Below are 243,694 nucleotides of genomic sequence, written 5' to 3'. Positions count from 1 at the left end.
AACTATCCTGAAAATGAGTCAATCTGGGAATATTATAACATAATCAGACCTTTACAAATCCTGACAAAGCTAAGCAAGGGCAGACTGTTAGTATTTGGATAGGAGGCCAAGAAGATATTCCAAAACTGGACTATACGCTAGACTGAAAAATAAAAGCAAAATCTTTGATGGGCAGGAATGGCCATCCATTTCCATGGTCCCAGAAAAAAAGAACAGTGTCCCCAGGAGTTAAATTCAATGTTTAGAATGCATTGTCTGCATACTGATATTAAAGAAGTTTATGCTTTACTGAAAAGTTCATGCACATCAGCAAGCTGTCAATTTTATCTAATTTCATAGAGATTAGCAATAGCACTTAGACTTATATATTACTCCATAGTGCTTTACAGCACTCTTTGAGAGGTTTACAATGTCAGCATATTGCCCCCGACAATCTGGGTCCTTATTTTACCAGCTTCAGAAGGCTGGACGGTTGAGTCAACCTTAAGCCAATCAAGATCAAATTCCTGGCAGTGGGCAGAAATAGCTTGCAATACTACATTCTAATCACTGGGTCACCACACTACATTCTCATATATTGTACCTACAAATGAAATGAAACTGAAGCAAAATGGTCTGGCATGCAACATACTATCAACTCTTGAGCAGACTCAATTAAAATAAATACACTTATTTTTTAAAGAAAAATCATCGTCCATATGCCTAGAAGAGATGTCGTATCATTAAGAATATTATCATAATAGCAGAATGCGGCCGCACGAGTTGTGGTGGGGGTTTCCCGATACTCCCATGTAACACCGCTACTCCGTAAGCTGCATTGGCTTCCGGTTGCCCTCCAGGTGAGATTCAAAGTGCTGGTGATGACCTATAAAGCCCTAAATGGCTTGGGTCCGGGATATTTGAGGGAACACCTGCTGCCAGCATCAAGTTCCCTTCGTCCAGTGTGCTCGCAGAGGGAGGGTCTTCTCAGGGTGCCGCCGGGTAAAAGATTGCCAGTGGATAACACCCAGGGAGAGGGCCTTTTCTGTGGGTGCACCTACCATCTGGAACCAGCTGCCCGTGGAGCTCAGGACTGCCCCTGACCTACGCTCATTCCGCCGGGACCTGAAGACTTGGCTCTTTGAGCTCTCTGACCCAGGCTGAGAATTTTAACTGGGGTTTTATTTTCAGGGATAATTTAATCTTTTAATTCTCTTTTAACTTTGCATTTTATATTGATATGATTTTAAAATGCCCTGTAAACCGCCCTGAGTCCTTCAGGAAAGGGCGGTATATAAATCTAATAAAATCTAAAAATCTAAAATCTAACTACATGTTACATTATGGAAAAGGCATAATCTCTATAAAATCTCTATAAAAATTTTTGCGGGACTAGCGATCAGGAGAGTGATGGAGAAGTGGAGAGTAGAAGTCAGAGGGAGGAGAGGAATTTGGGTGGAGCGGAGGGGGGAGGGGAGGAGGGGGGCAGAGAGGGAAAGGGAGAAGAATACAAGAGGGTAACTAGACAGACTACCAAATCTAAGGCCCCACGTAAGTAAGGATGTGTCAAGGGGTGAATTTTCTGATGCTCAATGCTAATGGTCTTAATGCTCCTGTTAAGAGAAAAAATATCTTAACTATCTGCTGAGGAGAAAAAGAAGGGTGTAGCAATATATGTTAAGAAGTACTTGTGTCCTAAAGAGTTATGGGCAGACCGGGAGGGGAGAAGCCTGATGTTGGAGATAGAAATGGTGGGAAGCAAAGTGTTACTGGTAGGCATATATGCACCCAATAATAATCAGGGAGACTTTTTCCAGAAAATATATCAAAAAATATTAGAACTGGAGTATGAGCAGATGTGTCTCTTGGGGGACTTTAATGCGGTGGTAGATAGGGCTAAGGATTACAAAACAGGGAGGGTTGATTTGAAGAAGAAAAAAAGAAAAGATACGAGGGTCTTGCCCAAAGTATTTAGGGATATGTGCGAAGAATTTGGCCTTAGGGATATATGGCGTGAGATTAACCCGGCCTCTCAATGTTATACCTACTATTCCCCCAGGCATAACTCGTGGTCTAGGTTGGATATGGTATGGTTGTCGGATGGGCTGATATCTTATGCAAAAGATGCCATGATTTTGACGAACAAATGGGAGGATCACAACCCGGTGGCTATTACGTTGATAAGGGGGAGTAGAGTGAGGAGTAGATGGATGATGAACCTGGAGGCTCTAAAGGATACGGGTTTTGTACAAAAAATTAAACAAGAGATGAGCCTGGGTTTTTTTTAGAAAATAGGACAGAAGGGATGCCCCTACGAATAGTTTGGGACACGGCTAAAGCTTATCTGAGAGGCTTGATAATAAAACAGATGGCAGTTAAACATAGGAAGGATTAGAAAAGTAGGAGGGAAATTGCTGAGCAACTTACTAAGGCAGAGAAGGCTCTTCAGGTAAACCCACATAAAGTGTATGGGAAGGAGCAGGTGGATTTTTGGAGGCATAAACCCAACCTTGTGGATCAAGAGAAAATAGCACATCAAATTAGGGTGGCGAGGCAGAACTATTTTGAACATGCCAATAAGCCAGGGAGATGGCTTAGCTATAGAATAAGGAAAGAGAAGGAAAGTAGAAGAATTGATCAGTTAGAGGATAAGAGGGGGACACTGATAGGGGATAAAGAAGGGAAAGAAAAGATAGCAACTGAGTTTTTTACAGAATTATATCAGAAAGAAAAGGTTCCTGAGGAGAGGATTAAACAATACCTGACAGAGTCAGACCTTCCTAAGTTACTTTCTAATGAGAAAGAGGCCTTAGATCAGGAGGTAAGAATAGCAGAAATTGAAAAAGCGGTAAGACAACAGAAATGTCAAAAAAACCCAGGCACTGACGGAATTCCTGCAGAATTGTATGAGTTATTAGTGGAAGCACTTGGAAAACATATGAAAGATCTATTTAATGAAATTTTGGATAAGGCTATAGTCCTGCAAACCTGGTTGGAGGCAAATATTAGTTTGATCCCTAAGGATGATTCCCCTTCGAAGCATATTAAAAAATATAGGCCAATATCCCTTCTTAATTCAGATTATAAAATATTTGCAACAATAATTGATGATAGATTAAAAATTTACAGAAGCAAGACAAGAAGATAAACAATTGAGTGAAGGGGCAATGTCATTGCCTCTTGAGGAGATACGGCAGGCAGAGGTTATGGAGCAGAGTTTGGCATTAAAGGAAGACCCAAAAGAACAGATGATGACAAGGGCTGCATATAAGCATATGGAAAAAGAGCAAAAACAGAAGCCTGTATCTGGTCAAACTACGCAAGACACGGCTGTCTCAGAGCCTGTGGGAGGAGCACGTCCGAAGAGAGCAACAGCTGATCTTCAGGCTATGTTCCAAAGGCTCATGGTCACCAGAGATGGTGAAGTTCCTGACATGGAATGTTAATGGCTTAAATTCACCACAGAAAAGAAAGAAAGTATTTTTTTATCTGAAACAACATAAAAATGACATTGTTTGCTTACAAGAGACACATATTGCATTAAAAGACCAAAAGTATTTGATTAATTCCCGATTGGGAACACATTTTGTATCTTGTGCTCCGGACAAGAAGGCTGGAGTGGTCATTTATTTAAGAAAAGATTTTTCGGCGAGATTGATTGAATCGGATAAACAAGGGAGATATGTTAGTATTGAATTAATATTACAAGGAAAGAAAGTTCTTATTGGATTATATGCTCCAAATCAACAATAGCAAAAATTCTTCAAATTTTTACATCAGAGACTAATTGAATTGGATTATAAATCTGTTATCATGATGGGGGACTGGAATGGAGTTTTGGTCCCATCTGAAGACAAGAAGGGATCCTCCAAAAACTGTTTTAATTTGAAATTGCCTAAAGCTTTTTTTGATTTGAAGGAGGATCTGGAATTAAGAGATGTATGGCGGGAAAGGAATATGAGAGACAGAGATTTTACCTTTTTTCGGATAGACATAAATATTTCTCTAGGATTGACTTTATTTTGATTACTACACCTCCACCCACAGAACACACCCCCTCTGGCAGTTTAAAAAAGAGGAACAAACAGCCACTACCACATGCTTCTCCCAGAAGAAGGAAGCTGAAGCCACCAGCCTGAGGATGACGGATGGGATTCCGTCAAAACATTGCTCCTACACCTTCAACTCTACGCGGGGAAAAACCCGAATGACCAAAGATCCACATACAAACACCTGCGAAAACCTCAGAAAACATATATATATATATATGGAAGGGTTGGAAGGGACCTTGGAGGTCATCTAGTCCAACCCCCTGCTCAGGCAGGAAACCCTATACCATTTCAGGTAAATGGCTGTCCAGTCTCTTCTTAAAAACCTCCAGTGTTGGAGCATTCACCACCTCTGGAGGCAGGTTGTTCCACTGGTTAATTGTTCTAACTGTCAGGAAGTTTCTCCTTAGTTCTAGGTTGCTTCTCTCCTTGACTAGTTTCCATCCGTTGCTTCTTGTCCTGCTTTCAGGTGCTTTGGAGAATAGCTTGACTCCCTCTTCTTTGTGGTAGCCCCTGAGATATTGGAACACTGCTATCATGTCACCCCTCACCCTTCTCTTCATTAAACTATACATACCCAATTCCAGCAACCATTCCCTATATGTTTTAGCCTCCAGCCCCCTAATCATCTTGGTTGCTCTTCTCTGTACCCTTTCTAGATTCTCAACATCTTTTTTACATCGTGGTGACCAAAACTGGATGCAGTATTCCAGGTGTGGCCTTACCAAAGCATTGTAAAGTGGTATTAGTACTTTACTTGTTAAATTTACTCAGGCTCAAAACTTAAGAGAAAATTTTTATAAAATGTTTTATAGATGGCACCTGGATCCCAAGAAGTTGTCTAACATGTATCCTAACTTACAGTCTAAATGTTGGAGATGTGGTAGTTTAGAAGCCACCTATTTTCATATGTGGTGGACTTGTAGAAATATAAAAGCTTTTTGGATTAAAATTTGGTGGAACATTCAAAAGATTTTTAAGAGAAAGATAAAGTTTTCTCCGCAATTGTTTTTATTGGGTATTGTTGTAGACTGTGATGTTAAAGAAACCAATTTGATGTTGAATATGATAACAGCAGCACGGTTACTGGTGGGACAATATTGGAAGAAGGATAGTTTGCCTACTATAGAAGAATGGGTGTTTAAAGTTTCGAATCTTGCAGAAATGTCTAAGATTTCTGCTTACTTGAAAGATCATTCACAGGAAAGATATATTTCAGTTTGGAGGAGATGGATAGATTATATTCAGAATAAATATGGGACTAAAAAGTTCCATTTAGCTTATGAGTAGATTTTAGAGGGATATTGTTATTAATCTTAGTGTTGGTACTTTGTATGTATCTATGTTAAAGGGGAGTTAAAGCACATTATGAATTTGGTTAATTGTATATTATGCATAATTTTTATTTAGAATATGATTATTATAACTATAATCCTGTATTTAGCTCTGGGAAGTGGGGGGGGAAGTGGGCAGGCTTGGGGTGGGGGGGATTTGGGGATATATTGTAAAATCCTGTTTTTGTAAAACTATTTAATAAAAAAAAATTACTTAAACCAATTCATACATACAGACCAGAATGGGTTCCCACCAGACAAATAAAGGATAATCTCAGAATTATATTAAATGTTCTGGAGTATTATGAAAGCCAACCAGATAAACAATTAGCTTTAATATTTATCAATGCTCAAAAAGCATTCGATAGGGTAAATTGGGACTTCCTAATGTATCAGTTGGAACATATGGAGTTTGGGGCTAAATTCCGTAATATGATTAAAGCAATTTATACTAAGCAGGAAGTGAGATTGTTGATAAATGGGAATTTAACTGACAAATTTGATATCTGTAAGGGCACTAGGCAGGGTTGTCCACTCTCCCCACTTTTATTTATTTTAACCTTAGAACCCCTATTGAGAATAATAAGGAAAGATGAGGAGATTACCGGGCTTCAGATAAGAGACCAAATTTACAAACTGCAGGCATTTGCAGATGATATGGTTTTTGTTTTGGAAAACCCTCTGGAATCCAGCACAGAATTACTAAAAAGGATTGAGGAATTTGGAAATGTGGCTGGTCTACAAGTAAATAAAGATAAGACGAATATATTAACGAAAAATCTTTCAAATAGAAGTAAACAGATGTTAGAGGACATTACAGGTTTAAAATTGTGAAGAAGGTGAAATATTTAGGAATTTGGTTGACGGGAAGATGTTCAAGTATTAGGGAGGATAATTATTCTAAATTACTGATACAAACAAAAATGGACTTGGGAAAATGGGGTAGGATACAGCTGTCATTATTAGGAAGGGTAGCCACGGTGAAATCTTATATTTTGCCAAAATGGATTTTTCTTTTCCAGACAGCACCGGTTAAACTTTCGATGAAATTTTTAAAAGAGTTAGAGGGGGTAGTTTCTAGATTCATATGGCAGTGGAAACAGCCCAGGATTGGGGGAAAAATGATGCAAGAAATCAAGGAAAGAGGGGGCCTTGGCCTGCCGAATTGGGAAAAATCATCTTGAAGTAGTCCATATGCCTAGAAGGGATGTTGTATCATTAAGAATATTATCATAATGGCTTAACTACATTTTACATTATGGAAAAGGCATAATCTCTATGGAAAGCACAAAATGCAATCAATCGATAGAGAACAAATCTATCTTGAACCATTGCCTTCTGCTTGGAAAGATGTCAGAGAAATAATACATTTAGGAAAAAATAAAGAGCAGTTTATTTTTTCATCAAGACGTCAAGTCCTTTAACTATTATACCTATCATACAATGTTAAAGATACTGACATCTGAAAAAAAAACCTGAATTTTGATAATTAGATGCTGTCTTTAACTAAGATACTTCTGAACAGATAGGATATGTATCTATCTCCATTTTCAGTTTTCAGACCAAAACTTTTTTTAGCCAATAGTCCATAAACAAAGGGAGAATGAAACAGCATTACCCTATAAACATCAGGTTAAGATGATTCCCAAACTGCAGATATACAAAAAGAGAGAAAGAAAAAAGAAATGGAATCTCTAAAAGACAATCCCAAAAGCTTCCAAGGAAGGTACTGAGGATAATATTGACTGGCGGGATGGGGGGATGGGGGAGGAATGGATTTGCTTGGACTTCTAGCAAGAATACTCTGTGCAAGAATATTCTGCGCTGTATTATTTTGTTCTAGAAATATTCTCCACAAAAATGAACTCTTAAAATCTATTCTCGATCCTCAATAGTGCAGTTTTGGAAATCATTGAAGGCCTGGCCACAACACACAAGCTGCATGGAATTGCAATCTCCTTCCTGCAATCTCACAGAGTTCTTCCTAAAGTCTTGCCATGGAACAACAACATATTTTTTACCTTAAAAGCAATAAAAAATATCTATTTTTAGCTACCGTATATACTTGAGCATAAGCCGAATTTTTCAGCCCACTTTTTGGGCTGAAAAATCCACTTCGGCTTATACTCCAGTGAACAAAAAAAAAAGATTGAATGAAGATGTGGAATTCTCCGCCCCTCCCTGCGCGCGCCCATTTTCTTTCTTTTACTTCACCGCTAAAGAAAGTTTTTGCTAAACTAAACCTCATAGGCCAAATCCCAATAATTCTCCGGTTTCGTATTGCTGGCGACTTGCCCCAGCAAAGCTGTGAGGAGTTGTCCCTGCAGGTTTCTCGGCGAAGTTTATCGGAAGTGATTTCCCATTTGCAAGAGTAATAATTGTTTGAAATTGTTTCGGCATCTTAGAAAACCTATTCAGGGAAAAGAAACTATCGGTACCTTAAATTTTGGCCGGCAGCTGAAGTGTGTTCAAAACCCCTGCAAGAAAGCAGCTTCTCATCCTGGCTGGGTGGAGGAAGGGCGGCAAATACTTTTCTAATGCATCTTTTCTTCCTTTCCCCCCCCGAGCACTTTGTCCCCCTCCCCACACATTCCTTGCCTCTCCTCCTTCCTCGGCTCTCAACGCAGCCCTGCTGTGTATACACGTGCACAGAGACACACAACCTAACTGGGTGGAGGGTGAGGGTGGGGAAGCCGGCATGCTGAGCTGCTGATCAGCCAATAGAAATGCAGGTTCCCGACGCGGCGAGGGCGGGGTGCGTAGAGAAAGAATTGTGAAGGTTGTTCTTGTGTGGCGGGAGAAGTGGGCATTCGAGGAGAGCTGCTGGTAATTCACGTTTGCAGGCTCCCAGTGGAAAAGAGCAGGAGGGGCGGTGGACGGATCGCGTCTGCTGCTATCTTTCCAGCTGCACCTTGTGGAGACCTGGCTTTTTTTTCCTATCCCCATGTATTAAGGGGTGTCCTCCATCTTGACTTTATTTTACCTCAGCTGCAGAGCCCATTGTTATACGCAAAACACAGACTACCGGTAAATTTGCTGCTACACTGGCCACCAGTCCTGTGATCTTCTCTATGAGTGCAAGTGTCTTTCTTTCTTTCTTTCTTTCTTTCTTTCTTTCTTTCTTTCTTTCTTTCTTTCTTTCTTTCTTTCTTTTTCTTCCTTTCACTCGCTCTCTTCCTTCCTTCCTTCCTTTCTCTCTTTTTTCTTCTATCCTTCCTTCCTTCTTTCCTTCCTTCCTTCCTTCCTTTCACTCTCTCTCCCTTCCTTCCTTCCCATCTCTCTTCCTTCCTTCCTTCCTTCCTTCCTTCCTTCCTTCCTTCCTTCCTTCCTTCCAGTCTCCCTTCCTTCCTTCCTTCCTTTCTTCCTTTCTCTCTCTCCCTTCCTTCCTTTCTCTCACTCTTTTTTCCTCCCTTCCTTCCTTCCTTCCTTCCTTCCAGTCTCTCCCTTCCTTCCTTCCAGTCTCTCTTCCTTCCTTCCTTCCTTTCTTCCTTCTCTCTCTCTCCCTTCCTTCCTTTCTCTCTCACTCTCTTTTTCCTTCCTTCCTTCCTTCCTTTCACTCTCTCTTCCTTCCTTCCTTTCTTCCTTTCTCTTTTTTTCTTCCTTCCTTCCTTCCTTTTCCTTCCTTCCTTCCTTTCACTCTCTCTCCCTTCCTTCCTTCCTTCCCGTCTCTCTTCCTTCCTTCCTTCCTTTCACTCTCTCTTCCTTCCTTCCTTCCTTTCTTTTTTTCTTCCTTCCTTCCTTCCTTTTCCTTCCTTCCTTCCTTCCTTCCTTTCACTCTCTCTCCCTTCCTTCCTTCCTTCCCGTCTCTCTCTTCCTTCCTTCCTTCCTTCCAGTCTCTCTTCCTTCCTTCCTTCCTTTCTTCCTTTCTCTCTCTCTCCCTTCCTTCCTTTCTTTCTCTCACTGTTTCTTCCTCCCTTCCTTCCTTCCTTCCTTTCTTCCTTTCTCTCTCTCTCCCTTCCTTCCTTTCTTTCTCTCACTCTTTTTTCCTCCCTCCCTCCCTCCCTTCCTTCCTTCCTTCCTTCCTTCCTTCCTTCCTTCCAGTCTCTCCCTTCCTTCCAGTCTCTCTTCCTTCCTTCCTTCCTTTCTTCCTTCTCTCTCTCTCCCTTCCTTCCTTTCTTTCTCTCACTCTCTCTTTTTTTCTTCCTTCCTTCCTTTTCCTTCCTTCCTTCCTTTCACTCTCTCTCCCTTCCTTCCTTCCAGGCTCTCCCTTCCTTCCTTCCTTCCTTCCTTCCTTCCTTCCTTCCTTCCTTCCTTCCTTCCACTCTCTCTCTTCCTTCCTTCCTTCCTTCCTTTCACTCTCTCTCTTCCTTCCTTCCTTCCTTCCTTTCACTCTCTCTCTCCCTTCCTTCCTTCCTTCCTTCCTTCCTTCCTTCCTTCCTTCCTTCCTTCCTTCCTTCCTTGCAAAGCATTGCTTGAAGACACCGCAGTTCTTTTCTTCAGACATAAAAGTTCTTTGCAAATATGACATAATATACACATACATATTGTCAAATTATATTTTTTTGGGGGGGGGAGCAGATAGAGCTTTATTTTGATTGTACTCTAGTTACAGTATTTTTAGAGTTGGGTTTACGGTATATTTTTATTTTATGGTATGGCATTTTTTTAAAGTTTTTTTTTCCTGTTAGAAATGGATCCCAATACTTCTAATCCTGCACCAAAACAAAAACGCAGGTCATACGAAGCTGCTTTCAAACTAAAGGTTGTGTCAAGAGCAGAAAAAAGCAATAACAGTATTGCAAGTAGGGAATTTGGTGTTGATGAAAAACAAGTGAGGGAGTGGCGGAAAATGAAAGCTGACTTGGAAAAGATTCCAAAGGCAAAAAAAGCTCGACGTGGTTTAACAACTCCATATGGGGCTCTAGAGACTGAATTGCATAAATGGGTTATGGAGTGTCGTCAAAATGGTTACTGCGTAACACGCATGGGAATTCGCTTACGTGCCCTTCAAATGGCTAAAGATGACAAATTAAAAGCACCAGGCATTGAAAATTTTGTTGCGTCAGCAGGATGGTGTACTGGCTTCATGAATAGGTATGGCCTATGTTTGCGGCAAAGAACAAAGATTTCACAGAAGTTGCCAAAAGACCTTGATGAAAAAGTGATGTCATTCCATTCATTCATCATAAAACAAAGAAAGATCCATAACTATGACCTGGGAGATATTGGGAATATGGATGAAACACCTATGACCTTTGATCTTCCAAGCAACAGAACCGTGGCAAGTTTGGGAGACAAAACTGTTTTACTCAGAACCACAGGTAATGAGAAAAACCATTTTACAGTCGTTCTGTCATGTTTGGCTAATGGAACTAAGCTGCGGCCTGTCATTATTTTTAAAAGAAAGACCTTGCCTAAAAAGGTCAATTTCCCACCACGAATTACAGTGCGCGCACATGTTAAAGGCTGGATGGATGAAGATGGAACAAAAAAGTGGCTGGAAGAAGTTTGGAACGGACGACCAGGAGCAGCCTTAAAGAAAAAACCATCATTGCTAGTTTGGGATATTTTCAGAGCCCACACATCTGATGACATAAAAATATTGGCAAAGTCTTCTCAAATTACTTTAGCCGTTATTCCAGGTGGGCTTACATCTGTATTACAGCCCTTAGATGTGTGTTTAAATAAACCTTTCAAAGACCGTGTGCGAAAGATGTGGTGCGAATGGATGTCATCTGGTCAAGCCCGACTAACAAAAGGTGGAAATATGATGAAGCCTGACATAGAACTGATAGCAAAGTGGGTTCGTGATGCATGGGAAGAGATTCCAGAGGACATGGTGAAGCACGCCTTCAAGAAATGTGGCATAAGTAATGCTATGGATGGCAGTGAAGACAGTGCTTTGTATGAGGACGACAGCTGTGATAGTGATGACTGCGAACTCTGTGACAATGTATATGATAATAACCTCACACCAGCTACAGCTGAAGCTCTGTTTGGAGATACAGATGAGGAGGAGGAATCCAGTTTTGAAGGATTTTGATGCTTGTGTTTTAGCTTGGTTGCTTATTGAGTTAAGGTTTTTGTACATTTAAAGTTATTGTTAATACTTTAATGTTATATATTGTTTTGTTGAATATACTGATAATATATTGTTTTTGTTGACCCTCTTTTCCACATGCCTCAATTAAAGCAATTTTATTATCTACCTGTATTTTTATTTTTGAAATTTACCGTGAGCTGCTGCATTTCCCAGCCTCGGCTTATACTCGAGTCAATAACTTTTTTCAGGTTTTTTGGGTAAAATTAGGGGTCTCGGCTTATACTCGAGTCGGCCTATACTCAAGTATATACGGTAAGTGCTTCTAAGTGCTTATACTTCAAAAATATTTTTAGAAGTTGCAAAAAAGGAGAGGAAGAAAAATTATAAAGCCACTTCCCTCCAGGGACATTACCCCATCAATACTATGATTCAAATATTTTTTTTAAATATTGGGAAATTGGTAACTGGATAGACAATACAGGTAGTCCTCGAGTTACGAGTGTAATTGAGCCTGTCCATTCCACTCGTAACTCAAAAACTCGTAGAGTGAATCTCATACTTTGAATGAGATCCCTAAAGTGGTGGGATTCAAATAGCCAGGGCTTTTTTCTCATAGAACGCTCAGAACGGTGTTCCAGCACCGTTTTTTGCAAAAAACAACAACTAAACAGCTCCCTTATTGGCTTTCCTAAGCCTATTGCAGGGCTAGGCAATCTTGGCTCTTTTTTATGACTCATGGACTTCAACTCCCAGAAATCCTGAGCCAGCCATGCTAAGGGGAAAGGGAGAGGTTTCCAAGCTGAGCCATGCTGGCTCAGGAATTCTGGGAGTTGAAGTCCTTGAGTCATAAAAGAGCCTGCACTAGAGGAGGACATTAAAATTATTTACAGGATTACTTCTTTAGGAACTAAACTTTTAGAATCTAAAACAGCTAATTCAAAAAAGCCAACAGGAAAGAACCTCACATTTTTCATCTGCTTCTGTCTTTTGGAAGGTAAAATTAGATAACAAAATAATCTATTTCTTATGTTAACATCTCTGCAATGAAATCAAAGGTAACAGGAAAGAAATGAGAAACATTTTTCTCAATGTAATATGTCTAATTTAGCTGATTCTAGAAAAAATAGTATTTTTTGTACACTCTTGAAAACTATTTTAAATCTAAACAATTCTTAAGAATGAAATATTCTTAATTTGGACTTTACTTTTAATGTTTGGACTGTTGTGTGTTTTGAAAAATAGATTATTTAGAATCTAGTTATGTTGCACTTCAATCTTTAAATAATTAACCTAGAATATACATAACAATATATGATGTTTTCCCTGGTGAGCTTAACATCAATAACAACATTTATTAAAAAGGCTAAAATAATTTCTGGGGGTATTATCTGTATATTAAAATTTTGGACAAACAGTGATCATGTTACATATGTGCATAAGCGTAGTCAGTAGCATATGACTTTTTAAAAATATCAAACATGCAAAGAAACAAAAATAAGTCCAAAATATCTGTATTACATCCAGAAATGCCAACTTTGCATCCAATATTTCTCATCCATAACTATGGCACCGTAAGGATACCTGAATACATGCAAATGTTTCTCTGGGATCAGTAACACAGCAGGGATTACTTTTTCCTTCCAGTAACATATACCTAAAACCAGTTTATTGCATTTGGCAATTGTACTAAAAAAATAACTCGTTGTCCACCAATATAATTCATTTAATTTGAAATCAAGTGAAAAATTAATTTAAATTATTTTATTAAAACAAATTAATGGCAATTCTTTTATAAGAAGTTGCCTCAAACAAAATGAGTTTGACATGCCTGCTCTAGATAGTTGAATGCTCCAAAATAAATTCTAGACCAGGCCTGTACATGCAGCCTACCAAGCAACCTTGGACAGAGCACAGACTTTAAAAAAAAGTAATAAAATCACCACCACTGCCCTGAAAGTCATGTTGCCTAGTGCCTCCATGGCTTACCATGATCACAAGCTCCAACACTGTAGATGCTCCTCTAGTCACCAAATCATTGATTAGCCCACCAGCATTCCTTTGCGGACCACAAAGATTTTTAATTTATCAGTGTGGGCCTTTCTACAAGTTGCATATATCTCTTCTAGATTTTCTTCTTGTCTTTCTGAGTTAACTCCTTGGTCTGTCATTGAGCAAGAATTGACTTTGTAGGGAAGCATATTATCATTTGATGTATATTTAACATCTGTTCTACCTTTATTTACCAATTATATAATATTTGTATGCAATCCACATGGCAAGGTTTGGGGGAACTTACAATAGAAAAAAATATATTTTTAAAATCATAAGATTAAAACATAAAAGCAGGGCTTTTTTCTCATAGAACGCTCAGAATAGCGTTCTGGCACCTTTTTTTGCACACACACAAAAAAGCTTTTGCACAAGCTATGCTACTCCCTCTATTGGCTTTTGAAAGCCAATATGAATTGCTGCTGAGCACGCCAAAAGACAAGGCTGGCAAATGTTGCGCCGGCTAGTTGTCTGCAGCGAAAGTGAGTAGGCAGGAACTTTGCATCCCTCCCTGCTGCCCAAGTACACCATCTCAACTAGGTAAGTAAGAGAGGACAAGGAGAGAGAGGTGGGGTCTGCGGAGTCCATGTGCACTCCTTCCTTTTGCTCACCCGTGTCAGCCAGGCTGGTGGCCTACCTGGTGCTGGACTTGCACCACCTACCTGGTGCTGGACCTGCGCCTCACCCTGCACGCCTAAGTGGACACCCTGCATCACCTGGCCCGCACCGCCTCCACTGCCCACCCCGTGGAGCCCCGCCATATAGAGCAGGCTCTGCTGCTCCCATAGCACCAGCCAAGCCGGCTCCGGCCCTAGGGGGGGAACCCGCCACCAACACTCCTTGCACCTGTGACTGCAGCAGCGCCACCCCCCGCCTACTGCGCCCACCAAGGTGAGAGTTCTGGCACCTTTTTTTTTAGAAAAAAAGCACTGCAAATACCTGAACAACCGGTTCTATTATATGATGCAGGCCTAGGCCTCCGATGCCTAGAACGGACTTCCGGAAGTGGCACCAACGCACTTCCGGTGGGCTGTTCTAGGCCTGGGAGGTCTCCTCCAGGCCTCTGATGCCTAGAATGGTCTTCCAGAAATGGTATTCATGCACTTCCAGTGGGCCGTTCTACGCCTTGGAGGCCTCTGAGGCCTGGACTGGACTTCCAGAAACCAGCCGGTTCTCTGAATTCAGGTAAATTTAGCTACTGGTTCTCCTGAACCAGTGCAAACTAGCTGAATCCCACCACTGGATCACTCCTTTGCTCATTAAGACACGCGCAGCTCATTAAGTGCATATGAGGTATCTCAGTGTGAGGAAGGCCATGGGGAGGGCCTAGTGATGGAACAGGCCCTGAAGGCTTCCCTGACCCACTAAAATACCTAATGCTTCTCCTTCCCTTCCTGCTGCGCCGGACTCACTTACCTTGAAAAGATCTGTCTCTTCTCTGCCACGGTTTCTGCCTTTGAGGGAGAGGAAAGTCAATGGATGCTCTTGGTGTCCATAATATCGCACGAGTTCAGGCACCTCTCCTCTTGCAGAGGATGGAAACCTGAACTCTCACGGTGTTTGCTCCTGTCCCCTACTCCTTTCTGCTACTGATGGAACAATTTTCACCAGAACGGAGACCTTGGGGAAACTGGAAGCTCTGTCGGCATGCAAATGCACACTTAGAAATGGAGTGCCTCATTTTGTGACTCCATTTTTCCCAGAAAAAGCCATTTCTCAAGCCCCTTCCTAGTGAAAACAAGTCTCCAGAGTGAGCCGCCTTGCTCTTTAGCTACGTTTTTCAGGAAAAAGCCATTTTTCAAGTCCCATCGTAGTGAAAACAAGCCTCTGAAGGGAGCACACTTACTCCAGAAGCTTGTTTTTGCAGGAATGCTCTTAAGAAGAGCAAGGTGCTCTTTCTTCAGCAGCTTGTTTTCTCTAGGAAGGGGCTTGAGAAATGGCTTTTTCCTGTGAAAACTTAGCCAAAGATCAAGGTGCATTCCCTCTGGAGGCTTGTTTTCATCAGGAAGGGGCTTGAGAAATGGCTTTCTCCTGCAAAAACTTAGCCAAAGAGTTAGGCACATTCCTTTCCAGCTCTGTTCTCCATGTGCAGGGAAACGAAAGAAGTTTGTGGGACTAAAAAAAGAAATCGATCCGACCTTCCAACTTCTCACGAAAAAAAATGATCTCGCAAAGTTGGAAGGTCTGATTAAACTTTTTTTTAAACCAGTAGTCTGCTCTGGCCACTGCTGCCTCACTCTGCCAGTATCAGGGCTCTTTGGCTCCATTTTTGTCTGAAAGGGGCTTGAGAAATGACTTTTTCTGGCAAAAACAGAGCCAAAAATGAGGCATGATTACTCCAGAAGCTTGTTTTCACCAGGAAAAAGCCATTTCTCAAGCCCCTTCTTAGCGAAAACGGAGCCAAAGCATGCCTCGCTCTTATTGAGAGCTAGGAAGGGGAATCATGGCTGCTCAGATGTTTGCCGCTGCTGCCAGCTTGGATACAGGTGCAAGGGACTTGGCCCCACAATGCCCCCCCACTCAGTTGAAGGCTTTGTTCCTGCCCTCAAACGAAGGCTGGTGCACGTGAGCAAGCTGGGCATTCGGGTCATGGACGGCATTGGTTTCTGCACCTGGCCGACTTAGATTCCACGTTTTGCCACATAGGCATGTAAATGAAGTAAATACTTCCCCCCCCCCCGAGAATGGAAGCTTCCAGGGGCCATGATCTCTTTTGCAGAGAATTTGTGTTTGAACTCGCACAATATTACGGCATCCAGGAGCTTCCATTGTCAGCGCGAAAAGCATTTCCAAGCTGACTCTCCTCTTCCTCAAAGAGAAAGAAACTGTGGCAGAGAGGAGACAGATTTTGCAAGGTAATTGAGTCCAGTGTGGCAGGGAGTGGGAAGCAGTTGTGGGGAATGGAGAGAGGAATAGGGTGAATATTGCAGAGCCTCTGTGGTCGGTGGCTCGAAAGGGTGAACGACTGCTATGGTGCTGAAATAGTTGTAATTTTGGGATTTGCTCGTAAACACTAGGGGGTGCTGATCACATAACTTTGAACGAGCGTTAAGTGAATGCTCATATCTCGGAAATTACCTCTACATATATTGTCTTAGCCCTTGGCAGCATCTGGCTGATTTTACTAGTCTCAAAACCTAAGCAAAATCATACCATTAGTAATTGGATAGTAGAGATCATCAGAAAATTCCAGGGCTATAGACTAAACTGGGGGGGGGGGAGAGAGAAGAGAGAGAATATAAAAAAAGAAACGGAAATCCACTTCCATCTTATACAGTACTTAGGACAAGAGGTTTGCTCAGCCTGAAGCAAACTTATCTTTTTATCTTGCAAGTGTGTTTATAGATATTCCCTTGCAGTTCAACTGAATTAAGTAAATGACTATACCATGATATGTGCATTCCTCTGCATAGTTCCAAGATACGTGGTGAACTTCTTTGTTAGGGATGTGGCATGTATCAAGCAAACTTATCAAAGAAGGGGAAAAAAGAATCTAAGCTTCCTTAGATCTATTGCATGGATCCAGAGTGCCACCTATTGTCTCAGAACAAATTTGCAGAACTATAGAAATTCCAGGATCAGACTTTTATATATTGTACATGCAACTCTACATGACTGTGTATAATACATAGATATTAAAGAGCCTGGAGACAGATTTTGGACTTAAAAATATTCTAAAGAATTATCTAGGTATCAAGTCAATAACTTTTCCTGTTCAGTAATTCATGCATAATGTTCTCTCATGTATAATTCAGAATTCCAAGGGAATGATAAATAGGAGGAAAAGGTTCTGTATACAAAGCGGTTCTTACATAAACAAGGCCCTAAGCCAAGGATCACCACTTCTACAGGTAACTGATGTATTACAAATAGCTAGCAGGCTGCACTGTCCAATTAATGTGATGACATTAATGGAAGAGGCAGTATTGATTTGTTTGCCCTCTTACTTTTAATTGTTTGAGGGAGGTTGGAGGTTTTAGGTTAGGATGATAAGGGGGAAGGAAGGGTTTTTTACTATTCTTAAAATTCTCCTGCCTTTGGAACAAAATTATATTATTGAAATTCCACCATTTTATCATGGTGTATCAACTGATTTTAAATCATTCAGTGGATCAGAGATGGGAATGGGAGTAGTTTGGGTCCTAATGCTCGCAATCTAAAAGAGAGAAGGAGGCAGAGACAGAAAAATTGCATGTTACGGCTAAACAGCTGCTAGGTGCTTTACCTCATAGAGATGCTGCACTAAACTATTAATTGTGGCTTACAAATCATGCTGGCTGCACTCATTTGACTAAAGTTTGTGAGTGCTAATTGTCTTATATCTATATCACTTTTGGAGTTCAGCACTTAGATCCCAGTATTTCATTCTATCTGACATTGTTCTGCAAAGCTTCTAGGAAGTGTAATATATCAGATAAACTAAATAAGAATGTTTAAAATACATTTTAAAACCAATTTTTGTTTGGTGCTAAAAAGGCTTGTCAGGCAGGGTGCTCCCAAGGAGAAAACACAACAGATAAAATTGTGGGTGGGGGCACAGAGCCCAAAGGAGCTTTCACATTACAACCTGATGGATGGATTGCTTATGTAATCAGAAAGAATAAATACAAGGATTTCTTGTCATTCGGGGCTTCTCTCATTTAGACAAGCCTATCTTTGTCCAGCTGAATAAAAATGTAAAAGCTTAAAGGCAACTTCTGGTTTCCTGTATTTTTTATCAAGCAAAACCTCAGAACCTGCATATCACTTTGGCAAACCAGGCTTCCAGGAGAGGTGCTTGGTTAGTCCTAGGGAGGCTCAGGAAAGGGGAAGGTACCAAGCACACTCTGGGATTTCCTGGAGGTGCCCCCCCCCTTGACTCTTCACTGTGCTTTTTAACAGGAACCAGGTTTTTTTTCTTCTTTTTGCTTGCCTTTTACTTGGTTTCTGCATACTCAGGAGGGCTGAAGATAAGGTAAGATACAAAGATACACATTGCTTTGTTGCACCGGCTTGCCTGGGGGAGTGTGTGTATGTGTGTAAAAGTGTGTCTGTTTCCTTGAATCATTTCCCACCATTGACCAGAGCTGGGTGGAAGGGTTTGCCTCAGCCGCCCCTAGACCCCCCTCATATCTCAGGGGGTGGTGGTTAAATAGCAAGGGGTGCTAACCTTGTACTCTTGTGCTCCATCGGGTTGTGAGTGTTGAACCTGTGGCTGCTCTGAGGTTTGTGGTTGCTCCTTATATATATTTCCCATTGTTGACCAGGCCTAGGTGTGATACTGATCTTAGCTGAAGGTCAATGGATCTCTTGTGGCCCAACAGGCTGTGCAAGTGGTGTGAGTGACTTGAACACATAGGCTCAGCCCCAGGAAGACCAGTTAGAATGAATAAAAAGAAGGAATATGCCCTCAGCTCCTTTGAGTGTGTCATAAGGAACTTTGGTAAGTTTAAAACCCGTTGGTATGTGAAATTGAAACTCTAATTAAGTACAGTGCCCTCTGTCACCAGGACATACCCACTGTTTGGCCAACAGGGGGATCCATAAATTTGGGAGTTTTTGAAACCATGGGAGACTACGCTTAAAGAGACATGGATCATGATCAACTTAATGTGCACATTTTTGGACCTTACACAAGAATAAGCAGGTACTTAAAGACTGGGTTGTGGTGACCTTCCGCAGCACCATCTTTTCCTGCTTTAGCTTCTGCTCCACCACCCTAAAAGGGGATCTACTCCCTCACAGGGCAGGTAGCCATTGGAAGGGGACACTAATAAGGTTCTGGTTAGATGTCTTTCTCCACATCTAGCCTTTATGAATGGGAGGACTGATTGGGTTGTTACACTGAAACCCCTCACAAATATTCTGAATTGGTTCTGTCCATTATTTGAACTTATACCACTAACTGGGCAGACCTCCAAGCCATCCTGGATGTCTTTTTAACAACAAAGGAAGGGCATATAGTAGGAAATGCTGCTAAAAAGGAAGGAAGGTCCTTTATTTGCAACTTAAAAGGTTTCCAAGACATTATTGTCACTGCATTGGAGATTGCCCTCCATAAACAGAAAATTTGTTCTATGTTCTAAATTCTGTAGCATTATATTGATTTACACATTGTATCAGCCATGTTAGTTAGTTCATATAAACAAGTGGTCTGAAGTCAGGTAGCAACTAAATTGAATTAACTTAATAAATATTTCAAAAGAAGGGATTAGAAGTTCAATATTATGATTATGATATTTAGGTAGGGGACCAAATTGGATCCTATGAATTAAAATAGATGCTATACTTTATCCTCATACATTGGAGGTCTGAGCAGTTGGAAAGAGTACACTAACTGTTCTATAGGATAGGAAGAAGCTTCAGCAACAATTAATTGTTTTACTTTACATAACTTGATAACTAATGGACCATGGAGGGGAAACAGCTTTTTGCTGCATTTATTAATTTGGGATGCTGGCAGACTAAATTAGTAAGACTAAGAAAAACCAGAAACATCCTATTTTTTGTTACTGACCTATTTACAAAAACAGAAACATATTTACCTGAGGTCTTATCACAAAAGATAAGAAATTAATCACAGATATATCTTGGTTTCCATATTATTTAATTGTTAACCTAAGGTTTAATTCTGACTATGTATGTTCACAAGAGTTAGTGGTCAATGTGCTGGTCTAAGGCCTGGAGGAATTCAGATTCCACCCTCAGTCATGAAAGTGGAAGTGAATTTAAGCCAATCAATCTCTCAAGCTAACACATCTGGTGTGCAGAGAAAATGAAGAGAGATCCTTTGTTTGTTTGTTTTTTTGCCAATCTATCAAGCAACTCTGGCCAGCTTACATTATAAAAGAACAATACACAACTATGAAAATCATTCAGGAATAAAAATTAAAACATTAACATTGTTTTGGATCCATATAACATGCCCACCAAAACCCACATTTACAATGAAAATAGCTATTGCCCAGTTTCAGCTTGAAGAATTGTAGATGGAAATGCCATTCAAAATAGTCATTAAATAATACTGGTAATCCACATCTACTTATAAACACAATTGGGATCAGAATGTCTGTTACAAGGCAGTTGTTAGGTGAGTCACACCCAATTGTACAATCTTTTTTTCCAAAAGTTGATAAGTGAATCACTGCAATTGTTTAGTGCAGAGATCCCCAACCTTTCCAGCTTGACAGCCCGGAAGAGAGGAGCAGGGAAATGTGTATGCACGCGGCCTGCACCTGTGCAAACAGGCGTGCAAACAGCAGCACTAGGGCACATGCATGCTCAAGTGGACCGCACGCACCCACAGTGGGGCACCAGTGCCCGTGCAGATGCACAAATGGGCCACTGGCACCCATGCAAATGGGCCATTGGTGCCCGTGTGCATGAGCAAACAGGCTGCTAGCCCCCGTCTTATGCTGGTGGCAGTGCTAGTGTACCCGCACATGCACAAATGAGCTGCTAGTGGTGCTATGAGTGGGGGAGGCTTGCCAGCTATTCCTGTGGCCTGGTGGCCAAGGCCAGTACTGGGCCACAGACCACAGGTTGGGGACCCTTGGTTTAGTGAATCACACTGCCATTAACCAAATTCAACTTTCCCATTGACTTTGCTTGTTACAAACCAGCTGGGAAGATCAGAAATAGTTATCCCAGGACTTTGCAATCATCAAAAATACATGCTGATTTCCAAGCATCTGAACATTGATTACATGACCATTGGGATGCCACACTGGTTGTAAGTCACTTTTTTCAATGCCGTTCTAGCTTCAAACAGTCATTAAATGACTATAAGTCAAGACCATCTATAATGAAGAAAGAAGAAATAATCTTGTTATTTCCTAAGTACCCAGATTGCTTGGCCAGGTTGATACAGAGAGAGTGCCATATGTATATCCAGTATGAGATACAGTTTAGAACTAATGGAGGAGAATATTTGTAGCTCAGGGTTCAAATGAGGGGTCCTTGGGGTTCTCTGAGCTTGCTTGTTTTCTTGCAGACGTTTCATTACCCTAACTAGGCAACATCATCAGTGCTAATTGATAGCACCACCTCGAGTTAGTTTTTCAAAACATTTATTTTTAAATAATATTTTATTAATTTTACAATTCATAGGTGCTTGATAAACAATATGTTGTCTGGGTCCATTTGTTTTACTTGATAATACATATTAAATTCCTAATCTCTACCCTGTTTTTCCAGTCATAGATAAAACACATCCCATATTTGAAAATATTCTGTATCTTCTTTTCTTTAATCTTCAGCATAAGTCTATCCATTTCTGCACAGTCCAGTATTTTCTTGATTATCTCTTCTTCATATGGCGTTTCTTCATTTTTCCCGTGCTGAGCAAATACAATTCTTGCTGCTGTTAATACATGCAACATTAAATACACATTTTCTTTATCATATTTTTCTGATATTATACCTAAAAATAGTTCTGGTTCAAAATCTACATGTTTTCTTAACATATTTTCTAACCAAATATATATATTTGTCCATTTTTTTTGCTTTAGGGCACATCCACCAAAGATGATAGTATGTGCCTGGTTTTTGCTTACACTTACACTTACTAGACATGTTTTTTAACATTTTTGCTAATCTCACAGGTGGTAAATGCCATCTATAAAACATTTTATATACATTTTCTTTATAGGTAGTTGCCATTGTCAATTTTGAGTTTCTTTCCCAAAGATTTTGCCATTTTTCTAATTTATATTGTGCCCAATTTTTTCCCCATGTTATCATTGTTTCTTTCACTTGTTCATCTTCCATTTTTAAATTTAATAGAAAATTATACAGTTTCTTGATCAACTTTTTGTCTGATGTCAACAATACTTGATCAAACGTTATCTGGTCTTTATAAAAGCCATATATTTTAGCATTTTTCTCATGCCTCATTTGTATTTGTAACTGAGGCCACAGTGATAAATCAATACCCTGATCTTCCAAATCTTATTTAGATTTTAATTTCCCTTCAGTATTCAAATCTTTCAAAACATTTTCCTCTTTCTCCTTCTCCATGATCTTTCTCTCATTGAATCAGTACTGTTCTCTTTCCTTTCTTGTTTTCCAGGAAGCCCTTAGGCACCCATATGTGGCTCATTCTAAGATAAAGTTCAAGGAGAATTAGCTTGTTCTGCAATGCTCAACACTTTTTTCCTGGTGTCAGTTGCAATTTCTCAAATCTTCTGCATCAACACAACTTCGTGGCTTCACTAGATATTGCTTCTTGAGTGGAACAGATTTTAGTAACTAAATAGAATGGAAGTAGTATACTTCCTTCTTTGCATAAGTTACAGTATTATTCTGTTATTTCCAAAGGAAATAGCTGGTGCAAAGTAAACTGGACAGTGAACCTTTGCAAAAAAAAATTTGACTTTGAGCAAGAAGGACAAAAACAGAGGTAATAAAATTTTAAAATGGCATTTGGCATTCAAGAAATTAAGATTTTTTTAAAAAAAAACTTGTTAAAAATAGTAGCAAGCTCTCTATCTCTATTTGTTCTGTCTTAACTTACAGCTCTTTTATGCAAATGTGCCTTCAGAAATAAATGTGCTGAGTAGGTCACTTTCCTTTTGGTGATTTTAATCAAATTCTGATGTCAGAAGATTTTTAAGTTTTACATTAGGCTGATCTCTGACGAATTTTCATTTGCTTTTTGTCACATAACTCATCATTCATTGTTTCTTTGCAAGTAGTACTTCCATAAATTTGTCCATATTTCATAATGATCATAGCCTGATCAAGTCAGATTATTTATAGAGATTTTCTTTGCATTTTTTATTTCTCCTGTCTAAAGTTTCTCAGTGACAGGAAGATGATAGTAAGCCACACTCTTTGGCTAAAGGAGCACATAGAGTCAGAGGAATCTGATATCAAGTATCAAATGTAGGTACACACAAGATTAAAATAGGTACCTGCAGAAAATATGCACACTTATGTTACTTCTAACAGGTATTGCATAGTGTCATAATATGACTCGATATATAGTTTTACAAAGCAGGTGTAAGGTAGTGAAATAAAGTTTAAAAAGTTAAAAATAAAGTTGAAAAAAGGTATACATATTGAAATAGTGAATGCCTATATACCCCTAATATTTCCTACAATAGAAGTTTGAAGTCCCGGACTTCTGGTTTGCTGCACGGCCGCTATGGACGCCTAGAAGACGAGCTCCATCTTCCCAGTCCAGTTTCAGATTGCTGGGGGACTCTGAAAAGGCTTGATAGTCAGCAAGGAGGAGCCCTCACTGGAGCGCAGGAATGCAGTAGCTCTCCCACTAGAGCCAGCGAATCCCTCCAAACCAGCAGACGAAAGACCGGCCATAGAGATATGGCCCGTCACTAGGCTGCAGACAGCTGAAGTCACACTCACCATCTGACAACGTCAAAGCAGCATGAAAGAGACTGGGTGGGATCTACCTCTCCTAAAGCCTAATTACTTTCTGTAAATGCATAAGCTGCTAAGTATTTTTCCCCCTATGGAGAGGGAAGGGAGATTTTAGCCCTCCCTCCAGAAAAAGCGGCAACCGACTACCCAGGGGAGTTTAAAACATTGAAAAAATAATGGGATCCTAATTGGAACTCTATCTCCTAAAATTGGTGGATTAAAAGATTTTTTATTTTCTATTCTCTATTTTTCTCTAATTTTTACTCTTTATTTTTACTGAAGATCTGGGTTTTTTCTTTTAAAATAGAAGAAAAAACTGAAAAGATTAAAATAACTCTGGGGCGACATCTTGTGGCTAAACGTGAGATTGTAAGCTGTTATTGTTTTAAAAAGACTTGGTTGACAGCCTAGAAAATAGATAAAATACATGCAACCTTGAAACATCAGCTGTGCTCCTTACTTAGTGGACTTCCTGATTGTAAAGCTTTTAGTTTAATATACTACTATGGAAGAAGATTAGAAATGGATTTTCCCTATGGAAGAAGAGCAGGAACAAACCCTCCTTATAGCTGGTGATGAAATAAGAAGCTAAATAAAAAACAAGAAGGTAGCCCGGATATGCAAACTCAAATTATGACTACAACTACAGAATCATCTATACAGAATACTAAAGAAAAAGTGGAACAATCAAATACTATGAAAGAAATACAAATAATGTAAAATACAGAAAAGAAACTGATAATAGAGGAAAAAGGTGTTTAAGATATATATAAGCTAAAACGTATTGATGAATGTAATAAATAGGTCTTTATGTAGTGGAAGAAAAAAAATTATTAGTTTAAATATGAGATAGTAGATATAAAGAGGAAGAGAGAGGAAGTACTAAAAGTTGAAGTAAAAGAAATTTTGGTTATTAAGTTTAAGATATTTGAAAAATATTATAAAATAAGAATATTATATTGTATTATTAATCTCTTGATGCTTTTATTTTCATTCAAGGCATGCAGACTCTCATGACTTCAACTCAGCACTTGCAAAGTCATTCAGGATTCTGTTTGACTACTACTTGCCACTGGTCAATATATTGGTATTGATCTGGGTGACCACAATCTGGGTCAGTAACAATTTGGTGCACCTTTGAGATGATGTCTGGATTAAAACTACCTTCAGGCTTCCATCCTACATTAAAGGTCAGCCATTCATTCTCACAGAATTTTTTTAAGTCATCTGGATTAGCCCTAGGGTCACCATAATCTCCACTAAAACCTTTCATAAAAATCTTCAACATACAGTGAAGAGGTGTCCGAGGGATACTTCCTCCACCACCCATTTCCTAAAACATTGCCACTGACCTGCAGTGCCGGACATTCCAACTGTCACCAACAGGAACTGCAATGGCTTAACCACCCACACAACTCTTGGGCCTCATTTGGACTCACTGATCCCAGACCCAGGGGGGTGATCAGGCCCCCTCTTCCACTCTCAAAACGAGTGGGCTACCATTTCTCAATACTTGCCTGCAGGTGTCTTCTCTTCAGTCTCTGTTCGTGGGTGACTTATTTTGATTCAGTCCAGGTTCTTGGATCGGTCGGGTGTTCACCTGCAGTGCCCTCCGCCTCCTTTTGGAAAAATCATCCATGACGGCTAAAGGATAGCGTGACAGCCCCGGCTGGGCACTGGCTGGTCCGCGCTGTCCTCAGCGAAATATCACTCCAAGTCCCATCAATGGGGTGTCATAAATGTTGCAGAATCAAGAGACTTAGACCCCGGAATCAAAAGAAGTTTGTTTTATTTTGCACAAAAGGTTCAGAACAAAAAGCAATATCAATGTCTGAACATATTTTCATGGAAAAGCAAGTACATATATAGCCTTCAAAAGTAGCAAAACACGGAAATGTAACTTATGAGCTCTGATTGGTTACATGAGTTCTAGGCCCCTTCTAGCTCATTCCTAGCCCCCCTTAGCGATGCTAAATTATAGCTAAATGTCTTGCAACCTGTTCTCTGGCAAAGGTCACAGGTGTCTTGCTAAGTGTCTAAGTTTCTGGCACCATGTTTGTGGTTAGCTACGAACAAGACATATGTGGTTAGCTGTAACTGAACTCTGTGCTGGCCTACGAGGTGTGACCGACAGTTGAACTTGTGGTTTGGCATTCTCCATTTCCTTGTTCTTTTCTAACTAATACATGCATTTTCTTTATGCCTCACTTTTATGTCCTACCTCACTTTTATGTCCTGTCTCACTTTATGTCCTGCCTCACATCCAGATGCTGAGAAAACTCTTTGCCACACATTGGTTGCCAGATGTCTTAGTTTCAGACAATGGGGTCCAATTCACTGCTGCTGAATTTCAGGCTTTCCTTACAGTATAGCTAATCTCATCAGACATGCAACGTCTGCGCCTTTTCATCCATCTTTTAATGGTCAAGCTGAACGCATGGTGAGGACAATGAAAGAGGCACTCAAGCGCATTGTCACAGGTGATTGGCATCACAGATTGGCAGATTTTTTACTCTGCCAGCATTCTACGCCCTGCACTGCCACAGGCAAAAGTCCTGCAGAACTACGTTGGTGGAGGTGTTTGATCACTAAACTGGACAGGTTGCATCCAGATAGAGTGGCAGCAGAAGCCTCTATACCTAAACCCCCGAGAGGGCTGCACATGGGCGATTGGGTTTGGGCCAGGAACTATGGTTATGGGAATCTGTGGGTTCCTGGTCAAAGCACCAAGGCATCTGGACCCCTATCTTATGAAGTGGGGTTGGAGGGAGGGTGAGTTGTCAGAAGACACATTGATCAGCTCAGGAAACGGTTTCCAGAATGGCCACTAAATGAGGACTGCATCATAAGTCCCTCCCAAGGTCCTCAAACTTGTGGTGTGCTGCCACCACATGGCCGTTTTGGGGAAATTACAATGTGGGCAGCCAGAACCCCTCCTACCCTATGATGTATTTACTCTCCCCTCCCTTTTTCTGGGATGGACTTCCTCCTTCTTCATCCCTGGATATTTTCATTCTCCATTACCGGCAGACATGTGATAACCAGCAGACATGTGCTGCAGATCCACGTGTGGACGCTGTGAGTTAATACCATCTTCTGACCTTGGAAATACTGTTCAAACATCATCCACGAGTTCAGCTATCTGGAGAGAGAGCTGTTAATGGTAATGGCATCTGCTTATAGAGACCATAGAAGTCTTAACAAGGGATTAATTACAGTGCAACGGCTTTGATCCAGAATAGTCAGAAGATGTAATTTGAATTCCTTCTGTCTGCAATTCGTATATCTGCATGTTATCAGCAAGCAAGCAGTCAAAGGCGTTTCGAAATAGTGCATGCCTGCAATAAATAGGAGATGATTAATTCGCCATTCTCCGGCTGATTCTGCAAGAGGCAGAGCTGTGCCTTTGGGATTGTGTCTCTGTGTCTTCCTGAGGAGAACAGCCAAAAAGGCTTGTTAAAATCTTACTGTCTCCTTGCCAGTGAATCACTAGCCAGCGTCTTAAGTAATTGGAGAGGCCTTGAAATGCAAATGAACTCTGCTAAGATGTACTTTGAATGTTTACAATGTAGAGACTGTCTGTTCGTAATCTCCTGGTCATCCAAATTTCATTGGGAAGAACAGAGATCTTGTGCTGCAAATCCTATTTGTGTTCAGAGCTGAATTTCTGCTCGAATGGAAAAATTTGCCAGTTTGCTGGGCTCCCTTTGTTCAGCAGGCTGCTGAGAAGCAGCCATAAAAGAGCCATAAAACAATTAACTGCCTTGGCAACCAAGCCCCCACCCTTGCAATGCAAGGCTAATACAGCAGCTTGCCAGTTTGGATTTCTGTTAAAGCAGGCAGCATGTGAAGACATTGATTCACACTTATGGCAAGCCAGGAAAGCATCTTTATATAAAAAAACAAGTGATTTAGCTAACAATCCTAAAATATATGTTTTGAATCTCCAGAAAAGAGATTATTCAGCAAGTGTACAGTTAAGTTACCAAGCAACTGAAGGCTAAAGCAAGGCAATCTTGCCCAGTCTTGCTAGCCCAAGGACCAAATTAAGCTTCGTTAACGGCACAGTTTACAGCCTACGGTTGACACTCTTAATACGGACAAGCAGTTCCTTAAGAGTTCCAGACCGGCTTACAAACTTGTGGTCCTAAGAAGAAACAATTTGGCTGACCTTGTGTCCAAGTGGAGGCTAGGGACAATTATTGTATTTGCTCATGCAGAACAGCACATTCTCCAGTGGCTGATTGGCAAATAACAGGCTTGCTTCCAAACAGCAACCCCTAGTGGTCAAGGGGTGAACTTTGTTGAAATACCCACTTACGCAAGCAGCACCCCAGTGGCTGCTTAGCAAATAAAAGGCTTGTCCCCAGGCACATGTAGAGTGCCCCTAGTGGTCAAAGAGTGAACTTCCCTCAAGTCTCTAACCACGCATAAGGTGCCCCCTAGTGGTCAAAGGGTGAACTTCCCTGAAGTCTCTAACCACGCAAAAGACGTCCCCTGGTGGTCAAAGAGCGAAGTTCACCGAATTAGTTAAAAATACCTAGGAAGTTTTCTGTACCTATCCTAACCATGGTGGAGTGTCCCACTGATTCAGAAGAGCTGGTTCGACCAGACAATCCTGATTTGTACAAAGATCCTGCTGTAAAACCTAAGCGTACAACAAAACCAACCCAGAAACTCAGAGAAAATTATGAGGCAACTAGAGATGAATTTTCCAGTAATCTGTCAGAACTGTGGAATAGAACTGAATACTGCATGTCAGTCTTGCTGAGCCTTAAGGATAATCCTGTTGAATTAAGAGGCTCTATAGGTCGTCTATCTGCAGCATATGAGAGTTACCAGCGGCTGTCTGCAAAATACACAGGTTTTTTGAATGACTCTAATGTAGATGATTCCTCAGCAGAACTAACCAAGAATGAGGAACTGAAGCAGCAAAGAGATCTAGTGCAAGATGCAAAGAATAAGGCAAAAATTCGTATTGCTGAACTGCAGGAGACCAGATCTCATAGGTCCACATCAAGTAGACACACAGTATGCTCTGCTAGATCCTCTCGCTCCAGGGCTTCATCCATACATGACAAGCTAGTAGAGGCTCGTGCGCTTGCAGAAGAAAAGGACATGCTTGTTTCATTTGCCAGAAGGGAAGCTGAAATAGAAGCCCAGAGAAAAGCCCATCAAGCAGAGGAAGGAGGTCCAAATGAAAATTCTGCAAATAGAAAAGCAACAAGCAGCTGCGCGAGCAAAGCTGAAGGTCTATGAACAGGCGATGCGAGAGGGCACCAATCCAGATTGTTCCATCCCAATAGAAGTGGAAGATCCGATGGAACGCACCAGTCAATATGTGTTAAGTCATAATGTTTGCAATGATGCAGAGCCATTTTCTGCACCTCCTACGAACAACGCTGTCCTGACTGACCACTCGGAGACCACAGAACTGCAAGAACCTACACATCTTCAACAACACAACGCAGGTGCGTCAACTGTGCTTCCTATGAATAACACATAGAACCCAAGCCTACAAAGGCCTGCACCTCCTCAAACCCACATCACAGGCGCACCAACACTTCAAACTGCATCACATCTTGCCAATGACAACGTAACTTCCAGCAATGAACAATGATTGAATCGACAGCCAGCACAAGCCTTAGGAGCTACACCACATCTGAACACTCGTGCAACATCATTTTATCCTGGTATGCCTCACCCTTATTCACCAGAGAACTTTCACACCCAAGGGACCCCACAAGTTTCTCTGGCATCAAGGAGTGAAAGACCAGACCATTCTGACTACTCCAGACACACGACTCGTTGAGAGCTCATCGCCAACAGCCTCTCAAGGTTTGATGACTGTCCAGAAAACTACAGATCCTGGAAAGCAACCTTTAAAGCTGTTGTTGTTGATCTCAACCTTACCGCCAGAGAGGAACTCGATCTACTCATAAAGTGGCTGGGGCCAGGATCTACAGATCGTGTTAAAAGACTGAGATCAGTGCATGTTGACTCTCCAGATGCAGGTCTCACTGCTGCGTGGGCAAGACTTGAACAAGCCTTCGGAAGCCCAGAAGCATTAGAGAAGGCTCTATTCAAAAAACTACAAAACTTTCCGAAATAAGCAACAAAGACAATCTCAAGCTCCAGGAACTAAATGATCTCCTCATGGAGATAGAATTGGCAAAAACAGACCCATGTCTACGTGGTCTAAGCTACTTGGATACCTCCCATGGTGTCAATCCAGTGGTGTCAAAACTGCCATACGGCCTGCAGGTGGACTGGAAATGGCACGGCTCAGATTACAAACTACGCAATAATGTTTCCTTTCCCCCATTCTCATATTTTTGCAGGTTCATAAGCCACCACGCCTGGACGAACAACGATCCCAACTTCGACTTTGATGAACCCAGTGTGCCTGCTCCATCATCATCATCACGGTATGTTAACACAGCAGCTCAACACAGAGACTCACGTGAAGTTGCGTCTACAAGATGGACATTTCACCTCCAATACCATCTCCTCCTCTATAGAGTGATTCAGGTGGTGGCATCTCACATCCTGTACCATCTCCTCCTCAATGGAGTGATTCAGGTGGTGGGGATGAAGATCCTAATCGTCAGTGTCCTATTCACAAAAACCCTCACCCTCTTAGAAAATGTCGTGAGCTTAGAGATAAGACTATACAAGAGCAGAAAGAGGTTCTCCAAAAACTTGGAATATGCTACAGGTCCTGTGCATCATATGACCATTTTGCTAAAAATTGTAAAGCCTTTGTCAAGTGCACAGAATGCGATAGCGACAAGCACGATACAGCTATGCATCCTGCTCCACTTCTAGGCAATCCACAGCAATCACCTGTATCCAACCCTGCTTCAAATTATGGCAGGGAGCAACATGGCGGGGAGCAACAAGCTCACGCTCCAGTCACAAAGGTCTTATCTTCACCCCAATCTTCAAGTCAGAGACCATGTTCTATTTAAGGACCATCAAGCTCAAGAATTGAAAGGCACCAAAAACTTTCATCAGACTATTGCAGAACTTGTCTTGCTTTTGCCTCTTGAAGACTGAATTCGTTGCCTTTCCTGGTTGGATCCTGACTCCGAGAAGAAAAGTTATTTGAACTTTAATCTAGACTATTTGCAGCCTGTAATGGCAGTTTCTATTATTGCAATATGTATGCATGTTTATTTCTTACATCTCTCAGGTTTTTATGTTTTATATATCTCAGGTTATCGCTTAGATCCCTCAGGTTTTATGTCGTATATATCTCATGTTTATTTCTTATATCTCTCAGGTGTTTATGACAACAAGCAAACCACAAACGTCTATTTGCATTTGAATAACTACCATTATATGATTTTATATGGTGGTATTATGAAATACCAGATGGGGAGTGTGCTGCCACCACGTGGCCATTTTGGGGAAATTACAGTGTGGGCAGCCAGAACCCCTCCTACCCTATGATATATTTCCTCTCCCCTCCCTTTTTCTGGGATGGACTTCTTCTTTCTTTCTTTTTTATTGAAGAGTTTTACAGTACATTTTATTTATAAAAAAACAAAACAAAACCCCTCCCAACCCCCTCCCCTCTTCCCAACCCTCCCCAACACCTCCCTCCCTCCCCCTCCCCCCTCCCCGACTTCCCAGAGCTAAATACAAGGTATAAAAGTAGAAACAATCATAATCTACCATATGCAAACAATAGACTATTAAATCTATCGCACTTTAACTCTTATAAAATGACTACAAGCAGTATAAATATCACATCAGCACTTATTCAAATACTAAATGAAACTTTTTAATCCCATATTTATTCTGGATATAGTCAATCCATTTTTTCCACTCCACAATATATCTCTGTTGCGAATGGTCTTTCAAATACGCTGAGATCTTTGCCATTTCCGCCAGGTTGGAAACTTTTAAAGTCCATTGCACTATAGTCGGCAGTTCTTCCTTCTTCCAATATTGCCCTACTAAAAGTCTTGCTGCCGTGATTAAATTCAACATCAACTTAGTGTCCACAACAGTAGTGTCAGTAGTAATGCCCAGTAAAAACAATTGCGGACAAAACTTTATCCTTTTCTTAAATATCTTCTGCATATTCCACCAAATTTTAATCCAAAATGCTTTAACCTTTTTACAGGTCCACCATATATGAAAATACGTTGCATCTTCACCACCACACCTCCAACATTTAGGCTAGCAGTTCGGATACATACTTGCTAGTTTTTTAGGATCTAAATGCCACCTATAAAACATTTTATAAAAGTTCTCTCTTAAATTTTGAGCTTGCGTAAATTTTACATTTCTCACCCAAATCTTTTCCCAAGTATCCATTGTAATGACTTCTTGAAAATTCTGAGCCCACTTTATCATACAGTCTTTAACAAGTTCTGTCTCTGAATCAATTGCTATCAATGCAAGATATATCCGTTTGATATGTGCTTGACCTTGATTACTAATTTGCTTCACCAAATTTTCATCAGTCATTGAAAAACCAATTTTCTGATCTTCTTTCCACCTGGCCTGTAATTGCCCATACTGAAACCAAGTTTGAACAATCTTTCCTTCTCGTAAGATATTATACGGCTTCAAATGCCATACATTCCTTTCCAAACTTAAAATTTCCTTATATGTAGTCACATCATGTTTAAACCCAACACTTATATTTTCTATTGTGTGTTTCGGTATTGCCCATAAATGTATCTTATAATTTAGCTTATGTCTATACTTTTTCCAAACTCGAAACAGAGCATGTCTTAAAATATGCACCTTGAACACATTATCCACCTTCTTATCATACAATAGATATGCATGCCAACCGAATAGCAAATCATGACCTTCAAGATTTAATAATCTCACTTGTGTTAGATTAATCCAATCACTTATCGCTGACAAAGCAGCAGCTTCATAGTATAGTTTAAAATTAGGCATTTTGAGACCACCTCTCTCACGCGTATCCTGCATAATCTTAAATTTAACTCGTGGCCTTTTCCCTGCCCAGACAAATTTATTAATACCCTTTTGCCATTCCTCCAAGTTTGAATCCTTTTTAAGAATAGGTATCATTTGAAATAAAAATAGAAATTTCGGCAAAACATTCATTTTCACTGCTGCAATTCTTCCCAATAAAGACAATTGTAGTTTTTTCCAACTATCCAATTCTTTTTGAACTTTTCCCCATAGCTTTTCATAATTATTTTTATATAGCTTTGCATTTGAGGGTGACAAATATACCCCCAAATATTTAACCCTTTTGACAATTTCAAATCCCGTTAACGCTTCTAAAGCAGCCTTTTGTGATACTGTCATATTCTTAGACAACATTTTAGTTTTTTGTATGTTAACCTTGAATCCAGAAACTTTCCCATATTGCATTATTATCTCCATCAATTCTACAACAGAATTTTCTGGCTGGGTCACCGTAACAACCAGATCGTCTGCAAACACCCTCAGTCTATAATCCTAATCTCTTATTTGAATTCCCTTAATTTTTCCTGAATCCCGTATTTTAATCAGTAATATCTCCAATGTTAAAACAAATAGTAAAGGTGACAACGGGCACCCCTGCCTTGTGCCCTTTTCAATGTTACATACTTCAGTCAAACTATTATTTACTATTATACGGGCTGTTTGCTTTTGATATAGTGCCCTAATTGGTTGTAAGAATTTATCCCCAAAATTCATTTTATCTAATACTTTCAACAAGAATTGCCAATCCAATTGATCAAAAGCTTTTTCAGCATCCAAAAAGATCAACGCTGCAGGGATCTGGTTGTTTCTTTCCAGAAATTCTAACAAATCAACTATATGCCTCACGTTACTTCTTCATCTGTCTACCACTTATAAACCCAGTTTGATCACCATGAATTACTTGTTGCAGTACCCTCATTAATCTGTTAGCTAAAACCTTAGCAAATATCTTGTAGTCCGTGTTCAAAAGTGATATTGGTCTATAATTTTTTGCTTGAGTGACATCCTGATCTTCCTTCGGTATCAAAGAGATAAAAGCAGTTTTCCAAGACGGAGGCACCCCTCCTCCCATTTGGATTGTCTGAAACAATTCCCTTAATGGCTTTACCATCTCTAACTGTAAATTTTTATAATACACAGCAGTCAACCCATCCATCCCTGGCGCCTTGCCCACTTTCAATTGTTTAATTGCTGAAAAAATTTCTTCCTCAGTTATCAATTGATTCATCTCTTCCTTTTGTTCTTGTGTAAGAACAGGAATATTAGCATTCATCAAATATACATCAATATCTACCTCGCTAATCTTATCCCTAGCATATAACTTAGAGTAAAAATCAACAAGTTTTCTTAATAAGACTCTGCTGATACACTACCTTACCCTTATGTTCTATTCTATCTATATTAGAAGCCCTTTGCTTCTTCCTTAACAAATAAGCTAACCATCTACCTGGTTTATTGGCATTGCAAAAAGTATTATGTCTAACATACCGTAGATTAGTTGCCACTTGATCAGCCATCAACTTGTCAAACTGTCCCCTTAATAAATTAATTGCCTCTTTAATCTTCACGTCCGATGGATTCAAAATTAAAGCCTTTTCTTTTTCCCTAATTTCATTCTCTAATTCCTTCCTCCTAAATTCCAGACTACGTCTATATTTGTTATTCAAATATATTAACACACCTCTCATATAAGCTTTACTAGCATCCCAGACCATTTCAATAGAAGTACCCTTATGCATATTAATTTCAAAAAAATCCTTCATCTGTTTTTTACATTCATCCACATTTTCCTGATTTCTAAACAAATTCTCATTTAGACGCCAGGAGCGCATATCTCTATTGGACTTCTTCTTTCTTCATCCCTGGATATTTTCATTCTCCATTACCGGCAGACATGTGATAACCAGCAGACATGTGCTCCAGATCCACGTGCAGATGCTGTGAGTTATTACCGTCTTCTGACCTTGGAAATACTGTTCAAACATCATCTTAACGCACCCCACCTGTTGTATTCTACTCTACATGCAATAAAGGTATTTTTTAGATGATAAAGGGTGTTTCCACGAGTTCAGCTATCTGGAGAGAGAGCTGTTAATGGTAATGGCATCTGCTTATAGAGACCATAGAAGTCTTAACAAGGGATTAATTACAGTGCAACGGCTTTGATCCAGAATATGTGGCCAAGCCAGCCCTCACATGGACTACCAGGATTTTTCCTTCCTAACTGAGATGGAACCAGAGGGAGAACTGGGGAGCTCTGGAGTGCAACATGGACCCCCTGAAGGAGCAAGCCAGCCAAACCTCAGCAACCGCTGTGCCTACTCTGCCAATCAGTCTGACTCTGGGGTGGGCCAACCTGGAGAGGCTAGCCAGAGTGCATCGAATCCCCTTGACTCAGGAGCACAAACGGACACAAGTCTACCCAGCCCACTGGGTAAGCTGGTAGACCACAAAGTGATGGGAACTACGAGACGTTCCTCTAGGGCTCACAAGCCTCTTTCATATCTTGCAGATTACGTTGTAAAATAAAGAGCTATAAGTTGTGTAAATCCTGTTGCCACTAGACTACAGAACTAGTGTTATGATCTAAATGTCTAAAAGTGCCATTTTGGTAGCCTATTCATTCAGACATTGTTTAATAACATTGTAGTCCACCTTGTTTTTTATCACTTTTAGCATGTTTAGATATTAAGTTTTGACAATTGTTGAGACTAATTGATTTTATTATGGTCTGAGCTAAGGGGGGGGTGTTATGTACTGGGCTTTTTGAGGAAATACCACGTGGGTTGCTGGAGCAGCTAAGGGCTCTCCAGCAACCCAGACTACAAGTCTCCTGTGCTGCAATTGGCTATCTCCAGGCAGCAATGGTTGATTTAAACCTATTGGCTCCCACCTAGGGGCTAGATCAGGGGTAGCAACCTTGGCTCCTTTATGACTCATGGACTTCAACAACCAGAATTCCTGAGCCAGCCATGCTGAGGGGAAAGGGAGAGGTTTCCAAGCTGAGCCATGTTGGCTCAGGAATTCTGGGAGTTGAAGTCCAGGAGTCATAAAAGAGCTAAGGTTGCCTACCCCTGGGCTAGACTATATATTGGTTGCAGCCATTTCTCTCAGTACAGTCACAGCACGAAATAAACTATGAGTTACCTGTACTCTGTTCGCATCTTCATTCCTGCATCAAAGAACCCGCTATTTAACAGGAATAATTTTAGGAGACAAGAAAAGTCACAACCTAGACGAAGGTCTGAAAAACGAAATTTGAATCCGAGGGAGGACAAGAACGGACCCTTCCTAGTTTTCGGGAGAATAAAAGATGGGCTATTTTCACATTTGCAAGATACTGTTAAACTAACCTTACATAAAGATAGGACGAGTACGCGGTCAGAGATGTGCTCTCTGCCTGGATACCTCGTAGGTAGGGAAGTAGCTGCTCCCTGACCGCCTCCTTCTGCGTCAGGCTAGCGCCAGCCTGTGTTTCCCTCGCGAAGCGCTACCCTTGCAGTTTAAGCAGGTGACACAAAAAAAGTCGCTACTACATCCTCATTCACCATGAACCTGAATGCCATGAGAGGAATGAAAAGACGACTAAAGGGGGTGGGAAGGTTTATTCCTCGAAGTATCCCTATCCTCGCAGCTCTCCCACGGAGCCCCGCGTTGGCTCTCACGGGAACGGTAGCACAGAAGCCAGCGTTTCTCAGCCTTGACAACTTGACAATGTATAGACTTCAAATCCCAAGTTTCCCCACCCAGCCTCCCATGGATGGCTTGGGAATTCTGGGATTTGAAGTCCGCCTATTTTCCAATTGTTAAGTTTTGAGGAACGCTGCCCGAGGCCGTCGCCCCAAGAGACCGCAGATCCGGTGCACGTGTTCCTGGCTGCCGAGTTGAAAAGGCGACGAAGAGGAGGAGGAGCAAGCAACGGAGGGTTTGCGCCGCTGAGATAGGCGGCGGGACGCTGAGCAGGAGTAACTCAAACAGGCGGTAGTGACGCCCTGTCAGCTGCGGCTGGGCCGTTCATCTACTTGCCTTTCCGCCGCCTCCGGTGGCGGCGTCGGCGGCGGCAGCAGCTGCTTTCGCCTTCCCTCCTGGGAGCCCAGCGCTGCCCGTGTGCGCCCTCCCGTCCGCTTCTTCGCGCACTGTTGTCATGGAGGAGCCAAGATGGCGGCCCTGGCCTACAGCTTGGGCAAGCGGGAGATCAACCACTACTTCAGCGTGAGGAGCGCCAAAGCGCTGGCGCTGGGCGCTGTTCTCCTTCTGACTGCCTGCTACGCCGTCTCCCGTCGGTATCAAGGTGAGTAAAGAGCAGGGAGGCTGGAACGACTATGACCGCAGACGGGGACTGGCTAAGGAGAGAAAACCAATTCAGGGACATGGTCGCGAAAGGTAGGCGCGCAGTCCGTGGACTGCCGCTTCGTCTCCTTCTGGAGGAGTGTGTCACAGGCTTCTTAGAATCCGAAGGGATGGTCAGTTGGGAGCGGGGCCTTTGAGCTGAGCCGGCTCGTCGTGTATATTTTTTTTTCCTCACGGAACATAGAAGACCAGGTAACGAGGAGGCGGCTAGCATCTGCCCCGGCGAACATCCCTGCTCTAGCCTCTTTTCCATAAGTTGGGACGTAGAAGCGATAATATCTCTATGCTTTGTTCCTTTCGCTTACAGACAAGTGCCTTTTCACCTGTTCAGATAAAGCAGCCCCCAGTTAAACCAAGTATTTCCTCATTTATTACCCACACAAGAGGTGTAACAGATTCAAAGTTGTAATCTAAAGAAATTCCCTGCCCTGAGGTGTAGGTCTAATTAGCGCTGCTCATTATAAACAATAATAGTAGGAAATAGGAGTGATTGATGCATTTTGACAGTCCTTGAAGGAAGTGGCTTGATAAGCAAAGTAAATCCTGGAAGATAGGCATGCAATGATATATTTGAACATGAGTTTGAATCCCCTTCATCATAAAGCTTTGTTTTACAGCTCCAGTGCAATTGATTTAGTAAATATTTAGGCTTGCAACTGGCAACTATGAGGACAAAATAAGGACCAGGAAAATAGCAGAACCAGTGTAATGATCAGGGAGGCAGTATCTAGTTCAGCAATCATTGATTTGCTACATTGGTATCCTGTATTCCTTTTCTATGGAGATAGATAGCAAAATGTGTAACATTTGTGTGTGGAATTTAAGTTATTCACATTTAAAATCAATACTCCATTACATCATTCTTTGGTTAATATATAAAAGAACCATATAACCAAAGGCTATTTGACAAATAGTCTTTAAATAACAAGAGTAGGAATGTAAAGGAGCAACAGTGTCTTTGCTTCTCTGTGCATTCTGAATTCATTATAATAGGAATTACTTCATATTGTGCATCATATCAAATGGCTGCAGGGTTTGGTACATTGTGAAGCAAATATTCAAGTAAAGCTCTGTGTACTTATGTGAGTTTAAAAATTTCAGAAAATAATGTGATTTCCTGTTCAGCATCAAATGACTGGACCAACAGGTAATCCTTGCTTAATAACCATTTGTTTAACAACCATTCAAAATTATGATGTTGCTGAATAAAATGGATTATAACCAGTCCCCCTGTTTACAATAATCACAGCATCATTGATACAGGATTGTGATTCAGGCACTGGCAACCTTTGTGTATTTAGTACAATTGCAGTGTTATGTGGCCATCTGATAACTATTTGCAACCTTCCCAGCCAGCTTCTGTCAAACAGAGTAAATGGGAAAGGCAACAGGAGATTGCAAGCTGAGGTTATTTGATATCTCAGTCATAACTGCTACTGCCATCATTAAGTGGAATGGTTACAGGATATATTTTGCTTAGCAATTGCTTTGCTTATTGATGGAGTTGCCAGTCCCAAGCAAAGTTGGTAAGTGAAGACTACTTTTACATTCCCTAAGAGGCACTTTGATTAAATTTCACTGGAGTTGCCACAGAATCCTTAGTATGCTGTTAGTTTTAATATGTTTTTAGCAGATTTCCATGACTAAAGTTCTAGAATTGGATAATGTTTTTAATTCAATCAACTTTTTTCAAAAAAATCAGGGAGCAAAAGACAGCTGTTGAGTGCTTTTTAAATGCCTATGCTGACACATTGTATTTGACAGTCTTAATGCTTAAATGGATGCACAATAAACTAAATGTTGTTATAGCAGTAATTGATTACAACACATCATGGATATTGTGTAATTAACCTTTAGAGTGGCATAGATGCCTTATATCTTAATACAATCCAAAATATTTTCAACATAAATTATAATTCCACTTTCTCATTTCACATTCTATATTTGATAATAGCTATATTGACATAGTAAACTTCCTCCTATTCATTTCTGAATAATAGCATTCTGAATGTGACCATACACCTTTTTTAATGTAAAAATCCATTGCTAGCAAAAGAGTAGGAGAATCAACTTTGATACTTTCTGAATACATAATGAAGCAGAACCAGCATCTGAATTTGATTCCTGCGTATGGTATCTGCTATTAACATTGTCTCATCCAAGTCTTGTGGAAGTAAAGAATAATTGTTCAGGATTGCTGATATCTGAAATAAGCAATTCATAGATTGTAGGAGACTCCTGAACCCGTTTGACTACCCAAACCTCATCTAACTTAATCAAGAAATATTGGTTAGTAAAATTGCAAAAAAATGCAGTTTTGAATAATTTTCAGATTGACACATGTGAAAACTGTAGTTTAAAGCCTAATGTATGTAGCATTCTTTAAAAACAGAATAAGGGATTACATGATACCAAACCATTTACATGCCACAATACAATTCATTCTGCCTCAGTGATCTACCCATTATGACTTTGATTGCTCGCAGAATCATTAAGTGCATTTCTATTTGCCGAAAGCTTCCTTACTCTTCTATAATAAATACTTTAGAATGATTTTTGCTCTGTTTCCCTATGGGTCTCTGCTTTAAAATATTATATCTGGATAATCTAACTTGGTTATCCACTTTTTGTGTAGATAGGAAATGTCTGGTGTAACTCCTAACCTTCTATGTTAAAACACATTAAGTAACACATTAACCCTAGATGCTAAATAACATTAAAATTGCCAACTATTATCTCAGGATTTTAATTCAGTTAGAAGGAACTAAATTGCTATACAATGGACCTTTATTATGTCCCACTATCATCTAATTAAAAATACTAGGATTGGTTGAACATGTATTAATAAAGCTCAGAAGACAAAGAGAGAGAAATAAGCTCGCTCTCTCCTTCCCTACTCTGTTCCTGTTTCTTTTTCTTTTGTTTTTTATTCGTAGTTATATGGTTACATACTGATACAGTATTTCCAATTGTAAACCAGTATCTGTTTTTAGGATTTGGTTTTAATTGTTAACAATAATTAATTGTAAAGGATTAAAGTAAGAACAAGAATTAAAACAGGAATTAAATTACTGAACAATGAAATTCAATGATTCATAGTGTTCTGGAAAAGCTGTGAACATGCATGTTTTCCTAGTAATTACCACCACATTCAGTGAGATTTGCTGTGCTGGACTATAGAATTCTGTGTCAAATAGTAAAATTTCCATTTGAGAAACTTTAAATTTGCATACTGAAAAACTAACACTTGGTACTTCATGGTACTCTGGATATATTTTAGTGTCTCGAAATAAATGGTTTGTTTCTAGATTAGAGTCCCTGGTTTGTGCAAAATAGTATAAGCACACTTATGTAAAATTGGGCTTTGGTTGTTGTGCTTATAGTATGGCATCTATCAGGTGGCTTTGCCACAATACAGAGTAGTAACTTATTATTTCTCTGTGTTATTGTAAAGAAAGGTGCTGAGTTTCTTATCTGAAGCTAAAACGAAGACATGACATGTGAATCAGGCATGGTCATGCCTGATCTGAAGCAACTTTTTGGCTTTAGATCCATACATCCATACTAAAAATATGTGAAAGCAAAAAGCATTATTATGACAAAATTCCTTATCTGTAAATCCACCTATTTGACAACTATGGTATTTGGAAGACTGAATTGAAATATGAGAGGAACAAATATTGAGAAAGAGGAAGGAAAATAGTTATGTTGTATGTTTGAAATTAAAGACTAGAAATGAGGGAATGTTGGAATAACTGTTTCTAAGATGTGAATGGTAAAGGATAGTGATGTTAAAAAGAGAATTCAAATAATATCAGTTTTAGCATCCAAAAAAAAGAAATCATAAATTGTGTATGTTGGCAATCAGACTGCATATATTAATGATATAACTGGAAAAGGTTTGTCCTTCTGCCTGTCATTTGTAAGAATGCCATTTTTTATACAGAGAAAAGCTAATAGTGAATCAAAAATTAAAGGGCATTAGTACTGTATGCTTAGAAAGGTGCTTCGCAGAAGTTGATTGAATGGAGATAAATATAAAATTTGAAAAGTGCAAGGAGGCAGGAATGAAGATCATATTTCATTCTTCAGCAGCTGAAAGCAGTTACATTCTGTTGCCATCATGTTAATGCATCCCTAACCCAAACACATATATATTCCTGAGCCCATCTGGCAAGCGTTATTTCATCAAGTTTCACAATAGTATTGTTAATGAATGGATAATGAGTTTGAAAACTTGCAACTGCTGCTACAGATCCATACTATTGACTGGTACTTTATTTCTGGATGTGGAGACTTAGTCACAGATTTATTTCTTCTGATGAACTAATCTGATATCAAATTTCCACATCTGATTTCTTATTTTAGTTTGTAATTTTAAAATACTTTCTAAATATTTTAGACTACACTATAGTATATTTATTGGTGCATTTTAACCCATTGTTTTAAGTAAAAAAATCTTCCAAGGTGACTTATAAAACACATAAAGACAACTTATTTTGACCCCAGTCTGAAAAACTGTGAGGAGGTTTGAGGAGAAAGGAAGAAAGAAAATCAAACCAGACATTTTGAAAAAAGCCATTTAGAGATATGTTGGATCCTCAATTTATGTAAATCATTTCAGTAAATCTAGTTAGAGAAGCCTGTGTGAGGAACCTTGGAGAGAAGTTCTCAGCTATTAAGAATTAGAAGATTTTCAGTAAAATAATCTCTACAAGATAAACAGGATAACTCTGATGCAGGTTGCCCTTCTTCCCCTCAGCAGCTTCCAGTGTGATTCATCAATCTACCTGTTTCCCAATTTCCCAGCATCCTCTCTTAGCACATCAAAGTGCCAAGCTTTTGTCTGGAACAAAACAGCCCCGTATTGTTCTATGGATAAAATAGCCATGTTTTGTTCTGTATATGGAATACATGGAATTGACCAAAACTCCCCAAACATGCATTTTCAGTTTGGGCACAGACTATTTGAAACCAGCTGTTTTGCGCATAGAACAATTAATGAACAGAAAACTTTGCATATGCCTAGGGGAGTAATTACAAGCAAGATAATTCAGTTAAAGATATTTTTATACTACATCTAATTGCTTTTCTTCCTGTATTGGCAATGTACCAAACTCAAGAACAAAACAAACCTCTGGAGTTGTAGTATTAAATTCCATTTTTATCAAGGGAATATTCCATAACAATTTATTCTTAAAGTGACAGCAATATTAATAATAGTCAACTGGTTACATACACTTATTTAAAACATGTGTATGGCCACCCATCTTAAAATGCAACTCTAATGGATACAGCTAAGAATCCAAAAGGATTTAGGTAGCTCTATTTGTAATTTCTTCATGACACTGGTATTTTTATGCATTATCAAAGTAAAAAATGCATTTGTATTTCTAAATGCAAAATAAATAGAAAAACTGCATCAGACTAGTTGGGAGAGAGAAAAGAGTGCAGATAGTTCTCAAGCTACCACTTTTGGGGCTGAAATTTCTGTCAAGTCATTGCAGTTATAAATTGAGTGGGGCCCAATTTTATGACAGTTTGCGTGGCAATTAAGTGAATTCCCATGGTCACTAAGCGAATCACATGGGCATTATTTTCTGGAAAACAACAAAAGTTATAAATTCCGATAATGTGCCTGCAGGATGCTGTAATTGGTCATAAAAGCAAGTTTTTTTGTCAAATGCCCAAATTGTGGTCCCATGAACTGAGGGTTTGTGTGACATAAATGTAAGTACAGGTTGTATGTCACTTTTTCAAAGACCTTCATAATTTTGCATGGTTGTTAAAAGAACGGTCATAATTTGAGAATTACCTGTAAGCTCTACATATATCTGTGTTGTGTATGAATATTATGTTGCCAGTGGGTGATTTTAGAGCCTTCCTTGACATGTCTAATACTTTATCTCTAAATCATTTTTTGACTGATAAGCAATTTACATAGAGTACTGCATTTTGTAAAATAAGCATAGACAAATTTCATATCTTTTTCCCCCTGATATTTAGGATAGTTTGTGATAGTTGAAGAAATAAATCTGAACATGTAGATTGAAATTCAGTCTAGTTAGGAAGAAATAGGCCATACATATTTTAAAATTTATAATAACTTCGTTTGTGAATCTTTCTCAATACTTACAATGAGGTAATGTACTTTCCACCATCCAACAGAAATAATTTATGTTCTTTCTTTTACTATTTATCCAAGTGAGGGAATACGGAAGCAAATCATAGAACAATTAACATTTTTCAATAAAATATGAAACTAACATTTGATTGTAAGGCACCGCTTGAACATATTTTCCTCAATTGCATCTTTTTCTGGTTATTTATGTACATGCATGTTAAAATAATTTTTATTTTCAGTCTTACAATAAAAATTTCAGGGGTGGTTTGGAGACTAAATTGTTTATATTTTAGCAATAGTCATTTTTTTCCAGAAATTTCAGTAGGTCTAAAATGAGTGGGGAACCTGTTGCTCTCCAAAAGAGATCATCTCCGATACCAGGAATAATTGAAGTCTGAACAATAATCGAATTATTAATTTGTATTTTTATTTGGGCTGTAGTTTTAATAATATGTGATATTTTAGATTCAGCAGACAGTAGATGATAATAAAACCCACATATAAATGTATTCCAGTATTTTATTTTCCTTAGTTATTTTATCTTATGCTATTTGGGGATTTTGTATTGCTCTTTTATTTTTAATTTATTTTAACAACAAATTAACGAATTAAACAATTGATTGAGAGCTTGATAGCATGTAAATTTAATAAATTTTAATGGTTGGTTCCCCTTCATGGATTACTGCCTTGTCGTGGCAAAGGGCCTTGCGTAATTCAATGAAGCTATGAGCTATGCCATGCAGGGCCACCCAAGACGACCAGGTCATAGCAGAGAGTTCGGACAAAGCGTGATCCATTGGAGAAGGAAATGGCAACCCACTCCAGTATCTTTGCCATGAAAACCCTATGGACATTACCAAAAGGCAAAACGATATGATGCTGGAAGATGAGCCCCTCAGGTCGGAAGGTGTCCAATATGCTACTGGGGAAGAGCAGAGGGCTAGTACTAGTAGTGCCAGAAAGAATGAAGCGACTGGGCCAAAGCCGAAAGGACGCTCAGCTGTGGATGTATCTGGTGGTGAAAGGAAAGTCCAATGCTATAAAGATTTTTTCTCCATAGGAACCTGGAATGTAAGATCCATGAATCAAGGAAAGCTGGATGTGGTCAAACAAGAGATGACAAGACTGAACATCGACATCTTAGGTATCAGCGAACTAAAATGGACAGGAATGGGTGAATTTAATTCAGATGACCATCAGGTATAGTACTGCGGGCAAGAATCCCTCAGAAGAAATGGAGTAGCCTTCATAGTCAATAAAAGAATAGGAAAAGCAATACTGGGATACAATCCCCAAAATGACAGAATGATCTCAGTTCGAATCCAAGGCAAACCATTCGATATCACAGTAATCCAAGTCTATGCCCCAACCCCTGCTGCTGAAGAGGATGAAATTGACCAGTTCTATGAAGCCCTACAGCACCTTATAGAACTATCACCAAAAAACGATGTCCTTATCATCATGGGGGATTGGAATGCTAAAGTAGGAAGCCAAAAGATAACCGGAATAACAGGCAAGTTTGGCCTTGGAATACAAAATGAAGCAAGGCACAGGCTGACAGAATTTTGTCAAGAGAATATGATGGTCATCGCAAACACTCTTTTTCAACAACCCAAGAGACAGCTCTACACATGGACATCACCAGACAGTCAACACAGAAATCAGATTGACTATGTGCTCTGCAGCCAAAGATGGAGAAGCTCTATACAGTCAGTAAAAACAAGACCAGGAGCTGACTGTGGCTTAGCTTCTCATTGAAAAATTTAGGCTTAGACTGAAGAAAGTAGGGAAAAGCACTAGGCCACTCAGATATGAAATAAATCATATCCCTGATGAATACACAGTAGAGGTGACAAATAGATTTAAGGAATTAAATCTGATAGACAGAGTGCCTGAAGAGGACAGAGGTTCGCAACATTGTACAAGAGGTAGTAACCAAAATCATCCCAAAGAAAAATAAATGCAAGAAAGCAAAATGGCTGTCTGAGGAAGCTTTGCAAATAGCTGAGAAAAGAAGGGAAGTGAAAGGCAAGGGGAAAAGGGAAAGATACTTCCAATTGAATGCAGAATTCCAGAGAATAGCTAGAAGAGATAAGAATGCGTTCTTAAATGAACAGTGCAAAGAAATAGAAGAAAACAATAGAATAGGGAGGACCAGAGATCTCTTCAAGAAAATTGGAGAGATGAAGGGAACATTTCATACAAAAATGGGCATGATAAAGGACCAAAATGGCAGGGACCTAACAGAGGCAGAAGAGATTAAGAAGAGGTGGCAAAATTACACAGAAGAACTATACAAGAATGAGCTTAACGTCCCTGATAATCACAATGAAGTGGTCACTGACCTCGAGCCAGACATCCTAGAATGTGAAGTGAAGTGGGCCTTAGAAAAGCTGAGCAACAACAAAACTAGTGGAGGTGACAGTATTCCAGCTGAGCTATTCAAAATCTTAAAAGACGATGCAGTAAAAGTGCTACACTCAATTTGCCAGCAAATTTGGAAAACTGAACAGTGGCCACAGGATTGGAAAAGATCAGTTTACATTCCAATTCCAAAGAAGGGCAGTGCCAAAGAATGTTCAAACTATCGCACCATTGCACTCATTTCTCGTGCTAGTAAAGTTATGCTTAAAATCCTACAAGCTAGACTCCAGCAGTATGTGGATCGAGAACTACCAGAAGTACAGGCAGGATTTCGAAGAGGCAGAGGAACTAGAGATCAAATTGCTAACATACGCTGGATCATGGAGAAAGCTAGAGAGTTCCAGAAAAACATCTACTTCTGCTTCATTGACTATGCTAAAGCCTTTGATTGTGTGGATCATAACAAACTGTGGCAAGTTCTTAAAGAGATGGGCGTACCAGACCATCTTATTTGTCTCTTGAGAAACCTATATGTGGGCCAAGAAGCAACAGTGAGAACTGGACACGGAAGCACTGATTGGTTCAAAATTGGGAAAGGAGTCCGGCAAGGCTGTATACTGTCGCCCTGCCTATTTAACATATGCAGAGCACATCATGAGAAAGGCAGGGCTTGATGAATCAAAAGTTGGAATTAAGATTGCCGGAAGAAATATCAACAATCTAAGATATGCAGATGATACCACTCTAATGGCAGAAGGTGAAGAGGAACTAAAGAGCCTCTTGTTGCGGGTGAAGAAGGAGAGTGCAAAACGTGGGTTGAAACTTAACATTAAGAAAACCAAGATCATGGCATCCGACCCTCTCAATTCCTGGCAAATGGGGAAGAAATGGAGGTAGTGACAGATTTTATTTTCCTGGGCTCCAAGATCACCGCAGATGGGGACTGCAGCCAAGAAATTAAAAGACGCTTGCTCCTTGGGAGGAAAGCCATGGCAAATCTAGACAGCACACTAAAAAGCAGAGACATCACCCTGCCAACAAAAGTGCATATAGTCAAGGCCATGGTTTTCCCAGTTGCAATGTATGGCTGTGAAAGTTGGGCCATAAGAAAGGCTGAATGCCAAAGAATTGAGGCCTTTGAACTATGGTGCTGGAGAAGACTCCTGGGAGTCCCTTGGACTGCAAGGTGATCAAACCAGTCAGTCCTAAAGATCAATACTGACTGCTCTTTAGAAGGCCAGATCCTGAAGTTGAAACTCAAATACTGTGGCGACCTAACGAGAAGGAAGGACTCACTGGAGAAGAGCATAATGCTGGGAAAGATTGAGGGCAAGAGAAGAAGGGGACGACAGAGAATGAGGTGGCTGGATGGAGTCCCTGAAGCAGTAGGCATGAGCTTAAATGGACTCCAGAAGATGGTAAAAGACAGGAAGGCCTGGAGGAACGTTGTCCATAGGGTCGCGATGGGTCGGACACAACTTCGCAACTAATAACAACAAATGGTTGGTTATACAATCAGCCAGATATTTAAACTGGATTTGGCATTTTTATATACATATTGAGTCCGTTTCAAGGACTGGAATAGGCACATACAGGTAGTCCTTGACTTATGGTCACAAGCTTGTAAGCCGCCCTGAGTCTTCGGAGAAGGGCGGGATATAAATGGAATTAAAATTAAAAAAATAAAAATAAAATTGAGCCCAAAATTTCTGTTTCTAAATGACAAAGTTGTTAAGTGAGTTTTGTTCCATTTTAGGACCTTGCCACAGTTGTTAAGTGAATCTAGCTCCCCCATTGACTTTGCTTGTCAAAAGATCACAAAACGTGATCAAATGACCCTGGAACAATGCAACCGTCATAAATATAATTCAGTTGCCAAGGATCTGAGTTTTGATTACATGACCATGGGGATTCTGCAACAGTTGTAACTGTGAAAAATGGTCGAGTCACTTTTTCAGTGCCATTGTAGCTTCATACAGTCACTAAAGAAACTGTTGTATGTCAACGACTACCTTTATTTGATAGTGTTAAAAGTATTGTTACAGGATGTAAACTGTTCCTAACAAAGCTGCCTTTTGCCATTGAATGATGGCGACTTTGTCAATGATGATTTTGTTCAAGTAGTGCTCAAGATATTTTGGTATTTTACTCAACGTGCCTATTACTATAGACACTATACTTTCCTTTGGCTTGGTTGTCCTACTTCTGTTTGCATTATTATCAGCCAGATGTTCAAATTGGATTTGGCATTTTTGTCTACTTATGAAGTCAGGACCTGGGATAGGCAGATGTAGATATTTAATGGTATTAAATGTATTCTTGCAGGATATCAACTGTTCAGAATAAAGCTGCTTTTTGCAGTTGGCTGACAGTGATTTTTTTCCAATGCTGATGGTGCCAAATGGCACTCCAGTTGTTTTGGGACTACATCCAAGGCGCCTATTAATATTGGTATTACCTTTGCTTTCTTTTGCCACAGTCATTTTATTTCTGTTTACAGTCTTTGTATTTTATTATCTTCTCCAGTTCTTTTTCTTCTCTTCTGCTGTCTCTAGCTACTGCCATGTCCACTATACAGACTTTTTTTGTCTTTCTTATTGACAGTTGTTAAGCCAGGGGTGTTAAGTGAGAGATGCCTATCTCTTTGAACTCTAAAGACCAGAGCACTTTAGCTTCTTCATTTTCTATTACTTTTTTATTTTATGGTCCCATCAGTTTTTGCTTGCAAGAAAATGATATTTCTTGCAGATCTTCCAATGCATCATTCTTGTCACTTTATCATGCCATTGTTTGTAGTCAGTCTGTACAATTATCTACCAGCAGCCAATCAGGTAATACACTGTTTCTTCAGCTTCTTTACAGAGTTTACTATTATTATTGGCTCGTCAAACAATCAATTAAATATTTAGACTGAATTTTGTATTTTTATCTGTCTATTAATTTATTATTATTATTATTATTATTATTATTATTAACAACAACAACAACAACAACAATATTAATAATAATAATAATAATAATAATAATAATAATAATAATAATAATAATAATAATAATAATAAAAATTTATATGCCGCTCTTCTCCCTAAGGACTCAGGGCAGCTCACAACAATAAAAAATTAAAAAACATAGAATACAAAGATTAAAAAAGAATTAAACAATAAATAAAAAAATAAAGGACAATTTAAGCCAATAAAAACCAAATTTAAAAAACCATGATCAGTCCACGCCCGCTTGTTTGGAACAACCATGTCTTCAGGTTACGGCGGAAGGATCGAAGGTCAGGGGCCGTCCGCAGCTCCGGAGGCAGTTCATTCCAGAGGGACGGCGTGCCCACAGAGAAGGCTCTACCCCTGGGGGTCGCCAGCTGGCATTGCCTGGCCGACGGCACCCTGAGGAGGCCGACTCTGTGGGAGCGAACCGGGCGATAGGAGGTTGACATTGGCAGCAGGTGGTCTCGCAAGTACCCCGGGCCTAAGCCATGTAGGGCTTTAAAGGTAATTATACCTCTATTTCTTTTTTTCTCTTTAGGTAATGATACTTGTGAATATCTTCTCTCTACTGGAAGATTCCTTGGGGACAAAACATGGCAACCTTATAGCTGTATGATGCATAGATACAAACAGAGGTAAAATATTGTTGTAAATGTATTTAAAGCATGATACAAACTAAATTTAATTTATGTTTAATTAAAACCAAATATATTTACTTAGAATATTTGCTATGATTACTCTGCCAGTCATGAATTTAATATTTTACATCTTCTGTTAAATTAAAAATTATCTATTTGATAACAACATTTTGATGTTAGATGTTACTGTTAGTTTTTTAGAGGCTGTGTGAGACTGTTGTCTGCTCATGTTTTTTATCTTTGTATACTTATTGTTGCTACTATTGTTGTTATTACTGTTAACAAGGCTTCTTGGACACTGGGTTGGCAATTGTGAACATAACTGTTTGAATTTTTCCAAATATTTTGGGTGTATTTCATTTTATTAGCCTCTCTGAAATAAATAGGATTTACCCACCAGCATATTTTTCTGTTTAAATGTTTGCAAACTTTATTTTTGTTCTCATACTTGAAACCAATTAATATTTATTTTTGTTTTTACAGTGAAGCAAAAGCATGCCTCAAAAACAAGTATATTGCATTTATAGGTGATTCTAGGATTCGTCAACTATTCTACTCATTTATAAAACTAATAAACCCTCAAATTAAGGAGGAAGGAAACAAGGTATAACTTTCAATATTTTTGTCCTCACTGTTTTTATAACTATGGAACCATAAATATCTACAGAAACATTATCACTGTTCTTTACATTTACTTCTATGTAAGATATCCCTAATTCAGTAGCATATGTTCATGTCACAAGAACCTTAATAAAAACTTCAATTTTTTAAATAAAAATTAATAAAATTTGCAAGTATTTTAAAAATCAGAAAAAAGTCAGGGGACGCTATAGAAACAAGATAATTCTAATTCTTGTCCATCTTCTGTCACATATTTTATAATAAGCATTATATTTAGAAGTAGAAATTTATGGTCTGCAATCCTTGAATATATTTTTTTCTGTGACTTGCAGCCACGTATGTATTATGCTCCTCCCTAGTTCATTGACATAAACTGGGAGGAAAAAATTCTGAATATAATTCCTGCTTTGCTCCAAGATCAGATGGGCAATTAAAAGTATAGTTGTGTTGGGTAGTATAGTTCTGTGCAGTCTTTGACACAGTAATCCTCAACTTGATATTGTTCCCCTGTTGTTAATAGCAATGGGGAAATAGTGGTCAAGACATTATTGAGATTTCTGGAGAAAAAGACTTTATCAGTCCTTCCAATTAGATAAATATTTCTGGCAATGGCATATTATGTATGCCCAATAATTCGTGTTATGTACCAATTATTGCGGTTAGAACATTCCTAGGTGACAAGAAAATTGTACAGAAAGCTATACATTCTAAGAGTTTAAATGTTGTAACATTTCTTTGGAAAAGTTATTTCCTTGTCTTAAGTATAAAAATTTGTTAAAGTGCATAGATACCTCATGCCCACTTGTTTCATCTCTCCTTCCCTCATAGTTCCTAGCTTTAATAGGGTTCCTGCATTATTTAATTAATACATTGTAACCTGGAAAATCCTGAAAGCTAGGTGTTCTTTGTTGGACTACACATGTGATTTTTTTAAAATCTGGAATTGATAACTATGGTAACATTAGAAAAAGAAGTAGTTGCTAGCTTTGTAGATTAAAAATAGATGACTGATAGAAAAGAATATCATACTCCATCCTCCTTTGCCTTCAGTATGGTCCACTTAGAAGGAAGAAAATGGATAAACCCAGGAGTTCAAAATGGCCTGATTAAGATTTAACTCCAGCACTACTCCAACTTCTTAGTCTCCATGGAACAAATTGCCCATGAATATGTTATTGAAAATTATATTAGAGCTTTCATGTACTTTCTTTATATATTTGTAATGCACCTTCAGTAGTTGGACACTTGTAAAGCAAGGACCAGATTACACATTTGATCTTTACTTTAAAAAAAAGCTGTAGGAACAGCTTTTGAAACTACAGAGAGGGAAGAATATTTTTAAGAAATCCTCCAAATGCTATTTGTATTGGCTTAGAAACCCATTGATAGAAAACTTCCTTTGTGATACAAGTAGCGGATTCAGAGAGGAATGGTTTTAATTAAGATTGTGAAGTGAGAAAAAAGGGTTTAAAAAACCTTTCTTGCCCCATAGTTTTATCCCGTATATATTTATATATAATATATTTATATATTCCTCTTACCATCGTCTGGTTAAAGATTAAAACATGATAATACACATAAAACACTAAATTAATGTTGGAAGTAAAGCCTATAAACCTTCAGATGTTGCTGAGTAACAGTCCCCAGCGTACTTCAGCATTGATAAGCTGACTGGGCTGCTACAGTACCATTAGGAGGGCAACAGGATTCCCCACTGCTAACTTACGTGGTGTTTGTTGTAAACAGCATATAAATGTAAATCCAAAAGTTTATGGAAAATGTTACAATGTGCATGTTTTATTTTGACAGCATGAAAACATTCCTTTTGAAGACAAATCATCTTCACTTAAAGTGGTAAGTATTGCTGATTTTCTAACTAAGAGAAAGAGTTGGTATAATTGCTGGAAGTAGTACTTGAAAATTATATATACATATCCAGCAAAGGAAGAAGTATTCAGCTAACTTTTCAACAAGCAACTGTTGCCTTCCATTCTCTACCCTGGTAGCAGGGCAGTTGTGGAAAGGAATGCTTTGAAAATTTGAGGCAACTTGAGTGCCACAGAAAAATAGGCAATAACCATTAGAATAAAAATGATCATAGTTTCTATAGTTTAAACCATTTATAGGTGTTGTAAGCATGGTAACTGGTAGGAATTTTTCCAATGTTTAGTTAGGTGCCTTCTTTAAACAGTTCATCAGTTTTATTCTTGCAGTATCAAGTGAAACAATATTTTCTTTAAGAAAGACACAGTGTGGAAGAATGAAATTAATGAACTTGTATGGGAGCACATTTGACAATATTTCTCAAATGGTAACATTTTATGACAAGATAATATCCTAGCCCAGTTGATGGCGAACCTTTTAGAGATCGAGTGCCCGAGCTGCAATCCCAAACCCACTTATGTATCGTCGGGTGCCAGGTAGGCGTGGCCCATTGGGTGGGCATGGCTGTGGTGGTAACAGCAGACTGAATGGGACTAAAAAGTTCAATCAATTCCAACTTTGCGAGAACATTTTTTTCCCCCGCGAGAAGTTGAAATTGATTGATTGATTGAACCTTTTTTTTTGCACACGGCAGCAGAGGCCTAAAATGAAAAGGTTTTATAAAACCCAGCTGAAGACCTAGGACTGGGGCAATGGTGCGCATGCCCACAGAGAGGGCTCTGCATGCCAGCTGTGGCACGCGCGCCATAGGTTCGCCACCACAGTCCTAGCCAAAGAACAAGTAGGATTTAAGTCAGGAAGATCCATTATACAGATAATGCTTGATTTATGACCATTAGTTCAGCGACCATTTGAAGTTATACAATTACATATTACCTTAACAAAAGTCATCCCATCCACTTTTAAACTGGCTTGCCGACATATTCCAATATGCCTGTGTGCTGATAACATGGGTTATTATTTTACTGTTGGTTATAGTGGTGAGAAGAGCCCTAAAATATTTCACCCAATATAAGTAGTTCTTGACTTACAACGATTTGTTTAGTGACCATTTGAAGTTACAGTGGCATTGAAAAAAGTTGCTTATATCCATTTTTCACATCATTATTTAAGCGTCCCCATGGTCATGTCTTCCAAATTTGGATGGTAGGCAACTGGGCGGTATTTTTGATGATTGCAGTTTCCTGTGGTCAGCCTTTGCAACCATCTGACAAGCGAAGTTAATGAGGAAGCCAGATTCACTTAACAACTGCAGTAAAGCACTTAACAGCTGTGGTAAGAAAGGTCATAAAATAAGGCAAAAGTCACTTGACTGTTTTGCTAAAGGTAAAGGTTCCCCCGCACATGCGTGCTAGTCGTTTCCAACTCTAGGGGCCGGTGCTCATCTCCATTTCAAAGCCGAAGAGCCAGCGCTTGTCCGAGAACGTCTCCGTGGTCATGTGGCCGGCATGACTAGACACCAAAGGCGCACGGAACGCTGTTACCTTCCCACCGTAGTGGTCCCTACTTTTGTACTTGCATTTTTACGTGCTTTGGAACTGCTAGGTTGGCAGAAGCTGAGACGAGTAACAGGCGCTCACTCTGTTACATGGCACTCGGGATTCGACCCGCCAAACTGCCGACCTTCTGATCGACAAGCTCAGCGTCCTAACCCTTTGAGCCACCACGTCCCTTCTGTTTTGCTTAGCAACGGAAATTTTGAGCTCAGTTGTGGTCATAAGTCAAGGACTTACTGTAAAATTAAACACTGCTGTTTAATTTTTTAGAACAAATTATAATGACTTTTCATAAGAGTTATAAAGTTAACAATTGATTTATTAATGACAGCAAATAAAGCAAGTTAAATGTTTTAATTACTTGGGAATTTCTTTTCATTCATCTGATTGCAGAGATCCATATCTGGTTCCTGTATTCAAAGTTTGCCAATTGTGCATTATTTTTCTTTTTTTCCTATAAGAAAATTGGATTGGTTACAATATAGTTCAGGCATGTATATTTGAAAGGAAATATTTCTGTTTTAAACCATTGATTGGTCTTTCCTCAAGTTCATGGCAAAATGCAACACATAAGAGGTTTCCAGATTTTTACACTCATGAAAGTATGTCCTTTTCTCTTCAGGATTTCCTGTGGTATCCAGAAGTCAATGGTTCTATGAAGCAGTGTATCAAGTCTTGGACTGAAGTGAGTTGTATAGGTTATGTTTTATTATAATAATTATTATAATTCCAACAAATGAATGGTTTTCTAGTTTTGAAAGTAATTTTAGTAAATATGATTGTGATCATAAGCGTGTTTTACAAATGCTTTTTCTAATTAAGAAATCAGTCAATGATTATGATTTGTATTGGGATTAACTTGTCTTTTATTATGTCATAGGGTTCTTTATCCAAACCTCATATACTTGTAGTAGGAGCAGCTACGGTAAGCTACTTGTATACTAATCATTGCAGTAACCAAATAAAAGTATGACAGTCTCTGATTTCACCTGTATTAGGTTCCATATGAAACCCTGATATTGCCTTTTCTCTTTTATTTCCACTCCATTATTTTAAGTTAGAGCAGGGGTCCCCAACCCCCAGTCCATGGACCACTACCAGGCCATGCCATGCCGGCAACTTGTCCACACAAACAAGCAAAGCCCCATTGGTGGGATGTAGGAAGCACACAAAACCACGCACCCTCCGGTCCGCGGAAAAACCTCTCTCCATGGAACCAGTCCCTGGTGCCCAAAAGGTTGGGGACCTCTGACCTAGCGAATTAGTTTATCGTCTGACCTATCATTATCAATATAGTATACTACTCCTTTCTTACATTACATAAGTTGCCAACCTGACCTTCCATATTTTTTTTTCTCATTGCTACTATTCCTGGACCTAATAGAGTGTAGTTAAATCTTGATAGACAACTGGCATCAGAATATTTTTTACTAATGATATGCCCTTCTGGAATGCTAATATATGTGTGCAAACTCATTTCAGGTAGTTCTCAGTTGATGATTATACAGATGGTTTTGGTTTTATGTCCACAGTTGGGACCAGAAATATGGTCATAAGTCATTGTCCTCATAAGTCAAGAGACCCACACTACCAGTCCCATTTTTTCAACATTTTTTCCAGCGGTTAATAATAATAAAGTTGGAAGGGGGCTTCCGGTTCCTGTTTTCCAGCGGAGCAGTTGGAAGATTCGGAATGCTGAACCCTTCGGCTGAAATTTCTTTTTGTTGGGGACCCTAAGGGGCCAGAACCCACCCTGAAGGGGTGGAATGAAGGAAGGAAATCCCAGGGACTTAGGAGAGATGGCGGTCTCCCCGAATGGTCCAGGAGAAGCCTCCCAGAAACCAACAGAAGAAAGGCTGGCTAACTCCATGTCCAGTCACAGCTGAAAACAACGGAAGTCATAAGCTTTTAAACTAAGTGGATTTTAAACAGCATGCTTGAATCTGGGTAAGAATATTGATTTTCTCTATCCTACCTATTTTCCCGAAGAAGAAAGTCCCAAAAATAAGAGATCTCCGGGGGAAAAAAGGGGGATTCTACTCCCTCCTTTTGGTTACCGGAAGTGGCGAAACTTACCCTTTACAGAGAGAGAAAAAAGACTAGGAAGACCTGAAAAATGAGCAAACGCTGACACCTACTGGTGGGTGAGGATTTTTTTTCTCTGACCCTCAAAGTTCTTAAAAAATGCAACTGTATAAACAAAGTGAGAGTAACAAATCTGAAGCAATGAATACTTTACAAAAGGAAACATATGATAAGCAGCAACAATTTCAAAGGACAATGATTTTAAACCACAAAGAAATATAGAACAACCTTGAGAGTATGAATCAACTTATCTCCAACTTAATTTCACTCCAAGAAATTTCCCAGGAAAAATACAGTAGAGATGACTGAACATAATTCTGAGGATAGAGACTTAAAGATGGAACCGTATAAAATAAAAAATCATGATTTAATTCAAATGGAAAATATTTCAATATGTCCAAGCAACTTTGAAGATAAGGAAAAGATGAGAAAAATACTTTACAGGGAAACGAATGATGCAGCAAAACATACTGATTAAGAAAGACAATGGCCAGAGAAAAAAAGATTAAAATGGAAATCAAGAAAATAGATAATGGGACTTATCAGAGAGAATACTTAAAAAAGAAACATTTGTTTGAATATGGCTAAAAATGGAAAAACTTTGGAACATATTACTCTTAGAGAAATGATTTTTTAAATATAATTAATACAATATGTTTTTTTTCTTTTTCCTTTCTGTAAAAAAAAGTTGAAATGATTTAAACAAAGCAAACGTTTTAGTTATTTAAATGTGACGATAAAAGCATAAAAATGTGTTTTGAATGAGAGTTAAAGGATTAGATGATTAGATCTACTGAATGGAATGCTTAAAGTTTAAATAGTTTAAATACATTCTCAGCTATGATCAAAAAGAATAAAAAATTGAGGGAATAAATATATATTAAATTAGGAGGGATACATATCTTCAGTCATATTTTATTTTTTGTATCAGTGCTTTTTCTTTTTTCTTTTTTTCCTCTTTTTTGTCTCTCTCCTCTTTTCTCTTCTCTTTCTACTTTTTACTTGTTGATTAAGTATGATAAAAGTATGAGAGGGCTTATATGGAAAAAATAGAATTAAATCCACCAATGTAAATGTAGTTAATTGTTGAGAAAATTGTCACTAGTAAGAATATTTAGAATTTTGGGGGGAGAAATAAGCTGAAATAAGCACGGTAACAGGATTTACGATAAGGCAACTAAAATGACAAATAGGATTATTGGAAAAACTATATACTTAATTGTTGTTTATCAAAATAATGAGAATTGTTTTAATCTAATATAAAGAAAGATACTTTAGAGAAAGGGGAAATCATAGCAAGCTTGTTGCCAAGCATCCAGAATATAGTCAGATAACCATGGGGGAATGTGGCATGCAGTACGACATTTTATATGGGTAAAAGTGCCTTACAGGCTGTCATAATTTTGAAAGGTCATAAAATGATCAATTATAAGTCAAGCATTGCTTGGAACTGGCAACTCCATTGTTAAGTAATACAATCATAAAGTGAAAAATCATGTGACTGCACTGCACAGTTCTGGTTGCAGTCATAAAGCAAATCACACAGTTATTAAATGCAATGTCATATGACCACAATTTACAACTTCCTGCTATCTTTCCTATTTGCTAGCCAAAAGCCAGCAGTGAAGATCTCAAATGTTGTTCATATTACCATAGGACACTGCAGTGACTACAAGAACCAATCATAAATCTCCTTGTTCAATGCTATGAGAACCTTGAACAGTTGCTAAATGAGTGGTCCTTAAATGAAGATTACCTGCATACAAAAATAAAACTTATAATAAGGATGCCTTTATATATTTACACACACACACACACACACACACACACACACGTCTTATTTTTAGAAATGTCTCAAAGCTGTTATAAAATATATCAATTTGTTGCTTATAAAATTTCTGAAATAGCAACAGTTTTAATTCATTGTCTTTTAATATCCTTTTAATATTTTAGTGGTCTATAAAAATTCATAATGGCAGCAATGAAGCACTCACACAGTACAGAATCAACATCACTTCAATTGCACCTCTTCTGGAAAAACTGGCAAAGAGTAGTGATGTCTATTGGATCTTACAAGGTAAAATTTATGTTGTATTGCACATTGGTGTATTGTTGTGACTTGGGACAAGCTAAAATAATTACTTGAAGGTGAAGTTATGTGAAATGCTTGTAATTTTTGTTTAGCATTGGAATGCCAGATTTTTTCTAAGATCAGCTGCTGAAGTTTGCCCTGTATTGTGGATCATTACTGCTCCATTATTAAATTTCTGTGAAATCACATTTTGTACTGGAAGTAGCTGTTAACACAATATCTGAGCAAATATTGAAAAATATTATTAACTTCTTTTGGAACAGATGATTTGCTCTAATTTGCATTAGAGATTACAAAATTACACAAAATGCGTATTTAAATAATAGCCTAGAATTTTCCTGATCACCTAAAACAGACATGTCAAACACAAGGCCCAGGGGCCAGATCCGGCCCACGAAGTGGTTTCATGTGGCCCATGAAGCCATCCTGGAAACTGAGGGAATGGCCCCCGCTGCCTTGGCTCCGGCCCAGGCTGTCAGGAGCCAATGTACAGTTTTGTGGTGGTCATCTATGCTGAAATACATTCAGTCTTAGCTCCACAAGGCCATCTGGAAACAGTGAGGGACCAGCCCCTGCCGCATCGGCCCCGCCCCCTGGGTGCACGCTAGGGAGATATCACCCTTTGTGAGGAATGAAGAAATGCACCATCGCCTGGAAGTGGCCAGCACATGGCCCTGCCTACTTCGGGCAGGCTAGGGCCTGGGCAGCGTTGTGCTTCTCTTCAGATTTGTGTCACCCGGCTCAGCCTCTCGGCGCTGTGAGGAGAGGGCCATGTGCTGGCCACTTCCAGGTGATGGTGCATTTCTTCATTCCTCATGAAGGATAACACTTCCCCAGCTGCGTTTCTTGCCTGTTTTTCTCCCTCATCTCAAATATTTTCCCATCACTCTGTTCTTAGAAAGGAAGGAGAGGGAGGGTCTGAGGGAAGTCTTGCCTTAGTCCTTCCCTGCTGCCCTTTCACCATCCCCTTGCCCCCTCCTCCTGGCCTAACCTGGGTTGTCTCCCATCCTATTGCTAAGGAAGCTTTGGATACAAAGCCAGGTCTCCTTACATGGAGAGGAAGTGGGCCTCCCTCTTGACATTGCCCTCATACCCATCATGAGCAACCTGGCTAAGGAGAGCAAGCACAGCAGCTGGGCACCCCCTTGGGTAAGTGGGGGTGGGCTTAGTGCTGCAGGTGCTTGAGGGCTCGGCTGGGCATTTGACCTTCGCACCACCGTCCAGCCTCCCGCCTCACATGGCCTGAGAGGAACAGTGAGGCTCCTCCAGTGGACCATACCTTGGCACTTGCCCCAGTCCCATCTCCTTCTGCCAGAGACCCTCAGATTTGTCCCACTCCTGCCCAGGCCCCCATAGGCACCATTGACGCGAACAATGTAGAGCTGGCCATGCCCACCCAGTAGGTCACACACACTCCAGCCCCGCCCACCCAGTAGGCCACACCCACCCTGGCCCCACCCACCTGGCCCCTCAAGGGTAACTGCAATGCTGATGTGGCCCTCAATGAAATTGAGTTTGACAGCCCTGACCTAAAAGGAAAAAAAAGTCAGCTTAAAAAATAGGGGTTACTGTTAGACCTCTTCGCTATGTAGAATTCCAGAATAACTATCAGAGTAATGGTCTTCAGTTAAAATTAAGAAAGTATTCCCAAATATGGACAGTTCAATGGCAGAAATTAATTGTATATAGAAGTGGGACTCCATTTAATTGAAAAAAAATTCAGGCAGACGATATACAGCCACCTCTCAAGTATGCTTTGGGTAGCTGGATTAAACAGCTAGCTTTATGTATTACTTAACTCCTTTGTGGAATTATAGTACCCTAATTGGGGAAGGCATTCTCAAATTTATTCCCATATACTGGGAACAAAGATAATTTGAAACTTGGATAATAAGTCTTTTTTCAGCAACTTTTCTAATTAAAATTATAAGGATGGAATTCAGTAAGAACTCAGTCCATTTTTTACTTATTTGTGTGAAGAAATATTTACCGTATTTTCCGGCGTATAAGACAACCCCCTACTTTTCGTGTTAAATTATAGGGTTTGGGCTAATAACTCAATATTTCACTTCCTGGCACACAATCTGCATATTAACAACTCGTTTAGCGTTAGTACCCTTTATTTATAAGTGCCACGATGTTGCTAAAATAAAAGAGGTAAACTTCGTGACCCTCCCAGCCCGTGCATAAAACAGAAATGAAAAGGCTTAAGCCTTTCTGTTCCCAAATACCAAGGTTTCCCCCGAGTTTTGCGCAGTTAAACAAACGGCATTTGCGTATTAATGTTTCTCCACGGAGCACAAAATTCGCCCGAATTAAGGAAAGTGGGGAGCTAAAGAATCTGGGACTACAGGGAATACCTCTGGCACGACAGGCAACCCTGGGAAACACGAGGACTGTAGCGGCACGCTCAGTTTGCACAATCCGATCCAGAAAGCGCCCGGAGGCTCCTTCGTTACTTCTAACTGCAGAACGTCTCCACGTCCCGCCTGCCTTGCCTTTTAAACCCCGCCCCCTTTTCCCCTGTAACGTTTCTCTGCTCCGCCTGCTCTGTGATTTGCCCAGCTTTGCTCCTTCCCCGCCAAATGGGTGCCTCGCCTTCTTTTCTCTGAGCTCTCTTGCCTGGTGCGCTGCTGCTCTCAGTTCCACACTCCGTGACCAGGCAAGCAATTCTTCTGGTCGGCGCGAGTCAGGCGGTGCCTCGGCGTGAGCAAAGGTGCTCCCTTCCTACGGTCGAGCGGGGCGCCTCTGGGGACTGCCTGCCCCTCCTCTCATTGGGGACCTGACAGCCAGCATTGGAGGCGCTAGCATGGCCAGTCCTAGAGAGAGCAACGGCGGCAGCTGCAGTAGCCGCCCCAGAAGCTGACAAGAGTTTGCCCTCCATCACCCGGTCGCCGTCAGCCGCTTTACCACGGGTCGCCATGCCTACCTCCATTCACCCAGCGATCCCGCCACCCAGCAGAAAAGAGAAAAGATCCGAGAGGTATTTTTCCGGCGTATAAGACGACTCGGCATATAAGACGACCCCCCAACTTTTGAGGTGATTTTCATGGGTTAAAAAGTCATCTTATACGCCAGAAAATACGGTAACATTAATTTATCACAGCTATTTCATTTGGCACCAGCCACACTAGTTTTTCGAACTGTTATTAAATGGCAGTTTGTTTCACTGAAATTTAGTGACAATCAAATATGCCATTGTTGCTAAAAGGGTGTAGACAAGTGATTTTCTACTGCCTTGGAATTGAATATTTACTTATTTGTTGCTTTGGTGTATAAAGTAGTAACTCAGGTATTCTTATCAATTCAGATCCAGTTTATGAGGATATGTTGACTGAAAGCAGGAAAATGATCACTAATGAGAAAATAGATGCTTACAATGACGCAGCGGTCAGTATTCTGAACAGCAGCTCAAAAAATTCAAAAGCTAAAGTAAAAGTTTTTAGTGCATCTAGATTAATAGCAGAAGAAACTATTATTCAATCATCAGACGGCTTACATCTTCCTGAATCAAGCAGAGAAACAGTGAGTAATCTCTGAAACTATTAGCTATTAGAAATGATAATGATAATGAGAAAAAATAGCTCTAGATCTTAAAATAATATGACTAATTGAATGAACTTTATTACTGTTTTAATAAGTATTGAAAAACTATCAAAACCACTTTCAATTATATACAGTGGAAATGTTTTGTAAAGGCAACATTTAATACCCTATAAATTTCATAAGATATAATATTATAGAAATTTGAATTAAATTGCTTAATATACTTAATTTAATTATTTTTCTTTCCCTGCATAAATCATTCCCAGTTAATTCAGATCATTTGATTGAATGCTTATATTCTCTCAAGTATGCAACAATTAAACTGACCTGAAAAAACTAATTCAAATTCAGTTTTGCCATTGAATTAATTTAATGAACATTATAAAAGTTGTAGGGTGTCAGTTTTAACATAATGTAACAAAAAATTACTCTGTATTTTATGGTTATTCTGTGGATTGTTAAAATCCAGAAAATTCCTATATTGTCTTGGAATTTTCAGCCTTTTATTTTGGTTAGCCCTATACTTCAGTTTTAAAAATCATTGAGATATGCCAACTGTTCCATGATGTAATGTAATGAAAGAGATTTTATCATGGATTTCCAATATCCAATCAGATGATAAGATGAAGAGTTAAGTATTTTCTTACACCATATTGTATTATTATTTTCACTGCTAAAATTAACTTTTTCAAAATTAATTTTATGCAAATAAAGATATTGTATTTGGTTTATAAAATGCACTTTAAAATTTAACAAAATGAACAAAATTCCACCGACAAAATTATGTTTTCAATTTTTGTTTTTCAATAGAGTGCAATGATTCTAATGAACAATCACTGCAACAAGATTGTGAAACCTATTGATGGCTCATGCTGCCAACCTCAGCCTCCTGTGACTTTGATACAAAAGCTAGCTTTTTGCTTTTTGGCTTCATCTGTAATTGGATATTTGATTCTTGTTCTCATTCGTCGTAACAATAACCAGAAGAACAAACTGTGCACTGATATGGAGAGTGGAGAAGAGAAAAAACCTGCCACTAATTCTTCAACAGTTTCTACTCTAGAGACACTTTTCCAGTCTTTATGTAAACTTGGCTTAATTATGGGCTATTTCTACTTGTGTGATAGAGCAAACCTATTTATGAAAGAGAACAAGTTTTATACTCATTCATCATTTTTTATACCAATCATTTATATCTTGGTGTTAGGAGTATTTTACACAGAGACTACTAAAGAGGTATCTTTTTTGTGCTTAAATTAAGAACTTAGATTAAATAAAACAAACAGTAATTGCAAAGAGTAGTGGCCTTTATTGTTTCATTATCACTGCTTTTAGATATTAAAATCTTCAATAAAATGGGAAATAAGAGTTTATTTGGGAAATAAATTGAGAGTTTAGTCCCATGCATTTTCTTGGAAGCCAGTCTCATTGGATGCAGGGACTTGAATCAGCGTAATAAACTAAAGAGATTATGTTGTAAAATCACTAAAAAGAAAATTGTACTTTATGAGCAATTGTATAAATATAGTTTATTATTTAATCCTATTTTTATTCTTTCTACCCAAAATTATTGACAATGTTATTTCAGTGGACAACATTTAGTCAGCCAGTGACCTTAAGCAAAGAGGTACCTAAAATGCCTGTGGCCATTCTTCCCCTAAAAGTTCTTCATAGAATATTGCATCAGAAATCACTTTCTGCTGTGTTTAGAAAGCTAACTGGCAAGAAGTATATTAAGTTTGTTAGCTGAAATCAAAAAGGTTTGATGGTCTTGCCGCTTATTCATAGCGTTCTGTGCAGTCCTTTGTCTTGCAGTCCCTGTCAAATATTTCAGCATGCATACTTATGGTTAATTGCTGTTGTAATTAAAGCATGCTAATTTCAGATGTATTTACTGTATAGTAGTATTGTGGTTTACATAATTGTTCTTTAAACTAACTACTTTTTCCTTTATTTTGCACAGACTAAGGTGTTAAATAGGGAGCAGACTGATGAATGGAAAGGATGGATGCAGCTTGTCATTTTGATCTATCATATCTCTGGAGCAAGCACAGTAAGTAGTTTTTTAAAATATAATTATTTTTCAGGAAAATAGACCTTTAGACTACAACATTAAATTTAAAATAACCTTTTAAAACATTTGTTTCATGGGGATGGTTACAAATTGTTTTGAAACATGTACCTTTGTCCAAGTTTTCTTATTTTCTTGTATGAATAAAATATGTGAATAAAATATCAATTATTATCAATTATTGAAAATGACTGTATATTTTAAAAGTAACATTAAATATATTTTGTGTATTTAATACTACATTTATTATGCTTTCTTTGTCTTATCTTTATGGTTCTCAAATTAGAATACATCCACTTGTGGAAGAGGGCTTTAATTTTTTATTGGGGAGATTTGAAAAAAGTCCTGAAATAGGTGATAAGTTTATCTCTCCGTAAGATAATATTAAACAATACTAATTGATGCAAATGAAATATAATACCATTTATCCCCTCACTGGTGTGACTGCTCTTTAAAAGACCTGTTTTAATTATGGGGTTTTGTGCATAGTTTTAAGAAGAGTCATTATTTTGTTCTTATAATGCAGTAGTTGGAGTAATGCCCAGTCTACATATCTATAACATTTTGTTTGTTTATTACAAATGCTTTCATGTTGCTTAAGTTATCTGACTCTTAAGTCCTACATGCATACATATAAAAAGATCTGTCTTTCATCATGAAACCAATGAATGGTTAGTTGTGGATGTATTGAAAAGACCTATGAGACAAAATGTTGGAAATGAAGCTTTAACATCTAGTAATACAGAAATTTACTGAGCCAAACTTAAAATCAAATGGAAAGATAATCACATTACATATATCATTATTTTTAAATTGGAATTTAATCAGTGAGAATTATTTGGTATTTTTTAATGCTCCTATGTTTTTGTTATAGTTCTTGCCAGTATACATGCACATCCGTGTTTTGGTTGCTGCATATCTATTCCAAACAGGCTATGGACATTTTTCATACTTTTGGATTAAAGGAGATTTTGGGATTTATAGAGTGTGTCAGGTAAGCAATTTATATATGATGATCAAGATTGACTATAGTTAAAGGTAAAGGTTCCCCCGCACATGCGTGCTAGTCATTTCCGACTCTAGGGGGCGGTGCTCATCTCCGTTTCAAAGCCGAAGAGCCAGTGCTTGTCCGAGGATGTCTCTGTGGTCATGTGGCCGGCATGACTAGACGCCAAAGGCTCACGGAACGCTGTTACCTTCCCACCGTAGTGGTCCCTATTTTTCTACTTGCATTTTTACGTGCTTTCGAACTGCTAGGCTGGCAGAAGCTGGGACAATAACAGGCGCTCACTCTGTTACGCAGCACACGGGATTCGACCGACCAAACTGCCGACCTTCTGATCGACAAGCTCAGCGTCCCAACCTACTGAGCCACCGCGTCCCTCTGACTATAGTTACAAAATTCAATTAGTTCCTATTGCTGTTAGGTAATGTTTGGTGCTTTCTTGTAACATCCATTGAAGCTGTGCAAAGAATCATGTTTTCCTCTGAACCTGGCATCCTCTTTATACAAAACTTTCAGGTGTAGATTCAAATTCATCATTAGTGCTAATGGTGAATGGTAGATCTATTTTATCAAAGTTAAAACTTACAGGAAAGGGTTTACCAATGCCTGGACTTTTGTACCCATTGGAGAGAACTGATACACAGCTGTGCCTTTTAGGAAAAAAACTTTCCTTCATTTTCATATTGCGATGAGAAATTATAATAATGGAAACTTTGTTCTCAGCCTAATAAAATTAAAATTATAAGCAACTATTTTATAAAGCTGGTAACTGCAGACTGTCTAAGAGATCTAGATCTCACGCACTATAAAGAAAAAAAGAGTCTAGTTCCTAATCTAAAGTTCAAATAAACATTGGTTCCAAGTTTTAAATTGCCTGCTAGAATTCTTGAATCACTATTATTTTCAACCAAATTAAAATTTTTATAAGCTATCTGGCAGTAAATAATAAAAACAATAACAAAAGCAACACTTCATATGTATCTGGACTAAAAAAAGATGGGGGGAAAAAATCAAAGATATATTATTGTGGATCTTTTGACTTACCAAGATGCTACTGGAAACAGAAAGATGGCAAAATTGGCAGAACCACACAGTGATATCAAAGGGGTCCTTGAGCTATTTATTATTTGGGAACTACTGGGGACCATGAACCACGTTTAAGATTAATACTTGTGCCAGAAGTGGGGTTTTCAATTGTGATATGTGGATTGTATCAAGCTGCTTTTTTCAGCCTTAAGTGAGAGATAGTGATAGACAGGATAAAGATTGAGAACCAAGCAGACCAATGATAGTGATTGCCTCTCCCTCCCAACAAGGAGAGTCATGGAGAAGCTCCTTCCACATCCATGGCCACAGGAAAAAGACATTGGACCAAAAGTGTTAACTCATCTTGTAATGGCTTGTCCAATATATCCCATCATACTTTCAGTCCCTTGAGAGCTGTTTACAATCAAAATTTAGGCCTTAACTACTTTTCTTTGAAAGCAAACCATAATAGGTTATAGAAAATTTCACAGTAAGATCTTGATTTTATCATCCAGTTTATCTCTAAATTTATTGGGTGGAGATTTTTTTTATCTTGCTAATTCCTTGTATATGTATGTACTTGACTGCAAAATGATTAAGTTGGAGAACTTGGAAATTGCTCTGTGGGAGTAAGAGTATTAAAAGTTTCAGATGATACACCTTTAATAGCAAGATCTTGTTTCTGTTTTTTTTAACCATCTACAATGTATCAGGTGCTGTAATTGTAGAGAAGAAAACTGATATGATCAATATGTTTCTAAATATCTAATCATTAGCTGACTCAGTGTAATGTAATGTGTTTTCCCCTCTCAAGGTAGAATATACTGTTTTTGTGAGTGATTTTCAGTAACAGTGAACAGAGAGCTTGTTATCTTATTTTGCTTTCCTCCCCCAAATTAAGTGAGCTGGTATATTAATACTCATTCCATTAATTTTATTGTTCAAGTTTTATCAATTAGTTAATAAGTTTTAACATTAAGGTCCCTGCATGCAATAGGAATTGTGGGGAATACTTTCAGCACTGGCAGTATAAATAATCTTAACTTACTGTGTTGAACTGGAGTTCTGCAAATCTGCTTTAAACCATCTGACTGGCTGTATCATAGTAAAAGGGAGATATTTTGCCAAGATCTGAAAATCTATATTTTGAATATGTATTCCAAAATGAATACAGACTCCTGTTGGCTAAACAAGAAAATATTCTTTAATGGAGTTTTATGATTTTTTAAAACTCAGGTTTAACTCAACTTTTTTAGAGCCTGGACTACAAAATTATTTCCCCTCTAAATTGTAATAGAAGTAATCTAAACTGCAAGTGTACTTAAAGTAGTCTGACACTTCTGATGAAATTAAAGACAGTTTAAAATTCTATTAAAATGTACAAATAAAATTATTTAATATTTCATTGCCATATACTTAAGTATTTTTCTCAATATTAACAGGTTTTGTTTCGACTGAACTTCCTGGTTGTGGTGCTGTGTATTGTAATGGATCGGTCTTATCAGTTCTATTACTTCGTTCCTCTAGTCACTTTCTGGTTTTTAATTATATATATTACATTAGCTCTGTGGCCTCAAATTATCCTGAAGAAAGCCAATGGTAAATATTTCATTTTTACACCAAAAGAACTGTTAACATACCTAACAATCACCACCTAATACTCATTATTTTTCTACCAGCATTTGAATATCTTAAAAATTCTCTATTCATTTCCCCATCTTTGCTAAATAGGAATTTATTACAAGTTATATATGTGACTCTTTTTGTGTACAAAACAATGGTTTTCAGGTGGTCTTGGCCCAAACTGAACTATGAGGGTAATTTGGAAATAAACCTCCATTTGGTTATCAATGACAGATACTCACAGATACAGAACTTTTATTACCGTGGTTTCCGGTGTATAAGACTACTTTTTAACCCATGAAAATCTTCTCAAAAGTCAGGGGTCGTCTTATACGCCGGGTGCTGAAAATTTAGGGACAAGGCTGGCTGGAAAACCTGGAGCGGATCTCCCATTTAGTCTGCGCAGGGAAAGCAGGACCAATTGGAGAAGAAGCTGCAGTCTGTGATTTTTTACAGGCTGGGGTCTGGGCGTCTTTTTTTCTAAAGTTGAAGACCAGCTGTAGTATATCCCAACTTGAAAGGCAGGTGGGGAAGCCAGCAGCCAGAGCAGCGGCTTAGCTCTAAGAACACATTTGACTCAGAAACTGGGCAGGCTGGTTGGAAAACCTGGAGCGGATCTCCCATTTGGACTTTTTTTTTAAAATCCCATTTATATCCTGCCCTTCTCCGAAGACTCAGGGTGGCTTACAATTTAAAGCACAAATCAATGTGCTTAGCAATAGCCTTCATTCTGTGTATATGCCTGTTTATTAGGGCTTTCACCACCACCCCCAAGCAGCATTATTACAAAGTCAGCTTATTGTCCCCAACAATCTGGGTCCTCATTTTACCTACCTTGGAAGGATGGAAAGCTGAGTCAACCTTGAGCCTGGTGGAATGCGAACCTGCACTAATTGCAGGCAGCTTGTGTTACTTAAGGCTCTGCACAGGGAAAGCTTTAGAGTGAATTAGGAAAAGTGAAAAAGTGAATTAGGAAAATAGGGAATGGTTGCTGGAATCAGGGGCTGCCACAAAGAAGAGGGAGTCAAGCTATTCTCCAAAGCACCTGAAAGCAGGACAAGAAGTAATGGATGGAAACTAATCAAGGAGAGAAGCAACCTAGAACTAAGGAGAAACTTCCTGACAGTTAGAACAATTGACCAGTGGAACAACCTGCCTCCAGAAGTGGTGAATGCTCCAACACTGGAAGTTTTTAAGAAGAGACTGGACAGCCATTTGTCTGAAATGGTATAGGAAGGTTTCCTGCCTTAGCAGGGGGTTGGACTAAATGACCTCCAAGGTCCCTTCCAACTACTACTACTACTACTACTACTACTACTTCTTCTTCTTCTTATTATTATTATTATTATTATTATTATTATTATTATTATTATTATTATTATTATTATTATTATTATTATTATAGTTTAATCCACTTGCACTGTTTTATGTTTACATGTTTGATGACAAACAGCCTTATGTTTATAAGTGACAGTTTTCCTACTAAGCACCTGCATGTCATAAGCATTTGAATTAAAATTACCATATTAAAATCAAATCTGATGTTTTTTAATTTTTATTTGGTGTGCGTTGGAAGAGGGGTAGTCTTTTTTTTTTATTTAAAAAGTTTTACAGTACATTTTAACTTTAATCCCCCCCTCCCCCACCCCTATCTAACCCTCCCTATCCCTCTCCCCCATTCCCTCCTCCCCCCCCCCGACTTCCCAGAGCTAAATACAGGGTATAAAAAAGAAAAACAAACATTAAGCATCCATATGCTATGACAATAAACTATTAATTCTATCACCCTCTAGCTCATGTAAAATGATTACAAACAATATTACTATTACAGATAAGGAAAAAAAAGAAAGAAAACAGAAAAGAAACTTTACTCAAATACTAAATAAAATTTCTTAATCCCAATCCTTATTCATATTAATTTCAAAAAAGAAAAAAAAAATTAATCTACGATTTACATTCTCCCACATTTCTCTAAATTCTAAACAAATTCTCAATTACGTGCCAAAAGCGCCTATCTCTATTAACCTTGTTAATCTCCAACCAAACTGAACTATGATCAAAAATAGTTCTTGCATATATCACACCAAATGTCTCACAGTTCCAGATCATCCATCTATACGTCTAGGACACCATTCCAATCTCCAATGAAAATAAAATAAAAAATTTAAAAAATTTATAATCCAATTAAGTAACCTTTATATGTAGTAAGTTAAAAAAAATCAACTTGTTATTGATTAGGAGCTTGCGTACCCAATCTTAAATTCAATAAATACTTTTAGTCCATAACCCTAATATACGTTTCTTGCAAACAAATAGCATCAGTCTTAAATTATTTTAAATATTGAAAAACTTTCTCCTCTATGATGAATTTAATCCATTGACATTCTAAATTAGAGATTTAGTCACCAATCTTGACGCTCCAAAGCTTTTGGAGCACGTCTGAAATGACCCCTGTATCTTCTTTGGACCGCGCCCTTCCCACAGCTTCACTATAAGTACCCTTTGGAGGTTCCATGACTTTCTGCTTGTCTTGCTCTTGCTCCCGTCTCGCTCGTCTTAGGGCGGCACGCGTCATCCTCTGCTCTCCAGCATGAGAGGCTGTAACTTGATCCCCTCCAGCACCGTTCTCCTCTGTCTGTCTATCTGCAACATCTTGAGGCTTTTCCTCGCCATGTCCCTTTGCAGCTTCCAGAAGTAATAGGGGGGTTGCTTTTAACACATTGCTATAAAAATCACGTGCCTGGGCCACAGTAATCAAACGATGTCTTTTACCTTCGTGCATCACCACCAGACCAACTGGAATCTCCCATCTAAACTTGACATCACATTTCTTAAGTTCCTGTACAAGAAATGCAAAATCTTTCCTTCTCCTTAAAATCTTTGGAGGAATCTCTTTTAAAACCAAAACTTCTTGCTCAGCAACTACCAATTTAGTATCATAAGCAGCTTGAATGACTTCATCTCTAATTACTCTCTTTGTAAAATAGACCACCACATCTCTGGGTAACTTCCTCTGTCTTGCAATCCATGAATTTACACAAAAAAATTTATCCATACTTCCCTCAATTTCAGATGCTGGCTGGCCCAATACCGGTTCCAAAGCCTCAGAGATCAGCTGCTTTAAATCTTCTTTAGAATTCTCCTTTAAACCCCTAATTCTAATAGCATACTGCATCTGTTGGTACTGAACAAGGCTCAATTCTCCGTCCATTTTGTCCCTTATATTTTCATTCTCTAATACCTTTGCTTCTAATATAGAGTTCTTTTGACTGAGATCCTCCACTTTTACACCCAGCTGTTGCACACATTCAGCTACACTTTCAATCATAGACAACATGTCTACCCTCATTGCTCTAAACCTCTCTTCCATCTTCTTTTCCAATTTCTCCTCCAGCTTTTTCAACTTTTCATCCATCATATCAGACATTAACCGTGAATGCTTTTCAAGGGCATCTTGTAAATCCTTAAGCGTCAGTGCCGGAGGAAATGCAGGAGGAAGCAGAGCTTGCAACGAGGTCTGTTGCACCGGGGAAGACCCCGCACTCCGAAGAGCTTTAGAAGTCTTGGCCGCCATCTTTCCCCACTTTCACTTATTGCGCACTTTCACTTTAAAGCTATAAAATCCATTGAGTTAGAGAGTAAAGCTAAAAGTCCACATCACCTTGACCTCCTGTACCGCTCTGCCTGCATCTTGATACTCAAAAGTATTTCCTTTTGGCAGGGGTGGTTGCTAACGCCTGGCTCTGCTCCAAAAATCACGGAGCAGAGACGCTGCGCAGCTCGGAGCAACCCAGGCTTCGGGGGGGCTCAATCCTTCAGCCGCCCAAACTCTCAGCTCAGGCGGCCACGGAGAGCTCAACCCCTACCTGGGGCCTCACCCCCTCCTCTTCTCCCGAGGAGGGGGCTTCAAATCCATCTAAACAGCTGATCGGTGCTGTTTACGATGGAAAAAACACAGCTGCGGAGCGGGCAGCCCGGAGACGGCTGTCTTCGGCGTCGCGTCGCCACCGGAAGTCGGAAGAGGGGTAGTCTTATACGGTGAGTATAGCCCAAACCCTATAATTTAACAGGAAATGTAGGGGGTCGTCTTATACGCCCAGTCGTCTTATATGCCGGAAAATACGGTATATCCATTAAAAAACTACAGCATTCCATTACTTTTTGACATAATCGCCATTCAAATTGAGGCACTTGTCACTGTTTTACAAGGTTTGAAATTCCTTAGTAATAGTCGCTCGGTGCCAAATCTGGGCTATAGGGAAGTGATCAAAAACATACCAACAGAAATGCTTCAGAAGTTATTGGGTACATCTAGCGGTGCGGGTGAGCATTATTGTGAACCAACACCACACCGGAAGTAGTGCCATAGAAAATGTGAAGATGCTAAAGGAGTACTTTCAGTGAAGTTCATGGAGCATAGTTTGACCATCAATTCAGAAGTCTACTGTGAAATGTTATGAAAACTCAGATGAGCCATCTGTAACAAGCATCGGGGCATGCTAACTTCCGATAATGTTCGGCTGCACACCACTAGATGCACCCAAGAACTTTTGAAGCAGTTCTGTTGGGATGTTTTTGATCACCCCCCTATAGCCCTGATTTGGCACCGAGCAATTACTACTAAAGTATTTCAAACCTTGTAAGACATTATGACAAGTGCTTCAATTTGAATGGCGATTATGTCAAAAAGTAATGGAATATTGTAGTTTTTTAATGTGTATAATAAAGGTTCTGTATCTGCGAGTGTCTGTCATTGATAACCAAATGGAGGTTTGTTTCCAAATTGCCCTCGTATGTATATGGAGTAAAATGAGTTTCTTTCTTTGGATATGATTACTATGGAAAGAAGTAGTTCAATGCAGTAGAAAGGTTTCCTTGGAGATAATGTGATCAGGTGTTGTTGATGGTTGTGATGATTTCTGAATGGAGTGTCTGGAGGAAAAGTGCTGGGAAGATTGGAGATGGGGAGGGGGGAGGGCTAACATACAGATGATGCATTACAGCATGAACACAGTACTCTTGCAGCTCAATATATGATCGTCCAAATCCCACTAAGAAGGTGTTATTCAATCTACAGACCTATTCATGGGATTTACGGGATTGTTGCATATAACATAAGGTGTTTACTGTATTAAAAATAATATGAAATATTTCTCTAAAAATGAATAATTATTTCTCTTCGTTCTTGCTTTTCCACAGGTAGTTTCTTCTGGCATTCTGGCTTGCTGTTAAAATTAGGATTCCTGTTTGTCTGCATTTATTTTTTAGCGTACTCCGAGGTTTGTACTGTACTTTAGTGTGGTAGAATGCAAATTCAACTTAAAATTAACACTGTAGGGAATGCATTCACAATGTTGAAACAGCAAAGTAACAATTTAGTGTGTCTGAAAAGAACAGGGAGTTTTGTCAAGCTCTGTGGTAATGGATTAACCATTTTCTGACAAATTGGGTGTTGAAATCCCTGACAGTCCAAAGAATGGTGCATCTGTTTTCATAATGAACATTAACCTATGCTCTTTTATTATGGAGAGAGAGTGTTAGATATTTAGTTTTAAAAGCTTTTATGTTTTTTATTTTTCTGCATTTACTATAACTAAACATGGTAGTAGAATATTAGAACAAAAATGTTCCAAAAAGAAGTCAAGGAAAAGAATATTTGAATGTTTTATTAAGGATATGTGTGTGTGCACACCCATACAAAGAAACAAACAAAACAAAGCATATTCTGAAACAATTACAAGAATTGCCAAACCACCGCAGACAAAAGGATATTGTGGAGCTTAAAGGCTTGTGAACCATACTGAATTTTTCAGTATTTCTGGATAAATATGACCTAAAATGATCTATTCTTTATATGTCCTAACTAAACAAATATAATTTTGACTCATTTGTTTAATTGGGTTCTCTTTATCTAGTTTTAGGATTTGTCTGGAAATCATATTTATGCAAAAATATTTTTAGAAAGGTTCACAAGTGTAAGTATACAATTGTATAGATAATATAACTTAATTCCAAAATAATCAGAAAGTTTTTGTTTTTGTAATAAAAGTGTACAGTTATAGAAACACAGCTGAAGCATGAGTTTTATATATTTTTCATGTTTGAGACATATGGTTATATGCTTGTGTTGTTACATAATGCAATAATTTACTTAGGCGTGCAGATATTGCTATTTACCATATGCTACACTATTTACAGATACATATATGGATTTCCATGGAGACATGGATCATATTACAATTAGTTCTCTTAACAACAGTTTGTTTAGTGACCGTTTGAAATTATAACAGCACCGAAAAAATTACTTATTACCTTTTTCACTTGACTGTTATAACATCCCTATGGTCACATGCTCACAATTCAAATACTTGGAAACTGACTTGTATTTATGATCATTGCAGTGTTCCAAGGTCATGTGATCACCTTTACCTACCTTCTGACAAGAAAAGTCAATGGGCTAGCCAAATTCACTCAACAACCATGTTACTAACTTAACAACTGTAGTAATTCACTTAACAACTGCAGCAAGAAAGATCATAAAATGGGAAAAAAATACATACCGTATTTTCCGGCGTATAAGACGACTTTTTAACCCATGAAAATCATCTCAAAATCATCTTATACACCCAGTCGTCTTATACACTGGAAAATAGTACATAAATCAATCGAGCGGCCCCATTCTTGCAAAGGAACTTCAAGCCTCCTTAGTCCAGTCCCCCCTCCAACGTGACTCTCCCTTCCCACCCCCAAGAGCTTCTCAGCCCCTTCCCCTCCCCCTTGCAAACGCCAGACCCTGGGAGCTCTTGCGTTTATTCCAAAGGGTGGGTGGAAGGAAAAGCCCCTTTCGGCTCCAGCTTGGCTGCAAGTCAGCGAGCCCGGGAAGGCACGCCCTCCCCTCTCACTGTGGAGGAAGCAAGGCAGGCTGGCGTCTGGCGGGAGCCGGCAGGGCAGTCCTGCGCACGCACGCGCTCCCCGACTCCTAAGGAGTCCTCGGGGAGCCATGGCAGGCGCCTCACGCTCTTCCCTCTTGAAGCAGCATCAGAGCCGTCCGGCGTCGGGCGGGAGCCAGCAGGGCAGTCCTGCGCACGCGCACACTCCCCGGCTGCTAAGGAGTGCTCCTTAACAGCCGGGGAGCGCGTGTGCGCAGGACTGCCCTGCCGGCTCCCGGACGGCTCCGCCGATGCTGCTTCAAGAGGGAAGAGCGTGAGGCGCCTGCCATGGCTCCCCGAGGACTCCTTAGGAGTCGGGGAGCGCGCGTGTGCGCAGGACTGCCCTGCCGGCTCCCGCCAGACGCCAGCCTGCCCTGCTTCCTCCACAGTGAGAGGGGAGGGCGTGCCTTCCCGGGCTCGCTGATTTTCCGGCGTATAAGATGAAAAATCTTGAAAATCATCTCAAAAGTTGGGGGGTCGTCTTATACGCCCAGTCGTCTTATATGCCGGAAAATATGGTAACAAATATCTCACATAGTAACAGAAATTTTGGACTCAATTGATGTCATTAGTTGAGAACTACCTGTACATATGTATCCATACATGGATGTCCACAAAGAGCAGAGGATACAAATGATGAAACTTGTGTGATGACATCACTTCAAGTGTATCCCTTTGATAACATGGTTTGCAGATATTGCTGACTATATACTATGTTTCCATATTTTTAATCATTCCATTTTATAATTAGCCTTTTAATCATGAAGAATTTTAGTACAGTAAATGTGCTCTTGAGAAGGCAAAGGTCTAGAGCAGGGCTTTTCAACCTTTTCACCCATTGTACCACTTTTAGAATATGGCAGTGTCCGAGTACCACCAGTCGCCCAGCAAGGTGTCAAAAACTTGACCCCCAAAAAAGAGGGGAAAAATGATAAAGTACTGGTACTTCGACTTACAGCAATTCGCTTAGTGACTGTTCGAAGTTACCATGGCACTGAAAAAATGACATGACCATTTTTCACACTTATGACTGTTGCAGCATCCCCAGGATCATGTGATTTACATTCAGATTCATGTGATTCCTAGTTATGATGATCACAGTGTCCCAGGGTCATGTGATCACCTTTTGCAACTTTTTGACAAGTGAAATCAATGGCCTGTGGGGGGGGAACAGCTCATCACTCAGGTTGCAGGGTGCCTGTGTGGGGGGAATCCATGGGTCTCTGGTGAAGGGGGTGGGACTAGGGTGCATGCCCTCCTTCCTCGCTCTTTCCCATTGTCCCTTCCTTCCTTTCCTCCTTTATCCCTTCCTACTTCCTCCCTTCCATTGTCCCTCCCTCCCTCAGGTTGCAGGGTGCCTGTGTGTGGGGGGGGATCCATGGGTTACTATAGTGAATGGGCAGGAGAGAAACCAAACTTTTCAATAGGCATGTTATTGTTTATACTCTGAAGAGCAAATATTCCTACCTTTCTTCTTTCCTTTCTTTCTTCCTTCCCTCCCTTTGTCCCTTCCTTTCCTCCCACTGTCCCTACCTTTCTTCTTTTCTTCCTTCCTTGTTTTTCTTTTAACTTGATCATATTTGAAGAAGTTCTTTTTATTCTTCCACCAACCTTGGTTCATTCTCAGCAGTTCACAATTCTGGGCTTCTTCTTTTGTTACCTTTTTGTTTTTCCAGTTCTTCCCTAAGATTTTTGGGTCGCTTCTTCTCTTCTTTTCTCCTCCATTCTCCGAGCAATTGTGCTTTCAACAACTCCAACTACCCCACCCCATCCCACCTCGTCTCCTTTCCCCATTATTTCCTCTTGCTACCAGGCACTCTCAGTTTAGGAAAACCGCTTTCTGAAGTCCAAGATAGGGAGGTATCAGACACAGTCACACTTCCATTGCAGTTGTCCTTGAAAGTCCCGAAATTGGGCTTATTTTGCTTCCATAAAGATCGTTCTTTCCCACGCGGTCTTTGGCTGCCTCAGAAGATGCGATGGGCCTTGCTCCTTATTGGAGACACGCAGAGGGAAGCCAGAAATCCACCCTCAGATGGGGGCGTCAGGTGGGGGCAGAGCCTGGAGGGAACTCTTCAGAGGGAACTCGCTACCCGCCCGACCACCTCCACGGCTCCTTCCCTTTGTGCTTCATATCTAGCTCTACGGCAGGCCTGCAAAGGGCGATGGGAGAGGAGCGGGCGCAGGGCCAATCAGGAGCCCTGCTAGGGGGCAATGCCGCATGAAGAGAGAGAGAGAGAAGGGAAGTGCACGTGCCTCTCTGTCTCTCTCTCTGCAAATGGTGGAGGACTGGGAGCCATAGTTGAAGGCTGAAACGCCTTCAGCTGTAACTGCTTGCACGTGTTTGTATGTGTGTGAGAGCAGGGATCAATGCTGTTTTCCAGGTGATAAGTGCTTCTTCGGGGCTCAGCAGACATGCCGGGATCAGTGCTGCTTTCCAGGTGCTTATTTGGGGCTCAGCAGCTCCAGCTGGAGCCTGGCGCTGATCCTGGTGCTTCTGCTGAGCCCTGACTGCCCTGAAAAAGCGCCGAACAGCTGGAAAGCGGCACTGATCCTTGCACTTGAGCCCTGACAGCCCCAAAGAAGCGCGATCAGCTGCAAAATGGCGCTGATCCTTCCTGAGCCCTGGCAGCCCCGAAAAAGTGCCAATCAGCTACAAAGCGGCGCTGATCCTGGCGCTTGAGCCGTGGCAGCCCTGAAAAAGAGACAATCAGCTGCAAAGCGGCGCTGATCCTTGCTGAGCCCTGGCAGCCCCGAAAAAGGGCCAGTCAGGTGGAAAGTGGTGCTGATCCTGGTGCTTGAGCCCTGGCAGCCCCCAAAAAGCGCCAATCAGTTGAAAAGCGGCGTTGATCCTGGTGCTTGAGCCCTGGCAACCCCCCAAAAGTGCAGATCAACTGGAAAGCGGCGCTGATCCTGGCGCTTGAGCCCTGACAGCACCGAAGAAGCACCGATCAGTTGCAAAGTGGCACTTATCTTTGCGCTTGAGTCCTGGCAGCCCTGAAAAAGTGCCGATCAGTTGCAAAGCAGTGCTGATCCTTGCTGAGCCCTGGCAGCCCCGAAAAAGCGCTGATCAGCTGCAAAGTGGCGCTGATCCTGGCGCTTGAGCCCTGGCAGCCCCAGCGCCGGGCCACCACCTCCCTCCCAGCCTTCTCACTGGCCGGGCTGCTGCTGGGAAGCCATCGACCCGCCGGAAGCTCTCTGTGGACTGGAGCCCATCAGTGGAGGTCAGGGCCAGCCGTATGGAGTTGCCACCTGATTGGTGCATATGGCCAGCCCTGACCTCCGCCGACAGGCTCCAGTCCACAGAGAGGTCCCGGCGGGTTGATGCAGCAAGGCTGGTGCATGGGTGCAACGTGGGGGGGGGGGAAGGTGATGCTGTGTACCACCAGCCCAGTGCTCACGTACCACCAGTGGTACGCGTACCACCAGTTGAAAAGCCCTGGTCTAGAACCTATAAAGACTTGGAGAAATTCAGCCTTATATATATGCATACTGTATGATTAATCTTAAAGTACTATTTCCTTTTCAGAGAGCCAATTATTGTAATAATAGTTTTGGTTATCTAATTATATTAAGACTTGAGAATTGAATGGGTTATTATATTTGGCCATTATATTGAAATATGAAATTATTTCATTTTGCAAAGATGCCTGAACCCAAATCCAATTGAAAATATGTGGGGTGGCCTGAAAAGTGCTGTGCCTAAGAGATACCCTCTCAGTCTGACAGATTTGGATTACTTTCACAAGGAAGTGAAGGCAAAAATTACCAAGGCAAGATGTGCCATAGTGATAGGTTCCTAATTCAAAAGACTGAATGTTGTCATAAAATCAAAAGGTGTTTAAAGTATTAGGGTAAGAGTGTGCACACTTATCAGCCAGGTTATTGTATGTTTTTATTGTTGTCTTTCCCCCTAAAAGACTTAAATCTAATATTTTTAATTGAATTGTACAGTTTATATGTTATATTAAAGGTGGGGGGAAATCAGAAGTGATTTATCTTGGTCTTATTTTTTTACTTCTTGAAAACCTTAATGGGTGTGTGGACTTTTTACATCAATTGCATGATAAGAGTATGGAATCTTGTATTTTCATCTAAATATATTTCTACTCACAGAAATTGAGTATTTGTGTCAGATACCTAGTACTGTAATATAGCTGTTGTGTACATATATGTTTGTTTCTTACAGGATGTATTTGAAAAGATTTTTTCCATATGGCCATTGTCCATGTTTTTTGAACTAAATGGGAGCGTCTATGAATGGTGGTTTAGATGGAAATTAGATCGATATGTATGTATTTTTTAAATTTTTCATAAATATTTTTAAGTGATCTGACCATAGTTATGCTGTTATTACTGAAAATTATGCTTGAATTATAATTTCAGTTTCAAAGCAAAATAAAATTTAAAAAAGGGACAAACATTTAATGTTGTTCCAACTGTAATGTTAAATTAATGTTTGCTAAATGCTGAGATAAAGCAATATTCTTTTTTCTTATAGGTTGTTTTCCATGGAATGTTGTTCGCTTTCATTTATCTAACTTTTCAGAAACGACAGGTCCTCTCAGAAGGAAAGGGAGAACCACTCTTTCCTACCAAAGTTTCAAATATTTTCTTATTTATTTCAGTAGTGTTTTTTCTGGTAAGTTTCTAAACTGCAATGGCTAAATACTGTTTTTATTTAATTGGAGACTTATTTGATCTAGCATGTCTGCTAATAGCCACTTATATAGACTTGCCATTTCCTGAAAAGGGATGATGAGTGTTTTAAGTTTGAATGATTGCATGGATATTTCTCTTATGGGTGAATTCAATATGTTTTCATAAATAGCTGAAAAAATAGTTGCTTTATTTGGCTCATAACTTTGTTTTATATTTATAGACATATTCCATATGGGCAAGTAGCTGTAATAATAAAACTGAATGCAATGAAATGCATCCTTCTGTTTCAGTTATGCAGGTAATTATATTCTCTGTGATATCTATATATCTATATCTATATCTATACCTATATATATAGAGAGAGAGAGTGCCGGAACTCTCATCTTGGCGGGCACAGGAGGCGGGGGTGGGTGGCGTGGGGCGGCGCTGCTGCAGTCACAGGTGCGAGGGGTGTTGGCGGCAGGCTCCTCCCCGGGGCCGGAGCCGGTGTGGCTGGTGCTGTGGGAGCAGCAGGGCCCGCTCTATATGGCAGGGCTCCGCGGGTCGGGCAGTGGAGGCGGTGCGGGACAGGTGATGCAGGGCGGCCACTTATGCATGCAGGGCGAGACAACAGTGGCACAGGTCCAGCACCAGGTAGGCCACCAGCCTGGCTGACACAGGTGAGCACAAGGATGGAATGCACATGGACTCCGCAGACCCCACCTCCCACTCCTTGTCCTCACTTACCTAGTTGAGATGGTGTAGTTGGGCATCAGGGAGGGATGCAAAGTTCCTGCCTACTCGCTTTCGCTGCAGACAACTAGCCGGTGCAACGTTTGCTAGCCAGGTCTTTTGGTGCGCTCAGCAGCAATTCCTATTGGCTTTCGAAAGCCAATAGGCTTTTGAAAGCCAATAGAGGGAGTAGCATAGCTTGTGCAAAAGCTTTTTTTCTGTGTGCAAAAAAAGGTGCTGGAACGTCATTCTGAGCGTTCTATGAGAAAAAAAGCCCTGCTTTTATGTTTTAATCTTATGATTTTAAATATATATATATATATATTTCTATTGTAAATTGCCCCAATATGTAGTTCCCATATTCAAAAAAGGGAAAAAATAGATCCAGGAAACTACAGACCTATCAGCCTGACCTCAATACCTGGGAAGATTCTGGAAAAGATAATCAAACAACAAATCAGTGAACACCTTGATGCAAACAAAGTTATCACTAAAAGCCAACATGGGTTTGTCAAAAACAGATCATGCCAGACAAATCTTATTGCATTCTTTGACCAAGTGACAAAGCTAGTGGACCAGAGGAATGCTGTAGATATAATTTACTTGGACTTCAGTAAGGCATTTGATAAAGTAGATCATAACCTACTACTTGATAAGTTAGAAAAATGTGGGTTAGATAGCATCACCACCAGATGGATTCGTACCTGGCTGACAGGCCGTACTCAGCGTGTGGTCCTCAATGGAACTGCATCTACATGGAAGGAAGTGTGTAGTGGGGTGCCTCAGGGCTCTGTTCTGGGCCCAGTGCTCTTCAACATCATCAACGATTTGGATGAGGGGATAGATGGGGAACTCATCAAATTTGCAGACGACACCAAGTGGCAGGAATAGCCAATACTCCAGAAGATAGGCTTAAGATACAGGAGGATCTGGACAGACTCGAATACTGGGCACTATCTAACAATGAAATTCAGTTGTGAAAAAAATAAGGTTCTACATTTAGGCAGGAAAAATCAAATGCACAGGTATAGTATAGGTGGTACCTTGCTCGATAGTAGTAACTGTGAGAGGGATCTCGGAGTCCTAGTGGACAATCACTTAAATATGAGCCAGCAGTGTGCTGCAGCTGCCCAAAAAGCTAACACAGTGCTAGGCTGCATTAACAGAGGGATAGAATCAAGATCACGTGGAGTACTAATACCACTTTACAATGCCTTGGTAAGGCCACACCTGGAATACTGCATCCAGTTTTGGTCACCACGATGTAAAAAAGATATTGAGATTCTAGAAAGAGTACAGAGAAGAGCAACAAAGATGATTGGGGGACTGGAGGCTAAAACATATAGGGAACGGTTGCTGGAATTGGGTATGTGTAGTTTAATGAAGAGAAAGGTGAGGGGTGACATGATAGCAGTGTTCCAATATCTCAGGGGCTACCACAAAGAAGAGGGAGCCAAGCTATTCTCCAAAGCACCTGAAAGCAGGACAAGAAGCAATGGATGGAAACTAGTCAAGGAGAGAAGCAACCTAGAACTAAGGAGAAACTTCCTGACATTTAGAACAATTAACCAGTGGAACAACCTGCCTCCAGAAGTGGTGAATGCTCCAACACTGGAAGTTTTTAAGAAAAGACTGGCCAGCCATTTGTCTGAAATGGTATACGGTTTCCTGCCTGAGCAGGGGGTTGGACTAAATGACCTCCAAGGTCCCTTCCAACTTATTATTATTATTAAACCTCGCCATGTGGATTGCATACAAATATTATATAATTGGTAAATAAAGGTAGAACATATGTTAAATATACATCAAATGATAATATGCTTCCCTACAAAGTCAATTCTTGCTCAGTGACAGACCAAGGAGTTAACTCGGAAAGGTAAGAGGAAAATCTAGAAGAGATATGTGCAGCTTGTAGAAAGGCCCACACTGATAAATTAAAAATCTTTGTGGTCCGCAAAGGAATGCTGGTGGGCTAATCAATGATTTGGTGACTAGAGGAGCATCTACAGTGTTGGAGCTTGTGATCATGGTAAGCCATGGAGGCACTAGGCAACATGACTTTCAGGGCAGTGGTGGTGATTTTATTACTTTTTTTTAAAAGTCTGTGCTCTGTCCAAGGGTGCTTGGTAGGCTGCATGTACAGGCCTGGTCTAGAATTTATTTTGGAGCATTCAACTATCTAGAGCAGTGTTTTTCAACCACTGTTCCGCGGCACACTAGTGTGCCGCGAGATGTTGCCTGGTGTGCCGTGGGAAAGATTTAAAAAAAAAATGTCAAAAGCTCCTCCCCGCTTTCCCCCCCCCCCGAGTTGGGGCCGAGCGAGGGAAGGGGCAGAGGAGACGTCGGCAAAGCAAACTGCGGCGGGAGACGGCGGAGGCCCCTTTGGAGCTGGCCGCTCGGTTTGCCTCCTCGTTAGGTAAGGCACCCTCAGGCCCCTTTAGAAACGGCTGGCGCCGTAGTCGCCTGGATCCAACTGCCTCCATTCCCGTTCCTGCGGGCCCGGGGTCCACTTTCTCCTCGCCTGATGCCCGCGAGGGGCTTCCCGGCCATCATTCAAGGACACATTTCGTAAGAAGCGGCCTCGGAGACCTGCTTTCCCCCCCTCCCCCGGTCTATTTGGGAGAATGGCCGTCTGATTTTTCCGATATCTAAGATGCTGGAGGGGGAAATGATGAGTTTAAGGAGCAAGACCCTCTCCGCTCCAGGGTGGGGAAATTTGGAGTGGGGATTCCTTGCCTCGTCTATCATTAAGTGTTAGGGATTTGATTTTTTTCTCCATATTCGAAGGTCGTAGAAGGGGAGATAGTGGAAAAGAAAGGAAGGAAAATAATGTTCCGACTGTGTAAAATCGAGATCGGTTTTGGAGTTTCTGCTTCTTGAAAGAGACCTCCTCTCTGGATGAGAGATGAAGGTCCTCCATGTTTAGATTTTGGTTTAAGATGCTGGCTGCATTTGCTTTCACAGTTGAAAAAGGCGGCTGTTTTTTTAAAAAAACAAACCCAAACCCAAAAGGGGTCTTCTCTAACATTTTTCATGCAGAAGGAAGTGCAGAATTGGGGATCTTGCTCTTGCTTGCAAGATTTGGAAGTATCATTTGATATTGGGAAATACTGATCTGAGGGATCTGGGACTGGGCTTTGGAATAACAATTCATTTCATTCATAATTAAGGTTTTCTCAAATCTTTGAATCAAAATTTAGTAGAGCAGACTGTTATCTGCTCCACTGCAATAATTACAAGACATACCATTTACCTCATGCAGGGTTGGAATCCCAGTCAAAGGAATTTGTAAAATCTAACAAAATGATCAGCTAGCTATATTCCAAGGGCTGCTGTCTGTGATTTTTAAACTTACTGTATTATTATTTTTCTGTGTCTGTGTTTCCAGAATGTGGAAGAAACTGGTGCATCTTTGTACCTTAGGCCTATAGTCAATATAGGCACAGAGTTAAATTTTTTAACATTTTCTAATGGTGGAGTGCCTCGTGATTTTTTTCATGAAACAAGTGTGCCTTTGCCCAAAAAAGGTTGAAAAACACTGATCTAGAGCAGGCATGTCAAACTCATTTTGTTTGAGGCAACTTCTTATAAAAGAATTACCGTTAATTTGTTTTAATAAAATAATTTAAATCAATTTTTCACTTGATTTCAAATTAAATGAATTATATTGGTTGACAATGAGATTTTTTTTAGTACAATTGCCAAATGCAGTAAACTGGTTTTAGGTATATGTTACTGGAAGGAAAAAGCAATCCCTGCTGCGTTACTGATCCCAGAGAAACATTTGCATGTATGCAGGTATCCTTATGGTGCCATAGTTATGGATGAGAAATATTGGCATTTCTGGATGTAATACAGATATTTTGGACTTATTTTTGTTTCTTTGCATGTTTGATTTTTTAAAAAAGCATATGCTACTGACTACACTTATGCACATATGTAACATCTTTTGCTAGGATACGTGATCACTGCTTGTCCAAAATTTTAATATACAGATAATATCACCAGAAATTATTTTAGTCTTTTTAATAAATGTTGTTATTGATGTTTAGCTCACCAGGGAAAACATCATATATTGTTATGTATATACTAGGTTAATTATTTAAAGACTGAAGTGCAACATAACTAGATTCTAAATAATCTATTTTTCAAAACACACAACAGTCCAAACAGTAAAAGTAAAGTCCAAATTAAGAATATTTCATTCTTAAGACTTTTTTAGATTCAAAATAGTTTTCAAGAGTGTACAAGATATTTTTTTCTAGAATCAGCTAAATTAAACATATTACATTGAGAAAAATGTTTCTCATTTCTTTCCTGTTACCTTTGATTTCATTGCAGAGATGTTAACATAAGAAATAGATTATTTTATTATCTAATTTTACCTTCCAAAAGACAGAAGCAGATGAAAAATGTGCGGTTCTTTCCTGTTGGCTTTTTTGAATTAGCTGTTTTACATTCTAAAAGTTCAGTTCCTAAAGAAGTAATTTGGATTTAAGATTTTGTTTTTCTTTCAAATTAAGCCTGGTAGACATTGGAATAGGATTCTTCAGGGTCTCTAGTGAATCTTTTATCCAAGATTCCATCCTTCCAAATTTCTTCTTTGTTCCAAATTTATTTTTTGTATCATACGAGAGCCTCAAGAAGCTGCTGTATGCACTCTACCCTAGCATGATAATCATGCAGTCCTTAAGCAATATATGCAACCCTTGGAACAAAAATTGTTCACTGTGTGCTGAACTCACCATGACCTGAATTTAGCATTTTGTTGGACATAACTTATGACTAATAGATCATCATCATTTTTGAAGAAAGTATTTGTAAAGATACTCAAGTATATGATAAAATTTAGCAGTTTGCCTATTCCTTGATAATTTTCATGTTAACAGAATTTGAATTTCTTATACGATCATTTGGTTGTGTAGCCTAAATGCATAGCATAAACAAACTATATTTTTTTACATGCTACTTTGTTTTTGTCTTTCAGATTTTAGCTTTCATTCTAATTAGGAATATACCTGGCTATGCTCGTTCAGTGTACAGTTCATTTTTTGCATGGTTTGGCAGAATTTCTCTTGAGGCAAGTAGCATGACATAGTTCTAGTTTTAAAGCTGAAACATCTAAATTGGGTTTAATAAGAATTCATTAGTAAAGCATCACATAGCACACTTATGAGACCCCCAAAATCTGGATTGTGTTCTATACTCTTCCTGGATTGTATTTTTTAATATGATGCAAAATGAAGTAAAGTTAAATAGAAATAAATGAAAATTCAGGTTTTACTTGACTATGACCATATCTTTATCTGGCTTCTCATCCCATTGCTTTAACACCTGATATTTTTCAAAAGATGATATATAACTATCAGGCCTTGAAACCACATGGATAGTTGTGCAAAGATGGACAGTTTTGAGAGACAGTGTCATGTAGCAATTTAACATGAGTATCACTAGGATGCTCACGTTAAAATCTACCCTCAGGCATGGAAGCCTCCTGAATGACCTGGCTGATGTTTCATTCTATCATTTCAACCAATGTCGCCATATGGTTTACGTGGGGAAAATCGCAGAAGAAAACATTATGGGTTGCCTTGGCAGAACTAATACATAGCAAAAGCAATAGGACTTAGACTTATATACCGCTTCACAATGCTTTACAGCCCTAAGTGGCATACAGAGTCAGCCTATTGCCCCCAACAATCTGGGTCATTTTACTGAGCTCGGAAGGATGGAAGGCTGAGTCAACCTTGAGCCAGTCAGAATCGAACTGCTGGCAATCAGCAGAGTTAGCCTGCAATACTGCACTCTTAACTACTGCGCCACCACTCAATGGTTAAAATAATTATGATTTTTCCCCATTTGTACAAAAGAATTTATTTTATTTATTTATTTATTTATTTATTTATTGATGGGATTTATATCCCGCCCTATCTCCCGAAGGACTCAGGGCGGCTAACAACAGAACATATAATAAGTACAGAAATCAAGATAAAAAAGAAATTAAAATCATCTGTGCAATAAATTAAAATTTAGATTTCATATTCCCTATGGATAAAGAAAGCAACTTGTATTCCAGCTTTAATAAGCCACCAACCCTTACTAGAGGGAATTTGCTTTTTCATCAGTTGGTGGTGTAGAGATGATGCTTTGCTGTAGACATAATCTATTTCACTAAGCTTACAGACTGTAGTAACAGTCCATGTGTTCAAATGTCTTTCAGATGTCTTACAGTATCACATAGTTCTGATTATTGTTATATTTTCTTTCCAGCTCTTCATCTGTCAGTATCACATCTGGCTGGCAGCAGATACAAAGGGAATCTTGGTTCTTATTCCAGGAACCCCGATGCTCAATATTATTGTCAGCACTTTTATATTTGTGTGTGTGGCTCATGAAATTTCCCAGATCACAAACGATCTTGCACAGATTGTTGTTCCAAAAGATAATGTAATGCTGCTGAAAAGGTTAATATGGGCATCTGTGTTTCTCTCTGGATTTCTCTTTTTATCATCTTTTCAAAAATAGTGAAGAAATTAACTTCCACTAAATCCTTCAGACATTGCTTCAGCTTCATTTTATACCTCCTGAATCAAATGAAAGTCAGCTGGAATTACATACTCCCTCAACTTTCTTTCTGTTCCTGGGGAGCACAAGAAAGAGAAACATAGGAAGTCCACTAAACATGTATATGTTGCCTAAGGATAACATCCTTTCAGGAAAATAGGAATGCATTATATACAACTGTATGGGGAGAAAAATTGATTTTTCTACTGGAGGATTATTCTGTTTACAAACTTTTCTAAAATTAATGTAACAATCAAGCAAAATGAGCTCAGCTAAAGACATTTAAAACTTTTTCTGGAAGCATTTCTTAAAATGATTAATAATTATTTACATCCAGTGTATGGAAAAAACAAACTGCTTATGCTGCAACAAATTACATAACCCATCTCTTGATGGCTTTTGAATTCCTGGAATCACATAGAGAAATCATTGAAGAGCATAAGGCTTCAACAAAGTCCTGCATAGAATCTGTGAACAAAATGTCTAGTGATTTATTTTAAATTTCTTGGTATATGTATTATTTCTGGGGAACTTCTCAAGAACTGAGGAAAAGGCACTGAAAAATAATGTTTACAAACTGTATTGCTTCACATTTTGGTACAGTAGATCTTCAGCAATTTCTCTACATTTAATGAATGACATTCACTTTGACTATTTTGAGCAGTCTTATTTTTCTTTCACTATTTATTTTTAATCAGTATTTTCAAGTCTCTTAGTTTCAAATGTTCATTGGAAATTTAATATTTAATGTGATTTTCCTTCAAATTCTCCTTTCTGGTTTACTGCTGTAGTTACATTTTATTTCTTTTTTCTTTTTTTATGAAAATAATTTCAACCAGAGAACTTTTTATCTGATACACTTCAAAGAAGTTGGGCATTTAGCTATGATTGCTCTGTGATTTCTGTAAGAATTACATTTTGGCTTGGGAGAAAGTTTTTTTATTCAAAATTGGCATGGACTGCATGAGAAATAAGGACAAAAAAAACCCTCCTCAAATATAGGAATTTCAAAGCTATTTTACCAATCACTGTTTTAAAAGGGCTATGAAGCTGTTGCAGTTTCTTTTTGAAAATTAATCATGCACAAGCCCGTGCAAAATAGGTAGTTCAGGAATAGTATTACAAGGCTTTAAAATATAAAATGCTTCATTATGTTTTATATATGCCTTCCAAGTTCCATTACTGTTTAGTTATATTCTCATAGTAGTATATCTGTTCTTAAGCATGCTATGCAGATGTAAGATATATAGTAATTGAATTTGAAGGAAATAATGTCACTTAAAATCTGAAAAATTTAAGTGGAATATGCCAATACTGACACTTTAATTCTAGCAATTTGAAGTATAGTACTAGGCAATTTATAGTTAGAATAAGATAAGTGTTATCCAGTATACTGACATTTGTGTGGAATATGTAGTTCTTGATTTCAAGATACATATTCACATTAAAAAAATCTCCCCTTTGCTTTCTATCAGTATCAGCTTCAACACTAAGTTTGGAAACTTATGGTGAAATGGTGTGTGTAGTCTACATAACTTAATTTTTTTTTGCATTGAAAATGAGCATTTTGAGGTGCTTTGGGGAAAGTTGTTTGGCAAAGAAATGTCTGCCTTTTAAAAAAAAGTGATACCTTGGGAAGTATGTTTATATGTTCATTGGGGACTTAGCTTTGATACCAGTTGCAACATGTCCCTAATGTCTGCATGTTGCATCCAGTTTTAGCACTTGAAGAATGAATAGACAGTGTTATTTCTATGCGTATGTGCAATTATAGGGCTTTTTATTTATTAGTGTGTTTTGATGTATGGAATAAGGAATTTGTAATTCCCATTGTAATAGATTATACTAAACAATGGGAAAGGAAAAGAGGAAATCCCACTAAATAATAATAGGTTTCAAACTGTTAAATGTTTATGTTGTATTAGCTTCTGTGTAAGTCCTGTGTTTAGCTGATCACTTATTTCAAAAGGTGTGAAAAGTTCTGTTTTACCATTAATGATTTGCATATTTTTTTTCTTCAGTTTTGTTTAACATTGATGTAATGGCTGGAAAGTCAGGAGTTGAATGTACAAATGAGATCGTGAGAAGTTTTGTTAGGATAGAGTGTTTTGTTATGTTATAATCCGAGTACTATAGTTTATTTATCTGTTGTACAGATTTGGTTAAAGATTATTTTTTAAGTTTGAAATATTGCACTTGTTTGCTCTATATTTTTTAAAGAATATATTTCAAAGTTATGTAAAAAATTTGAAGTAATTTAAAGTTTAAATAAATGTAGTGTAAGTGCTTATTTTTGTACTAAAGGAGCATCAGTTAAGTAAAGGAGTGTTATGTGTATGTGTGTCTTTTAAAAAAGCTTTCTGAAGTCTTAAAAATCCCTGGTTTATCCTGTCACATAAAATACATGAAAATACTATATTACTTGTACAATTCTTATATAAAATATTGCAAATGTATTGTTAAAAATGGATCCTTTCATAAAAGGCTGCAGTAGAAAAATAAGACCTCACTAATAGTTGTTTTGCTGTGTATTATTTAAAAGTGCAGTGTATCATATTTGCATCAAAGGAAAATGACCTTGAATTACAATCCCTTCATAGAAAAAATAAGAGAAGAAAAAACACATGGTGTTGCATTTTGATGTGTTTTAATTTAGTTATGCTCCACAGAAAATCTGAAATGGTTTGAATATTATGCTTGAAATATCTTGACTGTTTCATCCAGTGGTGGATTCAGCTGGTTCGCACCAGTTTGGCAGAACAGGTAGCTAAATTTTATTGAATTCTTAGAACCAGTTGAGTGCACACTGCTTCCGGAAGTCCATTCTAGGCTTCGGAGGCCTGGACGAGGCCTCCCAGACCTAAAATGGCCCACCAGAAGTGCATGGATGCTACTTCTGAAAGTCCCTTCTAGGCCTCGGAGGCCCAGGCCTCCATTCACACAGAGAACCAGTTCAGATATTTGAATCCCACGACTGGTTTCATTTCTAGAAAACATCAACTCCCTTGTTTTCTCCTCATAGCTATAGGAGTAAGAATGGTGTGAAAAGTGTTATCCAATCCCAAATTGTTCAAAATTTTGTTGCTTAAATTTTGTTGAAAAATTAAATGACTCTTAAAACATTTTATGTAAATATTAAGCTGCATCCTCATAGCAACCTGGAAAAATAGCTGTTTTCACCCACTAAAAACTGTTTTAGAATCTAAACCCTTTAACAAAGAATCTTTTCACATTCTTGAATAAATCCTCAGGTGACTTGCCTAGATCATAGGATAGATTGAATAGTTGTGGGTTGTTGTTTTTTATCATCACAAATTTTATGTTTTAATTGGTCAGATTTGTGTGGTTAACAATAAAATAATGCATAGTGAAATTCATCACAGGATAAGATGGGTAAAATGACTACCTAGTCACTATCTTGAGGTCAATTAAGAAACAGGAATCTTCAGGCTTTCTGGGATACCAAGAACTTGGAAGACCTGGTTCTGCCAGTTTGCTGGGAGATTCCAATGGGGGAGTGTCACACTGGAGGTGATTGACAGATTAACAATTTATCCTATTTCCCCTTTGCTCATGCTATTCCCTCCATCCTCCATATTTTAGTTACAGTTAATAATTTATATATTTTATAATGCTTTATTTTTTATTATATTCATGTTTCTTGTATTGTTTCATTTTTTTTAACATTGTTAAGTTGTCCAGAGTCACGTCATGGTGAGATGGATGCCAAACAAACAAATAGAATGTCTCTTAGTTGTGGATTTTCATTTCTTGATCCATCTTTCTTAAATCAGCAGTGGTGTGTTTTTCTTCCTTTTATTATTTGCATTTTCCCTTCTATTTGCCAATTTTCAACACCACTTTTTTTTAATCACTGCAATTTGAAAGGATGCAAGAGTTCTCCCTCACCATTCACCTATAATTTTTGGAATAATAATTCCTCTATTCCAGAATCCTTTACTCAGAACAAATTTGTTTAGCATTTGGATGTCTATTACTTCAGTTACTATTTGAAAAAGGTAACAAATGAATATTAAAGGATATCTATAAAAGTTGATGAAGAAACTATATGAGAGTATGGCAGGTTCTAAGATGTTATGAGGCTTAAAGGTGGGATCTCATTGTTTTATGTGGATGGGTGGGTAGATGCTCAGGGGCAGCAACATCAGTATCAATCCATTCAATATTCAGAATCTTCATTCAATTTATTTAGAATCTGCAGCAGAAGAATATAATATATTTGAATTTGGGGAGAGGTCATTAGGAATTAGAAATATTTAACAAATTGCAATTAAAAATAACTTCATTAAACTAGATGTAACTGGAGTAATAAAAAATAATGCTGAAAAAATAATACAGTATGGAATAATAGCACAGAGGAAATCAATATCAGTGCTAAGAATAGAATATATTCTTAATTAACAACATCTAGTATTGGTAGCTTTCTGTTTTAACAATTTCCATATACAAAGCATGACAAAAATTATTACACTTAGTTCAAAACTTCCTGCAAAATGAAATTAAAATGCAACATGCTTTAACTTCACTTTTTAATTTTTTTGATAACAGTAACAAAACCTTAACGTGAATACTGGACATTGTTACATAGAACAAAAGAAGAATAACAATATCTAGTTGGAAATAATGAATAGCTGAGTGCCTTATAAATGTTTTAATTAATATAAAAATTAGTATTTTACAAATTTGTTGAAAATATCTGAAGTATAAAAAGATACAGTACATGTAACACTACGGAAATGATACCATTTGAAGTCAGAATATTCTGTGGGCATGCATTAGAAACATTCATGTGTCAATGGATCAAATAAGGAAATGAAATCTTGAATTGGTTGGTTGATTTAATTACAAATTAATTGCTTCTGTAAATTTTCTTTCCTCAGGGATACCATTTACCTGGAAATGACAATTCATAAGTGTATTAGATTTCAGAAGTTAATATAGTTTTAAATTATAGGATAATGCATGACGAATCTGGACCAGATTAAATAAGAAACCTATATATTGAACTTGTTCTACATAAGCTTAAAATACAGAATATTTGGAATACATACAAATAAAAGACAAGATAAGGACAAAATAAACTGGAGGAAGGAATTTGTAGTTCCTCAGGTGTTCCTGAACTATGATTCCCAGCACCTTTTATTACTGGTCATGCTGCCTGAAATTGCTGAAAATTAGATTAGCAACACAAGATTTTTCTTTTATCACTGTTTTTCACCAGGTAGAAAACAAGGCAATACTAACGTAATACTTGCCTCCAATCTTTGAAATGTTGTCATGCGAAATTCTCCTTTAGTCCCCGAAAGCATTAATAAAAATAAATAAATTGAATACAGTTCTGCCACTTAAATTCCTGTCATAATTTTCCAGATATGACCTTGAAAGTTTGTTGCAGCAAAAACTAGAGTGTTGTGGCACCTTGAAAACTGATGAACACTTTACAGTTGCATAGATTTTTGAGCTTATCATTGATGTATGAGCTATATGAAGTATCCAACACTGACGGTTACCAAGCACATCAACTGCATGGAATGGACTATACTGCATAACAACTTACCAAACATTACTTTTTTGATCTAAGTGAATCTTCTATCTAGTTTTTGCCATTAATGAAGCATGTGCAAAATGTTTCACATAAACCTTTACTTGAGGAGCATAGCTGGATTCAGGTAGCTTTCCCATACTGAAACGAGTGTTTTCCTTCATGCATAGGATGAAATGAAGCTGTTTTGTTCCAGGGGAAGAGTCAACAAAAATCTCAAAACAGTAGTTCATGTGATATGAGGAGGGAGAAAAGGGAAAGCATTAAGAAGATCACAAAGATGAGGACTTCCAGTTCTACCTCATAGTGACACAGCTGAGGGATTGCGAAGCTCCGCACCCCATGGCTGGTTTCGCTCTGCCAGGAGACCCTAACTGGGTCAAAAGTTGCCTCAGACAGGCAATGAACAAGGGGCACCCTGATGATCACGGAACTACAGCGATTGATCCATTTGATCCAGAGGAAGCCCTCCAACCTAATAGAAGAAAGGCTAGCTGCACATCAGTGTCTAGCCCAAGCTACCAGCAGCCAAAGTCCAAAAGCATGAACCAGAACAACAATGAATAGCATGCTTGGAACTGGATGAGAATATTGATCTTCTCTCTTCTGTTTTGTAATTGATTCCCTGGAAAAGATTCCCCAAAGCAAGAAATCCTCCAAAAGTGAGAAGGGAGGGCACTATACCCCCACCCTTCCATAGACGTAAACAGTGATTTAAGTTTGATGGGGGAAAGAAATATACTGAACTGAAATTAACAATATTACTGGATAAATCTGAAAATTAAGAAAACCATTAAGATTTTACATCTGAAAGTTTTGATGAAATTATAAAAAAATAATTCTTTGTTTGAAAAGTTGAAAAATGAATAACTACTGACATCTAATGAAGGATTAAAGTATAGAACAACAACAACACTGACTCAGAAATTGGCAAGGCGCCCAGAAACAAAGAATAATCTGGACCTTGAACCTTAGTGACCTTCAGCCAAATAGAAAACAGTTGGAAACAAGGAAAGAAAACATCTACTACAGACTGAGAAGTATATTTGTTTTAAAAACTGCTGACCTTCTGGGTTTATAAATATTCAGTAAGCTGTGATCTTTAAGCTCAAGAACTGTCTGCAGAAAAAGTGACTGTTGGCTAATCTTCTAGGGGGGATTTTACTGGATAGTCAAACATTCTGGACTGCAACTTTGGCTGGTAGATAAATTGTAACACCCCTGAACAGAAGAACTATTATAAAATACTGCTTTCAGTGGTTCTTTGATAATTGGAAACACATTGAATTATATATAAAAAAGCTATATATAAAGATAAGAACTATATAAAATTTTGTTGTTTGGACTTTAAGACTGGGTGGTTTAAAAGGCTAAATACAGAGACTATGGTACCAGTGAAAGAACATCTGGAAGGGTGAGATAAAATGGATGGTGCATACATATCTAAAAATGGCAGGAAACTACATCTAATATCCCCTTCTGAAGGCTCCAGCTGAGAACATCAGAGATCTGTAGGAGCAACACTTCACTTTTCAGGAGGAACTGTATGCAATAGTGCGACAGATTCTATTGACAATAATTTCAACTCATGATGAGATTAAAAACAACTTTGATGGCATAAACAAGCACATTTGCAATTTAAACCTACAAGTAAAAATTCTCAGAAAATGATAAAGAATGAACAAATAAACCAGATAATAGAATACAAATCAGAGGACAATGACCCAAAGAGGGAAGCTATAGAGGAAGAGAACTACAAATTAATACAAACAAAAGAAAACTTGCAAGGTTTTGCCACAAAAATGGAAACAGAAAATATATTCTATTTTTCAGGACCTCAAATCAACTTGAAGATTGGAAAGAAGACCTAATAAAATGGACTATAGAGCAACCAGGACAATCATTAAAGTTTGGGAGACAAAAAAATACATGTCTTATCTAACATGTTTTTCTATTCCCAACAACATTTACAAAAATACAGGAAAACCCCCGGGTAAGTCCAACTTGGAAAGCTACCTGCAAAGAAGGCTAGAATCAGATCTGAGAGATTTGATATGACTTAACAGACCGAGTACTATATGATGAAATTTCTGTTTGAATACGGTTAAAAGAATAGATAAATTATGGATATAAAGGGGTCTCACACTAAGACAAGATATATAAGTAGTATAGCAATTTCTATAATATATGAAATGTAAAAATACTGGGGTGGTGCACATGAACAAAAAGATTGGATATTTAAAGGTTATTAACTTTGAAAAAATTATGACTGATAAGAACAGTTTGAATACAGAGGGGAAATTAAGCTTAAATAAAAATCTTGAAAAAGGGCATATAGTGACCTAACAAGATGACATTTATAAACATAATTGACATATAAACTGATAAGAAAAAATGCTATATGCTGTTACTGTTATTTGTATAAACACAAGAAAAAGATTTTTATTTATATGTATTGAATTTTAAGAATAACATTTGCTTAATCTTGACAAAGGAAGAATACTATTGGATGAAGTGAAGGTCAAAGAAATATATAATTAATTAATATATTGATTATGGAATTATAGAAATTAATTATTTTTTATTGTTTTTAAACATATGAACCCAGACAACATGCTGTTTACTAAGCACTAAAGAATGTTATTGTAAAAACTAATAAAGATCAAGAAAACAAGCAAGCTGGTGCAATATTCCATAGTGCAATGGAAAAAAGGGGAGGGAGCCAATGGGATAGGGGATGGTGAGATATTAGCAGCAGCTCAGGCAAAAAAGGACAGGAATTAATGAGAGGTATATGATAACTGGGACATGCAGAGATGAAAGGAGGTGATTTGCACAAATATTAGACCCATCTGGATTTTGCTTTGTCCAAAGCCTTGAATAATCAAGTGTTCCAGGTTTTGGCTTTGCCAAGTCATACCTGACCTGAAATGATTCAGATGAACCTCCGGGTTCAAAATAAAACATTTTCCTAGGTGTCTGCATACCCCAAAGCTTAATTTATTGCCTGTTTGCCTGCTTGCAATTTTTAGACAGAAATTAGAAACAACCAACAATTCTATGTCAACATAACTGCATTTAAATGCATTTTGATAATTAACAGTAATGCAAATCTCCCCATCTCATCTCACTCTGCTCAGTGAACGATGGTCCAAAAACTATGCAATACTGGATTAAAGAAAAAAAAGATTGCAATAAGTCTGTACAGTAATAGGGATCTGCAAAATCTCCTGCATAATGTATTCATGCAACGAATAGTCCATTTGGGATTCTCTGTTGGTGAACTGAAACATATACTTCAGATGTTTTGTTGCAGACAGAATCCAGAGCAGTACAGGTTGAATTTGAATACAGTCCAAAATGTTATAGTCTACAATGTTTTCTTCTGTTCTAGCTATATAGTTGATGTAGTGCTATCTTTTGCACTTGGGTATTATATTTTGAATGCTTCAGTTTGGACCAACAGACAGGAGGAAATAGTTTTGTCTCTATCCTGGTTTAAGTTGGATGCTCGGATGATCTGGCTGGAGCTTTGGAGAAAAACAGTAGGTATTACAGAGTGCATGGCACTGCAAGGGAGTCACTCTGGATTTAACCATCTTTAAATAGTTGATGACTAAAGAGTGAGCCGCAGAAGAAGAAATTGCTTATAAGGGATCTTGACTAGACTAGACTAGACTGGGGGTTTTCTTCAAAGGGGTGATGCTCTGGCCAGCAGCAGACCAAACAGCCTAGGCTGAAATAAAAGTGGACTGTTTTTCCTATGATATTTTGTCTTGGCTCTCCAGAATATATGTTACTGCTGTTTCTTGTAAAGATTCTTGCATGAAAATTGGACTTGAAGTTGGTGAATTAAAGTTCTGCGGTTTTCAAATGAGAAGCTGATATGTTTAAATTGTATTAAAGGTGTGCGTTCATGTGTTTACAGACAAGACCTAAAAATATAAAAAGTACCAGTACTGATTGCTTTGGTTAACCTGCTATTTAGCTGATTCAATGTATATGCATTCTTAGTTCCTCTTGGTATTGAGATTCTAGAGTCTTTGTATATGTAAGTGCTTTCACCTTCAAAGATATTTTGGAAGCTCCACAATCAACAAAATGATATTCACAGCTAAACTCAAAAATCCATCATCAATATACTGAGTTTTTGCTATTATTGCTGCTGTGAACTACATTAACCTAGGTGGGTCCTAGAGCTGGGTATTCTACAGATCAATAGAGAACAAGAGACTTATTCTGAATGACACTGTTTTCTAGAAACAGAATCCAAAACTATTTTGTGTTTCGTTTCACCAAACTAGGAAAAAACAACTCTCCAAATTTTGTTTAATCCAAACTACAGTTACTCTGAAATGGTGTTGGCAGAACGTCTGGAACACAGTATTTTGTGTGACTCTACACAATTTCCATTTTGTGTAAATTTCATTCCTTTATAACCTGGCTCATTTATTTTTATTTTTAAAAAGTAAAAATCACCTTCTGTTTGCTGCTGAGGAATCTGAGTCTGATGAGGCAGGTTCCTATAAATAATAATTTTAAAAACTTTTAATATGCTATTTGTAAACAATAAAAGCCAATGTTCTCCCTTGTTATGTAATTTAGAATCCATAAAAATAAGAAAGCAGAATACTGCATTTATTTTCACTGTAATGTGGTTACAGTAGCAGTTTTCTTCTATATGCATACATACTTGGCAGAAAATAAATGTTATGTGTTAAAGGATATTAAAGACATATTTCAGAAAATAACACAATTATAATTAATCCTCCAAATAGAAAAATGTATAATGTACAATTGTTTGCTAATTGGGATTTATAAAAATGACATTTTGAGACATTTTGGCTATCATACCTGCCTTTACAAAGAAAAAAAAGTTCTTTCAAAAGGGGGAAATCTTATGCTCTTGTGATCATTCTGTTTTCCTTTGCATTTCTTTTGGTCTATTATTTGCATATCATTTTTCTTCATCAACATGTTATAAATATTTGATAACTGCCAATATATAGGCAAAATAATTCTATATCTTATGAAATACAGGTCTATATAATCCCTAAAAAGTAAATTTTCCCCATTTTTTTAGTTTTATGAACTGATGATTTAAGAACTCTGATGATTTTCAACAAACAGAAGTCATTAAATACTGTCACCCATCTCATCTAGATATTCAAGAGAAGGATCATTCTACTTGTAGGCAATAAATAACCTTAATTTAAAAAAAATACCTATAACTATCTGTTGAATAAGACTTCTGAGAATCCAATGGACTGTCAAGAAAACACAAATGGCTCAACAAACTATTCACCCTAACTTCTCACTCAAGGCACAAACAACCAGGCTTAAGTTATTCTCTTCAGATACATAATGTGAAGATCTAGCATTCTGCAGAATGATCTAATGCTACAAAGGTGGAAGAAAAGAGAAGAAAAAGATGACCAGCAGCAAGATGGATGGTCTTAGATACAGTAGCATTGAATGCACACTTGGAAATCTTGAATGACTGTGTTGGAGACAGTTCATCATGGAGAAAATCTATTTGACTCCTAGGAATCTACACCAACTTGATGACACCTAATCAACAAATCATCTAGGCTTATTAACTTATAGTTTTAAGAATTTTTTTTTTGCTTCTGGACTTACCTTGATATTGCTAAAAAATCATTAGATGGAATTTAGTATCACAAAATGGTACATATTTATATTTAATATTACACTATTGCCTTTCAATAAACCTAGCCTTTAGATCTATAAATGCCAAAAATGACTTACTTAAGTTCTTATTATATGAAGTACACAATTAACAGTTCTGGATATATAATTCAAGGTCCTGAAATATATAAACCTTTGGAGCAATTTATGCTTAATATGCTACATATAATTTTTTATGACCATAATTAAAGCTTCTCTTTCCAGAATATCTTTCCACTGAATCATATCTCATTTTCCATTTTGATTACTGTTCTCCATTACAAACATGCATGAATGACTGTTGTGCAGTGGTGGTGGTGGTGCTACCTCAAATCAAGTCAAAGAATAAATCACTCTTATTTTAAAACATTAACTAACTAGTCAGACATCATATACCATATCTTACTGATAGCATCTATGATTTATCTGAATATGGTATTAGGAAAATCTAAGATACTACAGGGCAATACTGGGAAAACTGAAAAGAGTCTAAATGTATGTTCTTTAATCCTTTTTCTTTTAATCTTTTTTCTCATCCCTGGAAGTATCTCTCAGAGATATATTCAGTTTTTCTTTAGCTATAAATGATATCTTAAAGTAGGAATCATGAACCTCTTGCCTGTAGGCCAGAGATGGCCTATCACCTGAAGTTATCTGTGGTTCCAAAAAGTAAGCTATTAATTCAGCCTTTTACACAGAAAGAGATGGCTTGTTGCTCTTTGGGGAACCTTGTACCAGGGTCTAGAACCTTTAGGCTCCCATCGTTGGCTGCGCCCACTTTGCTTCCAGCCATCTGCCTCAGCCCACTTACAGCCAGCTTTCCTCCTCCATTGGCCCTCCCCCAGCCATTCTCCCTGGCCAATGGGCCCCTGGCTCTCCGCCACTCACCCTTTGGCCCAACCCATTTAACCAGGCGTCCTTTATCCAGGGTATTTTGCTCCTCAGGAAAATAAGTCACTAGCCAATTGGGTGGCAGGCAGCAATGAATGACGACCAAGGGGGCTGTGATTGGTGACAGGTTACAGGAGAGAGCAAGATCTGTGGGAGGCAGCAGGCAAAGGTTTCTTGCGCAAGGCTGCTGGGGGTGGCAGGCCGTCAGTGTTTGCGTGCAGATGAGGGGGTGCCTGGGGAGAGAGCGGGCATAGGTTGCTTATACACAGCTGTTCCTGATATCTGGGGGGCCAGCAAGGCATCAGTGCTTGCGGGAGGCTGCTGGAGGTGCAGGCAGCCCATTGATGCTTCTGGGCAGCTGGGGAGGGTGTCGGGTGGTTGCAGACAAAGGCTGCTTGCATGTGGCTGTTTCTGGTGCCGGGGGAGCCAGCAGGGCATCAGTGCTTGCACAGTGCCTGGGGAGGGGTGCCTGGGGGTCCAATGGTGCTGGGGCAGTGGGGGGCAGCCAAATAGCCCATCTGGCTTTAGGCCAGGCACAGAGGCAACAGCAGTAGCGAGAGGTCAAAACCACTACCCCCAGACATCAGAAACAGCCATGCACAAGTAGCCTTTGCCTGCCGCCTTCCCCAGGCACCCTCCCAGCCACGTGCAAACACCAATGCCCTCCTGCCCCCCCTCAGCAGCCATGCACAAACAGCCTTTGTCTGCCCCCCCCCATTCACCACAGATCCTGCTCACTCCCTGTCACCAATCACAGCCCCCTCAATCGCTCTCTGTTGCCTCCGGCCACCTGATTGGGTGGCAGCTTCTTGTTCTGAGGAGCGAAACACCTGGGACAAAGGGTGCCTGGGCGAATTGGCTGGGCCAAAGGGAGGGCGAGGGACTCATTGGCGAAGGAGAATGGCTGGGGGAGGGCCAGCAGAGGATGAAAACTGGCTGTAAGTGGGCTGAGGCAGCTGGCCAGAGGCAAAGTGGGAGCCATTCCGATTCACCATTGGCTTCAGCAAAGTCAGAGCTATAAGTCTCCCAGAAATGACAACAATGGCATGGCTTCCGGCCCACACGGAGAAAGTTACCAAGCACTTTCTTAAAGGGATAAATTAGACAATGAAATGTTGTTTGAGGTCCTATTCACTGAGTAACAATGTTAAATCATTTTCTTTAAAAACTGTGTAAGTTACTGTTTCAAAAACAAACAAGAATTTGTTCTACATGCAAAGCCGAAATTATTCTACGAGCAGTTTTCCTATCTTCTGCACAGTCTAGAAGAGCTGGGAATAAAATCCAGAATCCTCAACCAACATTCTGAGAACGTAGTTTCACCACCTGTAGGACCACAAGTAGGCTGAAAATTTTGTCTTATAAAGTAGCATTGCAATAATGGTTTTGTAGTGGAAAAGGTTAACAGATCTCTATCAAAATTCAATTAAAATACCTCACTTCAAGCAATCTGTATTGATACTTACTGTTGTGTTTGCATCAGTGGCATGCTAGTATTGTCATAATTGTCTGGGTGAACAGGTGGTACAATCTCACCAGTGACTGGGTGAAAAACAGGAAGTGTTGAGAGTGGCCATGCTATCTCTCTGTTTTTTGACATCTCCCGAAGTTCTTTTGTGGATTTCTGAATTGCACTGTGATGGACCAGCTGAATACTAGGTAAAAAGGAAAGATTTTTTTAAAAATAGACTTTGTCATAGTAAGTACTGCAAAATATAATCTCAAACAAATTATTGTCAAATAATGATCTATATAAAAATTACTGAATTATTTTTTTGGGAAAGAAATCTTACACATGCACATACCCCCCACCCCCCCACCCCTACACACAAGAGGACACCCTGTGGCCAATTGGGTCATGGTTGCATAGCTATTTCCTCACATAAACAAAGAAAAAGATCAGAGACAGGCAAAAATTCAGTGGGAACTTCCAACTTCCTATCAGCTTCCTCACAGAGCTTCCTTGTGGGAACTTGGCAGTTGACATTGGAAATCTTCATTCCTTTCCTCTCTCCTTTTCCCCTTCCTCCCTCCTCATCTTCCTCCCTAGTCCTCGTTCCCTTTTCCCCTCTTCTCTCCATCTACTTTCTTTTCTCTGCAGGGAAAGGGACCAAGGGAGTATGGGGGGAAATGGCATGGTGCAAATTAGGAGGGACTGGTGGAGGATGTGCCATTTCTACACTGACTTTCTTCCTACAAGTTTCCCACAAGCAAAGAGTTTGCTAGGCAAGGAGTGCTGTCAATCACACCAGTTCCTTCTGGGTTCCCCATGGACTTATGGGAAACTGTCAGGGAACAATGAAAATGTGGCTCGCATGACTGCAGCTGACAGTGGAGTGTGGTAGCACTAAAGAGCAGCAGCAAAGATGCCGCAACAAAATTCCTGAACTTAATTCCTTTGGGAATAATAGCTCCTTGTAACTCTGTTAAGTTAGCTCATTTGAGGTAACCTTATGGGCAAAGTTTTGCATGATAATGCAGTGTTTTGGGGAACGTTACAAACTATCAAATAGACACTAGAGTTTTAATAGTCTATAGATATATACATACACCCACTGAGAGAGAGAGTACTCATTTAACAATTGTCCAGTCATTAAATGAAACAACTACTAAGTGAAACTGTGCTTATGATCTTACTTTAGGTTTCCTTTGTTTTAGAGACCTGTGAAGGTTGCAAATGCAAGGATTGGTCATAGAGTTACTTTTTTCATCACTCATAACTGTGAACAGTTGCTAAATAGGGTAGTCGCTAAATAAGGACAACATTATACCAAAATAATATTCAGTAATTGTTTGTTATGGTAAGTAGGTAGGTAGGTAGGTAGAAATAAAGAAAGTTGGTTATATAAAACCTGCAAAACTTCATTCAGCCCATTAAATCTATTCCCAGTTCCTCACTGGGAATTAAAGATGATCAGAAGTTTACTGCATTTGAGATATATTTTCCTACACAACACTTGCAAAGAGCGGATCATAATGAAATAACAATATATAGTGTAGGGGGAATTATCTCTTTAGATCATTATGGTTAATATTTCCCTCTTCCAAAACCAAATGAAATTTGTTTCAGGAAAGAAATTTCCACTGATATCAAAAGCAATATACACTGGAAAATTAATGGAATGAAAAGCTGCCATAAAAATACATGGCTGTTATTTAGAATAGTGACCTTGTTAAAATCCTGTCTTACAATTTACATTGCTTCTAGTTTACATTTAATTCTGTGAAAAACTATATAGATTCAATATAATCTACATGTTTAACCTATTTGTGCTATAGAACTAACATTGTAAAACATTGTAGCCCTTCATAGATTACTGAATTAAAATTTTCATTATCCACAACCAGCATTGCTAACACTGGGAGATGTATTTAGCAACACCAAGAGGGCAACAAATCCTCATTTTTGTTTTAAATGGATGAGCAATCCATATCCTTTCAGATGTTGTTATAACACAGTTCCCAGGTTGACAATCTTGCTTGAGATCCAGGAAATAGTAATTTGGCAAGACTATGTGGTTCAGAATTTCCTCCTTCTGCTATTGAGTATCAGAAATCTATTCCACTGAAGGAACTTTATACAATCAAACTCATATATTACTGCTTTTCAATATTGTAACTATTCAGCTCATTCATAGAAGGAACATTCTGAACTTAAGGTACTCCTTTCACAAATCAATTTTAATATTTTCAATACCCTATGAATATTTATCAAAAGGAGGTACCTTACAGATAGGATGGAATTATAATCCGAGAATTCCCAGTTAGCAAGAGGATGCTCACTAGGAATTTTAGAATTATAATTCAGAAGATCTGCAAGGTGCCAGATTGTTGAAGAATTACCTTTAGATATAGATTTAGTCCTTTCAAAATCCCAAAACACAATTTTTGGTTTTGATCTATTTTATTATTAGTTTTAGCCCTTTTTATTTTGTGCTACTCAACTCCTTATAAGTGTTTTTTTTTCAAAGCAGCTAAGTTGGTAATGAAGGACAAGATAATGAGGATGAAAATGGTATACATGTACATGAAGAATGAGAAGCTCCTAGGAAATGCTTAAATTAAAAGATGGGAGAAAATAACCAGAAAGAAAGACACTTACTCTGGTGTTTGCATGTTTCTCTTTTCCCTAAAAATAAAACAAAAGTTATGAATTAAATAATAGCATTGATATTTGGAACATTAAAACTAAGTGCTGATGGAAACAGGGATGGAAATGCTGGCTTTTATTACAACAGGATCATGATCCAAAAAAGCCATAAAAGAACCAGAACTTGGCATGACCTCCTGAAGGGCTGCCCCAGCAACTTCAGCAGCCATCAGCCAAGCTGTCCTCAAACAGAAAGTCCCTTTTGGCTGTGGAATCGGAAGTAGCCGCCCTTTGCTGAACACTTCAGCCGGGTCTGCAAATGTGGGCTTCTGCATTAATACAAGAAGCTTGAATCATAACCTGAGTTTCATGTCCTTCAGGAGCATTTACCACAACTGTATGAGAAGGCATGGATGAAGGCATAGAAAGAAATGAAAAAGAGGAATAACACAGATATAAAGACATGAATATGCAAAATAGAAGATGGACTAAAAGGTCCGCAGAACATGTGCATGTAAAATGGAAGAGGACTATGTTTGCTTTCTTATGACTGTAATAAAAATGGATTTGATGATATGTTGCTCGCTGCTTTTTAATAATGCTTTCTTTGGCTTTTATTGTCCTAAAATTCAGTTCACAATCTCAAGAAAGTTTATTTTAATTATTAGAAGGACATTTTTCCTACTCTTAATTCCAAACGAGACAAGTGTAAATTTCTTCTTCAGTTTCTTAACAAATTAAGATTGCTAGCTTGAAAGATAATGGTAGAAATTTCATTTTAGTTCAAGTTTTAGATAATACGAAGCCCTGTTTTATGAACTGAATTAAGCTGAACCTAACAATCTTTTTGCATGTGTAGAACTTTACAAAAATGTACAGTCACATATTAATGCTTCAAAGTACTCACACTCCTTCCCGCCGGCAGCACATAATATAAGCAAGTATTAGAAAAAGCACCAGTGCAACTGCAGAGGGAACTGCCAAAGTAATGAGGAAGTCTGAATAATAATCTCTGCTTTTCAGGTTCTCAGAAGGTGGCTTATATTCGCCACCATCTGGTAATATGCCTTCTCCACGGATCACTTCTTGATAAGTAGAAATTTGCTGTGTTTTATCAACCTGATACCAAAAGTACAAAAAGCATTTTAGACTTCTTTAGAAAAACATGCAGGCAATAGCTTAACAATATATATATATATATATATATATATATATATATATATATATATATATATATATATATATATATATATATATATATATATATATATATATATATATATATATATATATATATATATATATATATATATATATATATATATATATATATATATATATATATATATATATATATATATATATATATACATACATATGCAGGTGGTCCTCGACTTTATATATATAAAATAAAATTTATATTTATATATATATATATATATATATATATATATATATATGTATGTATATATGTATGTATGTATGTATGTATATGTATATGATGTATATGTATATGTATATGTATATATGTATGTATGTATATATATGTATATGTATGTATGTATGTAATTTATATGTATATATGTATATATTCAATTTTATTTTCCCATTTCTTCCACAAACAAGTCAACAAATATATTGCCATACATAAATACACGTAAGTTTGGGTGCTGCTCGTCCATTTCCCCTTTCACTGTATCCACCCTCCTTCTCTCTCTTCCCTCTTCTCTACTTTCTTTCTCCCTTTCTCCTTTCTTTCCTACTTCCCTCTTCTTCCTCTCCTCTCCTCTTTCCCTCACCACTCCCCTCCTGTTTTTCCCCACTTCTCCTCCTCTTTCCCTCCAACCTTCCTACTTCCTTCCCCCTCCTCTACTCTCCTTGACTTATGACCACAACTGACTCCTAAATTTCTGTTGCTAAGTAAGACATTTGCCACAATTATTAAGTGAATCACTATAGTTAAGTTAGTAACACGGTTGTTCACTGAATCTAGCCTCCCCACTGACTTGGCCTCAAGACACTGCTACTGTCATAAATATAAATCAGTTGCCAAGTGTCTGAATTTTTCATGTGATCATGAGGATGTTGCAAAGGTCATAAGTATGAAAAATGGTCAGAAGTCATTTTTTCCAGTGCCACTGTAACTTTGAACGGTCACTAAATGAACTGTTGTAAGTCAAGAATTATCTGTAAATACTAAACAAGATATATCCCATGCTATTTGGAAACAGCTAGATTTGAAATTTGATAAAAGAGAAGGATATATGAATCATAATCTCTGCTTTACTTGGCACTCTCATAAAATGGTTAGGGGAAAAGTTTGTCTATTTATAAATGACCGCTATATTGCTCATTATAAAATCTTGATTTCTCAACTTTAATACTGTTGAGGCCAAAATAAGATACTTTAATCTACCCAATTACTTTAATACACAACATAAGGTCTGTTAAAATATTACAGGAAATTAGTTTACTGAACCAGTTTTCTTAAAGGCTCAAAGACCAGACATTTGTACCAGAAAATGAATCAAGATAGAAATAGCCTACACTAGAGGTTCCCAACGTTTTGGGCCCCAGGGATCGGCTTCATGGAGAGGTTTTTCCGCGGACTGGAAGGGGCGTGGTTTTGTGTGCTGCCTGCATCCCGCGGATGGGGCTTTGCTTGTTTGTGTGGCCCAGTAGCTGGCGCTATTCACCACTATTGAAAACTCTGTTTAGATTTCTGGACTGTCGTAGCCTGGTTCACCCCTACATTTAAATTATAGTGTGGTTTGTTTGTTTTCTTGATGTACAAATAAGGATATAATGACTTGTTAAATACATTATGATTTATAAATAATCTTAACATTATGTGTAGGCACTCTCTATGCATGAGCTAGGAATTGTAATTTAAAAGCATGCTAATCAATTGTTAGTTAGTTTATTGCAACAACAAGCCTCTCCCAGACTTACAAATACAATGGCTTTTGCTAAACTTTACCTATACTGCATGAAACAATTGCCCATTGATTGAGGGACAGAATCAAGATTACATGAAGCACTAGTACCACTTTATAAAGTCTTGGTTAAACCATATTTAGAATATTGCATTCAATTTTTGTCACCACAACATAAGATTCTGAGACTCTAAAAAGAGGGCAAAGAAGAGTAACAAAGATGATTAGGGGACTGGAGGCTAATACATATGAAGAACTGTTACAGGAATTGGGTATGTCTAGTTCAGGGGTTCTGACCAACAGTACTGTATCTGTCCTGGAGATGCTAGGAAGGAATCTTGATGATTTTTTTTAAAAGAAAATTACTCACTCTACATCAAGGATGTTGAATTGCCAGCCCCGGGGCTGGATGCATCATAGTGAAATCACACCCACCCCATTGCCAGTAATGGCAAAAAAGTCATGATATGTCGCAACACATCACGTGACATTGCGAGTTTGACACCCCTGTTCTACATGCATGGGTCTATGTACAATTATTTTTCTCGGATTGCTTCCAAGTACTGTGCATCAAAGCCATTTATTATCCAAATTTCAAATCTGTTTTACTTTTATTATGGAAACTGCTTAAAAGCAAAAATGCAAATAATGAAACAGTATACTGTTTCATTATTTGCATCTTTGCTTTTAAGCAGTTTCCATAATAAAAGTAAAACAGATTTGAAATTTGGATAATAGTAAACAGTTTGGTATAGTGGTTAAGACATCAGGCTAGAAACCAGGAGGCTGTGAGTTCTAATCCTGCCTCGGATACTAGGATGACTTTGGGCCAGTCACTTTCTCTCAGCCCTAGAAATGGCAAATTACTTATGAAAAACCTTCCCAAGAAAACTTGTTCGGGCTGTCTCCAAGAATCAGACATGACTGTACAGAACAAAAACAAAATGCAGAACCATAGAATTAACAAGAACAATAAATTACCAGTTTATCTTTCTTCAACAAGTTAGATTTTCATCAGTCACCAAATGGCATACTGGAGACAAGGACTACAAATTTTCCAAACAGGCACATGAAAAAACATTAAGACTGCAAGTAATAGAAATTATGCCTATCCAATGAAATTCATTACAGAATTCCTAAATGTATTTGCCCAATTCATCTTCCTAATGATATTTTAAACATTGAGCAGCTACATTTTCTGAAATACCTCCATTTAATAACTCACCAAAGAAATTTTACACCAATCTATGTGAAACTGAGTACGAAACTTTTTATCACAAGTTATTAGAGGTTCCATTTCTTGACTGCATCTCAGCTGATTTTGTGGGTTTTCTACTTCTCGTAAGCAGGAAGAGAATGTAACATCTGCACCAACCATAACATAGACACTGAAAAATAAAGTGGAATCAGTTTTAAGATGGTCACTGACAATCTTTAAATTAATCAATTGTTACACTTTCTTTCTGTGAATGAAAACAGCTTCCAGTTTTGTCTTGAAACTGCCTGAAATGCCCATTCTACTCTGGAGTCAGGCTTCATGCCAGGGCAAAACATCATCCAATCAGAACTCAAATCATCAGGTCTCTCCTTCCTACATCCTCAGGTTTTAAAAAATAATTCCTTCTAGCAGAGAGTTGGATTAGACTCACAAAATTAATTATTATTTATTAATTATTTATATAATTGTTAATTAATTATTCATTAGTCCAGGTACCACCACTGCTTTTTACCAATGTGCTTTTAATAATAAATACTAAGCTGCTCAATAAATAATTGCTACCAGAGAAATATACCTTCTTACCCTTCCTTCATGTCATTAATAGGAAGTGGCACTCTCCCTCCCCTATCAAGAGCTGACGTGATGTTTATGGCATTCAGGCGCTCAGGCTGCCATACATTTTTCACAGCTCCAAGGAAGTCTCCCAGAACTTCACTGGCCAACATTTCCTCTACGTTCATGTTTTTAATGAAGAATTCTGCTTGATACGGCAAAAGAAGATCTAATTGCAAAAAAAAAATTGTGTCTTAAGCCCTTTTCAAATTTCTGAAAGAGATGGACTAGTAAATCACAAATACAGGTAATAATCCTTGAATTACAATCACAACTAAGCCCAAAATTTGTGTTGCAAAGCAACAAAGTTGTGAGTTTTTGCCCCATTTTGCAATCTTTCTTGCCACAGTTGTTAAGTGAATCACTGCAGTTGTTCAGTTAGTAACACGTTTGTTCAATGACTCTGCCTTTCCCATTGACTTCGACTATCAGAAAGTTGCAAAATATAACCCTGGGACACTGCAATCATCATAAATATGAATCAGTTGCCAAGCGTCCAAATTTTGATCATGACCGTGTGTATGCTGCAATGGTGGTAAGAGTGAAAAATGATCATAAATCACTTTTTTTCAGTGCTGCTGTAACTTTGAATGGTCACTAAATGAACTGTTGTATAGTATTTTGTCCTTTTATCTGCATGAATAAATGTAAACATACCTAAGAAACGCCTAGCCTCTTAAGCATGGTTGTAAGACTCACGAGTGCTACAACCCAAGGATTGATTATTTGTGCTGGCAACTCTCATGCACTGCTTCTGAACCAATACTAGAAAGTCATTACTTCATTCTCATTTAGCAATAGGCCATGACTTGCATAATTTGGATGTAACTAACCAGAGTATATTCAACTTTGGAAAGAGTCAGTCACTGTCTCTCAGCCCAACCCACCACATGAGGTTGTGGTTGTGGGGAAAATAAGAGGAAAGAGTACCAGACATGTTCACCACCTTGAGTTATTTATAAAAAATAATGAAGGAGGTATATAAATGAATACATAAAAATATTGTGAAAATACAAACTGATACCATTAATGTTAATAATTCAGAGATATGATTATATGACAAGAGACACTGTCAAATATCCTTTTCCCATTACTTTTGCCTTTAATGAGGGCAATTTGGAAATAAATACACATTAGAAAACTACATTACTTTTCTACATAATCACCATTCAAATTGAGGCATTTGTCATAACAACTTATAAGGTTTGAAATTCCTTAGTAGTAATTGCTCGGCACCAAATCTGGGCTGTGCAGGACGATCAAAAACATCCCAACAGAACAGCTTCAAAAGTTCTTGGGTGTATCTAGCTGTAGCAGTATGCAGGCGATCATTATTGTGAACCAACACTACACCGGAACTGGTGCCATAGAAAATCCCATCAAATGTGAAGATGCCAAAAGAGTGCTGCTAGTGAAGTTCATGGAACATGGTTCGACCATCAATTCAGACGTCTACTGTGAAACGTTACAAAAACTCGACGAGCAACCGTAACAAGTGTCGAGGCATGCTGACTTCCAATGTGGTGTTGGTTCACAATAATGCTCACCTGCACACTACTAGACGCACCCAAGAACTTTTGAAGCAGTTCCATTGGGATGTTTTTCATCACACACACACCCATAGCCCAGATTTGGCACCAAGTGACTACTAAGGAATTTCAAACCTTGTCAGATGTTATAACAAGTGCCTCAATTTAAATGGTGATTATGTAGCAAAGTAATGTAACTTTGTAGTTTTCTAACGTGTATAATAAAAGTTCTGTATCTGCGAGTTTTTGTTATTGATAATCAAATGGAGGTTTATTTCCGAACTGCCCTCTTAATTATTCAGTAAAACTTAACCAATTCATATTATTTATCAACTGAAACATCCAAAATGCTGAGATAATTCTTGACGACATACCTTCTGCTGACATTATATTAATAATTAAATTATGTCTTGCTGTCTCAAAGGTGCGTCTGTTATAGGCAGTGATCTAGTAATGGAGGAAAAAGTAAAATGATAATTATTACATTTCATAAAGGGGAATATGGTAAACAATAATGGTTCTTTTAAATTTGCTGCAGATAATGTTTTCATTTAATCTTCTCTTATTGAAGAACAGAAAATCAGAGAAACAATCTATGTCGGGGGTGGGGGGCACAGTCTATTCTTCTTTCAGTTATAATATGACTGAAGAAATTTTGAGAACTATGGGACATTCCAGTATTGGTCAACGCCCCTTCCACAACCTTACTAAGCAACACAAAGGTATTAATGGACCTAGTAGTTGACTGTTTTTTTAAGTAATATGATTCTTTTAATCATACATGAAAAATTATATTAAGATAAAATCCTTTATCTACATACCTAGAATAAGTCCTCTTTCAGTCTTGTAGTTCTTTCATCAAAGCTGGTAGTACTGAAAGCAACTCAATATCTCTGCATTTAACAGCTATGGTTTTTCAATAGAACAGACACTGAAATGTAATTTTCAACATTGCTGACCTTTCCTTTTAATGGAATGTGAGTGTGTTTATACTATTATCATTATCCCTGGTAGCATGTTTCTAACAAAATGTGTAATGCATTTTTAAAAATAAACATTCTGCAAAGTAAATACCTCAATGATAGTTGGCTTGCCCATGTTTTCTACAGTTGGTGATCCGTAGAGCACACCATCACTATATGGTGTTCTTTGGATGTAGCGCAACCAGCCAGGTCTATCAGGGTAGCCCATTAGGTTTGTATTAAATGTTATGGGATCATTGTTGATCTCACCTGGATAAATAAGAAATCCATGTAAAGATACTGTTTAATCATCAGAATACCACATTTTTATGCTCAATCCAATGATAAATTCCTACTATTTAGAATCTTAATAATTTTCACTGTGGTAATAACCCCCAAAAAGTATAACTATAGTTCTTTAGAGTTGTGACCAACAAGAATGAAATATTTGAAAACAAAAATAAAAATGGAATATTCAGCAACAGCCATTGACTCCTAATACCTCATAAATGCCAGTATCAATATTAAATTGGACTTAACCCTAATTAAGTGGGCACTGCTGTTTAAATGAGGTTGTTCCATTAACTGTGAAGGATTTGCTATGTCCCTTTACAGCAGGGGTTCCCAATGGGTGAAGTTTGCAGCCCCTGGGGGTCCAAGACAATATTCCAGGGGGTATGAAAACTTGGGTTTAGAAATTTCAAAATTATAGTGTGTATACATAATTTAATTGCCATTATTTCAAACTTTTGTAAGGGATACAAGAATATATCAGAAGCATTCTAGGGGTGCAGCATATAGAAAAGCTTGGGAACCACTGCTCTACAGGAACAAATATTAAATATGTTAAAGTGTGTTTGTTAATTTTGCTATAATAGTCTGATCTGATTTTATGGAAATAAGAATAATAACATGTATCACAATAGGTATTTTTTATTAAATGCAAATTGGAAAAGAGGTGATACCCAAGAACAACTGGAGGCTTTTAAATGCTACGTAGAGTTAGTCTACAGGCCAAAAAATTCATGCTACTAAATGTGTCAGTTACAAATCTAATCAGAAAGAGAAAGATATTTTCATATCAAATTAACAGTGCTATTTTTACTGAGAGTTAAATCTTTTCACTCTCTCCTATACACACATAGCCAATAGCCTTCGCGCTACACCTTTTGTAGAGAAACTGATGATTATGTGATCTTTATAAAGACAAGTTAAAATGGAAGCTCTATCAGTTTTATATGGCTTTACAATTGTAAACATTTCTTACCAAGCTTTGCATAAGGAGGAAACTCTCCTTTAAAATATTCTCTCTCCAAAACATGAACAAAGAGAACTCCAGCAGAAGGATAAACATTTCGATCAGAATGCACCTTAGAGAAAATTGTGTACACTGGAAAGCAGGAGAATAGAAGAGGACACAATATGAAAAAATAGATCCATGGAAAATAGTGATTATATATGCTCATTAAAAAACAAGCTGAAAAATATGACATAGAACACAAACCCCAAAGTTCTTGTTGCCTTTTTTAGATATCTTCGCAGCTCTTCTTCAGGTATGTAGCTCCTAATACTGAACAATTTAGAATTTCAATCTTAATTATATAAAACCCAAGAAGCAATTTACAAGTCACTTTGTATGTAGTAAAACATATTGAGAGATGTCAAAGCAGCTACATTTTTGAATACTTTGGTAAAAAGAAGAAAAGCATTTTCATGGTACTGTATTATTCAATTCATGTAGTTATTATGAAATGAGTCTTATTGCAATCAATTTTATTTCCAATTATGCTTGTTACAAGCAGTCTTAGTATGTTAAAAGTAAATAACACAAAGAAGCAGAACAAAAAGAGTGCTCTGTTTGAAAGAACTTTCAGAAAGCCTGTAATTTATGACTAAATGCATTCTTTCCCTACTCCTGACAATCCTCTTGTTAACAATATTTTATTATCAACCGTTCAAGAACTATATATAATTGTTAACAAATGTAGCTTATATTCCTTGATGAGTTCCAGATCATCAAGGGCATCTCTCAACTTGAGAAGTAATGGTTGGGGGCACAATTATGATAGCTATCACATAGAAGGGCATATACATCTGTTTTAAATCTGCATTATGATCAGCATGAATAATAAGCATTTAAGTACACAAAATCTATGGTTACACTTTATTAAAACTGTAAAATTTCATACATGAATATATATGTATGAAAACATTAGATACATGTTTTATATTGCTTTTATTTCTTCTCTTTTCAGTATTATTTTTCTTGGGGGTTTTGAATAATCTAAATCAGGGGTATCAAACAGTTGGCCCACGGGCCAGATGCATCATACCAAAACCACACCCACCCCATTGCTGGCAATGGAAAAAAAGTCACGATACGTCACAAAACATCACGTGACGTTGCGAGTGTGACACCCCTGATCTAAATAGCCTAAATAATAGTCTAAATAAATAAATAATAATAATCCATATCTACCTATCTCAAGTACTTGAGTAAGTAGAGAAAAATGCCAAAGCCAGTCTGACTGTTTGAAGCATCATAATAATAACTTACATAAAATAAAAAAAAATGGAGTTTTATAAAAAATCTGTGAGGAAATCTTTGACAGTAAAAAAATCTAATGAAAACACATTCTTTAACTTTTACTCTCACTGAACTATTTTATTGTTTACTTATAAACGTGTTACATGTGATTAATATAAAACTTTGTATTCAAAGAAAAGCAAGATAGAATCAATCTAAAATCAGTCATGTAGAGGTCATGAAGATTCCATTGAGGTATCTCTCAGTAATTCAATATAAATAATGTGGAAATATTAAATTAAATTCTGATTTTTACCCATGTCATATCAATGCCTATAGTATCAACTGCATCAACATTTCACAAACTTCTTTTATCATTTGTTGACTTCTTTTATATTAAGACTGAGTTTATTTTTAAAACTGCTATATCATAAAAGAGGACAAAATTTTAGTTGGTTTCTAAAAGTTCAACAATGAAAGCTATTGACAAGTGGTAGTAAGAAGCAGGTACAATTAGGTTATTACATTCAATAAACCTGGAAGATAATATATACTTTCTATTCACTGTGTTTTAAGATATACCGTATGTAGGTGAATTTCTCCTCTTACCCCCTTGACTGAATCAAAGATACACAGAAAATGTAATGTGTAAAATAATTGAAATACATTATTCATTAGATACAATATTTATGACTTATCTGAGATGAACAATAAGTTGTTAGTTAATCTTTCATACACATAACAAAGCATCTTTCAATTTGACTCCACTGAGAGTGAAGAATAATTCTAATTACCCAGGTCATCCTAATAGCTTAGGATACTCAGCTATCTTGCCACCTATGGTAAAGCTAAACCTATTTTAAATGCACAATTTTTCAGTTGACTAGCCAATACAAGTAGTCCTCAACTTACAACCATAATTGAGCCCAGAATTGTGGTCATAAATTATGCCAGTCATTAAGCAAGTTATTACAGGACTATGCCCAATTTTACATTGGTCGTAAAGTAAATGTGGTGGTCATCAAGTGAATGCTACAGTCATTAAAGGAAACTGTGGTCATTAAGCAAACCCATTGTTTGTGATGGGCTTTTTTTGCTAGAAACCAAAAGTAAACTTTGTTTTTTTATTTAAAAATCCCTTATAAATTGTAGCCAAAATGCAGGGTACAGCAAATGGCTATAAAAGCGAGCATGTTTCCTATGCACCCAAACTGCAACCATGTGACCATGGGGCAGGTTCAGGATTGCAAGTACCCTTTTCTGGGCCTGACACAAATTTAAAATGGTCACTAAGCAGTTGATCTTAAGTACCTGTAGTGCCCTGGGTAACCTGTCAAGCATATGAATGTTTAGGTATAATCCATACATATTGGAAACAATCTTGTGTTTTGATACGCTGCTTGGGCTAGAAGCAAATCTGACAGTGTCTTCCGTCTGTCCCAGGCAAAGCCTATAGTTAAGAAACATACAAGTCATAAGAGAAATCTGAGCTGATAAATTGTAGAAGCTTTTACAAATAGGCCATTGCACGTACAGTATGAAATTACCTAACAGTAAGCCTATGGAGTGAACACTGCAAGTTGCCTATACCACACTACACAAAATCCACATCTTCCATGTCATCCTTAGAAATCCTTTCATGAGTGATTTCTTCTATCCCGAGTAGATGCTCTGGAATATCATAAGTTGGCTGATGAGAACAATGCTCTCTTATGGGAGACCTACGAGGGTTCTACTGTACAGACCTATAATTCTGCAAGCACATAAGATTATGCTGCAGGATCAACTCATTGAATCCCACTGTGCAATGCATCCTAAATACCAAGTCTTGCTTTATTCCACAGAGTTCTTTTTACAACCCTGTAATCCCTTGCTGTGAGGTGGGGTCGGGGTGACTGAATGGAGCTGAGCGTTTGCTGGCCAGATGCTCTTCCTGATGCCTACGCAAAGTTCACAGCAGATATTTTCTCTTGTAGTGAAATATCAGTTCCCTGCCTAGGATTGAACTCTCAGCCTTCTGAGTGGGAGGTAAGCATCTTCACCTCTAGGCCACTAAGCCATTCCACAGAGTTTATACCCTACAAATTAATTCAAAAGATTTTAATTCCTACATCAGATGAGTCACTCCCCACATGCCAATAAACAGACATTAGACATTTTCCAACTCATCTCAAAAACAGAAGGAGAAATATAACATTGTTCTCCACATCTGATATAAATGCAAGTTCTCCCAGGCATTTAATTAAATATACTGCATTATCAGATTTTTCTCATGTTTTCTAATCCAGCTGTTCCTCTATAATGTTTTCATATTAGGTAGTTATGTTTCCAATCAAAGCAGACAATTTCATTAGCATAGTTCCAACAGTATCACTATTAAAATAATGTGGTGACCATACTATCTGATGGTCTGAGCATATTAGGCAGAAATGAAGGGTAGTCCAACTATATTTGCTGTTCATTAATCTTCATCAGCATAGGGTGATTATGCAATGCTTCAGATATTATTCTAAAAATGCTATAGAACGATTAGGGGTTTCCATACTCCCAAATTAATCTGCCAAATTAATCCTAAACTAGATATTAGCAGTTATTATTAAATCAAGTCCTATGTCAAATGTTACAGATTTTCTTTCATCTCTAGTTATGATCTCAAATACATGAAAAAACTTTTTTTTCTTTTACCTATTTCCAGCTTTATCATGAAGTTCTTGCTGCATTCCACAGTTTTCTGGGATGGTCTGTTTTCCCACTGCATTATAGGACATGTTGTCTTGTCATAGGAAGTTGCTTTATTTTATTTTATAAGTCACACCAGTACTGTATGTAATTCATTAACTGAACAAATATGTAGTTATTCTACAGAAACATTTGTTTCCCCAAACCATACTTTTAAGATTCTAGCATTTAATTAGGTATTCTTAGAAGTAGTGCACTAATTATTTAGTTCTCAAGTCTTTATTCTTCTAATTTTCTTCTCCATTTTAATTTGTTTTATGTAAGACCGCTAACAACCACAAAAAAATTAAAAGCCTAAATGATAGAAACAATTTTTCCTAATTGATTCTGACATTTAAAATATCTCCTAAAATGAAGTGAGACAAGATCTATAAATGGGAATAAAATGAATAAGCAGTATTATAAACAAATTAACTCACTCACCAGTTTACTAGTGTGGTTAAGGAGATGCCAGTAAGGAGGAATGTGCAATATTTTAAAACGGGGCCATTATTTGAATGAGGAAAACCACAAATAATTTAACTGAAAATTTAGTAGCAAACAAAAACAACATTTAGAAGATTAGATGTTTATATATTTGTTGTTATCTGCACACATTGTCAGTAAAACACAACAGAAGTGATTTATCACAGAATATTGCAGGAAGTTGATAAATCCCATTTAAATACCTAAACTCACCATTTTTCTCAGCAGCCTTAATGCTACTGCTAATATATCTGATGAGGTGCTTTGTCTTCCCTTTAATCATTCCATTTACGCCAGCAGTAGGGTATAAGAAAAAAGCTTTCCAAAGGAAAACAAATGCAAGATAAATAAATTAATACTAGGTCAACTGTTTCTCAGTAGTCAAAGGCCATAAGTCAGAAAACACTTCATTTGGCAGATTCTTATCTTTGGCTTGTTGGAAAAGAAACAAGGGAGATTGCTTAGTTCATACATAATGCTAAACAAGCCATGGATGGAATTGCTTACATAGATTAAGCTGCTATCACTTAAAGAAGGAGCCAAATGGAAGACATTGGAAATATATACTGGTATATTGCTAACTTTATTGTAGTTAAGCAAAAGTTCCTAAGAATACACCATAGTCTGATGCTCAGGCACAATGTTTCAGTTCTGTACATGGTAAGGAATAAGAAAGAAATTCACAGGTGAGGTGTCCTTGGTGATCTCTGAGCTTGCTTGTTTTCTTGAGATGTTTCATTACCCAAACTAGATAACATTATGAATGAGCACTGATGAAGTTATCTAGTTTGGGTAATGAAACATCTGCAAGAAAACAAGCAAGCTTAGAGAGCACCAATGACCCCTCATGTGAACCTGAGCTATATTCTCCTTTAATAATAAATTCATAGGGGCTGATATTTTAAAAAAAGAATGTTACTAAATCTGTTTTAAGTTACTAATATCTTACTGAATATTTTTGTTTCCAAGAAATTTAAAAATGAACAGCTTAAGGTAAAGCTTAAGGCCTTAAAAAACCACCTAAGAACAGATCACTTAAAGATGTCATAAGCTTAAATTCTTCTCCAATTTGTCTCAAAAATGGAGTTTGAGCTATTATTGTTAATCTAACATTAATACGGTTTCTCAAAAGTCATGTGTATTTCTTAAACATTGGTTTCACCCATAATATTCTTGAGATTTTGATGTTTTGAATAAACTATGTACAATCTGCAGCATTCAGAGCAAAGTCATAAAACCATTTTAAAAACAAACATTGGGTAGCTCACCTGTAATTGGTTCTACAAGTAGCTCTGGATGCAGTAGCCATGACTGAAATTTTCTATTGCCAAGATAGACAGGAAAACATACCTCCAGAAGGACAAACTCCTGGGTGTAATTCCTGTAACTTTCCCTTCAGCATCCATGAAAACCATGTTGAAAGAATAGATTAAAAATATCTATCATAGTATGGATTTGGAGAAGAAGAAGAAGACAGAGGAATAGCAGGTGTTTTTTCAGAAAAATGTCTGTGTATCACACAGATGGGTAAGTAACAAGCTTATCTCAGGGAGATAAACGGATGATGCCCAAATTATCCCTGGATCCAGTCAAATCATCTTTTAAAATAATTTAATCTATGGCTTAAACACAGACACACTGAATGAATGTAAAACACTGGTATCATATTGCTGCCTGGCAGAATTTGCTAAAACACATACAGAGCAGAGAACTAAGGATCTTATACATAGGAGATCTCTATAAAATAAATCTATTGATAAAATATATCCAGTATTGCTTACTGTTAATATCTTGAGTACTTACCTCCATGACAATACAATAAAGTAACAGGTAAGATTCATTATATATTTAATGAATAATTTCACAGTTAGTTGAAATAGCAAGATGCCCCAAAGGGATGACTAAGCCTAACAATTAAAATACCACTGAAACAAGTTAATGAACTCGATTACAAGCTGAATCAAGAAGAATCTGAGAAAAAAGTCCATTTCTAAATTATGCAATTCTAAAACTAAACTGCATCCCAAATGGACACTGCTGAAACAGAAACCATGATGTCAGGTACAACTTGCCCTCATTGGAAAGTGTTTTGCTCAGCAAAAAAAGGGCGGTATAGAAATGTAATAAAATAAATAAATAAAAATAAACTGTAGAAATATGAAAGTTAGCATTAGTCTCTGCATCACAGGGTCATTAAGACTGAGTAAAGAATAACAAGGTTGGAAGGAACCTTGGAGGTCTTCTAGTCCCTGCTCAAGGAGAAGATTCTATACCAGGGGTCAGCAACCTGAAACAGTGAAAGAGCCACTTGGAACCGGTTCCCTCACAAAAGGAAAAACTGGGAGCCACAAACAATGTGTGCACATGCGCGCATGCGCAGAACAGGATTTGACTGAAGAGTGGAGCCAAGGCGAGATATGCAACTACCCTGCATATTTGAATTGATTGGTTGAACTTTTTTAGTCCCACTTTTTTTTTTTGGACTGCACATGGCAGAGGACTGGGAGCCGCAGGAGACAGCTGAAAGAGCCGCATGCGGCTCCGGAGCCGCGGGTTGCAGACCTGTGTTCTATACCATTCCAGACAAAATGGCAGTCCAATCTCTTCTTTAAAATCTCCAGTGATAGACATAGAACTTGGAGTAGTTTATGCCAAAAACAATGGAGAAAAAGCTTAAGACATTTCAAAATGTTTGTATATTCTTGTTCTGGAGCAGAATCATGGATACTTCATGACTCCATTAAAGGCAGAAAAATCCAAGCTTAACCAGAAGGAATTTTGTGGATGAGAGATCAAGGAAAGCATAGAACTGCAATAAACTTCAACAGACAGGATGAGATCAAATGAGAAAAAATCTTAAGCAAGGCCTTTCTTCAAAGGGTACTGTGCAATGAAAAAGTGTAAAATATTTGAAAATTATCAGATTTTAGGTATAAGAATCACTTCTCATACTGATAAAAAAGGAGCCAACTACCAAAGTAATAAACAGATGCAAACTGGTTTTTGTTTATATAGGGATCAAGCCCTTTTCATGGAAAGAGTAAGAGGAAATGTACAAGAGTTTTTCTGCCTCAAGTTTGCCTATATATAGATGTCTCATTCTATAGGTAAAGGAAAAGGTTCCCCCGCACATGCGTGCTGCTAGTCATTTCCGACTCTAGGGGCCGGTGCTCATCTCCGTTTCAAAGCCGAAGAGCCAGCACTTGTCCGAGGATGTCTCTGTGATCATATGGCCGGCATGACTAGACGCCAAAGGCGCACGGAACGCTGTTACCTTCCCACCGTAGTGGTCCCTATTTTTCTACTTGCATTTTTACGTGCTTTCGAACTGCTAGGTTGGCAGAAGCTGGGACGAGTAACAGGCGCTCACTTTGCTACGCGGCACTCGGGATTCGACCCGCCAAACTGCTGATCTTCTGATCAACAAGCTCAGCGTCCTAACCCACTGAGCCACTGTGTCCCTTTGGTCTCATTCTATAGAGCAGGGCTTTTCAACCAGTGGTACGGGTACCACCTGTGGTACATTGGCACCTGGCAGGTGGTATGCGACCATCCTAGAAAAGTGGTAGCGGGGGAGGGGAATGAGCTGAACCGGTGGCAGCACCGCACAAGCCTGAGCGAGAGATGGCTGGAGCTGCAAGGCTCTCAGGGCTCAGCGGAAGCGCCAGGATCAGTGCCACTTTTCAGCTGATCAGCGCTTATTTGGGGCTGTCAGGGCTCAGTGGAAGCGCCAGGATCAGCGCCAGGCTCCAGCATCTTTGCAGGGTCTTGTGATTTACATTCAGATGCTTGGCAACTGATTCATATTTATGACAGTCACAGTGACCCAGAGTCATGTGAAGTGACCAAAACCTGCTGCAACCACCCAGCAGAGGGGGGAGAATAAAAACCAGTCGTGCTCGGCTGTGGCTTGGGGGGCACTTTTTTCAGTGCCATTGTAACTTCGAACAGTCACTAAGCAAACTGTTGTAAGTCGAGGACTACCTGTACTTCATCACTTTTTTACTTTTTTAGGGGGGGAGGAGTCATCAAGTTTTTGACACCTTGCTAGGCGACTGTTGGTACTCGGATGTGCCATATCCTAAAAGTGGTACAATGGGTGAAAAGGTTGAAAAGCCCTGCTATAGACTATAATACAAGAACAACTCCCTTTTTACAATCCTGTAGTCCCTGTTCATAGTAGAGCAGAATACATAATACTGAAATTCTTGTAACCTTTACTTCCCTCCTATAAAAGTACTAACTAGAGATGTAGTTCTATTCCTTGGTATGACTACCTCCAGTTCATAGTCCAGGAAGACAATAAAATTCTGTACCATTCACCCACCTGCTCAGAGACCATCAATTGTCTGTTATTGTTAAACTTATTTTGCATATAATAAAAGAATAATTCCTGGCTAATTAGTCCTTGTCTCTGGAAGGAAGCTTGATAGCTAATGGCAAAAGACATAGTAATCTGTAGTTGGAGCATTCATTTCTATGTTGTTACATGCACATGTCTACTAAAATCTACCACAGTTCTAGAAGATTTTGATCATGACTAAGAAGTATCTTATTCATCTGTGTGATACACAAAGGAATATAGTAATATTCTTATCTCAAAACATTCCTTTAAATTCAATTCGAAGAGGTCAACCCCTTTTCCAAAGCACCTGAAGACAGGACAAGAAGCAACGGATGGGAACCAATCAAGAGAGAAGCAACCTAGAACTAAGGAGAAATTCCTGACAGTTAGAACAATTAATCTCTGGAATGACTTGCTTCCAGAAGCTGTAGGGTTCCAACACTGGAGGTTTTTAAGAAGAGACTGGACAGCCATTTGTCTGAAATGGTACAGGGTTTCCTGCCTGAGCAGGGGGTTGGACTAGATGACCTCCAAGTCCCTTCCAACTGTGTTATTTCAGAATTATCATTCAAGCCAGTACTTTTGACCTGAACACCTTTTTACAACTAGTTTGCAAAGTAAGTTCTCTTACCACCATGTAGAATCAAGATATTATTTTAACAAGTCAGTGCCTAGTTTCTCTAAGATCCTATACACTTTTGTCATAATGACTAAGAAATATAAGCATCTTACAAATTATAGAAAAACTAAGAAAACACAAGCATTATACAAATTATAGCAGGGACCAATCTACCAACTTCACAAAAATTGCCATTAATCACATATCAGCATGGGAGCAATATCTCTGTCAACCCTATAAAAGAAGAACCAATCTCCAAACCAATCACACTGCACACACAAGCACATATTTTGATATACACAGACAAATGCAGGAGTGACTATACCGTATTTTCTGGTGTATAAGATGACTTTTTAACCCATGAAAATCTTCTCAAAAGTCAGGGGTCGTCTTATATGCTGGGTGCTGAAACTTTAGGGACAGGGCTGGCTGGAAAACATGGAGCGGATCTCCCATTTGGTCTGCGCAGGGAAAGCGGGACCAATTGGAGAAGAAGCTGCAGTCTGTGATTTTTTACAGGCTGGGGTCTGGGCGTCTTTCCTTCTAAAGTTGAAGAGCAGCTGCAGTCTATCCCAACTTGAAAGGCAGGTGGGGAATGCAGCAGTCAGAGCAGCTGCTTAGCTCTAAGGACACATTTGACTCAGGAACTGGGCAGGCTGGCTGGAAAACCTGGAGCGGATCTCCCATTTGGTCTGCGCAGGGAAAGCTTTAGAGTGAATTAGGAAAAGTTTAATCCACTTGCACTGTTTTATGTTTACATGTTTGATGACAAACAGCCTTATGTTTATAAGTGACAGTTTTCCTACTAAGTACCTGCATGTCATAAGCATTTGAATTAAAATTACCATATTAAAATCAAATCTGATGTTTTTTAATTTTTATTTGGTGTGCGTTGGAAGAGGGGTAGTCTTATACGGCAAGTATAGGCCAAACCCTATAATTTAATGTAGGGGTTTGTCTTATACGCCCAGTCGTCTTATATGCCGGAAAATACGGTAATTCAGATAGCAAAAATCCAGCAAATGAAAATATTCAAAATATCCACAGTCTCTGTTAGAGAATGCAACAAAGGAACAAGAAATAATGACAAAGAAATTAAAGATATGATATATAAAAGAAAGTATAGCTGAATTTATCCTTGCTTTCACTGTCTTTGTGTCATATGTTCACCATCACTGGTAGGAGAATAACAATGGATTCTTTCTATAGTTAAGTATGGAAGTAGTCTTTACACATGTGTTAAAATTGCATCCATACTATAAGCAACCACATGCCAATTTTATCAATTTGCCAGTTTATTTATTATTCAAATGTATTGACTGCTTAACTCCAGTGGACTATGGTGCAATAAAAACTTTAAAAACAAAAACCATAATAGCAAGCAAGATTAAATCAACAAATCAAATAATTAAATCAGCAATAAAATCAGCTAACAAAACACACACACACACACATAAAAACACATACACAAACAATGGTCATTAAACAATGACACACATCAATCCCAGGCCTGGGAAGTAAACTAGATTTTCAAGTTATCCTATATGCTGTATTTTTTATTTAAACTTTATTTATATGTACTTATAGACCACCACTCACAATACATACTGGATAAAAACTAAGGAAAAAATCCGCTCCTTCTAAGGGTGTGTGTATGGAAGTCTTTTACAACACTGTACATGGGAACATGACTTAAAATAATATTCATCTCTCTTCTGCACTGATAGCTTGGGGGAAAATGAACTGATATACTTTTCTAATAGATTCTATATATTTCTTCCTAAAACATTACTAAACTCCAAGACCAGTTCCTGAAGTTAATGCATTGCACCAAATCATCTAAAGTGCAATTGTCCATACATTCAGTTCTCAAGTATATTTGAATTTCATAGAAAGAGCTGACTGAAGAATCCCCATCTAGGATAAAACAGTTGTATACTGTCTCCTTGTGGCTGATATAGGTAAGGTGTTGCATTATCACTTGCATCCTTACTATTTTCCAACATTCTGTTATGCATACCGTACTTCATTTATTTTTCTTGTATGTTGTATATTGATTTTTTTCATACTATTCCACTACACTGTGATTACAGAAGTTAATACAAAAATATGTATTTTTGTAGAAAAATTAATGAAGTATACATTTTGTGCCCGACTGTATAGATATGTATGCATGCACTATGTATGTGTGTGTAAAACAAGCAAAACATTTAGACATCATATGGAGAAAAGAATATGAGTTTGGGGTGTGAGAGAGAAGAGGAAGAATGGCTAGGTTTCTAAAAGGGAGTGTATTTTGTGAAATTCTTTTGGGTGTTTATGCAATAAATTTTATGATTCACCAATCCTTAAATAAGCAGCAATTCTGTGACTGTTCACAAAACGTTTTAAAAAATTGAAATGAGTTCCCAAAAAGATTGGAAATATTATTAGAATTGCAGGCACCACATTTAGGCTATCCTTTCGATTTGAACTTATTGGCTAGTATGTGCACACACCCTGCTTACAAAAGTGTTTTAGTACAATCAACCCTGATTTGAAGGCCAGCGCTGAAATCAGTTTTGCTCATGAACAAGATCACGAGTATTTCCAATGTTCTATGATTAGATAAAAGGATATTGTAAACATTCAGTGTTCTGCTGAATGAGATGATTGTCTAAAAATTGTTGTGTAATTCTTTGCATATATTATTCAAAAGCCAAGGCCTGGGGATAGAGATATTTACAGTCAAATATCTATTTGCATGCAACCAAATCAGTGACAGAATCTTATAAAAATATGAAATGTTAAGCATACAGAAGAAACACAATTGCTGAGATACAAGAAAAAAGCTAGTTTATACTACTAGTTTAAACTACTATAATTTACTTCATTTATTTTATTTGATTTTCTTATATAGGATCACGTATTTCTGATAAATTCATATTAAAGTACCTGTTTATATACTTGAGTAAGAAAATATGCAATGTTTTCCAAATTCTAACTTCTAATTTTAATAAAATAACTCGTATACATACCATGTGTAACCCAGCTTTTAAAAAACTGTTAACTCTCTCATTCGTAGACTTTGATAACTCAAGTCTTTTCATCTTTATTGTGATTTGTAATTACAGAAGAAGGAATCATTGTTGAAGTATTTGGTTACTTTTCTTTGAGAATTTGTGGATTTTAATGCAAACGCTAAGTCTCCATATATTCAATATTGTACTAAAATTTCAAAGCTGTTTCTCCTGTTTTGCAGAAACTGATCTTCCCATTTTATGTACATTCATTACAAGATTTAAAACTGAAAGCTTGCTGAAAAATAGGTGTAATATATAAAGCTGTCATCAATTTTAAGGACTTAATTTTAATAAATAGCAAAAGGAGAGTTAGAACTTTGATTTTGGAGAGTTACAAATGGATTAAGGCTCCAAGTGGATTTGAAATAAGATTTTGGAATTAAATTTAAGACTAATTCCCATAGAAAAATGCTTTTGTTTTGAATTCTTTTTAAAATTTGATAGAATGGGTCTTTGAGTTGAATGCTAGAGGGAAGCAGAAGGAACCAAAGACTGCAGTTAAAGAAGAGCACTTAGATTCAACAAGTAACAATCCAGCAGAGAAATCTGGATCATTTTCCTATATTAGATTTACAAAAGGGACTTGTTAACGCTTTTAAAATTTTTATGAAATGGAACAAAGAAAAAATGAAAATAAATCTAATTCTACAACATTATTTGAGGAATCTAAAAACTAAGATTGTTAAAAGTAAAAAGAAAGGAATATAAAGTTGGTGTACTTGATAAAGATTAAAATAGGTATGTTATTACCTCTCTACTGACCTTTAATGAACTTTTGCTGACATCAAGACTTGAAATGAGGGGTTTTAAAGGATGATTTATAGATAAAAGGTAGGATATGCTAAGAAGAGACCATTTGTTGTATTTTAAGAGAAGGTGTTAAATTACTAAAATTGTGCATACTTGTTTAGGGGGGAAAGTAAATTCTTTATACATTTCTTTTTCTTAATTTTTCCCCTATTTACTTCTTTTTTATTACTGCATCTTCTATTTTTTCATTTTATTCTTTTTTAGTTTGTATTAGTTTACTGTTGTAATTTTAAGTTTTTAATAAAATTACAATTAAAAAAGAAGGCATTTGGTTCACTGAGGAAGGCCATCATTCTAAGATACAGCACATGCCTTATATATCAATTATGACAGAACATCCCTAGAGAGCTATAATTTAGCCAGCACTGAATAGCATGGACCACTGATTTCTTACTACCTGAAAAAACAGGCAATACATGTCAAAAGTGCATATACCACTTTATATTTTTTTTCTTTTACTTTAAGAGTTAACACTATGTATCCTTAGTTCTCTTATCATAATGTTACAGGCAATTACTTAATCATAAATACAGCATTCATCATATATTATTAGAATGTGAATAATTAACCATGGGGTAGGAGCAAAAAAAACAAATTAACCCAATATTTGAGGTTGTTGTTATTCTGAATTTACTCCATCCAACATTTATTTTTATGAAGGTCTTGTCCTCTGTCTTTGTTTCCTTAGACAAGCATTTACATGTGTTTTCCTTTTTTGGTTAGCAGGATACTTTCCATTTGCTGGTAATGCTCAGCTTGCATCCACATAACCAAGAATGGAAAAATGTGCCTGTTATTCCAAGCTCAGGAATGATAGAAAGCTTTGCTAATGGGTTGTCTGATCTGCAAAAGAGGAAAGCAGCCTCTATCCATCAGCCTTTACAGAACACAATCAAAATTCAGAGTTTAGAATTATATGGGGGGGGGGGGGAAATGGGGAGATTTTAACACTTCTGCATACATATTACGCTTTTTCAAAAAAACACACACACACATTTCCCATACAATTTTCTTTGAAATGTAGGATTACAAAAATTATTGGAGCTTCTGCATATACTTTAAACACATCAGGTGTTATCATTCTAGGTCGGGTTGATCCTTAAATATATTCCTCTATACAGTAATCTGCTCGTTTGTGTGTTTTTCCATTATTGTAAAAAAACCCACCAGTAATACATCTTTAAAAAACATTTTTCTATAATATGCCCTGATGTTATGAAAGAGGGCAGGGAATGGCATCTGGCCAGGTAAGGCAATGCCTTCTACAGGCAACTATCTCGATTGCTCCCTCCTTTCTTGCCCGAAATTTTTTTGAACCCTCCCGGGGCAGCTGCTTCAGGAAGGGCGGACATCTGTTCGTGAGGAAAAAAACAGCGAGCCGCGGCAGCAGGCGCAGCGGCAGAAGGCTGGCATCAAGGCAGAGACGAGGAGGGACACCCCAACCGCCGCTTGACAAGGGTCGGGCATGAGAAGCAACGGTGTGGCAGGCCGTGACCGAAGGAAGATGCGCTATCTAAGCGGGAAGGGCTGGGCCCAACCAGGGGCTCTGCAAAGACCAACCTGTCAGCAAGAGGGTGGTAAGAGCCGCTCCGCTGGGTTTGCTCTGGGACTGGAACCAGTATCCTGCTCCGCGGCGCAGCATTGCTCCTTGCGGCTGGAGCCAAGTGCAGTCCTCTCGCTGCTGCTGCTGCTGCTGCTGCTCCTCCTCCCTCCGCCGCCCGCCTTCCCGCCTGGCATAACTATCCCCAGCAGCAGCAGCATCACTCCCTCCTCCTTCTTTAGAAACAAACGCGAGGGAAGGAGAGACTTAGGCCTGTAAAAGGGGGTCGGTCTATGCGCAGCCAGGCCCGCCTTCTCTGGCCCAGGGAGCTGCTTCAAGTCTGGGGGGGAGGGCTTGGTACTGGCTTGGTTTCGCTCCAGACTGTTGGGACTGTTAAAGTGGCTGAACAGGAGAGACAGAGAAATGCACCTTGGTGCTCTCCGAAGCAGGCCAAGCAGAGGGCCTCCAGACACAAAAGCCCTTATGTACTGGGGCAAACATGACCTTCTGAGGGATTTTTTTTTCCTGCAGGAGCATCCACGCATCCACTGTGTGTTTGTTATTAGTGCCCTCCCCCATTCCATTAGCTGTGGGAGGAACCAAAAATATGAAATAAGTATATCCGAAAGAGAGTTACTTGAGATGGAGTAACAAATGCCTGATGCACTTATGCAAAAATGTATAATACTCCAAAGCAGGTGGGTTGTTTGGTAAGAGAGCAGAAAATGTCACTCCCACTCATAGTGCTGAAATATAGCAATGATGAATAAAATAACCATTACGTGCTAACCAAAATCTGATCCATCATCTGCCCTTCTCTAAAAATAGCGCTCTCTCTCTCTCTCTCTCTCTCTCTCTCTCTCTCTCTCTGTGTGTGTGTGTGTGTGTGTGTGTGTGTGTATACACACCATGAATCTCAAGATTATATTTTTGCATCTAATGATGCAAACCAGAGGTCTGAAATTTCTCAGGAGGATTGGAAATGATTGTAATGCTATAAATGCTCATGAAATTTGGGACAATTTTAAATATACTTACCAGTTTCTTCTGTATTGTTTTGTTCTGACGTTTTCTGTGTTTACTTCCGTATGCTTGCCCATACTGTATTTGGAGGTGTGCTGCCCAACCCAGAAAGGTCACATTAAGTCTACAAGATTAATACTTGATAGATCTGCCCTCCCTGAATTTATCCAATCCCACTTTAAAGCTATCCAAGTTAGTGGCCTTCACACTTCTTTCCAACTGAGATTTGTGGGAAAAAGTATCTTCTTCTATTAGTAGTCCGTTAGTAGTCCTAGTTTTTTAATCTTATTTTAAATAAACTTAGGCATTATTGTCAGATTTCAAACTCATAGAGGAAAGACAAGTGGTGTTAGAATTGCCACTAACAATTTATAGAATCTGCTAGTTTTCCAATCATCAGCAAAATAACAATAAGGATGACAGGGTTTATACTGCATCACAGTAAAATACACTAAGTCACTAGTAGACATCCTACTATCAATTTGTTGCTTGGATTTTTTTCTCTCTCCGTTAACAGTTGGAAGAAAAAGGTGCCCAGCTAGAGCTAGATAAAAATAAAGACACAACAATGTAGTTTTACAAGCATTTAGTAATTGTGTATGTTTATAGTAGATTTGGAAAAAAATAAGAAATATTAGTTACAGAAATAAATTTTATTTCAAATGTTAAAAAAAGTGAAAGATGGATTCTAGGAAAGACATAATGTATTCCTTCTTGTACGAACTAGTACATGGCAAAGAATATAATATAGCTTCAAGAGGTGCTGAATATTTTTCTGTCTGCAAAAAAATTATCTATTTATATCAAACTTTGCTAATCTCCCATATTCAATTAAAATATATATGTAAATTAGTTTGTGCTACATAAGTGCAATAGTGATAAGAAAGTTTATCCCACTGTTATCCTATTTTTAATAAAGATATAATCACATGCACATTATAAAACTTGCAGTATAATGCCATAATATACAGGTAGTCCTTGACTTACAATCATTCGTTTAGTGACCATTCAGAATTACAACAACACTGAAAAAAGTGACCTGTGATTTTTTTCATACCACCGTTGCAGCATCCCTATGGTCATGTAATCTGAATTCGGCCACTTAGCAAGTGGCATGTATTTATGACAGTTGCAGTGTCTCAGGGTCATATGATCACCTTTTGTGACCTTCTGATAAGCAAAGTCAATGGAGAAGCCAGATTCATTTAACAGCCATATTATTAAGTTAACAACTTCAGGGGTTCACTTGAAAACTATGGCAAGAAAGGTCATAAAATTCACAACAGTGTCTTGCTTAGCAACAGAAATTCAGGCTCAATTGTACTCATAAACTGAGGACTACCTGTATACTGTTTCTGAGTCTTTCCATGGAAACAGTGACATTCCTGGATTGTGACTACAGTATAGTGAATTGTTAACTAACTTGCCATGGTAACTTGGCTATGTATTCTTCTGCCAAACAATGAAAACATTTATATTCTGTAACAGATCAGTTGTTCAGAGAAATGGGCGAGTTCTGTAACTTTATCCTTGAAGATATTAAAGAGTTCTGGAATAAAGGGAAATTGTTTAGTCTAATTGTTGCTGCCCTGACTAGTCAAAATCTCACTGGGAAAAGCCACCAATAGACCAAACATGTGGACTCTGACCACTTCCATAATGGGAAGCCTCTGTTTTAAAAAGAGAAGGTTCTGGTAAAAACCTTGGGGAGACTTAGGTGTGAACATCTCTTGCAGGTGAGCACCTCAGTATCCTTTTGGTGGATTACAACTGATTCGGCCTAGCCCCAAAATCCCATGGCAAACATTCCCCAATTGTTTCTACCTTATGGACCAATCTAACAGATGCCACCCTCAACTGAACTGCGCTAGGTGGACCTACTACACAGCAAGAAGATGGAATGTATAAGTAATAGAACTCTTATTTATATAATTAATAGAATTGTTAGACTGCAAGCTGTATTAGAAATAATTACAAATCAAGGGCATTTAGAATAACATAATGCTGTTTTGCTTCTCTATATACTATCGTGCACAGGAACCTCCATTAGCCCAAGGCGAGAAGTACACGTAGAGGAAGATAAAGAAAATTACTTAGTTAAAATAACACTACAAAATTAAAGAGGGGGTATGTCTTTCCTTTTACATCTTGCTGCCTGTGTGTGTGGAGGAAATACAAGCAGCTTCTTTGGAAACCTGGACAGCTGCCATGGACACAAGCTGGTTTGGAGAGATCTTTGGTGATTGACAAAGGGAAAATTTTCTGGTTATGTTAGCATTTAGAGGTCTTTTGGTTTTGCCAACTTTGATTCCTGTTATCCAAAAAACAGTTACTTCTACCATCTCGAGGATGAAGGTCATAGCATCCTCTGTAAGTAGTATTAAACCCCGTATCACCGCAATAACAAAGGAACATACGTCATTGGTCACCAAGTAACAGAAAGCATTCTGTTACAAAAATAAAGGGAGGAATGTAGGGTTCTGGAACAAAGGGAAATTATTTAGTCTAACTGTTGCTTTCTTGCTTTTTGTAATCAGCTTTTGCACCAGAGAAATTTCATGCAAGCTTGGGATACTTGTACATGGATGGGATATACTGAAGGAGGGAATAAAGGAGTGTACAGGAATGATTGATGTCTTTCTTATGATGTAATGGGTCTGTTGTCTGATTTTCATTGGCTAACAAAGTTTATAAAGCAATGCTACCAATTTCCTAATGGGTGGCACTTCTGGATGTAACTTCCAGATTGTTGGCCACCCAGCTGCTTAATTTGATCAAATAAAGTGCTGCTTGATCAAGAAATCTTCGCTTGGGTTATCTGTTAGATCAGGGCTTTTCAACCAGTGGTACGGGTACCACCTGTGATACATTGGCACCTGGCAGGTGGTACGTGACCATCCTATAAAAGTGGTAGCGGGGGAGGGGAATGAGCTGAACTGGTGGCAGCACCACAGAATCCTGAGCGAGAGATGGCTAGGGCTGTCAGAGCTCAGTGGAAGCGCCAGGATCGGCACTGATCCTGGCGCTTCTCCTGAGTCCAGAAGAAGCACTGATCAGCTGGAACATTGCAGCAGCTCCAGGGTCTTGTGATTTACATTCCGATGCTTGGCAACTGATTCATATTGATGACCGTCACAGTGTCCCAGGGTCATGTGAAGTGACCAAAACCTGCTACAACCACCCAGCAGAGGGGGGGCGGAATAAAAACCAAACACCCCCCACCCCACCCCCACTGCCAATTGTCAACAGAAATGCTCACAACAATGAAAACCTTGGACAGGCGGAAGAGCCCTACCAGGCGAGCAGGCAGGTGTCTTGCTCGGCTGTGGCTTGGGGGATACTTTTTCAGTGCCATTGTAACTTCGAACACTCACTAGGCGAACTATTGTAAGTTGAGGACTACCTGCACTTCACTTTTTTCCTTTTTTTGACACCTTGCTAGGCGACTGTTGGTACTTGGATGTTGCCATATCCTAAAAGTGGTACAATGAGTGAAAAGGTTGAAAAGCCCTGTGTTAGATTGACATGGTATCTCAAGTTCAAGTAAGGGACTGTGATTTTACATTTCTGGCGCCTGAACAGGGACTTGAAAAAAAAAACTTTAAAGTTTTTTTTATGGTTGTTTTTCATTAAAACTCCCTGTGAATGAGTTCCATTGTATCTCACAACCTTCAGCCATGACATCCAGGAAACCTGGTGTGGCCAAAAGATAAGGTCAAGAGCGCTCCAAGACTCTTTGTGTCTGGTGACTTTTAAATTGGCCAGCCCAGCAGACCTGAGTTTGTCTGAACCCTGAATATTTAAGGAGACTTCCATCTTGTCCCAGTGAAAGTAGGAGGAGACGAAAACACAGGAGAAACTTGGTAAGTAGAAACAAACATTCTGGAATTAGGGGAAGGTGGGGATTGCTGTTTGCATGAATGAAAGAATGAGATGGAGAAATTCCTGTTAGAGTGCTGCTCCAGAGCGACAGGGAGCATGCTTGTTGAGTTTCAGGCTGTTATCAGGCAGGGTCTGTTTAAGGAAAAAGGGGGGCCTAGCTAGTCTTGATAAAAAGACCGAGAAACCTTTTAGGATAAGACAGGAGAAAAAACAGGTTAAACAATGGGAAACAAACACACACACACACACCCATAAGAGACTCCTGCATTAGAGAGGGCTTGGATGGCCCTGATGCTGACGGAAAAGCGCCAAGGGGGTCGTTTATTTGCACCAAGCTAATGAGCTGGTATTTCAGAAAGAGAGAAGCCGTGTTTCCAGTGGTTTGCGTGTTAGCCCATTGGAAAGCACTGAAATGGTGGCAGTAAAAATAATCTTTAAGAAAGCAACATTGCAAAAAAAATTTAGCCAGTTTATCTTTTAAATAAATCTATCTACAGAAGAAAAGAAAAATTCAAAGAAGAGTAAGTTTTTCCCCCCTAATCTGGCTCTTTTAACGGACATTTTTTTTCCTGTTAGACAATGGCGGCATCTACTATCCTTAGAAACGTGAAGAGAGGAGGCTGCTTTCTGTAGTTGTCCCCTTTGAATTAACTGGGAAAAATTGGAAAGAACCATAAGTGTTCCCCTCCCTTTTTAGAAAAAGATTAAAAGGGAGGCTGCTTTGGCCTCAGAATCCAAACTGATGAGTTTTAAATATTTGGCCATCCATAAAATTAAATTTGGGCTTGGAATAGTGAGAAAAGTAAGAGATGGTTCAAGACCCAATGTCACATTTTGACTGGAATCACATCTTGATTTATCTCACTTCTTGGAGGACAAGCAGCAGGCCTGGAAATGTAATCTTAATGGTATCTGTGTATATATGTGTGTCTGTTTTGTGTTATTTCTAAGACTTGGAAAAGAGTCAAAAAGACATTATTTAAAAATAAATGGTTTGCCTGGAAAAAGTGTGAAAATGAAATATCTGTATGTGAAACTGTGTATGCAAGTAGTTTGAATGGAAGTGAATCTGAATATGCTGATGTGCAAAGGTGTGTGTGTGTGTGTGTGCGTGTGTGTACGTGTGTGATACCTGAAAGGCAGGAATTTAGTTGCCTGCAATGTGAGATTGCTGGAAGAAACTGGGAATCATGAAAACTGTGGGACTGTTAAGGAAAACCCCCTGGAGGTTGGGGAAGTGTGTGTGTGTGTGTAACAGTAAATTGCAGATTTTGTTGTTATTGTGGACTAAGTAAGTAAAAAGGAGTTTGGATGAGAATCTGAAGAGAGAAATTTAAAAGGGGGTGAGGTCTTTGTGCAATTTTTTAAAAAAAATTTGTTCAGCTTTCTTGTTACCAGCTTGCTACATTTATTTTTTCTTTGCTTTGGAAGAGAGAGACTGAAAAAAGGAAAAGGAAGAGGCTTGGGGTTGATCATTTTAAAACTTTTTTTTTCTCTGTTTAACTCTGGCCTGGAAGGCGGAGGGAAAAATTAAAGTGGGGCTGAAGTCTGAGATAGTAGGGGTTTTTTTGCTTCTATTCTAACTTTGCTCAGGGACAAAGAACAAAGATAACTTGTTTTAGTATGGCTTTTCCTTGTCACAAATATATCACTTGGTTTGCCTGCTGCAGTTTGTGTTTAAAGCTTAGAAATGCAGAATCTGTAACATCCTGTTCCTCCAACTCCCCTTTCTCTGCTGAAGCTTTAGTTCTGTTCAGAGTTTTGGGGCTTGTTGCCAACGATTGTGTGTGTGCAAAATGAAAGTAATGTAACTGACCTAACCTGATAAAGTAATCAATTCCAACAAGCTCTCACTTCTGTTAAAGCTAAATGTATTATAAAAGGAAGAACCTTAAGAAAATGATTCTGAATCGTTTTGCTTAGATTTGTAAATGTTTTCAAAAAGTTTGATGCTCTAATTTCAATCTTTGCGCGTGCACACACACACACACACACATATATTCAGTACATTAATGAGCCTTGGTGGAGCAGTGGGCTAATGCCTCCTTAAGTAACACCAGCTGCCTGCAATTAGTGTAGGTTCGCATCCCACCAGGCTCAAGGTTGACTCAGCCTTCCATCCTTCCGAGGTAGGTAAAATGAGGACCCAGATTGTTGGGGGCAATTAAGCTGACTTTGTAATAATGCCGCTTGGGGAGGGTGTGAAAGCCCTAATAAGCAGGCGTATACATAGAATGAAGGCTACTGCTAAGCTTGTAAGCCGCCCTGAATCTTCGGAGAAGGGCGGGATATAAATGTAATAAAAAATAATAATAATAACTCAGAATACCTAAGTTTTTTTTTCTTTTGTGAAGCTGCACTGAAAAATAAGTTTTTTATCTCTTTATGAATGTTGATTCTGGATAGAATTGCAGATAAAGGCTCGGCCTAATTTTTTATGGATAGACGGTTATAGCAAGGTTGATAAGAAGGAGACATGATGGATGTTGGATGGGGAGAATGTTAGGGGGGGCTGGGGCTGGGGGGGGGGCTTTCCCTCCCTGTAGTTCTGGGTTCTGAGCCAGGCTGAGAAGGAGAAGAGACATGGATAGTTTTGGAAGTTGGAAAGAAAGATTAATAGTAAAAGGGAAAAAGTTACTCACGTAAAGTTGAGAGAAGAGAATGCACATGGGAGGCTGAAGGCAGGTACATGAAGGAAATGAATGTTGAAGAGGGGGAGGAGTTATGTGTTTTGTTTTGGGCTAATCTTGTGGATGATACAGAATGGCTGGACAGGTTGTGACATCTAGTGGTGAGGCCATTTCAATACAGGCCTCAACTCTAGAAAATTTACCTTTTCCTGTTTGAAATGATGGATGGGAGTTGCACAAAGGTGTTCAAGAATGTCAATGAAGAAGAGAAGAATGTTACTCAGTATTTGCATAATCTGGCACAGGTTTTGTCTTCTGTTCCAGTTCAGGGCCAGGCTGCCTTACCACCTGTCTCTGACCATTGTTCCTGGAGAGTGGGGTCAAGTGAAAGAACTGTCACCTATAGTACCAGTCCTGAGTGGTCCCAACCACGCCAAGCCTTCTTGACTTCAACTGCAGTGGGAGTTAAGGAATGAAAACATGAGTCCATGGAAAGTCCCATCATTCCCTCTCCAGTGACAAACTCCGCAGCTAGACGGCCTGAAAGTGAAATTTCGACCTGTTTTGCCTGTTGAACTGTTTCCATCTACCTAGGACACAGGTCTGCAACCCGCAGCTCTGGAGCCACATGCGGCTCTTTCAGCCATCTCCTGCGGCTCCCAGTCCTCTGCCATGTGCAGTCCAAAAAAAAAAAAGTGGGACTAAAAAAGTTCAACCAATCAATTCAAATATGCAGGGTAGGTGCATATCTCGCCTTGGCTTCACTCTTCAGTCAAACCCTGTTCTGCGCATGCGCGCATGTACACACATGTGCACACACTTTTGCGGCTCCCAGTTTTTCCTTTTGTGAGGGAACCGGTTCCGAGTGGCTCTTTCACTGTTTCAGGTTGCTGACCCCTGACCTAGGAGAAAAGCTTGAATGGATTGGACTACCCCGGAACTTGGGTTCGTAATATCTAGACTTTGTATTGCTACATTTTTGTTTGCTGTTTTCCCCCTCACATCATGGGTGTTTCCTTCAGACCATGGGTCCAATACTTAAAGGAACAAAAGGGAGTTGTGTTCATAACAAGACTATGTATTCTACTTGCAAAGTGGGGGATATGGTCATTTGTTATGCTCCTGTTAATACAGTAAAGCCCTACCAACAACTTCAAATCTGGACATATGGAGGGACACACAGAGTATGGAGACAGGCTTACTCATTTAATGCAAACTACATCTTCCCCAACTTGGCACAATCAAAGGAAAATTCAATATGATTAAAGGAGTCAGCACTTCTCAGTGCGACACTAATTCCTGTAACCCGGTGTGCTTTGAGATAATCAGACCAGCAGACTTCTCTGCATCATTTGGACCCGCTATCGATTAAACCAGACAGAGTTATGGGTTCAACTTGACACTTTATATCACCATCCCCAAAACATTTTTGAGTTTTTCATTCCTTTTACAATGAACTGGAAACCACAATTGAAATTCTCTGAGCATCAAATATTTTTTTATTCATCTGGCCCAAAAGAATTGCTTCATCTCTGAATGTGACTAACTGTTATATTTGTGTGGGTAATAACATGGGGGAACAATTACCTTGGGAACCACGTGAAAATAAGATTTTGACTAGTCAAAATCTCACTGGGAAAAGCCACCAACAGACCCAACATGTGGACTCTGACCACTTCCATAATGGGAAGCCTCTGTTTTAAAAAGAGAAGGTTCTGGTAAAAACCTTGGGGAGACTTAGGTGTGAACATCTCTTGCAGGTGAGCACCTCAGTATCCTTTTGGTGGATTACCACTGATTCGGCCTAGCCCCAAAATCCCATGGCAAACATTCCCCAATTGTTTCTACCTTATGGACCAATCTAACAGATGCCACCCTCAACTGAACTGCGCCAGGTAGACCTACTACATGGCAAGAAGATGGAATGTATAAGTAATAGAACTCTTTATTTATATACTTAATAGAATTGTTAGACTGCAAGCTGTATTAGAAATAATTACAAATCAAGGTCATTTAGAATAACATAATGCTGTTTTGCTTCTCTATATACCGGTACTATGCGTGTGCAGGAACCTCCATTAGCCCGAGCTGAGTACACGTAGAGGAAAATAAAGAAAATTAATTGGTTAAAATAACACTACAAAATTAAAGGGGGGATATGTCTTTCCTTTTACATGTTGCTGCCTGTGTGTGTGACAGAAATACCCCCAGCTTCTTTGGAAACCTGGACAGCTGCCATGGACACAAGATGGTTTGGAGAGATCTTTGGTGATTGGCAAAGGGAAAATGTTTGCACCAGAGAAATTTTATGCAAGCTTGGGATACATGTACATGGATGGGATATACTGAAGGAGGGAATAAGGGAGTGTACAGGAATTATTGATGTCTTTCTTATGATGTAATGGGTATGTTGTCTGATTTTCATTGGCTAACAAAGTTTATAAAGCACTGCTACCAATTTCCTAATGGGTGGCACTTCTGGATGTAACTTCCAGATTGTTGGCCACCAAGCTGCTTAATTTGATCAAATAAAGTGCTGCTTGATCAAGAAATCTCCGCTTGGGTTATCTGTTAGATCAGGGCTTTTCCACCAGTGGTATGGGTACCACCTGTGGTACATTGGCACCTGGCAGGTGGTACGTGACCATCCTATAAAAGTGGTAGCAGGGGAGGGGAATGAGCTGAACTGGTGGCAGCACCACAGAAAGCAATGCTACCAATTTCCTAATGGGTGGCACCTCTGGACGTAACTCTGCCAGCGTTCCAGATTGTTGGCCACCCAGCTGCTTAATTTGATCAAATAAAGTGCTGCTTGATCAAGAAGTCTCAGCTTGGGTTATCTGATTAGATTGATATTTTTTTTAATCTCATTTATATCCCGCCCTTCTCCGAAGACTCAGGGCGGCTTACAATCTAAGCACAAATCAATGTGCTTAGCAATAGCCTTCATTCTATGTATATGCCTGCTTATTAGGGCTTTTGGGGGCCCTAATATGGTATCTCAAGTCCAAGTAAGGGACTGGGACCTTACAATATGAATGGCTAATTAAAAATATTAGTATGTTGAACATGTAGAACAGAATAGACCTGGAAGGGACCTTGGAGGTCTTCTAGTCCAGCCCCCTGCTCAAGCAGGAGAACCTATACCATCTCAGACAAGTGACTGCCTAGCCTCATTTTAAAAATCTCCAGTGATGGAGCGCCCACAATTTCTGGGAGCAAGCTGTTCCACTGGTTAATTGTCCTCACTGTCAGGAAGTTTCTCCTTAATTCCAGTTGCTTCTCTCTTTGGTCAGTTTCCAACCATTGTTTCTCATCTTTCCCTCTGGTGTTCTGGTGAAGAATATGACCCCCTCTTCCTTGTGGCAGCCCCTCAGATACTGGAATACTGCTATCATGTCTCCCCTATTTCTTCTTTTCTTTCGAATAGCCAAACCTAAGTCCTGCAGCCATTCTTCATATGTTTTAGTCTCTAGGCCTTTGATCATCTTAGTTGCTCTTCTCTGAATTTTTTTCCAAACTCTCAACATCTTTTTTGTGATATGGTGACCAAAATTGGATGCAGTGTTCCAGTTGTGGTCTTACTAAGGTTTTATAAAGCGATACTAATACCTCGCATTATCTTGATTCTATGCCTCTGTTTATACAACCCAGGATTGTATTAGCTTTTTTGGCGGCGGCTGCACATATAGCAAATCCTGTTACTGATCCTGTTCTTATGCAGCTATGCGAGCCTGTGTTTTCCAGCAGATTTAACAGAACTTTTTCTGAACTCTTTCTGAAAAATTTACTGTTCTCAATAAACAATACAGCTTTGATAGCATTTTAAGACTTAACTTTTTTTTTGTTCAGCAATAACTGACTTTCAAATCCACCTCAGACATTGAAATAATGAGTCATAAAGCCATGTCTTTAATATGACTGCTTCTGCAGTGGTTCATAAGTAATTTTATTTCAATTTGAATAACAGTGATAAATTAATTTATGAAATAAAATTCATGTAAATATTGCTTTTAGTCATATTTATTAGCATTCTTGGTCAAGGAAAATTGTCCAAAACAAAACCACAACCTTTTACCCAAAACCTTTTCAGATTTATTGGACTGAACAGAATTTATACTTAGATTTGGCAATAAATCTAAATCTAAATATCTAAAAAAATAGCATTATCTAGTATTATGACCGTTTGTCATTGTATGAATACATATGAACACACAATCCTTGCATAAAAAACAAAACAGAATTGTGAGAACAAGAATCATTGCTAGCTTCAACCAGTCCTAAAATTTATCACTTGTTCAAAAAGAGAAAGTTAGCACATATCTAAAAATTGAAGCAAAGAAATGTCTAACTGAAGCATTATTCAAAAAAGCTTACAGGCAATTTCAAATACCGGTAATTGAGACATTTTTAAGCCAACCACCATGTATCTTTGTGATGAATTAAGATACAGATCTTATAGCTTCATCTGACATAAGTATTTATGAACAATTTCTGTATAGTTTTATAAACAAAACCATGCCATTAAGTGTAATGGAAAGATCTTGGTAGTAATGTGGTTGTAAAACAAGAAGATAGACGGTTGCTAAATGAGTTTTGCCCCATTTTATGACTTTTCTTGCTACAATTGCTAAGTGAATCACTGCAGTTAAGTTAGTAACATGATCATTAAGTGAATTTGGCTTCCCCATTGACCTTGCTTGTCAGATGATTATATAATTAATAATTAATAATTAATAATTAATAAAAATAAAAATAATAATAATAATAATAATAATAATAATAATAATAATAATAATAATAATAATAATAATAATAATAATTTAATTTCTATACCACCCTTCTCCCAAAGGACTCAGGGCGGTGTACAGGGCAATACAATAAAATACAATATACAGAAGTTAAAAAAATATTAAATACTACAGCCCAATTCAATAAGTTAATACAATAATATTAAAATACCCCTAAACCCATCAGACCAGGCCGGCTTGTTCAAATAAATATGTTTTTAGGTCATATAAGGTGATCACATGACCTTGTGACATTGTAACTCTTATAAATACATACCTATTGCCAAGGGTCTAAATTCTGATCATGTGACCACAGGGATGCTGCAGTGGTCACAAGTGTGAAAAGAGGTTATAATTCACCTTCTTCAGTGTTGTTGCAACTTGGAACAGTCAATGAACGAATGGTTGTAAGTTGAGGACTACCTGGACAGAAAGAGACTGATGTTCCAAAGTAATTTTAGTCCTTTGCTGATTTTGTATGAGACTACAGGTAACCTGTATGTCAGAGGTGATCTACTTTTCTGGAGATACAAGTCCATTTGTATGATTAGATGAAAATGATTTTATTTGTATAGCTGGTATGCAGACCCCTTCCCTTCAGAAGTTTGTGTTGGGTTGTCTTAAGATGTTAATTGTATATCCCAACTGTCATATAATATCCATGGCTTGCTACAGTATCAGTTTCAGATGCTACTATAAAGCTTAATCATCCTTGATACCTGATAAAGGTAAAAGGTAAAGGTTCCCCCGCACATGCTTGCTAGTCATTTCCAACTCTAGGGACCGGTGCTCATCTCCGTTTCAAAGCCGAAGAGCCAGCGTTTGTCCGAGGATGTCTCCGTGGTCATGTGGCCGGCATGACTAGACGCCAAAGGCTCACGGAATGCTGTTACCTTCTCACTGTAGTGGTCCCTATTTTTCTACTTGCATTTTTACATGCTTTCGAACTGCTAGGTTGGCAGAAGCTGGGATGAGTAACAGGTGCTCACTCTGTTACGCGGCACTCAGGATTCGACCCGCCAAACTGCCGACCTTCTGATCGACAAGCTCAGCGTCCTAACCCACTGAGCCACCGCGTCCCTTGATACCTGGTAACATCTCTTATATAAATCCGCTTGAGAACCGTGATACTAATTCAAATTCTTTCCATTTGTACATTTCCTGTCACTATTCAGGAAGAGATGTCTTTCGGGTGTAATATACCCATTCTCTGGAAAACCCTTCTTAAAATGCAATAGATGCTGAATTTGCTATGAAAGTTTGAGAACTTTTGTTTGTGTTGCAAAACATCATCATTGATTTATTCTGTTTTATTATTGTACACTGAATTGCATGATAAATAAATGACCAGATCCTATCTTGGTAATTGTCAACTGAGAGAATTCTTAGTTTGGATTACTATAAGAACAAGTCCCTGCAGTTTTCCTGGCAACATTTGTGGAAATAGCTAGCCAGCTGCTTCTTTCTTGGATTCAGATATGACTGAACTAAAGTCCTCCAGCTAGCTTTCATACCTAAGGCAAAACTAGAAGTCATTATCTTCTACTTACTAATCCATAACTTTAACTTCCAGCTGATGGACAAAAATCATATTTAAAGAGTAGTTACCAACTGTTTTTTTTATCAGTATGCATCAAGTGGGATCTCACAAACATCAGCTTTTGCTTTTGTATTGGAAATATATGTTATGCTGTAAAATTTACATATAATACCCAATTTCATAGGATAATTAATAACCTAATACGATAAAAATGTAATTTAAAATAATATGGACATTTATTTTCTAGTTTAGAAAACTAGAAATTAGTTTAAATTAACAGAATTAATTTTAATAAACACATGCAGAGTTTTTCTACTTAGGAACCAGAAATCAAGTGCACAAGTATAGAGTTGAAGATACCTCACTTGTTTTCATTTATAGTACTTGTAAATGATATAGGGACGCGGTGGCTCAGTGGGTTAGGACGCTGAGCTTGTCAATCAGAAGGTCGGCAGTTTGGCGGGTCGAATCCCGAGTGCCGCGTAGCAGAGTGAGCGCCTGTTACTCGTCCCAGCTTCTGCCAACCTAGCAGTTCGAAAGCATGTAAAAATGCAAGTAGAAAAATAGGGGCCACTCCGGTGGGAAGGTAACAGCGTTCTGTGCGCCTTTGGCATCTAGTCATGCCACATGACCATGGAGATGTCCTCGGACAAGTGCTGGCTCTTCGGCTTTGAAACGGAGATGAGCACCGGCCCCTAGAGTTGGAAACGACTAGCATGCATGTGCAGGGGAACCTTTACCTTTACCTTTTAACAGCAGTTTGAAGTGCAACCAATTATCTTTACTGAATAAGCTGAAGCAGAGGCTAGCCTAAATGGCCCCTCCAACCTTATGATTACATTTTGCATGCTTGTATTATGGAATTTTCTTTTCATATTTATGTTTTATTAGCTTATAGCATAAAATACAAAAATACAGAAGCAAGTAGTAGGAAACAAAGGGGAAGGGAAGGGAAGGGAAAAAAAGAAGTGAGGAAGAGGGGAGGGAAGAAAAAAAGGATTTGACTTCCGGCTTTCTCTGTTGCGGTAGAATAAGGCATTAGCATCGAACCTCAGCTTTTTACTTTTCTATAATACTATAAACTAGCCATTTCTATTACAACAAATCAGTCTAATCAGTAAAACCCAAAATCAAAGTATCATTTTTTTCCACCTCAAGTACAAAGTCCAGAAGTGGTTTCCAAGTAGAAAAAAAATACTTATATTATTTTCTTTGATCAAACAGTCAATTTAACCATCTCTGCTAACTCCATCAACTTTTGTAGCCATTCATCCATCTAAAAAAAATTCTAGATATTACCTGGAAATACACTTCATAACAGATAGTATAACATTCTTTTATATTAAAATAAATAAATACATCCTGCCTCAGATAAAATTTTAGGATCTTCAACTTTCTGCCTGTTGTTTTCACATTATTTTCCATTTTCTTCCATATTAAAAATATTGCAAATACTTTTTCCTTGACATCTTGATTTTTAAGCCTATTCCTTTGTGGACTTTTTAAACTCACATTATATCTTGTGACAATTTTCTCCAATAACGCCTCTTCTGGAGCTCTCTGTAGGGCAAAGAGAATAATGAGTACTGAAACTCCAATTGTAGTGAAGCTAATAACAGTATATTATGAAAAGCTATCTGGCAAACTAATATACAGGAATAATGACTCTACATCTTCTAGTAATCCATAAATTGACATGGCTCTTCAGCAATCATTGCATTTTATTTTAAAATGAGATGCACAGGGCTTCTTAATGAAAAAATAAGGTAAAAATAAGATATTAGCTTTATGTAAACAATAATAATTGCAACATAACAATACAAATAATGTAACAAATAACAAGTTATATAGGAAATGCTGCACTTTTATATATTAGAAGGGCACAATAATTCCAAAGGTCCTGTGAATTATACCAGCAAGAATGTAAGCCTCTACATCAGTGAAGGTGAACCTTTTAGAGACTGAGTGCCCCCAAACCACTCTGTCTGCCCCCCCGCTGCGTGCCCCACCCCCACCCCCCGCTCTGCCCATAGGGCCACCACCACCTCCATGTCCCGCCAAAATATCGCCCAGGAAACCCAGCAGCGCCATGGCAGCCACGCCCTCTGCCCACACCCCACAGCATCATCTGCGTGCGACGGGGCATGAGGGCAGAGTCTTGTCCCTGCTTCCCAGCTGCCATGTCCTTGGCTACGCTGCTCTGCATGGGGTGACACTCCTCCAGGTGGGCTGCTGGTGAGGGGGCCGAGGGGGGAGCCAGGGCTGGGGCGACAGCACACGTGTCCACAGAGAGGGCTCTGAGTGCCGCCTCTGACATGTGTGCCATAGGTTCACCACCAGTGCTCTACATGGTCACTCTTGCTTATAACATCAAAAGAGTCAAGTTGTGGGTAATGGTGCAATTAGATGAGACTTTACAGGCATGAGAGAAGTCAACTTATAAAAGAACTCCAAAAAACAATTCCAGAAGAAAGGAACTATTTCTGTATTCTTTTGAAAAAAAAGCATATTGACAATTTGGAAACTTTTAGACGTTTAAATGCCAGCGATGAGATTCCCCAGGTTGAAAGGCACTCTTAAATAATTAAAGGCTTAAATATGATGTGTCCATAACAATGTCAGAAAGAGAAGTTTGATGTTTTACAAGGACACCTAACTGAAATAAGGAAAGCATGAATTCAACATTTTAAAGATAGAAATGAAGCGTACTAAATTGGATGTTTTAGGTACAGTTAGTCCTCAATTTACAACCACAGTTGGAACCAGAATTTCCACTGGTTGTTAAGTGAGCCATGCCCGATTTTTGACTTTTGTGCTAAAGTTAAACAAATCACTGCAGTTATTAAGTGAATCACATGGTCATTAAATGAATCCGATTTCCCCCATTCACATTGCTTGTTAAAAGTCAGCTGGGAAGTTTGCAGATGGGGATCACATGACTCAAAGAGGCTGAAACTGTTGTAAAAATATGCTAGTTACCAAATGCCTGAATTTTGTTCATGTTACTTGGGGATGCTAGAAAGTTGTAAGTGTGAGAATGGGTTGTAAATCACTTTTTTCAGTGCTGTTGTAACATTGAAAGGTCATTAAATGAAGAGCTGTAAGTCGAGGACTACCAATAGAAGTCACCATTTGAAATCCTTAACAGATACTTTGAAATATAGTAGGACATAGGAACATGCAAATAAATAAACTGATAATGATACCCCAAAAGGACAAAGGTAACTATGTCGCTGACTACAGCCTAATAGCCAACAAGATCATATGCATTAGAATTAATGGATAATCAGTGAATTTCAATGCCATACAAGTGTATATATAGCTATTATAAATGCAATAAAGGAAGACACTAAGGAATTCTGTGGCAGATTAAATAAATGCTCAATGTAGTCTCTACAACATCACGATATTACTTATTAGGTGATTGGGAAGTATAGGTTGGAGGAATGGAAGAAGCTGAATTTATAGAAAAATCTGAATTAGTCAAATACAAAATGCAGGAGATAATATAATTGTATTAAGATTATTAATTTTTCATTGTAAGAACACCTACATCCAATGCTTTTTTAAAATTGTGTCAGGATATAAATGTACTAAATAAATAACTCCTAATACCATACCTGTCCAACACCAGATGGACAATACTGGAATCAAAATTATGTAATAGAAAGCAGGTGAGGAAAAGTGCAATAGTCCAGATGCAAACTATAGATATATCATCAAATATATGCTAAACTTCAAAAAATAAAGAAAGTAGATATGCACCAAAATTTCATTTACACTCACATTACAAGATCAATGTAAGGAACAGGTTTGGTACACTTGACCTATGTAGAAGGAATCTGAAGAGAGAGACTGCAAAATATTCCCAAAATTTCAAAAGAGAAAGATTTAAGTGGCTTTTAGGACAAGCTATCAAGATAGCCAAAGACAGATTAGGAATGCTCAGGAGAACAAGTAAACAAACGTAACTTTATGGATTAGTTAATTGAACATAATAAAACAATAGGTTTAAGCCACAATAAGTTATAATAAAATTAGATACAATAAGATACAGTAAAATAAGATTAAATAAAGTAAGATAAAGATAAAATAGAATATAGACACAAAATGTGTACTAAAATACAAGTGTTTCATTGAATCTGTTGCCTTTATCTGTAAGCTAGATATGTTCCTACAAAACAAATCTAGATTGCATCTAAAGACCATTCAGTTAAACACATACTGTTTTGTATTTTAGTACACATTTTGTCTCTATATTCTATTTTATTTTTCATCTTACCTTACTTTATTTAATCTAATTTTACTGTATCTTATTGTATCTAATAATCAGTTGTCAATTGAACAACCCTAACTCTAACCATATGGGACGCGGTGGCTCAGTGGGTTAGGACGCTGAGCTTGTCGATCAGAAGGTCGGCAGTTTGGCGGATTGAATCCCGAGTGCCGCGTAGCAGAGTAAGCGCCTGTTACTCGTCCCAGCTTCTGCCAACCTAGCAGTTCGAAAGCACATAAAAAATGCAAGTAGAAAAATAGGGACCACTACAGTGGGAAGGTAACAGCGTTCCGTGCGCCTTTGGCGTCTAGTCATGCCAGCCACATACCACGGAGACGTCCTCAGACAAGCGCTGGCTCTTCGGCTTTGAAACGGAGATGAGCACCGGCCCCTAGAGTCGGAAATGACTAGCATTCATGTGCGGGGGAACCTTTACCTTTACCTTTTAACTCTAACCATAATAGTTCTAATGACTACATATGTTTTGTGCCTTAAAGGAAATAAGATTATCTTTTGTTATGGGTCCAATATATGGTTCTGTCAAACAAGATCTATAAATACTGAGACTTTGTTGTGGCACATAATTGGCAATTGAATAGGACGTGTGCAGTATCTTCTATTTCTGATGCTCCAGGATGCTTAGAGCATATGAAAACCAAACAAAGAGACTTTCAGTGTCAAGCAATAAATGACAAATCAAGCATGTGAACTAATAGAAGAAAATGAAAGATGTTTTTTAAAAAGATTGGAAAAAGCAAACAGAAAAATTCAGCTAAGATAAGAAGATTCAACCAGCCTGTATTAACTAATAGAGGCAAAGGAGACAAAAGATGGAAAAAAAAATCTGTACGGAGCCCTGTTCAAATATGGTTGGATTGTAAAACGACATATTTTTGTAGAGTGAGATTATAATAGGTGGGATTTACTGAATGTACTGCGCTAGAAGAATAAGTAAATGGGAATAGACCAGCTGTTAGAAGGAAAGTACCAGGATTGTCTATAGAGATGCAAGGAAATTAAAAGTTTGTGTGATGCTGTTGCTGTGTGAGAATCATAATTCTGCATCATCAAGCACCAAATGCAAATGATATAATTAAAATGTTTAAAGATGTAGAAGAAAATGCAGTGAAAGTGCTAAACATTATTTGTCAAAAATATTGAATTCTAAATGGCTTAAAGATTAGGAGTGGTTAATATATATATATATATATATATATTTAAAAAGAGAAATGTGCTAAATAGCATTGCACAAATTCCTCATGTAAACTAAGTTTTATTTATCAACTGACAAAGAAGAATAGAGCCATACATAAGAAATACCAGATGAATAGTCAGATTTCAAAAAAATACTTAAGGACATGAGATCAGATAGCTAACAACAGATGAATAAGAGAGTGCAACAGAATACAAGGACTTTTATCTTTCTTTTATTGACTTCAGCAAGGCATTTGATTGTGTAAATCATTCCAGAATGTGGAATATATATAAGGCTAATGCACATATCAGCGCATCTGATTCTCCTGTGGTGAAACCTTTAAGCAAACAAGCTAATGTAAGACCGTGTGGTTCAGACTAGAGAAACAAATGAGTATCTGAATACTTTATAATAATCCAAGTTCCTTTCCTATTTTCACCTATAATTTCCCTGGGACAATTTAACATGAATATAAGCTTTATGAAACCCCCCTCCTTTTTTTGCTTATCCCATTCCTTCTCCAATCATGACCTTTCAAACACTGATTTTCCTCATATGCAGCCACCTTTTTGAACAAGCCGGCCTGACCTGATGGGATGGGGTTGGGTTTTATAAATTGGTCTTAATTTTTAATCTGTACTAATTTATTACGGGCATCGCTGTTTAATTACTTTTTAATAATTTTTAATTTTTGTATCTTGTTTTTATTATGTATTGCCCTGTTCACCGCCCTGAGTCCTTCGGGAGAAGGGCGGTATACAAATTAAATTAATAAATAATAAATAAATAGTTTTTTTAGGAAAACCTCTATTAATTGAAACCTAACTTTTCTGCACAGGAGAAACAGTGTTGAGGATAAAGATCTACATGTTGGATGAAGAACACATTTGGCTCATGAACAAGATGTTTCTCTCCCTTGATTTATGACCCTTTGGGGATGATGGATATAAGGTTCAAAATAGTTTAGACTTGTTAGGCTTAAAAGTTGGGAATTAGTGGAGGTATCTTTAAAAAAAACATAAAAATGAGTGTCAAATTCTCATGGTCAGCTATTTCATTCTAGTATTTTAATTCATAACGTTTCTTTTCTATGTGCACCTTAACACCACATGCTATTATATATGTCTGTATAATTGATAATGAGACTTCACAGACTTTTTTTAAATGTGAGAACATATAAATGAATTGAAAAATTGCTCTCTCAGCCTTCTGCCAACTTCAGTCTCATCAAAATTGTTATTTTCTTTCTACAAATGACACTAGTTTCCATGGAAACTAAAGATTCAGCCACAAGTATTCTCAAAACAGGCAAATATGAATGTTTATTTTTTATTTTACTGATCAAACATCGAATGTCACCTTATTAGAAAGCCTTAGAATAAAGGCAAGTTTTTTAAAAAGAGAGCTGGATAAGGATTCTCCCCCCTTCCACATCCTAGATACTAATTTGTGAAATGATATAATACAGCAGATTTAACACATCAAAGCTTTATATGTACCTTAGATACCCTTCAATGAGGAAGCTAATACTGATCTTATAACACCATCCTACCAAAAGGAACAGTTGGTAACATTCCAACCAAGGTGCATTGGGGGATGATCCAGGGTATCTTCCCCTAACATTCCAACAGGCTGCACTTGAACTTGGATTGGACTGGTTAGGATCGCTGGGCCCTTCCATGCTGGGCGGGGGTTAATGAGCTATGGCTCAGGCTTCTGGGACACTCAAATTCCCTCATGCAGAGGCGAGGTATAATTCTGGTGCCAACTTTCAGGAACCCCGTGCTTCCCTCTGGGTGAATTCAGTATCCTGGAAGTGGGACAGCTTCTCACAGACAATGACCCCATCGATCAGCTTTCTGGGAATGCCTAAATTCCTCAGCAGCACTCGGTCGCCAGTTTGCATGTTATGAACCCTTATTTTCAGATCATAATTCTTATTTTTTTGGCTTCTGCCCCCTGAAGTAGCTTGAGCCTTCTCATATGTGGTCTTCAGATTCTTCCTCAATTGGTCCACACAGTCCTGGTGGGAGATAAGTGATGTCTGGTCAAAGGAGACACCAAATGCTAAATCCACCAGCAATCAGGATCCCTCCCAAATATCAACCAGTATGGTATCCAGTACCATCATTTGCAACAAAGATGATCAAAGGCCTGGAGACTAAAACTTACGAAGAACGGCTATGGGACTTGGGTTTGGCTAGTCTAAAGAAAAGAAGAAATGGGGGAGACACGATAGAAGTTTTCCAGTATCTGAGGGGCTGCCACAAGGCAGAGGGGGCCAGGTTGTTCACCAAAGCACCAGAGGGAAGGACAAGAAACAATGGTTGGAAACTGACCAAAGAGAGAAGCAACCTGGAATTAAGGAGAAACTTCCTGACAATAAGGACAATCAACCAGTGGAACAGCTTAGATAGATAGATAGATAGATAGATAGATAGATAGATAGATAGATAGATAGATAGATAGATAGATAGATAGATAACCTTTATTGTCATTTTTTTACTGTGGGCACAATGGCACACATCAAAAATGAAATTTAGTTGCCTGCTCTCAAAGTGAAACATATACATGACACACACCTAACTATACTATATACAACATATGTATAGACACACACCCCTACATTACATAACAAATAAATATTAAATACTGTCCATCTTAAATATATAAAACGGGAGGAAGAAGCTTGAGAGTTCACAGGGTTAACGCTGTATGAAATGAAACTATGGCTGAATCTGGATGTTCTGCTACTGATACCACAAAGCCTCCTCCCAGAAAGTAACAAGGAAAACAGGTTGTGAAGAGGATGTGTAGTGTCCCAGATAGTCTTACAGACCCTGCTCAAGCAACACTTCTGTGCTATGGCCTGGATGAAGGGGAGGGAACTGCCAATGATCTTTTCGGTCATCCTCACCACTTTTTGCACCGCCTTCCTGTCTGAAGCAGTGACGCTTCCAAACCAGACTGTGATACTGTATGACAGGATGCTCTTGATCATCCCCCTATAGAAAGTGGTCAGGACAGGGGAAGGAAAATGTGCTTTTCTCATGCGACACAGAAAATGCAGGCGCTGCTGTGCCCACTTCACCAGTTTCTCACTGTTGAGCGACCAAGCCAGCCTTCTCATTAGCTGCACACCCAGGAATTTGATCCTGCTAACCGTCTCCATAGGTGAATCATTAATGCACAGGGAAGTGTGGCTATACTGCCTTTTCTGAAATCGACAATGATCTCTTTAGTTTTTCCAATATTTAAAACTAGGTTGTTTTCTTGACACCAGTTCACCAACCTCTCAACCTCCTTGCAGTAAGCTTCCACCTTGTCATCATGAATAAGGCCCACTACTGTTGTATCATCTGCGAACTTCACAATATGGTTGTTGGCAAACCTAGCACAACAGTCATGGGTCAACACGGTGAACAGCAGCAGCCTTAGGACGCAGCTCTGAGGAAAACCTGTGCTCAAGAAAATGGTATTAGAGGTATTTGTTCCAACTCGCACATATTGGGGTCTGTTGGTAAGAATATCAAGAATCTAGTTGCACAAAGGAGTGTTTAAGCCTAAAAGGCCCAGTTTGTCTACTAAATGCTGGGGTTAAACGCTGAACTGAAGTCTACAAACAAGAAACGCACGTGATTATTTCTTTCCTCTAAGTGCTTCAAGCTCAGAAATAGCATCTTCCATAGAGTGATTTGGTCGGTAGGCAAACTGAAGCGGGTCAGGAGGCTGGATAAAATAATGTCCTTTATCACTTCTCAAAGCATTTCATAAAGATAATAGATTTTTTTCCCCTTAGGAAAGCACAAAAGAAGTTCTTTCATTCCTGAACTATGCAGGAGCAGAAGAATATAAAAGGAAGGAAGGAAGGAAGGAAGGAAGGAAGGAAGGAAGGAAGGAAGGAAGGAAGGAAGGAAGGAAGGAAGGAAGGAAGGAAGGAAGGAAGTCCTCACTTTATTGTCTTCTACACCACGGACTAGACATTACTTTTCTTTGAAAAAACCCACCCACTAGTTCTAAGCTTCCCCGTGGCCTCTACATCTATTTTTTAATCTAAAATTAATCTTGGCAGCTATGCAATAAACTACCAATTTTAGGCATTCTTCCAAAGTTGAGAAAGAGTTACTCCTTGAGAAATTAATGTTCGAGGGTACATTAACTTCCCTTTCATTTCTGCAGGCTGGGAGATAAACAAAACAAATGATCCTCAAACCTTTGTAAACTCAGAACATGTCCAGGCAGTTTTACTTTGAGGAATCAGTTTCCATAAATCTAATTCTTACAGTACAACAGGAGTCAGCAATGCTTACTGTAGGCTCTAGTAATCCCTGCAAAACAGTCACCATAACACCTATGTTACATTATAATTAAAATACACTAAATAATTTACAAAGAATTAATTTTTAAAAAATTAAGAAATTACTCCATACCAGATGTCTAAATATGTACCTTGATACAGTGGCTAAGGCATCAGGCTAGAAACTAGAAGACCATGAGTTCTAGTCCCACTTTAGGCAGAAAGCCAGGTGGAGACCTTGGCCAGGCACTTTCTCTCAGCTCTGGTAATCCATTTCTGCAAGGTCTTGCGAAGAAAATTGCAGGAATTTGTCTCCATGTGGTCTTTGAGAATCAAACACAATTACATTGAAGAAGGAAGAATAGAAAGATGGGGTTCTACATCTATAGGTACCCTTCCTGTTTAACATTGCTTATGATCCCATACCTACATTAGGTAACTACAGTGATTCACTTAACTGCTATGGCAAGAAAAGTTGTAAAATGTGGCAAAACTCAACTAATGTCTCACTTAGCAACATAAATTTTGTGGTCGCTAAGTTGAGGACTACTTGTACAATAAAGAATAAAAGCAACTCTAGATTAAATTATAATGCCTGAAATAAATCTGGGCAAAAATATCCACAAGAATAATACTATTGTCATCTGGACTTGGAATATATATATATATATAAACCTTAACTGAGAATTCCACAAAGAAATATTCAGATCTATAGCCCCTTTCAAAGCAGAATACTACAGCTTGTACTAGCAATATTAGTATAGTGATACATAAATTTACCAGCTTCAGAATAGACACAATTAAGTGTAGATAAATAATCTGCAGATAAATGCCATGAAATTCTGTAAAAGCACCTGATAAAAACAAAACCTTTGAACAATAATCTATGAAATAGTGTGTGGAGAAACTAACTTGGCATAGTATCATGAATGTTTAATGCTTGGCACACTCTAAATAGAAAGCTAGCTAAGTTTCAGCTAACAGGAATGCAAGGTTGGTCACTAGGGCAAAGTGTGTCAGACTGTAGTCTGCATCTGTTTGTTGAGATTTAGCCTCTAATGGAATTTATTTCAGCCTTTGTACCCTGGAAATATAACTTTCAATGAACAGGGCTTTTAAAAATTAGATGTTAGGAAGATAAAATCAAATGCATAGGCAGATGCAAAATAATAATAAAAATGATGATGAAGATGACAACAACAATAATAATAAAGTTGGAAGGGACCTTGGAGGTCATCTAGTCCAACCCCCTGCTCAGGCAGAAATGCTATACCATTTCAGACAAATGGCTGTCCAGTCTCTTTTTAAAAACTTCCAGTGTTGGAGCATTCACCGCTTCTGGAGGCAGGTTGTACCACTCTTTAATTGTTCTAACTGTCAGCAAGTTTCTCCTTAGTTCTAGGTTGCTTCTCTCCTTGATTAGTTTCCATCTATTGTTTCTTGTCCTGCCTTTGGGCGCTTTGGAGAATAGCTTGAGTCCCTCCTCTTTGTGACAGCCCCTGAGATATTGGAACACTGCTATCATGTCCCCCCTTGTCTTTCTCTTAATTAAGCTAGATATACCCAAATCCAGCAGCCGTTCCTTATATGTTTTAGTCTCCAGTCCCCTAATCATCTTTGTTGCTCTTCTCTGTCTCTTCTCTAGAGTCTCAACATCTTTTTTACATCATGGTGACCAAAACTGGATGCAGTATTCCAAGTGTGGCCTTACCAAGGCATTGTAAAGTGGTATTAATACTTCACGTGATCTTGATTCTATCCTGTTAATGCAGCCTAGCACTGTGTTGGCTTTTTTGGCAGCTGCAGCACACTGCTGGCTCATTAAATATTGTCCACTAGGAGTCCAAGACCCCTCTCAATAGTTACTACTATTGAGCAAGGTACCTATACTACACCTGTACATTTGGTTTTTCTTGCCTAAATGCAGAACCTTGCTTTTTTCACCATTGAATTTCATTTTGTTAGATAGCGCCCAGTGTTCGAATCTGTCCAGATCCTCCTGTATCTTAAGCCTATCTTCTGGAGTGTTGGCTATTCCTGCCAGCTTGGTGTCGTCTGCAAATTTGATGAGTTCCCCATCTATCCCCTCATCCAAATCATTGATGAAGATGTTGAAGAGCACTGGGCCCAGAACAGAGCCCTGGGGCACCCCACTACACACTTCCTTCCATGTAGATGCAGTTCCATTGAGGACCACATGCTGAGTACGGCCTGTCAGCCAGCTATGAATCCATCTGGTGGTGATGCTGTCTAGTCCACATTTTTCATCAAGTAGTAGGTTGTGATCTACTTTATCAAATGCCTTACTGAAGTCAAGTAAATTATATCAACAGCATTCCTCTAATTTTGCCACTTGGTCAAAGAATGCAATAAGATTTGTCTGGCATGATCTGTTTTTGACAAACCCATGTTGGCTTTTAGTAATGACTTTGTTTGCCTCTAGGCGTTCGCTTATTCATTGTTTGATCATCTTTTCCAGAATCTGCCCAGGTATTGAGGTCAGGCTGATAGGTCTGTAATTTCCTGGATCCATTTTTCCCCCATTTTTTGAAGATGGGAACTATATCAGCTCTTTTCCAGTCCTCTGGTAGTTCCCCAGTGCTCCAGGATCTTTGGAAAATATAGTTTAGTGGTTCTGAGATCACATCTGCCAGTTCCTTGAGAACCTTGGGGTGTAATTCATCTGGTCCTGGTGATTTGAAGTCATCTAGGCTGGACAAGTGCTAACGTACCATTTTCTTGCCTATCTTAACTTGCGTTTCTATTCTGTTTTTTATGGCAGTTTTTGACAGGTTGGACTGTTTTTCCCTTTGTGTAAATTCAGATGCAAAAAATAAGTTAAATAGTTCTGCTTTCTCCATGTTGCTTGTCACCTTCTTGCCACTTTCCCCACTAATGGACCAATCATTTCCTTAACTTTTTTCTTGTTTTTTACATGTTGAAAGAAGCATTTTTTGTTATTTTTGACTTTGGTCGCAAGCCTTAGTTCATTTTGAGCCTTAGCTTTCCTCACTTCATCTTTGCAGGCATGGGCTATTTGCTGATATTCTGCCTTAGTTATGTGCCCCTCTTTCCACTTTTTATACTTGTCCTTTTTCTTTCAATTTATCAAATAGTTCTTTATGCAGCCATGCTGGTTTCTTTTGACAGTTGTTATTTTTATTCTTTGTTGCTATTGTGCTAGACTTGGCTTTTATTATCTCACTTTTCAAAATTTCCCAAGCTTCTTGAGTTGCTTTCCCCTTTAGGATTCTCATCCATGGAATCCTTCCCAAGCTCTCTCTAAGTTTATTGAAATTAGCTCTTTTAAAATCCAAGACTCTAGTTTGACTATGTTCTATTGCTTGTGGTTCCAGAATGTTGAATTCCAATATTGCATGATCACTTCCCCCCAAGGTTCCTGTGGCTTCAACACCTTCTATCATATTATCTCTGTTAGTGAGGATTAGAACCAATATGGCTAATCCTCTAGTTCCCTTCTCTACTTTTTGGGAGACAAAGTTGTCTGCTAGGTTTGTCAGGAATCTGTTTGATCTTCCACTTGGTGCAAAGTTTGTCTCCCACTTGATATCAGAGTAATTAAAGTCCCCCATTACTATTGTGATGTGCTTCCTACATACCTTAGTTAGCTGACTAGCAAAAAGTTCATCTATTTCCTATGTTTGGTTGGGTGAACTATAGTATACACCTACGACAATGTCATTTTCCCCTCCTTTTATATTGACCCAAATGCATTCAAGAGTTTTCATCATTGTTGTGCTCTATTTCTGTAGAGATGTAGTTATTTCTTACATAGAGAGCAACTCCACCTCCTTTTTTATTTGGTCTGTTTCTTTTAAATAATTTAAATCCCTCTAGCTGTGTGTTCTATTTGTGGGTTTCATTCCACCATGCTTCCGTAATGGCAACAATATCATATCCGCCCTCATTTACCTGAATTTCTAGTTCACCCTGCTTACTGTTCATACTCTGTGCATTGGTGTATAGACATTTGAGGTTTTTTATTCTAATTTATATTGTGGTGAAAAATAGTTCTTAGCCATCTTTCCCAGATTGTAGTACCCTTTTAGGCACCTGAAATCAGCTTTCTCTGAAGTCAGATCTAACTTTGACCTTCCAAAAACAGAAGGAAGAGCACTAAATCACTGGCACTGATAAAGTTATTAGTAATCAAGAGGAAGATTCCTTTACAATTTGGGTAATTGTAAAAGCCTCTTGAAGACAGTGTTATAGGGAAACTATTAGCTGTTTTAAAGTAAGTTCTCACTGTAGCTTTTAAATTGCTGTATTCTGTGCTACTGTTTCAGCTTACACTACACACTGAAGATTCTACTTGTTGCATCTCTCTACAATAATGCCAGTCATTTCTCTCAGCTCAACCCACCTTAGGGGGTTGTTGTTGTGGAAAAAAATAGGAGGCGGGAAGAGTATTATGTATATTTGTATACATTTGTATATTTGCATTCTGTCTTGAGTTATTTATAAAGTATTATATTTATATATAATATTTATGTACATTTATAATACATAAAGTATTATGTGTATTTGCTGCCTTGAGTTATTTATAAAGTAATAAAGGTTTCAAAAAAATCTAATAAATAATTTCTGTCAGTTGTTATGATGTGGTACACTTGTAAGTATAGCATATAGGTATGAGAATAGGCAACTGTGGCCTCCCAGCAAGCATACCTATAAGAAAAGCACGCTTTCAATATTACCCTTTGCTTTCATGTATTTATCTGCATAAAGAACTGGTTTTTCACAGTAGGGAAATTTAGCAGTGAAGGTGACTATTGCTCATAGCTATTGGTATAATAATAATGCTGCATAGCAGCATGAAAAGGGGATAAAAACATACCATACTCTATATTATTATAAAACATTCTTCCCAGTTATAATTTACTGTATCCTGACTTTCCTTTCATCATTCTCAAATGCTATAAGGCTTCTTTCTTTTGAGCAGAGAAATCATAGCTGAACATCACAGCACAGAGAACTCCAGTATTCAGACTCTTGCATTTTTACTACCTCTAAAATAGATCTCTGCAATTATGTAACAGTATAATCATCATCATAATAATGGTATGACTGCCCATCTCATCTAAGTGACTCTGCTCACAACAATAAAAACTATTTCAACAAAAAGAAGTTTAAAAACCTGGCTGTACAAACATATAAAAACCATCAACAAACCATCAATTTTGAAAACAAAAAGAATCATACAAACAACAGAATCTACAAACTAAGGCCCTCCAAAACATCTTAAGTGAACCAAAAGACCCAATATATAGTGTAATGACTGTAACGGCCACTATGTAGGACAGGTAGACAGAAGACTACTAGAGCCCATCCACGAACATCAACTAAAAATCAGAGCACACAATGAAAACTCATCAAGCACAACACATGGGCAGACATAACCATAATTTCAACGGGGAATCTGATAGTATCCAAAACTAAGCTTAATTAAAAAAAACAGTGGGGAATTCCTGGAAGCTTGGCATGCAGCCAAATCAACCATCAATACACAGAGAGATAAAGCATATTTACATGCAATTCAAAGAAGACAATGAGAAAGCTAAGAATGAAGAAAAAAAACAGTCCAGCAATCAATACCCAGTTAAACAGAGACTAACACCATACAATCAAGCAGAAAACCATAACCTAACCAGACCCTCATCAATATCAGCAGGACAACTACTGTGTGTAAGAAGGGAGGAAACCCCACATCACTGTTACCTAATCAGATAATAAAAAGCCTATAAGCAAACAAACAAACTCAGAGAGCATCAGGGATTCCACAGTTCAATCTCTAGTTACATAACTTTTTTTAAAAAAAATCTAATTTACCAAAAGGAGTACTGGGAGGTAAACACAAAGCTAAAAATAAAAAAGTAATAAGAAGTACTGTGTTAAAAAAGAAACTTGGCCAATTAATATGGAAAGAAAAATGGACAATTTTACTTTTTCTTGGATTTTCAGTCTTAACAATAATTTGACGAACAGCAATAAACCTCAATCTTCATTTTATTTTTATATAATCTGAAAATTTTTCTGTTATTAAAGAAAACTTCTGTGAAAAAATGGTGTAAGATCCCCACTCACTCTTTGACAGTAGCCCACCAAATATTGGTTTGATTTTTCATTTTTGAAAAGTGTTGATTATGCAGAGTTTTATTGCTGTCATTCATGTGGGGCCAAACATTTTCTCATGCTGCTTCCAGCCCATCAAACTACTTTTTCTTAAATAAAGTCAGTATCTGAAATACTATTTTCAATTAAGCTTTTATATTTAGAATTCTGAATATGCAATGAACTCATAAATTAAAAATAAAACAGGCAAATCATGAGTTGCTTTCATAGATGATCTGTTTGAATGGAGAAAAAAGGAAGCTAGAATAAGATGATGGTTTATTTTATGTAGTGAGTTCCTCACAACACAATTATCCTATCTAAATTAATTCAAGCCACAAACTAACCATAAGGCTGTTCACACAATTTATTAGGCTAATAATAAATGTGGTTTGCTAATTTGTAGTATTTTGTGAATACAACATGTGAATAAAACAAGGGTGTTCACACAACATGAAAAAAATATGAGGAATAGATAATTTACTCCCTTTTAACCCAAGATAAATTGTTTAAACGTTTGCAAGAAATAAGTACCATTATGTAGAATTATGCTTACAGTATTACTAGGACAAGAATGATAAAACTCATAGTTTGAATTCAGATTGCCATGTTAATTAAATCCATGTTTGGAGGTGAAGTTTGTTCTCCTTCGGCTGTGGCTTTGCAGATTACTCACAAGTGATGGGAAGACAGAAGGAACAGCAAAGCTGTTTCATTTCACCACAAGGAGGCCTAAGGAATAACTGCACTTTGAACCAGATCCTGTCCCTTACCCTTACCATAGTATGTTGTTGTTTTGCCACCTCTTCTTAATCTCTTCTGCCTCTGTTAGGTCCCTGCCATTTTTGTCCTTTATCATACCCATTTTTGCATTAAACGTTCCCTTCATCTCTCCAATTTTCTTGAAAAGATCTCTGGTCCTCCCTATTCTATTGTTTTCTTCTATTTCTTTGCACTGTTCATTTAAGAAGGCATTCTTATCTCTTCTAGCTATTCTCTGTAATTCTGCATTCAATTGGGGGTATCTTTCTTTTTCTCCCTTGCCTTTCGCTTCCCTCCTTTCCTCAGCTATTTGCAAAGCTTCCTCAGACAGCCATTTTGCTTTCTTGCATTTCTTTTTCTTTGGGATGGTTTTAGTTGCTACCTCTTGTACAATGTTGCGAACCTCTGTCCATAGTTCTTCAGGCACTCTGTCTATCAGATCTAATTCCTTAAATCTATTTGTCACCTCTACTGTATATTCAACGGGGATATTATTTAATTCATACCTCAGTGGTCTAGTGCTTTTCCCTACTTTCTTCAGTTTAAGCCTAAACTTTGCAACGAGAAGCTCCTGGTCTGAGCCACAGTCAGCTCCTGGTTTTGTTTTTACTGACTGTATAGAGCTTCCCCATCTTTGGCTGCAGAGCACATAGTCAATCTGATTTCTGTGTTGACCGTCTGGTGATGTCCATGTGTAGAGCCGTCTCTTGGGTTGTTGGAAAAGAGTGTTTGCTATGACCATTGTATTCTCTTGACAGAATTCTATCAGCCTGTGCCCTGCTTCATTTTGCACTCCAAGGCCAAACTTGCCTGTTATTCCGGTTATCTTTTGGCTTCCTATTTTAGCATTCCAATCCCCCATCATTTTTTGGTGTTAGTTCTATAAGGTGCTGTAGGGCTTCATAGAACCGGTCAATTTCATCCTCTTCAGCACCAGTGTTTGGGGCATAGACTTGGACTACTGTGATATTGAATAGTTTGCCTTGGATTCGAACTGAGATCATTCTGTCATTTTGAGGATTGTATCCCAGTATTGCTTTTCCTACTCTTTTATTGACTGTGAAGGCTACTCGATTTCTTCTGAGCGATTCTTGCCTGCAGTAGTATACCTGATGGTCATCTGAATTAAATTCACCCATTCTTGTCCATTTTAGTTCGCTGATACCTAAGATGTTGATGTTCAGTCTTGTCATCTCTTGTTTGACCACGTCCAACTTTCCTTGATTCATGGATCTTCTATTTCTTTCTATTCCAGGTTCCTATGGAGAAAAAATCTTTACAGCATCAGACTTTCCTTTTACCACGAGACACATCCACAGCTGAGCATCCTTTCAGCTTTGGCCCAGTCGCTTCATTCTTTCTGGCGCTACTAGTACTAGCCCTCTGCTCTTCCCTAGTAGCATATTGGACGCCTTCCGACCTGAGGGGCTCATCTTCCAGTGTCATATCATTTTGCCTTTTGGTACTGTCCATAGGGTTTTCATGGCAAAGATACTGGAGTGGTTTGCCATTTCCTTCTCCAGTGGATCACATTTTGACAGAACTCTCTGCTATGACCTTTCTGTCTTGGGTGGTCCTGCACGGCATAGCTCATAGCTGCATCACAACAAGGCAGTAATCCATGAAGGGGTACCATAGTATGCTTAGGGTTTAACTGGAAAAAAAATCAACTGGCTAGAAAATTGCAATGTATGTTGAAATATAATTACAATTAGCTTGTTACATTCGAATTTATTTTTTTTAAAAAATGTTGCAATTCATATATTTTATCAAATTTAAGAGTTTAATGTATTTCTATCATTTATTAATAGGACATTTTAATAGATGATCCGGATAAGCACAAGTCATATAAAGACAACAGTTTAAAAAAATCTAATAAAATCTAATTCAGAAACACTGTGTTAATATCTGGGAATTATATGCATACATTGCAGATGTAATATACTGGAAATATTGTATGCAATATGCGCATTCAGAAACACTACGTGCCAATACTGGGGCTTATATGTATATACTGTATGACATATGTATATTGGATGTATTATATGCAATATTAGCGTTCAAAAATACTACGTGCCCGTTAGCGATGGAAATACGTTTCCATAGTTCGGGACTGCAAGCAGAGGGAGCCTCCATCTTACGTTTGCAGATGGGTTTTCCTTAGGCGGCAGGTGACAATCCGCTGCGCGATAAAGACAGCGAGAAACTGGAGAAGCCCAGCACAGAAGCACTTCCAGGACCGGAGCCCAGAGTCTCTCGCTGTTTTCAATTCATTTCCAAGCATCTCCGGTCAAAGTAACTGCTCCGCAGTTAGGCTGGCTTGCAAGTGCGCGCAGTTCTCCGCAGCAGCGTTCAGATTGAATGCACGTGCGTGGGACTGATTGATGGGGGCGGGGTGATTCGTAGCCAGAAGCTACTAAGAGGCCACGCCGTGGAGTCCGAGCCACTCGGCAATAGCCGCTGCGTTTTTCGGTTCTCGCTCGCTTCGGCAAGGCCCGTTGGTATAGTCAGTTAGCAGCAGCAGCAGCAGCAGGAGAAGCGTGGTTTCTGTGCCTTCCCTCCTCTCCCGTGGAGCAAATCTTTGCAGCGCGTTAGGAGGTTAAACACCTGTCAGGCGTTTGCTCAAGTGGAGGAGAGTAGCCCAGACTCTTCGGAGGTTTATTAGGGCGCCCTCGCGGCAGGAGCCGGGATTAGAGTCCAGTGCGGGAACTACCTCCCTGTAGTAGTGTTACGGAGTCGAGTTGGAGTAGCAGCCGGGTAAGTGGCAGCGGTTTTAACTGTGATACGGGGAAGGGAGGCCGGAGGGGGGGGGAAAGGATAAATTAAACGGAACGGCAAATGGAGTTGCTGCAACGCCGCTCGGATAAAAGCAAAAGCGGTTGATTTGCAACGCCCACACTCCGGGTAGGGCGGCGTGCGATGAACGGCCACGCTATGGTAATTTTTTTACGCCCAAACAACGTAGGGGTCACTTTGTGTAAATCGCTTTTGTTTCACCACTCTGCCCTCCAACCCCAAAAGCAGACGGGCTGCGTGGTGGCTCTAGTGTCGTGCAGCGTGCTCTTTTCTCTTGCACGGTTCTCTGCATTGCTTATTCAGAGGTGCTGCTGCTCCGTTTCTCGTTCCAAGGTGCTGCTCCGTTCGGCGTTGTTCGCCACGAGAGTTCAGCCTTTTACCTCACTTTCATCACGCGGAAGGGGTGGGGAGAGCGGGAGAGGCGAAGAAGAGAAAATGTGCATTTTTTCATTGCCACTTGGTTTCTAGCGAGCTCCTAATTCTTCCCCGCCCCCGCCCCCGCCCCCCGCAAGACTTCCTCCTTAGCGGGTTTGTTTCTTGCGCAAGCGACGCCGAAACGCCCCGGTGATTTTCGCTACCTTGAGATCGAGCGGTTCTCTCCGCCTTCACCCAGTGGGTCTCTTCTTCCTTCTCTCTACCTGCCGTCCCTCCTTTTAATAACGCCTCTCCCCGAACGGGAATAGAAGAAAGGCCGCGTTGGGAGCAGGGAAGATGCCGTGTTCTCAGAAGGGGGATTAGGGACACGAGCAAGCCACTTCCAAACCTTGCTGGTGGAGCGAAGGACCGAGTCGTCAGTTCTGGACGCAATATGGGCGCTAGTTGTTTCTCAGCTCTGGCAGCTCTGAAAGGCTTCCCCGCTTCCGAGGGAGAACCAGGCAAGAGAGGGTACATGTGCACTTTCTACCGTGGGGATCCGCAGACGGCGACGAAGTTGTAACCGCGGAGAAGGCGGAAACAGCACTAATGAGAGATTTTGCTCTTTATTATTTGGTCATGTGCTGCTGCTCTTCTGCATTTCTTCAGGGCTGCTCACTAAAGCTGGAAGCAAACAACCATTTCCTCCTCTTGACCATCCACCATGCAAAAGGCCGCCAACTTGGCTCCCTGTTAACCAGGGATGATTCTCAATGTTTGTGAAATACAGTTGACCTCCTTAATATTGAGACCCAAGTTGGGAAATTGAGATTACCTGGCTCTCATTCTTAAAATTCTTCATGCCATTTGTATGCACCTTTCACTGTTCTTTGTCATGCTGACTAGACTACAAGGGGAACAGGCAAGTCTTTTCATACCAAATTATTTTTCTTTACTGATTCTGGGTTTCATTGCATATGATTCTCACTGTCATCCCCAGCTTTCTTGAAGCCTGTGTTTAATATGTGCATTTGCTGATGCATTGGTTGGCATTCTAAAAACTGGTGTTACTGCCTTAGTGTTGGTATTTCAAAGGATCCTGCCACACTGATGGCTGCATTTCACCATTTCTGTAAGTGGAAAATGAAGATACTTAGATTATGTGTCATCACTTGCTGAAACTCTAGTACAGGAATATATAGAAGTAGCTGAATACATTGTATGTGGTGCTGTCTGAGCTTGGCTGTTTTATTGCAGACATTTCATTATCAAGCTAGATAACATCATTAGGAGGAAGTGGGGCTTCCTCTTATTTTTATATAATAGTGGCTTCCCCTGCCAATATGGGTGGGAGTATTCTTAGTGGTTTATTGTTTAGGCTGTTATTTGCTATTAGCATGTTTCTTAATTTAATTAGAAGAGAGCTGGAAGGGACCTTCAAAGTCATCTAATCCATTCCCCTGCTCAAGCAGGAGACCCTATATCATTTCAGGCAAATGGCTGTCCAGTCTTTTCTTAAACTCCAGTGATGAGACACTCACAACTTCTAAAGGCAGCTGTGGGTGCTTCATCACTGAAGGTTTTTAAGAAAAGTTTTACTTATTTACCATCAATAAGTAAATTATAATTCACTTACTAAAATAAGTAAATTTTATAATTTACTTATTAAAATTATTGTTTACTTATTTTAATAAGTAAATTAATAAATATTGTTTATTGTTGGTCTAGTGTTGATTGTTGTCTAATGGTAAACTTGGTATTAATCTCTAATTATATGGGTATTGATTGCTACTGAGCAGGGTTTTTCATCTTTTTTGCCTGTATCTATGTCCTCTTGATAGCCAGGAATTCTCTGGAGTTTTTGGATTTGACTTGATCTTGAAGGTCCACACTTTCCTAATTGAAAGCATGGTTGAGTCTAGATCAAGCCAAGTTTTGAAATTAAGGTTTTCATTTTTTTTCTGAGCATTTGGTGTTCCTAATTGAAAGCATGGTTGAGTCTAGATCAAGCCAAGTTTTGAAATTAAGGTTTTCATTTTTTTTCTGAGCATTTGGTGTTCATGGATGTGCTCTGCTAATCTTCTGTTTATCTTTCACAGTGTCTGTTACAATCCTTACATTGTATGTTGTATGCTTTTTCTTCTGAGGCTGCTGGGTCCTTTATTTTACTTAAGATGGGTCTTCAAACTTGGTCCTTTTATGACTTGTGGACTTCAACTCCCAGAATTCCTCAGCCAGGCACACTGGCTGAAGTATTCTGGGATTTGAAGTCCACAAGTCATAAAAGGGTCAAGTTTGAAGACCCCTGACTTAAGATGTTCTGGAGAGCTTTAGTTGGTTTCTGTGTTGTGGTGATGCTGTGTGGTTGTAATAGTCTGTTGACGGTTTCTGAAATGTTTTTGATGCATGGCAATGTTATCCTTTTAACAGCTTGTGTTGATTGAGCCTATGGTAGGTTAAGTGGTCAGGCACGTTCGGTGCATGGATATCCATTTTGTTGGAAGATGTTGTATATATGGTGTTTCCTTTTTCTGATGTTCAGGTTAGCTGCAGTACGTTTGTCTTGGCCAAGTAGTGTTTTTACACAGCTTCCCTTGTAAAAGGTTGGATTGTTACTTTGGTAGTGGAGCATGTGGTATGGGTAGGGTTTTTGGGGTTTATTTTGATAAACTTGTACTAATTTGCATTCACTGCCTAGGCCAGTGGTAGGCAACCTTGGCTCTTTTATGACTCATGGACTTCAACTCCCAGAATTGGCTCAGGAATTCTGGGAGTTGAAGTCCACGAGTCATAAAAGAGCCAAGGTTGCCTACCCCTGGCCCTAGGGTGATGAAAATATCTAGGAAGGGGAGACCATGGTTTTCTTCTTTGCCTGTGAATTTTTCCTTGAAGATGTTGATAGTCTTGTGTCTTTTCTCTAGTTGGTCCTTTTTTTATTATGACTAAGATGTTTTCTGGACTTAACAACAGTTCATCTAGTGACTGTTCAAAAAAAAGTGACATGACTGTTTTTTACACAACTGTTGCAGCATCCCCATGGTCACGTGATCAAAACTTAGGTGCTTGGCAACTGACTCATATTTATGATAGTCGCAGTGTCTGGGCGGACGGAGGTCACTTGCGATTTCTGATAAGCAAAGTCAGTGCGGAAGCTAGATTCATTCTGCAGTGATTCACTTAACTGTAGCAAGAACGGTTATAAAATGGAGCAAAATTCACTTAACAATTATCTTGCTTAGCAAGTGAAATTTTGGGCTCATTTGTCATAAATTGAACACATGTATGTGATACAGTAGTTAAGTGAGTTTTGCCCCATTTTATGATCTTTCTTTTCAAAGTTGTTAAATGAATCACTGCAGTTGTTAAGTCAATAACTTAGTTGTTAAGTGAATCTGGCTTCCCAATTGACTTTGCTTGTCAGAAGGTCGCAAAAGGTGATCACATGACTTTTGGTCATTAGTGTAAAAAACAGTCATAGCCCCCTTTGAAAGATCTAATCTGGGTCAGTTACTGAGACCAGAGATTTATACTTCCAAGCTTTCAGAGTCATGCTGGAGCCCCTCATTCTTTAACAATGTTGTAGATTGCGGTTACAGGTAATTAGTACAATATGGCCAAAGAGGTATGTCTTTGGGGCATCCAAAAAAGCAGGGGAAGAAGATGTGTACGCTCTTTTTCATCTTTTTCAACACTATTCTTCTTTAGTGATTTGACCTTTCTTGATAAGGTCACCGAGAATTAACTTGATCTGATTGTCTAGTTTCTGTATTGAATTGGTGTCCTGTATTGATTGGTTGTTCTTTAGGTTTTTGAAGGATGCTTATCTTCTGCTTTCAGTTGGTTTTTTTTTCTTCTCATCTCCTTTTGATCTGTGGTATGATACTTTGACCTTTTATGAGCCTGCAAGAAGTTCTGTGGTTCTAAATGCTTCCTCTAGGGGTGGAAAGAATTCTATTAGTATCATCTGTGTTAAACTTGAGGCCTTTCTGTAGGATATGGCGTTCTGCAGTAGATAGTGGGCAGCTAGACATATTGACATCCCCCCCCTTCAGATTCCATTGCCTCTTTGATTCTGGGATTTAGTTTCAATGGTTTGTTTTGTAGTTTCTGTGATTCTGAGCTGTATTATTTTTTTACCCAGTTTCCTGGGCTATTTTCCATCCTGCTGTGCATTTTATTAAAAGCTTATATCTGAAACTGGTGAGTTGGCCATGCTATCCTAGGCATTCACACAGAAAGAATAGTTATCCCTTAGTGGAAATGTGCCTACATGCAAATTTCTCCCATTTACATGCTGTCTGAAGTGTTATGCCCATGTGTAGTAGTGATAGAAGAGTATATGTGTAGTTGAACTGTGTATGTATATTATATATGACGTGTAACACAAAATATAAGATGCTGAATAAAATAGATAGGGAAAAAATGTGACAGAATATGTGACACCAACACACATGAACATGTTGGATTTTTCTCATAGACTTATTCCATGGTGTGTTATACGTTATGGTAATGGATATCACAGGATATCAAATAACGGGGGGGGGGGGGGAAGGTGTTAAACTTAATCTTCCATAGAATCACTACTACTTTATCTGAAGTATGGGACATAGTAATTATTCATTTGTGACAAAAATACACCTAAATTGTTTTGTTCTTAAGTTGAATGTTTGAGCTCTATCAATGGAGTTCAAAAGAGACTGAGCCCTTGTTTTAAAATAAACCCTGAATATATAATATTTATCACTGTCATTAAAGCTTAAAAAGTCTCTATTTTTTTTTTGAATTTTACCTTTCTCCAAGAAGCTAATGTCAGTGGGATACTCATAATGAATACTTGCCAAGTTGAAATGGGCTTAGTTCATAAGGTGGAATTACATCAGGTGCAGTATGTGTATAACTGTTTCACTTTATTGCCAAGATTGTTACAAAATAAATGTATAAATCACATAAATGGAAGCTAGAAACCCAAGTATTAGTCAAAATCCTATTTTTGTATTGCAGGTTTCACCAACTTTTTCTTTGGAACATCCTCCGATTTGTCAATTGGTTTTTTTCTTCTGCTTCAGAACATATCTGTAAGATTATCTGCTGCCTATGAGTATGACTTGGACAGAATCTCTTTTATTTTAAGTGCATCCTCAGTTCTAATCAGACTTAGGTAGCCCATTATATATTTTGGTGTAACACTCTGAAATTCATAAACATGAAGTCAGAGTGTTCAGGAGAAAAATCACCCCTCCGAAGTGCCTCTCCTCACAGGAATGCTTATAGGGCTCATTTCCAAGCCCTGAGAACGAATTTTGATGAAGAAACAGTAGGAGCAACTTCTCAGCAAACTAGGGGGAGAAAATATGGCTCTAATGTCAACAGGATTAAAAAGTTATTCATGCAAATGGGCACAGAGCCTAGTAAGAGTGCTGATGGAACGACAAAGACCAGAGGTAGAAGTAGCCTATTATCTCCTGAAAGAAGGAACAGGCCTATAGAGATTGTGGAGAAAGCCGATGGATCCGTGGTACAGTTAGAAGCTTCTGTTTCAGAAAGGATTAGTAGATTTGATGCTATGTGGGATGAGTCTTGCAAATTTACTGAAACCAGGAAAGTGTTTAGAAGAAATGAAACGCAGCCTTCCAAACACTGTTCCTCAAAGAAGGAGAAAGCAGTCTCTGCTAATGAATGTCAAGATGAACTATGCATCTCTCAGTCAAAGAAAGGAACTCCCCAAGAAGATTTAATGGACAGTTTTAGTTCAAAAGCAGAGGCTGTTTCTCCAACTGTCAGTCAACTTAGTGCAGTGTTTGAAAACATTGATGCACAAAAAGATGTAATTGTTTCAGAAAAAGAAAGCAGTGAAGAGTTTACTCTAACTGGCCACTACCCTCTAAATCTGTCTGCAGTCAACAAAGATTTGTCTTCCACAGTTGGAAATATTGATGGCTTTAGTCCATTAAAAGATACCAGTGCTTGGCCTTTATTAAAACAAAATACTAGTTCAGTTGAGAATTCTCTGCAAACCCCAACTACAATTAATGAAGAGTCAAAAAGTACTTTGCCTGTTTCAAAAACAAGTGAAACACAACTTAAAAGTGACTACTTCTCTTCTGGTCTCTCTGAAGTACTTGAACAAGATATAGTAGAGACATTTAACAAACAGGATTTGAGTGAGAATAAGGCAGAAACAGAATCTAAAGCACCCTCTTTACCAAAAAAGATATTTGATGGAGCCGAAAATACAGAAATGTCAGGAAACCTTGCCATTACTGGTGACACTGCTTTCCACGTAGCTTCATTTTCAGCTGAAGATAGAAATGAAAGGGAAATGCAAAAAGAACAAGATGATTTCCAGAGCTCTCATGGATCTAAATGTGATGATTGCAATGTTCATAAGATAGAATCAATATATAGTTCTGACTGGGGAGAGATTTGTACTGAAGAGGATGACCAAGAAGATAGTGATGATAACAGTTATTATGAACTTGAAAAAGAATATTTTGAAATTAGTGGATTATCAGAAGAAGATGAAATCCCACCAAGCAGAAAAATTAAGTTTAGTACTGCTCCAATTAAGGTAGGTTTCACTAGCATATCTCTTGTATATACATGCAACTTTTTTATTGCAAGTTGGTTGTTTTTTTCATGGTTATTTTGCTAATGAATATTGATAATGGGAGATTTTGTCCAATAACACAGAGTACTGAATATTATGGCTTTTAGTATTCCATTGAGTACTTTGCCTCAAAAACAAATGAAACACTTGTTAAATGTTATTTTATGGAACTTTGAAACCAATGTCACAAAAAGTTTACCTGTTCTGCAATTTATTCAGATTAACTTTGTCAAGCCAATTTCTCTATGTAATTTTTGTTGTTATTAGCCTTCTAGTGGGGAATGAGGAGGCTGAATTGCTAGAATAAATTATATATAAGGAGAACCAACATTCAAAAGTGTAGAGAACTCGATCCAATCTATTGCAGGTGCAGTAACACTTATCTATGAAGAAATAATTGAAGCACATTTGACAACATGGTAACCAGGTTAAACGAGACCTGATGGAAAAGATAAGCAGATGGAATCAAAACAACCCTCCCAAACAATTGGAGCTTTGTTCAATAGTGCAGATTTGTGTATTATTGAAGCTGTTTTTTTCATCTTCCTGGATATGTTAAATTGTATGTATCCAGCACAACTGGAAAATTCAGTACAGGTGGTCCTTGACTTACAAATATTCATTTAGTGACTGTTCGAAATCACAATGGTACTAAAAGAAAGTGACATGATCAGTTTTATACTTTGGACCATTGCAGTATCTCCATGGTCACATGATCAAAATTCGAGAGCTTGACAACTGGCACGTACTTATGACATTTGCACTATCCTAGCGTCATGAGCCTTGGTGGAGCAGTGGGCTAATGCCTCCTTAAGTAACACCAGCTGCCTGCAATTAGTGCAGGTTCGCATCCCACCAGGCTCAAGGTTGACTCAGCCTTCCATCCTTCCGAGGTAGGTAAAATGAGGACCCAGATTGTTGGGGGCAATAAGCTGACTTTGTAATAATGCCGCTTGGGGGGGGGCGAAAGCCCTAATAAGCAGGCATATACATAGAATGAAGGCTACTGCTAAGCTTGTAAGCCGCCCTGAGTCTTTGGAGAAGGATATAAATGGAATTTAAAAAAAAAATAAAATAAAAATGTACTCACCCTTTATAACTTTTCCTAGCTGGCTTCCAACAAGCAAGCTCAATGGAGGAAGCCAAAATCGCTTAACTGCATGAGTCAATTAATTACAGTGATTCGCTTAAGTATGGCAAAAAGCTCATAAAATGGGGCATACTTCACTCAACTGCCTTGCTTAGCAACAGAAATTTTGCGTTTCACATTGTCGTAAGTTGATGACTACTTACAGCTGTTATTTAAAAAAAATACTAAAAGCATTTAGGGAGCAGCTAAAGTGTCTGGAGATGCCAAAAAAAATTGCCAGTCAACAAATAACACTTATGTTAAACTTAACTTAATTATAGGTTTAGGTTTTTCATCTGTGAAATGATATGCTATATACTCTTCATTTTAAAAAGTTATTAATTGTTTTTCCAGTGCTCAAGATGGGGTATATAGCTTTCCCTGCTACTTTCCTATTAGTATAACAACAACCCTGTGAGGTTCATTAATCTCATTGCTGAGTAAATTTTAATTTGGGATTTCATTTTCTTTGATCTTTCTTGTTATTTTTAGTGAAGATTGAAATGAGACGGTGCATCAAACTTAAATTTTTATTTTAGGCTTTCAACACACATACAGTCACTAACGGAGAATTCTGTGCTGTTAAACTACTTTCACTTAAAAAAAGATGTTAAGTATTTTAGAGTCATAACTATAACAACTGATAAAAACTGTATTGTAAAAGTAGCTTGCAATTAGCTATTAGCTTGCTTAATTATGATTTTTTTAAAAAAAGATAAATACACAAGAGAAAGAAAAGAATCCATGTGGAGGAAAATACTGAATAACAATGTTTTCTTTTTATTTAGAATTGGTACTTATAGCATATTCTGTTATTTCCCTTTATAGTTTGGACTCAGCTTTGCCAATTTACTCATGGAATTATCAGGATGACAATTATATGTTCATTTTTAATTGTAAAACACTGTAAATTCTGGCAGTCACACAAAACTGGTTTTCATATTATTAAAAAATAACCCATTTATTACTCAGGTATACATTACTATTTAGAGCAAGAGCTTTCACTTTAAGATATGTGGACTTCAGCTCCAGATATCTTCCCAGCCAGCATGCTATAGTATTACTAAAATCTTTGTTCTCCAGCATGAAGCATAACATAAATTGGTTGGAGCTCAGAGCCATACATCTGGCCCTACGCCACTTCCGCAACAGGGTGGCGAGACAACATGTCCTGGTCCTCATGGACAATGTAGTGGCAAAAGCCCATGTGAACCGGCAAGGGGGTACCTGTTCCAGGTCCCTTATGGCCGAGGCCCAACTGTTGGGCTCTTGGGCAGAGACCAACCTCTCATTACTCAGGGCTGAGCACATCTCGGGGGAGGCAAATCAGCAGGAGGACTTTCTCAGCAGGTCAGCAGTGGATCACTCCGAATGGTGCCTGCATCCCGGTCTCTTCAAGGAGATATCAGAGAGGTTAGGTCAGCCAGTACTGGATCTGTTCACTTCTCCAGCGAATTCCCAGCTCCCGAGGTTTTTCCTCCTGGTTCCCCTCTCCAGGGGCAGTGAGGACAGATGCCCTCCGCAGTCCTTGGCCCGGGGGCTTGCTGTATGCCTTTCCGCCTCTCCCTCTGATCCGAGCAGTCATCCGCAAGTTACTGCAAGAGCGGGCAGAGGTGATACTTGTTGCACCACACTGGCCAAGACGGCCGTGGTTTGCTGACCTCGTGAGTCTGTCAATCTCTTCCCCATGGAGAATTCCTCCAGATCGCATTCCACTCAGCCAGGGAACTCTGCATCATCCAGAACCCCAGTGGCTCCAGTTGACCGCCTGGCACTTGAACGGTTGCTCCTGACACATGAGTCTTATTCACCAGAGGTAATTACAGTGATTCAGGCCTCCAGATGGCCTACAACAAACAGGATCTATGACTCCACTTGGAAGAGTTTCTGTAGTTGGTCTGATAAGAACCAGTTAGATCTTTCGGATATTACTATCCCGAGGATCTTGAATTATTTATTGGAGGGGCTTAACAAGGGCTTGGCGCCCAATACCATCCGCTGACGAGTAGCAGCTCTCTCCACCATGTTTACTTGGGGCAATTCAGAGGCATTGGCTCAACATCCTATGGTATGCTCATTTCTCAAAAGACCGACCAACACCAAACCTCCAGTGGTTCACTGGTATCCCTCTTGGAATTTGTCACGGGTCTTGCAGGCCCTTACCTCTCCTCCATTTGAACCCATCAGGACCGGTACTCTGTGGTTCTTGACAATTAAGGTGGCCTTCTTGATAGCCATCACATCAGCTAGACGCATTTCTGAATTGGTAGCTCTCTGTCGGACAGGGCTTATGTTGACAGGGTGGTCCTTCGATTGGATCCCTCCTTTATTCCTAAGGTCAATACCTAGAACGCAGGAAGTCATTTTGCTGGATTTTTGTCCTCATCCATCTGTTGCCTTGGAATGGTAATGGCACAATCTGGACGTGCGTAGGGCTTTGTGCCACTATATTAAGCGGACAGCGGACAGCGTCTTTTCGCAAGTCGGAAGCCCTCTTTGTTTCCTTTCAACCTTCTACTATGGGGCGGAAGGTTTCTGCCTCCACTCTAGGCAGGTGGATCAGGGCTTGTATTGCAGGGGCATGCCAATCTCATTCCCTGTCAGTTCCCAGGCGTATCACTGCTCACTCCACTTCTGCGGCTTGGGCGACACAGGTGTCAATTTTCAGTGTGATAATTTAGAAATCTTAAAGTTTAGAACCATTAATCAGGTGATTTTATGTTGGCTGAAATGTTGACATCGTCAGAAATTATTTTGCTTATACCACTTGTCCATAAATGTATAATAAATGATTTGCAGTTTTTCTCAGCAACCACCTATCTAAAACTGTCAGTCATCAGTCTACCCTCTGCACAAAGAACTCTGTATGTGTTTACTGTGCACATACCCTTTGTTTTGGGGTTTATCTGGAGACAAATAGTCCTAAGGATATATTTATTTATTTATTTATTTATTTATTTATTTATTTATTTATTTTATTAAACTTATATACTGCCCTTCTCCCGTAGGACTCAGGGCGGTTCACAAGGTTATTTAAAACAGTCCAACAAATTACATAAATTAAAACAATTAAAATGATTAAACTAACCTTGAAACTAAAAACCCCAATAACAATTAAAATATAATTAAAAATCCCAGTTAATATTCTCAGTCCAGGCCAGAAAGCTCGAAAGATGTTGAACAAGAGGGGAGAGAGGACCAACCCCTGAGGAACTCCACAAACGAGAGGCCTCGGGGCCGACCTCTGCCCTCCTGCCAACACCAACTCCGAGCGGCCCAGGAGGTAGGAGGAGAACCACTGTAGAACAGTGCCCCCCACTCCCAACCCCCTGAGACGCTGCAGCAAGATACCATGGTCGATGGTATCGAAAGCCGCTGAGAGGTCTAATAGGACTAGGACAGAGGAACAACCCCTGTCCCGAGCCTGCCAGAGATTATTCACCAGCGTGACCAATGCCATCTCTGTGCTGTACCCTGGCCTGAAGCCCGATTGGTACGGGTCCAGGTAATCAGTTTCCTCCAGGAACAGAGGGAGCTGACGTGCCACCACGCTCTCAACAACCTTTGCCATGAAGCGAAGGTTGGAGACAGGATGATAGTTGTTCAAAACAGTTGGATCCAGGACAGGCTTCTTGAGGAGGGGCCTCACCACCGCCTCCTTCAAGGCGGCAGGGAAGCTACCCTCCCTCAAAGAAGCAGTTATTACTCAAAGAAGCAGTTATTACAGTTATTAGGTTAAAATTGCGTTTTGGGAATGCGAGTCATGAGAAAAGTAAAATTTGTAGGTAGATATAATAGAAATATGTGAATACATGTCCTCATTTTGCTTTTTTCCAGGAACAGCAGGTCAATTTATGCCTTCTCCCTAATATTGTAAACTGTATATTTTACTGTGGAATTAATAGCTCCAAAAGAAGATTCTTCCATGATACAAACTACTCCACTATTGCTTTTATTATAATAAAGAGACTTGTAGATATGGCAGGAGAAATATGTGGATGCATCTAGTTTAGGAAATTGGAATAAATTAGGAAATTTATTCAAAATACGTTATAATTTGTTCACCATTTAATTTAAACCAAATTAATTACACAGCTTGATATGTTTGAAAATAATGATGGTAAACAAAATATGACAGAAATATGCATTTTAAAACAGTAACTGTGTTGATAAGAAATATTTCTTTGATTTGGTTATGTGAAAAGAATATATTTCCCTATGTCACTTGCAATATTTTTTTTAAAAAAGTCTAATGTTAGTTTGACTCTTTCCCCATTAATATCATTTTTAAAAAAATTATGTATTAGCCTCTTAAATATTACAAAACAAAAATGCTTTTAATTATGGCAGGAACCAATTTAATTCTCTTTAAGCGTTTAATATTTACTTGAAATCATTAATAGGTTATAAGTATTTGACTTGCACTCAGTTAAAAGGATTAAGATAGAAAAGGGATGTAAAAGATGAAAAAAGATGTTCTTTGGCAGTGGAAATTTTGCAGTACACAGTGTTAAAAATAGCTCTGTTGTGACTGTGCTTGTAACCAGACTAAATCATTTCCTATTCAATTCCCTGTTATTAAGTACTTCATTTGAGAGCTGACTTACCATATGAATTCTCTAAATATATATATATATATTTTAATCCCATTTATATCCTGCCCTTCTCCGAAGACTCAGGGTGGTTTACAATCTAAGAAGCACAAATCAATGTGCTTAGCAATAGCCTTCATTCTATGTATATGCCTGCTTATTAGGGCATATTATTAAATATTCTTAGCTGCAGGGTTCTTCATCATACTTAATTACTGCATTTAATGCATACACATTCATATTTCTACCCAACAACAACATTCTGTACATACAGTAACAAAAATGCCAGTTACTCAGTTGGATTTCAGTTCTTGTCCATGTATATAACATAAAACAATAAGCCAGTATCTTGGAGAATACTAGTATATTGTTCAAGAGCATTCCCTTGGTGTATGGTGTCCAATTCTTCACAGTTTTCTCTCAGCAATGTGAGCAAATGCATTAATTAGGAATTTACCAAGAGAAAAAGCTTAACACTATGCTTAGATTAAGGTTTTTATTATTATTATTAGTCACACACTTAAAAGTCAGATTATGCAGCTTGTATTTGCATTTTTGGTGAGAGGAGCATTCTGGTTGTGAGGTGTTTTTCCCCCCAAAATGCTAATTTCAGTGAATATAAAGAGGCTAGGCAAGAAATAATCAATAAACTTAAATGGTTTTGGAAACCAGGTTTTGCTTCCAACTTAACTCATTCACAGAAGAAAACATGCGCCTGTCAAATTATTCTCTCCAGTTTCTTTTTGTCATCCTTATATTAGATACATTAAGCCTTAAAGTGGCTAATATATGTTATTAAAGATGGGATTCTCTCTTAGAATTTTCATTCCAGTTTATTATGGTTTATTCAATGAATATAGTTAAGCAAATAACTTAGCTTGCTATCAACCATCAATGGACATCCTGTATATTTATAATTACTTTCCATTTCAGGTGCTAGCACTTTCATTATCTTTCTCTCTTCTTCCCAGCAAGAAGACTGATAAAGGAAAAGGCTGGCTGCTTCTAATAATCCATCTGCAACTAAGTTGGAAGTGATCTTGGAGGTCATCTAGTCCAACCCCCTGCTCAGGCAGGAAACCCTATACCATTTCAGACAAATATCTGTCCAGTCTCTTCTTAAAAACTTCCAATGTTGGAGCATTCACAGCTTCTGGAGGCAGGTTGTTCCACTGATTAATTGTTCTGTCAGGAAATTACTCCTTAGTTCTAGGTTGCTTCTCTCTTTGGTTAGTTTCCATCCATTGCTTCTTGTTCTGCCTTGAGGTGCTTTGAAGAATAGCTTGACTCCCTCTTCTTTGTGGCAGCCCCTGCTTTCATGTCACCCTCACCCTTCTCTTCATTAAACTAGACAAACCCAATTCAAGTAACCGTTCTTTATATGTTTTAGCCTCCAGTCCCCTAATCATCTTTGTTGCTCTTCTCTGTATTCTTTCTAGAGTTTCAACATCTGTTTTACATCATGACCAAAACTGGATGCAGTATTCCAAGTGTGGCCTTACCAAGGCATTGTAAAGTGGTATTAGTACTTCACGTGATTTTGATTCTATCCCTCTGTTAATGCAGCCTAGCACTGTGTTGGCATTTTTTGGCAGCTGCAGCACACTGCTGGCTCAAATTTAAGTGATTGTCCGCTAGGACTCCGGGACCCCCCTCACAGTTACTACTATTGAGCAAGGTACCACCTATACTATACCTGTGCGTTTGGTTTTTCTTGCCTAAGTGTAGAACATTACATTGAATTTCATTTTGTTAGCGCCCAACATTCAAGTCTGTCAAGATCCTTCTGTATCTTAAGCCTATCTTCTGGAGTGTTGGCTGTTCCTGCCAGCTTGGTGTCATCTGAAAACTGTATTAAAAATATTCACGGCATTGTTTTGAAACAGAGAGAGAAGACATTTACTTTCTTTGCTAATGATCTGAGAATTTGCAGAAATGCTATCTTAGGGAGGTGATCATCCAAATTTTGCTGAGCAACAAATTCCAGTATCTCCTTCCATGGATTGTCCTAGCCAGCAGTTGTTGGGAATTGAACTTGTCATCATGTGGAGGCAATCGCTGTTGCAATTCTGTGTATCCATAGTAACAAATCTTGTTGAGAAAAGTGAAACTGACTTCTGAGTAAATGGGCACATTCCTCTATATGTTTCTGACATGTTCTAATATGAGGTTCTATCCTAATTAAACAGCATGGTTCTATGAAAATTCAATTTGTTTTAGATGAACCACTCTTGAATGAAATCTTGAAAACAAATCATCTAATTGAGTCAATGCTTCAAATTGATTTGGGTGCCCCTTAATGAGTTTATTTTTACATGTGTAAAAATAAGTCAGCTTAAATAAGTCATTTTCCTGAATGACTTATTTAAGCTGATTCCCATTATTCTGATTGAATTCACATTTTCATCAGATCTTGAGTGACTGGCACTTCTCCTGTAATTCAGCATAGAGATTTAGTCTGAGGTACCTTTTGTTAGATTTAGCTTTCAGTGTACATTGTGTTCTGGTTTTGAAGGGACTATGCCAGCTTCTGAAATATTCAGCACTTCTGCTGATTTCTGAGACAGAAGGCCGAGACATACTTGAAAATACTGTTTATTATTGGAGACATGTTCTGCATACATACGCATGAATTCAAGAATGCATGAATTATCAGAGATGCACCATTGGAAATATTTAAATTTTGTGTTGGAACCTTTTCTCATTCTTTTTGGTGAATATTTAAAAGAATTATTTGTTTATAAAATACCTTCAAATTACTAGATATATTTTAATTGTTAAAATATTTAAGTGCATTCTGTTTCCAGTCATTAATCTGTCAAAAAATGTCAGTCATTTCAACTATATCAGCAAAGAAATATAGATAGTCCTGGATTAACAGCTCTAACATGATCATTTTTTTCTATCTAGATAAGATATATCTCAGAAATAATGACTTAGGTGGGCACAGGTTATCTAGTTGTATATAGAAACTGAGTTCTATGACTTTTTTTTAACTATTTATCCATCGAGCTAAAATGAACATTTCTGGTTTCAGTTACAAATCTTTAAAATTCTTTGAATTAGGGCATTTGAATCCCAAATCATCTAGCTTTTCTGCATATCCAGCAGGCATAATAAAAGAACTTCATATTGTCTACATTTCCAACATAAATTTGAATATCTAAATAGTTTAGATAAATTTTCTGGAGCCACATACCCACAATACATCATTTAATAATGATTTATTTAATAATTTTAATTTATAACTTGTAAAATTCCCACTGTTCTTCAATATGTCTTAGCTCATTTTATCATACAGTCCTTGTTCAGTTTCAAATTTTAATAAAAAGTTTATATATTTTAGCAATCACAAGTTCATTTGTGTAGATAGTCCTCAACTTGCAACAGTTCATTTACTGACCATTCAAAGTTACAACGGCACTGAAAAAAGTGACTTAGAACCATTTTCCACTTATGACCATTGCAACATTTCCCCCCCCCCATGGTCACGTAATGCTTGGCAGATGACTCATATTTATGAAGGCTGCAGTGTCCCGGCTGTCATGTGATCCCCTTTTGTGATCTTCTGACAAGCAAAGCTAGTTTCATTTAACAACTGTTACTAACTTAATAATTGCAGTGATTCACTTAGCAATTGTGGCAAGTAAAGTCATAAAATGAGGCAAAATGCACTTAACTGTCTTGCTTGGCAATAGAAATTTTGGGATCAGTTGTTAGCTGTAAGTCGGACTACTTGTACATAATTCAACTTCAACTTCTGTCTTCTGGCTGCTCAATTCCAAATGTCAGTAGACAAATGTTATATTATTTATCTTAAATCTTCCTTTTAAATGTGCATAAGAAAGCTATTAAATACTAAATCCTTTGCAGCCAAATCCCTCTGCGGTATGCCAAAAGAATTTTTTCCCCTAAGACTTTCCATAGCAAATAACCTGTACTGTAACATGAATGCAAGACTACTACTAATCATAAAAGCTCATTAGGTAACCTAATTTCACCTTACTTCCAATAAGAGTGTAACCTTAACTTCACCTTACTGCCAATAGAAAGGTTATTAAAGCAAATTCAATTTAACAACTGGGTGGAAGAATTTGATTACTAAATTTATTAATAAATTCTTCAAACTTCTCTCTCCATTTTGCAAAAAAATCATATTCGGAAATAAATGACAGCTGCTTTCTTTTAAATACTTGTAGTTTTCCTAAAGTGATTGCATTATTTATTCTGTATCTCACTAAAACTGACATGACATAAATTACATTACTTTAAGGATGATGTTATAAATATTACAAATTGCTTTAAAATTATTTTAGAAAGTACTCCAGTAAATTGTATTGTTCTGTTTAGAAATTTGTGTTTGTGGGTATATAGATGCTAAATAATAGATGGGTACAAGTATTCTTGAATGTAGATTTTTCTGACTTTAAGAATACAAGCTAAGAAATTGAATCCTTTGTTTCATATTTCTTGTTAGTTGCGAAGTCGTGTCCGACCCATCGGGACCCTATGGACAACGTTCCTCCAGGCTTTCCTGTCCTCTACCATCTTCTGGAGTCCATTTAAGCTCACGCCTACTGCTTCAGTAACTCCATCCAGCCACCTCATTCTCTGTTGTCCCCTTCTTCTATTGCCCTCAATCTTTCCCAGCATTAGGCTCTTCTCCAGTGAGTCCTTCCTTCTCATTAGGTGGCCAAAGTATTTGAGTTTTAGCTTCAGGATCTGGCCTTCTAAAGGCTACTCCATTTCTTCTGAGGGATTCTTGCCCACAGTAGTATACCTGATGGTCATCTGAATTAAATTCAACCATTCCTGTCCATTTTAGTTTGCTGATACCTAAGATGTCGATGTTCAGTCTTGTCATCTCTTGTTTAACCACGTCCAGCTTTCCTTGATTCATGGATCTTACATTCCAGGTTCCTATGGAGAAAAAATCTACCACCAGACATATCCACAGCTGAGCGTCCTTTCGTCTTTGGCCCAGTCACTTCATTCTTTCTGGCGCTACTAGTACTAGCCCTCTGCTCTTCCTCAGTAGCATATTGGACGCCTTCCGACCTGAGGGGCTCATCTTCCAGCGTCATATTGTTTTACCTTTTGGTACTGTCCATAGGGTTTTCATGGCAAAGATACTGGAGTGGGTAGCCATTTCCTTCTCCACTGGATCACGTTTTGTCAGAACTCTCTGCTATGACCTGTCCGTCTTGGGTAGCCCTGCACGGCATAGCTCATAGCTTCATTGAATTACACAAGCCCCTTCGCCACGACAAGGCAGTAATCCATGAAGGGGACATATTTCTTAGAGAATTACAATTAAATATTTTAACTAATTCAGGGAAGTCCCCTCTTACTTGATAACGGCATTCATTCATGACTAGGGGGGCCTTCGCCCAGGTTCGCCTCGTGCGCCAGTTGCGGCCCTATCTAGACCAGGATGCCTTACGTACGGTCACTCATGCGCTCGTGACCTCTCGTCTTGACTACTGCAATGCTCTTTACATGGGGCTACCCTTGAAGACCACTCGGAGGCTCCAACTGGTACAGAATGCAGCCGCAAGAGTTGTGTTGGGAGTTTCCCGACACTCCCATGTTACACCTTTGCTCCTCGAGCTGCATTGGCTTCCAGTTGTCTTCCGGGTGAGGTTCAAGGTGTTAGTAATGACCTACAAAGCCCTACATGGGTCCGGAATACCTTGGGGAGCACCTGCGGCCGGCGTCAACTTCCCTCCGCCCAGTACGCTCTCACAGAGAGGGCCTCCTCAGGGTGCCACCGGTCAAAGAATGCTGACTGGTGGCCCCCAGGGGGAGGGCGTTCTCTGTGGGCGCGCCGGATTTATGCAACCATCTTCCGGTCGAGCTCCGGATGGCGCCTGATCTCCGCTCATTCCGGCGTGATCTTAAAACCCACTTTTTTGAACAAGCTGGCCTGGCCTGATAGGCTGGGGTTGGGTTTTATAAATTGGTTTTAATTTTAATTTGTACTAATTTATTACGGGCATTGCTATTTAATTACTTTTAATAATTTTTAATTTTTGTATCTTGTTTTTATTATGTATTGCCCTGTTCACCGCCCTGAGTAACCACTTAACTCTTGATTGATGGTTCCAGTTGTGATCACTAAAACAGGACTCCCTGTACATTATTGAGATAGGTTACAATAACATCTTTTTTCAAGTACTATCCTCTCTCCTTATATACCCCAGGGAGTCAGGCAGGTGTTTGCTTGAGTTCCTTCAGATATGTGGCTTCCCAGAACTTAAAAAATATTTCAGCCCTCTTTGCCTAATTAGTGCTTATCACACATTTTTTTTTAAGATCGTATTGTCTATACTATTCCCTGTGTTATTTTTAGTTTCCCCTCCCTTTTGCACAGAAAACTCCAGGTAAAAGCCATAGGAACAAACTGCTGATTCATGGCTTTCTTCCTCTGCCTAAGTAAGTCCTGTAACACAACTATACAGGGAGTGGGCATTTCTCCCCTTCCCCGTTCTGCTGCTCTGTGTATCCTACTCTGCCCAGTAAAAGATGGAACCATAAAATATCCCTCCCCATGTTGTGCCCCAGTCTCTTCTGTGAAATGTCCTATGCTAGGAAATACAAGAGTCTTCTTTATCCTGGGTTGTACAAGCATTTTATAGAGGTGGCAGATTACATAGTTGGAGTTTTCCTGAGAATAGCAGAAGAAACTGTTCAACAGTTGCAGGGCATGCCTGTCTGTTGCTTTTTCTCTGATTCTGGGTAGCGTCCCAATATATCAGGTACTCCAAATATTTCCCTTTTGTGTAGAGTCCAGAATAGCTTCCACTTCATATACTCCTTACGCATCCACCAGCATAAAAGCAAAATAGAGCTGTGTTAATCTGTAGGTTGCAGTCAGATGCATTGCAACAATAGCCCAGCTTTTAGCCTCTGTCATACTTTATCATTGAAATTTTATTTGAGTCTTGGTGAATAAATTTTTGTGCCATGGTGTTGTCTATGAAATTAGTAGATCCTGAGTCTACAATAGCAGAGAGTTGTGCTTTCCTACTTGAGTAAAAGAGTAACAGTAACAATAATGTGTGCCTGTTTACTGTTGGTCACAGGTAGTCCTTGCTTAACTTCATTTAGAGACTGTTGAAATTACAACTGCGCTGAGCATAGGGAGATTTATGACACATGCCTCAAGTCATGGCTATTGCAGTGTCCCTGCAATTGTGTGATTGTGATCTGAGCATTTGGCAACTCCTTCTCATTTACAGGGGGAATTTGCTCCACCTCTGTGCACAGAAGGGAACTCCAGTGCTAGAATGAAGAAAAAAGCTTTAGTTCTTCATGATCTGAGTTTCTTTTTTTCAGTCCTTTGCTGGACTTTAAGAGCACAAAGGCGGTAGTAGTAGGGGTGAATGAACTCTGTAACTGGACTGGAGGAAAAAAACTTGGATCACAAAAATCTGGGCTTTCTTTCTTCCTCCAGTGCTGAAGTTTGAAAATCACATGGAATGAAAGAAATTCTGGTGCTGGGCTGGAGGAAAAAAAGCTCATTTCACAAAGGTGGATGAAGAGAGGCTGTAAAATGTTTACCTTTTATTTGTTTATTATCTCTTCCATCTGCTGTCTATTTATCACACTATATTAAGAGAATTTTTCCAAATTTTCTGAAGTGCCTTGTCTTAGCCTGTTAGCAAATTCTTGTCTAAGTTGGTCAATCATAGCAAAATATTTCCCACATCTCTGGCTAATAATTCTTTTGCATCTTTTTCTCAAGGTCACATCTATTACTCCATGCATTTGACCTCTACTTTTACACTTTTCCAATTTTTTTTTCATGTCTTTCTTTATACCTGCCTTCAATACTTCATCAATTGATCAATACTATGATCTAAATTGAAAATATCTGTTCCTGTCAAACTATTACTCGCTTCCAGGAATATTTTAAACAGCTAATACTACAATTTTATTAGGGAATTGTGCACCTGCTCTGCATCTTTCCTGGTATCTCAAAATAGAAGAGATAGGTGAGACGTCCTTGTACTCTCTGAGCTTGGCAGTTTTCTTGCAGATGTTTCATTACCAAACTAGGTAACATCATCAGTGCTGTGGATATTAACTAGTTTGGTAATGAAACATTCTGCACGAAAACTGCTAAGCTGAGAGAGCACAAAGAATCCTTCAATTCAACCCTAAACAAATATTCTGTTTTATTGAGAAGAAATAAGTGAGATTGGGGGATCTACATTGGATGATACGATCACCAATCGCAGCACATATTGGCTTGATTTTAAAAAAGCTTGGTGCGAAGCAGCATTTGATGGACCTAAGTCTTGGTCTATTATTTATTTTCCAATCTTTCCCTCTTTTCTTATACTTCCGGAGTGCTTTCATAATTTACTCTTCTTAGTAAATATAAAACAAGCAAGGACAATTTACCTTTTTCTAAATATTGTTTAAATAAAATTCAAAACAATTGTAGTTAGTGAAGTTAATGTAGCAGGATCTTGGGAGACTGACTAGCTTTCAATTGCCATTCCAAATGATTCTATAATATTTAATTAAAGTAAAGGTAAAGGTTCCCCCACATATGCGTGCTAGTCGTTTCCAACTCTAGGGGCCAGTGCTCATCTCCGTTTCAAAGCCGAAGAGCTAGCGCTTGTCTGAGGACGTCTCCGTGGTCATGTGGCCGGCATGACTAGACACCAAAGGCGCACGGAACGCTGTTACCTTCCCACCATAGTGGTACCTATTTTTCTACTTGCATTTTTACGTGCTTTCGAACTGCTAGGTTGGCAGAAGCTGGGACGAGTAACAGACGCTCACTCTTGTTACGTGGCACTCGGGATTTGACCTGCCAAACTGCCGACCTTCAGATCAACAAGCTCAGCGTCCTACCATTTGGGAGGTTTTGTTTTGAAAGAGAAGCTCAAGAACAGCAACCACAAAAGAAAGTGGATTCTTGCTAAATGAGACCGACAACCTAGATGTGAACTTTTAACTTTCTTTTCCTAGATTCTTTGATTTAGATGTCAGATCACGTCACATCAGATGAGCAACTCCAAAGATACTGACTCAGAACATTAGTCAGGAAATCTTATGTAAGTGTATATATGGAAACATGAGTCATCACTTCACTACATTAATGCAACTGAGTAGAAACAGTTTCAATATATCACATATTGGAAAAACAAATTAGATGTAATTTATAAATTAGAAATAAACCAAAACACACACACACACACACACACACACAAATAATTAGATATCCTAGGTGTTGTTTCCCTTTTTCAGATTTTATTTTTTTAAAAGTACAGATTGAATACTGCAAAGTTGTAGCAGACTATATAGGACAGTTTGGAGCAAGGTAGTAAAACCTTTTAGAAAATAGAGTGAGTAGCTTTCAGATAAACAGTGTGAAGCTATAAACCAACATCATCTTCTCATATTATAGTTTAGTTTACAGCATTTTCCTTTCTGCCAGCTTTTCATGAGAGACCAAACCAGGAAACAGATACCGAAAGATTACAGGAATGCTGTTTTATTGTTGTGGAGTATACTAATAGAGTCAGGAAAGTCTGCCAAGAGTTTCTCTTTCCCCTCCCTTAATACCAAACAGAATGGAGGACAAGGAGCAGTTATTTTGATTTTCCTTCTCATCCTTTTCAAGGACTGACTTGTGGGTGTTCCTTTCTTAATGGATCTTCAAAATAATTGCCACTTTCCTCTACAACTTTAGAGTTAAGAGAGCCAAAAAAGAGAGGTACATATGGCTTAAGCTATAAAATTGATTTTATACATTCAGAAGGATTAGGGGAATAGGATATCTGGCTACATCTGGTGGATTAGGAGAAAAATGGTTCCTATGATGTGTCTGTGTTCGTGGAAAATCAGAATGCAACCATAGCTAATGGTGGAACCAGGATGGGGCACAGTTTTGGAACATTCTGTTTTTCACCCTGGCGTTTTCATATCCAAAAGCATTCTCTCTGTCTCCCTCTTCCCCTCTCCATGCATGAAATGCTTTGAAGTAGTTTTGTTTTCTAATTGAATAGTGTTTCCATTCGGATGAAAAGGTATCAAATTGAAGCGGAATTGTATATAACAGTAATTGTTAATATATGGTCACCAATAATGTCAGTATGGTCTCTCATACCGATTAGCAATGAGCTGCTATGGTAATCTTTTGGTATATAATGTGGGACCAATATGACTTGTGGTAAGAGTCTAACTATCCTTGTTTTGTTAAACCTCAGCAGCTTTTTGATATGCTATTAATCATAGAATTTTTCTGAAATTCCTACAAGGATTGAGGATTGGAAACTCCACTTTAATGGTCATTCCAATCTTCCTGGGTTGGGGTTTCCAGTCAGTTGTCAGGCTCTGAAGTCCCATTCAGGACTTCATCTTAACCTGTTATCATGTTTAACATTATATAAAAATTTTAAAAGACTCAAATCAAGCAAAACAGAGTAGCCATTCATTCATTATCACCTCTGATATTCTATGGAGTAGTGCTCTCCTGTGGAGAGCAGGCTTACCACCTAGGAGTTATCTTGTACTCAAAGCTGCAACAGTAAAAGCTGGTAAAGAGTGTGGCCAGGAGTCTTTGCCAGAATCAGAATGGAGCTGGAAGGGTCTTTGAAGGTCTTATAGTCCAACCCCCTGTTCAAGCAGGAGACCCTATACCATTTCAGACAAGTGATTGTCCAGTCTTTTCTTAAAAACCTCCAGTGAAGAAGCATCTACAACTTCTGAAAGCAAGCTCTTCCACTGATTAATTGTCCTTACTGTTAGGAAGTTTCCCTGTAGTTCCAGGTTGCTTCTCTCCTTGATTAGTTTCCATCCATTGTTTCTTGTCCTGCCTACAGGTGCTTTGGTAAATCAGCTTAAGTTGATGCAGAAGTTGTGGCCTTACATAAAACAAGAAACCCTGTAGATGTTCTTAATGGCCTAGGTCATGTGCTCTATGGAGTACTGCAATTCATCCTTGAAGACCACCCAAAAAATTTAAACTGATGCAAAAGGCAATTGCCTGTTTGCTTATTAGACAATCTCATTATTTCCATATGACACAATTGCTCTGGGAGCTGCACTGGGCTGGTGATATATTTCCTATTACAATTCAGAGCACTGGTCATCACTTATAAATCTGTGTAAGACCACCTGTCCCATTAGCTTCTTCCTGTCCAATCTAAGGGTAAGAACATGCCTGGTGAATGTCTGCACCTATTTAGAGCCATGGTGACAAAGTTGTTACGCAGTATTGTAGGCTAATTCTGCCAACTGCTTGTCATTCTATTCTCACCGGCTGAAGGTTGACTCAGCCTTCCGATGTCAGTAAAATGAAGATCCAGATGTTGGGGTTAGATTAGCAAACAGTAACCATATGTATTTCTCTCCTAATTGAAGGACAGAATTTGGTAATTGCTTCTTATGATAATACAAGGGAGTTTATGAAGTGCAGAGATGCAAAAGATACCATCATTTAGTTACACTTTAGAGAAATGAATTGTTTTTATTGTAAAATATATTGTCCCATTCTAGAATGCTGATAAAAAGAGATCCTGTTACACGTGCTATGTGTCTATGACCTTTTTATACCTATTTTATTTACTCAGTGTTGATTGTTACCTGCCTATAAATTGCAGGTGCTTCTGACAGGAATAAAGAAAAAACAAAGTAAACAGAGATTATGGATAGTGGAAAAGTTGTAATTAGAGTAGAAAACCAGCACCTGCCAATTACAGGCCTCAATTTATATTTGTAAAACAGTCTCAAGGTCCAAATCTTATTTCCTTTTTTACCATTTGTTTGCCCTAATGGACTAAGAGCCAGTTATGCCTTAGTAAGAGGAGTATCCATTCTGTCTTTCACACCTTGTTTCACTTGTTTTTCCCCCTCTTCTTTCCTCCTATTATACCCATGAAGATGATAGGAGATTCAGCCCTTCCCTTCACCTTTGAGGGAATGAAAAAGTCCCAGGAATCTCCCTTTCCTTCCATCATTGTTTTCATCCCTTTTGAAAAGCAAATAAGATGGATTGGGTCTGTAATAGAGACATTCCTGTTCTCAGTGAAGAGATTTATAGCTTCTGTTTGAAGAAAGAAGAGGAATCAGCTGTGTAATTAGGAGGGCTTTTGTACATTTATACTTATGTGCCAGTGTTTTGCCAAGTGTCAGGGCAGTGATCAGATGGGCAGGCAATTTTTGAACCACAATAAACACCAGTAAATCAAGGGAATTTTAAGTTTTAATTATTATCTCAAAATTTGAAAGCATACAAATTATGGATCAAGCAAGATGATACTTGTGGCCAGTTTCCACAGTACCAAGTCCTAGGTTCTGTGCAGAAGCTCCCAACAAATGATAGCACCCAACTTTTTTTTAATCAAAACCTGGCATCATAAATTTATGGCTCTGCTATGTTCAATGCACACCCACCTTTGACTATGACTCTGCGATGGGAATCAAAAGAGAGACTTTCACAGCAGGAAAAGCTTTGAAACTACTCTTCTCCTTTATTCAATAATTAAGAATAAAACACAAGCAGGTTAGCTCAGAATGAGCTCTAAGCTTCAAAACGTTTTTTAATATAAAGGAAAAATCAAAATCATGTGACTAAACTCCGTCCAGAACAGTTGTTTTCCATATTGCCACCACAGGTAGTTGTAACATTTTGTGGACTACAAAGTCCTACTCACAGTCATTTACCACTTGGATTACTATAATATGCTGTACATAAGACTGCGCCTGAAGAACATCCAGAAGTTGTATTTATACAGAATGCAGCAGCCTTGTGTAATCGAATATATTTAGCTGACCCTGTTGCTTCAGAACTGCATTGATTATCATTTGAAGTGCTAGTTGTTGCTTTTAAGATCCTATATGGCTCTAGACCAGGGGTGTCAAACTGCCGGCCAGCAGGCTGGATGCATCACAAGGAAACAGCACCCACCCCATTGCCAGTAATGGGGAAAAGCTCCGATATGTCGTGCAACGTCGCGAGTTTGACACGTCTGCTCTAGACCCTATATCAGGGGTTTCCAAACATGGCCACTTTAAAACTTGTGGACTTCAACTCCCAGAATTCTGAGGAATTCAATTCTGGGAGTTGAAGTCCACAAGTCTTAAAAGAGGCCAAGTTTGAAGACCCCTGCTCTACATGGCTCTAGACCTGGTTATTTGAGGAACCACCTTCTCTTGTATCCATCTGCCATTATACATATGTACGTACATATATACATACAAACATGTAAAAATCAAGTTCTTTTTGTACCCAACTGGTGATTACATCTAAATATTTAAAAACATTAAAATTGTTTATGTTTACTAACTTTACACCATATATTTTCCCTTAAAACCATAAGTTTGCTTTATTGTGTGACATGTAATATATAGGGAAATCATTCTTCATTGAATTTCAGTTTTATATAAATTGCATTCACGTGTTGAAGTTTTTTATAAACTGTTCCTCTTAAGGCTGTCAAAATAACTTGTTTTGCATTTTATTTCTTCATGTGTAAATAGCATCAGGATGAAACATTCCATTTTATTTATTTTGCAGAACTACTGAAATAAAATAAATGTGTTAAGTTCTAGGCAAGAAAGTTCAAGAACAATAACTAATTTGTCCCGAAAATAAGAAGCTTTGTCACAGCCAGTATTTTGAAAAGGAGCTTGTTCTCAACAGATCAGATTACCATGTGACAATTACATTAGACTTTTGTAGAAAGAGAACACTTGTTTAGAAGCTTGCAAATATTTTAATAAGCATCTAGAAAAATAATTTATCATTATTGGGATACTAAATTGAAACATTACTTCTTATGCAAGTACAGATGCAGCATTATTATCATCATCATCATCATCATCTCCTCCTCCATTATCGCTGCGCACACTGTACAGGTAGTCCTCAACTTATAACCATTCATTTATTGATCAGTTCAGAGGTAGATAACAGATGGCTGTTTTTCACACTTATGACCATTGATCAAAACCAGGCACTTGGCAACTGGCATGTATTTATGACAGTTGTACTTTCCTGGTGTCATATGATCACCACCACTATTGAAATATATTTTCATAGTTTTCTGTTAAATGCTCCCAAACTTAATTTATTCTTACCTTGTTACTAATACTGTAGTTGGAAAATCTGACAGTCTGCCTGCAAGTGCTAGTACAAATGATACAATGTCTGAAAACTGAATGCTCTTTTATGCACAAAACTAATGCCTCTGCTCTTATAGTATCTATTTTGTAATTCTGCTGATTAATGTACTGCAGTAAACCAATTCCTTTTTTTACTGCTGAAAATTATTGTGGGTATAAGCAATAAAACTTTTCCAAACAATACCCACCTTGCCTAAAAAAAATGGAAGTGAACTAGGAAAATTCTGTATGGATTTAGACTTAATTGGGTAATGAACACTAATTTATACTAAGTACAATACCATTTTGGCCACTCTAAATAATTAGATTGCAATTAAGAATAGATGCTCTTAATTAGAAGCAGCACTGTATAAAAATATTGCTATGTAGCATATAAACCATTGAATTAATCCTTACTAGTAGCAGTAAGCTTAATGACACATAGAACAAATGGCTAAACATTTACTGTAACATATTGTTATAGTAAAATTAAAATTGTATCAAGATTGTGGAAGAAGTAATAAATAAAATCCTATCCTGCGCAAAATGGATAGGTTAACAGAGCTTAAGAACAAAACTGAAACTATTACGAAATTTGGAATGAAGTGTATAAATAGCTAGAGTTGAGGAGGAAGGCTGGGACAAATGTTGATAAGTCGATAGTTTAGAAATCTTTACACCAGTATTCTCTATAACAGGGGTGTCAAACTCAATTTCATTGAGGGCCGCATCAGCATTGCGGTTGCCCTCAGGGAGCCGGGTGGGTATGGCCAGGGTGGGCGGGGCCTACTGGGTGGGTGTGGCTAGAGTGCGTATGGCCTACTGGGTGGGCGTGGCCAGCTCTACATTGTTCGCATCAAGGGTGCCTATGGGGTCTGGGCAGGAGTGGGACAGATCTGAGGGTCTCTGGCAGGAGGAGGGTCTCTGGGCCAGGGCCAAGGCAGTGGGGGCCGTTCCCTCACTGTTTCCAGGATGGCTTCGTGGGCCACATGAAACCACTTCGTGGGCCAGATCCGGCCCCCGGGCCTTGTGTTTGACATGTCTGCTCTATAAGATAGAATTAAAAGTTATTTAACTATTATGTACATGATTGAAATAATATTTACTAGAGAGTTCACAGATTCTATACGTATATTTTGTTATATTCTAAAGAGGCCTTTTTCTTTTTCTTTTCACAAGGTAATACTAATAGTATTGTTTAAGCCAGGAAAGTTGTATCATGTCCACTGTGTTTTCTGTGTTTTTAACTGTATATTAAATAAAATTCTGTAAAACAAAAAAGATTGTGGGTGTTAATACAAGGTTTGAAGTAATGGCAAATCTGGATTTTTGAAACTGTTCCAACACTGTTTCATTATCTGCTATCTCTTACATAGCTCTAAAGCCAGATCTCCCAAGTTCAACAACTTAATTATCTGGGCAATTTAAGTCTCAGTATAGAAAACTAATTGCCTGAATCAAAAAAAAAATAAAGTGTTAATGCAGTTGCAAGGACACAGATAGCAGTACTATGGAAATACATCATTCTATGAAGTCTGGTCTTTTACTCTTTAAATCAACACCTAGCCCCTCAGCTCTGATAACCAGCTGTGAACAAAAGGAAATGCTTTATTTCATGAAAGAAAAACATTGCAGGCTCAGCCATTTAAATGTCAGAATGGTTGGAGACAGCATCATTTCTTTGGATTTATCAGGCTTTCTAGGGAAAATGGCATGTGCAGAAGTTTATGAAGTCTTCACACATTATTCCTCTCTTAGTTGTGTTCCTATCAGGGAGTGTATTTAATATTTTAATTTGTTTAGAAGTTGTAATTGTTTATTAGATAGAGAGATAGAGATGATAGATGAGAGAGAGAGAGAGAGAGATGATAGATGAGAGAGAGAGAGAGAGAGAGAGAGAGAGAGAGAGAGAGAGAGAGAGAGAGAGAGAGAGAGAGAGATCAGCACCAATCACTTAAGGAAATATATTTGTCAGTTTAGTTTTCTGATTTCTGACTTTTTCAGTCATCTGTATATAACAGCAAAGACTAGTATACTGATTATTTTTAATCTATGTCTTTACTTAGAAATAAATTCTGATGTTCAGTGAATCTCTTGTTTAGGGTCCATGTAAGACTGAATTGAAATTGTTGGTCTTGTATGTCTTTTACAGGTAGCTCTTGGTTAATGACAATGATGGGAATTGGCAACTCCGTCACTTAGCAATATAGTAAAGCATAATGTTAGAGGTTGCTGACTTATTATGGTGGTTGCACTTAGTGCACCACTTATTATGGTGGCTCTGGTTGCTGTCATTAAGTTAATCCTGCACAGTCATTAGGGGTGATGTTAGGTGTTCACCCTTTGCAACCTCCTTCTGGCTTTCCCATTGATTTTGTTTGTTGGAAGTTGGCAGTGAAATTGCAAATAATAATCATGTGATCATAGGACACTACAGGCATCATAACTGCAATTGAATAGGGAAAATCAATTCTGACATTAAATAAATACCATAATTCAATAAAAACATAACATCAGCTCCTTATATTTTATCCTGCCTTTGTTCTGAGTTATTTTTATTGCATTTAACTGGAAAGAATATTCAAATTTAGCAGAAAAGAAACAACAGCAAACCTCCTTTTGAAAGCCAGAATACAAAACACATTTTAACAGCACTTTTAAAGAAATAATCAAGCATGCAAATTAAAAATTAAGCTGTTATACTGCAATGCATAAACTGTAGGATTTTGTAACTCTTATAAAGTCTGATAAGGTAGAATAACGCTTCTGGCTTGAAAAGCCTTTTCTCTTTTTGTGTAAGAGAAACAATAAAATGAAATATTTGATCTAGTTGACATTTCAAAATGATAATTATGACTTACAATTAGTTAATTACTATGGCTTATAAAGACTAAAGCACTGGTTTATAATTGATGAAAGATGAAACATTCTTAATGTGTTCTAGTGATGTTTCACCTTGTCTTTGGTTTTTTTATGCTTGTTTTGCAAGTCTTTTGAAAATATCATGGAAGGAATCCCCTGTGATGTTTGAATAAAACAGTGTTTTCATAAATTAGAGGCATGAAATCATAGCCAGCCTAATGACTATTTCTATAGGTCATCCATAATTATATGTGGAGGCCTTCTTCCTTTGTTCTGCATTTTTACATTTTGCCCTTAATGAATCGCACTTTCTGAGAAGGCGTTTTCTTAATTATCTTGGTCTAACAAGCTCTGTATATACATTTGCTGTCTTATCTCCAGCAATACATACATGCACATGCTCTGAGTCACCCATCCAGATTTTTTTTACTTTAGGAATTACAGAGAGAATGTTGACTTACTGGGGAAGAAATGTGAGTGAATGAACCACAGTGTGCTAGTTAATGTGATGGAAATAGTGCCACAGTGAAAAAACTAGTCTGAATCTTGTACAGGAATGTTTTTGTAGAGGACTGTTAATAACTGCACACTTCTTATAAACCAAATAGCACATTGTTTGACAGAATATTAAGCATATATCTGAGATTTAACTTGTCTCACAATTTTCAATGTAATTAAACAGCAATCTGCAATTTCTGGCCATCATATCCCAAACCTGTTGGTCTGGGAATTATGGGAACTTTGATGTGTCTGAAAGAAAATAAGGTTGGGGAAATAGTTTAAAGACTTCTGCACTATGTTGTGTGCAGGTAGTCCTTGACTTGTAATCACAGTTGAGCCCCAAATTTTCACCATGAAGCAAAGTAGTAGTTCAGTGGGTTGTGCCTAACTTTTCAATCTTTTTTGCCACAGTTGTTAAGTGAATCACTGCAGTTGTTAAGTGAATTGTGTGGTCATTCAGTGAATCTGGCTTCCATCATTGACTTTGCTTGTCAGAAGCTTGCTGAGAAGGTTACAAATGGTAATTACATGATCCTGGGATAGTACAACTATAATAGCAATAGCACTTGGACTTATATACTGCTTCACAGTGCTTTACAGCCCTCTCTAAGCGGTTTAAAGAGTCAGCCTATTGCCCCCCAACTACCTGGGTCCTCATTTTACCAACCTCGGAAGGATGAAAGGCTGAGTCAACCTTGAGCTGGCAGGAATCGAACTGCCAAAGTGCAGGCAGCCAGCAGTCAACAAATGTAGTATTGCATTCTAACCACTGCACCACCAACTGTTGCCAAATATGTCATTTTCAAAGTGCCCGGGTTTTAATCATAGGGATGCTCCAATAGTCATAAGTGTGAAAAACAGTCATAAGTCACTTTTTCAGGGCTGTTGTAACTTCAAACAGTCATTAAAGAAATGGTTGTAAGTTGAGGACTACTTGTATGTCCTTTGAATGTATTTAAGAATTGGTATTTTTGTTCATTCTCACCTATGTCTTGTTCACAAAAGAATTCTAATGTTTATGGTTCTTTTCTCAATAGAGAGGAGACTAGTACCAAATGTATAGCAAAGATTTGTCATATAACCCTTTATTTTCATTTTCTATGTGTTTGTATAAATATTTTACCTCTTTCATATTTCTACATTTTAGCTTTCTACTAAACATGTGATCATACTAATTAGTACCTAGAAATTTTCAATATGAAGTATAGAACTGCAAGTTTTTGCTAGAGTATTATTTTGAAGTTAGTGTGCTTTTTAATGTAATTGCTTGCTGAAATTAGGGACTTAAAACGTATCCAGCTATTCTAGACTGGATTCTTAATTTTGCATTTTCAGTATTTTTTAATTTTCAGAATAATAAAATAAGATGAAACATTTATTAATGTCAGCATGAACTGAGCAGTTATTCGACATTTTACTTTGTTGATTGACCTGTCCTTATCTTTCCTGAAATTAATAAAAAGAAGAAAAGTAGGGAAATTCTCTATGTAACTATTTAAAAAAACATTTAAACCTTGTGCTTTGTTTAGACAGCTTACATCCTTATGCACTTCTGTGACCTTCTATTTGCTGTCTAATCTTTTTTCTGCATTATGCTGCATTTGCAGCTGATGGAGCTGTACCAGCTAGGCATCTCTCCTAGATAAACTCCTACTTTGGTCTTGTATCACTTTTTTGCCCCACTTGTTGCCTTTGGAACCATTATGAAGCTAGACTGTGCTTAAAATAGAAAGCTTTCTTATTTTTGATTCACTGGTTTCTACTGACGTTTACAAATAAAAAATATAAAGTTTTGCATCTTGTTAGCTTATTACTCATTGTGTTAACAGCAAAAAGAGCGAGAATAAGAAATTGTAATTAGGAGGAAGAAAATGCTTCTAAGTCAGGTAAAATTAGCTCCTTTGGCAGGTGCAATTGGACTAAATCTACTTTATAAAAATGAGCAATTGCTTCCCCAACAATTATTGAAGAAGAAACTTACTCTGCCATTTTGACTACAAAAATCTTTAATCTCATTTATTTATTGGCCTTTATGTTTGAAAATATGAGTGTGTATGTAAAAATAGCATAATATAGAAGTTTATAAAAGCTCATAGAAGTTCATGGTCTTTTTTTTTTAACTGAGTTTGAGAGTTTGTTAGGAAAACATAGTCTTTGCTGGATGCCAAATGGTTTGCCCTTTATGTAGGTAGAGAAAAAATGCTTTTGTTTCAAGTCAGTAAGAAAATGTTTATCAGCTTAAAGCAGATATGTCAAACTCGCAACGTCACGTGATGTAGCGCGACTTATTGTAGCTTTTTCCCCATTGCCGGCAATGAGGTAGGCACAATTTCCTGGTGACACATCTGGCCTGCGAGCTGGCAGTTTGACACCCCGGCTTCAAGAGAATTAATCAAATCATGCTGCTGAAGGTCAGCATTACGCCTACATATTGTCACACATAAGTCTTTGCTTAAATTGATTTTTAAATTGTTATTTGCAACTACCACATCAACAGTAAACATTAAATTATGTGTAATATAAGGGAAGAGGATGTTATATTCATAGTTATAGATAGAATTAGAAATAATTCAGTGCCTTTCACTCCTCCCCAAGGGAGATGGGGGTCAGCCATATTCTCATCTAGCTTACTAACATTTATGCATTTGAATGGGGTAGACTTGCTGTATTACAAATTGCAGCTCAGGTACATAAATATATTTTAAGTCACATTTCATATAGGTGGTTACCAGAGCCAAAAACGACTTGATAATGATGAGCCATCAAGTCGTATTTTTACTCTGGTGACCACCTATAATATATAGGTCCTATATGAATCATTGATTTTCCATCAGTAATTTTCTCTACTGTCATGAAATGTTTTCGTTACATTGAGGAAAACTCAAGCTAGAGTCTTGACCAGTAGATATGAGAGATGAAGTTAATTATCTATTGTCAAGGCATGGAAAAGGTTAACAAACAGGCAAAAGAATTAGCCAGATGTGATTTCGGGAGGTGGAGAAGAGGGAAGAGATAAACTGGATGATTGCTAATTTGGCTAGTGTGGCCTCTTCTGGCTTTCTGTCCACAATCTCCTGGAACTAAAGTAAGAAACATTTAGTAGAAAAGACACTATTCCCCACGTGTTTTGGGAGTAATTATTCATTATAGGAGATACTATTTGTACTTCCTCTATATGATTATTACGGTTGAGCTCAGAAAACTCTTGAGAGCTGGCAAGAGATCAGAGAAAATGAATAGGGTTGTAGTTCCTCACTCTTTCTCTTCTTGGTAAAAGATCTTTCATGTTAAAGATAGGTCCTGATTGGATTGAAACAGATTTCTAAACATACAGGAATGTATGGAGTAATCGGTAACCACTTGCTTTTAGCACCTTACCTAGAAAAAAAGGATATAGTGATCCTGAGGACCTTAATCTTTGTATACAGTTCTATAGGACTGCACTATAAACATGGTATCTTTGGGGATAAATCCAGCAAACACTCTTTTTGTGCAATCTTTTTTATAAATTCCAAATAAATGAACTCATGTACCTGAAAGACCAAACCCAAATTCAATTCAAGCCAAAATCCCCTACCTTTAAAACAAGATTGTCCTACTAGTCTTCCTCCTTTTCAGGATCATATTGATGCTATTTTGGAGATAACTATAAAATAGTACAGCATAAATCTGTTTCCTTGACAACAAGACTTGCCAAAGGCAGTGCAGGGTTTTCTGCCTCCTATCCTCTTAAACTGTACAAACTGGCTGATGATTTCTAATACTTGTTTTAAATGACTAAGATGTCTGTCAAGTTAACTATATAATTTAAAGTAGTTTATTTCAGTGTATTGATCTATTATTGAAAAGTATTAATATTTAAACCATTTTTTGTTATCCTGAAATACATATCTTAATCCCACTTAGCATGTAGATAAAACAAACATGATAAACTCTTTTCAGCAAGCTGAAATGATTTTGCAGAAGGAAAAGATATTTTTTTAATTTTTTTCTTGGATACATGCAATAAAATTAGCATTTTAATCAATTATGTTGATTTCATTAAGAATTTTAAAGCATCAATTTATTGGTTATTTTAAGCAAAATACAGGAATTTTATTTCTTTCAAGACAAGTACAGTCTTTCTAGAATATGATCTTATTATCAATTCAACAGGATAAAATGATAAAATGAAGAATAAAATATTCTTCATTCTGTTATGCAGCCAAAACATTTAATTTATACTCAAAACAACTGTCAAATGAATTCATTCAAATAAAAGAGGAAATTGTAATTCTTTTAGCAGTTACGCTGTTAAAAGAAGTATATTTTCTACTTTATTGCTATTGTAATTGTTGGATGCTTAATCGAAGTACACTTTCTATTTCTCAGAAGACCATCTTGAGTGAGGAGTGCATTTTCTTTCTCTGATAGCATTATAAGGTTTTCTTGACATACTTGTTATTTAATCGTAGATGATTGCAAAGATACAGGTAGTCCTTAACGTAAGCCCACAACTGAGCCCAAAATTTCTGTTACTAAGTGAGATAATTTTTAACTGAGTTTTTCAAATTTTATGACCTTTTTTGACACAGTTGTTAAGTGAATCACTGCCGTTGTTAGGTTAGTAACATGATTGTTAAGTGAATTTGGCTTCCCCATTCACTTTGCTTGTCAGAAGGTCGCAAAAGGTGATCACATGACCTAGGGACACTCAGCTGTCCTAAATATGAACTAGTTGCCAAGCATCTGGATTTTGGTCATGTGACCCTGGGGATGCTGCAAAGGTCGTACGTGTGAAAAATGGTTACATGTCACTTTTTCAGTGCCATTGTAAATTCGAATGGTCACTAAACAAGCTGTTGTACATCAAAAACTACCTGTAGTTGGTAAAGGAATGCAAGAATCATTGCCAATACTATTAAATTATAACTGAAGGAAAAAGTAAACAACATTCAAGCCCTGAGCAGGGATGAAGCATCACAAAGAGATTCTAAATATTTCCACCTTAATTCTTTATGATGCAAGAAGGGGCAGAGGAAAACTTGAAGGCTTTCAAGATCCTGGTATTATACTCAACAACAATAGAATTCCAGCACTCATCTGGTGTCTGACTTGGCCTACTTAGAAAGGGTAGCAATAATGAAAGTACCGGTAGTCATGTTAAGAAACTGTGACTGGTTTCTAGTTATCACTTGGAACCTCTATGCCTTTCTACCTCAAATCTACTTATTTTGTAGTTTGTCATTTCCAGAATTTGAACTCCATATGGATGAATGATAAAGATTTGCTCCATTAACCAAGCATCTTAATGTATAAATAAATTAAGATGCTTCAGTTTTACTTATTATTTTCATTAGAGGGGGTTTAACAAAAGAATCATTTGGCTTACCCTGGTGTTTTCAATAGTAGAAATTCTGAAGCTTTGATGGGTTCCCATGCACTTCATGGAAATAGTCATTTTTGCCTGGTTTAATGGGAGACCTGAGGTGTAGTGGGCCTTCGAATTTGACTGACTTTGATTACAATCTCTTTTTAGGTTTTCAAGACATACTCGGATGAAGAATATGACCGGACAAATGAATCAGTTGATCCAATATCGTCATCTGCAGTGTATGAATTAGAAAAACGTGTGGAAAAGTTGGATCTTTTCCCAATAGACATTGAAAAAGGTACCGGTATATTTTCTGAAATTGTCATAGCAAGAAGTTAAATGTTTAATATGTGAAGTGCTGCTCAAATATGCACTTAAAAAAATTTGGCATTTGGATACAAAAAATAACGGTATATTTTTCCTTGAATCTGTAATGAGTAATCTATACTATAATTTACAGACAGATTTTCATGAGTTTTTCATTTTTGCAAGCTAGTTAATTCATATGAGTTTTAATCCTGTGCACACAGCACAGGCTTCAGTGTAATTTTTAAGAAGCTTAACTGAATGCAGTATTATGAAAACCTTGGGATACAAATTAAGAAAATGTGTACATACTGTTAACAAAATATGCTTAAATAAAGAAAAGGGGTATTATTGTTAGCATGCATCCCAAAAGTTATAAATTATTAAGTGATGAAAAGATAACCACTGACACACTAGTGAATCTTAGTCTTTAGAAATGTCGGGCTTAAGCCCCATGCTTGAATTCCTATTTCCAGGAAGGAAATCAGAAGAACTAAGACAAGTGCTAGTAGTGATAGATTTTCTAGAAGATAAACAATTTAAGAGTAATTGTACATTAGAATTAGAGACTTTTCCCTGAATTTATCTGCTTTTTTCCACTAGGTTGTATAGAACACTTTCAATAAATGTATAGGACACTTTCAATAAATGTTATCCTATAGTAAGATTTAGAAAGCAAGTCTTCTCCAGAATTGCCCTTGTCCTGTAAAAGAGTTGCCACTTGAGATCAAGGAGGCTTCCCACCTTCTGGAAAGCCTTAGTGTATATGTGTTCATCAAAGTATTGGGCTAAAATGAGGTTGTAACTGTCAGGGCAAGGAATCAAAAGGAATCAAAAACGGCACTAGGATTTATTCCAGAACAGTTTCTTAATTGTTTATCTTCTATAGATGGGAATCTTGCCAGATTAAAGCATAATTTGCATAACTATTAGATATGTCCTGTGACAGATTGGGATGTGTGTGTTTCTGCTCTGGCTCTTTTTCTTCATACCAAAGATTCCCTGCTGAGCTGTCTCTTTGATTCTTGGAAAGGCCTCCTCCCTCCTGTGACTTTGTACTACATTTCATCACAGATAGAGGCAAATCTTGTTTTGCATCACTAGGAATTATTTTGGTGTTGGTACAGTAGTTATATGTCATGCTTTATTGTGTCACTATGTAAGAGGGGTGGCCACGTAAGTCTACTTCTTTGCCTACCTGAATGGATTGACCAACACTAAAGTTCAAAGTTGATGTGGAAAGGGACAGTTAAAGTTTTAAAAATGAGACAAGGAAAGTGTCAACTCACTCTGTTCAGTTCAAAATCTTAGGTGAGGTTTCATCTCCAACAAGTGAGAATTTTGTCATCAGCAAAGGGGCAGATTGTCTTCAGAGCAATTACAGTCCCACAGTTTAAAAGTGTTTGCTTCGATAAATTAAAAAATGGAGTGATGGATTGTCTTGACAGACAGACCAGACGAGAGATATACTTTCTGGGACTTCTGGAGGAAAGGCACAGTATAAATCTAATAAAATATATAAAAAATCAGATACCCTGCCATCAGAACACTGTCTGCCATCCTAGTAACAGTCATTTCACTACTGTGCTCCAGTTTTTCCATTCCTTTTTGTTCTTCATTTATTTTATATATTTCAATCTTTTATTTTCATCTATTTTAAGGGAATAATTTTATTCTCCTATCTCATTTATTCTGCTGCAGACCAATTTTATAAGTTATCTGTAGCTAATGTAGTTAAGTATATCTTCTGTAAAGAATGCTCTTAATCCCAATTTTGACCTACTGCTAAATATCTGTATATTGAAAATGTAAGACTATATATTGCCAGAGGGTTTTTTTATAAGTTTATAATCTTGGGAAAAGTAGAAGAAACACAAAAGTGAACAACCAGTATCAAGATGGGTGGATTCAATTACAGCAGCAGTGGGTGTGCCATTGGAAGATCTGAAGAACCATATCGGCACTGTTCATTTTAGAGGAAATCTTATCAGCATAGTGATTAAGTGTTGATGCTAACTTGATCAGTGATGTAGTGAGGAAGACTCTCTACTGCTTGCAAATGATTACTGGGCCCTCTGACATTGCAGCAGAAGAGGTGTAAATATATAGTTGCTATTGTCTAAAAAATAACTCTGCCAACTTTTTTGAAATGAATTTATACTTTTTAATGAGCTAACTTTCCTGAAACAATTTTCACAATGTACAGATAAAAATTGGGGTACTTGGCTGCTGAGTCCTGTATTAGAATCAATATTTTGTAAATTGTTTATAGGGTTAAAGTAAAAAGTGAGCAGTGAAGTTAGTTTGAAAAATTCACAGGTGGAAGACTATATCCATAGAATCACCATTGTATGTGTATAAGTATAAACTAGCACTGATGATGTTACCTAGTTTTTTAATGAAACATATGCAGGAAAACCACCAAGCTCAGAGCACCAAGGATCCCACAATTCAATTCTGAGCTATAAATATTTATATGTATTTGTATGTATTTTGTGGATAAAATTTAAAATCAATTAAAATACAGTTCGTGATTATTCCTATAGTTGATTAACTTTATTCAATTTGTTTTTCAGATGAACAAGGATTTGGTATCACTATTATTGGAATGGGAATTGGAATAGATACAAGCTTTGAGACGTTGGGTATATTTGTCAAAACTATAACTGAAGATGGGCCTGCAGAAAAAGATGGAAGGTAAATATAAATTATCATTGTTTCAAGTATCACTGAAAATTAAAGTGTATTGTGGGATAAACTTCTAAAAATTATAAACCTGATGGAACTTATAAATAGTAATAAGTGTGTGTCATTTATTGAATGTGAGTACTTATAAATCAATGAAATAATTTATCACTTAACTGATTTAATCAAATGAGCTAACATTTGGTTTTATTTTGATCATGCTGAAAAGTAAGTCATGGTGAAGTATAAACATTTAAAAATTAAACACACGTTTGAGCTGTTTAACTTTCATCACATAATTTATTTGAAACATTAGGAGATGACATCAGTCAGGATAACATTAATGAGAAGGCACATTGTTGCTATTTTAATTTCACAGTAAATCTATCAGTATACTATAAAATGAAATAAGTGATGACAACTATTGAGGAAAAGGTTTCTCTATCAGGCATTTAGTTCTTCATATCCTAAAGTTACTCTAGATCAGGGGTGTCAAACTCAATTTTATTGAGGGCCGCATCAGCATTGTGGTTGCCCTCAGGGGGACAGATGAGTGTGGCCAGGGTGGGCGCAGCCTACTGAGTGGGCATGGCTGGAGTGAGTGTGGCCTACTGGGTGGGCATGGCCAGCTCTACATCATTTGTGTCAAGGGTACCTATGCGGACCTGGGCAGGAGTGGGACAGATCTAAGGGTCTCTGGCAGAAGGAGATGGGACCGGGGCAAGTGCCAAGGCATGGTCCACTGGAGGAGCCTCACTGTTCCTCTCAGGCCATGCGGGGGGAGGGGGGCTGGATGGTGGCATGGAGGTCAAATGCCCAGCCCAGCCCTCAAGCACTTGCGGCACTAAGCCTGACCCAATTCCCCAAGGGGGCACCCCAGCTGCAATTACCTTCTCAAGGATGCTGCTGCTGTGCTTGCTCTCCTTAGCCAGGTTGCTTATGATGGGTACGAGGGCAAAGTCAAGAGGGAGGCCCACTCCATATAAGGAGACTTGGCTTTGTAGCCAAAGCTTCCTTAGCAGTAGGATGGGAGACCTCCCAGAATAGGCCAGGAGGAGGGGGCAAGAGGATGGTGAAAGGGCAGCAGGGAAGGACTAAGGCTCCTTCCTTCCTTCCTTCCTTCCTTCTTCCTTCCTAGAGTGGTGGGAAAATATTTGAGATGAGGGAAGGAGAAAACAGGCAAGAAACACAGCTGGGGAAGTGTCATCCTTCGTGAGGAAAGAAGAAATGCACCATTGCCTGGAAGTGGCCAGCACATGGCCCTCGCCTACTTCACATATCTGGCTTGGTGGGCTCTGGGGGAGGGGATGCCAGGAGCAGCATCAGAGTCGATGTTACCTGCGCAATGCTGCCCAGCCCCCAGCCTGCCCAGTTTTGGGAGGCAGCGGGGTGCTCTCCTCTCAGTGCTGAGAGGCTGAGCCAGGTGGCAGGAATCTGAAGAGAAGCACAATGCTGCTCAGCCCCTAGCCAGCCCGAAGTGCTGAGAGGCTGAGCCAGGTGGCATGAACCTGAAGAGAAGCACAATGCTGCCCAGCTCCTAGCCTGCCTGAAGTAGGGAGGGCCATGTGCTGGCCACTTCCAGGCAGTGGTGCATTTCTTCATTCCTCACAAAGGGTGACACCTCCCCAGTGTGTGCCCAGTGGGCGGGACCAAGGCGGCAGGGGCTGGTCCCTCACTGTTTCCAGACAGCCTTGTGGAGCTAAGACTGAATGCGCTTCAGCATAGATGGCCACCACGAAATTGTACATTGGCTCCCAGCCAGCCTGGGCCAACAAGGCAGTGGGGGCCGTTCCCTCACTGTTTCCAGGATGGGTTCACGGGCCACATGAAACCACTTCGCAGGCCGCATCCAGCCCCTGGGCCTTTTGTTTGACATGTCTGCTCTAGATCTATTGGGAAACTGGAAATATGATTAGTTACTTCTAATTGAATTCATGGGATAAAATTTGGAGATCAATAATGAAGCATATAAACAGGGCAACATTCAAGATAAAATAATGAACATTGATAAAACACAAGTTATAAAAAGTACACGGAAAACTTATCAAAAATATTGTACTGTCACTATGTTCGGAGTATTAAAAGGTTTGGATATAAACAAATCACAAAGAACTAATTTAAAAGACTAAAAAACTAGAAAGGAAGATAACATGCCAATACTAAGAATGTCACTTGGTAGAATATTCAGACAGTTGATATCAACTGCCAACAAATTTTCCCATTGAGGAAGAAGTAACACAAATCTCTTGGTATTCCAAATCTCTTGGAATTATACAACTATTCAATTTGGAAATTCGCTGTAAAGCCAAGTTGATCAAATATTTGAATTGAATTGGTTTCCAAAGCAGATCAGTGATTTGGATTAAGTTTGAAAAAAATAGAATCAATATATACTAATATTAATTTCATTCAGTACTTTGAATTGAAAAATACATCTATTTTACATATAGACAAATACAAAACTACCTGCAGAGGGAAAGAAACAATTAACATCATACAAGCACTTTTGGGGGATCTGTTCATTATTAGACTATCACAGGTATCATTTTAACACAAATTGAAGATAGAGACAGAAAAATGATTTTGTATCCTAGTTGAATTTTAAATCTATATCTGGAATGTTTTATAACTTTTATTCAGGGGTCCAGGGATCATAGAGTTTATTAAAACCAAATCATGGATAACAGGTTAATATCTTTGGGTCTGTCTGGTGAGAACCATGAGATATGGAAGGCCTGTGACTTTCAATATAAAAAGAGTAAATGTTAAGGAATAGATGTAATAAGTTAGAAAGAAAAATAAAACGTTGTTTATGAAGCTAAGAGAGAATAATTTACCAGCTCTTGAAGGATAAGGAAATTGTTACGCTATTTTTTTTCCAACTTAGCAAGTAAATATGTGGCAAATGATGATGATACCTCATCAGTGTCTTACTAAGAGACCAACTGATAATATATTTAGCAACCATTAGGTGAATGAAAATTCAGGTGTTGACTGTCCACCTTCTCAGAAGAATTAGACACCTCCAGTAGACTTGAATCATGGGAGCAAGAAACCCAGAATATAACAGCTTTGAAATGCTTTTATATATCTTGTATATATCTGGTATGTTTCCCCAATGAAATATTATATTTAGTAAATGCAGTTACAAGGAATAAAAGTAGTGCCCAGTCTACCAGCTCTGCAACACTCCTGTGTGTAGAATTTGGAAAGGGTAAGTAGATTTGCAGTTTTTCTTCCAACTGTGAATTGTTACTGTACGTGCAAACAGCATGAAGTGCCATTAGGGGATTTGGAGGAGTCCTCAGGTCCCCCATATCCAAGTATAGTTCAGTGAAGTTATAAGCTGTCCATTTCTATTAATGGCTCAAAATGCTATCTGTGCATGTAGTTATATATGCATCTTTGAAGGGAAAGGGAGTCCTTCGGGAGAAGGGCGGTATAGAAATATTATTAAATTAAATTAAATTAAAATCTTCACTGGATTGACACAGTGAAATGGATTGTGAGGTGGGTGAATTTTTTATATTGAACACTGCTATGCCTATTAGGATGTCTATCTTTTGGGAGTTGCTTCCATTGTGGAATGACAGTGATGCTCCCCAAAGTGAGGAGAGCTGCTGCAGCATTTGGAAACCAGCTGGAAAGTGATTTCTGCTTGCCTTTTATCTCTCTGGATCAAAGGGAGATCTAGAGATCAACATGGGTTCTGGGCAGGAGTTCCTTCTAACTAAACTGCAGAAATGGAAAATTTTCTGCAGCCAGATTGCAAGATGAGCTACTAGGAGCTTGGACTTCACGTTCTTACTCTCCCCATCTCTTAATCACTTAAGAAAATAAATCAGTTACAGTTGAAGAGAGATTTTCTTTTGCAGCAAAGACTCCTAGATACAAAAGGTTGCAGTTGATAAAGGAGACATTATTTACTCTAGTTTTATTTTTACTTTTGAAGAAAATGCTTTGATACAATTTGTAAGTAGTTTAAATAGAAAAGCCAGGCATCAGAATTTTTGTTAATTATCTCTCTAACAACTGCAGCAATACTATTATATGTGCAAAAAGTGGTATGGCTCAACATTGCTGATTAAATGAAAGTAGAGAGATGGCTAAATTAACCTCTTTGATTAGGGAAAAACACTACCTGTATTTTGATTGGATGAAAACTCCTTATAGACTTTTTCTGTGAAATAGAAAAAAAAACACCTGTAATTTATGGTTTTGATGATAAGGCAAAATGGATTAGAGAAAGGATTTTTGGAATCATTGAGTAAGAAATAATTCTGTAAATATACTTCTGTTTGATGGAAAGGAAACAGGAACTATTTTTTTCTTTCAGTGCTTTTGCTTTTCCTTTTTACTGCTGTATTTATTAGTTTGTTAGTTTTTAGGTGCTTTGTAAAACTTTAATTAATAATGTATAGAAAAAAATACTTCCTCTACAATTGTAGTTCAAACCGCAGAGTAATGACTTAACTCAAAAATTATTTTTTAATGTTGAAGACCTGATTTTATAATTGTTATGTTAACTATATAGTATCAAAGAACATGTCCATTCTTTACATGCTCTTTTCTATTTCCAAAAGTTAGAAAATTGTGGAAAATTTAAACTATTCAATTGAAAAAACTCTGATTCTCTAAATATATTCTCTCTTCTGATGAGGGAAAAATAGTTTCTTATATATAGATCTTTATGAAAATATATTCTGTTATACAAAGGAGGCTATGTCAATCCTTCCTACGTATTTCAAAAAATGAGTCATAAATGAGAGAGTCAGTGGCAAGTAAAAAATAGCAGGATTGAAAAGTCTCTGAAATTTAATTTTTAAATAAAGACTGAAAGTAGGCAACCTTTTCAATCAGTGGCATATTTGGCATTTTTTGGAGCATATTGTGGATGTTGTCACGCAGTGGTTACCATGAAGGAGTTGCCTGCTCTTAGAATAGTTGTTATGGAGAGAGGGAAAAAAGATACTCTTTCTTATTAGTTCTCCAGAAGATAGACCCCAAAGCTCCACCTGTTGTTTATGTTCTTGATAGAGAAACAATTCTCAAGTAAAGAGGACCGAAAGAAGGTACTTGGGATACAAATACTTCTGGCCAAAGCAGGTCTTGAGAGGTAACATTAGACCCCAATACTTGTGACTCTTACAATGGTAATTCAAACTTTGAATCAGATTCTTATCTACCCAGACAAAAAGAATAATGACAACTCCTGTAGAGTTAAGAGATTGGGAAGGGTGGATTGCTTATTTGCAAAGAGAAGGACTTGGTTCAAGCAATTATACTTGGGAGTAGCCTAATGCTGCAAATCAGAAGAATAGCCTTCAGTTTTCAAGAATAGGTGAAGAGCTGTAGGTTTCATCTTTGTGTCATCCCAAGTTTGAACTTAATCTTATGTCCCTTGTATATATTGTAGGCTTTTCTGAGGTTTTTCTGGGGACATCAATCTCTGTTTGAGTCTAACAATTAAGAACATGAGTGTACATAAAATGGGAGAAAAGTGGGAGTCTAGAGGTTCAGCTGAACTGCTCAACCAGCCCCAGTTTAGACTTACCAAAATCAGAAATATTTTATTTAATCTGAATTTCAGATAAAGCAAAGTCTAGATTGATAGACAAAGCAGCACATCATTTATTTGCCTTCTCTACAGCTTCTAGAAGGTTGCTTGCTTTTCCCCCCTAAAAAGATTCATGTTGTTGTTGTTAGCTGCGAAGTCGTGTCCGACCCATCGCGACCCTATGGACAACATTCCTCCAGGCCTTCCTGTCCTCTACCATCTTCTGGAGTCCATTTAAGCTCACGCCTACTGCTTCAGTGACTCCATCCAGCCACCTCATTCTCTGTCGTCCCCTTCTTCTATTGCCCTCGATCTTTCCCAGCATTAGGCTCTTCTCCAGTGAGTCCTTCCTTCTCATTAGGTGGCCAAAGTATTTGAGTTTTAGCTTCAGGATCTGGCCTTCTAAAGAGCAGTCAGGATTGATCTCCTCTAGGACTGACCGGTTTGATCGCCTTGCAGTCCAAGGGACTCGCAGGAGTCTTCTCCAGCACCATAGTTCAAAGGCCTCAATTCTTTGGCGCTCAGCCTTTCTTATGGTCCAACTTTCACTGCCATACATTGCAACTGGGAAGACCATAGCCTTGACTATACGCACTTTTGTTGACAGGGTGATGTCTCTGCTTTTTAGTGTGCTGTCTAGATTTGCCATGGCTTTCCTCCCCAGGAGCAAGCGTCTTTTAATTTCTTGGCTACAGTCCCCATCTGCAGTGATCTTGGAGCCCAGGAAAATAAAATCTGTCACTACCTCCATTTCTTCCCCATCTATTTGCCAGGAATTGAGAGGGCCAGATGCCATGATCTTGGTTTTCTTAATGTTAAGTTTCAACCCAACTTTTGCACTCTCCTTCTTCACCCGCAACAAGAGGCTCTTTAGTTCTTCTTCACTTTCTGCCATTAGAGTGGTATCATCTGCATATCTAAGGTTGTTGATATTTCTTCCGGCAATCTTAATTCCAACTTTTGATTCATCTAGCCCTGCCTTTCTCATGATGTGCTCTGCATATAAGTTAAATAGGCAGGGCAACAGTATACAGCCTTGCCGGACTCCTTTCCCAATTTTGAACCAATCAGTGGTTCCATGTCCAGTTCTCACTGTTGCTTCTTGACCCGCATATAGGTTTCTCAAGAGACAAATAAGATGGTCTGGTACTCCCATCTCTTTAAGAACTTGCCACAGTTTGTTATGATCCACACAATCAAAGGCTTTAGCATAGTCAATGAAGCAGAAGTAGATGTTTTTCTGGAACTCCCTAGCTTTCTCCATGATCCAGCGTATGTTGGCAATTTGATCTCTAGTTCCTCTGCCTCTTCGAAATCCTGCCTGTACTTCTGGTAGTTCTCGATCCACATACTGCTGGAGTCTAGCTTGTAGGATTTTAAGCATGACTTTACTAGCATGAGAAATGAGTGCAATGGTGCGATAGTTTGAACATTCTTTGGCACTGCCTTTCTTTGGAATTGGAATGTAAACTGATCTTTTCCAATCCTGTGGCCACTGTTGAGTTTTCCAAATTTGCTGGCAAATTGAGTGTAGCACTTTTACTGCACTGTCTTTTAAGATTTTGAATAGCTCAGCTGGAATACTGTCACCTCCACTAGCTTTGTTGTTGCTCAGCTTTTCTAAGGCCCACTTCACTTCACATTCTAGGATGTCTGGCTCGAGGTCAGTGACCACCTCATTGTGATTATCAGGGACATTAAGCTCATTCTTGTATAGTTCTTCTGTGTAATTTTGCCACCTCTTCTTAATCTCTTCTGCCTCTGTTAGGTCCCTGCCATTTTGGTCCTTTATCATGCCCATTTTTGCATTAAACGTTCCCTTCATCTGTCCAATTTTCTTGAAAAGATCTCTGGTCCTCCCTATTCTATTGTTTTCTTCTATTTCTTTGCACTGTTCATTTAAGAAGGCATTCTTATCTCTTCTAGCTATTCTCTGGAATTCTGCATTCAATTGGGCATATGTATGTTTTTCTCCCTTGCCTTTCGCTTCCCTCCTTTCCTTACCTATTTGCAAAGCTTCCTCAGACAGCCATTTTGCTTTCTTGCATTTCTTTTTCTTTGGGATGGTTTTGGTTGCTACCTGTTGTACAATGTCGCGAACCTCTGTCCATAGTTCTTCAGGCACTCTGTCTATCAGATCTAATTCCTTAAATCTATTTGTCACCTCTACTGTATATTCAACAGGGATATGATTTAATTCATACCTGAGTGGCCTAGTGCTTTTCCCTACTTTCTTCAGTTTAAGCTTAAACTTTGCAAGGAGAAGCTCATGGTCTGAGCCACAGTCAGCTCCTGGTCTTGTTTTTACTGACTGTATAGAGCTTCTCCATCTTTGGCTGCAGAGCATATAGTCAATCTGATTTCTGTGTTGACCGTCTGGTGATGTCCATGTGTAGAGCCGTCTCTTGGGTTGTTGGAAAAGAGTGTTTGCTATGACCATCGTATTCTCTTGACAAAATTCTATCAGCCTGTGCCCTGCTTCATTTTGTACTCCAAGGCCAAACTTGCCTGTTATTCCAGTTATCTTTTGGCTTCCTACTTTAGCATTCCAATCCCCCATGATGATAAGGACATCATTTTTTGGTGTTAGTTCTATAAGGTGCTGTAGGGCTTCATAGAACCGGTCAATTTCATCCTCTTCAGCACTGGTGGTTGGGGCATAGACTTGGACTACTGTGATATTGAATGGTTTGCCTTGGATTCGAACTGAGATCATTCTGTCATTTTGAGGATTGTATCCCAGTATTGCTTTTCCTACTCTTTTATTGACTATGAAGGCTACTCCATTTCTTCTGAGGGATTCTTGCCCACAGTAGTATACCTGATGGTCATCTGAATTAAATTCACCCATTCCTGTCCATTTTAGTTCGCTGATACCTAAGATGTCGATGTTCAGTCTTGTCATTTCTTGTTTGACCACGTCCAGCTTTCCTTGATTCATGGATCTTACATTCCAGGTTCCTATGGAGAAAAAATCTTTACAGCATCGGACTTTCCTTTCACCACCAGACACATCCACAGCTGAGCGTCCTTTCGGCTTTGGCCCAGTCGCTTCATTCTTTCTGGCGCTACTAGTACTAGCCCTCTGCTCTTCCCCAGTAGCATATTGGACGCCTTCTGACCTGAGGGGCTCATCTTCCAGCGTCATATCGTTTTGCCTTTTGGTACTGTCCATAGGGTTTTCATGGCAAAGATTCATATCATGTCACAATCACAAAAATTCTTGGTGGCTCATAAACCCAAGAAGACATATGTCACGGGAGTATCAGCCCTTCTCAGCCTTTCTCTTCCCCCCTCCACTATTATCAATGTCCCAACACAGCATATCCCACTAACCTTTCCAGAGACTTTATAGGAAAAGCAAAATAGCAATGAATCAACTTGTTCAAATATCTCCACCTGCCGTATCATTTGTTTTTGTGTGTGTGTGTGTGTGTGTGTGTGTGTGTGTGTGTGTGTGTGTATGTTGAGTTGCATTTAGCAGAAAACTACTGGGTATGATCAAAATGTCATTTGTTTCAAAAGTCAAGTTCCATTACTGGTTGAATTACTAATTTGGTTTTACTTAAATGCAAACTTAAGAAATCAGAAGGTAATAGAATGGTAAAAAAGAGTTGAGCCTCAATACTGTGCAACATTATGCTTCTCTCTTTCCTCTTGTGCTGTCTTTTATTTCAGTGAGTATACATTTTTCTTTGATAATGAGTTTGTTTATTATTATTGGTTCAAAACGTACACAGCTGTATTCATAACTTGCCACAGTACCTGATATTGAATAGTTTTTCTTCTGTAAAAGTGAAGAAAATTCAAAAGCATTTGATTTAAATTTCAAAAGAGGCTTCAGCAGTGGACTAGGGCCAACCTGCTATACTTTCATTAAGCAGAGTATAAGATGTCATGCATTGATTTACATATCTGTTATTTTTATTTTTTTCTTAAAGGATCCAGTTAAATGACCAAATTATAGAAGTAGATGGAATCAACATGGTTGGTGTCTCACAAGATTTTGCCTCTACTGTTCTCAGACATACTAAAGGAAGAGTGAGGTAACATTTTCTAGGAAAACCTAGAAAAGAAATGAAAATAAATTTAATGCAACTATGCTATGAAATGAAATTTAATGAAATGAAAATAAATTTAATGCTACCGTGCAGTAACACCAATAGTGTAACCCAAGTAAATGGAGTGAAAACAATTACATTTTCAAAAAGTGCTTTGCATCGATACATGTATACTTAATATAAGTATATTAGATATTAGATATTGTTCTGCTGGTTGTTACTTCACATTTGACAAATGGTACAGATGGCCCTTGCTTAATGACTTCTCATACAGCACTGTTTAAACTTATAACAGCAAGACTGTCTATCTTTCTGGCTATCAGAGCATCCTGCAATAACGTCATGACCATCTAGATATTCAGCAGCTGACTTGAAATTATGATTTGCACTCTCTCATATTAGGAAGGTGGATAATGTGTGTTGTCTTTCCCATTTAGTCATCTGTGTGAAAATTGTCCTGCAGCAATCGTTTCTGAACATTTCACTTTCCTTAGTTAGAAGAATAAGGATTTCTGTTACTTTTAAAAAATTTCCTTTAAAAAATTAGACATACAGGTAGTCCTCAACGTATGACCACAATTAAGCCCAAAATTTCCCTTGCTAAGTGAGACAGTTGTTGTGAGTTTTGCCCCATTTTATGACCTTACTTATCACAGTTATTTGACAATATTTTAGGGGCTTTGCAACCAGCCAAGATTTATGGCCATTTGCAGCATCCTGCAGTCATATGACCACAATTTATGATGGTTTTGCTGGAAACTGGCGTTTGCTTCTGCTTCCTGGCAAAAGAACATCCCATAGTGAACAATGGCTTTCCTTTACGATCTCTGTGTTTGTTTAATGATTGCCACAAAAAAGATGATAAAATTGTGCCTGGTCACATGGTGACCTGCTTACAACAATCATAAGTTGCAGTTGTTATTACCAGGGTCAAGTATGGTCATAATTCTAGGATTATCTGTGCTATATAAAATTAGTTTTCTAATTTTGATGGATATGCATACAACCTCAGGATTATAAAGGTAAGTGAAAGCCACATGCTCTTTTGCTACTGTATGCATGTGTGCAGCTTCTTACATGATCCCTTAGTCTGGTGCTATTTTGAATGTTGTTATTCAAAATGTTGTTTAAACTGTTTCTCCTTTATTGTACAGAACAGTCAGATACAACTATCCAGTATAAAGGGCTTGGCTCCTTAATACAGTCACTATTTTTTTCAATAAAGTCAATAAAACAAAAAATACACAAATTGATAGACATAAGTTCAAGTGCTTATTTAGTAGAGGCACCTAAATTTGCAGATAGTAGAAACACTTCTGCTGCTTCGGAGAATCTAATTTGCAAATTTATTCTGCATCAAAAATGTTAATGATTTGTAATTCCTCATTTAAAACAAATTTAGTATAACTCAATTGCAAACAATGCACTATAAAATATCTGCTTTAAACGAAAGGTTTGGGCTTTGATTATGCCATTCCCTTTATTTGATAAAGTGAATATAAGTCCACAAATGTTTAAAGCCATATTAGTTGTAAGATGTTCCACTACTGTTTTCTATATTTGGATATTTAGTAATGAAGAGAAGAGTGGGGAATTATCCTTGTTCATTTATGTTCTCCTCAGGTTTATAATAGGCAGAGAAAAAACAGGCCAAGTAAGTGAAGTGGGTAAATTGATTAAACAGACCATAGAGTATGACCAGCGCCACAGAGGCCGCCATTATGCCCATTATGAAGCTGATGATGATGAGGTATCCAGTTCATTCCTTCCTTATTTATTTATATTTATTTATTTCTACTTTTAATATTTTTGGTAGTTGCAGCTGGAAATAAACTTCTTCCAAAGTTAACTATTTCACTATTTTCTGATTCTTTTTTGAAGTCAAAAACTGATAATCCAGGTTTGATTATTTTTAAAAGCTTCTAGCTTTTACTTTAGTTGCCATTGCAAAAAAGATGAGGTAGGGATCCCTAATCTTCAAGCATACAAATGGTAATTCACACTTAGGTAGTAAAGTTATTATGAAATAAGTAATATAAAAAACTGCTTTTCTTCTCATCTAGAACAGTTCTAGAACATTCCACCTTCCTGGTTCCATTATTTACAGGTTTCCTGACTTATTTGCTGTTAAAATTGATTAGATTTACTTGTCTAGGGACTTTTTTGCAGTAAAACCAATTGATTCTTTTGTTTAGTGACAGTATGTTAAAAATTGTTTAAACTAATTGTTTAAAAAATAAATTGGCTTCCAAGACAGAGGAATATGCTACAGATGAAGATGAAGAAGATATTGGGGCCTTTTCAATAGGCAGAAACACCATTCACTTCTTTGAATGTCCTGAAAATGATGACATGCTTTCTCCTAAAGAATTGGAAAGATTGGCTCAGAAATTTAAAGAGGTAAACCAGAGAATTAGAAATTAGAAATTGTAAAACAAAAGCTTGTATTCAGGGTTCAGAAAATATTAAAAATATTTTCACTGGTACAGTCTCCTCTCAGTGCAGAGTGTGATATTGCCCATTTGCATTCACAGTTACATGGCTTGAGCACAATTAGAGAATTAAAAATTCTAATTCTAATTTTTCTTTAATTTTTAATTCTCTAATTCTGATTTTTCCTATAGCAGCCACCAAATTGTCTGTAAGACTATAATCAAGTAATGAGGTCAACAGTTCTCTTCCATGATTCATTTCAAACTGGGTTTTTAAACTGTGGCAACACAAACCTGTTTTCATTTCCTTCTTTAATATCAGAAAAAATCTGTAAAGGGGCATAAGAGCTTCCCTTTGTTTTAGAAGACTGAAGCAGTTGGTTTAAAACAAGTGTTGTATGATAGCAATAAAAGGAATTGTCTAGAGGATGAATTTCATTAATCAGTGTTATATCCCTCTTTATGTCTAGGACCTTGAGGCAGCATTTATAGCATTAATTTCTCCAGTTTTTCCCCAACATAATAATTGAGAAGTCAATTGAGCCAAGAGATAAATTATACGGCTAAATTTAACTAGTGAGTTTCTATGGCTGAGATAGGTTTCAGTCTAGATCAGGGGTCTCCAAACGACAATTTTATGATTTGGGGACTTCAACCCAGAATTCCCCAGCTGATCACAAGTCTTCAACTTGCCTGATGTAGATCATCCCTAGCTTAATCCAGCCCCTTGCCCTCTCTTGTCAGACTGATGTTCCACATATCTGTTCATCTTATAATAGAACACTGCCTTCATATCAAAGAAAAGGTTAGCTGTGTTTATACTGAAACAGTTAATTCTGTTCATATTCCCAAGTAATTATTGGATTGTTTCTATTTGTAGGCACTACATTTTGAATTTAGTTAGGAGTAAACAATTTTACAAAATAAATTTCTATTGCTGAGATACTTTTTTGTGCTTCATTTATTGTGTGTCGTATCATGTTCTATTCAATTATCTAAATACAACTAATTGGTATTCATTGTTTATACTGATAATAGAAGAACCTGTTTTAATAGCAGAGAAAACATTGAGTAAACCATCTGTATGTGGACAGATTGTAGTTTTCAAAGCTATTTGAAAACCTGCTTGTTTAGAAACCTAAATATAGTTCACTGGCTTATAGTATTGTTTTAGAAGGACAGAATCGACCATAAGCTTTAAGGATAAGAGTGATTTATGGCTTTATAATTTTTTTAAAAATCCAGTTCTGGAATTCATATTTTCAGATCCCTCCCCTTTCCCAGCCACCAAACCCATTAAAATGGGCACAAACTAAGCAGTTATTCTGCAGTGAGTTGGACAAACATTATTTATTGTAACTCTGGAATGGAAGACATTTACAGCCAGTTTTAGTGCTGTCATATCTGGACTACAAAATTCCAGATGTGGAATATGGTCTTGCTGCCAACTACTGATCAAGTCAGTTTTGCAGCCTACTTCTGCTTATAAACCATACATTTTATTCCTGTCCTTCACTTCTGACTTTTCTCACAGTTTTATCAAATATTTCATTGAAGAGAATTGCAAGTTTACATTTTTTTTACATTTTTGCTGTGAATATCTGTTCATAAAGTACCCTTTCATTAGCAGGTAAATATTTTCTTGGCTGTTACCCAAGCGGATTTTGATGTGGTGTTGACCACTGTTTAATTTATCTGACCACTGCTTGTTTGTTTGTATCACAATCTTTTACTTTCTATTTATCATCACAATTTTTATTTTAGAGTTGAGATAATCTGGAATTTATGTTTCAGAGATTCTAAGAAATAAAGTTAGAAGGAAGAGAGCTTAAAAATTATTCAATTATTTTTAACAGTTTGAGGATTGCAAGCGTTTTCTTTTGGTAACCGTTAGAGTATATATGTATATTTCTATTGTTTCCTCCATAATACTGATTCACTTCATAGGCTATTTCAGGTTTTGCTGCTACCTTAGGACATGTCTGCTTAAACAGTTGCACTAATATTTTTTAGAGTGTTTATATGCACTAAAACATTTACATCCAGGCTGGCTAAGAAACTGAATATAACAATACATCTTTAAGGAGAAATGACTTTACTAGGCAATTTGAATATCCTAATCTTATATTTGGAGAGGCTAGCCAGCAATGCTTTTTCTTTAATTAACTTGCATAGACTGAGTCATTTTTCAGGTTAGATATTTTAGTTTATATTTGAATGCATGACAGCCTCCCACTGCATGTACAGCAAACCTGACATAGATAGTCAGATCTCTCAAGATATATGCAGGCACAAATATATGTATATAAGAGCAATGGTGTTTGCAACTCACTCATTTGTTTTGCATTTTTAGTTGCAAGTCAAGCATACAATAACAGAAACTGAGATTAAACAGCTGAAAAGAAAGGTAAGGATGATTACCACTACCAAATGACAATATTCCTAGTTTCAGCTGTATTAAAAGAGAAGCAAAGAAAAGTTATTTTTAGAAAGGTATAAGAAAAAAAATAATAGCCTTAGTTGATTTAGGAGAACTTGTGTTATAGAAATGGTTAACAGGTAGGCCTTGACTTACAAACAAAATTGAGGCCAAAATTTCTGTTGCTTAAGTGAGACACTTATTTAGTGAATTTCGTTCTGTTTTACTATATTTCTGGCCATAGTTGTTAAATAAATCACTGCAGTTGTTAAGTAGGTAACATGGTTGTTAAGTGAACCTGGCTTCCTCATTGACTTTGCTTGGCAAAAGGTGATCACATGACTCTGGGCCACTGTAATTGTTATAAATATGAGTCATCTGAATTTTGATCACATGACTATAGGGATACTGTATTGTCATAAGTGTGAAAAACAGTTATGTCACTTTTTTCAGTGCCTGTGTAACTTCAAAAGTTCACTAAATAAACTGTTGTAAGTTGAGGACCTCCTGTATTCAAACCTTTGTGAGAAACATTTAACACATTAATATAATATTACTGCATTTACATACTATTTTTTTTTTCTTTCCCCATCACATGACCATTAACAGTCTTGAAAGAAAATGATAAAGTATTTGTTGTATGTATGTATGTATGTATGTGTGTGTGTGTGTGTGTATGTATATTCTTTCTTTGGAAAGCACAATTTTCCTTGTGTTAAAAAAACAAAAAGTTGTAATTTTTGAAAATGTTATTTTGTTATTTAATAAAAGACTTTTTAATCACTTTAATAACCCATGTTACTACTAACTTGCTTTGGGAGACTTTAATTTTCTCTGCTTTGATCAAATATTATATTTTAGAATCAAACTCTTGTGAATTTATCTATCTTGCTGAATGTCCAGAGATCATTATATTGTTATCTTTGAATTCATATTTAAATTCAAAATGAAATCACAATGTTCCTGACTACATAATTTTTGTAGTTCCAATTTTTAATGTATGCACACAACCCTTATAATTCTGTAACTTTTTTAGAAGCAAAAGCTAGACATGAAATTAAAAATAAAGAATGGTTCCTTAGTATGAAAGCACATAGAGTTGAAATAACATTATACATAACATACCAAATACGTTGAACCTAGTATTAATGTACTCAAATACATCAAATTTAATTTCATTTATCACTGTTCATTTATCATTTATCACTGTTAACAATAATTTTTCATAAGCACTTAAATGCTATTTTTTTAACTATAGGCATCTACATAATGCATGGTACTGTTAAACATGATATCAGCAAACTACAAACAATTATTTCTAAACGTTTTTGAACTATAATTCTTTAAAATTCTCAGTTGCATTGGTCAGTCAGAATCTTGAGAGTCTTAATATCAATAAACTGGAGGGCACTACATTGATGAAAAATATGATTTATTTATTTATGAGGGTTAATAAACCTGGTTAATTCAAAATATTTTGGAATTGTAATTTTCAATTAAAGTCTGCAGAACTAGAAAACATGAAATTGGGGAAAGCTGTACTGAATTATTGTTATTCTAAATAATAGTAGCTCTATTCCCAACCTTTTTTCAAGACAATTAATCTGAATGCATAAACCTGTAACTTAATTTTCTCCAGCTGCAGATTGCCGAAAATGAGAAAGTAAGGTGGCAACTGGAAAGGAACATACTTCACCAGAGCATTAGAGAAAACAAGGAAAGGATGGCGAAAATAGAGGGTTATTGGGTTGAAGCACAAAGTCTGTGTCATAATGTAAATGAGCATCTGAAGGACGCACAGGATCAATATCAGGCCTTGGAGAAGAAATACAACAAAGCTAAGAAATTAATCAAGGACTTTCAAGAAAAGTAAGCAACATCATTGTGCATAGTCAAGAACCAATTCCCAGACTGTGAGGACAAGCAGAAAACCAATGTAAAGTAGTCATCCAACTAATTGAGGAAATAATTAATTCAGATCTCTGCTCAGCCATGAATTACCTGGTTGACTTTAAGCTTCTAGAAAAAAAGACTGGATATAAATTGTTCAGTGAGACATTTCACCAGATAAAATATGTAAGATTGCAGCTAAGAGATTTTAAAATGAAGAATAGATTGGGTTATAAGCCTATAAACATGATTTACCAAAAATGCCTATTTGCTTAAAGCCTTCCAAAATGTATATGTCCATTTAAGCTAAAATTACAAATTTATACAGTAGACCAAACTGATTGACATATAGCTTTTGAAATATTTTAAATATCTTCGAAACAAGCAATACTAACTGAAAAATTAATGCCTATATATCACAGCTTTCCTGTCTGTGGAGCAAACTCTATGACATACTTTTAATAACATGGATTTTCCTTCTTTTTTTTCTAATAGTATTAATAAACCATTTTTCATAAAGGATAAGTTGAAATGTTATTTCAGTGTATTCAGTAAACAAACAAATACCTTTCCACCTTTTATTATTCCATAATTTTAAGATTAGAATTAAACCTCTTATCAACAGACATTCTCTTGAGAAATTACATAAGTACGTTGCCTCAGCAAATTGATTCAATATTTATCACAATTCAGAGATTTCTGTAACCAGCATATATGTTTTTCCCCCAAAGAGAACTTGAGTTTATCAAGTACCATGATGTTGACAAGAAAAAAATTGAAGATATGGAAAAAGCTCACTTTGTAGAAGTTCAGCATTTACAAGCTCGGGTAAGAAACTTTGTGACTTTTATTTATTTTGTAAGCATTATTAATTTATGTTACAATAGATCATAAATATTGGTAGTATAAGACATGGAGATTGTTTATCCCTGATTAAGACAGGGACTTGAAGCAAACCTCATGTTCTGAAGTATTGATAGATATTTTATGAATTTGTCTCAAGAAAAGGAAATATCACAAATCATTTTGTAATGGTTGCCTATATTACTTTCAGATTAGAGAACTGGAAGCAGAAGTGCTTGAGCTACTGAAGCAAAATGAAAGCCAAATGAATAATAACAACAACATCTTTGAACAACAGACCTCTTTTGGAGAATCTTCAAAAGAAGATACAGCAGAAAAGCTTGATGAAAAGATAATATCTGGCCTGGATGCCTTAGATCAAGGTTTGTCTGAACATGAATCAGATGATGATCTTGTTACTAATGTATGATGCAGTTATGGAGTGGTTCTTATTTTCAGAATGTAATAAATGATGTGCTGAACATCTCAAATAATGTTATATAAAAATTCATGTTATATAAAAATACCTGTAAGATGTATAATTGTTTTTTTGTTTGATTTATATCTGATTTGTTTTCTGTATTATGTGAATGAAAAAAACAGAGTTTGGACACTTGTATATATTGTACAATTGTTTTATATTGACTTTTATTCCAAAGTGGAAAATTTAGTGACTTATGTATCTGTAAAAATAAACCAAAGACTTATGCAACAATATAAACACCTGTGTGTTTATGTATTCAGAACAGGGGTGGACATCTGTATTTGGGCAAGGAACCATACATATCTTGGCAATGAATTTCTCTATCCATGATGTTGAAAATTCTGGGTTGTGAACTGCCCATAGTTTGGTTCAAGATAGGCAACTATATAAATGTTTTAAATAAATAAAAAAAACATTTCTCATATAATGGCCAGCTACAGAGGACCAGAGGGATTATATTAGCATACTTTGTGTAGTACGATGTAGAAACAGATGGAAGTGAAGCATGGCTACATACAATGTTGGGAAGCACTTGTTTGTTAATTTATTTACAAACCCATGTATAGGTGTATTTGATTTAAAAATTGGCAGAATCAGACTCAGGAAGGGAAAAAAAATAGATACAGCTGATTTTCTGCATAGTTCTAGCAAATGCAGAATTAAATATACAATCTAAAGATTTGTCTCTACTCCCATACACACATGAATTTTAGGTTGTATAAGTTTGAATAGAATAGAGCTGGAAGGGACCTTGTAAGTATTCTCCAGTCTCCGGCTCAAGCAGGAGAACCTATACCAGTGACTATCTAGTCTCTTCTTAAAAACCTCCAGTGATGGAGCACCCACGATTTCTGAAGTTCTGTCCCATTTATATGGTTGATACTTGTATAACTCTTTGTCGGATTGGTAACAATTTTAGAGAAAGCACCTTTTCATTTACATAAAACAAAGGATTCTGCAATAAAGCAGCTTCTTGCTAATGTGTTTCAGATAAGAAATAGGTTTTCTGATTGTCATTGTCTATACTAGCTTTTAAAAAATCTCCTTTTAGAAGATATTTGTAATATTGTTAAGACGGTATAATACGCCATTGACTAATAGGTCTCCTGTGCATGTTTGCAGAAGGAGCTATAAAGGGGGTTGATCCTGATGATGTGTTTGGTAAGTTTTTTTCTGGAGCTCATGATCTAATGTTCAGTGTAGAAGTATGTCCATTGTGACAGCTGATGTAATAACTCTCCTGTCTGTTATAACTTACCTTGCTTTCCACTAGTGTTATAAATGTGTAAATGGATATTTAATTATGGGATCATATCTTTATCCCATCATACACATAAAGTAGTGCTGCAAAAAATAATAATGTGAAAACATACATAGTTGTAGATCCATTCCATTTGGTTGTCACAAATTTGTATATGTACTTCATAGCCTGTACAACTTCTGAAGTCATGTTTTGTTATACCCACTCACATGCTGGTTAAATATATGTGTGTGCAGACATGACTTCTGACTTTTTGCTATTTTCTGATCAGAAAGTTGGTTTCCATTTCAGGAATCAATATTATAGAAAGTTGACACTGTTACGCTAAAATATTTTGAAGTCAAACATCCTGATCGTTAGGTGATGAAATATTGTGAAGAGTCATTATCAAATGCATAGGATCAGACTCTTAATATATTAACCCTATTGCCAGTATACAGAATGCTGAAATTTAGCTACAACTACACATCACCAAAAGTATGAAATGCTTTTTAGGAAAGAATTGCATACAAGCAAGAGCCTTTTTTCAACCATGCCTAATTTTGTGGGCTTCCTGAGTCATACCATGATATAGCTAAGGTAAAAGGCAGTTATTGCAAGAACAACTTCTTTCAATGTATAAATAAATTGAAAGTATATGATTCCTCTTTTGTCCAGAAGAAACAGGTTTGATAAAGATTTCTATTGGAATGGCCAGTTGGCACTTTTTTCCATATAGATAAAAATATTGTCCTCTAATCTGTCTAAGGTTAGAAACAAAATAAGATGTTCATTAAAATAAGTTTTGATTTTTACTTTAGGGAAAAAGGAATTATCTGATGCTAAATAGCATTCTACATCTTGGAAAATATAGGATTGGTCATTTGTTACATAAGAGGATTCTTTTAAATTTGATTCTATAAACACGCTCATATAGGTTGGCTGTGTCAGACTTAAGTAAATAGTTAAGTAAGCAATTGAGTACTTAACTAATTAAGGTACAGAAGAATTAAATCATTTACATTTTAGTTGCATTGATACCATTTTCTGATGCTTCTACATACTTGCCTCGATCAGTAAATCAGAGTAAATTTATATTTAATTTCATCCTCCATTAAACTTGTCAGTTTATAATACAGTATTTGAATTAGAAAATTTACACTCATATTTCATTGGTTAAATGATAACACATGCATCTTTTCTTCGCTTTTCAATTTTATAAGCAAACACAGTGAAAATGCTCCTTGGCAAGATATTCCTTCAAAAATATAATAGCGATAGGACACTGGGAAAGTGTCTTATTCTCTGTAGCTAAAAATAAAGATACAGTTGATTCATGCTTGAGTCTTGATAACACTATCCAAATAATTTTCTTATACAAGGAGTTTTCATTGCCTTTTTATCAGTGGGCCTTGACTTTCCAAGTGGTTCCCCATCAAGGTATTGAGTAGGACATAACCTACCTAACTTCTGAGGGCAATTAAGTTCATATAGCACTGATTCCAGCTTATGCCTTAACTTAAATGTAAAATGTTAGCCTGAATTACAGTATAGCAATATACCCATACCGATAAAGGCTAAAGATGGACTATTTAGTTATGTTCCTATTATTGCTTTGATTCATAAATATAATTTTTTAATCTTTTGAATTGGAAAATAAAGAATGGCCAGCATAAATTATCTTTAAAGGCATATTGTAAAAGAATTTTCAAATTATCTTATCGATGTCAAGTCTCTCCTAAGTGCTACTATATTTTCCAGTATAGCGTTATAACAGATATTTCAATTATGATTTTGGGTATTTCACACTTTTTATAGCACCTATTGGGGAAGACTGTTATACTCATATTCTGGATATAATAATTCTGGTCCACGTATTAAAATGAATCTTTAAAAAATCTGTCTACAAAGTAACATGGTTTTTGATTTCATATAATTTAATGAATTATAAGAACAATAGGGAAGAGAGGCCCTAGCATCTAGAGTGGTTTACATTTCTTAGAATATAAATAATCAAAAATAACTCTCTTAACTACATTTCTACCACCGAGAACTTAGCATATATTAATTTTTAAATAAAAACTTATTCTTTAGCTTTGAACAAACCATCAGGATGCCCCAACATTTTCTGATACAGTTTTAATTACCATGTGACAAATGATCAATTCACCTTGATGACAGTGTGCAAAGACAAATTCTTTATATTTGATCACTGAAATATAGTTCATTCTATACATCCTAACATGTAGGATATCCCTGAGCATTGAGACAGTTGAGTGTTGTTGTTTTTTCCCCAAAAGATTTCAGTGAAGCAGTCCCTGAAACAGAAAGATTGGATTCTAAAGCTCTGAAAACTCGTTTGCAGCTTTCAGTGAAAAACAAAAGGTCACGGCCAACCAGAAGAAGACTTTGTGACAGCATCAGTTCCACAGATGGAGAAGACAGTCTTGAAAGAAAGGTGAGTACATTACTATAACAAACATCACTTGTTCTTTTGCTCGACTTTTGCTGTCCGGGCAATACGGTGGACCTCATCTTACAACAGTTCACTTAGTAAGCATTTCAAGTAACAGCCCTGAAACAAGTGACTTATGACCATTTTTCACCCTTTTGACGGTTGCAGCATCCCCCAGTCATGTGATCAAAATTCAGTTGCTTGGCAATTGATTCATATTTATGATGGTTGCAGGGTTTCAAGGTGCCAGGGTCAACCTTTTTCAGCCTTCTGACAAGCTAAGTCAATGAAAAAGCCGGAATCACTTAATAACCATGTTACTAAATTAAAAACTGCAGCGATTCACTTAACATCTGTGTTAAGAGGTTGTAAAATGAAACAAAACTCACTTAACAACTGTCTCACTTAGCAACAGAAATGTTGAGCTCAATAGTGACTGAGTTTTGATTAAATTTTATATGGAAAAGTACTCAGTATTTTCTGTTTGAAGATGAAACATGTTTCTTTGCAGTCTTGCCAAGTTGTCTGAATGAAATTTATATACGTTGTGATGAGCTTTTTCCTCCTCTTTGTAATGCTATTAATTCTTGTTAAATACTGCAAAATCATACTTAACAGGTAATTTAAGTGCAAAATAGAAATGCAAATGTTGGGGGGGGGGGTAAAGTTAAAATAGAAGCAGACATGGGGTCCAAAATATGCTTTCAAAATAGTGGTTTAAATATTCAAAATACCTTGACTAGTTCCCAAATGCCTGAATCTGCTTCATAATCTTTTATACCAACATCCTACATACAGGTATGGTGGGCCCATATACATTACAATATAATATATATTACATCAGGGTCCTCCAACCTATGGTAGGCAGCCCACTGCAGGCCGTGGCCTACTGGCTATCGGACCACGGGACAGTCTGGCCAATGCATGCACTCACCTCCACTCTCATTACAGCCCGCAGACCTATTTGCGCATGCATGCAATGCTAGCTGAGGCGGTGGCTAGTGCATGTATATGCAAATGGGGCCACTAGCGCTGTGGCGCTAGCAGAGGTGGCAGTTAGCTCCTGGGCAAATGTGGCCACTAGCGCTATGTGGATTGCGTGGCCTATTCATGCATATATGCACTGCTAGCAGTGGGGGCTAGTGCCTGTGCACATCCACAAATGGGCTGCTAGTGTTTTACATGTGTGCATGGCCCCGTAAATTTTAAAGCTGCTCCCTTTCCATCTGAGCCGCCAGCATGAAAAAGTTGGTGACCTCTGCATTACATTACAGAATCATTTATGCCCATATGTATGAGAACATCCTCATCAGCATGAAATTCTAGTGCTTGTTCCCATTCCCCTGTGGCTAGCAGTGCTACATTTGCATTTCACAATGTATCTGAAAACTAGGATGAAGATCAGCAATATATGACTGTTGTGTTTCCCCATGGAACACACAACAATCATAGAGGACAAGAGTGTTTCTTCCGCTCTCCTTTCCTTCAACATTCTGTCAAAGTTATGAAATATTCCAACAATCAGAAATATCTGCCATTTTGAAGGTCTAACTAAAAGAGTGGCTTGGCTAGTGGTGAATGCCCTTGCCTTCCATTTGGAAGGTTGGGAGTTCAATCTTAGGTAGCAGCAGATGTTTCTCTCCTAGGGTGCAAAGAAAAAATAGCCTTCAAATTCTGCATTGTATCAGAAAGGGCACGCAGCCAGTAAACGCTCAGCTCCATCCAGTCACCCCAATTCTATTCTTAATTAAGAGATCACACAGTCGTAAAAAGGGAGTTATGAAAGTATAACTAAATGTGTCTGTGATTGCATTCATTTTCTCTCCTTATGTCACTTTCTATGTCCCACTTGCACTTTAATCAAGAGTCCAAACTGAACTGTTACGTAGTTTCAAAATCAGTCTGGATTTAGTTAATTTATTATTTTGAGATTCTGAATTTTAAAGTAAATATTTTTAAAATAATCTATTCCATTTGTCCAAGTTAAAAGAAATATGAATGATACAATTAGTGTAGCTCCAAGGGTTTTTGTCCAATAAACATGTTAATCTATTCTACTTCTGGCATCAAATATTCACAGATTTGTGATGGCAAATCTTTTTGCGGTCCTTTGAAGTAACTTGAATCCCCCAGAACTTACGGAACAAAAATGTTCTTAAATTTTAAAAGTCTGCATGGCTCTCTCTAAATAACTTTTAGACGTAAACATTTTCAAGTTCCAGAAATATAACTTTTGGTTTAAATCAAGACCGTAAGATTTAATCTAGGCAGGATTAAATCTTAAGGTTTGTTCTTATATATAGAATACTCTCAGAAAAGTTTGATGGGTTATTAATATTTTCTGACCTTGTCTCTTTTCCTGAAGACGTTTGATTGCAGGGTAGTCAACTTCATCAATGCATTCATGTGTTATCTAGCATAGGGCTTTTCAATCTTTTCACCCATTGTACCACTTTTAGGATAAGGCAAGATCCGAGTACCACCAGTCGCCCAGCAAGGTGTCAAAAACTTGATTAAAAAAAACAACGAAAAAACAATAAAGTACAGGTAGTCCAGATTTACAGCAATTCGCTTAGTGACTGTTCGAAGTTACAACGGCACTGAAAAAAGTGACTTATGACCATTTTTCACACTTATGACTGTTGCAGCATCCCCAGGATCATGTGATTTACATTTGGATGCTTGGCAACTGATTCATACTTATGATGTTCAGTGTCCCAGTGTCATGTGATCAACTTTTGCAACTTTTTGACAAGCGAAGTCAATGGCTGGGGGGGGGAGCTCATCATTCAGGTTGTGGGGTGCCTGTGTGTGTGTGAAATCCGTGGGTCTCTGGTGGAGGGGGGTGGGACTGGGGTGGGTGCCTTCCTTCCCTCCCTCTCTCCCATTGTCCCTTCCTTCCTTCCTTTCTTTTTTCCTTACTTCCCTCCCTCTTTGTCCCTTCCTCCTTTCCATTGTCCCTCCTCCCTCTCATTGTCCGTCCCTCCCTTCCTTCCCTCTTTGTCCCTTCCTTCCTTCCCTCCCTCCCATTATCCTGCGCTACACCGCCCAGACCCCAGCCTGGTTTTGGCAGGCAGCATAGGATACTCAACACACGGAGCAGTTGGGGGCAAAGTGAACTGGCGACATCATGGCCCTGGAGAGCGCATGCACATGCACCACTCCTTTGCCCAGGGTGGCTGCTTGACCCACCGTGGCTGGGTGTGCATGGCTGGTAGCTTTGGACAGGGCGGCGGACAGGCAAGGGGGGCTTCTCCCTCCACCGGAGAGGGAGATTGCTGGCATCCTCCGCCGGAGAAGTCCCTGTCTTTGCAAGAGAGGCAGAAGTGATTGTCCTTTTACATGCAGGAAATCTTGCATGGGGATTTCACACATGCACACATACACACACACACACACACACACACAAACACACACACACACACACACTTTCCTTGGCTTGCCCTGCTTCTGGGATTTCCTTCCTTGTGAGGAGACCTGCAAGATTTCCTACTTGCAAAAGTGCAATCATATCTGCCCCTCTTGCAAAGACGGATTTCTCCAGCGGAACAAAGCAGAGAGGCGAAGAATGTGGAAGTATGGCAGTTCCTTAGCTTCGGTAACCATGCCTGAAGTCAAAACACTTCTCACTTCCATTCCCAGCAGGGAAAAGCAGCCAGCTGCCTCTCCGCCTTCTCGTGAGGGGTGGGACTCTGGCCACTGTCAGTGCAGCCTGCGGGAGGCTGCGAGTATCCCCGGTGGCGCCTCTGCAGGCTGGCACCAACCTCCTTGTTCTGGGTGGCCCTCTTACCGCAGTTGGAGGGAGAAGACGCTCGTGCCTGGCTCTGTGTGAGGCCTGTAAGCACAACTGTTTCTCTGTTTGCTTCTCAGGCTTCGCCACGTGTTTGTGGGACTATTGGTAAAAAAGAAAAAAAAGTTCCATGAGACTTTCTAACTTCTCGTGAGATCTTTTTTGTCCCACAAACGCGTGGCAAAGGCTGAGAAGTGAATGGAGAAATGGAATGCCTCTGAAAGCAGGTTAGTAAAAAAAAACAACACCTTTTTTACATTTTTCCCCAGTGGTGTTCAACCTGTCCTAAGTGTACCACCAGCCAGGTGCTTGCATACCACTGTTTGAAAAACCCCGATCTAGTGTGTTTGTTATTTTGTTTATTGTGACCAGATCCTATGTTCTTTGGGGTTGTGTAGATTTTTATGTTAACATTTGTGAATTGCCCAGAGTCAGTTGGAGTCATGTGATGTCTACATTAAAGTTAATTAGTTGATTAAAATCCTATGCAAAGACTGAAACAGTTGGACTTAGTGTTTAATGTTGAGAAAAGGAATTGGAAAGGATATAATGTTTGTCATAGTGTCTCTCTTTATACACAGTGCAGACACACCCACACAAACACACAACAGGGCATGTGTCTCTCTCTTACACACAACACACACATACAGTATGCTTACAATAGGGCATTTCAGTTTCATTGAGCCAAACACTGATATATCTGTTAACACTTTTGTATATGATTTTTATCTCTTCACACCTTTATGTGTTTTATAAAGAATTCTTCCATTAGAAGTAGTAATGAAAACGGAATTGAATTCTGTTTTCATTTTTGTACTGATTTAAGGAAAAATGTATCTTCTTAGATAAATGCCTTAATTAAAGGTTCAGAATAAATCAAATGCATGATTTTTGCTAATATTCAGTATTTTATTGGGCTGCTGCAGAGAAAAATAAATTAGGACATGCATTCTTTGTTTAATGAACATTAAGGTCTTTTTCACTTAGCACTTGCATCAGTTCTGTAAAGTTGAGAGACTGAAAAATGAAGTTCCCAACCAAAACAGTTGCACAATTTTGATTATGGTATTCATGTTGAGTTTCACTATTACTGTTTCAATAGAATCAAATTTTTCTGGATCCAAATTTTTGCCCTCTGGATCTTTTAAGATTTGACTTCTCTTGAGTTGTTCTTGCTGCAATTATCCATTTTCAAAAAAGAGAACCATTTCAGGGTCTCTAGTTAATGATCTTGCACTGATCTATCTAGTTGTCTTTATAGTCCCAGTTTCTAGGTACCTGTCCATTTTCTAAGCTAACTTTTTCAGTTCTTTGCCTCTGTGTATGTTGAACTGTAATCCCCAACAGAGACAGTGGAGCTGTAATTCAATGCAGCCTCAAGGTACTATTAAATTAGAGAAGGTTGCTCTGAGGGCATGTCAAAGTACAATCAAAATTTATTTTAAAGTATGTTTACTCATCAGGACTAGATGAGTAAATAATAACATTTGTTCAATTAACATGAAGAGAATCTACAATAGAATGGTAGTGGTTTTCCTAATTAATTGTAGAACTTAGCTGCTTTTTTAAGTTTAAGAAATCACACTGAAAGCCCTTTTAGATTGACTGCAAACTGATTTTAAAGGTTCATATCTATACGGAACAATGGAAGATTAAATCTTTAGCCAGGCTTTATTCACAAGCAATTTTTTAAAAGCCTAATTTACTGTGTTCCCATGACCACAGCAGAAAGCACAATTCAATCATGGATCAAAGTGATCCTTTTTCTTGGAAACAGAATCTGCTTTCTCAGCATAGTGGAAACTAAAAACCCAATTGTTAGCTCTGCTGGAAGTATATTACTGACTTTTATTCAAATAAAATGAATATGTAGTTTAAAGTAACAAAATTGTGTAACAAAGTTCTATCTTGACATAGTTCATAGGATATTATAACAAATCAAGAACCTACAGTCCTTTCTCTCAATTCTTTTTCTATTTTTCCACATTTATACAGACAAACTGAGAGACTGATAGTCTGCACATATGCATTACAAATAACAAGCAATCCAAATCAATTAAGATAAATATAAAAAACAAACTACCTAAACCAGGTCCATAATATAACATCAAAAACAGTAGCAAAACAATAAAACAAAGGAATTTTCCTTCACAAATCTGTGTAATTGAAATAAGCAAACTAAAAATAAGTGAAAGCAGGACCTGATTCATTTCTTTTAGAGGCTATCTGTGCCTTATTTTATTTTAATTCCATTTATTTTTTATTTTAATTCCATTTATATCCCGCCCTTCTCCGAAGACTCAGGGCGGCTTTACAAACTTAGCAGTAGCCTTCATTCTATGTATATGCCTGCTTATTAGGGCTTTCACACCCCTCCCAAGCGGCATTATTACAAAGTCAGCTTAATTGCCCCCAACAATCTGGGTCCTCATTTTACCTACCTCGGAAGGATGGAAGGCTGAGTCAACCTTGAGCCTGGTGGGATGCGAACCTGCACTAATTGCAGGCAGCTGGTGTTACTTAAGGAGGCATTAGCCCACTGCTCCACCAAGGCTCTCTTTATTAAACCTATTATATCATTGAGACTTTTTAATGGTTTATAGTAAATTTAGTGGTTAATATGGTTGAACCTGTCAACCGTATAACAAATAGGAAAAGACCAAGAGCAGAATGTGTACAAAGATAGCCCATCCGCTAAGATGGTTACAAATCTTACAAGTGTTGTAAACATTATAATTTTAAATGAGTATTTACCCAGTTGGCATAAACTGCATAATACTCCCTGATTAATCAGCATTTTGGTCACTGCATTTTGCAATCAATTTCCAATCAAGCCTAATACAGTACCAGTACAACAGAGAAAATAATGCAATAGTGTAATTCAGTATTAAATATTAAACAAAAATTAAGATGACCTCAATTCATGATAACAACATGGAGTTATTTTTATTTCAGTCTAACCTCAGTATTTCTTGGAGTACTAAGCAGTCCCAAGTCCAGGCAACAGTAGCCAAGCACTGTTAACTGCTATGATAGATTTAAGGTGCCATGCATAACTGAGATCAAATCTGTTTTCAGAAGTTACAGATTGCAGTTTGTGGACCCACTGGACCTGTTAAAAAAACAATAGAGCCCTTCTCTTAATAGCCCTGTACTGCATTGAAATATTTAATTTACACAGGACTGCCAAAATAACAAAAACTAAAAACCCGAACATAGTTTCTGCATAAATAGTATGGGATGTCCATTGCCATATAATGTGTATATTTCAATGGAAGAGAATATCTGTAGCTCAGGGCTAAACTGTGGTATTCGTCATGTTCTCTGAGCTTGGTGGTTTGCTTGCAGGCATTTCAGTATCCAACTAGGTAACATCAATGTTGTGAATGTGGGACCTTCCCTTCTTTGTGTAACTTATATAGCTTGTCCTTCCAGTTTTGATAGAAGTTCAATCTGCTGTGTTTTGATTCATTGTTTAGAGCAGGGTTCCCCAACCCTTTGTCCGTGGGCCAGTACCCGGCTGTCCCATGCCAGCAACCTGTCCGCACAAACAAGGAAGGCCTCATCCACAGAATGCAGGCAACACCTAAAACCACACACACCCCTCTCCATGTAACCAGTCCCTGGTGCCCAAAAGGTTGGGGGCCTCTGGTTTAGTTTTCTGCTTATTTTTTGGTGTTGATTTCTGAATGTTAGCTGCTAGAAGGAAAGCATTCTAATCTTTTTGTACTAGGTTTTTTGAGTGGTTTTTAAATGTGGCTTATCTATATGTTTTTATTGATGACTGATCTGTCTAAACGCTAAGCTTCCTGGAATTCCCTAACATTTTTGGTTTTAGGTTGGTCTCAGGTGCTAATTAAGAGTTGCTGTTGGGGGAAAAAATGGGAGAAGGGAATGTTACTTGGAAGAATGGAAACTAGCTCACACCAAAAAGTATCAGATTATCACTTCTTCTACCGTAGAAAAACAGTACTTTTCATCCACCAGATGGGCAGATGAGAGGCAGACTCTTCCCTGGCATGGAAGCCAAATGAAATGGTGGAAAAGGAATGCAGAGTGCCAGTTCTCCATCCTCCATTTATTTGCTCACATTGGCTTCTGAATAGAAACTTGTACATCTTAGTCATCAGAGGCTTTCAGACAAGTTCTTAAAAATACAACCTGCTCTTACTTCCTCTGGAGTAGGAGGAAGCACCATTGCACTCTTATAAACATAAACCATAAGTGTAAAGAGGCTTGGTTTAGAATAAGCCCCTAAATTTCAACCTCTATTACCTTAAAAAAAAGAAGAAACACATTTCATTTAAATTTTGTAATTTCCAGCTTTTATGGACCAAAATCTTGTACTAAGTTGTGAGAGTTCATTTGAGTCATCAACATTTTTTTTTAAAGCTTAACGTGCAAATAGTAAACTGTTTGGGTTGTATTTGTTGTTTATCATAATTCCTTGTACAATGTTCCTGTCATTTATCTTGAGTGTGAAGTTAGATAACTTTTGAAGTTATTTGAACTAAGAAAAAGAAAAAAGTACTGTTAAAATGTGTGTTTATTACACGCTTCATTTATTATTGCATTCATTACTTGAGAATCTCATAACTCATATGAGACTGGAAGCAAAAAGTTTACAGATACAATTGTCCTGCTTTGATATTTACACATCTCTGGTGGCAATCAGATACATGGGAATGGTGGGGGGGGGGGAGCTGGCATTACTTCAACCTTGGTTAAAACAAAATCCTATTATATTTTTTTCCATTTTACATTAATGAAATTCAGTCTAAAAAGATTTTCACTACATTTCAAGGGCCAATTTCAAGAGCATTGTAGTATGCTTTTGACTTGGCTGCAATTGGGAATATATAAACTAGACATTTGATGAAACACGTTGTACTTTTCCAAGATAGTTAAATGAAATGTCATAATTGTTCCAAGGATTCAAAACTAGAACAATGCTATTCTATTTTTTATTGTGTGTCAGGCAGTGATAAAAAACTCATTTGAAAAAAGCAATATTTAGGAAGGGAGGGAGGGAGGGAAGGAGGAAAGCAAAGGAAAAGAAAGGATGAATCCTAATTGTGAAATAGAAGAAAATATTTCTCCAATTTTCTCATTTTGTATGTGCATGATTAAATCTTGATTTCAGTGTTGCAGCTGTTTCTTGGATACATCAGTATGTTATATACTATTGGCCTCAGAAACATAGGAATTGGGTATGCCTAGTTTAATAAAAAGGACATGTAGCAGTGTTCCAATATTTGAGGGGCTGCCACAAAGAAGAGAGGGTCAACTTATTCTTAAATGCACCTAAAGGTAGGACATAAGCAATTGATGGAAATTAATCAAGGAGACAACCAAACCAGAACTAAGGAGAAATTTCCTGACTGTGGGAACAGATAATCAGTAGAACGAGTGCTCCATTTTGGAGGTTTTTTAAAGAAGTAATTGGACAACAATTTGTCTGAAATGATATACAATTTCCTGTGAATCCCACCACTGGCTGTAAAGCACTGTGAAGGCATACTGTATATAAATACTATTGCTATTGTGTATATTGGGAGAAGGGGAAAGATTTTTTTTATACTAGTTTAGCGGATGCTGCATAATTTCAAATTTTTGAATTTTATTTCTTCAAGTCCATAAAACAGCAATATAGAGAGAAAAAAATTCTCTCTTGAGTTGCCATAAAAAAAAGAAAATTAAATTTAGATCAGAACAAGAAAAAAACATAGAAAATACCATAACTCTCTTAAAGATTTTTTTTTTACTAAATAAATCTTATAGCACATTTTACTTTCATTGAAATAAACTAATTTGCTTGGAGAATCATATTTAGATTTAACCCATACTGTTTTCCCTTCCCAAATTTCTTTTAGAAATTTTTGTGGGCTCAGAAATTTCTTTTGTATCCAGAAAGGTACAAAAGGAATGCAGATTCAACCATCAAATTTTTCTTTAGTTGAATTTTTTAATTCAGTCAGATTAATGTTGCCAAATGCAGATGCCACTCTAGAAGAAATTGCTTCTTTCTGATCATCTATAAAATGTAATTCTTGCATTGATAGGAAGAAAATAAGTCTAGTGCTCCAGCTTTATGTTTATGGTGATGATTGTTGTTTACTTGAGCAATCCAATTGTAACATAGAGATAATGGAATCCATATTAGCATTTTTAATAACCCACAAGAGAGTTTTGCGTAGTTGCAGGAATTTATTAGCAGAAAAAAGGGAAATTTACCAAGCTAAGAAAGGCTGATATATAAGAATTTTATCAGAAGTTAAAAAAAAAGTAGGGATTCTGAATCTTGAGATCAACTCATAAACATCTCCATCAATTTATGTTAGACTTAAATTTACATGCTCCCTCTCAATGATTCTTTAACATGTCTTAAACCAGGTTAATATCTGACCTGGAAGTGATAAAATCCCCCCTCCTGCCCCCTAAATCAGACTGGTTCTACATTTTATGCTGATCCTATAATTCTGTTGCTGCAGACTATTATTTGAAACCAATTTTATGCTCAATTTCATTTGATTTACTTTCCACTGAGTTGTTGGAGAAGAGAAAGAGAAAAGAAACTTCACAGAGATTGGAAGTTCAAACTGGAGAAGAGTTTGAGAACAATGGATATGTCCCTTCATATCCTAAAAGTAGGAATAACTGAATAAAAACCAGAATACTACAGGTTTTGGATTCCTTAGGAAGCAGCTAAAGATAAAGTTACATAATTTTATTGCTATGAAATGGCGAGAACAATTCTCAACAGTTTTACTGTGGGAAAACACAAACTCATTTTGTTATCTGCTCACTAAGCATAGCACTGGATTTGTGTTTTATTAACTCTTTTCCTAAGGAAAACATTTCTGTTCTCAACTCAATGCATCATTACTATGGGATGGAAATTGCTCTTTACCTTGGCTTCCCAACTTTTACACATGCAGAGATGTGGGAAGGGGTGAAGAATTGACTGAGGTTCTAAGGATTCGGTGGAATTGGGCCCATTTTAAGTAATGGGATATGTGGTTTCTAGTGAAGTCACTTGCCCTTCAGACTGTATTTGGTTCATAGTTGTGAGATTGCATAAATAAAAATCAGAGCCTACAATAAAAGCTACCATTTGTTTCTTTCCCTTTTTACAGCAACAGATGACCATGTTTGAAGCACTCTGTGAAAGAAAGAAAATAATCCTGTACTCTTTCATCCTTTTGAGACCAGATTAAAAATGACAACATACAAAGAAAAGAGAATATATTTTTTATATTTTAAAAGTAAAAAGAGGCTAAATTTCAGATACTCCTGAAGCTTGAGTCCAGATCAAATGAACTCCTTATTCTTCCCATTTTTAATGTGTGAATTTCCATCAAATGAACTTGGTAATTTTCCAATGTTCTTTGAAACCTTATTTTTTGATTGGCTGTTTTTATTTTACCTGATGCTGAATTCCACAAGCAAGGAACTGTTCTGACTATATTGGCCATTAAAACTCTAATACAGACCGTCTTTCTTGCTCTCACCAATCAGGTGCGGAAAATACGCTGAAAAGTCTTTGAAGTTTTTATAGGTCACAATATGGTAATGTATATCACAGCTAACTAATTTGCACAATCACTTTGGACAAATTAACTTGATAGCAAACATTAAAGAGGGCAAGACCAAAAGGCCACTGCTAGGACTAAATTGATAGGAATTTTAAACATTTTCCACCAGTCTCCATTTTTTTTTAAAAAAAATTACTATTAATATAAGATCTACCAAAAAATTTAAAAGCTACAGAGGCATAGAAGAAATAGAAAAACATAAACATAAAAGAAAAAGCAAGGAAAAAAGATATTTACAATAATTTCCAATCTTTGCAGCTGTTGCAAACATAATTACTAACTTTGCCTTTCCATATTACACATTATAGTTCTTCTTTTCCTGTAAACAAGTCTCTTTAATCAATAAATCCTGAAATCATCAGTTCATTTTTATCCATTTTCAGCAAAAGTTCTATAAAGAGTTTCCAGTCTTTGAAAATAACTTTAAAGGTGCATAAACCCATGTTGAAACCAAACATTTATTGAGGTCTTTCAATTCAGCATATCTACAGTAATAAACATGGAGGAAAACACAAAGTTTCACCTTCATTGTTAGCATATAACATTGCATTACATTTTAAAAAATATTTAAAGTAAGGTCACTTTTATATTTCCAATCTAGATGAACAAATCAACACAGTGAATGAAATCTTAGCAGGTTCAAATTTAATCTTTTAGGCCTAGTCTTTATTGTTGGACTTGATTGTTCTTGTTTTGTTCTCATTCCTATACAGAATATCACGTTCAATGATGACTTCAGCCCAAGTAGCACCAGTTCAGCTGATTTGAGTGGCTTAGGGACAAGTGGCTTAGGATCAAAAAACCCAGGATTTTCACACTGTGTAGTCATGTCTTCTGATGAGGTATCTTCTCTACATGTACTCAAAGAGCAGGAAATGAGTTTGGTGCCCCATCTGAACTAGTTAATATGTAAATATTATTATTGCTTATGTACTGTAGTTCTTTAGATCTTCTGTTTATAATCATTAGCTTAATAGATATGTTAAGCTACTGATCATGAAATAAAATTTAAAATGTGTGCGGGAAAGAAAACAGCTGTTACTACCAAATGAGTTTTAAATCAAGGAACAAGGAGAACACAGACAAAAAAACAATCTTTAAAATTGTAACCTAGTACATAAATTCAATGGAAAATACCGGTAATATAAAATTGAAAATGCATATTCACATGCACACATTTTACAGTTTAACATGCCTTCCAATCAAAATTTACAACAAATTCATATTGAATCTTGAAAACTGATTTTAAAGAAGAGTCATTTATATTACTAAATTTCAATATAAATATAAAATTCTATATTGCATTTTAGTTAATTCTCCATTATTCTTAAAAATGTTTGTACATGTGTACAAAAATGAGAAAGAAGATTCAATTGGCTCTGTACCAAAAATTCTATAACATTTTGCTTTTTAAAATAAATTGCTAATAGTATTTTCAATTATGAAATCTGTTGCAGCATCGGGTCTTGGACTTTCAGATCTAGAGGGCAGAAACCTAGAAGACCACTAGATGGCAGCAAAATCTTAAACAGCTTCTGTGTCTCTTTGTTGACATCTAATGATCATCTGCTCATCTGCAGCCCAGATCTGCAAGCTTTATATGTAGGCATTTTTAAATTCCTTGAATATCTTTCTCTCTGTAATGTTTTATTTTCTGTTGTTTTTAATGCTAAACTTCTCAGAGCTTGGATATGATTGATGATGAGGTGAGACAATAATAAACTATTTATTTGTTATCATTATATTGCATGATATATTGAGTTCATTTAATTAGTAGTATATACTGTAATGTATTGGGCTTTGTTTTACTAAGTGTACCACATGGGGTTTTAATGCTGGAAGGTTGCTTAAGCAGGGAGCTGGCTAACGGCTCCCAGCTCCTCAGACAACCCATCTCCAGCACTGCCATTGGTTGCCTCTAGGGTGGCAATAGGTTGTTTTTTTATATACAAGTTTTATTGATTTTTTAATATTTACATATACATGTGTTTGTGAAACAATATGGTGGTTGGGTAGTTAAAATAAGAAATGACCAGTTGTAAATAGTTCAGGTTACGATCAACAGAGATGCCCTCATTAATTCCCTTAGTTATTACATAGTCAAAATAAGCAAGTTAGTACACTTCTAGTCATAACCTAATCAATTAATAAAATTCAAAATATATTTTCACTAATATATATCAATATCCTGTTTTTAAATTTTATCTAATTGCAATAGGATATTCTAGAATAGCCTATACTATATAGGAAAAAGCTTAATTTTGGGGTAACCCACAATTCCCTATTTCAATAAAGTATAATTCTTTTGTCTACAAAACTTAATTGTTCATTACAAAACATTCTTATGTTTTACCATTAAAGTCTAGTTTTCATCTTAACAAATCACCAGTTATTAGAAAAATATTTTTTGTGTTAACCATTCAACAATTATTTAAATACTATTTTTATATATAAAATTCTAGATTCTATACTATAGTTCAAAAGTAACCACTGAATATTCTATAACTCATCTTGACCGTACATCAATTATTAAAATGTTATCTTTTGATATGTGATTCCAAGTTCTATAATATAGTTTGGAGTTATATTCTAAAAACTTACTTTTGTTTTCCTTTACAGATCTAAAAGCTAAATGTAAAATCAGTTATATTTTTTAGAGATTCCCCTTAATCCATAGAAAGATATTTTTATAGTCTATCTTTAGGAATCCCAAAAGAGAAACAAGTTCAGTTTTTTAAATCTAACTCTTGCCTTCCTTTTGTGCCAATCATGCTTCCCTCTTGGCATCTTTAAATTCTCAAATGTATCTTCCTTTCTTCCTGTATCCCTTATTTGAATCCAGGGAGCGTATCCAAATGTCAGTTTTGCAAGGAAGATGTCCCCTTTGTAACCATTGTATTTTTGCTTTGATAATTCAGTTTTTGATGATTGATATAATATAGTTGTCATTAAATCAGTCAAATCTTTTTGTTCTTCCAATTCTATCTGGGTTAGGTAGAAAGTAGTAGCTGGTATTATGGTTGTCATTTGATTAATTGAATTCTCAATATAGTGTATTTGAAGGCCTTTAGTGTCTTCACTCTTGGTGTTGCTTTCTTCAGGTGCTGTTGCTTTTTGGCTTGTAAATTTTGTAGTTGCCATTAAAGTTTGGACTTTAAGGTTTTATGTAGGTTGCTTTTGTTGTTCTTTGAGATCTCCTATTTTAGTGTTACTTTCCACTTCTTCTATTTGGTTTTGAATTATCTTTTCCTCATTTAAAGTCAAAATTTGATTTGGTGGCTTTACGTTGTCAGATTTTTCTTGCAGTTTGGCTTTAATTTGCTCTGTCATAGCCAAAATCATGTCCAGTATCAGTTTATAGTCAAGTGGTGGGATGTATTCATCCATTTTGTTGTTGTTTGCATTTAAATCTTCCATGGAGGCTGTTTTAATAATAGTCAAAAAAATTCCACCTCCTGAAGAGTTGTATTCAGTGCCAGGTGTTCCCACACTTATCTTTAAGCATAGTGTCAAGGACAGCTCTGTTATTCAGTCAGCTCTCACAACAGAAAAAGGAAATTTACTTGCTGTACCACGTTTTGCCACAAGATGTCATCAATAACATATAAGATGCAATGTAAGAATTTTCTTCTTTTTTTCCAAATTAATATAGAATTTTTGTAGGATTAGTCCAATTTTTTTCCTTAATTCAATTTCCTTAATTTTTTCCTTAATTCACAAATTTTTCCTTAATTTCTTAGAGAGAAGATAGGATAGTGGATCCCCAGCAACAAATAGAAGCTTTTTAGTAAATACAGATGAAATTGTTTAATTTCTTTGCTCAATTAATTGAGTTTCTTTTGTAGCTTTGAGGCTTTAAGATTTGTTCCCAAAGTAGATATTCGCCGTTTTCTCAAAAAATGGGGAAGGAGATTTTCAGGAATGTCCCACAGGAAAATGGTTAAGGGAATAGAAAAGGTAAAAGCTCACCCAGGTCCTCCAGATTGCTTTTTAGTGCTAGGTAATGCTTTTGGCTTTCGGCAGGGAGTGGCTTAGTGATCAGCTATCTTCATGGCTGGTCTTTTCTTCTTCGGGCCAAAGGAGATGATCCCAGATTCCAGTGGAGGGCTGCTGCCCTTCCACGATCGCAGGGAAGTCCTACTCTCAGTAATTGCGCCTCCAGGGCGATTTTTGACCCTTTTCAGGGTCCTCCAAAAAAGAAAGAAAAGGACAGCAGGAAGCAGACTGTTCCTGCATGTCCGGAAGCGTTGCACACATGAACTGGAAGCCGGCAATAGGTTGTTCAAACTTATTGGCTGCCATCTAGAGGCCAGGGTATAAATAGCTGCATTCGCAGACCTGTTTCCCAGTTCAGCTCCTACAAGCAAATAAAGAATGTTCCTGACTGAACTCACTTGCCTCGTCTCTTCTCTCAAGCAACAAACCCAGTATACAACATATACTATAGTATATCTTTCTCTAAGTAAAAGGTTGTATAAGGTATAGGTATTAGGATGTGGTTCTCCGTATGGTAAATATTGCACAAAATTTGATCAGATGGAACCTTTGTCATTCCAGACTCTACAAAATCAGCATGTAATAGTTTTTATAGATAAAAATAATATGAAAAGTAGGCTTTAGTTCTAATATTAAAAAGATTTTTCCAAATGTTTGCTCCCTGCAAAGAATTAAGCAATTGAATGTTAGGTTCGACCCAGCATCCAACTAGTAGTTTTCCTATAGGCACATTTTTATAAATGATATATCTTGTCAATTTTGATATGATTTCACAATTAATTGGGAATTTTATTAAAATTATGTTGAAGATATGCTACTATCACCATGATCTGATGGTGTAGCTTTTCTGAACTTTGTACTTCAAAATGTTTTTGTTATAGATTCTTGATAATGGACAATCCCCCAAGCACAGCCAATTTCCAGATCATGCTGTTTCAGAATGGAGTGTGCAGCAGGTTTCCAATTGGTTAAAGAGCCTGAATTTAGAACATTGTATTTCTGAATTTACAGCCCATAATATAAATGGAGAATGTCTCCTTCAGCTGGATGGCAGTAAACTTAAGGTAATTGCTTCTTTGTGTTGGAAAAATAATTTAGAATTTTATTATGCAAATATGTAATGGAAAATGCAATTAAAATCTTGATATATAGAGGTGATAATACATAGCAATAAAGTATAGCAATACCAATTGCTGAAAAATTAAATTATACAATTGAAGTGTTAGCCACTGAAATTATGAAAATCTCATTACCTCTGAAAACCATACTTAGATGCACAGTGCTAGATATTAAAATTAATAAACAAATTAATATTCAATGTTTAATTTGTTATTTTTCAGAATTCTTTTATTTTGAAAATTAATGGCCAGAGATACTGCACCTCTGGATTTCAAGTGTTATTATCATAAATTAATCCTGACTCAAGTTACTGTAGGAGATGACCAAGCTGAGCCCAAGAGAGGGGTTAAAGACGTCATAAGTCATAGTCCCTGTGCTCCCACAAAAGATTTAAGTCCAGCTCACCTTAAATTCCTTTCTATCCTTAACTCCTACAAATTTCTCTTGACTATTAGTAGATCAGATTTTTGTAGAGAGCATAAGCTTGCAATAAATCTTTATACTCCTTTAAACTTCTTGTATCCCCTGTTTTCCCCAATTCTTGATAGTTTTTGACTGCATCTCTTGGTACCATTAAATAAATGTTATTTATTACTAATTACTAAATCCTATTAATATATACCAGTAACTGGTTCTAGATTTACAACTGGTTGCTTAAAGTTATGATGGACCCCCCCAAAAATACAACCTGGATTCAAAGTTCTGATGACCCCTTCCTTTCATGGTTGTGTGATCAAATGCTCAGCAACTTGCCCATGTTTATGGCTATTTTTGCGCTATTCCGTGGTGATATAATCACAATTTACAGCCTTTTTGCCAGAAACCAGTGTTTACTTCTGCTTTCTGACAAAAAATGGCCATTGCAGGCAATGGGTTCAATTGATGACCAATTCACCTAACAACTTCTGCAAAACTGTCATAAAATTTAATTGCTCACATGCTAATCTGTTTAACAATCAGCATGACTTATTACTGTAATTCCAGGCTCAGTTGCAGCCATACCTTAAGGACCATCTATAGTTCATTTCCTTTGGCGGTTTTGGTTTTAGAAAACACAGTTATATATTCATCTATTTTGAAATGCTTTTACATCATCTCTTATAGCAAAAGCCTTACCAAAGTAGCTTCTTAGTACAGAAGGACTTTTTTCCTTGTAAACATGTATACCAAACAAATATGCATGCACATATAGATGTACCTATAGTTATTATGCCAAGGGACGCGGTGGCTCAGTGGGTTAGAATGCTGAGCTTGTCATTCAGAAGGTTGGCAGTTCGGCGGGTCGAATCCCGAGTGCCGCGTAACAGAGTGAGTGCCTGTTACTCATCCCAGCTTCTGCCAACCTAGCAGTTCGAAAGCACATAAAAATGCAAGTAGAAAAATAGGGACAACAACAGTGGGAAGGTAACAGCGTTCCGTGCGCCTTTGGCATCTAGTCATGCCGGCCACATGACCACAGAGACGTCCTCGGACAAGCGCTGGCTCTTTGGCTTTGAAACGGAGATGAGCACCGGCCCCTAGAGTTGGAAACGACTAGCACGCATGTGCGGGGGAACCTTTACAGCTATTACAGATTGACCTACACATATTTTGCTCTCTTACTACATGGACTTGTGCTATCACATAAATCACTATTTACCGCTACAACCAGCTTATCAGGTTACATCTTATCACATCAAGCATTGTATTTTTATTGCTCTGCAAAAACACTCTGGCATATTGGAATGTGTGTCACTCATATTGAAGCTCCGAATTGTTTCGGAACTAGAAGTGATCGTTCTTAGAATTATAGTTTTGCTTGCCAACATTTTGACATCTGGCACATTCTCTCACCATACAAGGCAGCCAACAGGTTCCACTGAAAATCAAGTATTTGAAATCAGCTTTAGTAGCATTTGTACATTAGGTGATGCCAGCCAAACTAGGCAGCATTAATCTAATTGCTGAATAACTGAGAGGTTCCTTTATAAGGGCTCATGTAAAAGGAAACTGATTAAAGTTAAATTTTAAAGAACCACTCCTCATAGCATATTTATTGCTTTTATAAATAAATCAGCACTCCTAATGCTCCTTTCTCTCTCTATTTTCCCCACAACAACAACCTTATGAAGTGACTGGCCCACAGTCACCCAGCTGGCTTTCATGCCTAAGGCAGGACTACAATCAGAGGTGGGATTCAAATATGTAAGCAATCTCTGTGTGGATGCCGCTTCTGGAAGTCCATTCTGGGCCTGGGCAACAAAAAATTAGCTTCCAGTTCTGCCAAAGTGGTGCGAACTGGCTGAATCCCACCACTGACTAAAATTCCCCATCTCCTGGTTTGTAGCCTGGCACCTTAACTACTATACCAAACTGGCTCTCATAATAGATCCTTTGATGTGAAGAAACTCAATTGTGAATCAAAATTGAATCAAGTGTTTATTCTTAATGCCCAGGCGTAAGCATATTTTCTCTGTTAAAGTATTAGTAATAGTAGTTTTGCTCACTGGATGAGTTGCTTTGATAGATCAAGAATATTAATATTTACTGTTCTATTAAAGACCATGCTGCCTTGTACATATCTAAATTATATTTTAAAGGACCTGCAATTTTGCCATACATTAAAATGTTTATCTTTTTTAAAATATTAGTTCCTTGGTATGACATCTTCCCGGGAGAGAGCTGTGATTAAAAAGAAAATCAAAGAAATGAAAGCAAATCTAGAAAAAGCCCACAAAGCTCAAGAGAAGATGGAAAAGCAAAGGAAAAAACTTAGGAAGAAGGAAAATGATCAGTTTCAAAGGGAGTGCAGAAAGCTGGAAAAGCAATCACCAGAACCAATTCAGGGGACTAATGAGCAATGAGACACCAGAATTAACTGTGCTTTCTAAGAATATGAAGACAATTTCGGAAAAACAACAGTGAACACTGTTTTCTTCATTAAAGAGAAAGCTTTGCACCTGTATCTGAAGCTTTACTTAAGGGAAACAAATCATGAGTAGCTATAGTTTCCTGCCACTGTAGAAATGTGGATACTTGGGATATATTCAGCAATTCATTATTTTTTAATGATTCAGCAACCCAGGATGGGATGTTACTAAAAAATCTTTCACTTATCTATGCTGCCTTGGCATATTTGTCCTCATTTGCATTGGGCCTCCTTCTTTGTTTTTTTACACTGTATATTAAAATGCCCTGGAATCAGGCCAGTGTTAAAAGAAAAGGTTCAATGGACCTGCAAAGATGAATAGCCAGAGGTAAAATGTATATTAGTGACTACACATGGATAACAACGTACATCAAAATTTCAATATTTTCCTCTGCAAATGGGCTTCATTTCACATTCATGCTCAAGAGAGGATTCTGCTTCATTCCCAGCACAGTGTAGTTTCAGGATCTGAAATGGTACTGAAATAGCAGGTGCAGCTGAGTTCAGGCATTCTCTTGCATTTCAATGGGGAAGGCAGTCCTTTTCCTATCAGCATCCCACATTTCTCCCCTCCCAGGAACTAAAGAACAATGGAAGCAAGGCCTTAACGTGCTGTTTGACACTAGAGAGTAACATTTATTCTCTGAATTTATATGTATAGTTGGATTTCTAAATTTACGTTGGTTTGTAATAAAATACAATTTTTCAATGTTTTCCTTGAGGAACGTGTTTAATTACACTTTCCAGTAGCATGCTACCCTTTTCTCCCCACCCCCTAAAAGAATTAACATTTCTTTGATCAACAAGATGATCCACCTTTTGTCTTTCCTTAAACCAGAAGCAGAAGTTGATTATATTCCTTGGCAGAGCTAAGGTTTCACCTGCTGAAATTGACTTTCAAAGTCACTTTGAAATATGTTTTCTTTTTTTTTACAGAAAATAATTTTTGCCATTTAAAAAGCAATGTGTTTTTTAAACTGCCAAGTCATAAGATATTGCCAACTGTCCTATAATAAAATACAGGAATAAAAAAGCTATAGCTATAATAAATGCAGTTTGGATGTTTTCCCCATAAACAGAATAACCAGATAGGATTGAAAGCTCAGGCTTAAATAGGTGGGTCAAGGAACATTCTAGTTGACTTAAGAATTATAATGTTTAAGAATTGAGGCGATCATTCAGGTGAAAGTAAGCTTTTTAAAGATGTATTATTTCATTGGACAAATTTAAGCATGCACTCAACTTATCCCTCCTTTAAAATCAATGGGATTTTTTAAAAAAAAAATTCTTTCAGTTGCAGCCTTTAATATTTTGCCAAATTATGAACTATAATCTCAGTTTCCCTTTTAATTTATTCTAACTGAGTTTAGCATAGGGTTTTCTTTCGGTGATACTACATTAGATAGAACTATGAACTGAAAACAGCTGGCTTTAAAATATGGCCACTTAAAAGAAGTTTGTTGTTATCATTTAGCTGGCATTCAGGTTTTATTTAAGGCCTACCTTGACTTAATTCTGAAATTTTTACAAAAGAATTTCTTAACTACAGGAGCTCAATTTTCCCTTTCGTCTCAGCAGCTTTGTTATGCCTGTTCTACATGCAATGTTCTATATGCCACATGCTTTTTATAATTGCCAGGATTCTCATTGCTCTCGAATCCTATTCAGTCATTCTATGTTTGTATTGCAATATTCAGGTTGAAACCTGAAGCTAAAATAACAAAACCCTGCCAGCATATCTGATAACTTGAAGGTCCTAACGCTTGTTTTTTGTGCCAGAAAGGACCAAGACTACAAAAGAAAAGAAAAAAAACACGAAATGGAAGACACTTGTCTTGGAGGACACAGATTGAACAAAATCCTCTGAGAACGGTCAAATTCCATTGTTCATTTATTGTAGAGGTTAAATGCTGTGTTTGAGCAAATGAAGGGTATCTGAAAAACAACTTTCTTTTACCTCTGAAGTTAGTAATTGAATTAAATGCAGTTCTGTTTTTGTAAGGTTTATAGGCTGGTAATTTAAGATGGATGTATATATCAGTAACATCTGAGGACATGTTCCTCTCCTTTATATAATTTATGTTCTTTATTTTGTGTCCCTAAAATTCCTGAGGGCTATATATTGCTCTGTAAAACGATTTTACATTCCTTCTGTGTAAATTGTATGATGTTGCAGATGACTAATTTGATGTATGTTCTGCACTTATCCCCTTATTTTGTTTTATGTTTTGAGATAATTTTAGACCTAAACATTGAATTTAAAGTTTTTAAAGTAAAAGTAATTGTTTATACATAAGAAAAAAATATATATAAAATTAACATTTCTGTTGAGTAAATAAAAGATATAGAATGGATCAAACCAAACCTTGGTCTCCATCAGTAAGAGCCAAATTATAGTTTATTTTCTGTTGTTCCTTTTTCCTCTTCATTTCCCTCCCTTCAGGTGTTTGCAACAATGATTCAAATGTCTGCCCATTATTCTTTTTTATATATATAAGAATTGCCATAGTAAAGGTGAGCCTGGCTGATCATGTCTGCCAAACAACAACACTATTCTCTTTCACAAGTATACCTTTTGGAAGACCTGCACTTCTTTAACTAGTGCTTGATAGACAAACATTAAAGGAACCATTAGACAGTCATTAAATTATCCTAGATGTTGGCAGAATCTAGTGAAGAGATATTTGAACAGGAGAAGGACTGTTACTTGAAACTGTAAGCATTCAGTGACCACTAAATTGCAGGAAAAAGAGTTGTAATGTATCTTTGCTGACATGTACTGATGATCTGGATTGTTGCAGTATAACAGATAAATGAATAGATAGATTTATGATTATCTGGATTGTTGTAACTTTTAATGGGAAGCAAGAACAAGTCTTTCTTCCTTCTCTTGTTAAGTCAGCAACTGAAAATCTTGAAACATTCCAAAACTGATCAAATATTTATTTGGTTAGCTGAATGACTGCCTTTTCCTGATCACATCTACTGATTCACCAGAGCGTGCAGGCAAGGTTTGTTGCATGCCTCCTGTCCTAAGAAGGTATATCTGGGTGGCGGGATCCAGAAGAAGAGCCATCTCCATGGTGGCTCGCTCCCTTTGGAACTTCATTCCTGCAGAGATTAGATTGACGTCCCCTTTGATACTCTTTCACAAGGCCCTGAAGACCCTGGTTTTGCCAATGGGCCTGGGGAACCAAGAGTGGGGTGGAGCCCATCAAGTATCTTGTCTGATTGATTCTTGTTGCCAGTGGGTGGGGGGAGTTATTGGTTTTTATTGTTGGTATGTTAGGTGTTTCTTTTTGTAAGCTGCCCAAAGTCACTGACAGTGAGTGGGCAGCTATGCAAATTTTCTTATAAAAATAAAATGTACCCACAACCAGGCTATATCCAAACTACTAGAAAAATAGTAACTGGAGATTACTTGAAAGAATTAAAATCGGAAGAAGATTAGCAATCCCTGCCCTGAAAATTGAGGTCCTTCTCCATTCCTTTCTTATACAGGATTCATCTCTAATGTTTATTCAAGAGCTTAACCTTCACTTTTGTAGTGGGAACATTTTTGTATTTTGGTTGTTGATATCTGTATAGTAAAACTTTTGATGATGCAGGTCTGACTCAATTTACCTACTGAGAAAGGGGCAAAGGAATCCTAAAAGACATGTAAGAATTCACCAAAGCCTATAGATAGTCCAGTTAAAATATCTGGAAGGATAATTACTTGCAAAACAATCCTATGTACTGGTACTCCTCAATGTGTGTCTTTCCCTTCTTGGAGTGTAAGCTTTGTTGCTTTTCACTTATATTGCATCTTTCCTGATCTAAGGCAGAAATGGTTGAGAAATAAAAAAAAATGACCTCTGATGCTGATCTTCATTAGGCTAGTCTCAACTGTTGGTTAAAACAATTGTGAAACTTAAAATCCAAAAATACTCCTTGAATTACTATTTAACTTTTAAAGTTTAATTTTTCGTCCAAAGGCATTGGTTGACGTTTTGCAGTTATTCAACTTAAAGGGTAGAGGAAAACTCTTTAGCGAGGATATGTTATTTACAAAAATACAGAGTGGCCTCTGCCTTACTGTCTAGCATTTGCACTTTGGCTCACTCACAGGAATTGGTCCTTCGCATAAAAATAACTAGTCAGAGAGCTTACTGCATTATTAACCCGCTAAGACAGTAACAGAGAGCAGCAATTTCCAGGGTGCTATCAAACAAGCATCTGAATGAAGAACGGTTTTTGCACTGCTAGCAGTTAAGATTTTGAAACTTCTCTGCCAATGGCCCATTCAGGAAACTATTTTCATTATAATGTTCTTAATCAAGGGAAGATACTTACTCATTTATATATCTTCATACAGGAGTCCACTTGGGTGTGAACAATTAATCATATATACAACTCACCAAACGCCAAAAGTTGCTTTTAGCCATGAGGTTGCCTGTTATAAATTTAATAACGTGGGATCTTAGTTTTTAAGAAAATTCTCTCCTGAAGTTACATTTGTTAATGTTTCTTTTGATATCTTTAATATCAGCCAGTATTTTATGTTACTAAATCGTATTTGGTTAATGGCTCTTTTTGATTTTATTGTATTTGTGTGACACTGGAACAATATCTATTTGGACATCTTTGAAACAGCCCTGAAAAGGAGCTGTCCAATCGTCTCTTAGACATAAGAAGTGACGTTCTTGTACTGGAAGACACTTTTGTGGGTGTAAATTATGCAATACACATAGCTTATTAATCATTGAAATTTATTTTTTATTGTTAATGACTGTTTTTTTCACCTGACCTTTTGGAAAAGAAACTACCAACACAATTATGCAATAATCAATTCTTCCAATAAACTTGCTATCCTTATCATTTATATGATTCTGTGAGGGTAACAGTGGAAAATGTAAGTAATTTGGAAGGCAATAGTAATACACGCTTTCTCATGGTAACCCTTCCCAAGCACGTTGTGGGGGGGAGGGTCACCTTAGAAAGAAGTCAGAATATGTATTCATAACTTGTTCATATTAACCTGAAGTTGTCTTCATAATGCTGTGACAAGACAGAAAACAAGTAAGAAAACATAATTTAACAGAATCCAGTGAAATTATGCTAATTCTGGGTGGAAGTGCTGCTGGGTTACCAATAATTTCAGAACACTGAGACAACTCTCAGTGGTTACTTTGGGATGGAGTTTTGCTACTTAGGGCTAGGATTAACTTGAGACTATTGAAGCTGATCCCCATAAAGGACAAAAATAATTAAAATGAAAAGGAAGGAAACTAAATCAATACACTGAAAAATTCTCAGAAATATTTTATCACTGTTTCACATTTTATTTCCTGTTTTTGTAAAGTTATATTCTAGAACAAACTATACTCCTAAAGTAAAGCAGCTTAAGTTCAAATCCTCTCTATTCCTGTGTCCTGCAGCTTTAAATTTTGGTTTGTTTGATCAAAAAGGAATGAAAGGCAGAGATATGTTTGGAGGTTTTAATGTATCAATTGCATGTAATCCTTATATTTAATTTTGTACTTCTAGGTGTCATATCTTTTGCATGGAAGATGCTGAAGCACTATGTTTGTACTTTCAATTTTTCCTTAAATAACTTCCCAAGAAAATATTCTCTCTACATTTGGAGGCATAAAACAAAAAAGGCAGTTGCCCTTTGTATTACAGATTTTTAAAGTTTGTGATTTATTTGTTAGTGTATATAACTTTATTGCCAACAAGTATTGTTAAGACAATGAATGCAATAAAAAAAACTTTAAAACTCATCAGCTGAAATGATCATTTTGAAGTGTGTAGTTACCATCTTGGCTACGTTATGGGAAAAGTCCAAATCAGACTGAAATGTAATTCTGTCCACAGTGGAAAAGGAAATAACTAAAAGTGTGCTGCTGCTCCAAGAATTTTTGGCTT

The 243,694-nt window shown here is 37.8% G+C and overlaps 3 protein-coding genes and 1 long non-coding RNA gene across 6 annotated transcripts; 3 read left to right on the top strand and 1 right to left on the bottom strand.

The window, feature by feature from the left end:
- The first annotated feature begins 23,183 nt into the window (after positions 1–23,183).
- LOC308678509 lies at positions 23,184–26,228 on the top strand. Its single transcript, XR_014028672.1, has 3 exons — positions 23,184–23,258; positions 24,756–24,946; positions 26,024–26,228. It is a non-coding gene; the product is annotated as an uncharacterized lncRNA (long non-coding RNA).
- A 10,421-nt stretch (positions 26,229–36,649) lies between these two features.
- On the top strand, positions 36,650–88,068 carry CASD1 (CAS1 domain containing 1). Its single transcript, XM_081344863.1, has 18 exons — positions 36,650–37,011; positions 49,090–49,186; positions 49,673–49,793; positions 51,620–51,664; positions 53,873–53,935; positions 54,131–54,175; positions 57,289–57,412; positions 60,738–60,952; positions 61,784–62,209; positions 62,937–63,026; positions 63,919–64,038; positions 66,519–66,675; positions 71,899–71,978; positions 77,818–77,919; positions 78,130–78,270; positions 78,511–78,588; positions 83,989–84,081; positions 85,272–88,068. The coding sequence occupies exons 1-18, from the start codon at positions 36,879–36,881 to the stop codon at positions 85,524–85,526; spliced, it is 2,385 nt and encodes a 794-aa protein (XP_081200989.1). The 5' UTR covers positions 36,650–36,878; the 3' UTR covers positions 85,527–88,068.
- A 1,766-nt stretch (positions 88,069–89,834) lies between these two features.
- SGCE (sarcoglycan epsilon) lies at positions 89,835–125,331 on the bottom strand. 3 transcript variants are annotated; one of them, XM_081344160.1, is made up of 11 exons: positions 125,183–125,331; positions 110,323–110,445; positions 109,168–109,325; positions 108,468–108,540; positions 106,535–106,733; positions 105,959–106,121; positions 102,705–102,916; positions 101,810–101,836; positions 99,174–99,362; positions 95,608–95,651; positions 89,835–90,479 (listed from the first exon to the last, which is right to left on the bottom strand). In XM_081344160.1, exons 1-11 carry the CDS (start codon positions 125,262–125,264, stop codon positions 90,463–90,465), a joined length of 1,287 nt encoding a protein of 428 aa, XP_081200286.1. In that variant the 5' UTR covers positions 125,265–125,331; the 3' UTR covers positions 89,835–90,462. The 3 variants fall into 3 exon arrangements, 2 of the variants coding, with proteins under 2 accessions (XP_081200286.1, XP_081200285.1); XM_081344159.1 differs by lacking the exons at positions 89,835–90,479; positions 101,810–101,836 and having other exon boundaries at positions 94,614–95,651; XR_014028533.1 differs by lacking the exons at positions 89,835–90,479; positions 95,608–95,651 and having other exon boundaries at positions 99,181–99,362; positions 101,810–102,126.
- Positions 125,332–164,042: 38,711 nt separating this feature from the next.
- Positions 164,043–237,853, top strand: PPP1R9A (protein phosphatase 1 regulatory subunit 9A; the record flags this gene model as incomplete). Its single annotated transcript, XM_081346351.1, has 14 exons — positions 164,043–165,407; positions 194,170–194,302; positions 196,887–197,007; positions 206,494–206,598; positions 208,237–208,363; positions 208,867–209,013; positions 211,399–211,452; positions 213,104–213,333; positions 214,086–214,182; positions 214,409–214,580; positions 218,222–218,379; positions 230,475–230,603; positions 234,639–234,821; positions 237,507–237,853. The coding sequence occupies 14 exons, from the start codon at positions 164,043–164,045 to the stop codon at positions 237,717–237,719; spliced, it is 3,234 nt and encodes a 1,077-aa protein (XP_081202477.1). The 3' UTR covers positions 237,720–237,853.
- Positions 237,854–243,694: the final 5,841 nt, after the last annotated feature.

This window comes from Vipera berus (genome assembly GCF_964194415.1).
Source record: "Vipera berus genome assembly, chromosome: Z".
NCBI classification, from domain to species: domain Eukaryota; kingdom Metazoa; phylum Chordata; class Lepidosauria; order Squamata; family Viperidae; genus Vipera; species Vipera berus.
The sequence above is the reverse complement of the archived record's forward strand: the minus strand, read 5'-3'. Positions and strand labels throughout refer to the sequence as shown.

Bases quoted from the DNA above. Each gene is read 5' to 3' on its own strand.
- CASD1 (XM_081344863.1), top strand. From the start codon at position 36,879: ATGGCGGCCCTGGCCTACAGCTTGGGCAAGCGGGAGATCAACCACTAC. The intron at 49,794-51,619 runs GTATAACTTTCA...TTATTTTGACAG, and splicing joins TTAAGGAGGAAGGAAACAAG to CATGAAAACATTCCTTTTGA. The intron at 66,676-71,898 runs GTAAATATTTCA...GCTTTTCCACAG, and splicing joins TATCCTGAAGAAAGCCAATG to GTAGTTTCTTCTGGCATTCT.
- SGCE (XM_081344159.1), bottom strand. From the start codon at position 125,264: ATGCTGCGCCGCGGAGCAGGATACTGGTTCCAGTCCCAGAGCAAACCC. The intron at 102,917-105,958 runs GTGAGTTATTAA...TTTTGGTATCAG, and splicing joins ATTGGTGTAAAATTTCTTTG to GTTGATAAAACACAGCAAAT. The intron at 99,363-102,704 runs GTGAGTACTTTG...CTTTTTACCTAG, and splicing joins TGCTGCCGGCGGGAAGGAGT to TATTCAGCTGGTCCATCACA.